At 47.1% G+C, this 276,323-nt stretch overlaps 7 protein-coding genes across 19 annotated transcripts; 5 read left to right on the top strand and 2 right to left on the bottom strand.

Moving 5' to 3' along the window:
- Positions 1-9,556: 9,556 nt before the first annotated feature.
- On the top strand, positions 9,557-11,858 carry LOC147000685 (carbonyl reductase [NADPH] 1-like). 4 transcript variants are annotated; one of them, XM_085832152.1, is made up of 3 exons: positions 9,557-9,898; positions 10,338-10,473; positions 11,422-11,858. In XM_085832152.1, exons 1-3 carry the CDS (start codon positions 9,557-9,559, stop codon positions 11,856-11,858), a joined length of 915 nt encoding a protein of 304 aa, XP_085688278.1. The 4 variants fall into 4 exon arrangements, with proteins under 4 accessions (XP_085688278.1, XP_085688279.1, XP_085688280.1 ...); XM_085832153.1 differs by having other exon boundaries at positions 9,557-9,845; positions 10,366-10,473; XM_085832154.1 differs by having other exon boundaries at positions 9,557-9,845; positions 10,399-10,473.
- A 9,992-nt stretch (positions 11,859-21,850) lies between these two features.
- LOC110311943 (carbonyl reductase [NADPH] 1-like) lies at positions 21,851-28,051 on the top strand. 2 transcript variants are annotated; one of them, XM_085832177.1, is made up of 3 exons: positions 21,851-22,190; positions 25,790-25,897; positions 27,615-28,051. In XM_085832177.1, exons 1-3 carry the CDS (start codon positions 21,851-21,853, stop codon positions 28,049-28,051), a joined length of 885 nt encoding a protein of 294 aa, XP_085688303.1. The 2 variants fall into 2 exon arrangements, with proteins under 2 accessions (XP_085688303.1, XP_021041185.1); XM_021185526.1 differs by having other exon boundaries at positions 21,851-22,130; positions 25,781-25,897.
- A 29,679-nt stretch (positions 28,052-57,730) lies between these two features.
- On the top strand, positions 57,731-65,394 carry Cbr3 (carbonyl reductase 3). The gene is made up of 3 exons (XM_021185423.3): positions 57,731-58,158; positions 59,565-59,672; positions 64,722-65,394. Exons 1-3 carry the CDS (start codon positions 57,870-57,872, stop codon positions 65,156-65,158), a joined length of 834 nt encoding a protein of 277 aa, XP_021041082.1. The 5' UTR covers positions 57,731-57,869; the 3' UTR covers positions 65,159-65,394.
- Positions 65,395-78,249: 12,855 nt separating this feature from the next.
- Dop1b (DOP1 leucine zipper like protein B) lies at positions 78,250-195,461 on the top strand. 6 transcript variants are annotated; one of them, XM_085832051.1, is made up of 37 exons: positions 78,250-78,368; positions 81,891-82,055; positions 104,719-104,900; positions 105,541-105,711; positions 113,005-113,194; positions 114,783-114,881; positions 115,570-115,693; positions 125,022-125,131; positions 125,682-125,796; positions 128,297-128,417; positions 129,942-130,061; positions 132,700-132,796; positions 133,359-133,550; positions 135,179-135,860; positions 136,307-136,578; positions 137,041-137,193; positions 138,605-138,705; positions 139,294-139,484; positions 143,183-144,815; positions 145,722-145,833; positions 147,377-147,565; positions 150,571-150,693; positions 151,688-151,822; positions 163,823-163,878; positions 164,831-164,935; positions 165,042-165,108; positions 174,791-174,935; positions 181,519-181,601; positions 182,624-182,733; positions 182,818-182,964; positions 185,609-185,670; positions 188,724-188,852; positions 191,030-191,166; positions 192,075-192,127; positions 192,670-192,831; positions 194,208-194,337; positions 194,981-195,461. In XM_085832051.1, the coding sequence occupies exons 2-37, from the start codon at positions 81,918-81,920 to the stop codon at positions 195,230-195,232; spliced, it is 6,888 nt and encodes a 2,295-aa protein (XP_085688177.1). In that variant the 5' UTR covers positions 78,250-78,368; positions 81,891-81,917; the 3' UTR covers positions 195,233-195,461. The 6 variants fall into 6 exon arrangements, 5 of the variants coding, with proteins under 5 accessions (XP_085688177.1, XP_085688179.1, XP_085688180.1 ...); XM_085832053.1 differs by having other exon boundaries at positions 181,522-181,601; XM_085832052.1 differs by lacking the exon at positions 78,250-78,368 and adding an exon at positions 78,408-78,442.
- A 17,511-nt stretch (positions 195,462-212,972) lies between these two features.
- On the bottom strand, positions 212,973-217,127 carry LOC147000686 (uncharacterized). Its single transcript, XM_085832232.1, has 3 exons — positions 216,776-217,127; positions 215,964-216,214; positions 212,973-215,618 (listed from the first exon to the last, which is right to left on the bottom strand). Exons 1-3 carry the CDS (start codon positions 217,125-217,127, stop codon positions 215,331-215,333), a joined length of 891 nt encoding a protein of 296 aa, XP_085688358.1. The 3' UTR covers positions 212,973-215,330.
- Positions 217,128-218,378: 1,251 nt separating this feature from the next.
- Positions 218,379-220,431, bottom strand: LOC147000687 (uncharacterized). Its single transcript, XM_085832233.1, is given in 2 exon segments — positions 218,379-218,480; positions 218,554-220,431. Coding segments are annotated over 2 exon segments (1,980 nt in total).
- Positions 220,432-229,813: 9,382 nt separating this feature from the next.
- Positions 229,814-271,637, top strand: Morc3 (MORC family CW-type zinc finger 3). Of its 4 annotated transcripts, none has more exons than XM_085832424.1 (17): positions 229,814-229,967; positions 238,882-238,954; positions 241,801-241,933; positions 242,738-242,951; positions 244,852-245,000; positions 246,783-246,930; positions 251,483-251,611; positions 252,180-252,299; positions 253,685-253,782; positions 258,607-258,711; positions 260,588-260,710; positions 260,815-260,889; positions 263,206-263,263; positions 264,609-264,772; positions 266,189-267,080; positions 269,039-269,196; positions 270,483-271,637. In XM_085832424.1, exons 1-17 carry the CDS (start codon positions 229,929-229,931, stop codon positions 270,634-270,636), a joined length of 2,832 nt encoding a protein of 943 aa, XP_085688550.1. In that variant the 5' UTR covers positions 229,814-229,928; the 3' UTR covers positions 270,637-271,637. The 4 variants fall into 4 exon arrangements, with proteins under 4 accessions (XP_085688550.1, XP_085688554.1, XP_085688551.1 ...); XM_085832428.1 differs by lacking the exon at positions 229,814-229,967 and adding an exon at positions 230,025-230,737; XM_085832425.1 differs by lacking the exon at positions 229,814-229,967 and adding an exon at positions 231,446-231,687.
- The last annotated feature ends 4,686 nt before the right edge of the window (positions 271,638-276,323 follow it).

A 276,323-nucleotide genomic window follows, 5' to 3' on the forward strand; every position in this document is an offset into this window, starting at 1 on the left:
ACACACACCCTCATACACACAGGCGCACAGACACACCTCTTGAAATAAATCTATAATAAGCAAGGCAAAGTGAAGTATTTTTTTAATTACATCATTTCACAGAAAATCAAGGATGCCACTGCAGAAGTCATTGCAAACTTACCCCACCCAATGCCTTTATGAGGAAAGAGAACAGTCTCAAATCCAGGTGAGCTCTCAGAATGTAAGAACAGGAGAGAAGACATGAAGGAGGAAGGGCATCACCATGCCCAGAGAAGAACCCAAAAGACCCACGGGAAAGCACAGAGAGACCGCCTATGACACCAAGACCCAATCCACTGCAAACACATCCGTGACCTGCAGCCATTTTGTCAGGAAATACAGGAAAGGCAGCGATTCTCAATGTCAGCTCTACAACTCATGGAGAACAAGGGAGTCATGGTGTGAGCAACTTCACATCACAGAACAAGCAACTAAGGGAAACATCCAAAAGTCTGAACAACACTCAAGAAAAGTTAGAAGCATAAGGATTCTCCTGTAAAATAAAGCTGCTGCTGCCTGTAGCTCTTTATCTAGACATTGGACCTCGTAAAATTTCCTCATCCATGTTGACTCGACAACTGGTGCTTACCTTAGGTCCTCCTCCTCCTCCTCCTTCTCCTCCTCTCTTCTTCTTCTTCTTCTTCCTCCTCCTCCTCCTCCTCTTCCTCCTCCTCCTCCACTGAATCAAAGTGACCCAGGGAGCCACAGATGGTCACATTGCAAAGAGTAGGTGGGCATGTGGCGCCAGCCCCAACTAATAAACCTACAGCACCATCCCTACTCCTAGGGCTTGGGAGAAAGACGGTTCAAGTGAGAGGTCCACACTGCCTGATGCTACATGGTAACATCTAGACCAGGACACAGATACAGAACCTGTGAAATCTCAGCAGTAGGCTTGCCTACATAACACCTGCCTAAGGTAAGCACCAGTTGTCTAGTCAACATGGATGAGGAAATTCCATGAGGTCCAACGTCTAGATAAAGAGCTACAGCCAGTCAATGAAGAGATACAGGCTAGTCTTCTTTAGAGCCAAGCCCATGAGAGATGATCCAATCCAGAGTGGTCAGCCCTAAACTTGTGTACATACACAACACTGATGACTTGAAACCTCTGTGTGTGTGTGTGTGTCTGTGTGTGTGTGTGTGTGTGTATGTGTGTGTGTGTGTGAGTGTGGTGTGTCTGTGTTTGTAATGTCTGTGTGTATGTATCTCTGCATGTGATGTCTGTGTGTGGTGTGTTTGAGTGTATGTATAACATGATAATTACAGAAGGAGGGATGATAAACTCGAGAGAGAAAGGGTCAGCAGGTGGAATTAGGGAGGGGGAGAAGCAGAAATGATGCAAACACAGTACTCATATATGACATTCTCAACAATAATAAATTTTAAATATAAGCTTCAAATGATCTCTAAGTACAAAACCAAGAATATTGGCCAGGACATAAAGCAGGCTCACACCTATGCCTGCCTTCTTTATCTCACCTTTGACTTGATTTTACAGGATAACAGAAGCAGAGGCAGGTGGCCAAGTTCTGCTTGGAAAAGCCTGAGTCACCGTGAGATTGAACTTATCCTTGGACACACACGTGGCTTATACCTCAGAGTGGGAGGAGGTGTCAAATTGCACATGGACTCCTGGACACATCTTTGGGAGGTCTCATCCAGTACAAATTTGATTGGTAGGCACACAATGCACTGGAGAACTCCATATATAACTTATTAACTAAACTTGGGCAAACACAAATGTCCACCACAGTCCAGTGAATGCCTTAACACAGATAAAACTTGGTAACACACTCTCCAGGGAGAGGCAGGCTGGCAATCAGCCCAAGAACTCTGTCCTGCTCATGCACTGTAGCCTAACTTGTAGAAACACTGTTTGATTCTGCAGATCCCAGAGTGGAGGTCGCTTCCCCACTCTCAGTGCTTCTGGGTGACATGAACCATCAGCTACTCAAGGGGGAGAGGGCTGCAACTCTCCTCAGAAGGGGGAGAGAACCTGGCCAGGCACAGATACAATGCTAAGGGTGGCCAGCAGAGGGTGCTGGGAAGGAAGGAAACAGACTCACCAATAGGAGTCCTAGAGCACTCTACCTGACCCTGTCTGTGCACACATTGCTCCAAGGCCTTTTTTTTTAATTTACTTACTTATTTTTTTGCCATCAAGTCTCTTTTTTTTTCCATTTACTTCTACCTTATTTTGTTCTTGGCAATATTTTTTAACTCTAGTGTTTTTTTTTTTACATTTTTACTTGTTATTCCGATCTAATTTTGTTAATTTTTTTCAGCTGGGAATCTTTCCTATTGTTTCTTATAAACAGTTTCTAAATGACATTTACTTTATTGTGTCTGCATATGCACATGTATGCCCTGCAAAGAGAAATCAGAGGTCTACTTGCAAGAGTTGGTTTTCTCCTTCTACCATGTGGTTCTACGGAAGGAAACTCCGCTCTTCAGCCTTGGTAGCAAACACTTCTACCTGTTGAATGAACAGCACTCAATAACATCCTTTAATGTAAATGGCTTCAGCTATCTTTTCATCTAATGACCTAGACTTCAAACCAAACTAGTCAGAAGAGATACAGACCACTACATATTGATCAAGGAAGCTCTTCATCGAGATAATATAATGATTACAAACATATGTGCATAACGTGTTGGGTCTCCAAATTTAATGAAACAAAACTAGTGCACATACAGGGTAGTCAGGTCCTGATCCCATCACAGAAGATAAGATTAAAGCCCACACTCTATATAGGACATTTAAACTAAAAATCAACCAAAAGACTACAGAGTTAAACTATAGGACTGATCAAAGGGACTTCACAGATATGTAAAAATCTGCCATCCAGAGACAGAAACCCTACCCCTAGCCAAGGAGCTGCTGAGGGGTGAGAACTGCTAAGGGAGGGGAGTCGGGATTCTTTAGAGTTCTGATGACCCTGATAGGTTGATCATGCTCCAGTGTATGGCGCCATATACATGCCTATATGGGGAGTACTAACTCAATGATAAGGGAGGAAGGGAAAGAGAGAAAGGAGGGGGAAGAAGAAAAACAAGACCTTGATACTAGGAGGGAGATTAGAGGGCTGGAAATTGGGATAACGTAGAGAGAGGCACGGGGATGCATGAGTATAAAATTCTCAAAGGAAAAAAAAAGGTGTAAAATATTTTATAAAAGGAATATGCCAACCCAAAGGAGTATACTCCTCTCATCATGAATGGAACCTCTCGAAACCCACCCACCAGGACTGGAGAGATGGTTCAGGAGCTAAGAGCACTGGCTGCTCTTGCATAAGAACTCAGTTCAGGTCCTCATGCTGTGAGAGATGACTCCTTCTTTTGGACTCTGTTGGTTCCAGGCAGGGTCATTGTGCACAGATATTCCATGCAAGCAAACACTCAAACATGTTAAAACAAAGAAAACAAACAAACAGAACCAAACTACACGTGGGACCATAAAGTAATACTAACAAAAGCTAATCTAAATATTTTCCTGTGTCCAGTCAGCTCACTGTGCAGTCTTAGAGGCCATTAGCAATGTCAGCTCTTGCAGAGGACCCAGGTTCAGTACCCAGCACCCCCATGGTGTCTCAGAACCAAATGTAATTCTATAGTTTTTTTGTTTTTTATTTTTACAAAGAAGAGAGCGCTAAAGAGGGAGATCAGATTTGAGGTGGGGAGGAAGAAAGATACACTTCAAGGAAAAAAAGAGGAGAGAGAGAGTGAGAGAGAAGACAAGCTGGATGTGACATAAATCCTTCTTGTCTAACTTTTGAGGCCCCGTCTCTCTGGTAGCTCTGGCTATTCAGAAACTCGATGGAAAGCCTCAAACCCTCAGAGAAATCCCTGTCTCTAAAGGTGTGTGCCACCATTGCCTGCCCAGCCAGCAACTCTAACACTAATTCCAGGGGATCCAACCCCTCTTCTGGTCTCCTAGGTACCAGAAACACACGTGGAAGGAACACTTACATAAATGCAGATAAAATACAAACGTGTGTGTGTGTGTGTATAATATATTATATGTATTATATACATATATTATATATATATAAGCTTTTAAAGAAAAACTAGCGAAACACCAAATTGTATGGTAACTGAACAACAATGAGTCTTAGAATAAATGACAGAGGAAATCTTTAAATTCACAGAATCAAAGAAAAATGAAATCAGAACGTGTGAACGCCTTTACAAACAGCTAAGAGGAGATATATATATACACTAAATTTCGAAAGATGTCAAATGAATAACCTAATGGTGTGCCATGAGACCAGCAAGAACGACGCTGCAACAGGATCCTTCTGCACACGTTTACTGGGAGAGCTTGATTGTAGAGGCGAATAGACCCTGAGCCCAGCCCTGGTGCTGCTTTATATAGGCCTAGGAGAGGCGTGTCTCATACCCGGATTGGTTGTGCTTGGTTGATGCTTACCACCTCATTTGCATTCCTACATCTGATTGGTTACTTTCTCTCTCATCTGATTGGTTAACTTCTCTCTCTTCTGATTGGTCAATTTCTCTCTCATCTGATTGGTCAATTTCTCTCTCATCTGATTGATCAATTTCTCTCTCATCTGATTGGTCAATTTTGGTTAATTCTCAAAACCTCATCTTGGCAAAAAACTTTCCTGCCTATGTATGTGTGGTGTCCAGCAGAAGCCTGTGCCACTCTGCAATGGCACATGTGGCTTCCCACATTCACCCACATGGGAAATCTTAGAGAATTTGTGTGTGTGTGTGTGTGTGTGTGTGTGTGTGTAGAAAAAAATACCCACTTCTCTATGTAGTCTCAGTCAGAAGTTTTATTTGAAGATATGTCTTAAAAAACAACAACAGCAGCAGCAACAATAACAAACATGTCTGTAGAGATGGCTCCGGTTGTTTTTTTGGTTTTTTTTTTTTTTTGGTTTTTTGTTTATGTTTTGTTTTTTTAATGTCAAAGGGGAGAACTTTATTTTTCTTTACATTTCATTTTTTATTAGATATTTTCTTTATCTCAATTTCAAATATTATTCCGAAAGTTACCTATACCCTCCCCCTGCCCTGCTCCCCAACCCATCCACTCCTGCTTCCTGGCCTGGCATTCTCCTGTACTGCGGCATATAATCTTCGCAAGATCAAGGGCCTCTCCTCCAATTGATGGCCAACTAGGCCATCCTCTGCTACATATGCAGCTAGAGACACAGCTCTTGGGGGAGGGGGAGTACTGGTTAGTTCATATTGTTGTTCCTCCTATAGGGTTGCAGACCCCTTTAACTCCTGGGTACTTTGTTTAGCTCCTTCTTTGGGGGCCCTGTGTTCCATCCAATAGATGACTGTGAGCATCCACTTCTGTATTTGCCAGGCACTGGCATAGCCTCACAAGAGACAGCTATATCAGGGTCCTGTCAGCAAAATCTTGCTGGCATATGCAATAGTCTCTGCATTTGGTGGTTGAATATGGGATGGAGCCCCACGTGGGGCAGTCTCTGGATGGTCCTTTCTTCTGTCTCAGCTCTGAACTTTGTTTCTATAACTCCTTCCATAGGTATTTTGATCCCCATTCTAAGAAGGAACGAAGTATCCACACTTTGGTCTTCCTTCTTCTCGATTTCATGTGTTTTGCAAATTGTATCTTGGGTATTCTAAGTTTCTGGGCTAATATCCGCTTATCAGAGAGTATATATCATGTGTGATCTTTTGTGATTGGGTTACCTCATTCAGGATGATATCCTCCAGATCCATTCATTTGCCTAAGAATTTCATAAATTCATTGTTTTATTTGCTGAGTAGTACTCCATTGTGTAAATGTATCACATTTTCTGTATCCATTCCTCTGTTGAAGGACATCTGGGTTCTTTCCACCCTCTGCTATTATAAATAGGGCTACTACGAACATAGTGGAGCATGTGTCCTTATTACAAGTTGGAGCATCTTCTAGGTATATGCCCAGGAGAGGTATTGCTGGATCTTCTGGGAGTACTATGTCCAATTTTCTGAGGAACAGCCAGACTGATATCCAGAGTGGTTGTTCAAGCTTGCAATCCCACCAACAATGGAGGAGTGTTCCTCTTTCTCCACATCCCGGCTAGCAACTGCTGTCACCTGAATTTTTGATCTTAGCCATTCTGGCTGGTGTGAGGTGGAATCTCAGGGTTGTTTTGATTTGCATTTTGCTGATGATTAAGGATGTTGAACATTTTTTCAGGTGCTTCTCAGCCATTCGGTATTCCTCAGGTGAGAATTCTTTGTTCAGCTCTGAGCCCCATTTTTTAATAGGGTTATTTTATTTTCTGAAGTCCATCTTCTTGAGTTCGTTATATATATTGGATACTACTCTCCTATCTGATTTAGGATTGGTAAAGGTCCTGTCCCAATCTGTTGGTGGCCTTTTTGTCTTATTGACAGTGTCTTTTGCCTTACAGAAGCTTTGCAGTTTTATGGGGTCCCATTTGTCGATTCTTGATCTTACAGCACAAGCCATTGCTATTCTGTTCAGGAATTTTTTCCCCTGTGCCCATTTCTTCTAGGCTTTTCTCCAATTTCTCCTCTATACATTTCAGTGTCTCTGGTTTATGTGGAGCTCCTTGATCCATTTAGACTTGAGCTTTGTACAAGGAGATAAGAATGGATCAATTCGCATTCTTCTACATGATAACCACCAGTTGAGCCAGCACCATTTGTTGAAAAGGCTGTCCTTTTTTCCACTGGATGGTTTTAGCTCCCTTGTCAAAGATCAAGTGACCATAGGTGTGTCAGTTTATTTCTGGGTCTTCAATTCTATTCCATTGATCTACCTGTCTGTCAATGTACCAGTACCATGCAGTTTTTTTAATCACAATTGCTCTGTATTACAGCTTGAGGTCAGGCATGGTGATTTCACCAGATGTTCTTTTATTGTTGAGAATACTTTTTGCTATCCTAGGTTTTTTGTTATTCCAGAGGAATTTGCAAATTGCCCTTCATAACTCAGGGAAGAATTGAATTGGAATTTTGATGGGGATTACATTGAATCTGTAGATTGCTTTTGGCAAGATAGCCATTTTGACTATGTTAATCCTGCCAATCCATGAGCATGGGAGATCTTTCCATCTTCTGAGATCTTCTTTGACTTCTGTCTTCAGAGAGGATGGCTCCATTTTTAAGAGCACAGTTTGCTCTTAAAGAAGTCCTGAGTTCAGTTCCCCGCAACAACATGGTGGTGCACAACCATGTGTAATGGGATTTTTGACATGCAGACATATATGCAGATTGAGCACTCCTATATAAAATAAATAATAAATAAAACCTCTAAAAGGAACAATAACAAAAACACGTTCTTAGTTCAAGGCCCTTGTGTCCTATGCCAACTGTGTTTATACTCTTCTTGCAGAAGCCTACATGGCTACTGTTTTTCCTCCTGATGCACAGAAGCACCAATAGACATGAGCCCAGTGAGAGCCAACAGTGTCCTGCTGCCCACTATTGCCCTACACATGCCTGGCATTGTTCACCAGCCTCAACCACAGACCCTCTCAGCTAACGCTGGGCTGGCTCTCCAACCTTATACTGGGGTAAACCCATCTCTTTATAGGAGTATTAGATGACTTCGGTGGTGGGGGTGCATGCCTGTAATCACAGCACTCGAGGCAGAGGCAGAGGCAGAGGCAGAGGCAGAGGCAGAGGCAGAGGCAGAGGCAGAGGCAGAGGCAGAGGCAGAGGCAGAGGCAGAGGCAGAGGCAGAGGCAGAGGCAGAGGCAGAGGCAGAGGCAGAGGCAGAGAGGCAGAGGCAGGCAGAGCTCTGACTTGGAGACAAGCCTGGTCTGAATAAGTTCCAGGATAATAGGTACTATACAAAGAAACACTGGTGACAGACAGACAGACAGACAGACAGACACACACACACACACACACACACACACACGGAGAGGAGCAAGGGATGACCTCAACCACAGATGAAACAGCAAGGCTGCCCGAGGCTCACCTCTCAGCATCCTGTGAGCTAACATGGAAGCCTCCATATTCCCAAGATGCCATTCCATGCAGAGGCAGGTGTGGCAGCAGAGGCCCAGATTCTAACTGTGTCCCCTTCATTGCATACCCTCAATGGGCTTCAATACCAGGTGACCAATGAATGTTTTTCTGCTCTCCAAAGGAGTCCTACCCAGTAACCTACCCTGCAAATACACTCTCCTGTACAAACCACTCCAGGAAAGGCTGTCTGTCTGTCTGTCTCCCAATGTAGGATTGTTTAACCATTGTCCAAGCTCTTTTTTCCATAAATGCTCTATGATATGTCCATCAGTAAATATGTATCAAATACAAATTGTGTGTCAGACCCTATTCTGCACACTTGCATTGCCAAGAGGAATGAGACTTAGATCTCCTCAGGGATTACAGAACTTAGGGGAGGAAAGAGAGAGATCCCAGATCAGAGCAAAGCCTAGCTCTGCCACCTCCTGGACAGCACTGGGGTAGGAAAGCCAGGAGAGCCCTCACCCCAACCCAAGAACACAGCAGTACTCTGTGTTCCCAAAAGATGCCAGGGGTTAGAGCTCAGGGCTTTTGAGTCCTGAACCAGAGAAAAGAGAAACAGAAGAACAAAGGAAAAGAAAGCATGCCAAGAGAATTGGGGAAGGAGGGATGGAGAGAGAATTGACAGATCTTACACGAAAATATCTTCCCTGTTTTAGAAATAACATCTGGCTCCATTACCCATGCGACTTCAAATTCAGAGTGTCAAGAGTTCTCAGTAGGAAGTCGGTGAGATGGAAGGGAGCTGGCTTGATGACCTGGGACTGAGCAAAGCTGTTAGAAGTATCCAAAGGGATGCTCTATCCTAGCAAAGAACTTCCCTGCCCAAGGATTATCCGATGAAGTTGTGTTAGTGTCCTAAGTGGGAAATTCAACCCAAGTTTCAATTCCTCCTCACTTTCTGCCAGGTCCTCCTACAATTCAAGTTCCTACGAGTTAAGGGGCAACGTTATTTTATATGAACACCAAAAACAACATGTACGACTGGGTAAACAACGAAAAATGTATAGAAAGGCAGAAGAAGACCGAGATGCATGGGCAAGCTGAATGCATGACTGCCAGATAGACAGCTGAGCACCTTCCTGCCAGCCTTCTTCTAAACACAAAACTCCTTAAGGAAAAAGTCCAAGATGCCAGTCATTGACCTCGTCCTTTTCCTGTCTGGTTTTTAACCCCCAACATCACCCTGAATACCCTGAGTTAACAGATAACCTGATACCTTTCTTTTCATGGCAAACTTTTATCCAAACAGCCTGAGTTCTGTGGGGCCTCCCTGTTGGTGGAGTGAGGTACCCCCCGGTAAATTCACACCAATTTTCAGAATAGCTTGCAAGGACAGTCGCCAGTGAGTGGCAACTGGCCCACATGTTGGCTTGGCTTAGATTGCACATGATTGCTGGGCCCACAGTTTCCCCCACCCATACCCCTGCCCACCTCCAGACGCCCAGAAAAGCACTTCTAGAGAGACTATACAGCTGTTTCCAGCTTGAGAGTTTGCCCCAAGTTCATTGCTCTTTGTCTGCCTACCTAGGCACAGGCAGCCATGTCGCCCTGCAGCCAAGTGGCCCTAGTAACTGGAGGTGACAAGGGCATCGGCTTTGAGATCACTCCTGACCTGTGTCAGAAATTCTCCGGGGACGTAGTGCTCACTGCATGGGTCGGGGCACGGGGCCACTCAGCAGTGCAGAAGCTGCAGGCTGAGGGCCTGAACCCACGCTTCTACCAGCTGGACATTAATGATCCTCAGAGCATCCCCGAGCTGTGCGACTTTCTGCTCAAGGAGTACAGGGGACTTAATGTGCTGGTCAACAATGCGGGTATAGCCTTCAAGGGTAAGACATGGGATGTAGAGAAGGAAGGTGGCTTCTCCAAGCCTGGTACAATGGTGGGCTGTGCTTCTCTGGCAGCATTTCTAGGACCAGCGCAACTATGTGGTGGGACTCTGAAACAGATCCTCTGGGAGAAACAGGACAGGTTCAGGCTGCAGGGATACAGGAAAGAAGAGCCTCAATGTGTTTACCTAAATAGTTCTAGTTGCCATCTCTTCCAGGTTTGCCTCAAGCAGTGCTTGACTACTCTGGCTTACAGATACTTATCTGATAATGACATAAAGAAGAGGTTTAGAGGAGAAAAGAGACCAGGGGAAAGGTGTTGCATTAAGATCCTGATATATACAAATTTCCCCAGCCTCACCCAGGGTTGGAGTCTTCCAAAAACAACAGAACATTGTCAGATGGACAGTGACGCAGAGCTGAATGTAAACACGACTGTACTTGGAAGTGCGTCTCGAAAGCTCTGGCTTAGGTCTTGACATTTTCACTCAGCTAACTCGGTTCTCTTTCACCCTGAAAGTTGATGACCCCACCCCCTTCCACATTAAAGGAGAGGTGACAATGAAAACGAACTTTTTTGGTACCCAAGATGTCTGCAAGGAGCTGCTCCCTCTAATAAAACCCCAAGGTGAGTCTGCCAGGTGACTTCCAGGCTCAGTTTCTCTCCCTCTCAGCATAGCCTCTCTGCCACTTGGAGGCCTGGCTCTGCTCTTTGATGTCAATCTTTTGTGGCCATTGACTCTCTCTTTGCCTATCCAACTCTTCTTTAATCTCCAAATAAGATTCCAGGATCCATTTCTTCCACCTCCTCACCCATTAAGGGATTTTAGGATTCCAATAATGTCTGAAACATTTTGCACACACACTGACATTCCACTGGTCACAATGTCCTGTCCCCACAAGTCCTCAGATTGTACCCAAGTACCACCCTCAGCCCAGCTCCACAGCAGGTCTCAGCTGTCAAGATGCACCTGGCAAACCCTCTGAGGAGGCCTCCTTTCTGGAACAGGATCTTTCCAGGGCTTCTATGCCTCTCTACAGAAACCTCCCCTCCCAAAAATCCTTCAGGAAGGAGAAGAAACCTTTAGCTTGGCTCACAGAACACTGTGATCTGACCCTTCCTTCCTCCTGGCTGATGTTAGCTCCTTATCAACATGCGTCACCTTTCTGCAAAACAAACCATCACATTACATTTCTCATGAACTGCTCTCATACCCCAAGTCGTTGGATAGCAGGTGAATGACCAGTCATTAAATACACACCAGTAATGATGAGGGAGCCGCTTTGGAAATGTGAGTCTCTGGTATAGAGTTGACTAAGTATGGCTCTCTCAGAACTCTTGTCCTCTCTTGTGTCTTCCTCTCTAGACCAGACCTCATGGTTATCTGGCTTCTTTGCTCTTTGCTCAAACAAACCTGAAAGGCAAAAAAAAAAAAAAAAAAAAAAGCATTTTCTATGCTACTTAAATGCTGTTCTGTGTGTCCCTGTCTCACATGAAATCTTTCTGATCCAATGTCTCACCAGATGTAAATTCCTGCTCTTGTATGTGCGTCTCTACATGGTGTTGTGTTTTTAGGCAGAGTGGTGAATGTGTCCAGCATGGTGAGTCTCAGGGCCCTGAAAGACTGCAGCCCGGAGCTGCAGCAGAAGTTTCAAAGCGAGACCATCACAGAGGAGGAGCTGATGGGGCTCATGAACAAGTTTGTGGAGGATACGAAGAAAGGAGTCCATGCGAAAGAAGGCTGGCCTAATAGTACATATGGGGTCACCAAGATTGGAGTGACAGACCTGTCCAGAATCCTTGCCAGGAAACTCAATGAGCAGAGGAGAGGGGACAAGATCCTTTTGAATGCCTGCTGCCCTGGGTGGGTCAGAACTGACATGACAGGACCACAAGCCACCAAAAGCCCAGAAGAAGGAGCAGAGACTCCTGTATACTTGGCCCTTTTGCCTCCAGATGCAGAGGGGCCTCACAGGCAGTTTGTTCAAGATAAAACAGTTGAACCATGGTGAACCCAATTCTCCCCTCCCACCTTCTTGTATTCTGACTTGCTGAAGGCCAAGGGCATTTATAATCTAATAACGCTTCTGAAAAATAAACATGATTAACTCCTTAAGCACTCAGATTTTTGCACATTTTTCTAAAACTTTCCTTAATTTTGTGCATCTGAGTGTCTTTCATACATGTCTGGAAGGGCGATACACCCATAGAGTCTCTTGGAGATAAAGTTGGTTGCAACCCTCTCGTGTGTGCTGGAAAGGGAACCCTGGCCTCTACAAGAGCAGCAAGGGACCTCCCTGCCTAGCCATGTCTTCAGTCCTCATTTCTACAGATGCCTTTTATGCAACATTGACTTCACCTAGTAGTTTAATTATAGCAAAATTCGGGCCAAGGGAAGGCACAGGATGACATCAGTCAGTGAATATCTAAAACACCACGTCAGATTGCAGATGATTACGGTCCCTATGATCTGTGCTCTCAGCTTGGGGTGTCCTTGATAGACACTGTGTGTGGAAATCCTGAGTCATGACAATTCAGACACAAAACAAAGCACTCAGGGGCTGGAGAGATGGTTCAGAGGATAAGAGCACTGGCTGCTCTTCCAGAGGTCTTGAGTTCAATCCCCAGCAACCACATGGTAGCTAATAATATTCATGTCCTAACATATGTAACAGAATAAGACTTGTCTAATATTCATGTCTTAATTTGCCAACTAGGATGTCAGTTACACACATATATGTCTCTTTCTGCCAAGTAGGATGTCAGTTCCCAGGAAGGTCTTGGGAACCTAAATTTTACTAGACTACTACTCAAAATGGAAGTCTTATTCCAAATGGTTTGTGTCTCTCTTATGTTGGTGTCTGTCCCAGGGGCAGTTTGTATCATAAAATCTTGTACACAGGTACAGGAAGTGCTGGTGGTGGTTGCTTCTGGTCCAGTCTTGTTGTGGGTAACTATGCAGAGCAGTTCCACTGATTTCTGTTATGATTGGTTTCCATGGGCACAGACAGAACAGAATATGTAATCAATCCTGGCATTAGGAAGGATCCAGTAACAGCAGAAACATATGAGAAATCTTCCTTATAATGGCAGGCTAGTCAAGTAAGAGTTACCAAGGCCTTAACACCCACGACATGCCAACATTAAAGCAAAATGTTTTAAAGAGCTTAAACCATCAACAAGATAAGGAAGTAATTTTTCACAAAATCCTCCAACAAGGCAAAACTCCAAGACCACATGGATTCAAAGCTGAATTCTCCAAACCTTTAGAGAAACCACAGATTTTAGTGTAAATATGAATGAGGGTGTCTCAGTCATCCTGAGCACCTCAAAAAACCAAAACAAAAACAAAAATGAAAAAACATCTACTACAGCTGATGTGGCCTCACACTCTTGCTGCACAATATAAAATCTGATTTTATCCAAAGAAGAAAAATATGCAAAGTTTTTTTCATTCTTGAAAAATGGAAAGAGTTTTCAGTCTTGTCTAGCCCACCATCCCTAACCTGAACCCTGATTTGTGCTGACAGGTTCTGCTAGAGGCCGGTCTAGCCTGCAATAGCCCAGTGCCATCCCACCTGACTGCATGGTAGAGATGGACCAGCTCCAGAACACACATCCACAGGCACAGGGCTGGTGTCAGCACAAGGCTGGTGTGAGCACAGGGCTGGTGTGAGCAGAGGCACCTTTCAAGCTTGACTCTCAAATTCCCCAACAAGTGTTTCCCCCTCTAGAGTCTCTACAACACTGAGACACATTAAGTACTTACTAAATGCCTCTCTGTCTACTAAAATAACTAAAGGAATTGTCACATCTATGTAAACTCTGCATTTCTGTGTACTCGGGTGTGTCATGTGTCCATGTGCATATATGTACATGTGTGCATGTATGTGGGCCTATGTGTGTATGCATGTTATATGTGCATGTGTGTGCATATGCTTGTATTGTGCATGTGTTTATGGGTGTGTGTGCATGTGTATGTCATGTGTGCATGTGTATGTCATGTTTGCATTGTATGTCATGTTTGCATGTGTATGTCATGCTTGCATGTGTAAATTTGTATATTACACGTATGTCTGTACATATGTGTGTCTTCGGGCGCACTTGCCCCTGTGGGTGCTTGCGAAGACCAAAGATTTATCCTGTGGTGTCTTCCTCAATCTCTTCTCCTCTTTACTTTTTTAAAGGTTTATTTTATTTTTAATTTGCGTGTGTGTGTGTGTGTGTGTGTGTGTGTGTGTTTGTATAGGCATGTGCAAACACATGACTGCGGATGCTCTCAGAGACTAGAAGTGCTGGAAACTGATGGAGCTAGCGTTTCAGCTAGTTGTGAGCTCCGTGTTATGGGTCCCGGGATTCAAACCCTCGTCCTGGGGAAGGGCAGCCAATGCTCCTCACTGCTGAGCTGTCTCTCTGCTCCCTCCCTTCAGCTTTTTGTCAGCCAGAATTTCTGAGTGACCCTGGAGTTTACCATTTCTGCTGCACTGTCCTGATCTCCTGGCACTGGCACAAGGCACCATGGCTGGCTGACAAGTGCCTAGTTGCTGGGAATCTGAACTAAGGTCCTCGTACTTACATAGCAAGCACTTTATCTACTAAGTCATCTCCCCAGCTCGTAGAAATTTCCTGAAGGAATAGCTTCGACATAGAAAAACTCCTGTAAAGCCAAGGAAGCTTTAAAGTGGAATTTGTGTGTTTGCTCATCTGATAAAAAATAATATTTGACAAGAATCTGTTCACTAAGAAGAAGAGGGGACAGTGAGGTGGCTCAGAGGGCAGGGGTGCTTGTCTCCATCCTGACAACCTGCGTCTAATCTCAGAACCCATGTGGGAAAAAGAAAAAATAGCTTCCATAAGCTCTTCTCTGAGCTACACACACATGTGCGCGCGCGCACACACACACACACATGAATGAGCAAATAAGTAAATAACTGAAGGAGAGGAAGCAGAGGGTGTGCTAGGGATGTGGCTCAGTGCTGGAGCAATGGCCTAGAATATACAAAGTCCTGGCTTTGATTCCCCATGCAGGAAAAAATGGGGAGGGGAGACAGGGAGTTAAAAGCAGACAGAATTTAGGATATAATTCAGATAATCCAAGTCTTGCCTCTAATTCAGCTCATTTTCCATCCACCAGCCACCCTGTCTAACCAAGAGTGTCTCCTGGTTCGTGCTCAATGTCCCCTTCAGCACAGCTCACAGAGACCTCTTGAGATTGCCATTTCCAGTTGTCACCTTGACTATATCTGGAATGAACTACAATCCAGAATTAGAGGGCACACCTGTGATCAAGATCTTGAGGCATGGTGTCCATGAAAAGCTTAGGCCCAGACAAGGTGGTGCATGCCTTTAATCTGGTCCACACCTTCGGCTGGAGGCCTACATAAGGACACTGGAAGGAGGAAGACTCACTCCTCCCTGTCGGCTTGCACTTGCTTGTCTGCACATCTTGTTGGAACCTACTTCTTCAGGATCCCAGCTTCTACAGAAGCCTCGCAGGACTGAACAGCTTCTTGGCCTTCCCATCCACAGCTGCCCATTGTTGGGTGAGTTGGACTGCAGACTGTAAGTCACTCCAGTAATTTCCTTGAATCTACAGAGACATCCCATAAGTCCTGTGACTCTAGAGAAGCCTGACTAATACATCTCAGGTTCCTGGAAAGCTGTGAGGTTTTTAAGGCTGAGGACGCAAGAAGCAAGGTTCAGGTTCGCACTAAGCACACCAACAGCCTACAAGGAACATGGGGAACAGCCAGAAACATGCCTAAGTATATGGTGGGGGATGTTTAACAAGCACATTCAAAGCCGTCCAAGCCCCAGTCACTGTAGCCAGAGGGTGAGCACGTGAAGACTGGCAACACTATTTGGAAGGAAAAGAGAACTAAATTATCCTCCTGGGGGCTGAGGTGATGACTCCACAGGTATAGCACTTGTGCTGTGTGAGCCCCCCCACCCCACTCCCGAGTACATGCTGGAAGATGTAGCACATTAGCACATTGACGGGAAGCCAGACAGAAGAAACCCAGGAATCTCTGCCGCCAGCCAAACTGGCAGACACAGCAGGGGAAAACAAAAAAACCAAAAAAAGTCTTTTCCTCAAAACCAAGGTGTGGGATGGAGATGAAGGCTCAGCCGTTAAGAGCACAGGCTACTACTTTCCAGACGACCTGGGTTCAAGTCCCTGCACCCACAGTAGTGCACACCCCCTTAGTGGACCCTGCACATGTGTTGTACACAGACACGTATTCAAACAAGATGACCATACGCGTAAAATAAGTCTTAAAAGAACACTAAAAACAAGGTATGCTGGCACATGTGTGTATGCGCACATACCATACATATGCACAAGTCATATACACACAGGGTTTTTTAAAGGAACTTTTCTGTCTCATCTGAAATTGTAAAACAACTAAAATGAAATTTGTTTTCAAATTTACTTGACAACTTACATTTACATTCCCATTAATATTAATGAGATTCTAAAGCTGAGGCCATGCCCTGGGTGGAGCAGTGCCATTCCAGGCCGCTATGCCTGGCTCAAACCTAGTTTTCCAGAAGTTTCCAGTTTCTATTTTGCTTTTCAGTTTTGCTTGAGGCAATTCTGTGGACTGAAGTTGTATAACTAAGTCCATTTAAGCTCACCCACAGCAGCTACACACAGGAAATCTTAGACCATTTTCTTCACGGAGCAAAAACCACTTCTCCATGTAGTCTCAGCCAGAAGTTATATTTGAAGATGTGTCTTCGAAAAACAAACCACGTTCTTAGTTCAAGGTCCTTGTGTCCTATGCCCACTGTGTTTATACTCTTCCTGCAGAAGTCTACACAGCCACTGTTTTTCTTCCTGGATGCACAGAAGCACCAATAGACATGAGCCCAGTGGGAACCAACTGTGTCCTGCTACCCACTATTGCCCTACACATGCCTGGCATTGTTCACCAGCCTCAACCACAGACCCTCTCAGCTAACGCTGGGCTGGCTCTCCAACCTTATACTGGGGTAAACCCATCTCTTTATAGGAGTATTAGATGACTTCGGTGGTGGGGGTGCATGCCTGTAATCACAGCACTCGCAGAGGCAGAGGCAGAGGCAGAGGCAGAGGCAGAGGCAGAGGCAGAGGCAGAGGCAGAGGCAGAGGCAGAGGCAGAGGCAGAGGCAGAGGCAGAGGCAGAGGCAGAGGCAGAGGCAGAGGCAGAGGCAGAGGCAGAGGCAGAGGCAGAGGCAGAGGCAGAGGCAGGCAGAGCTCTGAGTTTGAGACCAGTCTGATTTACAGAATGAGTTCCAGGACAGCCAGGGCTACACAGAAAAACCCTGTCAAGAAACAGAGAGAGAGAGACACACAGAGAGGGCAGGGGTTGACCTCAGCCACAGAAGACACAGCAAGACTGCCCTAAGCAGTAAGTATGAGTGTGTGTAAATGTGTGTGTATACATGTATGTGTATATGCGTGTGAGTGCATTTGACTGTGGATAAACACATATGTATGTGTATGTGTGTATGAGTTGTATGAGTATGTGTGTAAGTACAACTGTGAATGTGTGTGTGTGTGTGTGTGTGTGTGTGTGTGTGTGTGTGTGTGTGTGTGAAGAGACCAACAGGCAGAGAACTTCCAACCATTCCAGGAGCCTCATGTTGGATTGGTTTCCGTTGCTAACACGGCCTACCTGAACTTCCATCTGTCTCTCTGCCTGTTCCGCATCTGGACCTGCCATCCATTTGTCTATGTGAAGCCTGACTGGCTCTTTGCATGCGCAGCTTCTATGACCCTGAGCCTCACTTCTGTGCGGCTCAGGTTCTCAGAGGCTCAGTTCAGCTCTGACCCTGAGGCTTGACTCTGCTCAGATGCAGAGTGCAGCCATTCTCTGAAGAGACACTTATGGCCCCTCTTTCCTCCTTTAATGAGGCACTTGTGTCCCTCTCTTTGGTCATCATCTGACCATTAAAATAACGATCACCAAAATGCTGAGACTTCCCCTAAGAACTCCATGCTGACAAGAGGGCCTGACTGCAGCCTGGTGCCAGCCAGGGCAATAGGAAGAGACTTCACACATCCAGGGAGTTGAACTCAGATTGTCATGGTTAGCATCTCTCCACTGCCTGCCTCCAGGAACCCAGTGACAGCACGATATGCCATCCCTAGCCAAGATGTGACACATCCCTACTGTCGCCACAGGTCGCATAACACCCCACTACGCATAAGCTACATCCTTTATAAAAGGCCAGTCCCTCCTCTCCGAACTCTCTGTATCCAATAAACCTCCCGTGTGAGATCTGTTCCATTCTGACTTTTTGGTGTTCGTCGCTTACATCACAGTGGCCATCTTGGCAACAAGTGCTTTTGCCAGCTGAGCTATCCCTCCTGCTTGGGTTCTCCTTTTAAATGAAAGATTTTCAAGTGAGTCTTCAGATTTTCACCCCGAAGCTTTCTCCATGGGTTAGGTCTTGTCATCAAGACCTTTTCTCTGTGCTTAGCCTCTCTTTAGATGATCACTTAGACACGGTCAATAGCCAATTGAAAGTCTTTATTCCAGCTGTCTGGGACTACACTCAGGAATCTAGGACCCAAGCATAGGCCTGAGCATTTAAAGCAAGGGGCTTTTAAGGGCCCCAACCACATCTTGTTACCTGGCTCAGCCGCTGGAGGGGAGTTTCTGCACAAGCAGGCAGTTGAGCAAAAGCTAAGGCTTGAACAAAAGCTAGGTTGTTAGTTGGGGTTGGGGTTTGTGCAAGAAGATTAACAGAGGCTTAGATAAGTTGTTAGCTGCAGGGAGAGGTTTTGAGCCAACAGTTGAGTAGTAGCTAAGTTAGCTGGGGGGTATCTCTGTTCCTAAAATAGAGTTGGGTAATTTTCCACAGAACTCTCCATCAAGGACATCAAATCCTAATTAAACCTGAGGTGACCTGAGCAAGAGTTCAAAATGAAGAGACAGCACTGCTTTGCTCTGTCACGTGGCCAGTGTCTTTAACAGTTATGAGCCCTCCCTTCACACCCACCCTGAGACCTTACATGCCATACTCCTGCATCCAGCTGCACCATTTTTATATCTTTCTGTCATGCTTTTGTTCTGAATTCTTATTAGGCACTGTGGTGGTGTGAATATGCTTAGCTGGTGGGAAGTGGCACTGTTAGGAGGCGTGGCCTTGGAGAAAGTGTGACACTGTGGAGGCCGGGCTTTGAGGTCTCACATATATGCTCAGGTCTGGACAGTGTGATCCAGACCCTCCTCCTGGCTGCCTGAGGAAGACTGTCTTCTCCTGGTTGCCTTCAGATCAAGATCTAGATCTCTCTCAGCTCCTCCAGCACCATATCTGCCTGGATGCTGCCATACTTCCCACCATGATGATAATGGACTGAACCTCTGAAACTGTAAGCCAGCCCCAGTTAAATGTTTGCCTTTATAAGAGTTGCCTTGGTCATGCTGTCTCTCCACAGCAATGAAACCCTAGGTAACACACTGACCATGGGTCCGTTAATTCCTTGTTTAGTGAATATTAAAGTTGCATCCATATGGTCTACTAAAACAAAGTAAATCATTTAAACAGCTCTATAATAAGAAATAAGGTTGAAGCAATAAGTTTGAAAAATCTCTAAACTAAAAAATGTCCGGGTCTTCCTCCTTAGAATAGGGAACAAAACACCCATGGAAGGAGTTAAAGAGACAAAGTTTGGAGCTAAGACAAAAGGGTGGACCATCCAGAGACTACACCACCCAGGGATCCATCCCATAATCAGCCACCAAACCCAGACACTATTGCATTTGCCAGCAAGATTTTGCTGAAAGGACCCTGATATAGCTATCTTGAGTGAGGCTATGCCAGTGCCTGGCAAATACAGAAGTAGATGCTCACAGTCATCTATAGGATGGAACACAGGGCCCCCAATGGAGGAGCTAGAGAAAGTACCCAAGGAGCTGAAGGGATCTGCAACCCTATAGGTGGAACAACAATATGAACTAACCAGTACCCCCAGAGCTCGTGTCTCTAGCTGCATATGTAGCAGAAGATGGCCTAGTCGACCGTCATTGGGACGAGAAGCCCCTTGGTCTTGCAAACTTTATATGCTCCAGTACAGGGGAATGGCAGGACCAAGAAGTGAGAGTGGGTGGGTAGGGGAGCAGGGGGGCGGTATAGAGAACTTTCAGGATAGCATTTAAAATGTAAATAAGGAAAATATCTTTAAAAAAAAGACAGCTACAAAAAAAATGTCCAGGTCTAAATGGATTCACTGATGAATTCTACCAGGCCTTTGAGTTGACACCCCTGCTTCTCAAACTATTTCATGCACTAGAAATAAAAAGAATGCTGCCTAACTCTTTTTACAATGTCAACATTACCCTTAAACAAAAGTCGGCTAAAGACAATTAGCAGTAGCTAAAGAAAATTCTGAAGAGACTAGGAAGGAAGGGAATACATCTCAACAAAGCTATACAAGACAAAATCGGTAGATTGCTTCTTGCTACGGAGGAATCTCGTGTATTTACACTGAGACTGTATAGTTCCAAGAGCTGATTATAAGCCCTGAGGCATCATAATGTAGACTGTTAATCTCAGAACTCAGAAGGCAGAGGCAGGCAGATCTCTGTGCGTTTGAGGCCAGCCTGTTCTACAGAGTGAGTTTCAGTACAGCCAGGGCTACACAGAGAAACCCTGTCTCAAAAAGCAAACAAACAAGAAAAAAAAAATCTGAGACCCTGAAACTAAGAGGGAAATGTAACACAAATACTTCAAGACATAGCCACACCATGGACTTTTTCGAATACAAAGTAAATTTTGTCATTTACAGGAAAATGCGTGCAAATGGAGGTAACCCTATTAGACAACAAATTAAACAGCCCCAGAAAGACAAACATCGCATGCCTTTTCACATTTATGGTTCGAAGATTTAGTGGAGATACATGCAAGCAATGAAGATGAACCAGGGGGAAGAGAGAGAGCTAGTGGAAAAGCGACAAGAAAAGGGGGATACGGGGGAAATGCGATGTGCATGCAGTCGGGATTAATATAAAAATTTTAATGAAAATTTAAACAAAGAAAAATGCATGTGAGTGCCCCCTAAAGTACTGTACAGGGGTGGCCCTGTGCCCTAAAAGCAGCCATTCTGACCTGCAGGGGCAATGTTGGCTTTTCAGTGCCAGGGTGTATAAGCCTATAGTGACTTTAAAATGTTGCCTACCATTTATGTAAAATCTAGCCAAGAATTAGCCAGCAGGCTTTCCTTCATTTGAGCAGTGAGTGGCCACCAGGTCCCCACTCATTCCTTACATCTCATTCTATACTAGCTATAAAGACTTACTTCATTTGCAGAGATATGTTATAAACTCTAAGGGGGAGGCGGGGAAGGGTTAGGCCAGTTCCATTTCTTGAAGCAACATAGAAAGCTGAGAGCCTCGGGAAGTGAAGAACAGAACAGTCAGACTTTAACTACAAGACCAACTGAGTGATGCTTGGCTGCCAGGTGGGCAGATGCCACCTGGAGCTCTGAGGTCTGTTTGGCACAGTCCAGGCTTCCCATCTTGTGTGTTTCCTTTCCAGGTCAACAGACCATGATCATCTTTTTGTTCTTTAAGATCTGGACTCACCTTTCTTCCTTGTTTTAACTGTCTATTAATATGTCCCACACCCTGACTATTACAAACTATCCAGTTTCTCTTGAGGTAAGCTGTTATAAAATTGAGTCCATGGGCAGTGCCAGCAAGTATACCATCACTGGTTAAACACTCTGCAATTCAAACGATTAGCCACTGAGAGACTAAGATGTCTTGCTGTGAGGTGGACACTTCCCCCAACACTAACTTAGACTTGTTTGTCTTGTTTGCTCTAAAGCCACTGAGTCGTGCCAAGAGCAGTACCCAAAACCGCTCCGGTGTCTGGGCTCTGGGCCTAAAGTCCCCAGACACATGATGCTCCGGACACTCACACAGACAACCTCAAGTCCAGCAACATCTTAGTAGCCCAAAATCGACTGCTTTAGTTCTTCTGGTGGGTGCCTCTCACTGTCCACTCAGCTATGCCGTCCTGCAGTCGCGTTGCACTGGTGACTGGAGCTAATAAAGGCATCGGCTTTGCGATCACGCGTGACCTGTGTCAGCAATTCTCAGGGGATGTGGTGCTCACTGCACGGGACGAGGCACGGGGCCTTGCAGCAGTGCAGAAGCTGCAGGCTGAGGGCCTGAGCCCACACTTCCACCAGCTGGACATCGATGACCCTCAGAGCATCCGTGCGCTTCACGACTTTCTGCTCAAGGAGTATGGAGGCCTGGATGTGCTGGTCAACAACGCGGGCATTGGCACCTGGCCCAAAAATAAGCCACCAGGAAAAAGGGACTTCTTCAAGGAACCCCAGCCAGGTGGGTCTGCTCTTGGCCTGGCAGTGCAGGGGTATGAGATAGGCTTTGGCTTGTGGGAATTACAGCTGGCTCCTGGAGAAGAACAAGATAGGTTGTCAGCTTCAGAAAGGACAGGATGAATATTCCAGTGTTATGGTATGTCTGAAGAACTCCCTCGAGCCTTAGTAAGTTGGAGGGAGTCTTTACTAACTGCTAGTGTGTCAGGAGCCATCTAGTATAGGCTAAGGCTAGCAGGTGGCCTTCCTGGAGGTGGCCCACCATTTTTGCATGGTCTGTGATGGGTGAGCTCAATGGCAAGGTCCAAAGAAACTTCACCTCAGGATTGCTTCTTGCAGCTGCTATGCCTTCCCTGTCATCATTAAATTAACAGAGTAGTTCCTCAGCATTGGCTCACCCTATTGATCAGATTTCCTGCAGATCAACATAAAGATGAACTTTCATGAGTTAATGATTGTATAGAATTCTTGATTTGATTCAAGTGATCTTAGAAAGAACGTTTTTAGATATGGTTTTAGTTGCTTTGCTAGAAAGATGTATCAAAGTTAGAATCAAGAATAGAATGTGCCCACTCCTCATATAGTAACCAAAGGCTGCATAAAAAGAAACAGAATGAGCTTTCATAATTATACTAAAAAGAGAAATAGATTGAGACAGATGTACATGTAAGGAAAAACATCTAGGTCCAAGGATAAAGCCACGGGTGTGCACTACGATAAGGCGAGGCCATATGAAATTGTTGCTGTGAACTTATAATGAGCATATTAGAATGAAACGCTGCTTTGAGCTTAATATCAGCATCCTCTGTAACTCCCCTTTAGTGTAACATTTTATCTATGAGGTAATTTTCTAAAGAACATTTTTTTTTCTAAGAAGGTATAAAAAGGCCTGCTAAAAGAAAGAAAGTTGGGCCGCCGGGCGTGGTGGCGCACACCTTTAATCCCAGCACTCGGGAGGCAGAGGCAGGCGGATTTCTGAGTTCGAGGCCAGCCTGGTCTACAGAGTGAGTTCCAGGACAGCCAGGGCTATACAGAGAAACCCTGTCTCGAAAAACCAAAAAAAAAAAAAAAAAACAGAAAGAAAGAAAGTTGGGTGTGAGAGTAATCTGACTGCAGCATCTGTCACCCCACTGATTGCCAGGGTTGATCCGGCTGCTCTGGCTGGCTAGGCAGGTGTCCTCTTCCTCCCTCACCACTCCATGTGTGTCCCTCCTGAATGCTCAGCCAAAGAGGATGGCCTTCCCCCGAATAGAGGAGGACTGGTCTTCGGCCAAGGGGAGCTGCGCTCCCCTGCTAGAACCTCCAAACAAGCTCTCAAGAAATAAAGTTGTTGTTTGGATAGTTTGGCTTGGGAGGCTCTGTGCCAACCACCCATCCACCCATCCACCCACCTGTCCACCCACCCATCCATCCATCCACCCATCCATCCACCCATCCACCCATCCACCCACCCACCCATCCACCCACCCATCCATCCACCCATCCACCCATCCACCCACCCACCCATCCATCCACCCATCTACCCATCCACCCATCCACCCATCCACCCATCCACCATCCATCCATCCATGTCTGTTTGTATATATATATATATATATATATATATATATACATATATATATATATATATATATGTGTGTGTGTGTGTGTGTGTGTGTGTGTGTGTGTGTGTGTGTATGTATGTATGTATGTATATATGTGTGTAAACATGCACAAATACTCGTGGAATTGACTGAAACAAATGGTCAGGCCTGGCCAGAGTGTAGGTATATGACTATATATGTGTGTCTGTGTGTATTTGCCTGTATAGAACATTTTAATTCTTTTCCTTTCCTTTCTCCCTGGTTCACAAAGAGTTAACCAGCCTAGCCAGAGAGGCTTCTGGCTGCCTGGACAGAGGAGGGTAAACAATAAACTTTTTACTAACTCCCCCACTGCTAGGAAACAGTGTTAGTTGCCCAACGCAGCGTTTTTTAACCACAGAATAAGGAAGAAAGTTTTTGAGATTTTTTTAAAAGAAGTTATTAGCAACCATTTAGTATAGTTAAGAGCTAGAAGGCAAGAGACAGTATCAGTCTTTAACCTACATCTGTGTCCAACGCTATGTCCCACGTCAAACCATTCCAAGCCAGGCCGGCTCTGGGCACTAATGGAAGTATTCCAAGCAGATTATCAGGAAGTTGACTTGAGTTTTTAAGGTCAGAAAATGCAACTGTGACATACGCAGAAAAGCAGCCCTGGACACCTCCAGCAAGCATTGTTTACAGAAGCAGAGAATAAGAGTTAAGTGGTCTGGCAGTTTACCCTTAGCTCAGGAGACATTGTATAGGAATTTAGGTCTGGTCCAGAGATTCTGATCAAATAACCTTCTAACCACTTTGGGGTTGACTGAGTCCTTTGCACATTCATGTCAAGTGGATGTTATGATTGGACCATACAACCAGTTGGGTTTAGTTCCAACTGATTTGGAATAAGCTAGAAATGGGGAGGTGGTCTTTTACCTAAGACTCCTTGTGAGAGACCTTCACCTGAGCTCCAAGCTGTCATGCGACCAAATGCAGCACTATCAAACCAGGAACCCCTCAAAGGCACAGCAATTACACATCAGTAGGTGTCCTGGTTAGGGTTCTGTTATGAAGAGACACGATGACCAAGACAATGTATAAAAGGAAACATTCCACTGGGAACTTACTTGCATTTTTTGAGGGATGGTTCATAATCACCATGTAAGGAGGCAGACAGGCATGGTGCTGGGGCAGTGACTGCGAGCTCTACATCCTCATCTGCAGGCAGAGGGGAGAGGGGAGAGAGGGGTGGGAAGGAGGAGAGAGAGGCATGGTGCTGGGGCAGTGACTGAGAACTCTACATTCTCATCTGCAGGCAGTAGGCAGAGGGGAGAGGGGGTGAGAGAGAGGAGAGAGAGGCATGGTGCTGGAACAGTGACTGAGAACTCTACATCCTCATCTGCAGGCAGTAGGCAGAGGGGAGAGAGGGGTGGAGAGAGGGGAGGGAGAGAGAGAGAGAGAAGAAGGGAGGGGAGGGGAGGGGTGGAGAGAGGGGAGGGAGAGAGAGAGAGAGAAGAAGGGAGGGGAGGGGAGTGGAGGGGAGGGGAGGGGAGGGGAGGGGAGGGGAGGGGAGGAGAGGAGAGGAGAGGAGAGGAGAGGAGAGGAGAGGAGAGGAGAGGAGAGGAGAGGAGAGGAGAGGAGAGGAGAGGAGAGGAGAGGAGAGGAGAGGAGAGGAGAGGAGAGACAGACAGACAGACAGAGAAAGAGAGAGAGAGAGAGAGAGAGAGAGAGAGAGAGAGAGAGAGAGAGAGAGAGAGAGAGAGAGAGAGAGAGTTTGGACCTTGACCTGGTGTGGGCTTTTAAAACCTCAAAGTCCACTTGCAATGCCACACCTACTCTAACAAGGCCACACATCATAATCCTTCACAAACAGTTCCATTCCCTCCATGGCAATGCAATCAAACATGTGACCCTGCTGGGGACCATTTTCATTCAAATCTACTGTGGTAGGTCTTACCTAACTATACTTCAAGTACACAGTTGGATCAAGCTCTGATTAATGACTGCTCTGTCACTGTTCTCTTTCTCCCCTACAAAGGCACTGATCTCACCCACTTTCACATTCTAAGAGAAGCTGCAATGAAAACTAACTTTTTTGGTACCCAGGCCGTCTGCACAGAGCTACTCCCTCTAATAAAAACCCAAGGTGAATCTGATGGGTGACCTTCCTTACCTGGGGTCTGGCTGCCTGAGGTCTGCCCTCCTGGGGTCTGGCTGCTTGGGGTTTGCCTTTCTGGGGTTTGCCCATCTGGGGTTTTTCCTACTGGGTTCTGGCCTCCTGCAATCTGCCTGCCTGGGGTCTGCTTGCCTAAGTCTGACTGGCTGGGGTCTGACTGACTGACTGGGGTCTGACTGACTGACTAGAATCTGACTGACTGACTGACTGGGGTCTGTCTGCCTGACTGACTGGGGTCTGTCTGCCTGACTGACTGGGGTCTGCCTGCCTGCCTGCCTGACTGACTGACTGACTGGGGTCTGACTGACTGACTGGGGTCTGTCTGACTAACTGACTGACTGTGGTCTGACTGACTGACTGACTGGGGTCTGACTGACTGACTGACTGAGGTCTGACTGACTGACTGGGGTCTGCCTGATACCTCCTTTCCAGGTCCAGCTTCTTTTTCCACTCAAGAAGGACTCCTTGCTGGATATCCAATCTACCACTGTTTCTCCAGCACCCACTGACCCTCACCATGATCTTTATATCTGCCTCATTTTCCTTCCTAGTCTTAATTCAGGCGCCCATTACTCCAAGCCCATCTGTATGTCCAAGATCCCACTTTCTGAGTGGCTTCTCTTAGCCTGGTGGAGTCTTCACCAACACCTACCCACTGAACCCACCACCCAGAAAATTCTTCCACTTGCTGTGAGCACTCCCAGAATCTCCTTCTCCTGAGATCCATCCATACCTTATCTTTCTATAACTTTACTCCCCCACTCCAACCATACTTCTTTATAAATCATGTTGATAACCAACCAGTTTGGCGAAATCACCATGCTTATCCCTGAGTCAGAACCTAGTATCATGCCTGAGTCTTCTGCATCTCTGTCTGTCAGCTCACCCCTACATAAGGCTCTTGGCTGCCAATCCACACACCTGCAAAGTCTCCTGGGCCTTTTCCTTTTCGTCTCTATTGTCTTCATCCCTATTCCCCACCCAAAACCCCTGGATGGAAAACCCAAGTCCTTGGCACGCTTTGTAAAGATTACCATAATCTGATTCCTCTTTCCTCCAGGTTCTTGTTAGCTTCCCAATAACCTGCACATGACAAACTATCATATGTCTTTTATAAATTCTTCTAATAACACAAATATTTGGCCGGTGAGCCAGGCTCTCTCGGGTGGCTTTCTTTGTAGGCATCCTGTCCCACTGCAACTAGCTCCTCCTCCCATAGGTGCAGCTGAGTGATAGTGACGGGAGCAGAATGGGCAGAAATAACTAGTATAAATTCTTTTCTACATTAGTCGTTCACAGTAGTCCTGGAAAGTCCCGTCTTATCACTTCTGTGCACTGTGGATGACACACTTGTCCCTGTACCAAAGGACACCAATAAAGACAACCACTTTTAAAACATACATGTGCAATTTAAACCACTTCCCTTTGTCCCAGCCTACCCCTCCCACCCCGAGAAGATTCCAGTACTTCTTAAGGCCGAGTTCCACAGATCTCAGAGGGCAGCTTTTGTCAATGCCCCTTGTCTGCTCAATCTGCCTCAAGCTTGCCTTGTGCTACCACAAGGTAATGTTTGTGTGTGCTTCTCTACAAATGAACACTGCTGGTATTCCCTCAAGTGTGAATTTCCCCAGCTAAACCCCCTGCTACTTAGAACTCATCACTTCTGTGTTTATGTTGTGTATCTTAGGCAGAGTGGTGAATATATCAAGCCTAATAAGTCTAGAGGCCCTGAAAAACTGCAGCCCGGAGCTACAGAAGAAGTTTCGAAGTGAGACCATCACAGAGGAGGAGCTGGTGGGGCTCATGAACAAGTTTGTGGAGGATACAAAGAAAGGAGTCCATGTAAAAGAAGGCTGGCCTAATAGTGCATATGGGGTCACCAAGATTGGAGTGACAGTCCTGTCCAGAATCCTTGCCAGGAAACTCAATGAGCAGAGGAGAGGGGACAAGATCCTTCTGAATGCCTGCTGTCCTGGGTGGGTCAGAACCGACATGGCAGGACCACAAGCCACCAAAAGCCCAGAAGAAGGAGCAAAGACCCCTGTGTACTTAGCCCTTTTGCCTCCAGATGCAGAGGGGCCTCACGGACAGTTTGTTCAAGATAAAAAAGTGGAACAATGGTGAACTCAGCTCTTTGCACAACTCCCATCTGTAGCCTGTCCTAAAGGGGACAGTTCTGATCTTAATTCTATGATGTCTTGTGATTTCCTCAAGGGATGGAAATTATTAATGAAAGTCAAGATGGAGTAAATGACTCTTTATGTGTGTTCATTTATTGTGTGTGTGTTTGTATGTGTATGTGAGACATGTAGATGCATGCATGCACGATATGTTATTTTAGATACATGGGTGCATGGTATGAGCATAGAAGTTAGAAGAAAACCTTAGGCCTGGATGCTCAGGTCACTTCCTCTTTGTTTTTAATTTTTGAGATAAGGTTGTGATAGCTAAACTATTCTTATTAATTCTTTGAGACCATCATACAGGTATACAACATCTTTTGATCATATCCATCTTCTGCTTTTCCTCCTCACTCCCCAGTTTTCCCACCATGTCCAACTTTGGGTTATGTTTATTTTTTCCTAATGCTGCTGCTCTTGTTTTTAAACAAGCTTGGTTGAACTACCAGAGGACACATCCTTAAAACTGATTCTTCTCCCCACTCCCAGAAGCTGCCAGCTGTCAACAGTTTCTCAATGAAGGGCAGGGGCTTATGGGCACCTTCCCACTCTGTGCCAGAATGCTGTCTTTGCGCAGGCAACCACAGCTGCTGTGGGTCCGTGAGTCAGCCATCCTGTCAGGGTCAGGAGACCCTGAATTGCTCTACTCTTCCCCAATCTCTGGCTCTTATAATCTTTCTTCCTTAACATCCTACATCTTGGGGAAGGGTAACAGAGCTGTCCTTCTTTGTTGGTGAGCAGCCCACAGATGCTTTCTCTCCACACTGACTAATTATGAGTTTCTTCATTTACCATTATCTACTGCACAAAGAAACCTCTCTAGTTTCTGTGAGCTAAACTAATTTACAGGTATAGAGATATAAATTTAGAGGGCCATTATATACTATGTCCAATTAGCAAAATAATAGTAGTAGGTTTAACCTTGTGGGCTATGAGTTAGGGTTCCAGATTTACAGTCCTAGGCATGGGTTTCATCAGGAGCAGGCCTTAAATCAGGAGTTCTCAACCTGTAGGTCACAACCCCCCACAGAGTCACATATCAGATATCCTGCATATCAGATTACATTATGATTTATAACAGTAGCAAAATTAGAGTTATGGAGTAGCAACAAAATGCTTTTATGGTTGGGGTTACCACAGTGTGAGGAACTGTATTACTGGGCCACAGCGTTAGGGAGATTGAGAACTAATACCTTAAATCTGGTGAGAAAGCAGTCAGGTACACACACACACACACACACACACCCGTCACATTCACACTACCTTTGCACCTGGGGCATATCTTGCTGGGTTTGTCTCACACCCACAGGGCTCACACTGAGGTGAGACTGTTCGTGACTTTTCCTACCATCACGTTCTGGTAGGTAACCAAGAGCTGTTCAAAATCCTGAATTGTTTGGGAGTATCCAGGATACCCCTGATTAATAACTCAAGGGAAGCTATCCCTTGCTTGGCAAGGGAAATTTTTATTTGGCAACTTACAGCTTCTTGGAGGAGCATTATCCCCTGCATAGGTCAACTCCAATGTAATTGTGTGTATGTGTGTGTGAGTGATAAGTGTAGCGGTCAGAGACTAATCTGCTCTACTCCCCTCCAGTGGTGTGAGTTCCTCGATGGCCGCCCAAATGCTCTGGATTCTCAAATGAAAGACACACACACATACACACATACACACATACACACAAACACAGAGGCTTCTATTTTAATGTGCCTTAAGCAGCACAATGGCTGGGTCACTCCCAAATTTCCATGTTGCTAACACCTCCCCTCTGATACTCCTGAATCATTACTTACTAAAATCTATATTCCATCTTTGCCACGCCAACCCAGACATGGGGGGAGGAGGCTGTGGCCACTCTTCCCTGGCTCTTACGTGTTTGTACGCTCTCTCTTCTACAGCTCTCAATCCTGCATCTTATTCCTTTCCTGGCAATGGTGATTCTCTCTCCTTCTTCAGTCCCCTTGCCTGCAAGTCCTAAAGTCCTGCCCAGCCATTGATGGCTGGCAACTTTATTTACCAATTAGAACCTGCTGGGGACAGGGACCTTCACTGTCTCACCTGTGTGCAGGATTCTCATGCATTTCGGGAACCCACAATGCAACCATTAAACCAAACCCACAACAAATATGTTTCCATGAGGTTTTTTTTTTTTTTGGTTTTTTTTTTTTTTTTAAATATCGGCATTGTTAGCCATCTGTCTCTCCACCTTCTCCTTTGACCTCCCCTCTCATCCCTCTCCTCTCTCAAAACTCTTCCTTGGCCAGTGTTCTACAGCTATAAAGAGACACCATAACATTGGCAACTCTTATAAACGACAGTTAATTGGGGCTTGCTTACATTTCAGAGGTTTAATCCAGAAGTTTAGCAGCACACAGGCCGACATCATGGTGCTGGAGAGTTCTATCTGGATCCACTAGCAACAAAAAGAAAAACAGCCACTGGGCCTGACTTGGGCATCTGAAAATCTCAAAGCCAGTGACAATGGGGCCTTCAATGACACCACACCTACCCCAACAATGAATGTATACTTGCTTGTACTCAGCCTAATTTTTCCAGTCATACAGTTTAGGCCCTCTGCCAGGGAATGTTGTCGGCTGCCATATCCTGTATGGTGGTTTAAATAGGCATGCCCCCCATAGATTCGTGTATATTTCAATGCTTGGCCATAGGGAGTGACACTATTAGGAGGTATGGTCTTATTGGAGAAAGTCTGATACTGTGTAGACAGGATTTGAGGTCTTTGATGCTTAAGCTCCGCCCAGTGTGTTATCAGGGCCTCCTCCTGGCTGCCTGCAGAAGACAGTCCCCTTCTTCTGCCTTCTGATCAAGATGTAGAACTCTCAGCTCCTCCTGCACCTTGTCTGCCTGCACGCTGCCATGCTTCCCACTATGATGATAATGGACTAAACCCCTGAAACTGTAAGCCAGCCCCAATTAAATGTTTATAAGAGTTGCCTTAATCATGGTGTCTCTTCACAGCAATGAAACCCGAAGTAAGACATCCTGGGTCTCTTCATTCTAACAGTGCCACTCCGTGAGACTAAGATCCCAATCTATGATTAAATCCATTATTTAATCCATCACAATATCCCATCCCATTATGTCCCCTTTCCCCTTCATATCACCTGAATTCTACTATGTCCCCTTTCTTTCCCATCCCCAACAACAGTCCTTTTTTTTAGCTTCCTGTAATCTACAGGTGCTCCAAGTTAAACACACAAGTCTAAAGCTTTGATGCCAAGATCCACATATTAATGAGAACACATAACATTTGTCTTCCGGGTCTGGGCTCACTCACTGAGTATAATGTTTTCAGTTGTATCAATTTGCCTGCAAATTTTATAACTTCATTTAATGGTCAGCTTTAGCTGTCAACTTGACAGAACTTAAGGGACACCTGGGAAGGAAGGCTCAAGGTGGGATTACTGACATTGTCTTGGCCTGGGGCTGGGGGGCTAGTCGTTAGCTCTCTGATGAGAGAAGACCCAGGACATGCTACCTGTGAATACTCCCTAGGCAAGGAGAGTGGAGAGATCAGGACGAGTGCACATATGCATTCATTTCTCCTCCTTCTTCATTGTGGACTTGTTATAAGTAGCTGTTGGAATTTTCTGCCTTGATTTTTTTTTTCATGGTGATGGATTGTTACCTGAAATCGTAAGATGAAAAAGCCTCATTCTCCTTTATAGTTTTGGTTTGGTTTGGTTTGGTTTGGTTTGGTTTGGTTTGGTTTGGTTGTCAGAGTATTTATAAAAGCGACACAAATAAAATCAGAGTGAGGGTTTCAGTGGCCCAGAATCTCACCACGGGTTGCAGGCTTCACAGGAATCTACTTGTCTTAATTAATCACTGGGATGACCCACCTCATGCCCAGCTTTTTACGTGCTGCCGTGGAATCTCAGATCTCCATACTCGGGGGCAAATGCTTTATGCACCAAACCATCTTTCTACTCTATATGTATCTGCTCTGCAGATATTGTCTTCAACCTACCCTATATCTATCCAATCCTACAGATTATCTTCAAAGGTTTAATAATGCAAAGGTTAGATCAGAGGAAAAGACAATATACTTCAAGGCTGAGTAGACACAGAAGGAGCCAAATAGTAACAGCTTGTTTTGTCTTAGTTTTTTTTTTTTAAACTGGCACCCAAAATAATGAACATAGTTAGGGCATTACCATCTACATACATCATGTATTAGAGTCAACCCTCACTATCCACATACATCATGGACTGTATTAGAGTCAACCCTCACTTTCAGACATTTGTATCTCTTACTTCAATCTTGAATCCACAAATAGGAGAAAAATGTGTGATATGTCTTTCTGAACTTGGCATATTTTGCTTAACAAAATAAGTTCCAACCATTTCCTTGCGAATGATATCATTTCATATTTCTTTATGGCTAAATAAAACTCCATTGTGAATGCACACCACATTGTAATTATCAATTCATCTGCTCATTGATTTCTAGACTAATTACACATATCTCAGATGCTGTGAATAGCCGTGATTAGTGTGAATGTACAGATAACTTGTAGTTTGTCTTCTTTGATTCCCTCAGGTATTTACCCAGGGTTGATACAGCTAACTCATACGGTAGTTTTATTTTTAGTTTTTAAAAGTGATTTTCATACTTACTTCCATGGTAAAGGCACACCGTAGAAGGTTCATTTTCCCACAACAAAACTGTTTTCTTGATATAGCCATGTTGACCTGGGGGTGTGGGGAGAATATCAATTTAACTTTGGTGTTGCTGTTTTTAAGACCAACTCTGCCCAAGGTGAGAATGAATCTCACTGTGGTTTTATTTTACATTTCCATGCTGGCTAAGGACAGAGAACATTTTTTGGAGTATTTATTGGTTATTTGTGCTTTATTGAGAACTATCTGCTCAGTTCATTTGCCTGTGTGTTGATTGCATTATTTCTGTATTTGTGTTTTGATTGATTGTATTTTAAATTTTGAGTTGATTATGTATTGATTTCCTTTGCTGCTGTTTCTTTCGTTCTCTTGTGGGTACTGGGTATTGTTTTCTGGTCTACTGGAGCCCTTTTCAGAAAATCTTTACCTATCCCCGTGTCTTAAACTGTGTGCTTTTTGTTTTCCCCAATAGCTTTGAAGTTTCCAGTGTTATTGTTGATGTCTTTGATACATTTTAACTGATTTTAATTAATATTTTTATTTTGTTTTCAACTCAAAATATCGAATCAGTGATCATATAAGCGACACATGCGACAAAGATCTAACACACACACACACACACACACAAAATATTTTAGAAAATACGTTCATTTTGTGCTATGCTCAAAGGAAATGTAAGTTTGGAACGTACTGGAAAGACTTGATGCTTGCTTAGTGATTTGGAGAATTTGTTCTGTTTCATTTATATGTGTATACACGTTCATTTCTATTTCTAAAATTTTAACTGTAACAGAATATCTTGATCATATCCAGCACAATTCCCTATTCTTAGCACTCAGTGTTAGCATTCTGTCTAAACTCCACCACACATTTACCTGGCAACAGCAGGGTAGGCCTGGCCCACTATAAAAGGGGCTGCTTGCCCCCTCCTCCCTCTCTTGCTCTTGTTTCCCTCTTGCTTCTCTCTTGCTTCTCTCTTGCTTCTCTCTTGCCCTCTTGGGCTCTTCCCTTCCCCCCCTCCCTTCCCCCTCTCTCCACGTGCTCATGATCATGCCTCTACTTCTCTTCTCTTCTCTTCTCTTCTCTTCTCTTCTCTTCTCTTCTCTTCTCTTCTCTTCTCTTCTCTTCTTCTTCTTCTTCTTCTTCTTCTTCTTCTTCTTCTTCTTCTTCTTTCTCTCTCTCTCTCTCTCTCTCTCTCTCTCTCTCTCTCTCTCTCTCTCTCTCTCTGCCTTTGTCTCTATTACCCTCTTAACTCCCCTCTCCATGCCCTGACTAAACTTTATTCTATACTATACCATCCTGTGGCTGGTCCCTCAGGGGGAAGGGATGCCTCAGCATGGGCCCGCCGAGGCACCCCCTTCCCCCACACCTCACCACACCCCCATAGACAGATCTTATATCTCTTTATCGTCATATAAACACATCACTCAGGCTTCCCTAACAAATTTCCCTTCCCACATCATGTCTTTTTTTTTTTTTTTAACTAACTGGGTTCATCTAGTACTGCCAATGGAAATATTAACTGTTCTTTATGGCTTGGCCTTGTGCAAGTCTTGAGCCTGTGGCCATAGCTACAGAGAGCTCACTAATGCAACAGCCATGTCATGTCCAAAAGACAGGATTTCACAGCATTGTTCTTCCCCCTCCAGCTTGCAGTGTTTCCTGAGACTGTGGTAGGCCAGGGTAGGAGAGGGAGTGGAGCCAGGGTGGGGGAGGAGAGGGGCAGGGATTGTTACACTGGTTTTGTTTAGGGCTGATTGCCCCTTATCCTGAGACTGGGGGGCTGGGAGGGATGGAATAAGGGGTGGGGTGGATAGGGGTGGTGTATGGTGGGTTGGGGTGGGTATGGGGTAGGCAGAGTTGGGGTGGGGATGGGGTGGACGGAGTTGGGATGGGAATTGTCTAAAGCAGATGGTAGAAGATATATTTTACTGGAGGGCTCACAGTTTCAGAGGATGAATCCATGACCATCATGTTAGGAAGCATGGCCGCAGGCAGGCAGGCTTGGTGCTCGAGCAGCAGCTGAGAACTCACATCCTGTTCTGCTGAGTATGAGGAAGAGAGTGAACTAACACGGAATGGGGTAGAATTTTGAAATCTCAAAGCGCACCCCAGTAACACACCTCCTCCAACAAAGCCATATCTCTTAGTCCCTCCCAAATAGTTCCACCAAGGTAGGGACCAAGCCCTCAAGCATATGAAGCCTATGAGACCATTCTCAATCAAACCACTACACTAGGGCTGGAGAGATGGCTCAGCAGTTAAGAGCACTGACTGCTCTTGAGGTCCTGAGTTCAATTCCCAGCACCCACACGGTGGCTCACAACCATCTGTAATGAGATCTGATGCTCTCTTCTTGTGTGTCTGAAGTCACCTTCACACCATTGTTGTACCAATTGGCATGCTGTACCTGTAACATACAGAGTTCACCACTTGGTAATACCTCTATTATCTTTTCATCCCTAGGTATCTGCATTCCATCTTATACCTGGACGGGCTTATCACCCATGTAACTTCTTGCCTTTTTCCTATTCTTCAGTTCACAATATTTCTCCCAGCATCCTTTAGAAGGCTAACTTAATGGTCATACATTCTTTTAATGTGTTTCTGTCATGGAAAGTTTTTATTTACCTTTCAATTTAGATAGATAGGTTTCCTGGGCACACTGGTCTGGGTTGGCAGCTGTGATTTTTTTTTTTTTCAGAACTTAAAGTACATCTTTCCAAATCCTTCTGGCTTTCAGAGTTTCCATGGAAACATCAGCTTTAATTCTCATGCTCCTACCTTTGCATGTGACTTGAGCATTCTCCTCTATGACTACCATCAATACAGTGTCTTGGGATTAAATCAAAGCTATATAATAACCCAGGTGGCACATGCCTTTAACCTCAGCACTCCAGAGACTTAGGCAGATCTCTGTGAGTCTGAGGTCAGCCTTGTCTACATAATGAGTTCCAGGCCAGTCAGGGTTATGTAGAAAGGCTTACAAGAAAGGAAGAAAGAAAGAAAGAAGAAAAAGTTGGAGGAAAGCTACATAAATCAGACCTCATACTCATTTTTTTTAAATGCAGTGATTCGGAATGGGGATCATATCTATAGATTATAGTCTTAACTATCACAATTGCCATTTTACACGCATGGTGCCTGGATAGGTATTTGCTCAGACCATGCTAGACCTCACCCCCAAGGGAATCCTTTATCTGCTGATTGCATGTGACCTTGGTTTCTCTTTGGAGCACTAAGTGAATTGTTTTTATAAGGCAATTGGCCGAGTCACAGTTTGCCCCAGGGTGAACACCGTATTTTAAACATCATCAAAGGCTTCATCAAGACTTCCAGGAATTGAAACTATAACAAAGAAAAGCAGTGTCAGCCTCAGCTCTAGGGGAGCAAGGGGCTCCATCCCTCAAGTTGGCTGACATTTTCTTACAAATCTTCCCTTGTACCAAACATGGAACCATGTGCTTTAAAACAAGCAATGGTTTTAAACCAGTAAATAATAAAGATGCAGGTCTACTCTACAAATTAGTGATGGAATCACTTCGCAGCCCAGGTGGTCTCAGAGCACGGACTCTGTGAATAGTAAGGAAAATTTATTCAACACTGGGGGAAAGGAGGTTCCATTGACCCCAAATTTGTCACCAGGCCTCCATTTTAAAAGAAAAAGGGCCTGAGAACTTGACCTGCAGCTAAACCCAAGCTGCACCCAAGTTCAGAAAGAACCACGTAGCTTGTTTCTGGCCCATACCCCAGAGTTACTCCCTAGCTACTTCCTAGCTACTCCTGAGCAACAGCCAATCAGGATCAGTCTGGTAGTTCCAGTTGTACTTTTAGACCATTTGTGGTTGTGCATGGTTTTGCTTCAGAGCACCCACCTGTCAGCTTACAACAGTCATTCAATTAGATGCTTGCCAGGTTAGAAACCCCCTTGCTTGCTTGCTTGCCATTTCTTATTAAACCTTGTTCCACTGAGGGCTCGGGACTTCACCCTCCCATCCCGTTGCATCAGTGATGGTGTGAGCCCAAGCTCAAGCTTGAATAAGGCCTTAGTGCAATTGCATCAAATTGGCTCCTTGGTGATCTTTTGGGGTTCATGAATGCTTCCTGAACAGGTACAACCCTAGAAAGAGGTAATAAAGTCAGAGTTAAGAATAGAATGTGCCCACTCCTCATTATAGTAAGTAAAGGCTGCATAATAAGGAATACAATGAGAGCTTTCATAATTATGCTAAAAAGAGAAATAGACCTGGGACATATTGGTGTTCAAGGGGAAACATTTAGGTCCAAGGATGAAGCCGCAGGTGTGCACTATGATAAGGCAAGGCCAGGTAAAAAACTGTTGCTTTGAACTTATAATGAGCATATAGAATGAAACACTGCTTTGAACTTAATATCAGCATCCTAGTGTAGCTCCCCTTTGATCTAACATCTTATCTCTGAGGTCATTTTCAAAAGAACTTTTTGTCTGAGAAGTTATAAAAAGACCAGAGAAAAGAAATAAAATTGTTGTTTGAGTGGTTTGGCTTGGGAAGCTCTGCCCCATCCATCCATCCATCCATCCATCCATCCATCCATCCATCCTCCATCTACCCATCCAAATGTATATGTCTGTTTGTCTATCTGTATGTGTGTAGGTATACTTGCATACTTACAGGTATGTAAACACACATGAATACTTGTGGAGTTAATTGCAACAGTCAGGCCAGGTCAATGTGTGTGTGAGTGTGTGTGTGTGTGTGTGTATGTGTGTGTATGAATGTATATGTGTCTGTGCATATTTGCCTGTATAGAACATTTTCATTCTTTTCCCTTCTTCCTCTCTGGTTCACAGGATTCTGGCTGCCTGAAACGGAAGGGAGGCTAGCAATAAACCCTTTACTTAGCAACAAGTGTCAATAGATCCAGAGGCCTGCAGCTTCTGGCCTCAGAGTAACTTAAAGTCAAAATAGGCATAAGTTATAGAAAGCAACCCTACTCTCTTGCAAGCCCAAGTCTTGCCCCCACCTACACTCTCCCCCCCCCCCCAGCTGCTTCAGAGAGGACCCAGCCCAAGGCTAAGCTCCTGGCATGAACCCATGAACATTTTAAATTATATTAAGAAAACCAGGTCTGTGACTTTACCAAATACACCCTGCTGAACAAAGGGTGCAACACCCTTGCCTGAACCCCACAAAAAAAAGATATCTAATAGTGCAACAGTGACAGTCCCACTGGTCTGTCATCTGAGTATGTATGTGTGTGTCTGTGAGTGTGTGTGTGTGTGTGTGTGTGTGTGTGCACACGCATGCACATGTATGTGTATGAGAAAGCACATGTGAATGTGTATATGTGTCACATGTATGTACTTGTGTGTATGAGTGCATCTGTATGTGAGAGCACAGGTGTGTGTGTGTGTGTGTGTGTGTTTGTGTTTGTGAATTGTGTGAGTGTGATTGTGAATAGGTGTGCCAGGGCCACACTGGGGTCGGCATCTTCCCCTTTCCATTTTAGGTCAAGGGTGTGAACATTGATCGTGAGTGTAGTTACTGAGTACTCTACTTGTTTTGGTGCAGATTGGAAGGAGAAACAAAACCAGTAAGAATAAACCAACTGTGATTCCTCCATTTATCAGGTAAGTCATCATCCAGGAAGATGAAGAAGTGAAGTCATGCACGGCAGAGGCAAAGGCTGAAGACACTTCCTCAGTAGAAGTGGATCCTGTGGATTGCTGTCGTGTCCAGGTGAGGGCCGGCACAAGATAAGGTGAGAGCCTGTGATTGGGCAGTGGCAAAGGAAGGTAGTATCAGAATTTTAGAGAGGAGGACAGAGAACCGGAGAGAGGGAGAAGAAGGGAAGGAGAAGAAGAGATATGATGGAACCTATAGAAGAAGAAGAGGAGCCAGAACTACACAGTCCTAGGAGCCATAAGTATTGAGGATTTCTTAGACGGGTGATTAAATAATAAGTGGGGTGCATTTGCCCCATCTAGGGGTATAGCTTGTGTTTATATCAATTTGAGTTTTGAGTTCATTGTGTGGGCATTTTGTGGGATTTGTGACTGCTAACCACAGGGGGTAGATGGCTGGGGATGTGAGCAGAATCCAAAGCACAAGAATTGCAAGATGGGCAGTCTCTGCATGGGGTTAGCCATGGAGGCAGTGAGGTTGCTGGGGCCAGAGAGTATCCAGCATTAGTGCAGGATGGTTTATTCATGGCAGGCAAGAATCCAGTAGAAATTTAAGATTCTTAGCCTATGAGTTAGAAATTTGGAGGCTTGGTGAGCAGAGCTGAGTCAAGTCACATGACTCTAGCTTGGAAACCTTGAAACAAAGAAAGAGGGCTCTGAGGTCCCCTGCTGTGAAAAGAGACAAGGTGGTGGCTCTGAGTCAGAGAGCCAGAGAATAGAAGCTGCCTACTTCTTGGGGCAGATATTGATTGAACTGAAAATTTATAAAATTGGGATTATTTGCTTTTAGGATAGATTTACATTCAGATTTTGTCCAAATAACATGGGGAATTTCGTCTTCGGTTCAGAACTAGAATAGGGAAACTGTACTGACTCCTAAGTAGAGAGCAATAATAATTGCCTGCTATGAACAGGTATTAAATAATAGATGTCTGTGACTCCAGGTAGAGAGCATAACAGATAGATGATATAACCGATACTAATAAATAGAAGTATGTGGCTCTAGGTGTAAGACTCTGCTGAGCCTTGACTACCGGGTAACTACCCTGAGTGAACCACAGCAGAGCCAGGGATCGATGCAAAAGCAAGAGGAATTTATTGTTACAGTGCACTGGGGTTGTCCTGCACTCGAAGGAGTGGTGGAGACCTCAGGTGACCCCTTCAGCAAGTTTTTATACAGTTTCCAGGGGTGGAATAGAGCATCAGCAACTAGGCACAATATGATTGGTGGAACAGTGTGCCCTTTAAACTGATTGGTCTTTAGGGAATGAGGTAATAGGGGCTTAATCAGCCTCTCCCTTCCACCCTATGTGCTCTCTGACCTGTCTCTTCCACGAGGGGAGGGGTCTGGTGGAATTTTCCAAAGGCTCTGCACTGACCTTTTCACAGGTAGAGAGCACAACAGATAGATAGATGGTCTACAGGAAGCTCTTGTTCTTTGTTTGTGGAATCCATGGGAATTTTGGGTTAAAATCCTGGTTGGACTAATTGCCTGCTTCTTATTAACAGGTATTAATAGAAGTGTGATTAAATTGTTTTTATAGTTAGAAGGAGAGAATATAGATTTTCAAAATGAAAATGGTTGTTTTATTATTCCTCTGGGAGAGAGGGCAGGAACAGGCTTTCCTGGTTGCTGACTGAAGGATGTGCTATTTTGGGAGAAAGGTTTTGTCTCTGTCTTTTTAGAACAGGTGGTTAGTGTAGACACACCTTCCAGAGTCACATGGATCAGATGTGACAGAGGGAGACACCGCCCCCAGAGGTCTAGATTCCAGAGAAGCAAACAAAAAAAGTTATCTTGATGATACTAAAATTTTGTTTTGAGATTTGCATACTACAGAATATGTGATATCCTTGGCGAGTCTCATTGTCAGACATGCTGAACTGACCTGCTTGAACTCCTGATCTCTTAGACTTTCAGCCAGATCCAGTCAGGACACAGACATCAGAGACTATAACAATTGTTTGGTGTGGCCTTCTTAAGGCCAACCAACTCCTTAATTTTCCCCTAACCACCCCCTCCTTCAAAATATCTCAACGCCCATATTCAGCTATGAAGAGTCACCATCCCAGTTCCCTGGGCTTGGGGAACCTTTATTTTAAAGGTTTTCTTTCTGGGGAAATTTTAAATGATCAGAATTTGTAAAGAGGATATAGCTAGAATTGATTGTGTAGCCACAATCTCACTTGGTAGAAATCTTTAAGTTGAAGTTATAATTTCTTCATTGGTGTAGAATTTGTTTTGATGCAAAATCAGGGTTTTCACTGGTATAAATTTCTTTGATTGTTACGAAATTTTTTAAAGTACAAGGAGCCAGGCATGGTGGCGCATGCCTTTAATCCCAGCACTTGGGAGGCAGAGGCAGGCAGATTTCTGAGTTCAAGGCCAGCCTGGTCTACAAAGTGAGTTCCAGGACAGCCAGGGCTATACAGAGAAACCCCGTCTCGGGAAAAAAAAAAAAAAAAAAGTACAGGGCTTGAACCTTGTCCTTATATAACTGCCTTTACAAACTAATCTGCGATGATTAAGAATGAGTCAAGGGCCAGATAGCAAATTCCTGGCTCTGAGTTAATTGCTAGGTATTTTCCTAGCCACAGCTGAGAGTAGTTAATGGACAGCAGTCCAGGTTACTTTCCATAGATAAATGGCTTTTTCAAAAACATCGGAAATCCACAGAATGTGACACTTAATGTTATTTATTCTTTTGTTGTTGAGACGTATCTGCTCCTAGCAGCTCCCCTTTTGTGGATTCAAAGAAGAAACTGAGCATTTCTACCTCCAGGTGGAGTAGTACATTGTGGCTACTTAGCCACTGGGCAGAATTTGCCTATTCATTTACAGACAAAATAGTGTCCAGAGAAAGGACACACTATGTGGAATAGTCAACTGATAATCTCTGCCAAGTCAGGGTAATCAGTCCTTCAAAATTCTGCGTTACAAAGGTCTATCAGATAATCCTGGACTAGAAGGCTGAAGGCTATAGCTCCAACTTCCTGACATACGGGATCTGTATAGGTAAGCAACTCTCTCTACAATTTGTCTCGGTTCTGGAATCTGTGTTAGGCTTCCTATATTTCCAGATAATGTTGGTCATTCTTGGATTTATGAGGGGGTTGAAAGGCTACTTATAGTCTCATACTCAACCCAGGCTATTTAGCATTGAGAGAACATATTTGAGAAGATAGTTTTCAGATAGTATGCAAGCGAAACCAGGACATAACATGGATTTATAAGCATTTTTAAGTTTGGATAGATAACAGAATGTTCTATTTATTTGACAAAGATGATGGACTGGATGTTAGGTGTATTTTATACTTTATAATTTATAAAACAGTAATAGTTATTATGTTCAATTTATATATTTGAGAGGAAAGACCTTTTAACTGGACAGAAAAGGGGAAATGTGGATTGCTGTCTGTATGCAGATGAGGGCAGGCACAAAATAAGGTGAGAACCTGTGATTGAGCAATGGGGAAGGAAGGCAGGCTGATAATTTTAGAGATGAGGACAGAGAGGACAGAGGAACAGAGAAGAAGGGAAGGAGAGGAGGAGATAAGATGGAACCTATAGGAGAGGAAGAGGAGCCAGAACCACACAGTCCTGGGAGCCATAAGTATTGAGGATTTCTTAGATATGTGATTAAATAATAAGTGGGGTGCATTTGCCCCATCTAGGTGTGTAGCTTGTGTTTATATTATGTGAGTTTTGAGTTCGTTGTGCAGGTGTTTTGTGGGTTGAGAATTTACTCATATAAATCTGACTGATAAATCACAAGCCTCTAGAGTTTTGATTTTACTGGGTTACAATCCACAACAAGAGAATCACAAGATGGGCGGTGGCTGCATGGGGCTAGCCGTGAAGATGGCAAGACAGTCGGGTCCAGAGAGTAGCTGGCATTAGCGTGGTATGGTGCATTTTTAATATTTCCTGCTACACTCTAGAACTACTAATATTCATGATCTTATGATGTAGGGAATCTATATCCAAGGCCCAATTAGAATTAGCCCCTTTAAATGAGACTGAATTTTAGACCAATGCTGTTCAGACGTACTAGATTCCAAGGGGGCTACACAGACCCAACAGAACAGTGAATGGCATTGCACTGAGAGCCTGCTATTAACATTTTGAATTTGATTCCTCACAAATAGGACTGCTTCCTCTGGAGCATTAAGCCTATCCTGAAGCCCCCTATCAATATTTTCCTGGATCATGAGTGCTACTGACACATTCTTAGATAACTGGTCTACCTGATGTGTTGTGTGAAATTCTTTAAGAATGTAGTGGATAAAACCGGGCGTGGTGGCACACGCCTTTAATCCCAGCACTCGGGAGGCAGAGGCAGGCGGATTTCTGAGTTCGAGGCCAGCCTGGTCTACAAAGTGAGTTCCAGGACAGCCAGGGCTATACAGAGAAACCCTGTCTTGAAACCTCCCCCCCCAAAAAAGGAATGTTATAGATAAGGCAAAACTAGAAAGCATACCTATTGAATCTGTGATCCCCAATATCAAGGCTGCAATGTACGTGCCTGCATTTCCCTGCCATATGTGTTGTTGGTAGGGAAAATTAACATGACTATGTATGAGTTTAGATTCAATGTAACTTTCTGTGATTGTAACTTGACTGTGTATCTGACATTGCACAAGGGATTTCTGTTGTGGTACTTCAACAACCTTCATTTGTTATGCTTCCCAGTTAATGTTTCAGATCCTTGGTATGCAAATAGAGATGTGTTAATTCAATTGCATCAAGAATTTTTTAATCTAAAGATGCTAAACCCCCACAATTTGATGCTGCAAAGGTTGCTTCTGAATGGTTAGAACAACTAAGAAAGAGCATGCTTTCCTGGTTTTGTTTATTCATTTGGACTTCTCAGTACTTGTCTAGGGTACTCTAACGGTTACAGGATTATGCCAGTCACATAGTTATGTGATTAAGTGTGCTCACCCTTCCTTTTTGATCATCTGTGCAGATCTCCATCATAGACAGCTGGAAACAGTAACCTAATAGGTTTCACCTCCCATTGCAGAGGCTGGTAGTCAAAAACAGGAAAGATTCTCTCAGAGGCGGATCAACCTAAGACAGGGCATAAATTCCAGGATCTGTGTTCTGTTCTGATGACAGGTGAGATTCACAGTCCTTGAGGGATGCCTAAGACAGGCACAGTCTTTCTGCACCAATAGCTGAGGCAGCTTTGGATTGTATAAAACAAAAAAGGGAAAGGTGTTGGGAACAATTTTTGTCGCTTTTGTGAAAGCCCGCCTGTCAGGCAGAGTCAAGGCAGGCCAGAGTCTGCTGGCAGATTTCCTGGCCTGCTGACACATGGAACAATAAGAGGAGCTACACTTGAAGCTCAAGGTAAGGGGCTGAACATTCTGTTAATCTTGGTGGTCTCTGCATGGGAACAGATATCCAATGTATGTCAGCCTTTGTCTCTGTTAGCTTGTGACATTGTTTCTGACAATACTGTAAAGTATATAAAGGCTATAAGAAATAGATTCAGGGCTGTCATGGTATAGATCTGCAGCCCTACCGATTTCTAGCTTTTGACTCTGAGTCTTCTTTCCATCTTTTCTGTACTCATCTTCATTCCCACCTCCACCCCACCCCCAGAGGACTGTTTCACTTTGCACTAGCAGGCCCGGTGCATATGCAAGAGACATCTGCTTCGGTACCTGAAAGACCTTTGATAACTTTTCCATGTATTGTTATCTCCTTAAAATGCCTATTTTTCTTTACCTCATCTACCAAATACACTAAATAACTTGAACCAAAACTTTTTTATTTCCAGAGTTTGTATTGATTAAACCCTAACACATAATGGCAACAGCAACATTTGAGCGACCCTCTGTCCTGCGTGAAACTGTACTGTTTTTGTGGGTGGCTGAAACATGATTTTTATCTCTCCTGTGTAGTCAGAATCAGTAAACACCTGGAATTACATGTATCCCTTGTAGGAAGGTAAAGCTTCTACCTAAAATTAGACTGCTAGCAGAATACTGACTTCCAGGCAGCTAGGATGAGGTTCTTAAAGCCCACACCCACAGTGACACACCTACTCCAACAGGGCCACACAGTCTAACAGTGACACTCCCCGGGCTGAGCATAATCAAACCATCACACCCTCATTATTTAAGGTGTCTATGGCTGGGCTCTCTGAAAGACTCCCTGCTGAGGACAGTCCCCTTTAACAGGGAGTAGTGTTCCATTTTTGTGAAATTTAGATCTACATTCTTTCTGGCAATGGTAATCTTAATGGCAGTGTGGCACAATGTAGTTGGAGAGGCACCCCCTGCTTGGCCCATACCACTCTGCACCAATACTTCTCTGCTTTGGCCATCAGGGAACTGGCAGTTTATGTGCCCAGGCTGTCCGCAGTTGAAACAAAGGCCACAGCTTGGCTCTTTGCTTTTAGGTCTCCCTCTCTGAGATCCCCTGGAGAGCTGCTACCCTCACAAGCCCCTGCACCAAATAAGAACATAAAGTCAGCATAGAGGCTGACAAAATGCATATTTCCAGAACTCCTTGCAGGCCTAAGCAGGTCTCGGCAGGCTTTTTTAGCCTTTCATAAGCTAATTGCCTCAACAAGACACCTGCTGCCCCTTCATTGAGATTTATTTTTGTGACTGTGTCTGTTAGATCGTCACAAAATCAACATAAGGCTCTTCTGCACCCTGGCTGATGTCCACCAAAACCAAGGTTTATTGTAACTTTTTTTAGAGGTTTATTTATTTATTTTATGTATATGAGTACATTGAAGCTGTACAGATGGTTGTGAGCCATTATGTGATTGCTGGGAATTGAACTCAGGACCTTTATTTTAAAAGATTTATTTATTTATCTTACTTTTTTTGGTATGAGTACACAGTAGCAGTCTTCAGACACACCAGAAGAAGGCATCAGATCTCATTACAGATGATTGTGAGCCACCATGTGGTTTCTGGGAATTGAACTCGGGACCTCTGGAAGAGCCGTCAGTGCTCTTAACCACTGAGCCATCTCTCCAGCCCCAAAGCCTAGGTTTATGATGCAGAAGAGGGTAACTTCCTCCAGGCAGTCATAGCAAGATTCAAGATAGCAACCAAATTTTCTTTGATATTCTCACCTGTGCCCTAGGGTCCCAGAATGCCCCCGTCCCAGTCAATAACTGATATGTAGCCTCCCTATTTTTCTCTCTTTTGAAGAGTAATTCTTTTCTGACCTCCTCCTCATACTCTGTTTTTCACAACAAAATTGTCCTCCTGAGACACAAGCCCTTGCTACCTGTTGCCAGTTCAATTCCCAGCAGCCACATGGTGGCTCACAGCCATCAATACTGGCATCTGCTGCCCTCTGCTGGCATGCAGGTGTGGCTCACAACCAACAATACTGGCATCTGCTGCCCTCTGCTGGCATGCAGGTGTACATGCAGATAGAACATACATGTACATAGATAAATAATCTTTACGGTATGTAAACACAAGTTACTCTAGGCTATTATCATACTAAGATTTCGAATTTCAGTTTTCACATTGATCGATGTTCTGACGAGCTGGTAAAGCACTGGCTACTCTTATCAGTCACAAGCTCAAGATTTTAACTTTCCCCTGATTGTCTTCTCAAGATACACTCAACAACGCTTCTCATCATGCTAGAAACATCTCTGTGCAATCTGTGTATTTAACCCTCTGGACAAGGAGGAGGAGGAGGAGGGGACGGGGGGAGGAGGAGGGGAGGGGGGAGGAGGAAGAGAAAGAGGAGGAGGAGGGGAGGGGGGAGGAGGAGGAGGAGAGTCACACTTTTTAACCCAAAGCCATAGCTTTTACATTGACTCAAAGGCATGATTATTCTCCAACTGTTTTACAGACACCTGTTAGCTGGTTTCCCTACATTGTGGCTTTCAGTGCAGATTACAAACAACAGTAATATAAGCTTCAGAGAGTCGAGAAAATCCTAAGACTTAGCTCCCCCTTTCACAAGTCAAATGGATTCAGATAAGTACTCCTGTCCATCAATGGCTAAGCTTTCCTGCCTATTGCCTACTCCTGAGGTGGAAGGTCGAAATATACAAGTTTCCTTTAAGTTCTTTAACCTTAACTTGGGTCCTTAGTCATTATCTGTCTTGGCAGAGTTCCACCTGCCTGGTACACACCATCCAGAGACCAGCTGTGCACTACAAACCGCTCCGAAGATGATCTATACCACACAGACCCCAGGTAGTCCACCAACACCGGAAAGCCCAGGACTTGGGATCCAGTTGATGTGATTGCTGCTTATCTCTTCAGCTGGGTCATCACACCAGGCGTTTCTGATGGATGGCCCATTGCCTGAATCCCCTCCAAGGCTGTGACTATTATTCCAGGCTTCCTGGGGACTAACAAAGGCATCCAAACTTCAGCAGGGAGTGGTTACACAGGATAGGATGCCAGCCCTTCTCCTCAACCAACATCTAAAATATTAGGTCCAAGGAAAACTCCCTGGCAAAGGGGACAAAAGGGTTTCCTATAGTGCCTGTTAGCATACCAAGATGATATGGTCTTAAAAAATATATGTTCTTACAATGCTAACCTGCCATTTGTTTTTGTTTGTTTGTTTGTTTTTCTTTTTCCTTTTTGTTTTCTTTTGTTTTCTTTTTTTGAGTTATATGGGTCAATCAAAGAAAGAGGCACTGCAGGATGTATTACAACCTTTGGTGAACGAAATGCCTAGGAGTTGTCTTAAGGAACCATTACCTAGGGCTGGAGAGATGGCTCAATGGTTAAGAGCACCAACTACTCTTCCAGAGGTCCTGAGTTCAAATCCCAGCAACCGCATAGTGGCTCACAACCATCTGTAATGGAATCCGATGCCCTCTTCTGGGGTATCTAAGGGTAGTGACAGTGTATTCATGTAAGATAAATAAATCTTAATTTTTAAAAAAGGAACCATTACCTAAGCAAATTCAGTCATATAAGAATTCAAAGTTTGCCAGGATTATCTTTCAACTAAGTCATGCTAAGGCTCTGTAACTCCCAAGGAACAGCAACCCAACGAATCTCAGCTAACAATCATTGATTATTTACAAGTGACTACTACAAGACTAAGTGACCATCGCTCCACAGTAAATGCCAGGTACAATGGCTCTTCTTTAATTCTGCTGCACTAACCAAACAGATACAGCTTGTAAATTGGCCATGCATCTTTTGATGCATTACAAATTTTGCCTCACCCCCTCCCATCAAGGATTTGACAGGGACACGTAAGACAAGGGGGCAATAATCAACCAGCCTTCCTCCATCTTGGGCTTAAAAGCCATCTTATATTAAAGACAGATGTACTGGCTAGTTTTGTGTCAACTTGACACAGCTGGAGTTATCACAGAGAAAGGAGCTTCCGTTGAGGAAATGCCTCCATGAGATCCAACTGTAAGGCATTTTCTCAATTAGTGATCAAGGGGGAAAGGCCCCTTGTGGGTGGGACCATCCCTGGGCTGGTAGTCCTGGGTTCTATAAGAGAGTAGGCTGAGCAAGCCAGGGGAAGCAAGCCAGTAAGAACATCCCTCCATGGCCTCTGCATCAGCTCCTGCTCCCTGACCTGCTTGAGTTCCAGTCCTGACATCCTTTGGTAATGAACAGCAGTATGGAAGTGTAAGCTGAATAAACCCTTTCCTCCCCAATTGCTTCTTGGTCATGATGTTTGTGCAGGAATAGAAACCCTAAGACAAATTGGTACCAGCATAGTGGGGTATTCCTGTGACAACCTGACCATGTTTTGGGGAGGACTGTGGAAGGACTTTGGAACTTTGGGCTAGAAGATCCATTTGATGTTAAGAGCTCTGTCAGATGTTGTGTAGGAGCTTGGAAGATAATGTTGAGAACAGTGCAGAAGATGGAGGCCTGGTTTGTGAAATTTCAGAGGGAAAATTAAAGACTCTTTTCAGGGCCATTACTATTTTGGAGTTTGATTATTCTGTGGTTCTGGTTAGCTGGGGCTGAAGCATCAGCTGTGATTAACAAGATACCAGAACTACTAAAGCAAAACCTTTGCATTACTAGGACTATTGATGCTGATTAGCTGGAGCTAAGAAATTAGTGGTGATTAAGAAGAGACCAACATCGTTGAGGTGACATCTTCTGGGAAGTGTTTTCTGAGAGCACAGAGGCTGTGTTCCAGAAATAGCCAAGGTTGTACTCCTGCTGCAGTGGGACTTGGTAATGTGTAAGGGTCACCCAGGTGGTACTGGTTTTGAAGGCATGAAGAGGTCTGCAGAGCAGCTGAGGTTTGGCACTGTGAGAGGCCATGGAAGGCCATTGAAGGTGCAGCCTCAGTTGCAATTGATGGCCCAGGGCTGAAGGGGTCATGCAAAGGAGTTGAGGCTTGGCACCATGAAGAGAGCCTATGAGAGGCTATTGTTGAAGCCAAGTTACATTGGAAGACAGCAGCATTTTGGAGATGCCAGTACCATGAGATGACCACCAAGAATAGCAGCAGCAGTGGAGTACAGGCGGCTGGAGCCTAGAAGACAATGTGTGTGCTACAAAGGGCATGGCTGGAGAAGTGACCCAAACCCTTGGAGGAGCCCAGAAGATCGTGAGTTGGATCCCAGACATTGGATGGTTGGAGATTGATTTTTGCTTTTGATTGTGACTGTGCCCTGATATTTTTCCCCCTTGAAGGAAATTTTTTAGTGAAACCTTCAGTTAAGAGACTTTGAATTTTAAAAGATACTGGATATTTTAAAAGGATTGAACTTTTAATATGTAAAGACTGTGGGACTTTTAAAGTTGTTTAGATCTTGGGGATGAATAAGAACTAAGGGTTGAGGCTTTTTGTGTGATGTATTTTAAGGGTGATGTATTTGTGTGTCAAGCTGACAAGGGGTCAATTGTACTGGCTATTTTTATGTCAACTTGACACAGCTGGAGTTATCACAGAGAAAGGACCTTCAGTTGAGGAAATGCCTCCATGAGATCCAACTGTAAGGCATTTTCTCAATTAGTGACTGTAAGGCATTTTCTCAATTAGTGATCAAGGGGGAAAGGCCCCTTGTGGGTGGGACCATCTCTGGGCTGGTAGTCTTGGGTTCTATAAGAGAGCAGGCTGAGCAAGCCAGGGGAAGCAAGCCAGTAAGAAACATCCCTCCATGGCTTCTGCATCAGCTCCTGCTTTCTGACCTGCTTGAGTTCCAGTCCTGACTTCCTTTGGTGATGAACAGCAGTGTGGAAGTGTAAGCCGAATAAACCCTTTCCTCCCCAAGTGCTTCTTGGTCATGACATTTGTGCAGGAATAGAAACCCTGACTAAGACAACAAACTAGGCTCATCCCTGTTTATGATTAAACCTCTGTTTCTCAAGGATTGAGATTACGCCCCATCTGTAACTTTAACTACAAATGTGTACGAGGAACAGAAAGGCCTTGCTGCCAGGGCAGTGGTCACTTCCACATGCGCATCGATAAACAGCAAGCGGAGCAGCGAAGCCACAGAAGTAACTTCCCACATGAGGGCCAAACTGAAGCCTGCCTGAGAGCCTGGAGATGGGTGACACGGATTATGACAGTTGTTATGACTGGCTTGTTACCACCACCTTGCGATGAGGTCTTCGTTTCAGGAGGTCATTCTAACTAACTTATTATGCTTATATTCTGCTTCTGTGACCCCGTCTAATTTTTTTTTCTTAATGTATGAATGTTGTCTGCATACACACCTGCATGCCAGAAGAGGCATCAGATCCCATTACGGATAGTTGTGAGCCACCATGTGGTTGCTGGGAATTGAACTCGGGACCTCTGGAAGAGCAGCCAGTGCTCTTAACTGTTGAGCCATCTCTCCAGCCTCAAAACCCATCTATTTTACCCACCAAATCCTGCATTTGGAAGCCCCCTGCCCCTGAGCCTTGTTTCCTCATATCCAATGCAGCTTCTACCTTAGGGTGAAATAACTTGTGTACATGAATAACAAAGCTCGTTCTAATTAATTGCTAATTAATTTAATTGTTTGGCCGCGATGATTTGCATCAGCAGTCTTTCTCCTTGAATCTCTGAGTTTAACACAAGAGCAAAAGGTTACAGGACACTGGCATCAGATGAGGTGGAGGGTGCTCTCCTGAGCTACAGAAGGAATTGCCGGGTGGTTAAGATGGACTCAAGTCCAGTGCCGTTGGTCCTGGGGCATCAAGGGGATGAAGAAAGGACAGAAACCTATACAGACAAGCTGGAACCTGATGGAGTATACCTCCTCCTTAACAACCTGAAGCACAATAAATTCATCACTTACAGCGCAGGGGAGGAGTTAGCTAGTCTCCATAGGCAGCCTGTAGGCTGGCAGGCTAGCAGACTCGGGCTGTAAACATTCCAGAGGAGGGAACTTCAGTTGCTGGGCTTGTACCTAACAGCCACCATCAGCACTGGAACCTGAGAGAGTTTTGCCATCCTCTGAGCTGGCCTGGGGAGAGGGGCTTTGCCAGTTTCCCATGAGTCTGAGGCTCTGGTTCATGGCATGGCCACACGAATATTAAACAATACGTATTCACTCCGGGCCTCGTCAGATCCTCACAAAAAGTACTAGCATTGTCCACGATTGGCAACGGTTCTGGCATTCCAGAAACACAAAGTACCCCATGGCTTGCAGGGTGGTGGTGCCATCTTTGATCTTCCCAAACACCACCTGTTTGCCATGTCCTGGCAGCTTGAATGAAAACCTGGGAAGCATTTGCCATGGACAAGATCCCAGGACTGTGTGCTTCAGGGGGAGCTCTCCTCCTCAGATGTCTCCCTGTAGGTGGATGTGCCTCCAACACCAATACCATGACTGTGTTGCATAGTGCTCTGTGAACCTGTCCCAGGCTCAAATCACTGGAGAGGAGGGAGCCTCCATAGACTGGACTGTAGGCAAGCCTGGAGAGCATTTTCTTAATTAGCAATTAATGTAGTAGGGCCCCACCCATGGTGGATGGAGCCACACATGCCCAACAGGCAGCCCTGAGTTCTGAAAGGAAGCAGACTGAGCAGGACAGTGCTGGCACATGACCTTAATCCCAAAACTCTGGAGGCAGAGGCAGGCAGATCTCTATGAGTTTGAGGCTAACCTGGTCTACAGAGCGAGTTCCAGGACAGCCAAGGCTACACAAAGAAACCCTATCTTAAAAAGAGGAGGAGGAGGGAGAGGAGGAGGAGGGAAAGGAGGAAGAGGAGGAGGAGGAGGGAAGGAAGAATGGAGAAGGAGGAGAAAGGAAGGAAAGAAGAAGAAGAAGGAGGAGGAGGAGGAGGAGGAGGAAATAGCAAGCAAGGAAAACAGCAAGCTGAGTAAGCCATGAGGAGCAAGCCAGTAAGCAGCACCCCCTCCATGTCCTCTGCATCAGTTCCTGCCTCCAGATTCCTGCCCTGCATGAGTTCCTGCCCTCACTGCTTTGAGTGATGAACTGTTTCATGGAACTGTGAGTGAAATAAGCCCTTTTCTCCCCAAGTTGCTTTTGGTCACGGTGTCTCATCACAGCAAGAGTGACCCTGATTGGGATGTCAACCCAGCACATGAATTCTGGAATAATTCTGTGACCTGAGAAACCCTCTAACAAGGGCTCAGCATCTACCACCATGTCAAAGAAATGATGGGGTCAACCCAAGTGGCAGCAGGTTCCACACCTCCCCTAAGCATTTTTTAAAATCTAACTCTTTAGACGTATGTGTATATGTATATCTGTGTACCATGTACATGCCTGGTGCCCACATAGGACACTTCTGCAGAGGGCACTGGAGACCGCTGCGAATTGGGTGCAGAATCAAACCCAGGTCCCGTGCGAACATCCAGAGCTGTTCTGGCTGACACACCTTTCCCTCCCCACAACCCCCAAACATTTCTATAGTAGGGACTTACAGCTGTCGCTACACCCAGCACTGTGATCATTACAAGAGAGCAAAATTGTGGTACTGAGAGATTGGGACTCTTGCCCAGAGACACAGCGAAAATAGCAGAGATGGCACCAGGCCCATGGGGCATAGGGCTTCACTCATGAATATGCCTGTACCCATCGGGGCACTCATCTATTTAAGGTGCAGGGGAAGGGCCATCTATGGACATCCAGTTCCACAGATATGCAGCAGTGGTCTCAGAAGAGAACCTCAGTATGCCAGGCTGTTGGTTAAGACTTGATTCTTACCCTATGATTAAGAAATATAGCAGGTCTTGGATTGGAGAGCTAGCTCAGCGGTTCAGAGCACTGGCTGCCCTTCCAGAGGTCCTGAGTTCAATTCCCAGCAACTTCATGGTGAATCACAACCATCTGTAATGGGATCTGATGCCCTCTCCTGGCATGGAGATAGAGCACTCAGATACATACAGCAGGTCTCTAGGTATGGTGGAATGTATCTGTGATTCCTGAATTCATAGTGGTTTCAGTACGCCACCTTGTAGAAGGAAGGGACAGGGAGGCTGGGATGGGGGGAGGGGATTTATAGCTTCAGTGAGAACAGAGACAAGTTAAGATGGTCATCAACTTAATTAAAAACTCTCCAGGGAGTAGGGTGTTTCTCCAAATACACCAGATACAGAATTATCACATAACCCAGCTGTACTGCGCCTGGGAATATTCAGCATACCACAGGGATACTTACACCTTCATGGTCACTGAGGCCTTAGAACAGCCAAGCCAGGAACCAGTCTAGACACCCACTTAAAGGCAAATGGAGAAAGAAAATGAGGTGTGTGTACACAGTGGAGTTTTATTTAGCCACACACACACACACAAAAAAAAAATGAAATGATGCCATTGGCAGGAAAATAAGTAGAACTGGAGAAAGAACCTTGTGCTAAGTGAAATAACTGTGTACAAGGGCAGATGCTGCCCGTTGTCTTTACTTGAACACCAGACTGATGTATGTGTGACATGAAGCAGAAGGAGGACTGTCGACATGGAGAAGAACGGAACTAAAGGGAGTGGTGACAGGAGAGTTTTGAAGGTGACAATGCGCAGAGCAGTGCACAGGTGTGAAAACATGTCGATGGAACATGCTGTTTTGGATGACGACAAAAAGGGAGATTTCATCAAACCACAAGAACCCATCATGACCCGGAAATTATGCATGCATGTGAGAGTGTCCGACCGTCGTGGTAAGTCTGTGTGTCTGTCCCACAGCTTCCCCTCCACTGTTCAGTAGATAGGGACCCAGCCAGCCAAGGTTTCCACAAGACACCTGGCATCAGACAGCTTTGTCTTCCCACACGCTCTGCTCTCCAATTATTCTGTCTCCACTAATCTGTGCCTTTCTCTGAGATAATTATCGTTACGTAAAAGGCTTTAGCATCGCTCAGCTTTTGCAACTGTTTTTCAGAGACAGGTTTTTCTAGGCAAGAGAGCACAGACTTGAGAGCTCAGCACGTGGGAGACTAAGACAGGAGGATGACGATCCAGAGCATACCAGGGGGCAAAGTACGGGATGAAGAAAGAAAGAAAATACTGCTTTACTGACTCGCCCAGGCTGGTCTTGAACTCTTGATCTGAAGTCACTCCCCTGCCTCCTCCTCCTCCCTTGACAATCTACAGGGCATGCACTGCTATGTCCCGTTGTGTTTGAAACTGTTTGTAAAAGATACTATTAGAGTTTATTCTCTGCTTTCAAAAGAGTTATTAAAGCTCATAGCAAGGTTGTCAGAGAACCTTAACCAAATAGTTAGAATTAAAAGAAGTTTTTTTTTTTTTTTTAAAAATAATAACATTGATCCAAAAAAGGTATCAAAAGGTAAGTTGGAAGGAGCCGATGGTGTATTTCAGCAGCTAATCAAGTCTGCACTGCACTCTGGTTCCAGCACCCAACCCCAAAAGTCAATATTTAAATGGGAATCGTGTAAACTGTACTGCCTGCACTAGAAAAGAGGAAACATCTTAAACCAGCAGCCTTGGCTTCCACTTCAAGAGGAAAATGAGCATATTAAGCCTCAAATGGACAAAAACAGGAAATAAAAATCAGAAAATAAATAAAAATAATCAGAAAATGCTACCAGAAATGGAGAAAATGGAGAAAAGAGGATCAAGAGGAGTAAATGTCGGTTGCTTGGGAAGTTTTCTTTTAAAGATGTTAAATCTCTGCCGGACTGGTTAGGGGGAGAGAAGGATGAAAAGCCAGACCGTGGCCTGTGCCTGTGGACCCAGTACCCTGCCTAGAGGCTGAGACTGGAGGATTGTTAGAACCAGGAGTTCAAGACCAACCTGGGCAACACAGCGAGACCCTATCTCCCAAACAAAACACCGGGGTTGTGTGAGAATTTGAAAAGTCAGAAACAGTGTTCGGTAAGAGCCTAAGATCCCAGCAGGACGTGGACGGGAGTTCAAGGTCATCCTTATTGAACTTAAGTCAGGGCTGGCCAGCAAAACAGTGCAGGGAGGGAGGGAGGGAGGGTGGGAGGGAGGGAGGGAAGGAAGGAGGAAGGAAGGGAGGGGAAACAATAGTTCTATGTTCCTTTAAAAATATATATTTTATTTCATGTCTCTGTGTGCTTGTGTGTGTGTGCATGTGTGCGTGTGTGTTGTGTGCATGTGTGTGTGTGTACATGTGTGTGTCTGTGTGTGCTTGTGTGCATGTGTGTGTGCATGTGTGTGCGTGTGCATATGTGTGTGTGTGTGTGTGTGTGTGTGTAGGTTCCAGACCACTTGCAAGAGTCATTTCTTTCCTTCTACCTTGTTTTTTTTTAATTTTTAATATTTTTATTACATATTTTCCTCAATTACATTTCCAATGCTATCCCAAAAGTCCCCCATAGCGCCCCCCACTTCCCTACCCACCCATTCCCATTCTTTTGGCCCTGGCATTCCCCTATATTGGGGCATATAAAGTTTGCAAGTCCAATGGGCCTCTCTTTCCATTGATGGCCAACTAGGCCATCTTTCGATACATATGCAGCTAGAGACAAGAGCTCCGGGGTTCAGCGATCAAACTCAATTCATCAGGCTTGGTGACAAGTGGCTTCCCCCTTTGTTTAATAATCACAGAGAACCACGCCCTCACCAACAACTTCCTACGGGAGCGGTGTCCTGGTGTCCTATGAAATCCTTGCTGCTGGATGTCCACAACACAGCAACCTCACCAGCCTCAGAGTATGGACTTAACACAGGTCTCCATTTTCCCCCAGGCATTGACATAAAAACCACAGCTCTCACCCTTTTTGTCTGGTTGGTTTGGGGTTTTGCTTGTTTGTTTGTTTTTTTCAAGGCAAGGTTTCTCTGTGTAACCCTGGCTGTCCTGGAACTCAGTTTGTAGACTAAGCCAACCTTAAACTCAGAGATCTGCCTGCCCGTGCCTTCCAATTGCTGGAATTAAAGGCATACACCACCACCACCTGCTCTCAGCTCTCATCATAAAGAAATTTATCCTGGGGGCATTGTGAGTGACCACGGCCTGGGAACACAGAATTAGGACCCCCAATTTATGTTCCAGCTCAGAAGCACTTTCCTGAGGGTTTTATCGTTTCCTAGACGACATTATCAATCAAGGCTACTTTGAAGTCCATGGGTGACACAGCAGAGAGGCAGGGACAGTGAGATGGAGCTGTTCTGTAGGCCCAAGATGCTACCGCAGGACATTCTTAGCTCTCAGATTGCTGGAAGCTAGTGTCCCACCGGGTCAGTAGCGTCTAAGAGGTTTTTATTTATTATCACGAGATGTTGGCTCAGATTTGGCAAGGAGAGGTTGTTCCAGAAGCTAAACCTAGTCCAAGATACTTAACCTCTGACCCTGCAGAATCCCAGTCTCTCCACAGCAACCTGTCCTTCAGTCCCTTCAGGGACAGAACTCCTTCCAGGAGTCTTGTAGACAGCCAGACACAACTTCTTCTCAGGAATTCTCATTCACAAGGATCTGCTAGGCAAGTGCTCCATCACTGAACTACACTCTGAACTCCCCACTGGCTGTGGGATCCTAACTTCTGTGGGGTCCTAACCACATGTGCATAAGACAGATGGTCAAAGCCAGGTGTGGTGGCACACGCCTTTAATCCCAGCACTCGGGAGGCAGAGGCAGGTGGATTTCTGAGTTCGAGGCCCGCCTGGTCTACAGAGTGAGTTCCAGGACAGCCAGAGCTATACAGAGAAACCCTGTCTCGAAAAACCAAAAAAAAAAAAAAAAAAAGACAGATGGTCAAACTGTGTGTGGGGGTTGGGAGGAAGGGGGCAGGGTGCCCGTGTGTGCAGAGGTCAGAGGTTGACAAATGTCTTCCGCTATTCATCTCTTCCTGATTCTTTGAGGCAGGGTCTCTAGCTTGAACCGGACCTTGCAGACTTGGCTAATCAGCTCGCCTCCGGAATCCTGCATCTAGGGTTACACAGCAGCCACACTGCCCCACAGTTGTGTGGACCGGGGATTTGAACTCTAGTCCTCATGACCTTCACCCACGGAGCCAGCTCCACAGCCTTGGCCCAGCTCACGTTCTCCTTTTCATTCAGTCCAGCATCCCAGTCCCTGGAACGGTACTGAGCTTAGGGTGGACCTCCTACCCCAGTCAGCCTAACTGAGAAACTCCCTCATAGACATGCTGAGAGAGAGGTCTGTCTCCTAGATCCTCTCAAGTTAACATCACAGGCATGCTAGGCCCCCACAGGGCTCATCTTCCTGACCTCCGGGATCATTTGAAACAGAAGGTGGAGTCCGTAATAAGAGGCTAAGGCAGTTTGACCGGATCAGCTTAGGAAACGCTGAATCACTGTGAGGACTTAATTGGCCTTAAACCTCAGAATCCCTAGCCAAGTAGGATCAACACAGACTCGATTCCACCCAAGAAGGGAGGAGGTCTGATTGCGTGCCCACACTTAGACACGCCTGGAATTTTGTTCGTAGGTTCAGCATCTCCTTGGGAGATGACTCACATAGACTGAGACCAATGCAGATCTATCTGCATATCCAGTACACTTGGAATAAACCAAAGCACTGAGGGCTCCCGTACTACTCAAAACAGTCCGATAAACATGAGCCTTCTCTCCCACGTGGGGGCGCACCGAGACCTCCAGCCGCGAGGGCTCGCCCACACCTGTTCAGTCTACTCCTAGGCACTGTTCCCTGAAGTCCCTGAGCAAACAGCGGGGTGTGTTAAGTAATCTCAGAGCGAGTTCCACAGAAGCAAACATTTGCATTTTGCAGAGAACGACGGCTTCTCGCCCAAGAAAATTACGGAGCATTTGTTTTCCTCCTTTTGAGGTTTCCCCAAAATAGTTGTTTCAATCCGACTGCCACGAGTCCTGCTGCCCACTTCCTTTGGGAGCTGCGCTTGTCGCTGACCACTGCTTAGCTCTGAACCAGGATCTCTACACTGGCGGGCGGACGGGCGGGCGGGAGGAGGCGGACCCTTTGGGAACAGACGGCTCCTCCTCAGAGGGGAGGGACAGGCTTCTCAAGGCCTTGCTCTCTAGCAGTCGCAGCGCCGGGTCCCAGAACCTATTCCTACGCCACGGTTTTGACCACGCGTGACGCGCTGCCCAGCCGGCCCGGCCATCAGGTGGTCCGTGTGTCCCTCTGACATGTCGTCCTGCAGCCGCGTGGCCCTGGTAACCGGGGCTAACAAAGGCATCGGCTTTGCGATCACGCGTGACCTGTGTCGGAAATTCTCCGGGGACGTGGTGCTCACGGCGCGGGACGAGGCGCGGGGCCGCGCGGCGGTGCAGCAGCTGCAGGCGGAGGGCCTGAGCCCACGCTTCCACCAGCTGGACATCGACGACCCGCAGAGCATCCGTGCGCTGCGCGACTTTCTGCGCAAGGAGTACGGGGGACTTAACGTGCTGGTCAACAACGCGGGCATCGCCTTTAGAAGTAGGTGTGGGGCTCCAGGAGGAGGTGTCCCGGGGTTCTCCGAGGGTGCTGGGCAGTGAGCCTCTGGGATCCGGAGGCTGCGCCATCCCGCCTGGGTGCACCCGGCTCGCGCCCTGCGAGGCGAGTTCCCCTGTGCGGTGACTCGGGTGCGGGCCCGCCCAGGCGCCCCACTCCACGCCCGACCCGGCCGGCGGCCTGTGCGGGCCTGTGCTCTGCCGGAGGCCCTCCTTAGAACTTTCAGCTGCGCCTGTTTGCAAGAAAACCGGTCTCTTGGGAGGGAACCACGCCTTGTCAAGCTCATCAGCTTTCTGTCCCACGCACGAAGGCTTTTCCCAGAGAAGGGTCTTCCAAAAAAATACGGTTGGAGCTTTCGCTTCGCGTGAAACAAGGGCGCATTCATAGATGCCAGGAGATATCTGCTGAGGACAGGAAATGGGTCGCCCGGACACAATTAGCGCCCTGGCACGATAGTGGGTTTCCTACCCGCTTTAATGGAGCGTTTTGAGAGGCTCTCGCAAAAAGGAAGCGAGCTCTGCTTCCCTCCTCCTCGGGGAACTAGGTTTGTTATTAAACTTGCAAGTGCGGTTTGGAAATCATCTTCCTTTAGGGGGAAAAAAAAAAACAAGATCGCTTACTCTAACAAATGTCCAATTAGCAAAATTATCCAGTTGCCATGTGCTGGAACTGAAACAAACATTCCAGCTTCACTGAAAATGCTGAGAGAGCCGGAGACTAACGAGGGAGGGAGACTATTGTGCAGCCGAAAACTCTCCAGTTGGCCCTGGACACCCATAGGCGCCTTCGTGAGAGCCAAGTTACCCTTGTACCCGCACTTCCAAACTCTGGCATGTGGGCTTTGGGGAAGGGGAGGGGCGAGCTCACCACCTCAGCCACTCTCAGCATCGGATGGAAGGTTTGGTGAATTAAGGCCCTGGAGGTTCATACTTAAATGTGGGCCATGTGTATGCAAACCTGAGCAGCAGCTGCCCCACCACACAAGCTGAGGTCTTACACCTGCCTCACCAGAGCATCTTTTCCCAACCTCCAGGAACCCTATTCAAGCTTGAGACAGGAAGATCAAAACTGAGTGTTCTTGAGACGCGACATGAGCGTGGCTGATGAGAAACTTGGGGTGTGGACCAGAAACTTCTTTCCTTATGCTCTTAAGACCTTTAGAATGATCAAGTTCTAGTTTAAAGGTGTGTGCGTGTGTGTGTGTGTGTGTGTACTTTACAGATGTGTGTATCACCATGCTCAGCAAGACTGTCTTAAAGTTAGTACACTTTCCCTTTAGCTGTTATGTGATGAGATCCAACTTGGCCACACGAGTTTCAGAGGAAAATGTAATTCTCTTTCTTTCTTTCTTTCTTTCTTTCTTTCTTTCTTTCTTTCTTTGCTTTTCAAAGTGGATGATCCAACACCCTTCGACATTCAAGCTGAGGTGACACTGAAGACGAACTTTTTTGCCACTAGAAATGTCTGCACTGAGTTACTGCCCATAATGAAACCACATGGTAAGTCCAAAGTAGGACTACTGTCCCTCAGGAAGCAGCCCCCGGTCCCTCAAATAGGGCAACCAACAGGGACCACCAGGGCTGCCATTTGCTTGTGAGATGGAGGGTAAAAACTGCCTTATTTTATCAAGGTGTCTGGCTCTGTACTTGAGCCTTTTGGCTGTGGTTGTCAGAACTCTGTGGTGCTGATCAGTTCTTGGGGTCTGTGTCATGAGCTCAACCTCCATCACAGGATGCAGCATGGCCCCAAAGGTCTGTGACAGTCTTAGAGAGTTGCCCTCCTGCCCCGGCATTGCAAGGAGGGGCCCACCCCTGACTTATCTGGCATTATAACAGTCCTTCTGTTCCTTTCTTATGTCAAACAAACAAACGAACAAACAAACAAAAACCTTATGAGAAGGTGTTTTTCTAAATGCTGTAAGCTGAGAGAATCCGAAAGAAGTAGTTTTTTTTTATGGGGAAACACCTTACCTCCAGCCCATGAGGGTTCAATATTTATTATTAATTATCATTAATTTCCTTCTAATGTTTATTGGGTGCCCACCATAATACCCAGCACTGGAAGTAAAAACTGGGCCCATCATATACAGGAGGACCATTTCATCCACAGAGCCTGGAGCTGAGCTGGGAGATAGAGATTTCCTAACAAAGACTCTAAGGTGTGAGACGGCCAACTTGATGGAGAGAGGCACTTCTCTGGGGATTTCCCTTTTCTGAGATTGACTGCGGTTCTGAGGGAAAGTGCTGTTGTTTTGATTTTTTTTTTTTTTAAGGCTTTAATTTATGTATATGAGTGCTCTACCTGTATGTGCATCTGTTCACCAGCAGAGGGCGTCAGATCTCATTACAGATGGTTGTGAGCCACCATGTGGTTGCTGGGAACTGAACTCAGGACCTCTGGAAGAGCAGTCAGTGCTCTTAACCTTTGAGCCAACTCTCCAGCCCCCGGCTATTGTTTTTAAAAAACATAATTTTCAGGGCCAGAGAGAGAGAGAGAGTTCGGAGATTAAGAGCACTTGTTGCTCTTGTAGAAGACATGGGCTCAGTTCCCATGGTTTCCTGCACCTATATAGCTCACAGCCATTGGTAACTCCAGTTCCAGAGGATCCAACACCCTATTCTAACCTCTTTGGGCACAGGGCAATGTACACATACATACATACATACAGGCAAAACACTCATACAGACACATAAAATAAATAGAAATTTAAAAATTTAATTTTCTTAACATTTTGAAAGAGAATTAGCTCAGGATTTAGGAGAATTTTTCCCCCCTCTATTCTTTTTTTTTAACCAGGATCTAACTCTACAGTGTTTTCTGGCCTTGAATTTGCCGTGTAAACCAGGCTGACCTTGAACCTCTGACGCCTCCTCCTGCCTTTGCTTCCTGGATGCTGGGATCCCAGGCATGCATCCCTATCCCAGCTTATTTGTAAGAAAATGTCAGTCTGAAAACTGTAGTGAGAGCTGAACTTGGACCCCTGCCCGCCACCTGCTCACTCCTCCCTCGTTTCTTAGTGGGATGGATTCCCAGGAAGTCTCCGGGCCCCCGCACACACCTGCGATCCCTGAACTCAGAAGCCTTCACCGCCAATCGCCTGATCGAATAAACTTCATTCTGTTGAAATGAGAATTACAACATCAAGTGAGAGCCAAGCCAATTTTGAAAGTTAAAGGAAAGCTCTCAGAGGAAGCGGGAGGGGCAAGAATCAGGTGAACCGCGGCTTTAATCAAGCCTGCAGCTTCCTGCCCTGGGGGAACTCTGATTGATAGGGCACCTGCCTAGGACAGGTGACTTGGCTACACTCTGTTCCCTGAGAGCTGAGAGACACTGTGCTTACTATCACAGACTTGCACTTTCTGTTTAGCTTTTAGCACCTTACTTTCCAGGATCCTAGGTCTTGCTTACACGCTCAAGACAAAAAAATAGCTTCAGCAATAATTAAGTCACTAGAGGGAGCTACTTGCCTGTTGTTCTTTCTTAAAAAAAAAAAAAAAAAAAAAAGTGGAAGTTGTTTCTGTATGCATGGAGACACACATGCACAAGCACGCATGTGCACACACACACACACACATGCACACTCACGTGCGCCAGACAATGCTGCCGCTGGTAGTTGGTGTGGTGTCGTCCCTCTTAGAGCTGGCTGGACCATCTGGTTAATAGGATGATCTTTGATCACCCTCCAGCACCTCCCACACATGTGCCCCTGGATCAAAGAGGACACAAGATAACTTCCCCCTATAATGTGGATTAGAACTTCCTCCAAGGCACCTCGCAGCTCCTACAGTTAGTGTTTATTGTCTTCCCTGCCCCCTCCCTCACTCCCTCTCTTCTTTCTCTATACACTTTGCAGACCTAAAACTTCATAGCCCAAGCTGGCCTTGAACTCACAGCCTCCCAGTTGCCGGAATCATATTATGAACCCTACTGCCTCTTCAGTAGCTGTGAACTTTGGCCAATGTGAATATTAACTCATATTCATGAATTGGTTCATTGTCATGTTGCTGGTATCTTAGATTAATGAAGTTGGAACCAGAGTGGAGAATGGGTCTCCCTCCAGTGTGGATTGGATGAAGTTATCACTAGAGATACACTTCTAGGAGAGGATGGAGGTGGCTGCCCACAGCCCTAGCCAACTGTGCATCTAGGGAATTGAGAGCCTTCATCCTGAAGTCTCCTTCAAGGCACCGTCCCTTGGGATTCAGGTGATAAGTAGGCGGATTATGTGTGTTGAAAGAGGAGGTTTTTGGTTTTGTCTTTGTTTTTTTTTAATAAAACTGCCTGATGATTCTGTCACCTGCCATAGTGACTTGGCTCTAGAAATAGTCACAATAGGTATGCTGGGTCTGGTCTCGGGTATACTCCAGGCTTTTCTGCCATGACAACTGCTTTAAAAAAAATGAACACAGACACAAGGACAACTAAAGGGTATATCTGCTCAAGCTAGGTGGAAGTTACAGTTCTGAACAAAGGAAAACCTGGGTAGCTGATACAGGAAGAACTGAGGATTTCAGTTTGCATAGCACATCCCATCCTGACTGAGTAAGTTCTTAGGAGGCTGACCCTGGCCTGCAAGTGGGATGAGTTTGCCCCTGTGGTATTTTTAACTTTGAGGCTTGGGTGGCCCTTGGGCCCTGGGTATCTGTTTTGTGGCTTTGTTGTGAAAACATGAAACAGATGTGATCCCAAGGATTCCTCCCTGATGCAGTACTTTAGTTTCCTTTTGGGTGGTCCCCAGCTGCCACAGATCTGCAGAGCCATGAGTCCACCATCTTTAAAAGCAAGGCTTCTTAAACTTTCTCCACTAGTGACCTTTTCACTCTGGGGGAAATTTTAATGCAACAGCAAGTATATGAAATTGGTAAACCAACATTTTCTGATTATGAACCATCAAGACATTTCATTTAAAATGATTCTTTTAAAGTTGGGGATGTAGCTCAGTTGTTATGGTGCTTGCCTGGCACACAGGAGGTCCTCGGTTTAATTCCTAGTAATATATAAATTGAATATGATAGCAAATGCCTGTACTCCTAAGGTGGAGGCAGGAGGATCAGAAATCCAAGGTTACCCTCAGCGACCTGTAGAGAGTTTGAAGCACAACCTGAGATGCATGAGTCTCTGTCAAGAAAAAAAAAAAAGCACGTAGAATTTTACCAGTTAAAATTAAGGCAAATTTGCATAATAATGAGATGCAGTTCTTATTTATTTACATAGAAGTTTAGATCCTGGTTGAGTAATTGGTGCTGCAGGATGCAGCAAATCTTCAACACTTTCCAAAAATCAATCAACATTTGTATTTTACAACCATTGGTACCAAGAACACCTCTTCACATAAATGCATATTACAGAATGTTGAAAGTATGTTAGGACCATCTCAAAAGTTCTTGGAAATTCTGTCCTAAGCGCAAGCCAAAATTCATCTCACTAATCTTTTGAAACGTAAGTCAGCACCTCCAGCAATAGTCTTTAGAATGAAACATTCTAACATAATGCAGTCCAAAGTTACACCAACCTGATGCCCACAGACTGTGGAATGATGGGAGGAAAATGTCAAAAAATTGGTTTTAGCAATTGATCTGTTGTTTTTCCGTAAGAGCAGGAAAGTTGGTCTGTGCAGGAACAAGCCACTGCAGGTCACCACATACGAGTTCCAGACTTGAGTAGAAGTGTTTTACACGGTGCTTCTTGGCAGTTAGTAGCAAAATGGCATCTAAAATGCACGTGCATGCTCAGAAACCAAGGATGCAGTAAAGTCCCGAGACACAAAACTGTTGAACACTGCCAGAAAAACCTCAGATTTAGAGTGCATTTGATTTTAAATTCATTTTTAGACACGGCACTTTTTACTATTACATATATGCAAACACATATGTGTATACATGTATACAAAATAGCAAAAAGGTTTTCAAATATATATCATATGTATAGTTATAGAAGGAAAGCCTGGTCAGTGGTAGAGATGTGTTTGTCCCCTTGGAATACACACAAACAGACAGACACATACACACACACGTGGATTGTATGTCTTCTAGACTTGCTGTCTATTTGTTCATGTATTTATTTATTTGAAGGGGTGTGTGTGTTTATATGCATCATGTGTGGATGTCAGAGGACAAACCACAGGAATCAGTTCTCCCACTTTGGAGACTTAGAATGGAACTCTGGGGCTGGAGTGATGGCTCAGTGGTTAAGATAACTGACTGCTCTTCCAGAAGTCCTGAGTTCAGTTCCCAGCAACCGCATGATGGCTCACAACCATCTGTAGCAGGATGCTTTCTTCTGGTATGTCTGAGAACAGCAACAATGTACTGTTGCTACATAAAAGAATAAATAAATCTTTTTTAAAAATTAAAAAAAAAAAAAAAAAGTGGAACTCAGGTCATCCGGCTGGGAGGCAAGAAAGAGCCTTTACTTGCGGAGCTGTCTCCGCGCCTCCACCTTCTGTTTTATCAGCAGTTAAACCTACACTGCACAGAGACTGCGGTGCACACCTCCGTACCTTCTGAAATACCCTTTGTGATGGACTTTCCTGGCGTTGTCTGTTGCAGGTAGAGTGGTGAACATCAGCAGTCTGCAGGGGTTAAAAGCCCTAGAGAACTGCAGGGAAGATCTTCAGGAAAAGTTCCGATGTGACACACTTACCGAGGTGGACCTGGTCGACCTCATGAAAAAGTTTGTGGAGGATACAAAAAATGAAGTCCACGAGAGGGAAGGTTGGCCAGACTCGGCTTACGGGGTGTCGAAGCTGGGGGTGACAGTCCTTACGAGGATCCTGGCCCGGCAGCTGGATGAAAAGAGGAAAGCAGACAGGATTCTGCTCAATGCCTGCTGCCCGGGATGGGTGAAGACCGACATGGCGAGGGACCAGGGCTCCCGGACCGTGGAAGAGGGGGCCGAAACCCCCGTTTACTTGGCTCTCCTGCCTCCAGATGCCACTGAACCTCACGGCCAGCTAGTCCGTGACAAAGTTGTGCAAACTTGGTGAACGTCTGCTCTGGGGCTTAACTGTTTGATAAACGTTAGCCGGAGAGATGAATGCAGCCTGGTGTGGTCTGATTCTTTCCCACATCAAGGGGGAAGGTCCGTTCCTATCTGCGGCTCTGCAAGCTCAGGCTGAACAATTCGCTGTGTCCACACTCTCGCAGCTCATCGTGTTTTCATCCAGTTAATGTGCCTGCTTTGATTTTTCAAATTAAAAAGATTTATTTGTTTTATTTTATGTATTATTTGTTTTTGTTTGTTTGTTTGTTTGTTTTATGTGTGTGTGTCCATGTACCATGTACATTCCGGGTGCCCATAGAGGCCTGAGGTGGTGTTGGATCCCTTGGAACTGAAGTTATAGGTGCTTGGGAAGGCACCTGGCAGAACAGCAAGTGCTCTTAACAGCCAGCCTGTCTCCCCCTTCTCCCCAGTCTGCCTTTATTTCGTTGACTAAATCCAACATCCATTCAGCCAGGCTGTGGGTCCTACAATATTAACGATCTCAGCGAGCTTCTGAGTAGCTTCCACAGGCAAGTGTCCCCTGCAGCCAGCCTCCGGAGCCCTGCTGCTGGGAATTATGGTTGGGGGGAGACGAACACCACACCACACCACACCCAGGCATCACCAAGCATTGCCCTTCTGCTTAAACACAGACAGGAAGTGGAGAAGTCAACTGCCTGGCCTTTTCATTTCAACTTCCTCTTCTATCAGGAGCCAGTCACAGCTTCACATATGGGGCTGCCTTCGGAGACCTTTGCCAACTGTAACAGGCAGGAGAGCTCTCGGATTCGCTGCCCCTCCTCTGAGTCCCCATGGTTGAGTGACAAAGTGTGTGACTTGACCTTGCTCTAATGAAAGCAAACCAGATTGAACTAGCTTAGGGCTAGAGCGGTGAGTGGCCATACCTCGGCAGTGGTGATCAGAGGGACAGATCCAGGCAGGCCATAGCCAGAGTGTGTGTGGGGTGGGGTGGGGTGGGGGTGGGGGGAGGGACAGGTCAGCCCTCAAGAGGAGTGGTTGCAGAGTGGACTAACTCCCTTCCCTTGCCTCCCACAGTCCCTGAGAGTATGATGCTCTCTATGCTGAGATTCCTCGTTCCCTTAACTGGGTTGAATCAAACTATTGCTGGCAGCTCAGAGGAACTCGAGTAATAGCAATGCATTAAAATGTTCCGTGGTGGCGCACGCCTTTAATCCCAGCACTCGGGAGGCAGAGGCAGGCGGATTTCTGAGTTCGAGGCCAGCCTGGTCTACAAAGTGAGTGCCAGGACAGCCAGGGCTACACAGAGAAACCCTGTCTCGAAAAACCAAAAAAAAAAAAAAAAAAAAAAAAATGTTCCATGGCGCATTGTAGACAAACTATAATCGGGCCTGAAATCCAAAGCAAAGCAAAACCATGAACTAAAAGATCTGCTGCTTACCAGACTGTGTGTCATGCTGGTGTTTCCCACCACCATGGCTCTGTGGAACCAGCGTAGTGACTCTGAACGCTGGTGACATTGTCATTTTCCTTCTTGTTCTTTCAGTTTGGGGTATTTGGGTTGGGTTTTTTGTTTGTTTTTTTTTGTTGTTGTTGTTGTTGTTTTGGTAGACATTGCATATAAAAAGTAAATTCCAAAAAGTTTATGTTTTATTATGGATGCATGTGTGTGCATGCATTTGTATATACATTCATGCATATGTGTGTGTGTTAATGATATGTCATAAGTAAACCATGACATCTGCATGTCACAGATGTGGCGGTCACAGGACAACATTCGGGAACTGGTTCTCACCCCTGTGGACATTGGGGATCTAACTCAGGTCTTCAGGTTTGCATAACAACCCAATTTTGGGAGGGTTTTTTTTGTTTTTTTGGTTTTTGTTTTTGTTTTTTGGTTTTTTTTGTTTTTGTTTTTGTTTTGTTTTGTTTTTTGAGATAGGGACTCACTCTGTAGTCCAGGCTGGCCTAGAACTACATAGCTCAGACTTGTATCAGTCCCCTGCTCCAGCCTCTTGTGCTATGATTTCAGGCGTGAGCTACTGTGCCTGTATTCACTCTCATTTTTCAAATGCAGACATAAAATCTCAGGGATGTTAATTAAATTGTCCTGGATCGCACAGCTACAGAGAGCCAAGGCACATCCAGGACTGTCTGAATGAAGAGCCCCTGGTATCTGACCATGGCCACATCTGGTTTCTGCTATAGTTCTAGGAGCCGTGGTTATCTTTGTCAATGTAAAAATTTAAGGGAGATTTCGGGGATTTGTTTCTGCAAACATCACAGGCTGTAGGGAGACAGGCCCTGGGAGTCCAGCTCAACACTCAGTAGCTAGTATTGGTTCAGCTTCTGGCATTTGGCCCTCAAAGGTTTATTTAAATCATCTTTAAACACAGCAGAATTTGGTGAGCATTATTATTCTGGTGACTGTTAGCTCAATCCCATGTGGGCAACAAAGTAAAATAAATGCAGACCAGCTGTGACTACAGCAAAACTGTTGGGTTTTATAAATCTCAGGAATCTAGTGCGGCAGGAGGGAGCATTTCAGCAGGGTCTGCCAAGGTGTCCCCCTAAGGAATCAGTTATGTGACGGACCTAATATAAAGGTTTATTGGCGGGATTGGGAGGGGACCTGGAAAAGGGGAGGAGGCAGAGAAAGGAGGAAGACAGAGAAGAACAGAAAGAGAGAGGAGAGAGAAAGGGAGAAAGAGGGGAAGAAGCCAGCTGGGGACTTTGGCATGGGGGTGGAGGGTGGGGGATGGAGGTCTTCTTATATGCCTAGCTCCTGGCTAGTACCTGGTGGTTGGAGATGCAAGCTGTTGCTAGGTAACTGTTGGGCAGAGCCCAGAGGAATTGCCGACAAAAACCCTCAGAAATTCCATGAAGATAGGTTCTATAGACAGAGGAAGAAATTATGTTAAGAATCAAAGGGAAGATATAGTGCCGGAGAAGTCTCTATCTACCCAGACAGAGCAAAGGTCCCCAAGCTAGAATGCATGTCTGCTCCAGCCTTCTGGGTGGATAACAGGTATTGTAGAGAGAATATTTTGTGTATTGTATGGATGCATCACCTGTCAATTAAAAAGTCTATGGCCTATGGCTTGGGCAGGAAATGGGAGGTGGGACATCTGGGAGGAGAAAGAATTCTGGGATAGAGTCAAGAGGGAAAGCTGCCCTGGAAGATGTGAGGGGAAGGATGCAGGATACCTGAGCACAGGTAACCAGCCACATGACAAGAATGTAGGGAAAAATAACTGGGTTATCTAAGTTGTGACCTAGTCAGAGAAGAGCCTAGATATATGGCCAAGGTATCTGTAAATGTATTTTGAGTGTGAGTCTTATTTTTGGGAGCACAGGACTGGGAAGACAGATCGGATGTTAACTTCAACGAGGCATTGAATCTTTCCCTTGAAGGAACAACCCTGTGTGCTCAACATTTCCTGGTTCCTGAGCTTGTCTGTGAGCACAAAGACCTCCTCACCTCCTACAGGAGATGATGCCCCTCATCTGAGTAACTTGTAAGCTGTTTGACCGTTATGTCCTCAGATTGGATACATTTCCCATCGAGAAGAGGATGATTTAAATGGAGCATATTTCCAATAAATCACATCTTTTAATATTTATTTCTGTGAGGCAGAAGGACCTGCCGGATTTTCTGGGTCAGTGTTGGTATGGTAAACCCACATGAACCATGCCAGCTTTGGACATGGCCTTTCGACTTCTTCTGCAGACTTTCAGCAGGAACTTTGATGGACTGAAAATCGGCAGAGTACCAGTGTGTGGATATAATATACATGATGATGAGCAGAACAGAGGCCTGCTTAAGTGACAAGTAGCTGAAAAGTGGGCCCAGCATGGATACAGAGCTGCATCCCGGCTCCTCTGGGAAGAGGAACATAGGTAGAGGAAGGAATGGATGCTGTTGGTCAGAGGCTGAGCTTAAGGGGGTGGGGGGTACAGAGGTTACTCTCCAGAGATAGACACTAGGCTCCTTTTGTTTTTTTGTCTTGTTTTCTTATAAAGGACAACATATATTTGGAGCTGGCTTACAGATTCAGAGGTTCAGTCCATTATCATGGAGGCAGGAACATGGCAGCATCCAGGCAGGCATGGGGCAGGCAGAGCTCAGAGTTCTATATCTTCATCTGAAGGCTGCTAGTGGAAGACTAATTTCCAGGCAGCCATGATAAGGGTCTTATGTAAATACCCACAGTGACATACCTTCTCCAACAAGGCCATACCTTCTAATAGTGACACTCTCTGAGCCAAGCATATACAAACCATCATAGCACATTGATATGCAAAATGTTCAATGATACATATACGTCACAAACTACCCAGAACTTTTACGCTCCATCTCAGAGATTGCTTCTTTACAGTTTTCTCACGTGTAAAGCATTAAACATTTTCCATATTCCCTGCTATCTGTCTATTTATAGTGCCTTATCTATTGGGGCATTAATTTTGATTTTTGCTACTTTATTATTTATTTATTTATTTTGGTTTTTCAAGACAGGGTTTCTCTGTGTAGCCCTGGCTGTCCTGGAACTCACTCTGTAGACCAGGCTGGCCTCGAACTCAGAAATCCGCCTGCCTCTGCCTCCCAAGTGCTGGGATTAAAGGCATGCGCCACCACTGCCCGGCTTTTTGATACTTTTTTTTTTCAAAACTTTTCCTTTTTTAATATTTATTAATTTATTTTATGTAGATGAGTACACTGTAGCTGTCTCCAGACACACCAGAAGAGGGTATCAGATCTCATTACAGATGGTTGTGAGTCACCATGTGGTTGCTGAGATTTGAACTCAGGATCTTCGGAAGAGCAGTCGGCGCTCTTAACCACTGAGCGATCTCACCAGCTTTTTGATACTTTACTACTATCTGTGTCCACACCATTTGTTAATCCTATGTCCCCAACAATAAGTAATAATGGCTACCTTACTCTGCTCAAAATCATCCCTGGATCTTCTTCTCCCCTTCTTTATCTGTGCTCAGTTCATAAATGAAAACCCCCATCTCAACTTACATTTTTTCCCACCCCCTGGTCTTTATTTATTCTCTGAGACATGGCCTCATGGTGCAGCCCAGGCTGCATTCTGGTTCCTCTGCCTCAGCCTCAGCCTCCTCCCCTACAGCTGAGAGGACCGGTGTGTGCCACCCCCACCAAACTACGTGGCCACTATTTGCATATGTTTAAAAATTCCCTGTGTTTGCTTCAAAAACCACTTAACAACCATAAGCTGTTACTAATTAGAAACAGAAGACGCTTTCTGTCTCCCTCGTGGTTTGTAGGGTGGTTATTTATTTATCTGTTTGTAGGTGCTCCTGCTTTATGAAGCCTTTCAGCAAAACCAACTCCTTGGCTCTGAGGAGCAACTCTGAAAGCATCTCCCTTCCAATGTACTTCGCCTTTTTGGCCATTTTTTACATAGAGGAGCTTGAAATTTGACTTGTATTTTTTTTCTACTGCCTCTAATTTCAGGATCTCTTTTTCTTTTATAATCAGAAATGAAATAGCCCATCTTTTCCTGCCCGTTTTTTTTGTTGTTGTTGTTGTTATGTTATTTATATTTCGGGAGTTTGTGTCAACATATAATGAGTGGGAAGTTTTTAGTTTTCCAAATTCGACAAGTTGCATCTTCGCTGCCTTCAGGACTGTGAAGTGATGATCTATACTGCACAGCAACGTCGCCTTAGAAAGCTGGGGGCCGCCGGGCGTGGTGGCGCACGCCTTTAATCCCAGCACTCGGGAGGCAGAGGCAGGCGGATTTCTGAGTTCGAGGCCAGCCTGGTCTACAAAGTGAGTGCCAGGACAGCCAGGGCTACACAGAGAAACCCTGTCTCGAAAAACCAAAAAAAAAAATAAATAAATAAAAAAAAAATAAAAAAGAAAGCTGGGGGCCGAACGCCTGAAATTTGCTCAGAGAGTAGTTCCTTAAGGTTATTACCGTCACCAGAAAGGAGAATGGCAACCATGTGAGGGGACATTGTTCACTGTGGTGACTAATTACCATCTCTCAAGGAGTATCAGATCACCACATTTTACACCTTACATCCACACATTATTCGTTGTATCTCAATAGAGCTAGAGAAAGAATATTAAAGATATTCTGCTGTGTGGGCCATCAGAGGCGATGGCCCAGTGGGTAAAGGACTGGCTGCACAGGCATAATGACCTCAGTTTGGGACCCTAGCACTCACACTAAAAGCCGGGTATCAGAGCACTGGACTATATTCCTAGTGCCAGAAGGAGGAGGGGACAAAAGGAGCCTTGGAGCTGGCTGGCTAGCTAGTCTTGCCAAATCTTCAAGTACCATCCTCAGTAAGGGAGCTTGTGCGGCAAAAATATGGGCGAGAAAATGATAGAAGCTATCTGATTTTACCCTCTGGCCTCTGCATGTCCCGCGCTATTGTCTCGCCGGCAAGAACGCGCACGGAACACCAGGATTCTTCTGCAGCAAATCTTTATTGCATATTGATGAGGTAGACGCCGAGCCTCAGAAAGGCGCTGCTTATATACACCCTAGCGTGGCGTGTCCACGCCTGACTGGTCGCTTACCCACGATCTCATAGACACGCCCCGGGGTGGTGCGCATTACTCCTAGCGCATGTGCACCATAACTTGTTCTTTGTTTAAGTGGCATAAGGCACTGCGGAAGCCGGCGCCATCTTGTGATGGCAAATGTTATCGCGGCTCTCCACATCTGCACACATATCCACGTCATGCACACATATGGGCATGTACACAGACATATGCACACACGCCCAGGCACGGATAAGGGATATTGTTATGAGAGTTCTAAGGAATGATGTTCTAAGAGTTATCACTAAGAACAAATACCTCTGAAGCGCAAGTATGGTACGACTGGGTTTTAGTATGGGTTTTAGTATGGTACGACTGTCTCTCTGAAGACATGAAGATGGTTTCCTTCAGCATCAGAGGCTGGTCATCACTCCGTCGAGCTGATTCTTCCTCTTCACGCGTGCTCCGCTCTGAGGCCCATCTGGGCTCTGTCTGTGCAGCTGATGTGGCGTGTGAGCAATTGTTTGGGAGGGTAACGGAAGCAGAGTGATCTCTTCGGTGCTTTGCACTCACATTTTGACTATAAGGTCTGATTTGGAGGTCTGAGAGAGCTTGGCTGAAGTAACATGTAGCTTCAGTATCACCTCGGTAACAGAGCAGGAGTTCTGACTATAGAAGGATCCGGAAGCCACTGATAGAGCGGGAGGCATCATGGAAGAAACACAGCCGGCTAGGAAGCGTATGCTCTGTATCCGTGGCAGGGTAGCATCATCATGGTGCCTTGGTATCTACCAAGAAAAGGCTAGGGCATCATGGGCCAGCCTTATGCTGTCCCCATTCCAAAAGGCGGAGACTAATTCTTAAAGAATTATCAATATCTATATACCCAAATTCAGTTCGTCCAACCAGCCAGTGTCAAATGGATGGACTGGGTGGAGCTACAAAATGCAGTCGGTTCTGTGTCTGGTACTCTTTCTTTTCCAAGACAGGGTCTCTCTGGGTAGCTCTGGGTAGCCTAGAACTCAAACTTGCAGAGATCTGCCTGTCCCTGCCTCTGCCTCCTGTGTGCGGGGTTGGAAGGCACCCTTCAAAGTCAACAAGAGGGGCCTGAAGTTCAGTTCTACTCTGTCCCAGAATGAATAATGTGTTGGAGCTCTAAAGTTTCAGATGAATGCTTAATTTGAAATACTCTAATTAGTCTGACTTATCTTGTAAGAAACCTGCATTAGTTGCAGATGGCCAAGTAGATTTTGAAGTATGGAGTGTAATAACACCATCTGACCCAAGAAGACACTTTTTAAATTAATTAGGCATGTTTTAAACTAACTAATTAACTAACTTTTGGCTATAATAGGAACTGAATATAGAGGCTGCGTGTTCTAGGCAAGCGGTCTGCCATGGAGCTCTGTCCTCTGCCTAGGTTTACTTGTTCATTCATTTTTGTTTAAGATAGTGTCCTATGGCTGTTCGAATGAGTATGATCCCCATTATATAGGCTTATATATTTCAATATTTCATCCCCAGCTGGTGGAACTGTCTGGGAAAGATTAGGAAGTGTGCATCATCGATGTTTCAAAAGCTCATACCGTTCTATACCCTAACCCCTGTCTCGTGTTTATAGATCAGGGCGAGCTCAGCTACTGCCTGCTGCCTGCTGCCTGCTGCCATGCTCTCTGATATGACAGACTCTGTCTCAAACAGTAAGCCCAGCTCTGATTAAATACTTTTATTTATTAGTTGCCTTGGCCATGACGTTTTGTCATAGCAACAGAAAAGTAATTAAGGCAGAAGCCGAGGCAAGCAGGGCAGGAACCTGGAGGCAGAGACTGAAGAAAAGACCTTGAAGGAACACTGCTTGCTAGCTTATATCCCATGGCTTGCTCAGCCTGCTTTCTTATTATAGCTGCTCAGGGGTGACTCCGCCCACAGTGGGCTGGGCCCTCCCACATCAGCCATTAGCACCTTAAGGGATGTGCCCATAGGCCAGTCTAATGGAGGCAATGCCTAAGTTGAGGTTCCCTTTTCCCATGTGACTCTAGTTTGTGTCACCTTGACAAAAATTAACTAACCAAGCTGGGTGTAGTGTTGTATGCCTTTAATCCCAGCACTCGGGAGGCAGAGGCAAGCAGATATCTGAGTTCGAGGCTAGCCTGGTCTACAAAGTGAGTCCTAGGACAGCCAGAGCTATACAGAGAAACCCTGTCTCGAAAAAACCACAAAATAAATAAATAAATAAATAAATAAATAACCAGTCTAGACAGGTTCTCCTGTAACTCAAGCTGGTATCAAACTTGAGATACTACTGTTTCAGCCTTAGCTAAATTTTCCCTTCCTTTTTTTTTTCTTTTCCTTTTCCTTTTGCGACAGTCTCACATAGCACAGGCTAGCCTCAGCCTAGCTATGTGGCCAAGGATGGAGGTGAATTCCTGATCCCCTGACTCTGGCAACCAAGTACTGGGATTACAACTGTGCACTGCTCTCAGTCCAATTCATATTTTTCTGAGGGGGGGGGGTGTTCTCATGTAGCCCAGGCTAGCTCTGACGCTTCCACCTCCCAAGTGCTAGGATGGACAACCATACACAGTTCAATTTTTCATGTGCATGTACGTGTATGCATGTTCACATGTGTATGTGTGAATGAACATGTGCATGCATATGTGGAGGCCACATGTTGACATCAACTGTCTTTCTTAATCATTTTCTTCCATTTATTCCTCAAGGCAGGTTCTCCTGCAACTCAAGCTGGTATCAAACTTGAGATACTGCTGTTTCCGCCTTAGCTACATTTTCCCTTACTTTTTTTTTTCTTTTCCCTTTTCCTTTTGTGATGGTCTCACATAGCACAGGCTAGCCTCAGACTAGCTATGTGGCCAAGGCTGGAGGTTCACCACAGGCTAGCTAACTAGCTTACTTGAAGATTCTGTCTCCACCTCCCAACTACTGGGATCACAGTGGGCTGCTATGCCTGCCCAGCATTCCAATGGTGCTGGAGATTTGAACTCAGCTCTTTATTCTTATTCAGCAAGCACTTTTACCTGCTGATCCATCACCCCAGCTATCTCCTTTTATTTGTTTTTTGGCAGGGAGGGGGCTGAGCCAGAAGTGTGTGTGTGTGTGTGTGTGTGTACTCTTAGCTGTCCTAGAACTTATTCTGTAGACCAGGCTGGCTTAGAACTCATAGACATCCTCCTCCCTCTGCCTCTGAGTGCTGTGATTAAAGGCATGTGCCACCACCTGTCAATATTGTATTGACACCTGTTAATATTGTATATTTATTGCCAATCTTGATTATAAATTTAGATGTTCTTTTTCTTTTTTTTTAACAGCTTACAAATTTTGAGTCAGCCAAGCTTTAACCCCTTCATCCCTGGATATAAACACTAGACACGTAGACGGTTTTATATGCCTGCATGTGCTGGTTACACAAACGTCAATGTACCTGGGAAGAGGGGCCTTATCTGAGAAAAGCCTCCATCAGATTGCCTGTAGGCAAGTCTGTGGGCATTTTCTTGATTAATAATTGATGCGCATGGGCCCAGCTCCCTGGGGGTGGCACCACCCCGGGGCAGGTGGTCCTGGAAAATATAAGACAGGTAGCTGAGCAAGCCAGTAAGCAGCATTCCTCCATGACCTCTGCTCCAGTTTCTGTCTCCAAATTCCTCCCTCAAGTTCCTGCCTGGCCTGAATTCACATTACACTGTGCTAGGGACATGTAAGCAAAATAAACCGCTTTCTTCCGAAATTGCTTTTTGTCACCGTGTTTTCTTATAGCAATGGAAACCCAGCTAGGGCACTGTGCGGGGACAGATTTGTATATGTTAGGTTTGGCCCAAGTGGGTGGGCTTTCTCGTTACTGCTATAACACAATTCAATTCCCTCTGTTTAGTGGGCTGTGAGCTGGTTAAACCTTGAAGACTGTCAAGGGAAAAAAAACAAAACAAAACAAAACTAGCTTAGTGCAGTGGCGCACACCTTTGATCCCAGCACTCAGGAGGCAGATGTTTGTGAGTTCAAGGTCAGCCTGCTCTACAGAGCTACTTCCCTGTCAGCCAGAACTACGAGAAACCTTGTCTCAAAAAGCCAAAACAAAACAAACAACAAAACATGCCAATTGTTGTATGGCCATTTTGTCTAAGCTCTGAGATGAGAGTTTATCAAACCTTCACTAGGAAGTTAACTTTTCGGAAATTAATATTTTCCTGTTAAGTTGGCTCAATTCTTTACTTCCCCACCCTTTCCATTTCAAGACCAGACATAAAAACCATTCCTGAGGGCTGGAGAGATGGCTCAGTGGTTAAGAGCACCGAGTGCTCTTCTGAAGGTCCAGAGTTCAAGTCCCAGCAACCACATGATGGCTCACAACCATCTGTAATGAGATCTGATGCCCTCTTCTGGTGCGTCTGAAGACAGTTACAGTGTACTTAGATATAATAATAATAAATAAATCTAAAAAAAAAAAAAAACCATTCCTGAGAAGACTAGAGCACTTGGTATCTAGCAGATGGATGGAATAAAAGTTAGGGAACCAGAGTTCAGCCATTCACATAACCCTTCCTGTTGGGGTTGTCATCTGGGTTTTGTTTTGTTTTTTACATTTAGTGTGTGTGTGTGTGTGTGTGTGTGTGTGTGTGTGTGTGAAGACAACTTTTAGAAGCTGGTTTTCTTATCCAGGAATCAAAGTCTGAGCAGCAAGTGCCTTTACCCGCTTAGCCTACTTGCCTTCCTGGATATATCTATTTTGGAATTTGATATAATCTATTTTTTCCCAGAAAAAAATATCCACTGAGCTTTATAAACAATTACTAAATAGATTTGGATGGTGTCTTAGTTACTATAGCTGTGATGAAACACCACAACCAAAAGCAGCTTGGGGAGGGAGGGTCTGGCTTACTCTTCCATATCACGGTTCACCTTTGAAGGAGTCAGGGCAGGAACTCAAGCAGGACAGGAACCTGGAGCCAGAAGCTGATGCAGAGGCCATGGAGGGTGCTGCTTACTGGCTTGCTCAGCTTGCTTTTTTTTTTTTTTTAAGATTTATTTATTATATGTAAATACACTGTAGCTGTCTTCAGACACCCCAGAAGAAAGCATCAGATCTCATTACGGATGGTTGTAAGCCACCATGTTGTTGCTGGGATTTGAACTCCGGACCATTGGAAGAGCAGTCAGTGCTCTTAACTGCTGAGCCATCTCTCCAGTCCTCAGCTTGCTTTTTTATAGAACACAGAACCACCAGCCCAGGTATGTCCTTACCCACAATGGGCTGGGCCCTCTCCATCAATTGAGAAAATAAGGTTTTGTCTGATTATAGCCAGATCTTTTTTTTTAATTAGGTATTTTCCTCATTTACATTTCCAATGCCATCCCAAAAGTCCCCCATACCCTCACCCCCACTCCCCTACCCACCCATTCCCACTTCTTGGCCCTGGCGTTCCCCTGTACTGAGGCATATAAAGTTTGCACGACCAATGGGCCTCTCTTTCCACTGATGGCCGACTAGACCATCTTCTGATACATATGCAGCTAGAGATACGAGCTCTGGGGGGGGGGGGGTTACTGGTTACTTCATAATGTTGTTCCACCTATAGGGTTACAGATCCCTTTAGCTCCTTGGGTACTTTCTCTAGCTTTATAGCCAGATCTTATGGAAGTATTTTCTCCATCGAGGTTCTCTCCTTTCAGCTGACTCTAGATTGTGTCAAATTGGCATAAAACTAGCCAGCACTAGATAGCTCTTTCTAAAATTTTCATGGAATACGTTAAACAGGAAAAGGCTATCACTGAAATAACTTTAGTCGGTAGAAGGCGCTGTTTCATCTGGCAGCGCTGGTGCTGGCGTCATCAAGACACGGTCAATGTCAGAGTGAATCCTGCCAGCTCCCAGACCCCATCACTCTTAGAGGATGCAGGGACACCTTAACCCGGAACCCCCATGCCTTCTGTTCCTGGCACCTGGAATTCTTCCTGCCTCCACCCCACGATGGAGATTGTGGGTGTGGTCCTGACGCAAAGCCCAAGGGTACACGACACTGGGAAGGCCCTGCTCCCAGAGTCCGGAAAGCCCAGGGTTACCTGCCTGTTTATGTGAGACTTTACCGGACTACATCGCAAGGCCACGCGCACCACGGGCCCCCCATGTTTAGACCAGCCTCCAGCCCTAAAGACCCCGCCCTCAGAGACCCCACCCACCATCGGTCCAGCGGCATTTCCACGCGTCCAGAGCCCCGCCTTGAGCCTTGAGGCCCCACCCACCCTGCCAGACCCCTCCCCCAACCCCTCAGCCTCCAAGTCTCCTCTTTCGCTCTCCGCCCTATGTGACCAGGGCGCCGCACCACGCCCCAGAGGCCAAACCAACTCCGCCACCAAGGCCCCGCCCACACGCCTAGAGTCCCGCCCACGAGGAGAGAGGCGCCGCCATACCGTTAAGGCTCCGCCCCGTTCACGCGGAACGTCATGGCCACGCCTACTATGGCCACGCCCAGTCACCGCTAAGGACCCCGCCCCACGCCGAGGGCCTGCCTCCAGATCCCGCCCCTCCCGAGGCCCCGCCTTCCGGCCCCGCCCCCAGCCGCCCAGTTCCCGGGAGTGGCGGCAGCTGGGCTGAGGCGCAGCGCTACCTCCGCCTTCGCGGTCTCTGCCGAAGCGCTGAGCCGCCTTGTCCCGCAGCCGACCGGCTCCGTCCCACGCCCACCGCCGAGGTCCGCGGCCGCCGGTAAGTGTGGTCCCCGCGGGCCCGGAGCGGCGGAGGCGTAGAGCTCGGGCGGTGGCGCGTCTGCTGCAGTGCGGGTACGGCCGCGCGTGGGTGTGGGCTTCAGACCCGGCCTTCCGCGCCTGGCAGGGTCCGTGCGAGCGGGCCTCGGCCGCAGGTGGAGGTCGAATGGCCACCGCTGTCCGCCTAGCCGGCCCAGGGCCGTTCTGGAAGCTCAGCCTTTGTTGGGCAGGGCTTCCAGGTTCCCTAATGGTGTCCCAACAGCCGGCGTGCACCAGCCAGCCTGCCCCTGCGCCGGTGGATAAGCCGCGGAGGAGGTGCTCATCCGGTGACAGCAGTCCCCGTCTCGGGAAACCTGTGTAGGGTTGTTGAGGACACCCCACCTTTAAAAGCTATTCCTGTGAGGTGTCAGGTGTCTTGCCTTTTTTCCCCCCTAGTGCTATTTGATCTCAGTGTAAAAGACCGAATTCAAAACTGGGCCAGTTGGTAAAGAGGGTTGATGCGCTGTAGAAGCAGGGACATTATCTACAAGTAAATAGGAAGGCTGCTGATTGTCGGCTTTTACTGTGTTCATCATACTCCTTCCTTGTAAGCATGTTTACAACCGACTTCCGGATCCAGCAGATGGCTTTCGGGTCTTCACCTGAGCTTAGAAATTAGGAATGGGTAAGGCGAGAGAGAGCTCCTACGAATGCTTTCTGTTTCAAGGCAAAGGTATCAGGTGCACGTGTGCATAGGGCTTTTTGTAGCCTCCATAGCGCTATCAGCCCACTGAACTGCGGTTGTATCTCACAAAAATAGGTGTTGGAGATGGCTTGTGAGAGGGGCTGTTTAGAGGTTGACCTGGCCATTGTATAACAGAACTGAGCCCGAATCCTATGCCTGCCACTAATCCCTAATATCCCCATCTTTCGGCAGTAATGTCCCTCGTGGGACTCCAGTGTGTTTCATAAGTGAGATCAGTGTAGAGCTGACACAGAAACTGTGTAGTGTTGTAATTCCCCATGCCCGTATTTTGAAGGGGTTCACATGAGTAACGTCTGAGCTTCTTAGCTGTGCAGTTGTGCCAGCATTGGGCCCTCACAGAGAAACAACTGCACCTGCTGCCTGCTCATACCTGGCTGACAGCCTCCTTGCCAAGGGCAGCCAGGCGCTCTCTGTCATCCTGGACACTCACGGTCTCAGTGATGCAGCTCTTCCTGGTGACATGAGAGTCCACACCTGTGGGCTCTGAGGACTCCTTTGCTGATAGCTCGCCTTCCTCTTTCCTCTCTTGTCCAAACCAGACTCGGATAGCTCTGTGTGTGTGTGTGTGTGTGTGTGTGTGTGTGTGTGAGAGAGAGAGAGAGAGAGAGAGAGAGAGAGAGAGAGAGAGAGAAAGAGAGAGAGAGTGTTGCAGCCAATCTTTGGGCTTCCTTTCTCAGGAAAGACATCCTTTTTATTTTGAGGCAAAGTATCTCCTTGAGCCTGGAGCCCAGGTTAGTCCAGGCTGGTGGACAGAGCCCTGTGCTAGGATTACAAATGTGTACCCAGCACATCTGGCCTTTATATCTGGGTTGTGGGGATGGTTCAGGTGCTCAGCACTTACCTGACTGAGCCACCTCCCCAGCCCAGACTCAGTCAGTATTCCAGCCTAAACCTCTGTCACCTCATGTCAGCCTAATTCAGCTGCAGTTATTTAAGTAGTTCCTCAAGTTAGACTAGAGACCCAGTCCTGCTCGAGAATCTTTGTTCTGGGACACTTAATAAACAAACTGTGCTTGGGATATTTCAGGACTGCTGTTGTATTGGAGTTCAGACTGAAAATTCCTTAGAGGAACGGGGGGGGGGGTGCAGGGAGCTTATAGACTTTGTGGCTATAGCAACTTTGTAGACTTGATAGAATAAAAGCACTGCTGCTCCGATCACCACCTTTTCCTTGTGTTTTCACAAAGCAAGAAACCTATTATTTCAGAAAAAAGCTTACAGGTCCTCCTGAGAGTGAATCTTGTGGGTTCATTTGCATACGCAGCAGCAGCACTGTGGAAGGATGAGTCTCTCTGGGAACACACCCAGTACAGTGAAGGGAGCAGAGGGTGGAGCCTTGTAGAATGAGGGAGGCATTGGTAATGAGGAGAGCTTTACATGGGGCAACAAGAGGATTCTGGGAGTGCCACGTGAGAAACTAGGAGAGGGAGAAGAATGAGAGTGAGAGACTGGACACTTGCAGGACAGAGGGACAGGCAGAGGACAGAGGGACAGGCAGAGGCAGAGGACAGGGGCAGGCAGAGGCAGAGGACAGAGGGACAGACAGAAGCAGCAGGACAGAGTGACAGGCAGAGGAAGAGGACAGGGGCAGGCAGAGGACAGAGGGACAGACAGAGGAAGAAGACAGAGGGGCAGGCAGAGACAAAGGACAGAGGGACAGGCAGAGGCAGCAGGACCTAGTGTGAGTGTGGCAGGTGAAGGGAAGGAGAAGTCTAGAGTCATAGAGGAGCCACTTTGTACAGTGTGGGAAAATGAGGGAAGAGGGTGCTGAGTGGGTAGAATTCAGAGTTTAGTTTAGTTTAAAAAAAAAAAAAAAGCATTAATTTGGGTATAATTTTCAGACCATCAAATTCACCAGGTATATAATTCAGCGATTTTCAGTGGAGTTACAGAGTTGAGCAGCGATCGCCATAATCACATTTCCATGACCTCAGAATGATCCTGTCTGTCTGTTTCTGGTCCACCCAGGCAACCACTTACCTGCTTCCCATCTTGAGAGACTTGCCCACCTTGGATATGTCATCCAAATGGAGTCACGGGATACATAATCTTGCTTGGCTGGCCGTTTCCACTAAGCTTATGCTTTCTTTTCCCTACCATCCCCCACCCCACAGCATCTCATGCCCCCTCTCCTCACTGTACATCTGTGTGTCTGTCTGTCTGTCTGTGTCATGATCCTCAGGATCTCATACATCTTAGCTTGGTCTTGAATTTACCATGTCTCTGAGGTTAACCTTGAACTCTCAGTTCAAGTGAATTCTCTTGTCTTACTGCCTAGTGCCATGACTACAGACCTGCTTACCACATCTGGCCAGAACTCCTGTAACAAGTACTTTACCCACTGAGCCATCTTGCCAGTCCTCTTACTTGGTTTTGCCAGTCTCCTAGTCTAGTCATACAGGACTGAATTGCTAAGTGGACCTCTTAGGTTGAAAGCACGCCCTTGGGTTTAATAAAGGCCCATTGATGGGAGGGGCCTTGGGCATGCAGAATTACCAGCCAGCCATAGGATATAATTTTGTTGGTTTCTCTCCTAGAATTAGTTTTGTCCATTAGGCAGAACCAGCATTCTTGCTTCTCTCTGCCCAGTGAGCTTGTGTCCCTCGGAATCTGTGAGGGTGGGAACTGTTTATCTCTATTTACCCAGTGCCTGACCTAGGAACCTGGCTAAATATTTGAATTGGATTGCCCAGTAAGCCCAGTCTGTGGACACAGGTCTCTCGTGCTCTGAGTTGGGGAGGAGCAGTGCCCTCATGTGTTTTCTGATTTCACATCTAGATCCCTCCTTCACTGTGAGGATGTAAGATGGACCCGGAGGAGCAGGAGCTACTGAACGATTACAGATACAGAAGTTACTCCTCAGTAATCGAGAAGGCGTTGAGAAACTTTGAGTCCTCCAGCGAATGGGCGGATCTCATCTCTTCGCTCGGCAAGCTCAACAAGGTGCTGGGGCACTTCCTGTGGGAGGGTGGCATTGGGGACGGTGGCATTGGGGAATGGAGGTGTCTTCTTATGGTGGGGAATTTGGGGTGGGTGGTTAGAACAGCTAGAAAGACAGAAAAGAACAACCAGGGCTTCTGTCGCTCAGACTCACCCTCGCCTGGTTCATGTCACTACATTAACTTCCAGTGTCTTTGGAGCACAGAAGACGGATAGATACTGTGTTGGTATTTTATAGTGTTGATATGGTGCAGTGGTCTTTTCTTTTTGCTTTTTGGTTTTTCCAGCCAAGATTTCTCTGGGTGTCCTGAGTCTCTGTAGACCAGGCTGGCCTCGAGCTCAGGGATACACCTGCCTCTGCCTCCAAGTGCTGGGGTTTAAGACGTGGACAACTACACAGGGCTGGGATGGCTTTTTTCCTTAAGTCTGTGTATTGACGGGATGTAAAGTGGCCAGTATTATTCAGTTATTCAGATTCGATGTGAGTGTGGGAGTGTGTGTGTAAGAGAGAGAGAGAGAGAGAATGTGTATGTATGTGAGAGAGAGTTGTGGAATTGTGTGTGTGAGAGAGAGACTGTGTGTGAGAGTGTGTGTGTAAGAGAGAGAGATTGTGTATGTGTGTGAGAGAGAATGTGTATGTGAAAGTGTTTGTGTAAGAGAGAGTGTGTGTGTGAGAAAGAGTGTGTGTGTGTGTGAGAGAGAGAAAGTGTGTGTGTGTGAGAGAGAGAGAGTAAGAGAGAGAGAGAGAGAGAGAGTGTGTGTGTGTGTGTGTGTGGTTGTGGAGAAGGATTGTGCTCTGGGAAGATCCAAGTGAATCAAAGGGGGCTCCAGCTATCTCTTTATGACCTTCCTGTGCTGCCCAAAGGGAAGGCTCTGCAGGGACTCTCAGAGACCACATGTAGTGGACAGCCACTGTGGTGAAGAAGAGTCTGTGCCCTCTGAGGTTGTCTGGCCATCACTTGGCTTTGGAGCATGAGTATCAGGTGGGAGTTGGAAGATTCCCATCTCTGTTTAGGTCAGGGGACTCCAGCAAACCCCACTGAGCAGAGGCTGCCTCCCTTTATCTTTCCCAGGTATAGGGTAGGGGATTAGTGAAGAATGGACAGATTGAGCCAGGTACACTGCCTGGACAGCTGTTATGTCCACTCCCATGTGCCCCTCTCAACACCTTCTTTCCTCTGAGGCCAGAAAGCAGCTCTCAGAGAGCTTGCTTGGCTCGCCTAAGGCCCTGGGCTCCAGTCCCAGCATAGGCGTGGGGGTGGGGCAAGCATCTCAGCCTGGCAGATGGCTGTCCTGGGCTTGGTGAGATAGGAGGTTAGTACTCATTGGCCAGGAAACTCCTGGTCTCCTGGAAGGGATGTTTACATGGAAATGTCACAGGCAGGCGCTCAATAGGAGAGACTAATGTCTACTCCTGAGGCCTGTCTTTACATAGGCTACAGAAGCCTGAGTCTCTGTGGTTGGACAGCTCCAGCCATGCTCAGGTCAAAGGGTTACTCTGAGAGGCATAGCTGGAGACTGAGGCATATCTTACTCCTCAGAGCCTGACCCACCCAGTGTCTAAGAGCACACACCAGGCTCCCTGCAGAGGGAAGTGAAGGAGGGCTAGGAGCTGAAGGCAGCCTGAAACACAGGATAAGTTCAAAACCAGCCTGAGCCATTGTGCTGTTTCAGAAGCTAACAAAAGGAAAAACAGGAAAGAACACTGTGCCTGTTTATCTCAGAAAAAAAGCAGTTGTGATCCTCATTTCTGCCTTTCAAAAAAAAAAAAGGATTTATTTTTAATTTTAAAGTGTGTGTGCACGCGTGCGCACTGAGGGTTGTGTACAGATGAGGGTGGCAGGTCCTCCCTATGCTGGGGTTACAGGTGGTTGTGACCCACATGATGTGGATGCTGGTAATCAGACTCTGTAAGAGCATCAAGCACCCTGAACCACAAGCCATCTCTCCAGCCCCTCCTCTGTGGGTTTTTAAGACAGAGTCTCACATAGCTCAGGCTGGCTTTGAACTCACCATATAGCTAAGGTTGGCCTTGAACTCCAAATGCTCCTGGCTCCTCTCCCAAGTGCGGGGATTTCAGGTGTTTATCACTGCATCTGGCTGTTTTTCTTGATTGAGATCCAATGCATTTGTCCACTTTAAAGTGTGCAGTGCATGTTTTTTAGTACATTTTACGGTGCCGTGCCGCCATGGAATTTCTCATTCCAGAAAAATGTCATCTTGCAGAAGGAAACTGCCACTGAACCGCCTGGCCACCTACCTGCATGCTTTATTCTGCTGTCTCTCCCTGGGGCCCTTGCACTGGAATCAAATTATGCAATGTTCAGTCTTGAGTGTCTGGCTCATTTCACACAGCATTACATCCACAAGGCTCACCAGTGCGTGGATAGATTGTTGCCACATGTATTGTGGCCACATGCCATCTGGTTTTACAAGACTGAAGGCTAGCCTATCTTTTGAAGGCTAGCTTTTTTTTGGCTATTGTGAGTAGTGATATTATGCTTATTTCTGTATTTTTTTTTGTTGTTTTCTTTTTTACAGTCATGCCTCTGTGTGGGTGAGCCTGTGCCACTGTATGTGAGGGGGTGTAGGTGTGTGTCAGTGTAGGTCAGTGGACACCTGATAAGAATCTGTACCTTCCACAGAAGTGGATGCTCACAGTCAGCTATTGGATGGAACACAGGGCCCCCAATGGAGGAACTAGAGAAAGTACCCAAGGAGCTGAAGGGGTCTGCAACCCTACAGGTGGAACAACAATATGAACTAAGCAGTACCCCCGGAGCTCGTGTCTCTAGCTGCATATGTAGCAGAAGATGGCCTAGTTGGCCATCATTGAGAGGAGAGGCCCTTTGGTCTTGCAAACTTTATATGCCCCAGTACAGGGGAACGCCGGGGCCAAGAAGTGGGAGTGGGTGGGTAGGGGAGAGGGGGTATGGGGGACTTTTGGGATAGCATTGGAAATGTAAATGAGGAAAATACCTAAAACAAAACAAAACAAAAAAAGTATTAAAATAAAGTTTTCTAAGTATTGCATGGTAGAAATTTCAAAGCAAAGTGATTGTACGCATTAGGAAGAAATGTACTGTGAATATTGACAGTGCACATTAATGAAATTACTCAAGAGCCCAAATTATTGTTTGGAGTTTCTTTTTCTAGGGCTCAGTGGAATGGTTTGTTCATTAGGAGCACAGTTTCTGTGGTTTTCTATATTGATTAAGCAAATTAAACTATCTAAACATTTGTTTACTGCAAAAAAAAAAAAATCAGCAGCTTCTTTTACCACGTGGGGCCTGTGTATTGACCTCAGGTCCTCGGGCTTAGGGGAAAGCATGGACTGACTCGCTCAGGGAGGGCCAGGCTGTTTATTATGACAGTTGTGCCACTGTTCATGGCTCCTAGCAATGCCCCAGGACACCATCTTCTCCTCATCCTTATAATACTGACCTTCATGGGGGTTTTTTTGAAAATAGCCCTCCTACTGTATATGAAATTACAACTCATTGTGACTTAAAAACATTTGTGTGTTTGTGTGCCCTCATGTGTATGCATGGGGATGTATGTATGTACACATCTAGAGGTCAGAGGACAAGTTGAAGGAGTCATTTTTCCCTTTTACCATGTGAGTCCTAAGGACATCAGGTTTGGAGTGAGGAACCTTTGTTCGTTATCTCTCTAGTCCCCGGAGAGGGAGAGGGAGAAAGAGAGAGAGAAAGAAAAAGGGAGAAAGAGAGAAAGTGAGCTATCAAATGTATGAGTGTTTTGCTGGCATGTATTCTGGGCACTGTGTGCCTGCACAGAAGTCCTGGCAACAGGAGTGTGTGTGGTGGGTAACGTAGCCTCTATTTTTTGGAAGCAGAGAGATGAGCAGTGGTGCTCAGTTGACCTCTCTTTACTCAGCCTAGGGAATGGAACCGCCCACATTTAGCGTGGCTCTTCTTACCCCAGTTATGATAGTCTAGAAACTTTCACACAGGGGTTTCTCTCTCTCTTGTCAAGTTAACAGTTGATATTAACCATCCTGTCTAGTGTAGCTAATGCTTGCCTAGTGGGTCCTGACTCTACTACAGGGGAGTGATTATTCTGTTGTCCCAATTCAGATGAGAGAGCTGGAGCCTAGAGAGCTAATCTGTGACTATGAGTACAGCTAAGGCACCGGGGCTCTGTCTTCCTGCTATATTCCTGGTGTCCAGGGCTATGTCGGTGCTGGGTCAACAGTGTCTTGGATGTTTTAAAGGGCTTGGTTTCTGAGAACAACAACTTATACCTAACGTTACTCTTGCTGCTTGTCCTAATGATGTGGGAAACAGAGAGAGTGGCTTCAGCAAGAGTGAACAGATCCTGAGCCAGGGACTGAGGCAGTGCAAGGGGCTCTGCCGTCAACACACCTGACTCCTGAGTCGGATGGAGCTGGCAGGTTCCATCATCCTATAGGACTCATCTTATTTCCACCTACACAGCCCTCATTAATATAAACTGAGTCCACTCATCCCTTTCCAGGAGGAAGTGTGGTGCCGAACACCTGACCTCCCTAAGATTTATTCACTGAGGTGACCCTATTTGTGGTATTGCAGTGGGTACAAGTTCTAGTTAACAGCTTACCTTTGCTACAGATTTTACCCAAGAAATCCCACCCTGTCATTCAGGCAGTATTGCTTGTCTCTTATCCCCTCCAAAGCAAGGAACAAGATCGCATGTATCTCAAGTTGGCCTCAAACTCAGCTTTCTTTTTTTTAATATTTATTTATTTATTTATTTATTTTATGCATGTGAGTACACTGTAGCTGTACAGATGGTTGTGAGCCTTCATGTGGTTGCTGGGGATTGAATTTTGTAGTACCTCGTTCGCTCTGGCAGGCCCCGCTCGCTCAGGCCCAAAGATTTATTTACTATTATATCTAAGTACACTGTAGCTATCTTCAGACACACCAGAAGTGGGCATCAGATCTCATTACTGGTGGTTGTGAGCCACCATGTGGTTGCTGGGATTTGAACTCAAAACCTCTGGAAGAGCAGTCAGTGCTCTTAACCACTGAGCCATCTTGCCAGCCCCAAACTTACCTTTCTGCCTACCCTTCCCCACCCCGCCCACCATAGTGCACCAGTGTATGTGGTAATGGGATTGAGCCCAGGGCTTAAAGCAAGGGACCACTCAGCTACAGCCCCAGCCCTGTGCCCACATGCCTTGTTCTCTGCTGCTATAATCAGTCAGCGGGCCAGAATATCCAGCTAAAGGGTTTGCAAGACTTGAGTGAGGCAGAGTGACAGTAACAGTCTGCTCCCAGCTTGGCACATGACAGCTGTCGTTTGTGGGGAACTTACTGTGCGTTAAGGAGTTGCAGTGCCATATTGTATAGTATTTGCCCTAGGCCTGGTGGTGCTGGCCTGGCCTGTTAGCACTTGGGAGGTTGAGGAAAGAGTGTGGCAAATACAAGGCCTGGGCTCCAGAGTGAGCTCAAGGCCAGCCTGTGCGAGTTAGTGTGACCCTGTCTCAGAATACAAAGCAAGGGAAGGGCTTAGGTACAGCTCTGTGGTAGCACCCTTGCCTAACATGTGAGCCTGTATTTTCAATCCCCGCACTGTCATGCAGAATAAAGTAGAATAGATAAAAAGCTACTAGATAGATAAAAGCTACTTGCCATCCTTGCTCGGGCCTCAGCCAGTGGAGGAGGGCTCAGGCGGCCAGCCTGACTCAGGAGCTAGGCTGTTGTCGGACTCTCCTACCTTTTCCTGTCAGTGTTGTACGGTGGAGAACAGGGTGTGCGCCATCTCACGGCCAAGGAGCCTTCCTCCTTTGCCCAAGTGAGGCGGGTGTGATTGTGTCGTCAGAAACTGTTAGCTAACTCCCTTAGGTCAAGCAGCTGTCAGTGGCTGCTGTATGCTGAATTGTACTTATCAAAATCCTCACTTCTGCTCCCTCCGAATGTAACTGTATCTGCAAATAGACTTTTGACAGAGATGATAAAGCTGAAGTGAAGTGATCAGTATGTGGCTGGAACCCACTGTGATGGGTAGCCTTAAGGTCAAGGGCTTTGTTTAGAGTCTCATTATGTATTCCTGGCTGACCTCAAACATGCTATAGAAACCTGGATGCTCTCATAGAGGCCCACCTGCCTCTGCCTCCCACGTGGGAATAAAGCTGAGCACCACCACAGAAGGGGAATATTAGAGCCAGGTCTGGTAGCTCAGGCCGAGGCAAGAGGACAGCAGGTTTAAAGGCTGCCTGGACTATAGATAGTCTTCATAGGGGTCCCTTCACTGGCAATCCAGTGAAGACTTCAACCTAATAACATAGAAGGAGATTGGGAGGGCTGTGGCTTACCCACTGTGCTTAAGACCTTGGGCTCAGCTCCTAGTCCTGCAAACAAAGAAAAAAGGAAGAGGGGACGTGGACACAGATGTAGATATCATGGGTGATGAAGACAGGGCTCAGAACAACACACCTGCCATCCAGGGAACACCATGGGCATGGCAGACTACCAGAGCTGCTGGGAGGAGCCACTGTGCTGACACCTGAAGTGTCAGCTGAGAGTGACTTCAGCTGCTTTCTGTTACAGGACATCATTTAAGCCACTCAGTGCATAGTATACATTGTAGTGGATTCATCAAAGGATGTCAGATGCCATAATAAACTGCACATCTCCAGTGCTGGACTGTTGCAGCAACACAAAGCCCAGGTTCACGTGGAGTAGGAGGCTTTACTGCTGGGACAGTACCCAGTGTGATATCGAGTCCTGACTACTATGAAAGAAAGCTAAATGTGGGCAGTGGGGTGCAAGGAGGCAGTGGCTGTTGTTAGACGGAGGTGACTCCTCTCTTTTAACATGACGTTTGAGCAGAGGCCTGAGGGAGCAGCAGGGAGGCGGTAAGTGATGTTGGCATGAGTCCGAGGCACGGTAAAGGGATAGGTGTGGTCTGGTTTAGAAACAGAGTCTTAGAGGAAAGAGGGGCCCCTGTGGTTCAGTCCCTTGGTTGTGGGGGCCCCTGGGTTTTTATAGGGAGGGAAAGGAGGAACAGAGCAGGAAGGCAGCTACCAGACTTGTCTGACAAAACTAACTATGGAGGCGTCTGCCAAGGCCATCAGACATTCTGGTGTATCTGACGCTAAAGAAATTTCCTTTGGTAGTTAACATTTTAACCGGCGAGGACGGGCATCTCTAGTGTAGTCTTGAGACAGGGTCTTACTATGTAGACCAGGCTGGCCTTGATCTTGCAGTCCTCCCTGCTCAACCTCTGGGTGCTGGGACTGAAGGTGTATACCACCACGCCTGGCTCTGGGTGGAGAACTCTTTAGCAGAGCTAGAGAAAAGCAAGGGGAAGGGGCGGCCCTGTCACAGCCTGGTTGTCCCATGGGGATGTTGGAGACCGCCTCTTTAAATGTGGAAGGCAGTGGAAACAGAGGACCCCTGCAGCAGCCCGAGGACTTTGTGTGGAGGCCTGTACTCAGGTGAATTCAGGATTCTTGGCTTTGGGGCAGAAGAGAATTTCAGGGTGAATCTGTATGCTGCAGGGACGGAGATTCTTAAGAAAAAGTTTTTAACGCCTATTTCAGCTGGGCAATAGGGGGACAAAGAGGGGCCCCGAGGAACAGGACAGTTGGTACCCACGGTGGGTGGGCCTCTCAAGAGAGAGCAGTGTCAGGTGTCTTGGTGATGACTGTGTGTACGGTTTGGTGGCTTTTGAAGTTAGATGGCTCCACAGGCTTCTAAGGAGCTGCTATTTTTATTTTTCCTTTTTAGGAAATGGGACCCAAGGGTGGGTCCTGAGGTGTATAGGACAGGATTTCAGGGTGATAAGACAGAAATCCAAGGTCGCAGGAATGCAAGGAGTCCTTACTGTGGTGAGACAGGGGAGTTGAGGCATGTGTGGGCCATAAACAAGCTCCACAATTCAGTTTATGAGACTCTTGGAAAGTGGTGGGCTTTGCAGATAAGAGGAGTAAGGATAAATTCAAGGGTGCGTTCACTCTAGCATTAAGCATGGGTCAGAGCCATTTTAACATTCCTACAGGAAACTCTCCATGGAAGGAGAAAACTGCCCCGAGTAGGCAACCTCCATCGTGAACTTACTTATATATAAAAATTCTATCCAGCTGGCTCTAGACTGCAGCCAGACTCTGGGGTGGGGGCTCCTTCCTTCCCCTCCCCATGCCCCTCTTTTCATTTTCCCTGAGGTCTGTCCTGTCTCATAAGGACATCAGTGAGACTCCCTGGAATAAGTATACCCCACATGCCTCACTATATCCCTGGAATAAGTATACCTTTGAAAGGGTCCGTCTTCTCGTGCAGTCCATTTGAAGGTATTGGGTGTTCAGACTCTGCTCAGGCAGTGATTAGTAGGTCTGACAGTCCAGATGACTGACCACAAAAGCTCAGTTCAGATGCTTTTTCTCACCCACCAGCAGAGGCTACAGTGTCATTTCTTCAAATCTTTTCACTGCCCAGGAGCCTTGTGGAAACCTTTGCCTGTGTAGTGACGCTGAGGACCTGGCAGTGACTCAGGACAGGCTCCACCACTCCCTACAGGCTGCCTTCCTGATGACTTGAGCCCTGGCTCCAGCATCTCAGAACTCCTTTAAGAAGGGATAACTCTGTGGGGCGTCCTCTAAGTATGCATCCTCGCAGTATGGGGCCTCTCTTCTCTGCCCTGACCAGCTACCCCAGCATTCCTCACTCCCACTGCCCAGCCCTAATAAGGAGAGTGACGAGATGCCCATTCCAGCCGTATGAAACCAGGCTGTCTCTCTCTTCACCCCCAGTTCTCCATTGTTAGCATGTGGCACTGTGGTTTGGAGCTGTGGTGTTAGCTGCTTGCTGGCAGCCTTCTAATGCTCTCCACTGATGGTGATCAGCTCGAACCCCTGCTTCCAACGTGTGGCCTCAGTGCTCAGGTCTGGTGTGTTTGCCCAGGACCGGGTTTGGATGACATCACAGCCTTTACTGTGGATTATAAGGACCTTGGTGACTCAGTTGCCCAATGCGAGCCACTCCAACATGACAAGGTGGAAGTGGGTCTTTTGGGGATGCAGACTCTTCTGTCTGCAGAGGAGTCTACTGCACTTTTAATATTTTGTAACCAGTATAGTCTTTATTTATTTTGTGCTCGAATGAAAGAATTTTTTAGTTCATCCTTTCCAGTCTGCTGGAGGGATAGAAGTTGACCAAGTTCACACAGACGGTTGCCTCTGCAGTGACCAGTAACTAAAGGCCAGCAGCATGTACTCCAGCAGAAGGAGGTCACAGTGCAGGAGGCAGCTAGTGACCTGGTGAGTCCCTCTGCTAAAGACTCAACCCCCAAGTGACGCTCTGGAGAAAGCGTCATTAGTAGTCAATTTGATAAGGTCATAGGGTGAGCCCTTATCTGATAGGACTGTGCCCTTGGAAGGAAAAGAAGGTGCTCTCCCTCTGTCTACCGTCCAAGCATCCACGTGAAGACACAGCCAGAAGGCACTTATCTGCAAGTCTCCAAGAGACCTGGACCAGCTGTCCCTGGACCATGGCCTGCGGTACTGTGAGGTAAAGCTGTGTTGTTTAAAGCACACACTCCACAGTATTTTTTTAAGGCAGCCAAAGAGACTGATACAGAAAGGTCGGAGTTAAACCTGGCAGCTTTTCAGTCCATACAACTGTTTGGACATGAGCACCAACCTTCAGGCTGGCATTTGAGACTAATATAGGCGTTCCTGTTTGTCCTTTAGTGGGCCCCGCCCCCTCCAAGCTTTATTGACACACAGTAACCTGAGCATTGTTATAAAAACCCAACTGAGCCACGACACCAACACTGCACATACTAAGTGTGATTTGGTGGAGTTTTGACATGGGTACAGCCCCTTGAGCCCCTTGCCACTGTTAAGACTGTGAGTCAGTCCCCTCCAGAGGTTCCCTCTTGATATATTTTATATTCATATCTCCAGACAGCTGTCTGTCACCCTCCTTTCTGTCACTGTAAATGAGTTTGCTTTTAAAGACGCTTTCTGTAACCAGCCAGGTGTGGTGGTAAAGGCTTGTATTCCCAGCAGCTGGGCGATAGACGCAGGGGACTTAACAGTTCAGGTCCAGCCTCGGATACATAGTTTTACAGTTAGACTGGGCTACCTAAGACTGTCCTCAAAGTAAACTAAATGAATATTTGTATAAATGGGCTTGTCCTGTTACTCCTGCTCTGGCCTTTCTCACTCACCCAGGCTGTTCTGAAGGTCAGCCAAGAGGTAGATACTGATAATTCATGTACCTTGTACTGCTGAGTAAGATACACAGATACACAGGATCCATTTCCAGGTAATAGTCAGTTGAGTTCCTTCCAGTGGATATGTTTTAATTTTTTTTTTCAACAATTTGTGTGTCTGTGTGAGGATCCCCTGGAACTGGAGTCACAGACAGTTGTGAACTGCCGTATGAGTGCTGGGAATTGAACCCGGGTCCTTTGGAAAAACATCCAGTACTCTTAACCATTGAGCCATCTCTCCAGCCTGTCTTAATTTTGTAAACATTTCTCTGTATGTGTGTGTGTGTATGTGTGTGTGTGTATATGTGTGTGTGTGTGTGTGTGTATGTGTGTGTATGTATGTGTGTTTGTGTGTGTGTGTGTGTGCATGCGTGTGTGCGCAGGTGCATGTACCTGGGCTCATATGGAGGCCGGAGGAGGAGGAGCTGGAATGGCTTGGAGTTACAGGCTCATTCATGAGGGAGCTGAGCTCCAGACCCACCCTGTCCCTCGGGATTGCGCCAGCACGTGCTCTTGGCTGCTGAGCTGTCTCAGGCCCCCACAGATAATGTCTTGGAGGCCACAGTTTGCCAGCACGATGCTCCATTCTACATCCTGCCATCTATAGGAGCTGCAGCCCTTCCCTGCCTTTAGCCCTTGGTGTGGGCAGACCTGAGCCACTATTCAGAGGGAAGGGAAGATAAGTTCATTGTGACTTGTGTATTTCCCACAGATAGACAATTAGAATATTAACATGGGCCACTGTAAATTTATTTCAATTCCATAGACATAAAACACAAAGACAATTGGAAGAGCCTTCCTTGTTGTATACGGTAAGAAATAATTAGAAGTAGCTCCCAGCAGTCAGGGAGCGCCTCCAAGTAAATCACAATGTGACAGTAAAGTGACCCATGTGCCCTTCAGATGACGGAGGCCTGTGGCCTCGCAGGAGGATGTACTCACGGTAAAATGAAGGGACAGAAAAACAAAGTGACACTTTCCACAAAGCTCTCTCAGTCCTGCATGTATGTGCACACATGTGCATGCACGCATGTGTGCATGGAACTGCAGGCATCTGCAAGAACTGGTTAGATCTCTTGGAACTGATGCTCCTAGCAGTGATGAGCGGCCCAACGTGGATTCTGGGAACAGGACTCAGGTCCTCTGTAAGAACAGAAAAGCCCAGTAAGGTTTAATGGCACTCGTGCCCTCCACTTACATCTTCCAGGCACACTGGCTGAACAAGTGGCCCAACAAGCCTCTCCTGTGGGAGAACAGGCAGGTGCTGTCATTAGGCAGGACCCCATCACACAGTGGCTCTAGTGCAGGGCCTCTGGTGTTTCTCGAAGTCTCGCCCTCTGTTGTTTGTCTCATTAGGAATCTGTTCCTTTGTAACTGTGTCTCATTTCATCAGCTGATCAATATGTGAAGTGTTGGGCTGGAGAGATGGCTCAGCAGTTAAGAGTACGCAGAGGACGAAAGTTCAGTTCCCAGCACCTATGCCAGGCAGCTCATAACCACCAGCTCCAACTCCAGGGGATCCAGTGTCTCGGGGCTTTGCAGACACCTATAATCACATCTGTCTACCCACGCGTATGCATTATTGTGTATAGTAAATAAGCCCTTAGAAATGTGTGTGTGTACATGTGGGTGATAGGTAACGTGATGATAGGCTCGTCGTGCAAGTGACAGGTCCTTTCCTACTAGTGCTTCTGCTGACTCCCCACCTAGATGCAGAAGCACCTGCCTGTTCTCCCACAGGAGAGGGAGGCTTGCTGGGCCACTTGCTCAGCCGGTGTGCCTGGAAGATGTAAATGGAGGCCACATCTAGATGCCTCGGTGTCTTGGAGACAGTCTGATTGGATTATTGGGGGAGGCAGGAGCACGGAGCATGGTGAGGGAGCACTGAGCTTGGTGAGAGAGCAGCTGGTTCAATGCAGACTCCCCGCTTCCCGGTGTGGGGTGAAAGCCCTGCTGTGTACAGAGGTCGGTGGGAGTGTGTTCTGAGGTAGCTGAGAAGTGACAGTCTGGTCCTCAGATTTAATGGCCCTCCACTTTTCAGTGGCACAGATTTCTTCAGATGTGGCCTTGTGACTTCTTGGGCCGCCAAGAAGTGGCAGGAAGGCTGCAGGCCAGCTTCAGGAAGGGATTTTTTTTCTCCTACAAGGATAGAAAAGGACCAAGCACTTACTGTGTGGTTAGTTTTGTTCCTCGGAGAATGGGCAGTTTTTGTTGTGGTATTCTTTGTATTTGTGTAAGAACTTAATGCCTGAGCCTGGGGCAGACATCCTAGCCCTTGGCAGGAAAAGAAAGAAGATAGGTAAAGAGAAGAATAAACTCACTCTTGTGCTTGGTCACTCAAAAAGCTGTGGTTTTTGAGGTGTCTTTTCCTTTGCATAAGCCTGAGACCAGTCCTGCTCCTCTGCATGGGAGAGCCTCAGCCTTAGGAGTGGGCATCTGGGGTGGTCCGTTCTGTGCACTGCAAGATGTTTGTTAACCTCTTGGCCTCTGGTCCACTACATGCCAGCATACCCTCTCCCCTCCTCCACCCCCAAATAGAAAAAGTCATAAATGTCTCCAGAGATCCCCGAATGTCCCCTGAGGGGCAGCATTGCCCTAGAATTTTGACTTTATAAGTTACATTGTATTTTCTTTATTTAGGATTTCATGGTTGGATAGTCTGTGCCCATACAGCCAAGTGTATCCAACCAAGCCTATCTGTTCCCCTTACCCAAGCAGGAGCCTGGTTCTGTGCAGACATATTTGACAGTTGACAGTAAAAGTGTCTGTGTGTCCCTCAAAGCTGCAGAGGGAGGCTAAGGGTAGAGCTGAGTTTGCCTGACCAGGTTCTGCTCCCCCACTACCCCCCCCAGCCTCCCACCCTTGTGCTACCAAAAGGAAAAGGAAGGCGTGAGGTTTGTTTAGAATGTAGCTCAGGGGCAGAACCTTTGCCTAGAATGTCAGAGGTCCTGGGTTCAAACCTCCAAATAAAAAATTAAAACAAGTAAGTCTTCCTGTGACTCTAGAAAATAGAAAGGTACAGAATGCTCCTGTCTGCATTAAGTTGCAGCTGGCTGGCAGCCCGGTAGGCTGGCTGGGCCAGGGCTTTTCTTGAGTTACCACAGAGGCCAAGCACAGAGCCCTGTTGTGTTTCTGGGGATCCATGTTATTCCAGCGCCCCGTATGCCAACCACAGTGTCTTGCTCTTTGTCCCGAATGTCTCCTTTGCTCTGCATAGAGCAAGCCAGGCTCCCATAACGTCATCGTCCTCTGCAGCGTGCTCCTCTGCGCACTGGTACTGCCTCTTCCCACCCAGCCACCAAGAGCTCTTCTTTAATAGACTCCAGACCCCGTGCAGACCGCTTGTTTCTGAACCAGGAAAGCAAACATCCGAGAGAAGGAAGACCAGGGTAGGATCAAACCAGACCAAAGCTGATGAAACCAAGTCCCCCGTGTGTCCATGAGAGCTGTAACCTTCAGTCCAGCCTGGGACTCTCAGTTACATCCTTTGACATTCTTGCCCCGCCTGATGTGCGGCTGCAGAGATCTCTGGATGGTAGTGTGGGGGAAGAGCTGACACTCGGTCCCACTGGCAGTGCCAGCTGTGTTCTCCTGTGTGACTTCCAGAGAACACTGTGGTAAGTAGTGCTTCAGGGACTAACGCCTCTTTAGGATCTGTAACCGCTCTGTCCCCAGGCTGTTCTTTCTTCTCTCCTGGCTCAGGCCTTAACAAATTTATCTACATAAGCTTGCTGCCGGTCTGTTACACATGTCATTTGTATGTAGATGGCAGTATGTTTAAAAAGAAAAATAGTGACTCCTTCTGGAAGGAAGCCGCCGTGGAAGCAAGCCTCCTGTTGCTCTCCGATGTGCAGCATGCTGTTCTTCATTCTTAAATTCTTCCCAGTTGTCAGCAGCGCATGGACTGCAAGCTTAGGTAGGCTTTTCGCCAAGCCTTCCCTCCCAGTTTCTTCTTTTCTGATGGAACTCAGAGGCCTTGCCTCTGCCTGGAGTGGCGGTCAGTTCTATGTCTGTGAGCTCTTGGTCTCAGAAGGGGAATTGCCAGCCGGGCGTGGTGGTGCACGCCTTTAATCCCAGCGGGAGGCAGAGACAGGTGGATTTCTGAGTTCGAGGCCTCAAAGTGAGTTCCAGGACAGCCAGGGCTACACAGGGAAACCCTGTCTCCAAAAACAAATAAAACAAAACAAAACAAAACAAAACAAAACAGAAGGGCGATTGCCTCTGTAAGCTCCAGGGGCTTCCTCGAAGTTTCCTTCGGTGTAGTTTCCCTAACAGCAGAGTTTTTTTATTTAGCGAGGTCCATGTCTTCTGCTAGCTGTCAAGTGGCCAGAGTATGAGGTGCTGTTAAAAAGAATAGAACCCTGGTCTAGAACAGTGGGAGAGCCCTGAGAGCACCACAGCTATTCCAAGCTCCTCTGTGGGGAGGCGGCAAGGAAAATGGAGGTTAGTGTTGAGGTGGGGAAGTCAAAGAATCTTAATGCGGAGGAAGGCAGCTCTGGCTGTAAAGGACTCGGTGTAGGAGTCTCAGGACCGAGGGGAAACCCCTAGAGCCCGTGTAAAATGGTGCATGCCTGTAGTCCCAGGACTGAGGAGGCTCACTAGTCAGCTAGTCTAGCTGCATCTCTGTGTTCCAAGTTCAGTAAGAGACTTTGTCCCAGCAGATAAGGTGGGAGGTGATGGAGGAAACGCCTGTCGTCAGCCTCTGGCTCCACACATGTATGTAAGCCACACACGTGAGATAAACTGAGAAGGGGAAAGCAGCATCCACGTCCACATGGGTGTCATGTTGCCGCTTGAGCGCAGTGTGTTTCTCGTGTTGGGTCCATCCTGGGAGGCACACCTATAATCCCAGCACTCAAAAGACTGAGGCAGGAGGATCGCAGTGAGATCTTGTCTCAGAAATTATAAAAGTTTTCTGTCCTGGCACATTGATTCCTGTGTCATCATAACCAAGAGATTGGGGCACCCTGTGTAGTTTAAGATCTTGTTACTCATGATACATGTGTGTGTGCATGCGTGTGTGGGTGGGTGTGTGCAAGGGGGGTATTTTAATTGGGGGAGATACATGTGAAGGGGTGTGCCAGTGTGTTCATGGGCAGGGGTGTGTCTTTGTACATGTAAGATGTCACTGTGTATTGAATGCTGGTGATCCTGTATAGAGTGTGTGCATATGTAGAGGGTAACGTGTGTGTGTGTGTGTGTGTGTGTGTTTGTGTGTGTGTACACGTGCAGAGGTGTATATATGTCTGTGTAGGTTGTATGTCTGTGTGTATATGTGTGCCTGTACTCTATGTATTAAGGTACTGTGAAGCCTTGGCACCCAGGTAGCCTGCGACAGCCTGGCCGCCATTGAGAGGAGGAGCCCGACTCAGACCCAGTCCGTAGTGCAGACCCCTGGCCTTACTGTGGCTTCCTGAACTCTTTATGGGAGCATAGTTTTCCTGACAGAGCCCACTCTGGGTTAATAAAAGCTGCTCCCTCTGTGCCCAGCCTACAGCTGTGCTTGGCTCCTGGGCCTGGCCCGCACTAGCCAGTTCCCTTCATTTCTCTGTCTCTACTTTTGTGACTGTGCTAGTTCAAATCCTGACTCTGCAGATACCCACCACCCAGCAGCAGCTCAGAAAGCCCTAGCTGATTGCTAGGACGAATCCTTCTGGCCTTGAACTCATGGCAGTCCTCCTGCCTCTGCCTTGAAAGTGCTAAGATTATCGGCCTGAGTCACCGCAGCTGACTTAAGAAAAATATCCACTCTCTCGCTCACTCGCTTGCTCATTTATTTATTGGTTTTGGTTTTTGTCTTCTCAAGACAGGGTTTCTCTATGTCACAGCCTAGCTGTCCTGGAACTCACCAGACTAACCTCAAACTCACAGAGGCCTGCCTGCCTCTGCATTCCCAAGTAGTTAGTTAGTTAGTTAGTTAGGTTTTTGGGTTTTTTGTTTTTTTGTTTTTGTTTTTGTTTTTTGAGACAGGGTTTCTCTGTGTAGCCTTGGCTGTACTGAAACTCACTCTGTAGACCAGGCTGGCTTCAAATTCAAGGATCTGCCTGTCTCTGCCTCCCAAGTGCTGGTCCTAAGGACGTGTGCCACCATACCTGGCTTAAAAACTTTTAAAAAGAAAATCCTAGTCTCTAATGTATGTCGCTACTGGGATGACTGGCTGACCTGACCTGTACAGGTCCTCTCCGGAAGCCTTATCAGGCGAGGGTGGCGGCCGTGGGTGTCGAAAGCCTCATTGTGAACTGACTCATGCTGGCATTGCTGGGTTAGAGTTCACTGAGGGAGTTCAGCGTGGTGCTGTTCACCCTGTGACCTTTGGAGAAGGAGGCTTCTTGTTTACACAGAGGTTGAAACCACATCACTCTCCAGTGAAATTTCAAGGTTTCACTCCTTACTGTGGGTCTCAGTGCCCTGCAGTGGCTCTGCTTACTGTGGGTCTCAGTGCCCTGCAGTGACCCAGCGAGGCCAGGGCCCCCTTCTCCAGTTCATCTCATGCAGCCACCCTCTCATGTCACTGCCATCTGTCACAGCACTTGGTGCTGGCAGTCCCTGACTTGCCTTAAGTGGAAGTCACATCTGTTCTCCACCTGTCTGGTCTAAAGGGCACTGTTGGTGTCCCATGGCGAGGCTTGGTAACCTGGCCAGCCTGACTCACTGCATTGTTGCTTTGTAAAACGGACGTCCCTGTAAAGATGGCAGGCTTCCAGGGGAAAACTTGTAGTGTTTTACTGCAGTGGTTGTTGTGCCTTTTGGCTTGATGAGAGGCATATGTTAAGTTGGCTTGTTTACATTTTGTACAGACAGCATGTGGCCCTCTGCAGTAAGCATAGACTTCTGCAGGGGCACTCTGGCCTGTGCCCTCTGGGAACTTGTGTGAGTGAGTGTGTGTGTGTTTGTATGTGTACATGCATGTGTCTACAAGTGTGTGTGCATGCCTGCATGTCTGTGTGTATGCACGCACATGTGTATGTGTGTGTGTATGTGTGTGGTATATGAAGTGTTCGTAGCGTATACACACACATAGAAGTACATCTACACTGAGATCAGAGGAGATGTTGAATCAGGGTCTCACACTGAATCTAGAGCTAAGCTGATGGCCAGTAAGCCCACGTGATCCTCATGTCTCTGTCCCCCACCTACTGCTCCACCCATGGCTGGGCTGGTGTGCATGTGGCCACATCCAGCATTATGTGCCGTGTAGAGGCTTCCGATCTGCTCTCAGGTCCTCCCACCTGAACAACACTGAGGGAGCTCACTGTCCAAGCTTTCAGACACAGCTGAGTCCTGGAGAGGATCCTGCAGTCAGACTGTGCTGCACTGGGAGGAACTGAAGTGAGGTGCAGAGACGCCCTGGGGTGGACACAGTGAGCTCTTTCTCTGCTTCTAGTCATAAACCTAGGCTATTATAATTCAATCCCCACCCCCTTCTTTAAACATGCATTTTATTTTTGTTTTATTATTTATCTATACTGGGGACTGGGAATCCACCCCAGGCTTTCTGCATGCAAAGCAGATAGTCTACGACTTAGGGATAAGACATTATACCTTCTGCTCCTGGTATTTTGTTTTAAGGTCAACCTGCTGTGCCTATGGGTGTAACGAGGTCAAGAATATTGCAATTATATGCTAATGGTAGTTCCAGGATTAGATAGCTCCTGCGTGAAACAAATAAGGAAACTTAAACAAATAAGACAACTTCCTGCTCAGTCCTATTTTTCCTTTCCATGGAGCTGACTGAAAATGACTTTGGAAATTATGTTCTCTTCCCAGCTCATCCACTTCTCTGAGTTTATATTTGTAGACCGTGTCTCATGAATTGTGTATGTTAGGCATAATGGTCAACCCAATCTGGACTTCCAGTTTCCTGAAAATAAACCCCACTGTGGCCTGCTCAGCTGTGACCTGCCTGCCCTGGGAGCATTTGCTAAGCCTTCTTCACTGAGACACCTGTTCCGCAGCAGCAGCAGCAGCAGCAGCAGCGGCGGCATTCTCACGCAGGCTGGAAAGAGCAGCAGAGTGGAGGCCCTCCTCAGCTGGGCCAGGATGCAGTTGATGTGCAGGATGACCCCAAATTAGCACAGGGGAAGTCTCCTGGACTGGATATGCAGGCAGGAGATGGTCCATCCCACTGTGTGGGAGCTGGAAGAGGCCGACCTCCCATGAGTGGGTAGCTGATCCTGCGCTGGGCTCCCTTTTTACACCCAATACTTCAAGCCCTTGAAGTTTTCTCAGCCAAGTTGGATGGGCCCTGATGTCAGATACATAGGCACATGGGAGTTGAGGTGTGTTACTGGCAGAGGTAACAGTGGGGCTAGCTAGGCATGATGGCATATGCTTAGAATCTCAAGTGTCAAAACTAACTGTTCTCAGGGAAGATGGGTGACAGCCCTCACTTCTCTGTTGCCTGAGACAGAGTCTTTCCCCTTTGAAATGGTTGTAGCACATACACAGTATAGAAGTTGCCATTCTCACCTTTCTCTCTCTGAGACAACACAGTGCTTGCTGTGTCACCCAGGCTGTTTTCAAATCCTTGGGAAATTGAGGCCAGAGAACGGCTATGTGTTAAGACCAGCTCTGAACTACATAGCAAGACCCTGTTTCCAAAAACGCAGCTGGCAAGAGGGTGAAGCACGGGATCTTTCCATTTTAAGATTGTTATATAATGTGAAAGGTAACATTTAATCCTTTTTATACAGTGTCTTGCTGTGTTGTCCAGGATGTCTTCAAAGTCTCCAACTTCTCAGTTCCAGTAATCTTGTATCAACCCACAAAGGAGCTGAGACTACAGGCACACACAGCCTGAGTCCACCCTCACCAGGGGGCACACACAGCCTGAGTCCACCCTCACCAGGGGGCACACACAGCCTGAGTCCACCCTCACCAGGGGGCACACACAGCCTGAGTCCACCCTCACCAGGGGGCACACACAGCCTGGGTCCACCCTCACCAGGGGGCACACACAGCCTGGGTCCACCCTCAACATTTCTGGGACTATAGTTCAATGATGTTAAGTCTATTCAGGATGTGAACTGACCTCTGACCGGCATTTTGGTTGTAGTGTCGTCACACTGCCATGTTGCAGTGACTCTCCCACTGCCTCACCATGCCTGCACATGTCCTTTACTTCTTTACCACACAGGCATCACAGGAAGTGTGAGCATCATAGGACATTAACATCTTTTACAGGGTGCTATGACAGTTGTCCCCTTACAGCGTTGTCAGCTTTGGGTTGTTTGTTTGTTTGTTTGTCTGCTTCTCAAGACAGGGTTTCTATGTGTATGTAGCCCTGGCTGTCCTAGAACTCACTCTGTAGACCAGGCTAGCCTTGATCTCACAGATCTCTCCCTGCCCCTGCCTCCCACGTGCTGGGATTGAGCCAGCACTGCCTGGCTTTGTTGTCAGCTTTTTATAGAGCCTAATTTGTAAGTTGGGTATTATCCGGGTATATGTGGAATACATAGGCCATGGAATACCCATGGCTTGTACTAATATCTCAGGCATCCATAGAGATCTTAGATCCTTGGGGATAAGGAGCACCTATAAGAAGAGGTTTGTCAGTCAAGATAGGGAAGGTTGGCAACAGATAGGCCCCCAGGTCTCAGTGACTCCTCAGTGTGGTCTGTTCCTCTGTCAGCCTGTGCTTTTCAGGGGCCTGGGCTGAGAGATGAGTCCTCCCAGCCATGGATTATGAGCCTAAAGGTAGGAGTAGGTGTCTGACGATCTTCAAATTGGCTTTTGAAGCCTATACCAGAAGACTCACACAGTTCCACAGACGGTCTTGGCTTGAGTATATCATGAGCCCCAGTTGCCTGTGTTGTTGAGTGCCATTGCTGAACCCACAAACAGCAAGAGTCCTTAGGACACACAGAACACACAGGAAACTTGGTGTGGACTTGAGAAGACACATTGAGGAGCGAGCTCATTGCTGCTCTCAGTCAGGCACTGGTCTCAGAGAAATCTAAGTGCTGTGCCTTTAGGACTGGACCTAAGTTATCTGCCAAGCAGGGTGATGGCCACCTGGTCTTCTGCCTGTTGTGTATGTTTGAAAATGACCCACAAAATGTGTGCTATTTCCTGTTCACTGCCCACATGTGTTTCCTGTCTGCTTTATCTGTTGGTGTTCCTATCCTCTCACCACAGCTTGTGACTTAAGTGGCTGCTGCAATTGTGTTTGTTTTTAAATAAGTATATGCTTTATTCTGCTGGACTTCTCTTAGTTTTAGGCAATTAGACCCTTCCGAAACAATGTATCAAGATCTAAACAATGTATCAAGATCCAAACAATGTATCAAGATACTTTTGTTCCCCGTGAGATAGGATCTCATCTCCTCAGCTGGCCTTAAACTGGTCTGGAACTCTCTCTGTAATCTAGGATTCTCTTGACCTTTTGATCCTCTTGGGATCACAGGCATGTGTCACCATGCCTCTTGGGATTGCAGGCATGTGTCACCATGCCTGCTGTATCCATTGCAGGGCTCTGAACCCAGGGCCTCACGCACACTAGGTGTTTGCACCCAAGCAGCTGAGCTACAGCCTCATCCTTTGAAGATACTTCTTGATGGTCTCCAGAGCGAGTTCCAGGACAGCCCGGGCTGCACAGTGAAATCCTATTTTGAGAGCACCCTACCAAAGAACAGATGCTGCTATACTTGTTGATAATCTCTAGTTTATCCTTTAACTCTCACCTAATCTGAGTTCATTTTAGAGGTGGATATATAATATCTTTGTGTATAGGCAGAAACCTGTCGTGGCCCCGAGGGCACATGGCCCAGGGCCAGCCATCCTGACCTGGGGCTGGAACATACCTGGTACAGCAAGGGTTCCAGGCCGCCTAGATCCGGTCAAGCTCTGCTGTCTGGAATGCTGACATCTGCAGAGATGTATGAGACGGCCTTCACTCTGTGGGGTCCCTGCTCCCTCCCTAGGAGAGGAGAGGACTGAGCTGAGTCACTGGTGGGCAGAGGAGCACTCTGGTGAGGGAGCTGCTGCCAAGTGTAGGCAGAAAGCAAACACTGCCATGCTGTGACAGTTTGGTGTTAAGAAGTGAGGTAACAGGCCCGGGATGTGGCTCCATTGGTAAAGGGCTTATAGTACCAGCCTGTGGGCCTGGGGTGACCCCAGAACCCATGTGAAAAAGTGGGGTGCAGCAGTGCGCCCATGTAGTATCCATGTCAGTGAGGTGAACACAGGCCACTGCAGGAGCTTAGCAAACTCCAGGTTAGTGAGAGATCCCGTCTCAGGAAATAAGATGGAGGACTGCGAGAGGGCTCAGAGGATAAAGGTACTTGTCATGCATGCCTGACAGCCTGAGTTCGACCCTGAAACCCACCTGTGGAAGGAGAAAACTACCTCTGTAAGTTGTCTTGTGACTACCACATGCTCATTATAGAATGTGCACCGCCACCCAGAGGAAATGGAGGTCTCTATTTGTTTATAAAAGGTAGAGAATGATTGAGGAAAACACCCAATGTTGACCTTTGCCTCCACACACTTGTGCAAATACATGCACACACTTGTGCAAATACACACACTCGCCTACCCAAAAAAGAAAAAGAAAGTGGAGATGGAGTAGGCCAGGCAGACTACAACCATGCTCAGGGTCCTTTGAGTGGTTCTCAGAAAACCTGGAGTGTACCCTGCATGATCTCAGTACAGATACACATGTGCAAATAACCTGGGGGTGTGGGTTGCCACACAGCCCTGTCAGATGGTATTATAAGGCAGAGTCTCTGGGAACCTGGTTTTCTTGTTTGTTTTCAGTGCCCGGGACTTGCACTCACTAAGCGTAGTCCCTAGCACTGAACTATATTCCCAGCTTGAAAAACTATGGTATAAAGAAGGCTGTGTCCCGCATGCTTGAGGGTACGGCTGCTACGTATCTTAGTGGGGTTGCAGTGTGCTTTTCCTGTTCCTGACACATTCCCTAGTTGGTAGAGATGCCAGAAACTGCTGTCTCCCCATGTATAAGACCCACACAAAACTGCATGGCTGGGTAGCTGAGCGGAAGAACATGGGGTGAACGAGACCCCCTTCTTCCTGAGCCAGCAATATCCAGAGCTTCTGTGCACACAGTAGGCTCCTCGTAGGAAGGGAAGGTTGTCTGTGCTGGTTCCTGCTGGTGAGTGTCCCTTCATCCCTATGGGACTGCTGGTCTCTTGGAATAGAGGTGTATACAGCCCTTGTCTGTCTGCGGTGCCATGGTATCATCAAGAAGCTGTCTGCCTCCTTTCCAGCATTGGCAGGGCCTTTCCAGACATTCAAGGCCCCAGAGAACCTGGCTTTGAGTCTCTGGAGCCTTCACGAATGTCTGTCTGTGTGACCCCTCTCTGTCTGTCTGTCTGTCCATCTGTCTGTCTCACTGCCCCACATTGTGTTCTGACCTCCACAGATTTGCTTTTGTCTGTAAGCGGCATAGCTGCCCTCTCACTTGCCTTCCCTTGTGTTGCAGGCTCTCCAGAGCAACCTGAAGTATTCCCTGTTACCACGGCGACTCATCATCAGCAAGAGGCTAGCTCAGTGCTTGCATCCTGCCCTGCCCAGTGGTGTTCACCTAAAAGCCCTAGAAACCTACGAGATCATCTTCAAGATTGTGGGAACCAAATGGCTGGCCAGGGACTTGTTCTTGTACAGGTACAGCTGCTTCCTGCTCTAGCGCTCTCGTCAGCGGGCGAGCCGTGTTTCAATTCAGTTGGAAAATGACAGGCAAGGGGCCAGGGTTGGCACTCAGTTGTCAGAGTGCTTGCCTAGCATGTACGAGGCCCTGGGATCGGTCCCAGCACTGATAGGCCCAGTGCAGCGGTGCCTGCTTGTATGTCGGACAGGAAGAGCAGGAGCTACATGGAATTCCCAAGAAGTTTTAAAGGAAAGTGGCGGCAAAATATGTGTGGGGGTAAAAACCTCACAGCAGCTAGTCATCAAGCCGTCACCAGGAGCTGGCCACCTTCAGAAACACCTGCCCCCAGGCTCCATGTATACTGTGTGTAATGAGGACCCGGATGGTGCCTGCTTTATACTTAATGGTGTCATGTAACAATCTCATCTCAAATGTGCATCTGTCTGTCACCAGTTAAATGGTTCCAGCTGCTCTTTAAAACTCCCATCCGGGACTAGGGTAGAGCTTGGCCTTTGCCTATGCAAGGCCCTGGGTTTCATCTCCAGCAACTAAATGTAAACCAAACCAAACCCCAGAGCTCCCCTCTGCCTGCTGTTCCTGTGGAGTCTGTGACAAGGGTCCTGACTGCTCTTCCCTGCCCTTCTTGTCTTTCCCAAGCTGTGGCTTGTTCCCCCTGCTGGCCTATGCCGCCATGTCGGTCCGGCCCGTGCTGCTTGGCCTGTATGAGAAGTACTTCCTCCCGCTGCAGAAACTGCTCCTGCCCAGTCTTCAGGCCTTCCTCGTGGGCCTGCTGCCGGGCCTGGAAGAAGGCTCTGAGATCTATGAAAGGTTGGTGGAGATCATGGCTGGGCTGCAGGCTCTTATCTGTCGGGAACTTGTTCTGTAGGTTGGCCTTGAACTCAGAGATCTGCATTGCTCTCTCTCCTGAATACTGGGATTAAAGGCATGTACCACCACTCTTAGACTTAAACTTCTTTATCTGGAACTTGCTCTGTGCCAGGCTGGCCTTGAACTCAGAAATCTGACTGTCTCTGTCTCCTGGCATTGAAGGCATGAACACCATGCCTGGGCCTAAGCTTTTCATGGCCACTACTCCTCAAGATCCAGATCAAAAGCCCGTGTCCTCTATTTCTGTACTGTAGTTCATTTCAGATTAAAAATGAAAGCAACTGGGGCTAGAGAGATGGCTCAGTGGTTAGGAGCACTGTCTGCTCTTCCAGAAGTCATGAGTTCAATTCCCAGCAACCACATGGTAGCTCACAACCATGTGTAATGGGATCCGATGCCCTCTTCGGGTGTGTCAGCAATAGGATGCTTATATACGTTAAATAAATAAATCTTAAAAAAAGTGGTTATTTAAAAAAAAAAAAGGAAAAAGAAAGCAATTAACCAGATAATAATAATAAGGCCTAGATAGAACTATTCCTTGGTCAACAGCAAACCCCAACAGTAAGCCTAGCTGGGTGAGATGCTGTCTGGAGGCCACCACTCCCCTTGAACACAGGATTCAGCTCCATTCCCCTTCCTGGTGCTCCTTTATTCTTTGATCCATACATTCTGTAATTTTCCTTTCAATGCTTGCTACACTCGATCAAAATGGTTCTCATGAGACAAACCATTGGGCTCTTTTGAGGCTGGGCTCTTTTGAGGCTTCCTTTGCCAATACAGTTAGTATAAATATCTTTACCTTAGCCTCAGATAAACTCTTCTGACAGACAGGGGCAAAAGCAGCCACATTCTTCACCAAAATATCACAAGAACAGTCTCTAGGCCACACTAAAATTCTTCTCTGAAACCTCTTGGGTCAGGTCGCACAGTTCAAACCACTCTCAGCAACAAAGTCTTCTATATTCCTATTGGGATGGGCTGTCAAGCCCCACTTAAAGCATTCCACTGCTCTCCGAAGTCCCCAAATCCACATTCCTCCAAACAAAAGCATGGTCAGGACTATCACAGTAATGTCCCACTCTTGGTACTCTGGATAGGGTTTCCATTGCTGTAGAAAGATGCCATGACCAAGGCAACTCTTATAAAGGGACATATAACTGGGGCTGGCTTACAGGTTTACAGTCCATTATCATCAAGGCAGGAGCATGGCAGCATCCCAGTAGGCATGGTGCAGGAGGAAGTGAGAGTTCTACATTTTGTTCCAAAGGCAAACAGGAGAAGGATCTCAACGCCCACCCCCACAGTGACACACTTCCTCTGACAAGACCAAACCTCTAATAGTGCTACTCCCTGGGCCAAGCACACTCGATTCCTCACAGACCTGACCTTGAGAAGAGTCCTAAATAGAAATGAGGCTGTTGTACAGGGCACCCACTATCCCCTGCCCCATGAGGCCATGATTTGCAGACACACACAGGTGAATGCCCACACCTCCTCATGTGAATGGAGCATCTCCTAATGAGTGCCTCCATTCACAGGGAGGGAGGGAGGGAAGGTGGGCAGGATTTTCAGTTCTGAATAATGAGGCAAAGCCAGCCCTGGCTGTCCTGGAACTCACTCTGTAGACCAGGCTGGCCTCGAACTCAGAAATCCACCTGCCTCTGCCTCCCGAGTGCTGGAATTAAAGGTGTGTGCCACCACGCCCGGCTCCACTGTCTTATCTTTTTGACACAGGGGTCTTGCTATATTATGTAACCCAACTGGTATCAAACTGCCTGCAATCCTTTTACCTCAACCTCTGCCTGCTAAGTGCTAGGATCACAGGTGTTTGCCACCACATGTGACCAGCACAGACCTTCAGCACAGCTTGGCAGGACCTGAACATGTACTTAAAGCTCTGAAGTTTTTCACTGGGTCTGGGGACAGCTCAGAAGTTAGAGAAACTGAATAGCAATGTAAAACCATGCATGTGCATAAAGCCCTTTTAAATTTCTTTCTTTTTTATCTATTTCTTTTTATTTTGGGGGAATTATAAAGAATCCCTGTCCATACTGACTGTTGTGAGTGATGCTGCTATGATCAGCCACTGGTGACTGGGCCCATGTGACACCCATCTGTGATGACTGTCCACCTGTACGTACATACCCCATGTGCTGGCACCATGCTCTTCTGCAGCTCCTGTTCCTAGGCCTTGGCCATATCACCCTCACATGCATTAGGGCAGTGCCCAGGCCCCATGTGGGAGCAAGGAGTCAACCCCAGCTATACTCGAGTGTCCCCCAAGCTCCAGAGACTGGGGGAATCCCAGTGGCTTGGAGTGCTGTGTCCACTCCAAGAGTGACCCAGGCTGCATTTGCATCTGTACTGGGATTGGACAAACTATGCCAGAGGTTTGCATGTGGAATGCTCAGGATTCACCTAGCTTAGTTCTCGATCTCCCACATTACAGTCACATTTGTGAGGAAGACTCTGATGCTGCACACGTGGTGGCTAGCATGTGTGCATGCTTTGGATATGTGGACTTGGTAGTCATGGTGGAACAGGAGGTAGCAGTGAGGCCATTACCAGACTTCCTGCAAGTTCTGGTACATTCACATTCTGATAACAGGTCCAAGTGTGTACCGTGTGTGTGTGTGTGTGTGTGTGTGTGTGTGTGTCTGTGTGTGTCTGTGTGTACATTCTCTGACAGATTAACATGTTGATTAGTTCTCCAAAGGTCTCTTGCCATCCTTTTAAATCTCTGTTACTCACACTTAGAAGCATGTTAAAAGTTGGAGTGCTCTTGTTTGCTCTTTTAGTTGATAAGTGAGAGTTTGTTTGAACAGTTGTTAATATTGTTTAATATTAATGATTTTTCCCCTAACATTGTGATTTTTTTGACATTGAACCAAGAGCTGGGTAGCTGCATGAATCGCTGAATAGATTCAGCTGCCACTGGAAGCTAAGCCAGTGTCCCCACACACGGGAAGTGGTAATCAAGCTTCCTAAGGTTGCTGGTCAAGGTTCCTGTAATCCTGAGTGTGTGTTACAGGCACAGTGAGGGAGCTGGCTGTACAAGATGGTTTTGTACTGTTTCTGTTGTAGTCTGAGAAAGTCTTGAGAACCAGACCCCTGAGCCCTTAGGATTAGAGCAACATCCCCCAGCCAATAATTCTCACGCACAGATAGGAAGAGGAGGATGCCAGAATCACATCATCCGTGCTGGGAGATGTTGTGAAAGGCTGGACTAGGCCCAGCTGCGAGGTGAGGTAACCCACTGCTTCCATGTAGGTGGGGACTGTTCCATCTGTGCTTCTCAGTGAGCGCAAACAAACGGGCCTCTTGGTCAGTGTCTGATGGTATCATCATCCTGGCCGTCTCTACTTCACTGTGCCAAGAAATCAAGATTAGAAGGGAAAACACTCCTTTCTCAGAGCAGGGGGAGGTGAGTGCCTTGATGGCTGTAAGAAAGCAGAATTTGGGGCCAGGTGTGGTGACACACTCATGTGATCCTAACACCAGCTGGGCAGAGGCAGAACCAGCCAGGATTACAGAGCAATTCCAGGCCAACGTTGGCTGTACACAGTGAATCCTGCCTTAAAAATCCACGGGGAGTGGGAAAAGGGAAAAGGAAGGAGACGTGACATACTAGAGACCACTGTTTAAATCAGTGCTCTGGAGTGTACACAGGTAATCCCAGATGCAGGAGGTAGAGGCAGGAGGATCACCCTGAGTTTGAAAATAGCCCCAACTACATACTGAGACCCTGTCCCAACAACAGGAACAGCACAGTCAATGGCTCTTCACCTGGAGGGAAAGCTCAGCAGGCCCTGGGACTCTGTCTGGTTGGGGAGGGTGGAAAGGGCTACTGCTGCATATGGCAGGGGCCTACAGTGCTGCAGCCATGTAGGTTCATTATCTGCTCCTGGGACAAAGCCAGCCCCGACTCAGCAGTGTTAGGTTGAGAACCCTGATTCATCTGTTCTTGAGACTGCTTCCTAGGTTTCCCCACTGGTCTTCAGTCTCCGGGATCCTGTGGTCCTCTCGCTAGCAGGCACTAGCTGCCATTAGCGAGCAGGGGAGTGCAGGGTTGCTCCTGCACTTAGTTAGAAATGCAAACTTGAATACCTGATGGCAGCCCAGTCAAGACAGACAGGTAGGGCACACATGGCTGCTGACCTCTGGCCGTTAACTCCCTCTTAGTGTTCTGTGGGTGAGAGGCTGACGGCAGTAACTCCTGCTGCTGTTGCAGGAAATGGTTAGCCTCATACAACTTTTATTATTATAATAATCAGCCTTAATCAGCACTAGAGCTGAGCAGACATCTACCCTCTATCTATTTCCTCATCAATAACTCCAAGTTATAATTTACCTTGTTCCATCTGGGCAGCTCTTAACTCCAGTTGGCTGGTTCTCGTGGTTGTTTTCATGATTCACCTACCCCATGGAAGCTTCCTCCTCTTTCCACCTTCCTCTCTTCTTTGTGCTCCATCTCAGACCCCAAGAGCCCAGGAACCCCAAACCTCACCTACATCTCTTCTGCCCAGCTACTGTCCTTGGTTTTTGATGGTGGACCCTGCCCTTTTGCACTTTGGGGATGGTCTGTTGCAAATCCAAGGGCTCAGTGTCAGTAAGGAGCGCGCACGCGCGTGCGTGTGTGTGTGTGTGTGTGTGTGTGTGTGTGTGTGTGTGTGTGTATGTATGTGTGTACATACGTGTGTACGTGTATGTTCTCAGGCTCAGTGGGTTTTATCTAGGTCGGGGCAGGGAATTCCTCAGGTAACCCTGTGGTAAGGAGTCCTTTCACACTGAGGAGCCTCACCTCCCAGTGCAGAGGCTGCCGGACAGGTCTGTGGCCCAGGCACACACCGACTGCTCTGACCAGATAATCATATAATGCAGCTGTCGAGCATTGCTTCTGCCCCACACTGCGGCTCTTGCTGAGCAAAGCCAAGCTCTGTTTGTCTGGTCAGCTTTTAATAGAAGCCCAATCAATACCTTCCGCCACAAAACCATTCTGTGTACTTTCCCTGAGCCCTTGGCTTGACTTACACCTCCTCATGCTTGTTTTTATAAAATCCAATTGTCATTCCCTGCAAATATTTTATGAGACTTTAAGGTTTAGGCTCATTTAAAACTTGTATTAACTTTTCATCCTTCGGCAGTTTCATATATATATACACACACACACACACACACACAATATTTTTTAATCCCTTCGGCCCTCTCAGTCTCCCATCCCAGTAAGACCCCACTACATTCATGTCTTCCTTATGTGTGACCTATGGAGTTTGAACTCCTGAAGAGCATAGATGCTTGGTTATTTGCTGGAGTACGGGCAATCTAGGAATGGCCACGCCCATGTAGATCAGCAATCTTAACTATAGGTAGCCCCTCACAGAGGGGTGGGGCACTGAGCTTTCCCTTCTCTGATGAACTGTCAGTAATCCCACCTTTTGCCTGTCTCATGCAGGTGACTACGGGTGCAGGGTGAGCTTGTGAGGCCATAGGCCCTGTCACACCCAGAAGTCACTGTCCCAGCCCCTGGCTCTCACAGTCTGTCCACCTCTTGAGCCTCAGGGGAGGAGGGTGATATAGGAGCTCTGTCTGGGACAGGCATTCGACAGCCATTTATTCTACATTTTCTTCAGCCATGAGTCTCTGTATTAGTTGCCTAGACTCATTTTTAAGGATAACAGAATCAGTTGTGGGGTTTTTTGTTTTTTGTTTTGTTTTTATTTTTCCAGGTAAGGTTTCTCTGTGTAGCCCTGGCTGTCCTGGAACTCACTCTGTAGACCAGGCTGGCCTCGAACTCAGAGATCCACCTGCCTCTGCCTCCCAAGTGCTGGGATTAAAGACGTGCGCCGCCGCCACCACCGGCTCAGAATCAGTTTTTAATGTATAAATGTAGTATATATTTGGAGGAAGTATTTTTTCCTTTTATTTGTTTTTTTGAAATCGAAAAAGCAAACTCAAGGTGGTTGGTGTGGGGTGGTCTTCACAGTGCAAACTGAGTGTCACCATCACCTGGCACTTGGGACCACACAGGGACTGGGGCACTCTCGGGGACATCTAGCACTGTAGCCTGTGTATGCACTCTGCTGCCCTGTGCTGAGTTTTCACACAAGCATTCCAGTTCCACCTCTTTGAGGGGCAGCGACTCTTGGCTCCATCTCTTAGCCAAGTGTAGATCCGTGATGAGATAAGCCTGCTCCAAGTCCCATAGCCAGGATTTGAACACAGGGGCTGAGCTGGGGAACTCCGTGAGCTGCTCCTCACAGTGAGCTGGCCCTGGCCGCCTTTCCCCCTGCTCCCTTGCAGGTAGGAAGCATATGAGAAATGCTAAGTGATGAGTCAGCTCAGCATGCGGTGACCTCTCTGCCAGTCACTGGTGGCCTCTCACCAGCCCGCATGTGGTTTTCAGCACCAGCACCGCAGAGCAGGGCCCCACTTCAGTGTCCTTGGAAAAACAGGCCTGATCCACTGAAAGAGATGCGTCATGAGCTGCTGACTGCGTCACGTCACGGGAGGACTGAGTGAAGATAAGAGATGTGCCAAGCCAGATGGCTGACACCTGTGACCCCAGCACTCAGGCAGATCCCAAAATAAAGGGGGCTGACAATTGGCCCAGTAGTTAGGATGGCTGCTACCAAGCCTGGTGTCCCGAGTCTAATACCCAGGACCCACGTGGTGGAAGAAGAAGAGGAACTTCTCCAAAGGAGAGAACCAGCTTTTTCAGGTTGGCCTCTGACCTAACCGAGCCTGCTGTGCATGAGTGCACATATATACTGCCACACACACATACACTACACACACGTGCATACACACATGCACGCGGTGTACTAATTAAATATGTGGGGCTAGAGGGATGGCTCAGCAGTTAAGAGCACTTGCTGCTCTAAGAGGCCTGGAGTTTGGCTCTGTAACTCCACCTTTAGGGTATCCAGTGCCCTCTTCTGGCCTGCACAGGCACCTGCAGTCATATGCACATACAGACACACAGACATATATAAACATAATTAAAAATAAATCTATTTATAATGTTATAAAAGGGACAGTGACTCACTGAGTAAGGCACTTGCTGTCAGGCCCAGCAACCTGAATTCCATCCCCAGACCCTGGAGGTGGTCTGCGTGCCTCATGTGTGACTGGTCACATATTCCTGACTTTTCCTCAGGATGGACTTCATGGGTGGTGCTCACACAGTGCAGAAGGTGGAAAGAAACCTGAAACCTTGTCATCTTTCACCAACAGAACTGACGCCCTGCTCCTGAGACTGTCTGTGGTTGTGGGGCGAGAGGTGTTCTATGCTGCCCTGTGGGGGAGCGTTCTGACAAGCCCTTCCATCCGCCTCCCTGCCTCCTTGTTTGTGGTGAACCACATCAGCAGGGACTCACCAGGCAAGGAGCAGAAGTACATGCTGGGTACTGATTACCAGCTCACGGTAGGTGCCTCACTGTCCGAGAGGGGTGGGTGTGGCTTCTCCATCAGGGAGAAGCAGGCAGTGAGGACATTCCAAGACTGTGTGTGATGGTGAGCTGCAAAGCAGGGTGAGGGGCAGCTGCCATACGTAACGATGGTTTGCTTTCCATTTAATATTTTATACTTTGTGTGTGTGTGTGTGTGTGTGTGTGTGTGTGTTTGTGAGAGAGAGAGAGTGTGACAGAGAGAGAGTGACAGAGAAAGAGATACTGAGAGTGAATGTGTACCAAAGAGTCCAGAAGAAGATACTGGCACTCTGGGAGCTAACATGGGTACTGGGAACTAAAATCAGGCCCTGTCCTGTGGAAGTGCAGCACAGACTCTGCCCACTGAGCCAACTCTCCCGCCCTGGCGGCATGGCTCCTCCGTGGCCAATGGCTGTGCGCACAGGTACTCAGCAGCCTCTGCTGGGGGTCCCTGCTGTATGTGCCTCTAGTCTCGTTTCTTCCGTAGCCAATGGCTGTGCGCACAGGTACTCAGCAGCCTCTGCCGTATGTGCCTCTAGTCTTGTTTCCTCCCAAGCCCTGCATCAGTCACTCCCTCCTCACTCATGTTGAAACTGCCTCCTCCCCTGCTCCAATGTCCTGATGACTCCTGGCCCTGTTTTCTGCCTGAGTCAGTCCTCTTTGGCTACCCTCACACCTAAAGCTCGGGGTTCCTCAGCCTCCTTTTCCAGGCCCGTGAAGGTCATCTGCCTTCCCTGGCAGCTCCAAACCTCCCCATAAATTTTGTAATGTGAGCATTCCAGACCTTTATCTTTCCCAACCCAGCCATGCCTCCTATCGCCACCTGGTAGTGGACCCACACTTTAAACAATGTTATCAGGTTAAATCAATGGGCTACAAAGTCTGAAGCTAGCAGGCATTGCTCTTTGCTGAGGGTTGGTAGAACTTTCCCACCAGATCTTTCTCAGGACCACGTGATGGAATTGAAGAGCCCCTCAGGTCGTGACTGGGATATTGGAGATCCATGTGCGCTTGTCTCCCACTTTCCTGCCTGTGGATCTGGCCTGCTTGTCATCTGACCAGCCTACGTCTCTCTTGGGCCAGCAGTCCTCCCACTGGCATCCTCTACCCCACTCTCACCAGCTCTTTAGAGATTGCTTTGATAAAGGGTGGCTTTGCACACACCTGTCCTGTGCTTGTGGCTCTGTGGCTCACACAGTCCCAGTTCAGGACTTCTAGTTGTCTGCTCCCAGCTGATGGATCGCCTATCCTCCCCACAAGCCTGTGTGCGCGTGGCTTTCAGCCTCAGTGCGCCCGTCCCCTCCTGAGGCACTGAGAGATGCCTTTATTGAGAGAGGACACTTACTTGGTCGGTACTGCCTTGACTTGGGGTCCACTGGACCATGCGTCTTCCTTTGGTTTTACTTGAGGTTCCTGTAGGCGTATAGCCCCATATTCCCTAGAGCTCAGAGCTCTGTTCTCATCTCCTGTGTGGCCTAATGCCACGTCAAGACTCCCAGCCTAGGTGACTTACTTTTATGGCTGCAATGCGTAGACACAGAGTATCAGGTGTCTTGGAACAAGCACTGTGATGTGTCATTTCAGGTGAGATCCCTGTGTGCTTCACTACTAGACGCCAACGTTCTTGTGCAAAGAAATAATCTGGAGATCATCCTGTTTTTCTTCCCATTTTATACCTGCCTGGTGAGTCGTGTGTGCCCTTCTGGACACTTCCCTGTCACTTCAAAGGCAAAGGCAGGTGCTGGTGTCCCTAACAGTTTAGTCACAGAGACTGCTCAGTCACTTGGCAGTCTCTGCTCGCCTCACACCATCAATGGCCTTCTCTCGTTTTGTGGGCATCATGTGACTTCTCCTGGGAAGAGGTGAACAGATGCCTCTTCATGCCAGAGAGGGCAACAACGAATGGCTAGAGGATGATGTCATCTAGACCCAGCTTGGTGGGGCAGGGGAGGCGATGGTTTTGTTAGGGTCACTAGCAGGAATGTGGGTGACATAGAGAGAAGGGTCTACCCTGGAATTTCAGAGACACAGAGGCTCCCCTGGATGACCCTCTGAGTCTCACAGCCTTCATGGAAGAGTCTCCCCCCCGGCAGCGATACTGCTTCTATAGCACTGGGAAGGGACCTTGTGTATCTGATAGCTCCCTTAAAGTTCCCTCAGCTCCCTGCACCTTAGTCTATCCCTCCAGATGGAATGCCAGCAGCCAGACATTGACTGACTCCTGGGGGGGGGGGGGGGCTGTGTGGGGACAGCCAGCCTCTTGACAGCTATCTTTTGGGGATGGATGGTTAAGTAAAGCCACACGTCAAAAGTTAGAAGCCTGCTCAGCATTCATTCCCTGGAGGTAATGTTCTCTCCGTCCTCCCGATAGGACCCTGATGAGCGAGCCATCCCTCTTCTCAGACGGGATGTTGTGCACATCCTCTCAGCTGCCACCCAGACACTCCTGAGAAGGGACATGTCTCTCAACAGAAGACTCTACGCCTGGTTACTAGGTACTGAGCCGAGTGTGAGCCTGTGCCCCAGAGCTGGTTTGTGGACTAAATGATGCCCTTAGTGATGTCTCTGAATCATGAATTGTGGAAAAACAGCAATGACTAACACAGCCCTGGTCAGCTGAGGTTGAACTCTGACGGGAGCTATGGTTATCTGCAGCTGTTTGTTTGTTTGTTTGTTTGTTTGTTTGTTTGTTTGTTTAGAAAAGGAAGGAAGGTTTTAAAATTCCAGATGAGTTTCAATTTAAGAGCCAGACAGAAATACCAGAAATCTACAGCTAAATTATATTTAATGAGAAGCCAGTTGTGATAGAACACATGTATTTGTTTGTTTTGTTTTGTTTGAGACAGGGTTTCTCTGTGTAGCCTTGGCTGTCCTGGAACTCACTCTGTAGACCAGGCTGGCCTCGAACTCAGAAATCCGCCTGCATGTATTAACCAAAGGGCAAGAGGGAGGCCAAGGCAGGAGGGTTACAAATTTGGGGCTAGGCTGAGCTGCATAGTAAGACCCTAAATTAACACAACAAGGCTGTAACCGAGCAGTAGGGGTTTCCGTGGCATGTACAAAGCCTGGGTCCAATCCTCAGTACCAAGAGAAGAGACGAGGAGGCGGAAGCCTGTGCTGTGTGCTCCGTAGGGAAGTTTCGTGGGCTGAGGTTCATGGGGAAGGAAAACCATGTGAGGATGGGGGAGGGTTAGGCATGGGGGAGGAGGGACCGGGGGGGGGGGGGTGATTTGTGTAACAAGATCAGGAGAATCCCTGGACTGCATCCCTTGCAGTGTTTATTTTTTTTTTAAACTTTTTTTTATTTATTTATTTTTTTAATATTTTTATTACATATTTTCCTCAATTACGTTTCCAATGCTATCCCAAAAGTCCCCCATAGCGCCCCCCACTTCCCTACCCACCCATTCCCATTCTTTTGGCCCTGGCATTCCCCTATATTGGGGCATATAAAGTTTGCGAGTCCAATGGGCCTCTCTTTCCATTGATGGCTGACTAGGCCATCTTTCGATACATATGCAGCTAGAGACAAGAGCTCCGGGGTTCTGGTTAGTACATCATGTTGTTCCAACAATAGGGTTGCAGATCCCTTTAGCTCCTTGGGTACTTTCTCTAGCTTCTCCATTGGGAGCCCTGTGATACATCCAATAGCTGACTGTGAACATCCACTCCTGTGTTTGCTAGGCCCCAGCATCGTCTCACAAGAGACAGTTATATTTGGGTCCTTTCAGCAAAATCTTGCTAGTGTATGCAATGGTGTCAGCGTTTAGAAGTTGATTATGGGATGGATCCCTGGATACGGCAGTCTCTAAATGGTCCATCCTTTCATCACCGCTACGAACTTTGTCTCTGTAACTCCTTCCCTGGGTGTTTTGTTCCCAATTCTAAGAAGGTGCACAGTGTCCACACTTTGGTCTTCATTCTTCTTGAGTTTCATGCGTTTAGCAAATTGTATCTTAAATCTTGGGTATCCTAAGTTTTGGGCTAATATCCACTTATCAGTGAATACATATTGTGTGAGTTCTTTTGTGATTGTGTTACTTCACTCAAGATGATGCCCTCCAGGTCCATCCATTTGGCTAGGAATTTCATAAATTCATTCTTTTTAATAGCTGAGTAGTACTCCATTGTGTAAATGTACCATAATTTCTGTATCCATTCCTCTGTTGAGGGACATCTGGGTTCTTTCCAGCTTCTGGCTATTATAAATAGGGCTGCTATGAACATAGTGGAACATGTGTCCTTTTTACCGGTTGGGACATCTTCTGGATATATGCCCAGGAGAGGTATTGCTGGATCCTCCGGTAGTACTATGTCCAATTTTCTGAGGAACCGCCAGACTGATTTCCAGAGTGGTTGTACAAGCTTGCAATCCCACCAACAATGGAGGAGTGTTCCTCTTTCTCCACATCCTCGCCAGCAACTGCTGTCACCTGAATTTTTGATCTTAGCCATTCTGACTGGTGTGAGGTGGAATCTCAGGGTTGTTTTGATTTGCATTTCCCTGATGATTAAGGATGTTGAACATTTTTTCAGGTGTTTCTCTGCCATTCGGTATTCCTCAGGTGAGAATTCTTTGTTCAGTTCTGAGCCCCATTTTTTAATGGGGTTATTTGACTTTCTGGAGTCCACCTTCTTGAGTTCTTTATATATATTGGATATTAGTCCCTTATCTGATTTAGGATAGGTGAAGATCCTTTCCCAATCTGTTCGTGGTTTTTTTGTCTTATTGATGGTGTCTTTAGCCTTGCAGAAGCTTTGTAGTTTCATGAGGTCCCACTTGTCAATTCTCGATCTTACAGCACAAGCCATTACTGTTCTATTCAGGAATTTTTCCCCTGTGCCCATATCTTCAAGGCTTTTCCCCACTTTCTCCTCTATAAGTTTCAGTGTCTCTGGTTTTATGTGAAGTTCCTTGATCCACTTAGACTTGACCTTAGTACAAGGAGATAGGAATGGATCGATTCGCATTCTTCTACATGTTAACAACCAGTTGTGCCAGCACCATTTGTTGAAAATGCTGTCTTTCTTCCACTGGATGTTTTTAGCTCCCTTGTCGAAGATCAAGTGACCATAGGTGTGTGGGTTCATTTCTGGGTCTTCAATTCTATTCCATTGGTCTATTTGTCTGTCACTATACCAGTACCATGCAGTTTTTATCACAATTGCTCTGTAGTAGAGCTTTAGGTCCGGCATGGTGATTCCACCAGAGGTTCTTTTATCCTTGAGAAGAGTTTTTGCTATCCTAGGTTTTTTGTTATTCCAGATGAATTTGCAGATTGCACTTTCTAATTCGTTGAAGAATTGATTTGGAATTTTGATGGGGATTGCATTGAATGTGTAGATTGCTTTTGGCAAGATAGCCATTTTTACAATGTTGATCCTGCCAATCCATGAGCATGGGAGATCTTTCCATCTTCTGAGATCTTCTATAATTTCTTTCTTCAGAGACTTGAAGTTTTTATCATACAGATCTTTCACTTCCTTAGTTAGAGTCACGCCAAGATATTTTATATTATTTGTGACTATTGAGAAGGGTGTTGTTTCCCTAATTTCTTTCTCAGCCTGTTTATTCTTTGTGTAGAGAAAGGCCATTGATTTGTTTGAGTTAATTTTATATCCAGCTACTTCACCGAAGCTGTTTATCAGGCTTAGGAGTTCTCTGGTGGAATTTTTAGGGTCACTTATATATACTATCATATCATCTGCAAAGAGTGATATTTTGACTTCATCTTTTCCAATTTGTATCCCTTTGATCTCCTTTTGTTGTCGAATTGCTCTGGCTAGGACTTCAAGTACAATGTTGAATAGGTATGGAGAAAGTGGACAGCCTTGTCTAGTCCCTGATTTTAGAGGGATTGCTTCAAGCTTCTCACCATTTACTTTGATGTTGGCTACTGGTTTGCTGTAGATTGCTTTTATCATGTTTAGGTATGGGCCTTGAATTCCTGATCTTTCCAAGACTTTTATCATGAATGGGTGTTGGATCTTGTCAAATGCTTTTTCCGCATCTAACGAGATGACCATGTGGTTTTTGTCTTTGAGTTTGTTTATATACTGGATTACGTTGATGGATTTCCGTATATTGAACCATCCCTGCATCCCTGGGATGAAACCTACTTGGTCAGGATGGATGATTGTTTTGATGTGTTCTTGGATTCGGTTAGCAAGAATTTTATTGAGGATTTTTGCATCAATATTCATAAGGGATATTGGTCTGAAGTTTTCTATCTTTGTTGGGTCTTTTTGTGGTTTAGGTATCAGAGTAATTGTGGCTTCATAGAATGAGTTGGGTAGAGTACCTTCTGTTTCTATTTTGTGGAATAGTTTGTGAAGAACTGGGATTAGATCTTCTTTGAAGGTCTGATAGAACTCTGCACTAAACCCATCTGGTCCTGGGCTTTTTTTGGTTGGGAGACTATTAATGACTGCTTCTATTTCTTTGGGGGATATAGGGCTGTTTAGATCATTAACCTGATCTTGATTCAACTTTGGTACCTGGTATCTGTCTAGGAACTTCTCCATTTCATCCAGGTTCTCCAGTTTTGTTGAGTATAGCCTTTGGTAGAAGGATCTGATGGTGTTTTGGATGTCTTCAGGATCTGTTGTTATGTCTCCTTTTTCATTTCTGATTTTGTTAATTAGGATGCTTTCCCTGTGCCCTCTAGTGAGTCTGGCTAAGGGTTTATCTATCTTGTTGATTTTCTCAAAGAACCAGCTCCTTGATTGGTTGATTCTTTGAATAGTTTTTCTTGTTTCCACTTGGTTGATTTCACCCCTGAGTTTGATTATTTCCTGCCGTCTACTCCTCTTGGGTGAATTTGCTTCCTTTAGTTCTAGTGCTTTTAGGTGTGTTGTCAAGCTGCTAATGTGTGCTCTCTCTAGTTTCCTTTTGGAGGCACTCAGAGCTATGAGTTTTCCTCTTAGAAATGCTTTCATTGCGTCCCATAAGTTTGGGTATGTTGTGGCTTCATTTTCATTGAACTCTAAAAAGTCCTTAATTTCTTTCTTTATTCCTTCCTTGACCAAGGTATCATTGAGAAGAGTGTTGTTCAGTTTCCACGTGAAGGTTGGCTTTCTATTATTTATTTTGTTATTGAAGATCAGCTTTAGTCCATGGTGATCTGATAGGATGCATGGGACAATTTCAATGTTTTTGTATCTGTTGAGTCCTGTTTTGTGCCCAATTACGTGGTCAATTTTGGAGAAGGTACCATGAGGTGCTGAGAAGAAGGTGTATCCTTTTGTTTTAGGGTAAAATGTTCTGTAGATATCTGCCAGATCCATTTGATCCATAACTTCTGTTAGTTTCACTGTGTCCCTGTTTAGTTTCTGTTTCCATGATCTGTCCATTGGTGAAAGTGGTGTGTTGAAGTCTCCCACTATTATTGTATGAGGTGCAATGTGTGCTTTGAGATTTACTAAAGTTTCTTTAATGAATGAGGCTGCCTTTGTATTTGGAGCATAGATATTCAGGATTGATAGTTCCTCTTGGAGGATTTTACCTTTGATGCGTATGAAGTGCCCCTCCCTGTCTTTTTTGATGACTTTGGGTTGGAAGTCAATCTTATCTGATATTAGAATGGCTACTCCAGCTTGTTTCTTCAGACCATTTGCTTGGAAAATTGTTTTCCAGCCTTTCATTCTGAGGTAGTGTCTATCTTTTTCTCTGAGATGAGTTTCTTGTAAGCAGCAAAATGTTGGGTCTTGTTTGTGTAGCCAGTTTGTTAGTCTATGTCTTTTTATCGGGGAGTTGAGTCCATTGATATTAAGAGATATTAAGGAAAAGTAATTGTTGTTTCCTGTTATTTTTGTTGTTAAAGTTGGCATTCTGTTCTTGTGGCTGTCTTCTTTTAGGTTTGTTGAGGGATTACCTTCTTGTTGTTTCTAGGGCGTGGTTCCTGTCCTTGTATTGGTTTTTTTCTGTTATTATCCTTTGAAGGGCTGGATTCGTGGAGAGATAATGTGTGAAGTTGGTTTTGTCGTGGAATACTTTGGTTTCTCCATCTATGTTAATTGAGAGTTTGGCTGGGTATAGTAGCCTGGGCTGGAATTTGTGTTCTTTTAGTGTCTGTATAACATCTGTCCAGGATCTTCTGGCTTTCATAGTCTCTGGTGAAAAATCTGGTGTAATTCTGATAGGCTTGCCTTTATATGTTACTTGGCCTTTTTCTCTTACTGCTTTTAGTATTCTATCTTTATTTAGTGCATTTGTTGTTCTGATTATTATGTGTCGGGAGGTATTTCTTTTCTGGTCCAGCCTATTTGGAGTTCTGTAGGCTTCTTGTATGTTCATGGGCATCTCTTTCTTTAGATTTGGGAAGTTTTCTTCTATAATTTTGTTGAAGATGTTTGCTGGTCCTTTGAGTTGAAAATCTTCATTCTCATCCACTCCTATTATCCGTAGGTTTGGTCTTCTCATTGTGTCCTGTATTTCCTGGATGTTTTGAGTTAGGATCTTTTTGCATTTTCCATTTTCCTTGATTGTTGTGCCCATGTTCTCTATGGAATCTTCTGCACCTGAGATTCTCTCTTCCATCTCTTGTATTCTGTTGCTGATGCTTGCATCTATGGTTCCAGATTTCTTTCCTAGGGTTTCTATCTCCAGTGTTGCCTCATTTTGGGTTTTCTTTATTGTGTCTACTTCCCTTTTTAGGTCTAGTATGGTTTTGTTCATTTCCATCATCTGATTGGATGTGTTTTCCTGTTTCTCTTTAAGGACTTCTACCAGTTTGGTTGTGTTTTCCTGTTTTTCTTTAAGGACTTGTAACTCTTTAGCCATGTTCTCCTGTAGTTCTTTAAAGTCCTTCTTGATGTCCTCTACCATCATCATGAGATATGCTTTTAAATCCAGGTCTAGTTTTTCAGGTGTGTTGGGGTGCCCTGGACTGGGCGAAGTGGGAGTGCTGGGTCCTGATGATGGTGAGTGGTCTTGGTTTCTGTTAGTAAGATTCTTACCTTTACCTCTCGCCATCTGGTAATCTCTGGAGTTGTTATAGTTGTCTCTGTTCAGAGGTTGTTCTTCTGGGGATTCTGAGTATCCTCTGTCAGCAGACCTGGGAGACAGGCTCTCTCCTCTGAGTTTCAGTGGTTAGAGCACTCCCTGCTGACAAGCTTTCCTCTTAAAGGGAAGGTGTACAGATATCTGGGGTTTGGACCTCCTCCTGGCCGAAGAAGAAGGTGGAAAACAGGACCTTTCCCAGATGCTGTGTTGCTTTGGCAGGTCACAGAAGCTGTAGGCTTCTGTGGTACACACTCTCAGCTGTGCAGACTAAGTTCCTAAGTTCAGTGGAGTCCTGGATCCAAGATGTGCTCCCTGCTCCTGAGGCAGAGGGCTCCTGTGCAGGGCAGACCACTGTCTTCCAGCTAGGAGGGTGCTGGATGTCTGTGGCCCCAAAAGGGTGCTGCCTCAGCGGCTCTGTGGCTCCCGCCTGTCCCAGAAGCTGTCTGCCTCTGTGGTCCTCACTCTAACCTGTACAGACTAAGTTCGGTGGAGTCCCGGAGCCAAGATGGCGCTCCCTGCAGGGCAGGTCACTGTTCTCCGGCTGGGAGGGTGTCGGATGTCTGCGGCCCCAAAAGGGTGCTGCCTCAGCGGCTCTGTGGCTCCCGCCTGTCCCAGAAGCTGTCTGCCTCTGTGGTCCTCACTCTGACCTGTACAGACTAAGTTCGGCGGAGTCCCGGAGCCAAGATGGCGCTCCCTGCAGGGCAGGTCACTGTCCTCCGACTGGGAGGGTGCCGGATGTCTGTGGCCCCAAAAGGGTGCTGCCTCAGCGGCTCTGTGGCTCCCGCCTGTCCCAGAAGCTGTCTGCCTCTGTGGTCCTCACTCTAACCTGTACAGACTAAGTTCGGCGAGTCCCGGAGCCAAGATGGCGCTCCCTGCAGGGCAGGTCACTGTCCTCCGACTGGGAGGGTGCCGGATGTCTGCGGCCCCAAAAGGGTGCTGCCTCAGCGGCTCTGTGGCTCCCGCCTGTCCCAGAAGCTGTCTGCCTCTGTGGTCCTCACTCTAACCTGTAGACTGAGTTCGGCGGAGTCCCGGAGCCAAGATGGTGCTCTCTGCAGGGCAGGTCTCTCCCTTGCAGTGTTTATGTATTCAACTTGCAAACTTGTGGGCAGCCCTTGGCTGTTGGTCAGAAGACTCCCAGGAACAGAGCTCAGGGACTTAGAGGCCAAAGGAAAGCATTTTTATGTATAACTTCCTATGTTTATTTATGTGTGTTAAGAAAGTAAGCAGTGTGGATGGAACATGAGGCTTCAAGCGTGTTCAGCGGGTTTCCGACCCCTGAGCCTCACCCCAGCCCCTCCACAGCTTCCCTTGATCTCCAGGGTGTATATGGATCCTAACACATTGATCTCAGGATCTGCCTCAGTGTTCCTTGTCACTTCCCCTAGTTGTGAGATGTGCAAAGTCACTGTAAGGAAGCGTCTATGAGCACTCATTTCAAGATGAGTAACTGCAGGCTCGTGATGTTCTGTTGTTGGTATTTTGGGGGGCGGGGGCAGGATTTCTTGTGTCTCAGGCTGGCCTTGAATTTACAGGAGAGCCTTAGACCTTGAACTTCTGGTCCTCCAAGCCTCCACCTCCCCAGTGCTGTGATTACAGGCATCAAGACAGTGTATACAGCACTGGGCAGGAGGGTGGGGGTGGGGTCTCTTTGGAAATTTTAGACTTTTAAAAACTTGTATGTGTGGCCGGGCGTGGTGGCGCAAGCCTTTAATCCCAGCACTCGGGAGGCAGAGGCAGGCAGATTTCTGAGTTTGAGGCCAGCCTGGTCTACAAAGTGAGTTCCAGGACAGCCAGGGCTATAGAGAAACCCTGTCTCAAAAAACCAAAAAAATAAAAAATATTGTGTGTGTGTGTGTGTTTGCGTGTGCGCGCACATATGAGTGTTGACTGTATTTGAGCATATAAGTGCAGTGCCTACAGAGGCCGGAGGAAGCTGCCAGATTCCCCGGAGCTGGGAGTTACAGGCTGTTGTGAGCCTCATACCATGGGTGCTGGGAGCTGATCTCAGGTCTCTGCAAAAACAGTATGTGCTCTTAACCTTTGAGGCATGCTCCAGGCCCCCTTTAAGATTTATTTGGTTTTTTTGAAGGATGAATTTGTAAGTGCTCATCTGTTAGAACATGGGATTCTAGCTGGGTGGTAGTACATGCCTTTAATCTCCCGCAATCAGGAGGCAGAGGCAGGTAGATCTCCGAGTTTGAAGCCAGCTTGGTCTATAGGACAGCCAGCACTGCACAAAGGAACTCTGTCTTGAAGAAGAAAAGGAAGAAGGAGGAAGAAGAGGAGGAGGCGAGGAGGAGGAAGAGGAAGAGGAAGAAGGTGGCAGTCTGTGTATAGAGAAAGTGCCAGGCCTTGCTTATCTGTGACTGGGAACCTCGAGTTTCTGCTTATTCCACAAGGATGGTCTTCCTTACCCTGAAGATCCACTAACTGATCCAGAGCCCAGATGAGTGCATGCAGACAGTCGGGCAGGCGGTCTGCCTTGCCTTCAGGTAGTGCTGAAGTAAATCACAATGAGAAAACAACCTCTGTTCCAGTCTTATAAACATGCTGTAGAAAGGCAGTGAGTGGTGGGCAAACTAGGCTGATGCCGGCTGGGCTGCGAGTCTCCCTGCCTGCTCCTTAGCCAGGACCCCACTGTCAGATGCGGGCTCCATGGAGGGCACTTTCTAGTGCATGCCCCTCCCTGAGAAGGGAGGCGTGACTGTGTCTGACTTTGCTTGTCTGTTGAAGGAATTGTACTTACTAAAATACCACAGCAGGAAGATTTTGCACAATACCGTATCTTTTTACAGCCTGTTGTGTTTATTCTTTTATAGGTTCAGACATTAAAGGAAATACCATTGTGCCAAAATCTGAAATTTCAAATTCTTACGAAGACCAATGCTCATACTTTTTTGATAAATACTCCAAGGATCTTTTAGTTGAGGTAAAACCATTTCTAAAAATGGAAATTTGACCATAATCAGAACATTTCCCATTAAAGTATTTTTCTTTTTTTCTTCCTTTCTGTTTTTTGGGTTGGGTTGGGTTGGGTTTTTGTTGTTGTTGGTGGTGGTGGTGGTGGTAGTGGTGTTATTTCTTTAAGTCAAAGTGTCACATTTCCCACATTGGCCTTAAACTCACTGCATAGCCTAGGATGACTGTGAACTTCCAATCCTCCAGCCCACCTCCAAAACGCTGGTGTGTGCCACTGTGTCTAGTTTATACAGTGCTAGGCACTGAACCCAGGACTTCATATGTGCCTGGCAGGCAATCCATCCACTGAGCCTCATAGCTTCAGTGCATTTCTTTGAGTCCTCAAAGCAGACACTGGGTGTGGTCCCTGAAGGACCAACATGCATGCGTTATGGGCTGGGGCTGCTCTTCATTTTCTTCCAGAGTGTTTAACCAATAATGCCGTACCCTACCATATATATTCTAACCCTATCCTTCCCACATACCGCCCCCTAATGTGTGCTTTGTGAATAAACCCACAGGCTCTGGCTGAGATACTGCACCAGAAGTTCTTAGACGCTGACTTAGAGGAGCGCCACCATGCATATCTGAAGCCTTTCCGAATCCTTGTCAGTCTGCTGGACAAGCCGGAAATAGGTAACACGGGAAAGCCACTGCCTTGGGACAGATCTGCATCACTGTTCTTAGAGACTCCTCCTTACACACACTGTGACCCCTGACCCCAAGAACCTGTTGAGGGAAGTGACCCCTCCCTCTGTTGCTCTTCACTATCAGTTCTGATGTGCAGTCATCAGAGCCCGATAGCAGGGCAGAGACACACACCCCCCATCCCCTATCTGTCCAGTGCATTGCAAGCTCAGGAGTATTGTAAGAGGCCAGGGTCTGTGCACCTTCTGGCCAGTACAAAGGGCCAGGAGCATTCTTAGGCCCTGCAACCATTTGGTTGTTAACCAGAGTGAGGCCCTGAACTGTTCTGTGACATGGGCTCTAGGGCAGCGAGAGAGGACAGTGATTCCTTGTGAAAGTGGAAGGGGCACCCAGGTGCTGGGATGTCTGTGCCCTTTTTTGCTTTGGGTTTTTTAGATAGTCCATCATCTCCTGCATCTGCCTCCAAAGTCTTGGGATGGTAGACATAGCACCACATTCAAGCTAGTTCTCTAAAGCGCATTGCGTGTATTGCGTACTGTGCATGTGTGCGCGCTCTCGTGTGTGCTCACGCACACCATGGTATACATGCTGAGGTCAGAGGGCAGCTTTCAGGAGTCCGCTCTCTGCCGTGTGGGCCTGGGAGTTACTTGGGTCGTTAGTCTTGGTGGAAGGTGTCTTCAGCCACTGAGACATTTAGACAGGTCCTGCCTTTTTTTTTTTTCCAGCAGTAATTTTGTTCTAGGTGACTTGCCTGTGACTTGCCTGTGCCATGTTTCTCCGCACCTCCAACGTGGAGGTGCTACCTCTTGTAGTACCCATTTTACAGAGGGAGAGTTATTTGCCCGAGGCCACTCAATGCCCAAGCCTTCCTTTCGGGAAGCACGTCTGGCCTGGCGGTGCTGAGCACAGACGCCCTGAGATGCTCGTCACGTGACAAACACGATCCTGCTGAGCTGTGAGCCCCTATGGCTTTAACCAACCCGCAGTGTGAGCCTTTCCTGCTAGAAGCGTCTGCGCTGGACTTAGATTCTCTTGTCCTCCCCTCCCGCCTCCATCAGCTAACAACGGCTCACGAAAGGTTTCTCTGTACCTGGAAGTAACTCTAGAGTCGCATTTTAGCCTGTGAATCAGGTACCATTAGCACGTTTGGAACTTGCCGTGTGGTTTGCGGAGGTTTTCAAAGAAGCCGTAGGACTTGGCATTAGGAGGTGTATGTTTTGTGTGGGAGCCAAACAGCTCTGCCTTTAGCTAGGCTCCAGGTCATACTGTCTAGACAAGGGAGAGTGGTTAGCTTCATTTCAAACGGTTGCGAGGCTTGCTCTTCTGGCTGGCTTAGTTGTCTAAGGGATGTACCCATAGCTAGACAGACTGATTGTGCAGAAACAGGAACACAAGGCAGTCACTCTGTCCTAGGTCCTGTCCATTCTTGAAACAGGATAGGCTTTAGCCACGTCTTGTGTCCCCCATGGAGGAGGGCTGCAGAGCTGCCTGTGGTAGGAAGAGAGCATTAGGCACCCTTCCAGGACAGCATAGCGCTTATGAAAACCGTTCTCTCAGGGGCACACTGTGATTCTGTGAGAAGCCTTGGAGTGCAGGCCAGTGGGAGAGCAGTTGCTTGGTGAAGCCACAGGTTACGTCACAGCCTGGAAAATCAAACCCATGAAAGATGAGTGTGCTGTCACCATTTGCACAGCAAAAAGCTGAGAGTGGGTGGGCTCTCAACCCTCTGGGTATGCTCATGAGAAGTCATCTTTGGAAACCCCTGCCCCGCCCGTGCTCTACCCCGTGGGCCAGGACACCGCTCTAACATGCGACTGGGACAGTTCCATGGCCCCTCGTGAGCGGTTCAGTGTTGACGTTGTTTTGTGTTCCTGCTCTGAGTGGAAAGAGCTGCGAGCAGGGCAGCTGCTCCTTCTCTGTGGGTCTCTCCCCATTGATGTTGGTCAGCAGCTCACAAGTTTGGAACATGTCAAGTTTAGCGGCCTCCACCCAGCGGACGTGAGCTCAAGCCACTCACCTAAACTCCGGTGACTTGTCACCCTGTGTAGTCAGGGAGAGCACACTGCTCAGTGTGCCCAGACGTGACGGCATCACACACACAGTGACGCGGCTGTTTGCCCCAGTGTCACTCTGCTGCTGTTGCCTTTGCCCTTGTCACATCAGTGCGTCTTAGAAGCCATGTGTATGAGGTGTTCCATGTGCTTTGTGTATCTGCCTCGGTTTGGAACCTAGCTCACGTGGAAGTGTGCCTACCTAGCATGCACACGGCCTCTTACTCATATCCACACAGCCTCTTACTCACAAGTTGGGCATGATGGCAGAACCCTAGTTTTTTGCAGCACTCAGGAGGTAGAGACAGGAGGATCAGAAGTTCGCAATAATCCTTGGCTATGTAGTGAGTTTGAAGCCAGCCTGGGCTAGAGACCACATCTCAAACAACATTTAAGTATATTATTACCCTTCTCTAACTGTTTTCTACTGATTTCAGGACCTCAAGTGGTTGAGAATTTATTTCTGGAAGTCATCAGGGCCTTTTATTCTTACTGCCACGATGTCCTCGGCTCTGACCTTAAGCTTAGCTACACTCAGAGTGGGAATCCGCTAATAAGGTACGAGCTCAGCTTCCTCATCTCAGTCACCCTGCCCCATGGTCCTTCTCTGCCCTTCAGGAAGAGCCAGGCAGTGTTGAGAGGGTGGGCAGGCCACGGGTCAGAGCACCCATGGCAGCTCCTTCCTTCTCTACATGAGGAGAGCTTAGCCTGGCCCCTCCCTCAGCTGCAACAGTGAGTGTCATGCAGCAAAGGCCATGTAATCTATTGTACACACATGGTGAGGCCCAGGGAGAAGGGGAATGGGAAGACGGTGGAGAGGAAGTTCAGAAATAAGGGGGAGAAGAGACCAAGGCAGGACACTGAGGGCTGGTCAAGATGCTAGAAGTGGTGTCTCTGGGTGCCATTAGGCAGATTGAACCATTAGCTCAAGGCCATCCTTGGCTACATAGTGAGTTCAATTCACTATGTAGCCAAAAATTTACTTCTCCTGTTTTCTCGTTGATTCATGGTAAAGTCCCGAGCAGTATGTGTTATACTGGTTTTTTTCCTCTCTCAAAAAAATAAGAGGGTTTTCTTCTCATTCTTTCTTTTTAAACATAAAAGCAATAGATGTTTGTGTAGAATAACCTGATATTTGAAGCTATCCAAAACCAACAAAGACATTGTCTTCCATAATCCTTCCAGCCTTCAAGGAGAAAGAAAAGGTTCTCACTTCTTTCTGGATCGCTCCTACATGTTTAAGCAGCTCAACCCCAGCTTCCAGCCCAAAGGCGGGGCTGCCTGGTGTTTAAGTACAGCCATGACCAGCGCTCCACTGTTTGCTGTGGAATGTGCTAACCCTCGTCGGGAACCTGTCATTAAGTACACAGAAATCTTACCGATAGACACTACCTTGCACGTGGCTTCCACCTTTTTCTGTTAAATAGTTATTGTATCTTTGTGTATCCACGTGAGGATTTCTGTAGCATTCCCTAGAGTGCTTTACTGAGCCGCAGAAACACATTTAAACCATCAGCAATGTGCTGAGGAGGTAGCTCAGTGGTGGGACACTTGGCTCGGGTGTCCCGGGCCCTGAGCTTGACATCCAGCATCATAGAAAGGAAGGATATAAAACTGTAGCCAAATCTCCCTGCTGACCCTGCAGTTGGGCAGAGAGCTGAGTGTTACACTTTTCCCACCGGAACCCTTTCCTCTGTTACCGCTAGGAAGGATACTGTTTCTTCAGAGTCGCAGCTGCCCGCAGGTTGCTGCCCAAGGTTGCCCACATTCATGCAGGCAGTGATAATTGGACTCAGCAGATTATTTACAGAAACAAAAAAGAGGAAATCGTACATGAAGGAGGGAGAGACAGGAGGGGGCAGGGTAGGCTTCATTTGCTACATTTCCTCTATGTATAAAATTGCCAAAGAACAGATAGAAAGGCTCTAGAAGCCATTATTCAGGAGCGAGGGCACTGTGGAAATGCTTTTTGGGTCTGTCAGAGGGGAGAGCAGAGCCAGAGGAGGCTGCTTCAGACAACCGCGCTCTGTAACATGGATCCTCCAGTGGTGTGTTCAGCCAATCTCCCCCTTCTACTTGCAGCACAATCAAAGAAAACAGACATGCCTCAGAGATTGTGAAAACGGTCAACTTGCTGGTCTCATCGCTCAGCTCGGACTTCCTGTGGGATTACATGGCACGGCGTTTCGAGGCATGCTTCAGGTGAGTGACGTGTGAACAGGGAGCAGGTAGATGGCTCCATGGCTGCCTGGAGGCTGGGGTCTCAGCCCAAGTGACTCTCAATGGTCTCTCCTGACCGCCAGAGTCCAGTGGACACCAGGCTGGAAGGAAGGCACACAGGACTCTAATCATAGGACAGAGACTCAGATGTCGCAGGATCCTGGACCACCTTATTATTCACTAGGGTCTAACTTTAGAAAGCCCTCTGCCTGTTCCCTAGTGTTGATCAATGCAGCTTCTGCAAGCCCCGGGCTTTGCTCACCTTAGGCACAGTCTCCACTGCTAAACTGTGCTCTTCAGTCTTAAATCCCTGCTGAAGTTGGTGAGTGATGGGTCTGCGTGCTCATGTGTTAGGCTGTCGTGATGAGCTTTGTGCCACCGTGAATCCTGTGTGAGTCCTGCATGGGCTCCTCCTCCTACCCATGTAAACTTTGGCCACCTGTGTCCTGTGGCTACAGAGCCTGCCATGAACTCCTGGCCAACCTCTTGAGAAGTGGCATTTTGTAGAAGTGGCATTTTGTTTTCTTGATGTGGATCGGAGAGATAGCTGGAGCCCAGAGACGTGCAGAGAGGGTCTTGCCCAGCATTGCACTGCAGATCAGTAACAGCGAAAATCAGAACTCAGCCCTGTCCAGTGTGGACACCCGACTTCTCAACTGCTCCTCAATGCCTCTCTGCCCCCCTGAAACTGGGCGCAGGTGGCCTACCCCGATCTGAGTGGGTTGTCACTGCACCCAGCGCCAACAGCAGGGCAGCAGATGGGTAGAGGATGCGGGGCTCAGCTCCACTTGTTCCTTCTTTCTTTTGTCAGAGTTAGGGTCAGACTCGGGGGCCTGCCTGTGCTCAGCCTCTAAGCCACACCTCTGCCCTTGTTTTGTTTGTCCATTTTGAAACAGATCGCTCACTCTGTAGACCAGGCTGGCCTTGAACTCACAGAGATCCACCTGCCTCAGCTTCCTGAGTGCTGGAGTTAAAGGTTGATGCCACCCCTGCCCTGCTGCTTGTTTGACTTTCTGAGACAGAGTCTCGCTGAGCTGCCCAGGCTGGCCTGGGACTTGCCACTCTCCTGCTTCAGCCTCTTAAGTGTCTGGAACTACAGACTACCACTGGCATGGGCTAGTAATATGTGTGTATGCCAGCATGCGTGTATGTGCGGGTGCGTGCATGCATGTGCTACAGCGCTCTGTGGCTGTCAGAGGAGCAGACCTCCGTCCACTTCTGCAGCAGGTCTGGTTTGTGTTGCTGCTCCTCTTATTCCAGGCTCCTGGCCCATGAGGTTCTGGAGATCCTCCTGTCTCCACCTCCCACTGTGACCAGAAGCAACTTATGAGAGAGTTTGGCTTGTGGTTCTAGAGGGTGAGAGACCACTATGGCCGGGAGGCATGGTGCACGCAGCCATCCATGTTGGCAGGACAGGAAGCTGAGAGCACGAAACAGTGAACTTCAGCTCTCACGGCCTCAGCCTCAGTGATGTTCTTCCCCGAGCTGGGCTGTCTGACACTGCCTACCCAGACCTAACCCTGCGCAAGCAGCCCATCACATGCCCAGGACTATGGGAGATGTGTCTCATTCAAACCACCACTGTGTATTCCTGCATATTTAGAAACAACTCTGGACTCCAGAGACCAGCACCCAACAATAGGTTGGCCAGTGAAGCTAACAGTGCTTCTCCAGGGGTCACACAGCTCAGAGCCTGTGATCTCATGGGTGTCCCAAAGAATAACCCGGGCATGGTGGCACCCCTTTAGCTCCAGGAGGAGGGGGAAGCAGACGGATCTCTGTGAGTTCAAGGCCAGTCTGGTCTGCATACCAAGTTCCACTGTCAGCCAGGCCGATGTAATGAGACCTTTTGTCAAAAACAAACAACCAAACAAAAAGTGGCCTCTGGCCCATGTTGAATGACATAGGCTGTTCCCTCAGATGGGTCTTTGATTTGGTACTGGGGACTTGAGCCACACACAGTGGCATCACTGTGTGTCTGCTGGGTGATGAGTTCACACCTGAATGGACAAAGTTCAGGTCAAACAGTTTGCTTCCAAGACATATTCAACAGGGCACTCGCTGATACTTACCCATTTTAGTCAGTCTGTCACCAACACTGATGTGTCAGACCCACAGACACTGTCCTCCACTGTGTTTAAAACAGAATAATTGATGGAAATCATAAGCTGTTTGAAATGGAACCAGTGATGTTTGCTCCTGCCTCCAATTTCAAAACCTGGGAGGCTGTCAGGGAGGTCCTAACTCAAGAAAGCAACCTTTAATTCCAGCACAGGGAGGCAGAGATAGGCAGAGCTCTGAGTTCCAGGACAGCCTGGGCTACAGAGTGAGTTCCAGGACAGCCTGGGCTACAGAGTGAGTTCCAGGACAGCCTGGGCTACAGAGTGAGTTCCAGGACAACCTGGGCTACAGAGTGAGTTCCAGGACAGCCTGGGCTACAGAGTGAGTTCCAGGACAGCCTGGGCTACAGAGTGAGTTCCAGGACAGCCTGGGCTACAGAGTGAGTTACAGGACAACAGAGCCACACAAAGAAACCCTGTCTTGAATAAAAAGGGGTGGGGGAGGACAAAGTTTTCAGTGACTGTGGAAGGGTTAACTCTGTCTCCTGTGCTTAACACAGACCAGTGAAGCAGACCATTGGAGAAGCCATCAGCCCTCCCCCCACCGTCTCGGAGCTCTGCACCCTCCTGGTGTTCCTCCTGGATGTAATTCCCTTGGTAGGTGCACTGGATGCCTACTCTCGGTTTCCCCCTCAGCTCTCTTCGGTCTTTTCAGCCTGTTCTGTTCATCCTGTGTGTATGGGCAAGTGACTGCACACACACAGGACTGTGTCTGGGTCCGTGTGGTGTGGTGTAGATGGATAGTCACAGTTCTTTTTCACGGTGGTCTTCTACCTCTGAGCTGCAATCCCAGGCTTCTTGCATTCTTGCTGGTTTGGTTTTCTGTTCTGTTCTGTTCTGGTTTGGTTTGGTTTGGTTTGATTTGGTTTGGTTTGGTTTGGGCTGGCTCATTTTTCTATTTTAATTAAAAGGATTCATTTCTGGGCCTGGCTAAGCTAAAGTGTGGACACCAGTCTGTGAACTGGAGTTGCAGTTTTAGAGGTGACAGTGGACACACTTAATGTAGACTGCATGTGGCAGCGTTGGTATTTTATCCAGGAGATAAACTCAGCAGAAGGAGAGGGCACATCCTTGGCTTGGGGTTAGTGTGAAACTGAGTCCCAGACAGTCTGAGGTGCTTACTTCTCCACGGTGGGTAACTGCTACTTCTGTGTTCCAGGAACTCTACTCCGAGGTGCAGACTCAGTACCTCCCACAGGTGCTTGGCTGCCTGCTGCAGCCTCTTGCCGAGGAGGTGGAGGCCCTGAGCTTACCTGAGCTCACACACGCCTTGAAGACATGTTTCAAGGTGCTTAGCAAAGTCCAGATGCCGCCCTCCTACCTAGATCTGGAGCCCAGCAGCGGGAACTCGGTATGTGCTTCAGGATGCAGGCATGGTCGGTGCCTCCGAGGAGTGGGAGGCAATCGGCACAGAGATCATTGTGGACGAGAAGATGTGCAGCCACTGAGTGGAGGATGTTGAAGGTTTAGTGCAGATGATCTTCATCTCACCCTCTCCGGGGTAGCATAGACTCCACGAGTGGCTACACATGCTAATGACTACAGCAGCCCTTCCATCGTGAGTGTGTATGCATGGGGTTTGACTCACTTAACAAGCAAGTCAGAGTGTGCCCTCCATTGGCAGGGCAGCTTCAGGAACAGAAATCTGGCTTCTCAGTTTGAAGCTCAGAGCTCTTTTCCCTCAATGCTGTGTGACCCTTCACAAGCTTCTCCTGGGTCTGCTGGCCATCTGTGGTACTTCAGGCTTGTCACAATTGTATGGCCTCTGCCCCACCTCTGCATTTACATGTGCATGGTGTTCTGTGTGTGCAGTCTGTGCCTAAGTTCCCCTCTTTTTATGAAGACACAGCCTTTTTGGATTTAGGCCACCCAGATGCTCCCAGTTACCAGCCATTAACAGCCTTTCCTCAGATAAGGCCCACTACAGGCTGCGGAGGTTAGGGTTTGAACGCCCACCTGGGCAGCGCATGCATCACAAGCCACACTGTCTGTCACTCTGTCTGCCACTCTGTCTGTCACTCTGTCTGTCACTCTGTCTGTCACTCTGTCTATCACTCTGTCTATCACTCTGTCACTCTGTCTGTCACTCTGTCTGTCACTCTGTCTGCCACTCTGTCTCTCTGTCTGTCACTCCGTCACTCTGTCTGTCACTCTATCTGTTTTTCTCTGACTGTGCACAGGTGCATCCTTGTCTGTTTGCTATCGCAGTATCTAGTTTGTGATTTCTGTGCACCTCCCTGTGTGTGTGGACTTGTACTGTAACCATTTCCCATGACCAAGGTCAAGAAGGTTTGCAGTCAGGGTGCCATTGTCTCCAAAGGATACAGTTTGGTCCGTGGGCTGCAACCGAAGGGCCATGAGTACATCCTTGAAATGGTGAGAGGTGCTGCCACGCCAGATGAACACTTAGTGTTTGAGGCTCAAGGGGAGCATTGAGGCAGACTGCTCCCTAGGGGCGAGTTGTTAGCGCTGTAAACAGACAGATAAACAGTGGCATGTGGAGGTCTGAGGAGAGGTCAGGCCACATGCGCAGTGTCATCTTCTGGTTCTCACTGGAGAGAAGATGGGAAGGAGATGGGAAAGCTCCTGGGTTTAGTGGTTGATTGGTTGGTTTTTCGAGACAGGGTTTCTCTGTGCAGTCCTGGTTGTCCTGGAACTCACTCTGTAGACCAAGCTGGCCTCAAACTCACAGAGATCTGCCTACCTCTGCCTCCCAAGTGCTGAGATTCAAAGGATATGGCTGCATAAATTCCTGGTTTTAGTCTGCAGTTGGCCACCACTAGTTGTGACCAGTGAATCCATGTGTCAAATGATCCCTAAGTGTCTTTCCAGGATGGCTATCGCTGGGGGGGGTCAATAGGGCAGGGAAGGCAAGAATCTAGAGAAACAACCAAATTACGGTGGTTACTGTCATCAGCACGGTTCCTGCACAGCGGAGGAGCCTGCGGGATGAGAGATGGGGCGTTCCTTGTCTTTCAGAGTCCAGTAAAAGGAAGAAACAGTGGCATCACTGTGGAAACAGAGGCCGTGGTTGTGGGTGATGAGGAGCCTTCCTTTCCCCCACTGAAGTCTGAAGACAGTGGGATTGGGCTCAGCGCCTCGTCACCAGAGCTCTCTGAGCACCTCAGGGTGCCTCTGGTGTCTGCGGAAAGAGACGACATCTGGAAGAAAGACGGGACCATGCAGGCGACATTCCTTTGCATCCAGGAGCTCATTGCAAACTTTGCCAGCAAGAACATCTTTGCAGCGTCGTCGCTGACTGTATCTGGGGAAGAAAACAAGCCTGAGGAGCCCCCAGGGAAGAGCAACAAGGGCCAGACACAGAGTGCCGAGCACCCTGGCAGGAAGAGCTCCTGGGACCCTAAGCCCATCACCGTGCCCCAGTTTAAACAGATGCTTTCGGACTTGTTCACGGTTCGAGGGTCTCCCTTTAAGACAAGAAGCTCAGAGTCACTGTCGTCTATGCCCAGCAGCCCACACAGGAAGGCAGCAACCGAATGGGGTGTTGACCAGGTGGTGGTTGAGTTGGTAGGCTCCAAGGAAGACTGCAGGGAGGCCTTGGCTGCCGCCTGCCACCTGCTGCTGGACTGTGCCACCTTCCCTGTGTATCTGTCTGAGGAGGAGACTGAGCAGCTATGTGAGACGCTCTTCCAGGCTCCAGGTAAGAGGGAGGTTCTCCCAGTGCGTGCTCAGTCCACTGGGAATTCTGTGACAGGCTTGATGTTCAATTACACAGTCATGTCCACCCAGAAGGGGGCAGGGAAAACCCTCTTGGTCCAAATGATCAGAAATTCAAACCTTTTGACACAGGTACATGGTTTTGGGTCATTTTAGATTAGGGACGATCACCCAATAACTCTGCAGACACCCCCAAACCTGAAAACCCTGGAATCAGAAGCATGTTGGGCACCAAGCCTTTGGTTAGGGGCTCTGTGCAGGCCAGCCCATTTCCTTCTGTTCTGCATCAGTGACTGTTGTGTCTGCTTCTGACTCCTGTGTCAACTGTGTCTGACTTGGCAACTAGTTTCTGTGTAGATGGGGCTGGTCTCAAGCTCACAGAGCCACGCCCACCTGCTCCCCTCTCTCCTCTGGCTGGCGTCCTTTTAGGAGCCAGCGATTGCAGTTTTCCACCATGGCTGAAATCCCTCATGACAATTTGCTGCTGTGTGAGTGACTGCTCCCTCCAGAACATAGCCATCGCCACACTGCTGGAAGTGATAAACCACTCCCAGTCCCTCGCTCTTGTCATCGAAGACAAGATGAAGCGCTACAAAACCTCTGGGAACAACCCGTTTTTTGGCAAGTTACAGATGGTGACAGTCCCTCCCATTGCTCCTGGGATACTGAAAGTCATTGCCGAGAAAACAGACTTCTATCAGGTATTTCCCCCAGGGAATGTGTGTGTGGTTCATGGCCGTTTCCTCAGACTAGAATTGCTGACTGGCAAAGGGGTTGAGCGTGTCCAGTGTCATTTGGGGGTTGGAGGGACCTGGGACCGGCTGGTCTGTCTCCAATCCCAGCTCCTCACTGTCTGTGCCTCTCAGCAGGCCGGGGAAGTAGCTTCTGGTCTCTCTCAGCATGTAGCTTTTACCCTATAAGCAGGCTCTGGCAGGACAGTTGGGGCCCAGCACTGTGCTGTACCCCGGCAATGGGACAGTTAAGGTCTTGACCGAGCAACTCCTGGTGGGCTTTTCCTTTGTCCCAGCTGTGTCTTGTGACGTGATGATGGGTCCCATGTAGTAAATGTGAATAGAAGCCAGTCACTAGGACAGGCTCACATGAAGGGGAAAAGGCACAGGTGTTTCCGTGCTTGCGTGGTCTCCACTGCCTTTTCCCTGCAGAGGGTGGCTCGTGTGCTCTGGAACCAGCTGAACAAGGAGACCCGAGAACATCACATCACCTGTGTAGAGCTGTTCTACCGCCTGCACTGCCTGGCCCCGACTGCCAACATCTGTGAGGATATCATCTGCCACGCCCTCCTGGACCCCGACAAGGTGAGCCTTGCTTGCATCTGTATCCTCTGCTATGGCCAGCGGGCTGCTGAGTCTGTCCCACTTTACCTGCCCAAGGCAGGTTGTTCCCACTGAAGCTAAGTCTCTGCTGGGCTCAGTAGATGTCCCGATGAGCACAGGTGATCTGAAAGCAGGCTGGCAGATTCCTGGGAGCTCGAGCCATTGCTTTTGGGGTCCTGATAGTGCAGTTCTGTCCAAGTTGAGGCTCACCATAGAATTCTGACCTGATTCCCTGAAAGTCAGGATATGCAAACCTCTGGAGCTGTTCGTAAGGATTCCTACTTGCAGAGAGTTCTTGTCTCCTGAGAGTTTCCTGCAGTTGATTGTCCTTGTTCTTTAAGGCCATGGGCCTGATACTTTGAGGGGACATGAAGAAACTGTGTTCTGTGTTTTCCTTGGACCACAGCACTTCAATGTGATTCTGGACACAGACTAACACCAGGTCCTTTTAAAAAAGATTTATTTTTATTTTATGTGTATGTTTTGCTTGTATGCGTGTATATATGTATACTCTGTGTGTGAGTGTGTGCGCACATGTGCGCGTGCCTTGTGTCCATGGAGGCCAGAGTAGGCCCTGGCTCCTCTGAAAAGGAGTTGCAGATGGTCATGGGCACCACGTAGGTGCTAGGAAGTGAACCTGCGTCCTCCCCATCTCCAGCCCTGGGTGGCAAATCTTAAACACATACTTCACTAAGCGCACATCTAAAGCCAGGAGAGGGAGTACACACCTTTAATCCCAGCACTTGGCAGGCAGAAGCATCTCTGTGAGTTCCAGGGCAGCTGTGGCTGTGCAGAGAGAACAGGGAAGTGAGAGGAGACAGCACTTTCTCTTCTGGCCGAGGCTGCTTTTGTTATTCATATATTTTTACATTTATGAATGTGTGTGAGTGTGTGTGTGTGTGTGTCTGTCCTAGCACTTGTATAGAGGTCAAAGGACAACTTGGAGGAGTCAGTTTTCTCCTACCCTTGTGGATTCCCGAGATTGAACTCATGCCACCGGGCTTGGCCGTGAGCACTTTTTACCCCCAAACCATTTCTCTGGTCCTGCACTCATCATTTAAATGACACTTGGCACTGAGCCTGCTGTGACGGGGGTATGATTTCTTCATGGGAGGCTGGGGCAGGAGAATTCCAGGTTCGAGACCAGCCTGCACAACTTGGTGAGACCTTGTGTCAGAATTATTTATAGATAAATAAATAAAGCAAGCAAACAAGGTTAAAAGAGGGTGGGAGGGTGGGGTGGAGCAGCTGCTAGGCATGTTCAAGGGCTCAACACTAGTACCAAAGAGAGAGAGAGAGAGAGAGAGAGAGAGAGAGAGAGAGAGAGACGCCTTATGGTGACTCCCACAGCATTAGGGTGAAACCAAGTCCCTCCGTTTGTTTCTTCATCCAGGGAACAAGGTTGGAAGCTCTGTTTAGATTTTCTGTGATCTGGCACCTGACACGAGAAATCCAAGGTAGTCGTGTGACGTCCCACAATCGCTCCTTTGACAGGTAAGGCAGTTCTTCATTGTGACCCACTACCCTCGGCCAAGGGGGCACTGCAGAGACCCCTAGACATGCATTAGGCTTCAGAGGGAGAAGCAGCAAAGCTGCCAGCAGGATCATACGTGGGAGTCCATGCTGCAGAGGACAGGGTACCCACAGTCCTCCTACTTCACGTAGCCCGGTGTGAGATTCTTATGGGGGCTTCAGTGTGGTGGGGCTGAGGGAGCCCACCCTTCTCAGAAGCCCTGTGAGGCTTTGCAGTTTGCCCAGATGAGAGGACACCCAGGGGGATGAGCCTGGCCCAGACCTCATCAGGCCACCCATGCTCCGTTTCACTTGCTGCATCAGCACCGGTGTACATAAGATGTGTTCTTTGGTGAATTAGACTCCACTTTGTCCTTGCCCTGTGCCCACTGAGTCTCTAAAGGCACAGCCACGAAGCCAGGCATACAGCCTGTCCCTCACTTGGTATGTAAGGCCAGTATGATGAAGCTCCCTGGGGTATCTGGTTCAACCACAGGAGCTCACTGCAGGCCGTGGTGCCTGCCATGCAGGAGTGGCAGAGTGGGGACTCGGTGGCATCTCTCCCCACAGGTCCTTGTTTGTCGTCCTGGATAGCCTGGCTTGCACAGACGGTGCTATCAGTGCAGCAGCCCAGGGCTGGCTGGTGCGAGCGCTCTCCCTCGGGGATGTGGCCCGCATCCTCGAACCCATGCTCCTGCTGTTGCTCCAGCCCAAAACCCAGAGGACGTCCATCCAGTGTCTCAAGCAGGAGAACTCAGCCGGTGAGCAGCCTCACAGTCCTGGGGGGGGGGGGGAGGCAACAGGTGCTGCACCCCACTGCTGTGGGTGCTCACCGCTCACACGAGTGACTGTGCCTTGGAAACTGATGGGGACTTTCACGTTTTAAGTACCACAGGAATTAGCACTTTGGACCAGTGGGTGTGGGTTGCTGTTTTCACTGAAAAGCCATGGCTTTGTTACTGAGAGGAAATATTTGAATCATGCAATATATATTATTATTAGCTGTGGTAACCTTGCTGTGCAACAGGACACTAAAAACTCACCCTCTTAGGTAAGAGTCTCCATACCCTCTGACCAGCATGTCCCCTTGCCTTCCTCACCCAGCCTCTGCAGCCACCTCTGTTCTTGCTTCACCTCTGTGGGAGTAAATTCTAAATGTTGTCACTATAAAAGAGATGGCAAGGAGAGTTATGTGAGTGGTTTGTTTAACCACCCATGGTATAAATGCACATTTAAAAAACCACACTGCATCCTGTCAAGATGGGAGCTTGTTATCTACACTCTTTCAGGTTAGTAGCCCACATTTTAATAAGCACAGGGATGCTCTATTGTTTCACAGGAGAAAACAATCCATGTGTGTCTCTAGTGCACAGTAGAACCCCCTCGCCAGTGCCCCTTGCCTAGCAGAGGGGTGGTGCCGGGTGTAAGCACCATTGTTAATGGAGGTCCCCGAAGCCCCTCTGCATAGATTTGTACCCCTAGTCTGGGACAGTTTCCGGTTACTAAAAATGTCAGATTCCTATGGCATCTGGTCAGGTGTCCCTTATGTTTGTCCTAGTCTTACAGAGAGCAACAGTGCCACCCTGAGGTGGGTGGAGGGAAAGGAAACAGTCTCCTTTGTGCAAGGCTCATCCCAAACCTGGGCGGGGAGGGGTGGGGAGGGGGAGCGGGCTACCTTCTCCAGGAGACTGAATTTATTCCACAGCCTAGAAAAGGGATGATTGGAGAACTACACACTACACACCTTCATTATGCTCTGCATGGCAGCTCTATACTTTAGTATTTCTTTTGTCTTTTGTTTTATTTGTATGTGTGTGAGAATAGATGTGTGCCCCCACACACACACACACTGTATGGGCACATGTGTGCCATGACACCTGTGCAGATGTGTGCCCCCACACACACACATACTGTATGGGCACATGCGTGCCATGGCACCTGTGCAGATGTGTGCCCCCACACACACACATACTGTATGGGCACATGCGTGCCATGGCACCTGTGCAGATGTGTGCCCCCCACACACACACATACTGTATGGGCACATGCGTGCCATGGCACCTGTGCAGATGTGTGCCCCCCCCCCACACACACACACACTGTATGGGCACATGCGTGCCATGGCACCTGTGCAGATGTGTGCCCCCACACACACATACTGTATGGGCACATGCGTGCCATGGCACCTGGCAGAAGGCTTTCCTCTCTCACTGTACAGGTGCCAAGGATAGAACTCGAGCCATCAGGCTTTGTGGCAAGCAAGCTGTCCTGCCAGCCAGCTCTCGCCCCTCCTCTTTCTCCCTTAAAAAAAAAAAAAAAGAAAAAAAGAAAAGCCCCACTGTGTGGTTCTTCGGTTTCTGTTTCCCCACTGCCTCATTACTTCCTGTTTCCTTCCTGGTGCCAGTGTCGCTGTTCCCTGGCAGTACAAGAGAATGAAGAAAGGAAGGTGCCGCCTGCTCTGCCATGTCTGTGCTGCTATGGACTGTGCGCTCACAGGCTGTCCAATTCTGGCTTTCAGGCTGTCTGTCCCTGGCTTGCAGGCTGTCTCTGGCTTTCAGGCTGTCTGTCCCTGGCTTGCAGGCTGTCTGTCTCTGGCTCAGGCTGTCTGTCTCTGGCTTTCAGGCTGTCTGTCTCTGGCTCAGGCTGTCTGTCTCTGGCTTACAGGCTGTTTCTGGCTTTCAGGCTGTCTGTCTCTGGCTTACAGGCTGTTTCTGGCTTTCAGGCTGTCTGTCCCTGGCTTGCAGGCTGTCTCTGGCTTTCAGGCTGTCTGTCTCTGGCTCAGGCTGTCTGTCTCTGGTTTCCACTGTTCCTTCCTCTCTTCACCCTGCATATTGAAAGCTACTTCACCAAGATTTTTCACAGTATCAAAATCTTTGGATTTTCACCTCTCTTAAAAAGAGAATTTATGGGCTGGAGAGATGGCTCGAGTTGAGAGCACCGGTTGCCCTTCTAAAGGACCCAGGTTTAAGTTCCAACACCCACATGGCAGTTCGAAACTATCTGTAATTCCAGTTCCACGGGATCTGATATCCTCACACAGACATACATGGAGGAAAACACCAATGTAAATCAAATTTAAAAGAGAGTTGGTATTTAAAAGTGCTGTATATTTTCTTATTGCAGAAGTGTTACTGTGTCTGTTTTAAATTTTAGGTAGTGGCTAGGCATAGGAGCTCACACCTGTAATTCCAGCACTCGGTAGGCTTGGACAGGAGGAGCATCAACTTGAGACTGTTTGAACTATTTAGCAAGTTCCTGTTTAAAATTATAACAAAAGTGAATCAAGCTGGCACGGGAATGCCAACTGGGTGACAGCACTGAGAAGACAGTCCCTGGAGCAAGCTTTCTAGGGAGACTAGCCATATCTGAGAGTGCTGAGCTGAGACACCAGCCTCAGGCCTCCTCACATGCACACACATGTACCCATACATCTGAGCATACAGTGCATAAACACATACAGAAACACCATGAATGCACACATACATGTGCAGAAAAAAAGAAAGAAAGAAAAGAAAAGAAAAAATCCTCCCAAAAATTCAGAAGTACAGGTGTTACACGGAGATGCCCTGACAGTGTCAGCGGACGAGCTGGGCACTGCTGCTGGGTGGCAGATGCTGTGTGAGCTGGACACTTTCTCCCGTGGGCTCCTTGTGTACAGTGTTGTGTATCTGGACGCTCCCCCTCACTTCTCCTGTACAGACCTCATAGTCATGGGCATTGGCACGTGCCTTACAGCCCAGCGGCCTGTCAGTTGCAGGCATGCCCCGCACCATCCCTGCAACCTTTCTGTGGCTCTGGGGCACACTCTCCATTTTCTCTACATACTGTCCTAGCGCGTGCCCCATCCTCACAGCTTTGAAAGCTGCTGATGTGTCTGTGGAATACATTTCCAAAGAGGGAATTCCTAGGGAAAAGATCACTTATATTTTTCCAAAATGTAACTAGTGCTCACACTCCCTGGATATTGCTAAGAGCCGGGTGCCCAGGGCACCACCCCAAGCTAGCGCAGTGCTGGGGATCAAACCCAGGGCCCTGGATATTGCTAAGAGCCGGTGCCCAGGGCACCACCCCAAGCTAGCGCGGTGCTGGGGATCAAACCCAGGGCCCTGGATATTGCTAAGAGCCGGGTGCCCAGGGCACCACCCCAAGCTAGCGCGGTGCTGGGGATCAAACCCAGGGCCCTGGATATTGCTAAGAGCCGGTGCCCAGGGCACCACCCCAAGCTAGCGCGGTGCTGGGGATCAAACCCAGGGCCCTCTGCACTCTAACTCGACACTCTCCCAACTGAGATACCTCTTCCAGCTAAAGGACAAATTTACAATGCTCTGTCTCTGTTTTGCCCATGACTTGATACAGTTCCAGTGGGCATTGTCTCCTTTAAGCCAACGATCACCTCAGAGCTAATTTGTCATCTCTAGCAATTCTGGTTTAAAGTCCTTTGTCATTTTGTGATTTCCAGAGGATTTACACCGTTGGTTTAACAGGAAGAAGCCCACGTGCAAAGAGGCGTGTGGTGAATCTGAGCCGCAGGAGGGTGCCCCTGAGGAGCGCCTGCCTCGAGGACAGTTCACCACCGTGGATCGAGAAGCCATCTGGGCTGAAGTAGAGAAGGAACCAGAGAAATGCCCACCAAGAAGTGATCTGAGCGAGGAAGACCTGCCCTACTACGTGGACCTTCCAGACAGGATGACCTCTGGTGGCGGGGATAGCAGTGAGCACACAGAGTCTGCAGACACGAGCTCTGGCCACACTGACAGTGAGAACACATCCACTTTCTCATCTCCCTCCCACGACCTGCAGGACCTGAGCCACGAGGAGAACTGCTGTGCTCCGATCCCCATCGGGGGCAGGGCATACTCCAAGCGAGCAGCCTTGCTGGCAGCCTTCCAGCCAGAAAGCCCCAGGTCCAATGCCAGGTTAAGCCTGGTGCGAGCAGACTCAGACAAGACGCAAGCTTCCGAGTCGTTTTCCAGTGACGAGGAGGCTGACGTGGAACTCCAAGCCATCACCACATCGAGGCTGTTGAAGCAACAGAGGGAGAAGCAGGAGACAGTCGAGGCCTTGTTCAAACACATCTTGCTTTACCTGCAGCCCTACGACTCCCAGAGGGTCCTCTATGCCTTCTCCGTGCTGGAGGCCGTGCTTAAGACCAACCCCAAGGAGTTCATTGAGGCTGTGTCCAGGACAGGCATAGACACCAGCTCCACTGCACATCTCAACCTCATCTCCAACCTCCTGGCACGACACCAGGAGGCCCTCATTGGCCAGAGCTTTTATGGCAAGCTGCAGACCCAGGCCCCCAATGTCTGCCCCCACTCCCTGCTCATTGAACTTCTTACCTACCTCTGCCTGAGCTTCCTCCGGTCCTACTACCCCTGCTACCTGAAGGTCTGCCACAGGGACATCCTTGGCAACCGCGACGTGCAGGTCAAGAGCGTGGAGGTCCTCATTAGGATAACAGCACAGCTGGTCTCCATGGCCAAGTCGGCGGAAGGGAAGAACACGGAGTTCATCCACAGCCTGCTGCAGAGATGCAAGGTCCAGGAGTTCGTCCTGCTCTCGCTGTCCGCATCCATGTACACCAGCCAGAAGCGCTATGGCCTGGCCACTGCCAACCGGGGCGGCAGGCTCCTCGTGGAGGACAGCCTCTTTGAGGAGAGCCTCATCAATCTGGGGCAGGACCAGATCTGGAGCGAGCACCCACTGCAGATTGAGCTGCTCAAGCTGCTGCAGGCCCTCATCGTCCTGGAGCACCACCTGGGCCAGGGCCAGGAGGAGGCAGAGACGCAGCCGGCCCTATCCCGAGAGTGGCAGAGGGCTCTCAACTTCCAGCAGGCCATCGGTGCCATGCAGTACGTGCAGCCCCACCCCCTCACCTCCCAGGGCCTTCTGGTCTCAGCTGTGGTGAGAGGGCTGCAGCCCGCCTATGGCTACGGCATGCACCCCGCCTGGGTGAGCCTGGTTACGCATTCCTTGCCATACTTTGGAAAGTCTCTGGGCTGGACAGTGACACCCTTTGTTATCCAGATTTGCAAAAATTTGGACGATCTGGTCAAGCAGTATGAAAGTGAATCTGTCAAGTTCACCATCAGGTATGCTGGAACTTGATGCTCTTATTGGCAGATTTTGTAATAAATGTCTCTGTTGCCAAGGCAATTGAAAGATAATCAACCCCCCTCAGAAGGCTGGGGACTGTCATCAGCAGGAGTGTACCTGTTTGCATCCTTTGGCTTTTTTTTTTTTTTTTTTTTTTTTTTTTTTTTTTTGGTTTTTCGAGACAGGGTTTCTCTGTGTAGTCCTGGCTGTCCTGGCACTCACTTTGTAGACCAGGCTGGCCTCGAACTCAGAAATCCGCCTGCCTCTGCCTCCCGAGTGCTGGGATTAAAGGCGTGCGCCACCACGCCCGGCGCATCCTTTGGCTTTAACCCCATATGTCTCTCCTGCTAGCATTTATAAACCCGTGGGTCCATCTGGAAGGCCTTACATACATAGTACATACTGGTTGAACTCTGTGCTAATTGATACCCTGTGTAAATAAATCCACACAGCAACCCAGGCCTTCTCAGAGGTGCCAGCCAGTTAGTTAACTCTGTTAGTTTTGCGAAATAGAAATAAACAAAACCAGAATCAGCTTTAGAGTAGCTCTAAAACACCTAAAACTGTTTTTCAATAGTGACGACTTTATAACATAAAGCAGCACCCAAAATGCCTGTGCTTTCGGGAGCCCAGTCAGTCAAACACAGCGAGTCGATCGCTGTGTTCTGTGTTTACATGTCAGACTGCAACCTTCATGGCCTTATATTCTTTCAAATTCTCAAAACCAATTTCTTGTTTTTTAAATATTCTTCTAATACTTACCATTGTGTGTATGCAATGTGTGTTTTCAAGGACAAGCTGGGATGCTGTTCTTTTCTTCTAAGTTGGTTCCGGGACAAACTCAGGTCATCACCCCCACCCCCCATTATTTTATTTAACAATTTCTCATTTCTTCTCCACAGCACAACCTCAAAGAAGGAAAACATTTCTCCCGATTACCCGCTCACTCTTCTGGAAGGTCTTACGACCATTAGCCATTTTTGTCTTTTGGAACAGCCTACCCAACATAAAAAGGTACATTTCCCTCCCCCCTAGAATCTGAGGCAAATTGTTTGTTTTGTCTTTCCTGGACGACTGTGTTAAGTATATAATGATACATGAGTGATGCAAATGTCATGCAAATATATGTGAACTGCAAATGAGAATACAAATATAGGAGGTCTACATGTGTGCAATATGCAAATATATGCAAGATATTCAAATGTATACACAAACATAGGTGTGTATACACAAGAAGCAAAAGTCGGTGAGTCCTTCAGCCTTTGCTCACTGATCCATCAGCTGGCAATAGTAGTAAGATAGAAAGCAGATTGACTTTCGGCTTGCTTAACTCGTGTGTGTGTGTGTGTGTGTGTGTGTGTGTGTGTGTGTGTCTGTGTGTGTGTGTGTGTCTGTGTGTGTGTGTGCGTGTGTGTGTGTGTGTCTGTGTGTCTGTGTGTGCTGTACACACAGGCACATTCGTAAGCCTGTATACATGCATCTGGAGACCAGAGGAAGATTTCCATTCTTCCTCTATTGTTCTCTACTTTTTGCCCTAAAATGAGGTCTAACTGAGCCAGAATCTGTCTGCTTTGGCTAGTCTGGCCAGCTGGCTGGTGAGCTCCCAGGATCTGCCTGTTCCTCTCCAGTACTGAAGGTACAAACACACAAAGCTATGCCCCACTTTTTTTTTTTTTTTTTTTTTTTTGGTTTTTCGAGACAGGGTTTCTCTGTATAGCCCTGGCTGTCCCGGAACTCACCCTGTAGACCGGGCTGGCCTCGAACTCAGAAATCCGCCTGCCTCTGCCTCCCGAGTGCTGGGATTAAAGGCGTGCGCCACCACACCCGGCTTTTGCCCAACTTTTTAAGCCGATGCTAGGGATTTGAACACATGTCCTCCTGCTTGCACAGAAACACCTTTCTTGCTCGTTAAACCATCCCTTACCTTGCACTCATCTTAGTGTAAGTGATTTTGTTTGTTTTAACCTCCTGATGTCGTGATGGGACGCTTGTGAAATCTGAGGTGGCTGCTCTGCTGTGTCTAGCTAAGTCTTAGGACGAAAGCTGGGCCCAGTGGTGCATGCCTGTGGTGGAGGGAAGAGGATCAGAATTCAGGATCCTCTTTAGCTAAGTTAAGTAGCAACTTTGAGACCAGTCTAAACTACATGAGACCCTCTCTTAAAAACAAAACAAAACACAATCTTAAAGTATACCCACTGTTTTGATTGATTTTTAAAACTTTATTTAAACTGGGCATAGTGGCCACACCTTCACTCCTAGTCCTCCAGAGGCAGAGGCAGGTGGATCTCTGTGAGTTCGAGGCCAGCCTGGTCTACATAGCGAATTCTAGGACAGCTAAAACTACATAATAGAGAGTCCCTATCTCAAAAAAGTTTATAACGTGAAGCTTTGTATCAGCTCTGTCTCAAGCAATGGGTTGATACATACAGGGACAGATGTCACTTCCAGGCTGCCTCATGGGTGGTGATCTACCCTACATCCCAGCAGCAGCAGCATCCCCAGGGGAAAGGGGACTTGGCTGGGGCAGTGAGCCTCAGGCGCCCATTTGAACTTTCAGACCGCTGCCGTAAGCGATCCCATCAACCTGAGAAATGCCAAGAACGCCATTTTGGAAGAGCTGCCTCGAATAGTGAACACCATGGCCCTTATCTGGAATGTTCTCAGAAAGGAGGAGACTCAGAAGAGACCAGTGGATCTCCTGGGAGCCACCAAAGGATCATCCTCTGTTTACTTTAAAACCACCAAGGTGAGGCCTTCCTTGGGTCTGTTGGTTTGTGTGTGAGCTGCACCCGCGCAGCCTCCCGAGTGCTGGAATCTTAGCTGAGCCTCACCCTGTTGCTTTTCTCTCTGGCTGCATCGTTCCCCGGGTCTCTGTAAGCCAGGATTGGGGGCACATGCCTGCACTCCAGCGCTCAGAGAATAGCATTGCTGCAAGTTGGAAGCCAGATGGAGCTGCACAGTGAGCTCCAGGCCAGCCAGGGCCACATAGCCAGGCCTCGCCTCGGTAAACAAAGAAAGCGGTGCACATATGGAAACATATATGCAAATATTAATAAAAAGGCTTAATGGGACCCACAGTCCAAACCAGACGGAAAAATCTCCCCTTAAGATAAATATGATGGGGCTGGGCAGTGATGCCGCACACCTTTAATCCCAGCACTCGGGAGGCAGAGGCAGGCGGATCTCTGAGTTCGAGGCCAGCCTGGTCTACAAAGTGAGTTCCAGGACAGCCCGGGCTACACAGAGAAACCCTGTCTCAGAAAACCAAAAAAAAAAAAAAGGATAAATGTGATGGCCCACGCCTATAATTTTCATTTTCAGCATGTTAGAAGTGAAAGCAGGAAGATCAGGTGTAGCCATCCTGAGCTACATCTTGAGAGGTATCTGGAGATACACGAGACCCTTTCTCATAAAAACCAGCAAACCTGTGTGTTTATACAGAGCAGAGGAATGCAGTGGTTTCAGCTTTCTTGAAACACATTGTTGATAAAAGTCTGATGATTAGACTTAGCCCTTACATGAGTGTCTGTGGACTCTCCCCTTAAACATGGCTCATCCCTCAGCGGTGTCTCTGAAGCCTGGGCTATGGTGGGCACGTGAGAGCTTCTTTATCTTTATTAAGCAAATACCCCCGAAACATTGAGTCTGTTGGTTTTTTATCTCTGTCTCCGAAGTCTGCAGGCACAGGAGCTGGTCTGTAATAATCTGATACTGTTTATGGTGGCTCACAGTTATCGAGTGCAAGAGTTGGGTGGCCTTGGGTGCCAGGCGCGGCTTTGAGTTCACACTGACCAGTGATGGACAAGTACACCCAGAACATCCCATCAGGTCCAGACATGCTAGACAGAGTGCTGTCCTCATGGCCATTGCTGTCTTGAAATCAGCAGCTCTGATTGGTCCTACAAGACTCTGACTCCTGCCTTTGGGTGGGGGAGGGAACGTGTACAGAGACCGAGAGCATGTGGAGCTCCACCCTCCCGGAGGAGATTTTCCCCCTGTGGTCTGAGTTGCCCTTGTTCCTGTAGGTAACCCCAGTTAAGCTCCTGGCGGGGAGGGAGGGTGGGGTGCAGGGGTGTGACAGCTCAGTGGGTAAATCATCTGTACACACACACACACACACCTCACATCTCTCTCATAAATTATAAATAAAAATTGGAGTTACTGAATTCTTAAAAAAATGAATAAGCTGGGCGTGGTAGCACACATGGTTAGTCTCAGCACTCGGGAGGTAGAGGCAGATGGATCTCTATGAGATTAAGCTTAGCCTGGTCTACAGAGTGAGTTCCAGGCTACATAGTGAGACTGTCTTAAACCAACTCTGGGCCATCATTTCTTGGCTCTGTCATTAGTGAGTAGATACTCAGGTCTCTGCAGGAAGATTGAACCCAATAGGTGTGTGTAAAGGGACAGCCATGCAAGCTCACACTGCTTATGGAAAGAAAGCTGCTCTAAACAGGTCCCGAAAATCCTTTGCACTACTCATTCTGTCTGGGCCTCAGTTTTATTATTAAGCTCTCCTGCCTCGTGCGCAGATGAAGCGATTTCGATAAAGGACAATGTTTTTCGTCTACTGTGGAGCCTGAGTGTGAGGACACGGTGCTCATGGCCTCTGCCAGGCACCAGGCCCTGCTTGTGCTCTTTCGGGCCAGCCAGGCAAAGCCGCTGTCCTCATGGCAGTAGTGCACAGCTGCAGGATGCTGCCTGGGCGGTGCCATCAGTATTGGGCACAGTGGCAGGTCTGAGACCATGGTGGGAGGGCTGTAGCAGAGCAGAGTGTTTGGGGCAGAGAGAACGGCTGCTTGCAGGAATGTGGGAAACCCAAAGGCAGAGTACAGAGATGGCTAGGGCCAGGTTCCATCTTTATCCTGAATTGCTTAACTAATACAATTTGGTAAGTGCTGCATACTTTTAGAACTTAAAAATCAACGTTTCTAATGATTCTAAGCCCTCTCCCTGCTGCTGTAGGTACAGCGAGACTGTGGGATTTCTGTGGGACTGACGAGTAGGTAGTGAAGTTCAGTGGGAAAGCACTGGCCAGGCATGCTCCAGCATGCTCCAGACCCTGGACTCCAGCTCCTGTGCTGCAGAAGGACACACACAGACAGGCGCATACATCGGTACACATGCACACAGAGGCGTGCACACATACGCACACAGGTACACAGACAGGTTTACACAGTGGTACACATACAAGTATGCACACTCACACAGGTGCACACACAAGTATACATACTCACACACAGTTACACAGACAGGTATACATACATATGCAGGTGCACACACAGAGATATATACACACAGGCATACACAGGCAGGCACACATAGTGATATACACACACGAGTGCATACACAGAGCTATATATACACACACAGGTACACTCACAGAGGTATACTCACATAGGTGTACACACAAACACCGGTGGTCAGGTTTAATCACCTCTCAGTAATATTTACCATCTCAAGGCTCTGTCAAGCAACTCACCTAGCTGTGTCCCCATCCTGGCTGCTCACCGTGCCTTACCTCTGCCCTCTCACATCCAGCTCATGGGAGGAGACTCAGCCCCTCCTCTGCCCCAGTCCCCACAGTAGTGCTGTGAAGCACACTGCTGTAATTCTGAGTTGCTGAGTGTGCCTCAGGTACGGGCCTGATGCTACTCTGTGAAGACTTTTTTGTTTTTGTTTTTTGGGTTTGGTTTTTTTTTTGTTTTGTTTTGTTTTGTTTTAGTTAACTCTTGCTTTTCTTTTCACCAGACCATCAGACAAAAAATTTTAGACTTGCTAAACCCCTTGACAGGCCATCTTGGGGTCCAGCTGATAGCTGCGGTTGCTACCGTGTGGAACAGAAAGCAGGCACGGCGCCACAGCAAGACCAAGGTAGGATGAAGACGGAGAGGGCGGCACCTGCTGATCCCCACAGACTGTCCTCTAACCTCTGCACCCACACTCACAAGATAAAAAAATGGAAGAAGAAAGATAGAGGATAATTGTGAGGACAGGAAGCATCAACCTTGGGCCTCCACACCCATGCACACACTCACACCCATGCACACACTCACACCCATGCACACACTCACACCCATGCACACACTCACACCCATGCACACACTCACACCCATGCACACACTCACACCCATGCACACACTCACACCCATGCACACACTCACACCCATGCACACACTCACACCCATGCACACACTCACACCCATGCACACACTCACACCCATGCACACACTCACACCCATGCACACACTCACACCCATGCACACACTCACACCCATGCACACACTCACACCCATGTACACACTCACACCCATGCACACACTCACACCCATGCACACACTCACACCCATGCACACACTCACACCCATGCACACACTCACACCCATGCACACACTCACACCCATGCACACACTCACACCCATGCACACACTCACACCCATGCACACACTCACACCCATGCACACACTCACACCCATGCACACACTCACACCCATGCACACACTCACACCCATGCACACACTCACACCCATGCACACACTCACACCCATGCACACACTCACACCCATGCACACACTCACACCCATGCACACACTCACACCCATGCACACACTCACACCCATGCACACACTCACACCCATGCACACACTCACACCCATGCACACACTCACACCCATGCACACACTCACACCCATGCACACACTCACACCCATGCACACACTCACACAGACATGGAAGTACCTCCATGATCACACCACGATCACATCAGACTTCCTTCTCGGGGGACAGCCACCATGGAAGGCTGTGTGTGTGCTGTCTTGCTTTTACCTTCTCCTGTAAGCATTCAAGGAACTCTCCTTCTTCTGGGCAGATGGTCCCTGTGGCAAGCACGTCCCAGCACATCCTTGTCGACCTGGTCTGTGCTCTCAGCACCCTGCAGACAGACTCAGTGCTGCAGCTGGTGAAGGAGGTGGTGAAGAGGCCAGCGCAGATCAAAGGGGATGAGGTGAGGCGCCCTGGGGAGGGAAACATACCCTGGGAGATCCGTAGGCAGGCGCGTGGCGGGCCTCCTTCCTGGTGCTTTCCTGGTGGGAAAGAGAGAATTCTTTGGGTTGTAAGGAAGCCCTGTCGCTGTGTGTTCAGACTTCGGACACTGCTGTTTCTTAGTGGGAGCTACCTGAGGTCAGCTTGCCTGTCCCTGATGGCTCACATCCTGCCTGATGCTCAACTCTTAGGCCCTTCTAGAAAAAGGAAATGGCACCTGCCTTCAGGAGCACCACAGCTGGAGAGGTGCAGAACGTAAACAGAGCCAGGCTCTGGCAGGGGCGCAGACCTGTGGAAGTTAGCAGCCTCCAGGGCAGGGGCAGGTGCTGGGTCCAGTTCTGATTTAGTTTTGATGACCAGCGAGGAAAGTGAGAGGTCACAGAGGAGGGGGCTGCGAGGTGAGCTCAGGGGATCAGGCCAGCTGAGCTTGCTCTCTGTGTTAATGGAAGTTAGCCTGACCTCCCCACAAAGAAATAGAGATCAGCTTCCCTGTGGTCTGACTTCAAAGGGGGTGGCCATATGTCCCCAAGGCACACACTAGGGAACACTACCAGTCCTCAGCTCTTGTGAGAAAGTCAGGTACAGAGCTGGGTTGGAGACCACCAGGAATGAGCATCCATTCTGTTGGTGACCTGAGCTTTCTCTGCATGCGCTTGCTGGAGCTTCAGAAGCCATCCTAGTGACACAGCCTGACCATGGGTGACTCAGAAGCCATCCTAGTGACACAGCCTGACCATGGGTGACTCAGAAGCCATCCTAGTGACACAGCCTGACCATGGGTGACTCAGAAGCCATCCTAGTGACACAGCCTGACCATGGGTGACTCAGAAGCCATCCTAGTGACACAGCCTGACCATGGGTGACTCAGAAGCCATCCTAGTGACACAGCCTGACCATGGGTGACTCAGAAACCATCCTAGTGACACAGCCTGACCATGGGTGACTCAGAAGCCATCCTAGTGACACAGCCTGACCATGGGTTGAAAGACCCCCGGAGGGCAGACCCTCACTCAAGCCTCGGGACAGCCGCGTACCCAAGAAGACACTGAGACCGAACTTAAGATGTAGAGAGTAAGATTTAATAAAGCAACAACAAGAAAGCACATAAAAAGCACATAAACCAGAGCTCTGGGGTCGAAACTCATACACCAGGCACGGTGTAGAGGAGAATCGACGCCCGGCCCAAATTTTTCACAGGCTTATATAGGAAAAATACCAAGGGGGGAGCAGGGCAGGGAAAAGTACAAGTTTTGCGTCACTAAGGGGTTTTTGCCAAGGGTCTTTCTAAGAGGCTTTCCATAACCAAGGGGTCGTGTCCTATATTTGGCAATGTACCCAATCTATTGGAACATTCTGAAGTTTGTTCAAACCCTTATCTCAAAAATGTTCCTGGCACAGTCCTCAGTTGGGAGGGGTTGGACTAGGTTTGTTCCAGGAGACCCTTATCTAAAAAATGTTCTTGGAACAGTTTTCATTTGGGAGGGGGTAGGACTCTGGGGTGAAGAGTTCAGGAATGTTCCGGGAACAGTCTCCAGATGGGAGGGGTAGGACTCTGAGTTGACGAGTTCAGGTAATTTTCCTCCTTCAGGTGACTCAGAAGTCATCCTAGTGACACAGCCTGACCATGGGTGACTCAGAAGCCATCCTAGTGACACAGCCTGACCATGGGTGACTCAGAAGCCATCCTAGTGACACAGCCTGACCATGGGTGACTCAGAAGCCATCCTAGTGACACAGCCTGACCATGGGTGACTCAGAAGCCATCCTAGTGACACAGCCTGACCATGGGTGACTCAGAAGCCATCCTAGTGAAACAGCCTGACCATGGGTGACTCAGAAACCATCCTAGTGACACAGCCTGACCATGGGTGACTCAGAAACCATCCTAGTGACACAGCCTGACCATTGGTGACTCAGCTTTCCTGTGTGTGAGAGAGGGGGGCTACAAGAGACTGCTGTGCTGACGGCCTAGCTCTTACAGCACGAAGTCAGAAGTTGGCCACAGCGTGTTAAAAACAGTCAGAAGCCAGGTGTGGTAGCGCACACCTTTAATCCCAACACTCAGGAGGCAGAGGCAGGCAGGTTTCTGAGTTCGAGGCCAGCCTGGTCTACAAAGTGAGTTCCAGGACAGCCAGGACTGCATAGAGAAACCCTGTCTGGAAAACCAAAAAAAAAAAAAAAAAAACCAGTCAGAAGGCACAACTTATCCAGACCATCAGGGAAGGAAGAGATGGATTGCATGGGCTGAAGCCGACAGCTTTAAAGTATGGCTGTCAATCTGCTCTGCTTGGAAGGAAACAAAGTAGTTTGTCTGGGCCAAATTTGAGTGACCATGGTCTGAGAAGACAAAGTGAAGTTATCCTGAGGGACATGTCCCACTGTGAAAAGGTTCCATGGTTGTATAGGACACCACACACAATAGGGTTCTTCTGCAGCAAGCTTTATGCGTCTTGAGAGGGAGAGCATAAGCTTCACAACCGGAGACCCCAGGCAGTCCGAGCCCCTCCCTTTTATAAGAAATTCTCCCCGCCTCGGACGTAGCAAGCCATGATTGGCTCAACACTGATCACCCCATCCCTGAGGCGGAGCTGCCCGGGGCGGGGTTTTCTAGCGCAGGCGCAAACTAGGTGTTTACTAGTTGGTGCTGAGGAAATGACTCAGCACCGGAAGATTAGCGGCGCCCCACATCTCCCCCTTTTTTGTCTAATAAAACCAACTGGACACCCAGTATGAGAGGACGGGAACATTGGCCGAATCCTCTTACTCAGAGATGTAAGAACTATGTCCGCAAGCAACGACTAGGCTTGAGTGGGACCCGAAGTTGCTCCGACCTGTCCCTCTGCCATTTTTTCGAGGAGGGGAAGACTAGGGCAGGAAACCCCCACTAGACGGCATATTCCCCAGGTGGGACGGGGGGACCACCTGTGCGATGCATTGCTCTACAATCCTCTAGGGCTGCTGAAGCTCACCCGCTAAAGCGTGGGCAGCCAGCGACCAGTGGTGCAAATCAATTTTGTTTAAGCGCCGCCAACCATACCTGTGCAGATTGCCCCTGCTCCAGGGCAGCAAGCGCCTGGGATATCATAATTTTGTCTCTATTATTTTTCTTATATAATTTGCAAATTAACCATAAGCTAAGTGCTAGTCCAAAGCAGAGGAGGATTCCGAATAAGCCCACCCCCACCCATTCTTTAAAATAAGAGAAGGCCGATGAAATCCAGGACGCGAAGCCTTCAGTCAGGGAAAAATCAAGTCGCGTGGAGTTGATCTCTACTATAGCCATCCGAAGCTCTTGGAGAGTCTGATCAAATTCCATCGACCAATTATTTCTCAGCTGTAAGGACAAATTCTTAGAAAGGTTTGCAGCACGGGTAAAATTTTTAAATTGTATGGAGGTAATACAGAGGCCTGGCAGTTTCATTTCACATCCCAATTGGGCAATTTGCCAAAGAATGTCTATTTGTTCTTGAACCAAGTCTATACGTTGGTTCACCAATAACAGACCCCCCTGTAATTGGGAGTATGCGAAATGCCCCTTATCCATGGCTACAGTGATTGAGGCCGAGAGTTGGTTGATGGTATCGGCCGTTTGTATTGTCCCGCTCAAAGCTAACGCAGAGGCGGTAACCGAGGCAGTGATCCCCACTGCCGCTAAGGTACCAACTATAACTGCCGATACTCCAAAATCTCTTTTTTCTCTAAACAAGGCCAAAGAGCTGGGCGCCACCACCGGGACCGGAATAAATCGGGGCAAGCGCATTATCAAAGCTAAAGGAAATTTAGTAGCATTCCAGCACATCACATAATAACAGGCATTCTCACTACAATTTAACTGACTAAAATCATGTGAGCTGGTGGAATTACTAACTACCCATAAAAAAGGGGGCCAAACGCATACAGGCACCGGCCCAAAATCCTTAGTCTGTTGGAAGGCCCAGGGGGACTCATCGCCAAATGACTGTGAGCACAATACCCCCTTTCTAATACGTGCTCCTTGCACAAAGCCTATGGGGGTTAAATCTGTGCAACTGCCATTAAGGCCGCACAGCAACCACAAATCAAAAGGGTTGCCGGTGGCCCTGGGGTTATCCAGACCATTGAGTTTTGCAATATGGAATGATCCATTGGCCAGAGGGGGAGAAAAGGTAAAGTGATTCCCAATAGTCCCTGTTCTGCGAGATTGGCAACCGGACCATGGTAAGATTGACAATGTCTCTTCCTTAGTAGAGCAAAAGGGTGCCAATTTGGGTTGTTTAACAAGTTGGATAATGCTTTTAGGCCAAACTGCTATAATTGAAGTTGCATTTGCACACCAGTGGGTTCCATTAGCGGCCCATACATTGGAAATGAGTGTAGAGACCTGTGACAATAACCCAATACAGTAATTTGATGGGTTGCCGCTGATGAAACACAAGCTCCCTTTAAATATAAAGGTTCTATTATCTATTACCCGTTCAGCTTGTGGGTCCCATGGTAAATATGGTAAACCTAAGGTATCTTCGGTCACAAACAAGCGGGGGAATACTTGCGCATCATGTGTCACTGGCATTGGCAGCGGGAACGTCGACATTATTCCCCATCGGATCTCCTCCCGTTTGGATGTCACTTGCAGGGGCAGGGTGATTCCCAATATCAGCAGGGCAATCTTCATCATCTTGGGGTATTGATCGTGTTAGTCTTTCTGGGACCCAGAATGGATTTTGTTCGTTCTGCGGGAAAACACAAACAGCTCCCCTGGATCTTATTAGAATAGGATCCGGGCCTCTCCATTTGTTGGTTAAGACATCTTTCCATTTTATTAATTCTTTGGGCCTAGTTGGTTCAGAACAATGTCGTTCTGCCGCAGTATGGCCGTGTGCGTCAAGATTTAAAAAATTGAGGGTGAATAGTGCCAATGACACAGACACTTTTGGCGTACGGGGTATAGCTTCATCAGCGCCCCCTTTTTGTTTAACAACATAAGATTTAAGGGTCCGATGTGCTCTCTCAACAATGCCTTGACCTTGTGGGTTATATGGGATACCAGTTAGATGCGTTACTCCCATTTGGCGACAAAAGCTTTGAAATTTTTGTGAAGTATAAGCTGGTCCGTTATCAGTTTTAATAAATTTAGGTTGTCCCCAAGCGCTCCAAGCCTCGAGGCAGTGTTGGATCGCATGTGTTGCCTTTTCTCCCACATGGGGAGATGCAAAAATAATGCCAGAGCAGGTATCAACGGACACATGAAGATATTGTAATTTGCCAAAGGAGGGGACATGTGTGACATCCATTTGCCATATTTGTAAAGGCTGAATGCCGCGGGGGTTGATCCCCACATGAGGGAGGGGCAGAAATTCACAGCAATTTTGACAGCTAGTGACGATGTCACGAGCTTCTTTCCTAGTCAAGGAGAAGCGACGGCGCAACGTTTCTGCCGTTACATGAAAGCGATTGTGGAATCCTTTTGCAGCTTCCACAGAGGATGACAGGGCTGTGGCTATTAATTTGGTGGCTTTGTCTGCCAAGTCATTACCCAGGGACATGGGGCCAGGTAGGCCTGAATGAGCCCTGATATGAGTGATGAAAACTGGGAATTTTCTTTGAAGCAACACTGATTGTATTTCTTGAAAAATTTGTGCTAAAGTGCTAGAGGGTTTGATTACTCCAGCCACCTCCAGCAAGTTTACTGCATTTACTACATAACTAGAGTCTGACACAATATTGAGGGGTTCAGAGAAGGTTTTTAATACCTCCAGAACCACTAGACACTCTATTACTTGAGGTGATGCTTCTTTATATTGTTTTGAACATATTTTGCCATTGACCACAAAGGCCCCTACACCATTCTTGGAGCCATCGGTATACACCATGAGCCCTTCCTTAATTGGGTTTCTTACCGTTACATGCGGGAACACAATTGACTGGCTCTGGGCAAAGTGTAGGATCGGGTGTTTGGGATAGTGATTGTCTATGCTTCCAGGGAAAGTTGTAACTAGTATAGCCCAGTCATTAGATGTGGCGGCCAAGGTCTGAACTTGCACAGAGGTATAAGGCACCACCAAGAGGTGGGGGCTACGCCCGAAATGGGTGATGGCCGCTTTATAGCCTCTGAGTGCAAGCTGAGCTATGGCTTCAGGATACCAATGTATTATTTTTGCTGGGGATACATTTGGGTGAACCCATAGCAGGGGCCCATTCTGCCAAAGAACGGCAGTTGGCAAATGGGCAGTTTGTAAGACACACAGACTAAAGGGTTGTGATTCTTCGATACGGAGCAACTGCGCTTGTGTCAGGGCTATTTCCACCTTTTGTAGGGCCAGATCAGCAGCTGGAGTCAATGTTCGGGGGGACGTGATGTGCGAATCTCCTTCTAAGATATTGAACAAAGATCTTAATTCCGAAGTGGGGATTTTTAAAAAGGGTCTAAGCCAGTTAATGTCCCCCAACAATTTCTGAAAATCATTTAGGGTATGGAGGTGGTCCCTTCTTATCTCTAATTTTTGAGGTATGATGTTATTTGGTGTCACCATGGTACCCAGGAACTGTCCAGTATTTGAAATTTGGACCTTTTCTACAGCTATTTGAAGTCCCCATTGACTCAAAGTTTTAAGTAAAAGGGGGTAGGCCCTTTGAAGCAGGCCAAGGTCCTTGTGGCACAGAAGGATGTCGTCCATATAATGGAGCATGACTAACGAGGGAAATTGATCCCTTACTGGAGAAAGGGCCTCCTGCACATAAAGTTGGCACATAGTAGGGCTGTTGGACATTCCTTGTGGTAGAACCTTCCATTGGTACCTTTTATCGGGTTCCATGTGATTAACAGAGGGTATGGTGAAGGCAAATCTGGGCCTATCTATTGGACATAGAGGTATAGAAAAGAAACAGTCTTTAATATCTATTATAATCAAATTCCAACCCCTGGGCAGGGCGGAGAGCACAGGAAGGCCTCTTTGCACAGGGCCGAACAAATGCATTTGTTCATTAATGGCTCTAAGGTCATGGAGCAACCTCCATTTCCCTGATCTTTTCTTAATAACAAATATGGGAGTATTCCAGGGGGAGGTAGAAGGTTCTATATGATCCAATTTTAGTTGTTCATTTACTAATTGTATTGCGGCCTCCATTTTTTCAGAGGATAGGGGCCATTGAGGGACCCACACCGGGTCCTCTGTTTTCCACGGTATAGGCCGAACCGTCCCCATGGCCCCTAGGAAAAACCCAGTCCTTGTCGGGCTATATTTCCTACTGGTGAAATAGGCTCAATTCCTCCTTGCTCTGACCGTCCTAATCCTTTGCCTGTCCTGTAGCCCATCTTTAGCATCATGTTTTTTGCCTTGTTCAAACCTTCCCCCAACACGATTTTTTCATTGGACAGGGTTAGGCCCAAATGTTGCATAATGTCTCTCCCCCAAAGGTTTACTGGGAGCGGGAGCACATAAGGTTCGAATTTACCCTTTTGTCCCTCAGGAGCCTTCCAAGTCAAACTCATTGAGCTTATGGCAGGGCATGAATGATATCCCAGGCCTTGTAGAGAGTGGGACGATTTTGTAGTGGGCCAAGCTTTTGGCCACCAGTGCGTGGATATAATACTTTTGTCTGCCCCAGTATCAAGAATACCTTCAAACCTTTTTCCATTTACTTCGAGGCAGAGTTTGGGCCTTTCATTCAGGGATACAACAAGGTAGGCTGAATCAGTTCCTGATGACCCCATCGTTTTGGGACTGGGGCCTGGGGAGCCCTCCCAGAGGGTGTCGGGGAGGAGCAGCAATTGAGCTATCCTATCTCCTGCACTGATGGAAAACACGCCCCTGGGGCTGGAACATAAGACCTGTATTTCGGGGGAATGTAGGTGGTCAACAACCCCAGGATGGACCACTAGGCCCCGTAAGGTGAGTGATCCTCGTCCGAGGATAAGGCCCATGGTCCCAGGGGGCAAAGGTGACATTGGCTCTATAGGTACTGGTTGGGTACTCATTTGGGGCATTAGTAGGAGGTCGGAGGCGGCGCGCAGGTCCACCCTTGTGGGTCTTCCTGGGTCGCTTCTTCCGCCATCCCGGAGGTTCTGACAAACCGGTTCCCATATCTTTGAGGGCCCTGGGACCGTGGGCCCAATGACCCATTTTTTGACACATTGGGAGCAGGAACATTTAATGGAGGCAAAAGCCTTCCCTGTATATCTCGCACTGAGCGACATTGATCTGCTCTATGGTACCCTTTACCACACCTCGTGCAGAGGGTCAAGACCCCCCCTTTCTTGTCTGGGGCTTTGCAATCTCTTTTGAAATGTCCAGGCTTACCACAATTAAAACAGGTCCGTTCACCGGTCTTCTTTTGTGGAGGATGCTTTTGTGCTAACATGATGGCGGCCGCGAGGCCAGTATTGCTAAGTGGACCTCCAATCTCTCTACACACTCTTAGCCATTCTTGCAACCCTTTTGATTTTCTAGGAGCAATGGCATTCCTGCATTCCTGGGTGGCTTGTTCAAAAATCAGTTGCTCAATAAAGGGTCCTATTCCCTCTGGGTCCCCAAAGATTTTTCCTGCCGCCTCCATCATGCGTGCGACGAAGTCGGCAAAGGGCTCCTGGGGCCCTTGAACAATTTTTGTAAGCTGATTGGTGGTTTCTCCCTTGCGATTAAGTGACTTCCAGGCCCGTATGGCTGTGCTGGAAATCTGGGCGTACGCCCCCCAATGGTAATTAATTTGATCTGCGGCCCACGGGCCTTGGCCTGTTAAAAGGTCAAATGTCCAATCCCGCTGCTCTTGCGTAAGGGCTATTGCGTTGGCCCTGGCCTGGGACTGGGCTGCCTCATGCCACAAGGCTTTCCATTCTATGTATTGTCCCATAGTAGGCAAGGCGGCCTTAACCACCATTTGCCAATCACTAGGTGTCATGGCAGTTTGTGCCATTCTTTCAAGAATCATAACAGTAAAATTAGCATTGGGACCATATTTTCTTACTGATTCTGCAAGATCTTTTATCTGACTATAGTCTACAGGAGCGTAGATTCTCCCCCCTTCTTGTTCATAAACAGGAAACGCTAATTGTAGCTTGCGGAGGATCTTTTGGGGAAAAAAGGAAGTTGTGGATGACCGGGCCTCATAAGGTGGGGGAGCGGAGGGAATGGCGGCAGCCAACAATCTCCTATCCTTAGAGGAGACACCGGACGCGGGCTTACTTGACTTAGGTCGCCCGCCTTCATCTGGGTGATACCTTTCTCCTTTATATCTAACTGCTTCTTCTTCTAACTCGCCCTCTTCCTCCGAGGTCAGTTTACTATCCTCGGTTTCGGAAGAATCCGAGGTATCTCTTAGGTGGAGGGCAGCCAGTTCTCGGGTCGGATATAACCCGGGCCTGCTGCTCCCCTTCTCTCCCTTTCTGTTTCTCCCGGGAGGTCCTTTTTCACTTCCCTTTTTTGCCTTTTTTACAGTTTTTGTGCGCACACCCATCCTCTCACTACGCTCGGATTCTGACATACCTTCCTGCATAGCTTCTAAAACCTTTTGCCCTTTCTTTCGCTCCTCCTCACAGGCCTCATCTTCAAGACAACTCTTAACTAGTTTCCATATGGCCTTAACTCCCAACCTGAGGTCTGAACAGGTTTCTAGATCGTTGCCTAGCTTATTCCATGACAGCAGTGTCAGAGATCCTGACACCGCATACCAGGGAGCTACTCGATCAACTTCCTCGACAAAGCGGCGAAGAACTCTGTCCCCAAGCTTCAGGTCCCTTCTTTTGAGAAGTTCTTTTAATGAAGTTTGTACTGATTGAGAAGCCCCCATGATACTCTAAAGGAGACTGCAATTAAGAACTTCAATTTAACACAACCTTCTATGTTCACAAAAGAAGAGGGCTAGGAACCATACAACCAAGGCCACGAGGACGATAATTAAAGCCTCGGGCAATCCCTCCCACGGCCCAGTTAGTTGAAGGGAGTGTGAAAGGGTCAGGTAAAATTCAGGCATACCTTTCCGAGACGTAGTTCCTGCAGTTCTGGACCCTCCCCGTCACCGAGGGATCTCCGACGGTGCTCGCGATGTTCTTCTGTTCTTCGTTTTCCCGGGATTTCGGCACCAGATGTGAGTGTTCTCTGAATCGCCCGCGAATGAGGACACCACACACAATAGGGTTCTTCTGCAGCAAGCTTTATGCGTCTTGAGAGGGAGAGCATAAGCTTCACAACCGGAGACCCCAGGCAGTCCGAGCCCCTCCCTTTTATAAGAAATTCTCCCCGCCTCGGACGTAGCAAGCCATGATTGGCTCAACACTGATCACCCCATCCCTGAGGCGGAGCTGCCCGGGGCGGGGTTTTCTAGCGCAGGCGCAAACTAGGTGTTTACTAGTTGGTGCTGAGGAAATGACTCAGCACCGGAAGATTAGCGGCGCCCCACACAGGACAGAGGGAAGTCATGAAGCCATGTATATACAGATTCAAAGGTGCCACCAACAGCTAGGAGCTAGGGCTTGTCTGCTCCCGTTCAGATGTCGTCTGTATGGAATTGCCAGCTGTGGGGCTGGAGACTTGAGTTCCAAGGCTGGTGGGTCAGATCCAGCGGCTGACTTACTTACCTGCCTGTTATAGGAGCTAAAGCGAGCTCCAGGTGACGGGCTCCTCCTCAGCCACTGTCCCTCCCTCCGAGGTGAGTCTTTAGTTCTCAGGGGCAGGAGCATGGAGTGGCAGGATTGAACTAGGGAACTCATGACAGGTCTGGCAAGATTCCACCTCACCATCTAATGAGTCCTTTTCAAGACCACCTTTAGTCATGCATACATCTGGACTGCACACACGGATTGCACGCACATGGACTACACATATATGAACTCAGAGTCACAGTAAAGAGACTTGAGAGGTGGATTAGAGAATCAGCCTTGAGGCACAAGGTCCAAGGACACAGACAGCTCGCTTCCACATTTGTTGGAGCTCTCCCGTGGGTCTCCCAGGACATTGATTGTCAACCTTCACCTGTCGCTGTGCCTAGACCTTAAAGTAGGCGGGCCAGGAAGTGGGACTAGGAAATGGCCCTTCCTGGGGGCCCTTGTCAGGCTAGCTCTACTTCCATAGTTGCCAGGGCTGCGCCCTGGAGACAGCACATGCACAGAGCTGCCAGTGAGGCCTCTTTGGGTTGTGTTTTTCAAGTTACTAGAAAGTCTGTAGAAAGCTGTAACTTCTTCTTTAGAGGGTGTAAAGAGGGAACCAGATTCTATCCATCTGATTGAAGTTTGGTATTTCTCTGGTTATTTTAGTAAACTTCTATAAATAGCTTCCTAAGAGGAAAAGTTTATTTGGGTTTTTTTTTCTTCTCCTGTAACTCCAGCTGGTCAAGACATAAGGAACTCTGAGCTAGGCAGGGCACGCTCCTCCACTAAGGACTAGACCCTTGTTTTGCCAAGAAGCCATTCTGTGCGCTTATGAAGATCCATATTCTTCCTGGTCCGCAAGTTGGGACCTCACAGATATGGTTGTCCAGGTATATGCTAGTGTTGCTAGTGCGTGTTTACACAAGAGTCTTTGGCTCAAACTATGTCACTTAACCACAGTTCCTGTCAGAAGAGACAGACAACTCGAGGAAGGGAAGACATACATATCTGCTAATGGCTTCTGAGGCTCTGTCCATTGTGGTAAGGGAGGCATGGCAGGGGCACTCAGCCCATGGTAGCAGCAGGAGCATGTATGGAGACTGTTCGTGTCACAGCAGACCAGGAAGAGACGAGGGAGGCCTATCCAGGGGCCAGGATGTGACCTCCAAAGGTCTTTCCCCCAGTTTCTCACAGACGCCCAAACAGCACTTCACTTTTGGGAACCAGTGTGTGTAACATGGGCTCGTGGGGGGCCTTTCAGATTCAAACCTTAGCAGCTGCAGCCCTGTTGAGTTTTCTGTTGAGTTCTTTGACACTCTCCCTTCCTACCCACTTGCAGTGACTGGTGTTGCCTTCTTTACCTTCCTTCCCACCTGCAGTGACTCATGTTGCCTTCCTTTTCAGAAGTCTCCCCTGGTGGACATTCCTGTGTTGCAGTTCTGCTATGCTTTCATCCAAAGGTAATGACGTCTCCTGCATTGGCAGGGACTATGAGGAACTTAGCTAATGCCACAGCCTCCCCAAACAGCACCACCATCTGGAGGCCTTGTGCTCGACACCCATCAGGGTTGCTGGGTTCAGGTTGGGGCTCACAGTAAATAATTCTGACAACCCTCGAAGTCTCCTTGGTTCACACAGTTAACATCTCAGCTACTCCTCCTCTTCACAGTGTGCAGCCACAGACAGGTAAACTGAGGACTGCAGTCACTGGGCTGATGTTAAATTCAAACTAGTGTCAGCCTTCTCTCGGGAGCATCTTTTGCAGTCCTCTGGGCTAGTCATGCCACTCTTTGGGATAACCAGTGCTACTGTGACACCAGCTGACCTCTGTGGCTTTTAGTGGCTCTGAGCTGCCCAGCAGCTTCAGGGCAGATTTTTATTGTCCTTCTGCTGCAGAGGAGGGACCACCAAGGTGGATCAAGAGACAGGAAGGTAGGCACCAGGGTGTGGACCTGGGCCCCTCTGACTGCATCTGTGCTTTTAGCAAACTGTACTGCAGTGCCTGGCTGCACAGCCGAGATGTCAGCACCCTCCTCGCTGCCGTAGAGGCCTGACCCTCTGCCTGGGCTGCCCTGGGCAATGGTCAAATGCGTGTTTTACCTTCCTTCATGCTGCGTCTTTACCACCCATGATGCATGCTGTCCTCAGCGCTGGGCAAGCATGGCCAAGAATGAAAGCGGAGCAGCTGGCCGAGGCTTTCATTTTCCAGACAGTGAAACGCAGAGTGGCCATATGTCAGAAGCTGCTCCAGGTTCCCCACCTTCAGGTGCTTGCCCCAGTACTGACACTGAGCTTGCAGAGACTGTAATAAACTAAACCAGGCAGCCATGAGGCCAGGCAGCTGTGCTGTTCTCCCAGCTGCTTCCCTGCATCTGAAATGTGCTCAGCCTCCCTTCTTTTGTTTTCAAACAGACTCTCCATACCAGACCTGCAGGAGGCCTTCCCTTCACTCCTGGGTGTCCTGAAGGAAGCTGTGCAGCTGAACCTGGCTCCCCCTGGGTACTTTCTGCTTCTCAGGTATAGATTCTTCACATCCACACAGATACAGTGTTTTCTATAGGAGGAATACATTTTATCTTTATTTCTGTAACATTTTGACCAGAAGCTGATTGTCTCTCAACAGCATGTTGAATGACTTTGTGACAAGAACACCCAACCTGGAAAGCAAGAAGGACCAAAAAGACCTGCAGGTGTGTATATGAGACTGTTGCGAAAGTTCCAGTAGTCTGTCATCCTGTAGTCTGTAAGAATGCCACTGTTGCTAATAACCCTTACCCAGAACTGCATCTTAGCTTTGCCTGTGTTCTGAGCCTCTTCCACCCAGGAAGGAAGATCAAGCAGTCTTGGGCAGGGTCTATTGTGAGCTGGGCATTGATATCTCTAAAGCACGAATCTTTCTCCTCCCAGGAAGCTTTCCTTAAAACTTTCTCTTTGCCCCAGTATAAAAGCAAAGCATGTTCATAAGAAAATTCAAAAATTCAAACAGTAAAACTTACCCAGATGTAGTGGCCCATGCATATAATCCCAGCATTGAGGACCAGAATACTAAAACCAGGGTGCTGAGGCAGGGGGATTGCTATGAGTTCCAGGCCACATAGTGAATTCTATGGCTACTTAGTAAGGATCCATCTCAAAAACAAACAAACAAACAAAACAAAGTCATGATATACTCAGAGCATCACTGGTCTGCAGTTACTAATATTAAGTCTGTGGCTGTTCTTTTTAACCAAAGACTTCAATTAAAAATAGATGTACAGTATTCCTTGACTACAGAGATGACCACTCAGCCATTTATAGTCATCTGAACATCTACTCCAGTGGCTGGTGCTATACTTGGATATCCAGGGCTTAAGTGTAGCCCAGAGCATTTAGATCAAGGCTTTTTGGGTTTTCTGTTTTGTTTTTTGGGTTTTTTTAAAGATTTTATTTATTTTATATATATGATGAGTACACTGTAGCTGCCTTCAGACACACCAGAAGAGGGCATCAGACCCCATTACAGACGGTTGTGAGCCACCATGTGGTTGCTGGGAATTGACTCAGGACCTCTGGAAGAGCAGTCAGTGCTCTTAACTGCTGAGCCATCTCTCCAGCCTGACCAAGGAGCTTTTAAAGGCAAAAGTTACATCCTGTTGTCTCCCTCTGCAGCTGCAGGGGAGGTTTGCAGAAGCAAGCAGTTAAAGAGCAGCTAAGGTAAGTTAGCTGGGGACATCTTGGCCTCTGGTCCTGGAGTAGAGTTGGGCAGTTTTCCACAGGATTCTCCATCAAGGAGATCAAATTCTAGTTAAACCTGATATGGCCTGAGCAACAATACAAGATAGAGGAACCCCTGCTTTGTCCTGCCCTGTCACACTCACATGTAAGATGGAGGAACCCCTGCCCTGTCCTACCCTCATCCTCTCCATCTCCCACCTCCCTTAGGATTGTGTCTAACTCTCTTACAACCTAATTCTGGCTTCATGACACATATACACACACATGCACATTCATGCCTACATATACACACATAGTTGCATACATACAGATAGAAAGTTCACATTATTTGTCTTATTTTGCTAACATGATGATTTCCAGTTGCCTCAATCTTCCTGCAAAAGAAGATTCATTTATTTTTCCTTATAGCTACAATTTTTACCGCATTTTCCCACCTGTCTGTTGATGGACATCTGATCTGGTTCTCTTTCCCCCTGGCCCCTGTTTTCTGAGAAATGGTCTTGCTGTGTAGCTCAGGTTAGCTTTAGACTCAGAGTCTTCCTGCCTCAGTCTCCTCGGGGCTTGGGTCATAGGCCTAGGCCGCCAGCCCAGGCTGGTCTCACTGTTTCTGTGCAGCTGGGGACCAGCCAGGACTCCTGAGCTGTATACCAAGTCACTTCAAAATTCTTACTCTTGCTGAGTTTCCCAGAATAGCTTTCTGATCTTCCTGCTTTCGCCTCTTAGTTGAGGCTTGAGAGATGTCTCAGTGATTACGAGCACCAGCTGCTCTTGCAGAGGACAAGGGGTCGGTTCCCAGCACCCACATGGTGACCCACAACCATCTGTAACTCCAACTCCAGAGGATCTGGCGCCCTCCAGTGGACTCCAGTGGTACTGCATACATTTGGTGCACAGGCATACTTGCAGACAAAGCACCCTAAAATAAAAATAAATAAATCTTAAAGCTCCTATTGGGCTTAAGCAGGCAACATTTTGTTATAGTGTTCCAGCAGGCCCGCCGTGGGAGCAGCTTTTCCAGATGAAGGAAGACTAAGGAACCAAACAATGACCTAACGGGTTCTGAGTTGTTCTGTGTGAGGGGACAGAGGGCAAAGCACATTAACACAAACTCCCAGAACCTGTTGTTGAGCGTCAGGCTACTCCTCAACGGAGTTTAAGCAGAGACCGGTTAGCACAGCCATTCAAACACTCCTTGCCTGGAGGTTGCAGGCTTGTTTGGGTTTTTTATTTATTTATTGGTTGCAGGCTTGTTTGGGTTATTTATTTATTTATTTATTTATTTATTATATGTAAGTACACTATAGCTGTCTTCAGACACTCCAGAAGAGGGAGTCAGATCTCGTTACAGATGGTTGTGAGCCACCATGTGGTTGCTGGGATTTGAACTCTGGACCTCTGGAAGAGCAGTTGGGTGCTCTCACCCACTGAGCCATCTCACCAGCCCCCCTGTTGCAGGTTTTCTTCTTGCTTTCCAGGAAGGCAGGGTAGCAGCCTGCAAGTTGGGATGGAGCTGCCGTGGAGCCCTCCACCAGTAGTGCTTGGCTGTGACACCTACCACTGTCTGGGATTCAAAGAAGACAGTTTGGGGAGCTGGAGAGATGGCTCAGAGGTGGCCCTGGAGTTTCCCTGGAGTCCGCCTAAAGTGGCAGCATCATAGAACAAAGTTACACTCCTGTGGAATATAGACAGGGCATAGTTAAAATTTAAATTACTCTAAAACAAGCAGCCAGTGCAAAACACAGCTCCTGCTTCAAAGGGAATTAGAGTTTATTCTGAGCCAAATATGAGTGGCCATGGCCCGAGGCACAGGTTTGGGTTGCTGTGACCGATGTCCATAGAGCAAGGCACACTCAGAAGTCAGTGGGAGCCCGGGAAGCAGGTGAGGCAAGCCAAGCTCTCCTAAGGTGAGAGCCTGTCACATGGTGTCTTTAGCGGCTCTGGGTTTGGCCTGATTGTTGAAAGGATGTTAAGTCAGCTGGAGGTGTGGAGATGGATTCTGATACTGAACTAAAGGCAGTTCATAGAGCCCTCAGCTCTGCGTCTGCAGCATTCCTAGTCTCTACAGCCCTCAGTGGCTAACAAAGGGTGCTACCTTTTTTCGGGGATCATCAGTTCACAAAGCTCCATTCCCTCAGAATACATTTAAGAGTATTGGGTCAGCGGCCAAGAACACTTGCTCTTCTTGTGGGGAACCCAAATTGTTATAAAATACAATGGGATGAGAGAGACAGAGAGAGAGAGGGAGAGAGAAAGTGTGTTTTATTAAGAGAAGGCCAGTTTTTATGTTTTTAAATATTTTTCTTTGATATTTCATAGGCTCTTTTGATAGAACTCAGTTCCCAATACCCTCTCTTCCCCCTCCTGTTCCTACTGACCTGGCTCCTCCCCACAGGTACTAACAAGTCACTGAGCTCAAAGGGGGCTGTGTGCCTGACCATGAGTGGGGCATGGGTGTGGATAGCCTGGCTGTGGTTACCCCACTGGGGAGACTGTCTGCCTCTGCCGTGACCATCAGAGAAAGCTTTGTTCTAAGCATAAAGTTCTAGATTCTGGTTTCTTATATGTGCATAAATTTTGTTCTTAGAATACAGATAGTCCCCTCCTTTTTTTTATAGCTAGCTATAAATTAGATATAAATCCTTTCTCTTAACACATGAGTTTACAGACCTCCCAGTACGGCTTACAGCTTTTATAACTGCTCAGGTTGTCAGTGATGGCACACCTGTGTGTTCTTCATGCCTTTTAAGTGAATGTATATGTCCTACTTTAGGCTGGGCACAAGGAAGAAGACCAAACAAAATTATATTTCTTGAGTTTAAATATATTGGAAAGTATAAACAGCACTTAATTACAAGCCTCTAGAATCCAGTTTATGTCTATATTTAACATATAGTCTTTCGAGTGACACTTTTTCTGAGGAGGTGTGAACACACATCGATTCCCCCCAGATAGGAACTGATGACAGCTAGCAAACACTCCCGAGACTGAGCCACGGGCCTCAGTTACTGAGATGAGTCTCCTAGCACAGGGCAGGGCTTGGGCTTTGGAGGTGGTCCTCCTTTGCTCCTAGCATGATAAACCACAGAAAGCCAAAACTAGAAAAGACGGCTCTATAATAGCAGATGGAAATGTTAGGAGATTGCTCATAGCACTATGGAGTAACTGGTTTTTTACTTGGTTGGTTTTTTGCGCTGCAGTGTGGTGGAAGGGGTTGAATCCAGGGCCTCCTGCATGGGAGGGGAAAGCAGTTCTGGCTTCAGTGACTGTTAGCAAATAACCTGGGTGTTCTCCAGCTTCCTTCAGGATGACTGCTTACTTAGAGTGGTGTTCCTAGAGTTTCAGGCAGAAGCCATGTGCTCCTGCATGTGTGCTTGCCTGTGTGTGTGTGTGTGTGTGTGTGTGTGTGTGTGTGTGTGTGTGTGCGCGCGCAGGTGTGCTTGAACATAGGGTCCTGGCTGGTGGCTCTGCTGGGGAAAGATATGGAACCATTAAGAGTGGGAGTCTCTGGAGGGAGTAGGTCACTGATGGAGCCTTAAGGCTTTATAGCCAGCCCCCACTTCCTGTTTGCTCTCTGCTTCCTGGGGTAAATGCAGTATATCCAACTGGCCCCCACTGAGAAAGAATTATCACTTCAGAATTACCAACACCCCCCACTCCCACCCCCAGCCCCACCCCCTTGCACCCCCTGCCTTACATTGTTTTCAGATATTTGGTCATAGCAACAGAAAGGAAAACTACTAGAAGGTCCAGCAAGCTAGGCTCAACTACTGGTCCACTGCTCCAGTGTCCCCAGGCCCCTCCCCAGAGCCCTAACAAACACTCTAGGTTTACACAGAGCAATCATTGAGGGGTAGGCAGGAGATGCTCATAGCAGGCCTAGCGAAGGTGTGGTCTGGGCTTCTTGTCATAAAGATGTTTATCCACTGGCACCTTGAGGAAAAATAGAGTCTCATGGTCAGCCAGAGAGAGCAAGATGGAGACATGCGGTGGCCAGTGTTCTCCTCACTGTCAGAGTGGGGTGACTAGTGCTCTCTATTCACATTGTCACCGTGCACAGCTTGTTACTTATAATTGTACCTTAGATACCGGGCACAAGCCCCAGGTTGTTTGTGTGGTTTTTGTCTTGGGGATGGGGCACTGTTGGGAGGTGCTGCTGCTATTGTTTTGGTTGTCTGTCTCCCGAGTAGTCCGGAGGAGTCTCATTCTCTGGGCAGTCTTCTCAGTTCAGCCTCCTGAATGCTGAAATCACAGGCGGAGGGAGCCACCGTGCCCAACCCAGGCGATTCTGTCTGTGCCTCTTTCTCTTCTTTTCTGTCTGTGGAGCCTTGGCTGCCCAGGCTTTGGACTGAGAGGTTTCAGTGTAAATGCCGCAGTGATCACCGGCTTTGTTGTTATTGTTTTGTTTTTCAAAGCAGGGTTTCTCTGTGTAGTCCTGGTATCCTGGAACTTGCTCTGTAGACCAGGCTGGCCTCAAACTCCGAGATCCCCCTGCCTCTGCCTCCTGGTGGTGCTGGGATTAAAGGTATGTACCACCACCTCCTGGTTCACGGCTCTCATCTTAAAGGGAATAAGAACGAGCTCATTCTGGAGCCATTTCAAGAGACCCCTGGCCTGGCCACACAGACTTAGGTAACCCCAAATTCTGTGTTCTAATGTGGAAGTAGTTTCACAGAGTTTTTAGTTTTACAGAACAGAGTCATAAATCAAGGCATTAGTAAGGCGGGCATGAAGACATGGAGGGAGCTATGTTCATAGGCCTAAGATGCTGTCTGGTGACATTCCTACCTCTTGGTTTAGTGGACGCTAGTGTTCTAAGTATTAGTTCAGATACAGAGTTGGACAAGGGGTGGCTGTTCCAGAAGCTAAAATTAGCCCTGTATATTGTGGGGGCTTTAGTGGGTCCCATTTTATTATTTAATAATAAAGATACTGAGACATCTGTGTAGTAGAAGCCTGTTAGCCTTTTTGCTGGACAGCTAGCCAACCAGATGCAAACGACTCTCCTGCCACAGAGGGCTCCCTCCCCTTCCCTCTCCTCCCCTCTCTCCCCCTCCCCCTTCCCCCCTCCTCCTCCCCCTCCTCCTCCTCCTCTTCCTCCTCCTCTTCCTCCTCCTCCTCCTCTTCCTCCTCCTCCTCCTCTTCTTCTCTCTCTCTCTCTCTCTCTCTCTCTCTCTCTCTCTCTCTCTCTCTCTCTCCCTCTCTGTCTCTCTCTGTCTCTGTCTCTCTGTCTCTCTCTTACCTCTCAGCTCTGCTCTGTTCTCCCTCCAGCTCTTTATTCATCCAAAGCCTCTCCCCTTCCTGATTAAAACAAAAACAAGGCTTGTCCCCATATTTACATACAGAAAGCAGGTCTAGTGGGCTATAGAAAGGACGCCAGCACCTGCTGGGACAGCAGTGAACAACTGAGACTACAGCAAAGCCCCTTCACAGCAGGGAAGTAATGACCCTCTAAACCTACAAAATCATCCCAAGCTCTCTACAGCACTGAAATGTCAACCAGCCAGTCAGTCTCTGCAAATACAGCAAGTCCTTCCAGCAGTTTTGTTCACCATCAGACGCGGCTTCTTTTCAGGAATTTTCACTCACGGGTTCTAGGAACTCTCGTTCTTAGGTCACTTTGGCTGGCACTAAGTAAGTACACACAGTTAGTATATGCTAATTTATACTACTGACATCCTTATCTGTGATACCTGATCTGTAGCATAACCTGCATTGCCTCTTGGGGCAATCTTGGTTTCATCTGTGGTGCTGAGAGTTCCTGTCGGCAGGAAAGGCAAGCGGTTGTCTCCAGCTGAGCCCGGTGCCTCCCCCTCTCCCTGCCTGTTTCTTTCTTGGTGGCAGTGGGGTCTCCTGTGCCTCTGAAGATGTCTGAGCTTTAGTAGAGCTGCTGTTCTGCTCATTCATATACTCCCTGACAGCCAGAGAGATGTTGGGTAAGACACAACGCTGGCAATAAATGACTGTTGAGGGAAGGAAGGACAACCCTGTCCACTGTCCCCTGTGGACAGCCACTCTTCCCTGGCAACAGTGGCCAAAGTGCTGGAAGCCCACTCAGGCTGCTTATGTGAACTAAAATCTTTATTTATTTATTTATTTATTTATTTATTTATTATTATACATAAGTTCACTGTAGCTGACTTCAGACACCCCAGAAGAGGGCGTCAGATCTCATTATGGATGGTTGTGAGCCACCATGTGGTTGCTGGGATTTGAACTCAGGACCTTCGGAAGAGCAGTCAGTGCCCTTACCTGTTGTGTCCGGCCAGCAGATCACAGCCTGGGTTCTAGCCTGGAAAGGCATTTTGGAAACCTGGAAGAGAAGAGGGGCTAGGCGGCGAGAGAAAAGAATGAAGCTAAGACAAGATTCTGATCAAAGCTCAATTTTACTATTTCCAGACACTCAGTTATAAAGAAAGGGGGAGGGAACCCGATTTCCCGCCAAGTAACTCAGGGTCCAGTAGCAGGACGAACATGTGTGTGCCTCCAGGCAGCAAAGGCAGGGTCCAGCAGTAGGCATGGCAGGAGGAATGAGCAGGAAGCTCCACCCTTGAGCAAGCAGGTTCAAGCAGGTGGGGGGAGACCACACTTACCCACTGAGCCATCTCACCAGCCCTGAAATCTTCTTCTTTGAGACAAGGTGTGGTGTATTCCAGCCTGGCCGTGAACTCTGTGTAGCTGAGGATGACTTTGAACTTCTATCCTCCTGCCTCCACCTTACTAGAGCTAGGATTGCAGGTGTGCCACCACCCCTAGCTTTATGCAGTCCTGGGAATCAAACCAGGGGGCTTGGTGAACTACTCTGTCAACTGAGTTAGTTATGCCTACAGTTCCTGCCCAGACCTGTGTGTGTGTGTGTGTGTGTGTGTGTGTGTGTGTGTGTGTGTGGTATGTTCACATGTATCGACCATGTACACACATGCAAAGGCCAGAGGAGGACACGGGGGTGTCTTCCTCTGTCAATCTGTTGCCTTATCTCATTAAGATGGCCTCTCACTGAACACTGAACCTGGAGCTAGACTGGCCTCCAGCAAAGCCCAACGATCCTTCCATCCTCCCGTCCACCCCCAACAGTGCTGAGGTCACAGACATGCTTTGACCATGCCTAGCCCTCTCCATGGGTTCTGGAGATTTGAACCCAGCTCCTCCTGTTTGCATGTTTGTTCTTGCCCAGAACTTGGCCAGACTCTTCTGATGGTGCTCCTAATTGTAAATGGCTGGTCACTCACCCAGTCCAAGCCTACTTTATTTAATTTTGTTTCTTCTTATTTAAAGGCGTATTTGTTATGCAATTAGCAAAACTACAGCAATTTATTTTAACGATATCTTTGTTTTAAGATACAGTCTCTCTGTATAGCCCTGGCTGAACTCTCCCCCTCCCTGCCTACCAAGTGTTGGCGTTTCAGTCATGCACAGCAGCACGCAGCACTGTTTATAAAGATCTTGACTGGCTCTATTGTGATTCTAGAATAAGGCCATACTTCATCCCATAAAAGAGAGTAAGTAGTAAGTGTTCTGGTGAGCTCAGCAGAGGCCACGGGTTCTGCAGACAGAGACAGGCTGAGGAGAACAAGACTAAAGGATAAATCTGCCCCACTGGCTCTGCTTCTCGGGAGTGGAGGCAGGCAGGCAGCAGCAGGATAGTCCATGTTGTCTTGCTTCTACGTGAGGATCGAGGCAGAGGGAGTGTCACCACCCTGCCAGTGTACACGGAGTCAGCATGAGTGACTCGGCTGACTGTTGGTGTGGCCTGGCAGTCCACAAAACTTTGTAAAGTCTCAAGTCCAGCAGCTTAGTAACAGTGGTTTCCTGTAGTGTTTAGTTCATACCAGCACGAACCACGATCCAGGAGTGACCCATCCAGCAGGTCCAGTTATTCGAGGGTCTCGAGGGGACCTTCTCCTAAGAACCAAATGGGGGGAGAGAAAGAACCAAGTGCAGGAACTACAAGGGAAGCAGTCTGAGTAGCATCAAGGTGTCACTGTATTCAGCAAGGCTCAAGGCTTAAATGTACAAGCAAAAGGGGAAGTACTTCTCAGCAGGAGGGATGGGGCAGCAGAAATTTTTCTTTTGGCGACTACACAGGGGAAGCAGGAACTTGGTGGTATCAGGGTACATCTTGAAGTCAGGACATCTGGCGCTGACTTAGGGCTGGAACAATCTGTGGTTGTTCTTGGAACAGTGCGTCGGTGGCCCGCTTTTGACCCCCTTTTCTTCTCGGGGGGGGGGGCCCAATTCAGAGATCAGGACAATTGTGTTGTCTTAATAGCTCCCAACACAGGAGAACCAGAAAGCTGGCCTTTCCCATCAGTCCTGCAGACTTTACCCGTTGGCTCGTAGAGAGCAGAGCCACAATAACATGTGCTGAGAGAAGGCCCTGGTCGTTGTAAGCATACAGTACCCACAGGAGTCCAAAGCCAGCTAGGGCAGGAGACAGCTGCAGAGTGTAATGCTGATGTTTATATTGGATATTTGTAGGTCGAGAACCTGTTACTAAAATCTGTCATCCCAGCTGCTTTTCGCCTCTCAGCGTGGCTCATTGAAAGTCTACTGGTGCCGCGGTGACTCACGCGGTGGCCTGTGCCCTGTACCTGTCAGACAGTGGTATGCACCGGCTCTTTTCTTCTCCTTAACTAAGTCTTGCTTCTGCTGGCTCTCCAGGAAATCACTCAGAGAATCCTGGAAGCTGTAGGTACCATCGCTGGCTCCTCCTTGGAACAAACAAGCTGGCTCAGCAGAAATCTGGAGGTGAAAGCCCAACCTCAGGTCTCTCTGGAAGAGTCGGATGCCGAGGACGACGTGCACAGTAAGTGGAGGAGGGGTGGGAAGAAACGCCTGTTTCAGCCAAGGCTCTGAGGACTTGAAAGAGTGGGCAGACTGTAATCTAATGCTGTGGACAACCATGCTTCCATTCCAGTGCGCTGTTACACACAAGTGTAACAGAGAAAGCAGTGACCCAAGGGAGGTTGTTGGAGTTCAGAAAATCCTGTTAAAAACAACAACAACAACAACAACAAACCCACCAGTAAGCACATACTAAATATTAACAGAGCAGCCCTTCCCCAGAACTTTCTCAAAACATGCCAGTTGACACACAGTTGCCTGGCACGTGCTATAGATTATACCTGGGTAAGCAGGAGAGCAGAACAGAAGGTGATAACCTGATTTAGGGCACACTGCCCAGGCTGGGTTCAATAGCTGCGATAGGATAGCCAACATCAATAAACACGTCCTATAAATCGATGTGTTTGTCACGGGAGGCACAGAATCCCCTCCAAGAACAATCCAGGGAACAAAGTGCCCCTTGAGGGAAAGGGCCCTCTGCCTTTTCTTCTGGAGCCTCCCCATCCCCAAAGCCTTGTTCACGCCATTCTTTTGACCATGTCCAGTATTTGTTCAATTGTCCTAGCTCACACAAAGGGAAGAAGGCTGCTGGGCATGGTGGCGCACGCCTTTAAGCCCAGCACTCGGGAGGCAGAGGCAGGCGGATTTCTGAGTTCAAAGCCAGCCTGGTCTACAGGGTGAGTTCCAGGACAGCCAGGGCTACACAGAGAAACCCTGTCTCGAAAAACCAAAAAAAAAAAAAAAAAAAAAAAAAAAAAGGCTGAGTCCCTGTGGGGAAGGGAGTGGTGTTAGGGTGTTAGTGCGCCTGGCTGTGATTACCCATCAGCGCATCGCCGTTTTCAGTCTCAGTTATCCTCAGAAGAGCATCAGGAGGCACTGGAAAGTGGATACACACATCTCAGCTCGTGGACAAGCACACTGCCTTTTAGCCTGTTCCTGGGCCCAGGCGACTACCCACCCCATCTCCCGAACCCATGTGCCTGTAACTAACTGACTGCGCCTGCTCCTGATGTTTATATTTTTTTGATTGAAAATATTTTCAGACTATATTCTTCATGTCCCCTCCCCCAACTCCTCCCACCTTCCACCTCACCCAACTCCAAGATCTATTTCTTCCCCCCCTCCCCTTTTCTTTAAAACCATCAGGCAAACAAACAAGAAAACAGAATGAAAAAAAGAAAAAGCACAAGAAACACACACAAGCACACATAAATACACAAAAACAAAGGCCAGAAAACCACAAAATTGCCAGAAAACATACAAGAAAAGGATAGTAAGACGAACAAAAAATGCCCAAAGAAAGCCTCCACCAAGACAGAGACCTACAAAAATACTAGCGAGTACATTTTGTATTGACCACATGCTGCGGGGTCTGGGGAGACTCCACTGGAGAAAACAAGCCTTCCCACGGGAGCGTCGATCAGCTGGAGAGCTTGTGTTTGGGTGGGCAGGGAGGTTGTGTTCAGTTCCTCCTCGGTGCTGAGACCCCATCTTGCTTGGGCCTGTGCTGCCCGTCTCTGGTGTGCGTAGTTCCTGTTGTCTCTGAAGATGTTGTCGATGAAGACGCCACCATTTAGGATGGAGTGTTCCAGAGTCACACTGCTCAGCCGTGGGTCCCCTGAGTAGTTCCCTTTTACCGCAAGAAGCAGCTTCCCTGAGGATGGCTAAGCAAGGCACTGATCTGAGTCCCAACCCGTGTGGTCCTAGGGATCCAGGTAGACAGTCTGATTCATTCTGGCAATCTCCAGAATGAACCTAGATGGCAGGACAGAGTGGTGTAGGGGTGTGTTGGGGTGTGGGAAGAATTCCCAGCAGTCAGCCAGGCATGCACACACTTTTGTTTCAAAAGAGTGGAGCCATATAGCATGCCCTGCCACACAAGCAGGAATTCTCTTCCCAGAATGAGGAGGGATAGGGAGCTGGGCAGTGTCGAGAGGTCAGCCTCACATGGTGCTCTTCAGAAGTTGCCGCCTGCTTTGTTTTTAAGACTGGTATTTTCCCTGGGACCTGAACTTGCTGATTGGGCTAGTTGGCTGGCCACTGAGCTTCTGAGATGCCCCTACCTCTCTCTCCCCAGAACTGAGGGTCACATGACCCACACCTACCTCTCTCTCCCCCCCCAGCACTGAGGGTCACATGACCCACACCTACCTCTCCCCCCCCAGCACTGAGGGTCACATGACCCACATCTACCTCTCTCTCCCCAGCACTGAGGGTCACATGACCTGGCCTCCCAGCCCATCTTTTTTATGATGCTTGGGTCAAGCTTGGCCCTCATGATTGCATGACAAGCACTTTCTCTCCCAGACCCTTCATTTGCTACTTTAAGCCAATAATTATGCTCTCCCTGATGGTTGCGGGGGGGTGGGGTGGGGAGGAGAACACCCCACCACCACGACACCCGTGCACTCCAGCTGCGTTGCTGTGGCTCGCTCTTTGGGTGCTGATTAAGCTGTGGGCCCACCGCAGCTGTGGTGACTGTTGTGCTAAGTGTTGTTGCCTGTCTGTTGCTCAGTAATTAAATCCAACCTGAGGACAGTCCTGTGGTAAGGCAGCACCTGGCTCCTTTCAGTTCCTGGAAGGCGTAGACTGGGGAAGCTGGCCATGGTGTTCGAGCTTCTCAGGAAGCCTGGATTAGCAAACGTCGTAGCAGCACTCAGCAGTAATAAACAAATGGCCGTGATGGCTGGAGAAAGAGTGGGTATTTCCCTCCATCGATGTGCGTGTGCAGGTTCTTAAGGGCAACCTTGTGTTTGGACTCCGGTGCCATTCAACCGAGGAGGCTTAGGCTGAGACGCCTGTATTAGAAATCCAGAGTCTTTTGTGGTTTGTTGACCTGTCCAGCAGGTCTAGTTATTCGAGGGTCTCGAGGGGACCTTCTTCTGAGAACCAAATGGGGGGAGAGAAAGATGGACACCAAGTGCAGGAACTACAAGGGAAGCAGTCTGAGTAGCATCAAGGTCCCACTGTATTAGCCAGGCCCAAGGTTTAAATGCACAAGCAAAAGGGGAAGTACTTCTCAGCAGGAGGAATGGGGCAGCAGAAATGCACCTCAGCAGGAGGGATGGGGCAGCAGAAATTTTTCTTTTGGCGACTACACGGGGAAGCAGGAACTTGGCTCATGGTACATCTTGAGGTCAGGACATCTGGCGCTGACTTAGGGCTGGAACAATCTGTGGTTGTTCTTGGAGTAGTGCGTCGGTGGCCCGCTTTTGACCCCCTTTTCTTCTCGGGGGGGAGAGGCCTAATTCAGAGATCAGGACAATTGTGTTGTCTTAATAGCTCCCAACAGTTTGTTTGTTTTGTGTTGTGGGTGTTTTGTCTGCATGTATGTCAAGTGCCCATAGAAGGCAGAGGTGGTATTGGATCTCCTAGAACTGTAGTCACGGCTGGTTGTGAGCTGCCATGTGGGTACAAGGAATTGAACCTGGGTACTCTGGAGAGCCACCAGTGCTAACCACGGAGCCAGCTCTCCAGCCCCAATTCATAGTCTAGGAGTACTGATCGTGTTTTCTCTGCCAGTTCAAGAGTTAAAAGGCGGGAAAATGTGAAGCACAGCAGGTTACAGCAGACAGCTCTTAATAAGCATTGGAGCTAGGGCCAGCAGCTGCAAGACCAGCAGCTGTAGGACCAGTAGTCCAAGGAAGGTGTTTGCTGGGGCTGAGTGGGGGTGGGGAGCCACGCCGACAGCAAACACACAGGAAGAGGGGGGACTCAAAAGCCAGTCTCATCTCTGGGGTTGGGGCTTCTAAAGCTCTGAAGAGTTGCCCTCCCCTACTGAGGGTTGGTCAGTGTGAAGACAGACAGGGTGGCTGATTGATCCACAACTGCTGTGTGATCTAGCCTTGATCCTGCTGGTGGGAAACAAACGCTACCAGACTTGTGTTTTAATCAGGAGGGTGAGGAAGAAGCTGGCCCTCTTGAGGGCCTCGTTATGATTTACCCATGGGCCCTCTGGATAGCGCCTAGTCTCTCCTTGATGAAACTGCTCAGAAACAAGATGGAGGACGGAGACTGAAGATGAGCTGGCTGGGTATATAGCATGGCATGTAGGATCTCATGCTGCCCCAGTAGTCAGGGCAGCCATGAAGTAAGTCTCCATCTTCAGAAAGCATCTCTCTAACTGTCATGAGTAAAGCCACTTTGCACAAGAGCAGAAGCCAGAAGTCCTGTCGAAGGGTTCCAGAGTGGTTCACACAAGAAACAATACTCTTGGCTGTGTTCTGAAAATGCAGCCAAGGAAGGTTGGGATTTTTGGCTCAACAGTTTACTTACTTGGAGCAGAATGGGGGAGCAGAGCCAGCATGCACTTGGGGAATCTGGGGTGTCAGGAGGAGAAGAATAGCCGTCAAGGTCGGGAACCAAGTCACCAGCTGAGAGGACAACCAGGACAGCACAGGAAGAGTCTGGGATGAAATTTCCAAAGGCTTGGTTGGTGAGAGTCTGGAAGCCCGTCTGCCAGGCTCAGGATGAGAGGGAGCGTTAGATGGTTGGACAGTGGAGAGAGGTTGACCCGTCCAGCAGGTCCAGTTATTCGAGGGTCTCGAGGGGGCCTTCTCCTAAGAACCAAATGGGGGGAGAGAGGGACAGAAACCAAGTGCAAGAACGACACAGAAGCAGTCTGAGTAGCATCAAGGTCTCTCTGTATTCAGCAAGGCTCAAGGCTTAAATGCACAAGCAAAAGGGGAAGTACTTCTCAGCAGGAGAGGTGGGGCAGTGGAAATTTTTCTTTTGGCGACTACATGGAGAAGCAGGAACTTGGTGGTATCAGGGTACATCTTGTGGTCAGGACATCTGGCGCTGACTTAGGGCTGGAACATTCTGTGGTTGTTCTCAGAGCGGTGCGTTGGTGGCCCCCTTTTCTTCTCGGGGGGGGGGGGCTCAATTCAGAGATCAGGACAATAGTGTTGTCTTAACAGCTCCCAACAAGAGGTGAGGGCTGGTACTCAGAACTCCTCAACGCTCTGGTCCCCTGATCTGGAGCAGTCAGCTGGAAGGCCACTGGGATGCTGGCTTCTCTTTTGCTTCCAGCTTCTTTCCTGTTCTCTCATTTTGTGTTAGGTCTGGGGGAGGATTGTTGCTTTAAGGCAGAGTCTCACGATCCAGCACTGATCATGATCCAGCACACTTCTCCTTGGAGTCATGTACACAGGTGCGAGTCCAGATGTGAACTCTCTGCTTCACACTCCTGTGTTTTCTGTCTTGTGTGAGTCTAAACATGTGTCTGCCAGAAGCCTGACTTGTGACTCCGTCCCTGTGTCTGTCTGACTGCTGTGTGTCTGTTTAGCAAAGGACTTTGATCTATATTTATTGAACGGCACATAAAGAATCACATGGGAGGGCTGGCGAGATGGCTCAGTGGGTAAGAGCACCGGACTGCTCTTCCGAAGGTCCAGAGTTCAAATCCCAGCAACCACATGGTGGCTCACAACCATCTGTAATGAAATCTGATGCCCTCTTCTGAAATATCTGAGGATAGCTACAGTGTACTTACATATAAATAAATAAGTCTTTTTTTAAAAAAAAAGAATCACATGGGAAAAGAATGGGAGAAATCTTGAACCAGTTTTACAGGGATTAAGTCACCAGCCCCAACCAATCTTAAGTGACCGGATAACCAGCACTGTTGCTCGTCAGCCGACGCCCACAAGTGGGTATGCATTCTAAAAGATAGCTTTCAACTTCTTCATCTGCTGCTTTCAGTGATTTCACTGGCCACGTGGTCATTGCAGAAAGGACAAACCATAAGCAGACCTAAGCTTGCTGGACTTAGCCAGATTTCCCCTTCCTGGGTGGAATCTTCTGAGGGAGAGAGAAGCAGGCAAGAGGACATTTGCCGGATGGATGAGAGGCAGGATGCTGTGTGGAGATGGAGAAGGGCGTCCTGCAGGAGCTCAGCATGAAGGCTCGTCAGTGCTGCAGCAAGGATGTAGACCGGGAGCAGAGCAGAAGAGTGTGGGAAGACGGACTCAGCTCAGACCCAAATGCCAGCTGCTCACCCGAAAGGACCTGGAGGCAGTGAGCTGGCGCTGGTGTGTTTGATCCAAATACCCACATTCTTTGTCCTAGTTAGGTTTTATGACTTAGCAAAGCGAGAGTCATCTGGGAAATGTCTCCATCAGATTGACTGTAGGTAGGCAAGATTACAGGCCATTTTCTTGATAAGTGACTTATACAGGAGGGCCCTGACCAATGGGGCATAGTGGTCTTCCATTCTATAAGAAAGCAGACTGAGCAAGCCATGAGGAGCAAGCCAGTCAGCGGGAGCACTCCTCCACGGCCTCTGCATTGGCCCTGACTTCCCCGGGAGGTTGGTGATTCAGACAGTGTTTCTCTGTGCAGCCCTGGATGATGTAAGATGTAGTGAGTGTTTCCCTCCCCAGGTTGTGTGTGATCACAGCAGTAAATAGAAACCTAACTAACTCCGTGGTTGGGATTGGATACCAGAGCAGATACTGAAACTACTGACTGCAGTCAGAGTGAAAGTGCTTAGGGAAGGAGGCATTCACTCCCCTCAGGGCTAAACAGACTCTTCTTTCTGTCAGCAGATGCTGCTGAAGCCTCCACCATGGTATCTGCTTCTGCCCCCTCCGTTTACAGTGTGCAAGCGCTCTCTCTCTTGGCAGAGGTAAAGATTCACCTGACTTGTGGTTCCTTGTGGAAATGCTTACTGTCTTGAATCATTTTGAAGTCCTGTATTCATTCTGGGTGCCACGGGTTGCCCCCTTCTGCCTGAGTTCTGAAGTCTAGACCTTGTGTCAGCCAGCTTTCTGTTGCTGCAACAAAATACCTGAGAAACTCGTTTTACAGGAAGACTCAGGGTATTAGAGGCTTCAGCCCAGTTGGCTGGCTATGTTGCTTAGCCTCAAGGTGGGGAGCATGTGGAGGCACACAGTGTGGTATTCAGGAAGCAAGGGCACACTGCCAGTGAGCTTCCTCCACCAGGCTCCCTTAGTACTGCCATGGGCTCCACCATGTAGGACGCATTGTTCCAGATCAGAGTAGAACAGCGTTGGCTTGCAGCATGGCACTTTTGATTGACACTTCAGGAGTTTCTTTTCTTTCCTTTTCTTTCCTTTCCTTTCCTTTCCTTTCCTTTCCTTTCCTTTCCTTTCCTTCCCTTCCCTTCCCTTCCCTTCCCTTCCCTTCCCTTCCCTTCCCTTTTCTTTTCTTTTCTTTTCTATTCTTTTCTTTTCTTTTCTTTTCTTTTCTTTTTGGGGGTGGGGTGGAGGGAGGTGGTTCAAGACAGGGTCTCTCTGTATAGCCCTGGCTTTTGTAACTCACTCTCTAGACCAGGCTGGCTTCAAACTCAGATAGATTCACAGCCTCTGTTTCCCAAATGCTGGGATTAAAGGCATGTGCCACCATTGCCCGGTATCTCTTGTTTTCTCCTTTTTTCTTTTTAAAAATATATCATTGATTTATTTGTTTGTTTGTTTTTATGTTCATTGGTATCTTGCCTGCCTGCATGTATGTCTGTATTAGGGTATTGGATCCCCTGGAACTAGAATTACAGTTATAACCTTCCATGTGGTTGCTGGGAATTGAAACTGGGGCCTCTGGAAGAGCAGCCAGTGCTCCTAACCACTGAGTCACCTTTCCAGCCCCGTGTCTTGTTTCCATAAAGGAATTCTGCCTCATTTGTTTTAGGTTCTGGCTTCTCTCCTGGACATGGTTTACCGCAGCGACGAGAAAGAGAAAGCTGTGCCGCTGATCTCCCGCTTGCTGTACTACGTGTTTCCTTACCTGCGCAATCACAGGTGACAGGCGCCATCATCACGCCCACATGCAGAAATGTGTCCTCTGAGAAGTTCCCCTTGACCCCATCCCTTCTCTTCCCTCAGTGCGTACAATGCGCCCAGCTTCAGGGCCGGTGCCCAGCTGCTGAGCTCCTTGAGTGGCTATGCCTACACCAAGCGCGCGTGGAAGAAGGAAGTGCTAGAGCTGTTCCTGGACCCCGCTTTCTTTCAGATGGATACGTCTTGCATTCAGTAAGAAATTCTGTTCTCTCTTTAATCCCAGGTCTCAGGGAGCAGAGGCAGGCAGGTCTCTGAGTTCCAGGACAGCCTGGTCTACAGAGTGAGTTCTAGGACAGCCTGGTCTACAGAGTTCGTTCTAGGACCACCAGAGCTATACAGAAAAACCATGTTTTGAAAAACAAAACAAACAAAACAGGAAACAAAGCCCTATGTGCTCAGTCTTGCACTGTTGTTGCCTGACCCTTGGACCACGGTGTCACCTCAGCCCCTTGCATGTCCCTGTCATGGTGCTCATGTTAGTCTGTGTTTGCTGAAAAGACATTATGTCCTTCAAAATCCGGAGATAACCTTTTATCAAAAGAGGCACTGCACTGGATTGAGAGAGCCTGCTGCTGGCAAAGAGTGAGATGGAGGGTTCAGGAGCCTTTCATCTTCCTCATGAAAGACTTGGCCCCTGTTGAGATCAGAGCCCAGATTGGCTCTGGCAATGTCTGCCTGGCTGCCTGGCTCATGCACTCCATGACAGTAGTGGGCGTGGAACGTGGAGACCCCAGGAGGACAGGACACTAAGCAAGCCATTCCTGTGCCTTTTCGTCAGAGAGCAGGAAGCCAGCTCAGGACCACCTGCAGCCCATGCTTCCTGGGGTTTGTGTATATGCATGCTTTGGGTGAGTGTGAGTGTGTGTGTGTGCGTGTGCACGCATACAGGTGGAGGCTAGGAGTTCACTTAGGTTTCTTTCTCCATCATTCTCCACCTTATTGTTTTAGACAGGGACTGTCACTGAAACCTGGCTGTCCAGCAAGCTCCAGGGATGTCCCTGGCTCTGCCTGTCTCAGCAGTGGGTCATGGGCAGGCAGGCACCACCACACCCTGAGAGTCAGACTCAGGTCCTCAGGCTGTGCAGCCATTTTACCAACTCAGCCGCCTGCCTAGTCCTTAAATGGGCCTCTTTAAAACACTGTTTTAAAATGTTATTTCATTTATTCATGTGCGTGCGTGTGTGTGTGTGTGTGTGTGTGTGTGTGTGTGTGTGTGTTTGTACGTGCATGCGTGCGTGCGTGCATGCGTGCAGATACACATGCCACAGTGGACATGTGGAGATTGGAGGACAACCTCAGAGAGTCTGTCTGCAGACTCAGGGATGGAGCTCAGATCCAGGAGTACTGAGCACACAGTATTAGCATCCAGGAGTACTGAGCACACAGTATTAGCACTCCTTAGCACTCTTGCCCTGTTCTGCATTGTTTCCTTTATGGAGAGCTGGAGAAGTTCGTTTCATTAGGTTAGGGTTATGAGAAAACCCTTGGCTTGGCCAGCTTCTTGAATTAAAATCATGAGTGTGGGGGTTGGAGAGATGGCTCAGCGGGTAAAAACACTGACTGCTCTTCTAGAGGTCCTGAGTTCAAATCCCAGCAACCACATGATGGCTCACAACCATCTGTCATGAGATCTCATGCCCTCTTCTGATGTGTCTGAAGACAGCTACAGTGTAGTTACATATAATAAATAAATCTTTTTTTAAAAAAAAAATCATGAGTGTGTCACCGCTGGAGAGACAGTGGGACCGGAGAGAGTGTAGCTGAGAGCCATACATAGCCAGCTTCACTCTGAGCATCACGGCTTATACTCTGACGGTTAAGGAAAGCCACCTAAGTGAGTGTTCTCGTGAGTTCAAGCTGTGTACAACTACAAGGACAGCCTCACATGGAGAAGACACGCTCTTCCCCAGAGGCATGCATATAAAGGGAAGTTGAAACATTCAACTGAATAACAACAGCAAGCAATAATGAATGACCTGCAGAGGGAAACTCGGCCACACCTGGGAGGACGGGAGAACACATTGTAAGAACAATTCTGTGTTTCGAGAAAACTGAGGTCATGAGACTCTTGTGTTGTTTTCTTGGAGGAGTCTCACAAGCACTCAGTGAATGCTGACAAATGTTCTGACAAATGTGGCTGACAAATTCCAGAGAGCAGATTTCTTTTTTTTTAAAAAAAAAGATTTATTTATTTATTTATTATATGTAAGTACACTGTAGCTGTCTTCAGACACTCCAGAAGAGGGCGCCAGATCTCGTTACGGATGGTTGTGAGCCACCATGTGGTTGCTGGGATTTGAACTCTGGACCTTCGGAAGAGCAGTCGGGTGCTCTTACCCACTGAGCCATCTCACCAGCCCCGAGAGCAGATTTCTTTTTTCCAATTTTTTCCAGATTCATTTTGTGTGTGGGGGTATATATGCATGGATGGGGGTTGAGGTATATGGTGGGGGTGTTCATGCTCCAGTGTACGCATGTGCGGAGCCAGAGGTGGATGTCTGATGTCCTGCTCTGTCTGTCACCCTCCATTGAGAGACAGGGTCTCACTGATGGCGCAAGGCTAGCAGCCAGCACGCCCAGGGTCTCCATCTCCTTCTCCACAGGGCTGGGGTTGCAGGCGAGAGCCAGCATCCAGGCCTGGCTTCCAGCCAGCACTGTGGCCCGAGCTCAGGGCCTCCCTCCCCAGGCTCACACAGTGAGCTCTCCCCACCCAGCCCTCTCTCAGCCCGCAGAGCAGCTTTAATAGCTCTGGAGTTATCATGTTATTTTCTTGATGCTCTGAATCAAGCTGCCATCAGTTGCATATTTAACTAACTGTGCCTTTTCGTGCATCCAGCTGGAAGTCCGTCATTGACCATCTCCTGACTCACGAGAAAACCATGTTTAAGGATTTAATGAGTAAGTTTCAAGTTATTGTCACGCCTGTAGTACCCTCATGCTCAGCTTCTACCATGTCCAACCCTTTCTGAGACCAGGTCTCTCCATGTAGCCCTGGCTGTTCAGGAACTTGGCCTTGAGCTCACAGAGCTCTGTGTGCCTGCCTCTCCCGTGCTGGGGCTAAAGGTGTGCACACCACAGCCCGCCATGTCAGACTTCTGAGGTGCTAAGTGAAGAGCTGAGGGTGTAGCCTTCCTAAACAGTCTGTCAGTCCAGTCTATTGGCAGGCCATGCCTGCCCTGTGTGTCACCGCTTCTGGTAGCTGCTGCTCAAAGCCTTTAGGCCACAGCCGGCTGCCTGATGCTGAAGGTCTTCAGTCTGCTATAGTTTATTATGCGTGCTTCTAGTTTTCAGGCAGTGTCTCACTCTGGCCTCCAAATGCCAACGTTATGAGTCAGCAACTGGTAACTCGATGCCCAGCTTAGATGGCCATTTCCACACCTTCCGCTCTTTCCTGACTCCCTGACGCTGTTTGTCATTAATGAAATGAGTGGGTGGTGGTGGTTGTTGTTTGTATGCGCAGATTGGATTTGGTGGAATTGTCATTTGTTTTGGCATTTTACTGTTGAGGAAAGGTCTCCCTCTTTGGCCCAGAGCGCCTAGAACTCATTCTATAGCCCCAGCTGGCTCAAACTGTTGGCAGTCCTGCTAGCATAGCCTCTCAAATGATAAGATTATAGACCTGAGCCACCATTCCTGGCTGAGAGGGATGTTTCTTAAAGAGTGTGCAGGGTTGACTTACACTCATTCTTAAAGGGGGGCCTGACTTTTGGGGGCATGTCACAAATTGGATCCCACCATTCTTCCCTGCTGTGCTCCCACCACTCTCCCTGCTGTGCTCCCAACACTCTCCCTGCTGTGTTCCTACCACTGTCCTGCTGTGTTCCCACCACTCTCCCTGCTGTGCTCCCAACACTCTCCCTGCTGTGCTCCCAACACTCTCCCTGCTGTGCTCCCAACACTCTCCCTGCTGTGCTCCCACCACTATCCTGCTGTGTTCCTACCACTGTCCTGCTGTGTTCCCACCACTCTCCCTGCTGTGCTCCCACCACTCTCCCTGCTGTGCTCCCACCACTCTCCCTGCTGTGCTCCCAACACTCTCCCTGCTGTGCTCCCAACACTCTCCCTGCTGTGCTCCCACCACTATCCTGCTGTGTTCCTACCACTGTCCTGCTGTGTTCCCACCACTCTCCCTGCTGTGCTCCCACCACTCTCCCTGCTGTGCTCCCACCATTCTACCTGCTGTGCTCCCACCATTCTCCCTGCTGTGCTTCCCACCACTCTCCCTGCTATGCTCCCACCACTCTCCCTGCTGTGCTCCCACCACTCTCCCTGCTGTGCTCCCAACACTCTCCCTGCTGTCCTCCCACCACTCTCCCTGCTGTGCCCCCACCACTCTCCCTGCTGTGCCCCCACCACTCTCCTTGCTGTGCTCCCAACACTCTCCCTGCTGTGCTCCCAACACTCTCCCTGCTGTGCTCCCACCACTCTCCCTGCTGTGCTCCCACCACTCTCCCTGCTGTGCTCCCACCACTCTCCCTGCTGTGCCCCCACCACTCTCCTGCTGTGCTCCCACCACTCTCCCTTCTGTGCTCCCACCACTCTCCCTGCTGTGCTCCCAACACTCTTTCTGCTGTGCCTCCCACCACTCTCCCTGCTGTGCCCCCACCACTCTCCCTGCTGTGCCCCCACCACTCTCCCTGCTGTGCCCCCACCACTCTCCCTGCTGTGCTCCCACCACTCTCCTGCTGTGCTCCCACCACTCTCCCTGCTGTGCTCCCACCACTCTCCCTGCTGTGCCCCCACCACTCTCCCTGCTGTGCCTCCCACCACTCTCCCTGCTGTGCTCCCACCACTCTCCCTGCTGTGCCCCCACCACTCTCCCTGCTGTGCCTCCCACCACTCTCCCTGCTGTGCTCCCAACACTCTCCCTGCTGTGCTCCCAACACTCTCCCTGCTGTGCCCCCACCACTCTCCCTGCTGTGCTCCCACCACTCTCCCTGCTGTGCTCCCACCACTCTCCCTGCTGTGCTCCCACCACTCTCCCTGCTGTGCTCCCACCACTCTCCCTGCTGTGCTCCCACCACTCTCCCTGCTGTGCCCCCACCACTCTCCCTGCTGTGCTCCCAACACTCTCCCTGCTGTGCTCCCAACACTCTCCCTGCTGTGCCCCCACCACTCTCCCTGCTGTGCCCCCACCACTCTCCCTGCTGTGCTCCCACCACTCTCCTGCTGTGCTCCCACCACTCTCCCTGCTGTGCTCCCACCACTCTCCCTGCTGTGCCCCCACCACTCTCCCTGCTGTGCCCCCACCACTCTCCCTGCTGTGCCCCCACCACTCTTCCTGCTGTGCTCCCAACACTCTCCCTGCTGTGCCTCCCAACACTCTCCCTGCTGTGCTCCCAACACTCTCCCTGCTGTGCCCCCACCACTCTCCCTGCTGTGCTCCCACCACTCTCCTGCTGTGCTCCCACCATTCTACCTGCTGTGCTCCCACCATTCTCCCTGCTGTGCTCCCACCACTCTCCCTGCTGTGCTCCCACCATTCTCCCTGCTGTGCTCCCACCACTCTCCCTGCTGTGCTCCCACCACTCTCCCTGCTGTGCTCCCAACACTCTCCCTGCTGTGCCCCCACCACTCTCCCTGCTGTGCCCCCACCACTCTCCTGCTGTGCTCCCACCATTCTTTCCTGCTGTGCTCCCAACACTCTCCCTGCTGTGCCCCCACCACTCTCCCTGCTGTGCTCCCACCATTCTTTCCTGCTGTGCTCCCACCATTCTTTCCTGCTGTGCCTCCACAACTCTCCCTGCTGTGCTCCCACCATTCTTCCCTGCTGTGCTCTTACCACTCTCCCTGCTGTGCTCCCCCCACTCTCCCTGCTGTGCTCCCACCACTATCCTGCTGTGCTCCCACCACTCTCCCTGCTGTGCTCCCCCCACTCTCCCTGCTGTGCTCCCCCGACTCCGCCCCGCTGCTGTGCTTCCCTCCCAAGCTGACTGCTGTGTTTATTGCAGACATGCAGAGCAGCTCCTTAAAACTCTTCCCCAGCTTTGAGCAGAAGGCCATGCTGCTGAAGCGCCAGGCTTTTGCCATCTTCAGTGGCGAGCTTGACCAGTACCACCTCTACCTTCCCCTGATACAAGGTAAGCGCCCATCTCGGGCTGTCCTGCGCCTGCCCCGGGAGACCTGATGCCGGGGATTTTATGAACAAACATGTCTTGGCTCACAGCTCTGGGGCCCACAGGCTTGCATGTGACCAGGGGCATCTAACACAAAAGGGACCAAACTTGTCCCGCTATACTGGAACCAAACCCACTCATGAGGGAAGGCCTGAACACCTTTAAGTGTGTGTGTGTGGGGGGGGGGGGTTCAGTGTGGCAATTCCTTCTCCTTCCTCCCTGTCTCCCATGACACGTAGGTGAGGCCCAGAGGGCTAAGGAGTTGTAAGTGATACAGAAGCTGGGCTTTCCGTAGGCCAGAAACCTTCTAACTGCAGGTTCCTGTTTATGAAACACAACAGCTCCTGTGTTGTATCATTAAGGCAGGGGTAGAAATAGTGAGTGTGTAAGGCAGGGTTAGATATAGTGAGTGTGTGTACACAGGCCTGCACTATTAAGTAAACAATAACCCAATTATACTGCCCCCCCAAAACTTTTATTTTATTTTATTTATTGTCAGGTTTTTTTCTGTGTAGCCCTAGCTGTCTTGGAACTCTGAGGGAGGAGCCTCTTTAAGATGATCTCTAGACCGCAGGAAGAACCTGGCTTCTAGTTTTGTTTGTTTAAACAGCCTGGGGGCGCCAATGGGGAGTTTCACTTTGCATGGTTTAATTTAACACAGGCTACCTGACCAGGAGGAGCCATGCTCTAGTTAGGGTCTAAGTCAGAGTTTGCTGTCTGCAGCACACGGCACTCCTTAACCCTGAGCCGCCACCATCATAATGTCCTAACGGGGCAGGCCTGTGCTGGCATCATCGAGCAGTACTGAGCACATGTGGCTCAGAGCTCTGCTGGTGGCAGCAATGGGGATATGGGAATGTGAGTGGTGAGGGAGCAGCGCTACCATCACTGCTGCATGAGGATGAGATGAAGTCCGTGGCCTGCAGACTGCGGTCAGTGTGGACAGTTACTGCCGTCAGGAGGATAGGTGGAAGCCAGCTGCAGTGGAAGGCTGAGGCAAGCTCACTTGTTGGAGGCTAACCTGGGCTACATAGCAAGATCCTGTTGGGTGTTTGTCTTAGTCAGGGTTTCTTTCTTTTTTTTTTTTAAGATTTATTTATTATTTATTATATGTAAGTACACTGTAGCTGTCTTCAGACACTCCAGAAGAGGGCGTCAGATCTCATTACCAGTGGTTGTGAGCCACCATGTGGTTGCTGGGATTTGAACTTCATACCTTTGGAAGAGCAGTCGGGTGCTCTTACCCACTGAGCCATCTCACCAGCCCTTAGTCAGGGTTTCTATTCCTGCACAAACATCATGACCCAGAAACAGGTTGGGGAGGAAAGGGTTTATTCAGCTTACACTTCCACACTGCTGTTCATCACCAAAGGAAGTCAGAACTGGAACTCAAGCAGGTCAGGAAGCAGGAGCTGATGCAGAGGCCATGGAGGGATGTTCTTTACTGGCTTGCCTCCCCTGGCTTGCTCAGCCTGCTCTCTTATAGAACCCAAGACTACCAACCCAGAGATGGTCCCACCCACAAGGGGCCTTTCCCTCTTGATCACAAATTGAGAAAATGACCCACAGCTGGATCTCATGGAGGCATTTCTTCAACTGGAGCTCCTTTCTCTGTGATAACTCCAGCCTGTGACAAGTTGATACACAAAACCAGTACAGTGTTTATGGCACAAACACACACCCTTCACTTCTCCCTGTTTCCCAAGAGTTTCAGGCTGGCCTCAAACTCTCTGGATAACAGGCATGTGCTACTATGTCCATTTTATGTGGTGCTCAAAGAAGAAGCCATCCATGATTCCGTGCATACTAGGCCAGCACTGGGCCTGCTAAGCTGCACCCTACACCCTCCCCTCCTTTTGTTCTCTCTTTTTTTGTTTTAAGACAAGGAGTGGAGGTCACTGGATAGCCCTGGCTAGCATAGAACTCACTGTGTGGAGCAGACTGACCCTGCACGTGTAGCAATCCTGTCTCTCTACCTGGGATTACAGGTGTGGTCCCACGTGTGTAGGTAGCTAGGAACCATCTCTGCACTAGGTTGTCATCAGCATGTCACACTAATTACGGCTTTATTTCTCTTTCTTGGCTAACCAGAACCCCAAACTACATATTTGTGTGACTTCTCTAAAATCTTCTTTCCCTAGAGCGCCTGACAGACAACCTCAGAGTCGGACAGACGTCCATAGTTGCTGGTCAGATGTTTCTTTTTTTCAGAGTTCTGCTGCTAAGAATCTCTCCCCAGCACCTGACCTCGCTGTGGCCCATCATGGTGTCTGAATTGGTGAGTGCGCATGGTTCAGTTTTAGGTAAAATTTGCACTTTTAAAAATGCCTTTTCTTGGGCTGGAGAGATGGCTCAGAGGTTAAGAGCACTGACTGCTCTTTCAGAGGTCCTGAGTTCAATTCCCAGCAACCACATGGTGGCTCACAACCATCTGTAATGGGATCTGATGCCCTCTTCTGGTGTGCCTTAAGACAGCTATAGTGTACTACTCATATACATAAAATAAATTAATAAATATTTTTTAAAAATGCCTTTTCGCCGGGCGTGGTGGCGCACGCCTTTAATCCCAGCACTCGGGAGGCAGAGGCAGGCAGATTTCTGAGTTCGAGGCCAGCCTGGTCTACAAAGTGAGTTCCAGGACAGCCAGGGCTACACAGAGAAACCCTGTCTCGAAAAACCAAAAAAAAAAAAAAAAAAATGCCTTTTCTTTTTTTTTTTTTTTTTTTTTGAGGGGGTGGTTTTGAAGTTTTCGAGGCAAGGTTTCTCTGTGTAGTCCTACCTGTTCTGGAACTTGTCTGTAGACCAGGCTGACCACAGGCGCAGAGATTCACCTGCCTCTGCCTCCAGAACAGAGATGCCCTACCTATCCCTAAGCACCCTTTGATATTATTTGCTCACTTTCCTTGTGTTTGTTTGTGGTGCTGGTGATCAATCCCGGAGCTGCTTGCTAGGCTCCGCATGGGCTCCAGTCTCCCATCCACTAGGGGTTTGGTTTGGTTTCATTTTTGGAGATAGGGTTCTCCAAAGCTAGCCTCAAACTCAGAGATCCACCTGCCTCTGCCTCCTGAGCACTGGGGTTAAAGGAGTGTACAGTTACTGCCTAGCCTGCTGTTTTTATAGATAGACAAATTTAGGTAAACTCAATCTCTCTCAAAGAGTAACTTGAATACACATTTTCTTCCTAAGATCCAGACATTCATACAACTTGAGGAAGATCTGAAAGAGGAAGATGAATCAAGGTAAGCTATGTTACTAAGCTCTCAGTGCATGCTGGTAGGTGATGAGTTAGATGCAGCAGTGGGGTGTGAGCTACTACACCACCTGCTGTCCCCTGGGAGTCCTTGTGGTGGGACCAAAGATGTAGGCGTTGGTCTCATGTGTGTGTATGTATGTATATGCACCGTGCAGTGTCAGAGGAAGCCTGTGGAAGACGTCACATCTCCCGGATCTGGAGGAACGGGCAGTTGTGAGCTCCCCAGTGGTGCTGGGAATTGAAGTGGGGTCCTCGAGAAGCAGCAACGACTCTGAACTGCAGAGCCAACGCGAGCCTGTTGCTGACTTTTAGACAGGGTCTCATATACCATCAGCTGTCTTCAAACTGGCTCTGTTCCTGAGGAGAGCCTTGAATGAGTCCTCCTGTCCCCCCAACAGGCATGGGTCATGGAGCCTTGTATTCTCAAGATGTGTTAACAGGGAGATGTGTCTTAAGGACTCTCCTAAGCAGGTGAAGTCACCAAATGTGAGCGAGCGAATAACGGAAAATCTCCTCTTGAATTTATAGAAACAGCCACAAAAGCAACAGAATAAAAGCCCCAGTTGCTGATGGCAATGGGCCTGCAGGCAGGGCGTTGTCCCCCAGCGATCTCACCATGTACCTCTCTGCCTGCAAGTTCCTGGACACAGCACTTGCCTTCCCTCCAGACAAGATGCCCTTGTTTCAGATGTAAGTGGGATGAGCCTTTGAGGTCCTTTGAAGTCCCCGTTTTCCCTGCTGTTGGGCACTTCACTTTTCTTTCATGTGTAGGGAGTGTGTGAGAAGCTGCAGTGCTCCAAGCATCCCTGAGCCACTGAGCCTGGGTTTCAGATTTCCCCAGACAGCTGTGGCTTCCTGACTTGGCTCACAGTCCTGTTTGTGAATGTCTCTGTGGAGAATCAACATTTTTATTGTCTTCTGAGATGGCCTTTGCTACTGTACGCCTGTGACTGGGTCACTGTGTGTGTGTGTGTGTGTGTGTGTGTGTGTGTGTGTATAGCTCGAGAGTTCTGCTGCAGTGAGATGAGAAAGCTTTATTTGGAGCATGGCCTCTTTGGCACATGTTTCCCTTGGGCTTAAAACAGCTGTTCCTGCCTCGAGTTTCATGCCTGGCTCCAGAGGCTACTTGTCTCTGGCTTGCCCCAGGGAACAAAGAGACACTTTTGCAGTCCCTTAAACGGCAGACTGAGAAGGCCACACGTGACATCATTTCATTTGTGTGATAGCCTAGAAAATACAATATCATAGGAACAGGAGCGAAGAGCAGTGGCTGCTGGGGACGGTTTAGGGGCAGTGAGGCCACACTGGTCCCTACTGGGAACGGTTTGGGGCAGTGAGGCTGCCATACCAGTCCTTTATGGGGACAGATCATGCAGCATCAAAGCATTATTAAGCCACTGGGTTGTGGAAACCGTGGACTTGGTGAGTTGCCTGTTGGTGTAGGTCAAGCAGTCGGCTCAGACTCTGCTCTGTGCATGATGTCTGCAGAGGGACTGTGTGTGACCATATTGGATCTGAGGACACTTCACTTCCATTCAGTTTAGCTGCAAACCTAAAAATAAAAACAAAACAGAACAAAAGGAAGAAAAGAGGCCATGGAAGGAAGGGCTTTCCCACAGCATTGTGTACGGTCACCAAAGCTGGAGTCAGCCTGTATGTCTGTCAGCCACAGATGGACAGGCAACATGTGGTTTATCCATGTAATGACATGTCAGTCAGCAGTAAAGAGAAACAGGATACCGCTGCCTTCTGCTGAGAAGACACTGGGTGACAGAGGTGGTCCTTGGCAAGGCATGCCCCATCCTACTCCTGAAAGCCCAGAATGAGAGAGAGGTGCACAGATAGGAAGCCAGTTAGGCTAGAGACTGAACAGCAATGGCTGAAGGAAGTAGGACTTCTTGGAGCAATAAAACTCTGAGAAGGATTGTGCTGTAGACATATAGTACATCTATGAAAGTATTAAGCCACTGGGTTGTGGAATGTAAATTCCATCAACTGAACTACTGCAGACAGTTTACACGAGCTCTGCATCAATGTGCCTGACTGACCCTGTTTGTTTCCTGCAGTTACAGATGGGCATTTGTTCCGGAAGTGGACACTGAGCACCCAACCTTCCTGTCAGAGCTGGAAGAGAATCACCAAGAATGCAGGCCTCACACTGTCAGGATTCTAGAACTTCTGAGGTCAAGATACGGGGTAAGTGCTTTCAGGTTCAACACCCAGCGATGAACCTCAGCTGGCAAAGGGCTTGCCTGGTGCACAGGCGCCCTGGGCGGGATCTATAGCACTGTATAACTGATGGAGCGCTGCATACCTGTAATCCCAGCACTGGGGATGTAGAGGCAGAGGGATCAGAAGTTGAGGGTCACCCTAGGGCACATAGTGAGTTCAAGGACAACCTGGGCTGTGTAAGACACTGTCTCAATATGTGTGTGTGTGTGTGTGTGTGTGTGTGTGTGTGTGTGTGTGCAGTCACAGCAAAGGAGACAAGACTATGCAGTATGAAGTCCTTAATGTCGCTTGGGTTTTAAGGACTTCAAAACGTCTTCTCATAGCTTTAAGGCTTGGGATGGTTAGAAGTTCCATCCTTGGCTTTTTCCATCTCTCAAACAACTCCAGTTCCTGGGAACTCAAGCTAGCTTTCCCGTGAAAGAAGAGAAGCCTACTAGGAGCATGGCAGAGCTGGAGCAGGGCAGGACTTAGGATGTAGCCCTGACAGAAAGGCTTAAGGACCTGGAATGTGAGGTCTGCCTCTGTCATCAGCTGGCCAGGGGCTGATAGCCCCTGCTGCAGGGGTGCTGGCTGGGTCACTCTGCTGGTGGCTTTGGTCTTTCTACAGGAAATGGGCAGCTCCGACGAGATCACCAGGAAGAAAGAGTTTCCTCTTTTGCGCCAACATTCGGTTTCCTGCATCAGGCAGTTGATACCATTCTTCACCACATTAAACTGTGCTTTCAAAACCCAAAGCCAGCTGCCTGCTGATGTGCCAGGAACCGCAGCGCCGGAGTGCCCTGTCACAGAGAACCCGAGGGTCCTGCGGCAGCTGGAGGAGTGTGTGGAGCAGGACTTTCTGGAGCATCCGGAGTGTTAGCGCCTAGGAGGGCTTCTTCATTCTCCTCCTCATCCCTGGCCAGGACAGCTGTGTTCTGTAAAGAAGAAGGGGGCTGGGGGATTTGAGCCAACCCTGCCACAGTCCTGAAGCTCTGTTCAGGTATTTTCTGTTCAGCAGCCAAACACGCCTCCCTTAAATGCCTTGTAATATATTCCAGTCCCAGTTTGTATTCTTCCTCGGTTTATGTAATGGAAATAAAATTAATATATCATCTAACCACATGTAATTGTCATGTGTATAGAATAAGTTCTTTTGTTTGCTGAGCAAATACATAGGTCTGCTCTCTGCTATTTCTCTAAAACTTCATGCAGAGTGTTTATTGGGCTGGCAAGATGTAAGCAGGCAAAGGCCTCGGGGCCCACGAGTGGACAAGAGGGCAGATTCCCTCCAGATTGTCCTCTGACCTCTACACAGGCACACACAAGATACATAAAGTATAGTTTAAAAATTACTAAACAGGAGTGAGGGTGCTGACCAGATTTTGGGAAGGCAGGGTACAGGAGCCTGCCTCCAAACCTAATGGCCAAGTTCAACACTCCAGATTCCATGTGGTTGAAGGGAAGATCAACTCCTGAAAGTAGTGTGGTCTCTCTCTCTCTCTCTCTCTCTCTCTCTCTCTCTCTCTCTCTCTCTCTCTCTCTCACACACACACACACACACACACACACACACACGCACACACACAATTTAAAGGAGTTAAAAAGTTGGCTTTTTTTAAAGGTTGTGAAAATTGCTATTTTTACCATGTTACACCAACAGCTCTGTGCTGTTTTATACTGTACTTTGAAACTTTAAAAAGCAATAACAGTAATAGACTAGTGTGGGATACATCTGTGGCAGTAGAACATGTTGGCATCAGGACCTACCAAACTTATGACATCACATAGGCGACAGCACGACCTGCAACCCTCAGACTGGTTGCCAAGGCAACAGGCACCATATTCCCAGCATCCACTTGGTTCACCTCCCACCTTTACCTGCATTATATCATTTTCCATACAAATAAGGAGAACGCCCCTCTGTCTCTCTCCCTCTTTTCTCTTTCTGCCACCACCTTGTCTCTCCCTCCCAGTAAAACCTCTTCTATGTGGAACTGTCTTGGCCTAGCATGCTGTTGAGACGCGACCCGCCATTCGAACACATCAGAGTGCTTGCTGGGTACCCACAGAGTGTGTAATTCCCACCTGTAACTGCAGTACTCAGGAAGGGGAGGCATGTGAATCAGAGCATCAGCCTGGTTACGTAGCAAGTTCAAGGCCAGCCTGGACTCTGTAGGTGTGTTGAAGTCTTGCCCAGTGTAATCAAATTTGCACTGTTCAGTGGCATAAGAACTGGGCGGTTTTCAGACTCTGACAGTTATACGTAAATGTGACCTGCATTCTCCAGATGTAGTTCTCTTCGTGGAGGCTCACTGCTGAGTAAGCTCACCCTTCCTAGCTCTTCCTGAACTCTGGCTGGCTGGTTCAACTCAGCTGTTCTGGCTCAAACTCCTCTCCAAGCTGACTGATTCAAACTGGCTTCTCTTGGCTTCTGACTGAATTGCTCTGCTTGGCCTCAAACTAACCTTGCAATCTGTTCTAATCTTCTGGCTTCTTGTTCTCTGGCCTGTTCTGTCTTCCCCTGTGTCTAGCTTGCTCTCTCTGCAACCCATCTGTGTAAAACTCTCCTGATAAAACTGTCTCCACCCCTCCCCCACTGCTCTCCCACCCCATGGCCTCGCTTCTCCCGCCTGTATTGTTCTTGGGAGAATTGGGCATATCTTGTCTCTGACTCATTCTGTCAAATCTTTCTCTGATTTGTCACTTTGTCTACCTCTCAATTAGACATCACTTTCGAACATGGCTGCTACCTTCTACAAAGTAACTTTATGTTCATTGTTAAGGATTAAAAGTATGCACTAAGGGCGTGTCTGTATCCCTGTACTAAGGGCGTGTCTGTGTCCCAGCATTAAAGTTATGTGACCGTGTGACTAATCTTCATTCCAGCCAGGTCACACGGACCTAGGTGTTTGGATGTCCTTTGCCAGAGCAGCTGAGTTGCTGGATAAAATTCCTGTATGCTTGGCTACAGCCGCAGGTGCTCTACTCCCTTCAAGTCTTACAGAGACAGTGCGCTGACCGCTGACTGGCGGTTTCCCTTGGCTCCCTTCTCCCTCAGATCTCTTTACCATTCTGCTGACACTGCTGTGCATTAAAACGATCCTTCTGGCCAGCGTCATCGGAGCTCACATTCCCAAGACTCATTGCCCTCTGCCAGCTAGCTTACTTAGGTCCTGGCTGGAAGCCACGTCTAACTCTGCCAGTGAGTACTGTGTGCCTTCCAGACCTGCCTGCTTGGTGACACACTTTAGGCAAGAGCCTAGAGTGTTGTCCAGTCTCCAGGCTTCACGAGGCAGGCAGTACTGTTCTCTGGGTTTGTTCTGGCTTTGAAGTGAGCTGTTTTTAAATTTGTGTGTGTGTGTGTGTGTGTGTGTGTGTGTGTGTGTAGGAATTCAGTTCCCTTTCATCATGTAGGTTCTTGGGATTGAAAACCCAGTCATCAGGCTTGATCACAAGTGCTTTTACCCACCTGCCATTTTGACAGCCTTTTTTTTTTTAAAGAATTATTTACTTATATGCATATAAGCACATTGTAGCTGTCTTCAGACATACGAGAAGAAGGCATCTGATCACTTTACAGATGGTTGTGAGCCACCATGTGGTTGCTAGGAATTGAACGCAGGACCTCTGGAAGAGCAGTGTTCCTAACCACTGAGCCATCTCTCCCGCCCTTGCCAGTCCTCTTTTATATATATATATATATTTTTTTTTGGTTTTTCGAGACAGGGTTTCTCTGTGTAGCCCTGGCTGTCCTGGAACTCACGCTGTAGACCAGGCTGGCCTCGAACTCAGAAATCCGCCTGCCTCTGCCTCCCAAGTGCTGGGATTAAAGGCGTGAGCCACCACCGCCCGGCTCAGTCCTCTTTTAAATCTTACTTCTTCTATACAGTAAAAATGTAATTTCTGCCCTTGGTCTCAACATAGCACTAAGGCTCTTAGGACCTCTGATCTCTCTAAATAAGGGCTGAAAATTATATTTTAAAAAATCCATACAGGCTCTCTGTCAACCTGCTGCCTGTGGATTAGCGTGCAACACTCTCTACTGCTTATGTGCCGTGTCTGCTGCTTCCCACCATGATGGTCATGAGCTAACTCTGACACTGTACGCCAGCCCCAATTAAATGCTTTCTTCTGCAAGAAAAAAAAATGCATACAGATATGTGGGTAGTCACACAAAAATCTGTTAGAAGTTACACAGGAACTATGTGCAAAGAAAGATCCTCAAAGTAGAAACATTTGTAAATTTAGGCCATTAAAGACTATAACATCGTAAGTTCTGCGACTCCCACTTGCTTATACTCAGAGGTATATAACCTTTAAAGCATGAGGAAATAAAATAGACTTACTTTGCTTAATAATCAGTGTCTCATCACAGTCAAAACTTAAAACAAAAAATAGGTGTCGGGTTCATGCCTGTAGAGTCTACGGCAGGAGGATCACTGCCAGCTTGAGCTACATCCTCAGACCACCTTGGACTAAGGTGAGGCCTGTCTCAAAGGAAAGGGGAGAGGGGAAGGGGGAGCCTGAGGCCTTACTTGTAACCCCCCCCCCCAGCTTTTGTGAGGCTGAGGCAGAGAGTAAGTGTGAAGACCTCAGCCATTAAGAGAGCTTGCTGCCCTTGCAGAGGACCTAAGTTCAATTCCCAGCACGCTTGTGGTTGCTTACAAATGGTTGTAATTACAGTTCCAGTGGATCTGAGTCCATTCTCTGAGCACTGTACACATCTGATGTACATGCAGGCAAAACATGTGTACACGCTAAGAAACGGGAACCCCAGGGCCACCGAAAGCGCTCCACCGGGAAAGTAGCTTGCTGTCAAGCACAGTAGCTTGAGATCACTCCCTAGCACTCAGGTGGGGGAAGGAAAGAGCTGACTCCCCAAAGCTGTCATCTGACCTCATATGTGGGCAATAGTGGGACTCCCCACACACATATGTGCATGTACATACACATATGTACAGATGCAATAAATATAAGAAGAAAAACAAAAACCAATATGTTCTTTATATCATCAGTTTCTATTAGACCATGAATATCAACTCTGATGTCTGCTTACAAATTTAGCACTGTGCTGGCTGGTTTTATGTCAACTTGTTAAAGTCAAAATCATCTGAGAGGAGGAAATACCTTAAGATCTAGCTGTAGGTGCTGGAGGCATGGCTCAGCAGTTAAGAGCTCTGAGTTCATCTGTGATGGGATCTAAAGCCATCTTCTGGTGTGTCTGAAGATAGCTACAGTGTACTCACATATATAAAATAAATAATTAAAAAAAAATCTAGCTGTAGGGTATTTTCTCTATTAGCAATTGACGGAGGAGGGCCCAGCAAAAAAGCAGAGCTGAGCAATCCATGAGGAGCAAGCCTGTGAGCAGCACCATCTGTGGCCTCTGCCTCCGTCAGCCCCGCCCCTCCATCAGCCCCCGCCCCCGTCAGCCTCCCTCCTCCCACCCCCCAGTCAGCTCCTGCCCAGTTTGAGTCCTGGTCCTTGACTTGCTTTGATGATGAGCAGTGATATGGAATCGTGAGCCAGATAAACACTTTCTTTTTCAACTTGCTTTTTGGTCATGACGTTTCATCATAACAGTAGAAATCCTAAGACAAGCACCTTTTCCCTTCTTGATACCATATGCTATGCAATGGGGTGCAGTAGAGAAACTGCCCACGTGACTGCTCCATTAGGGGAAAGGTGTGTTTTGTTTTGTGGGAGGGTTTTTTTGGGGGGGGAGGGGAGGGACTATCCAGAGGCATTTGGAAGTGTCTAGAGGAGAGAGAGGTGTGAGGGGCGGGGAGCGGGGAGGGGGCTGTAAGACCTCAGGGAAGACCAAGCATGGGGCTTTACAAAGGGAGTGCACAGCTTGGGGAGGGCCTCTTTGGGGGGATGAAAAGCCCATTTCACAAGTTCCTGAGGAACGCTGGCTTTTTTCTAGCCACCATAAACCCTATAGTCTAGTTTGAGCTGATTTCTAAACAAATGGAGGACCTGCGACCTAACAGGTATCTAAAAGAACTTTATGATTTGTGCAAACACCTACTACAACTTAATCTATATTTATTACCGTGTTCCTCCTGGATAGACTTATCCAAGGGGGATTTTTTTAAAAAAGCATCACAAAGAAGATGTGCATGCAGATGTTCCCTGCAGCAAAGGCTTGAAGGGTGGCGTGAGGGCTCGGGCTAACTGAGCTTGACTGGCTTTCACAGCATGCTCTGTCCTGGCAGACGACCATTCCTCAGCTTCTTGGTTTTGTTTTGTCTGTTTTGTTTTGTTTTTGATACAGAGTCATCTGTCTTCCTGCCTCCACCTTTTACATGTGGGGATCACAGCTGTGTGCAATGATTCTCTCATGACCACTCTGTATAGGAAGGAGCTCAAGCCCAGGGCTAAGCCAGCCCTCTGCCAACCCAGCCACATCTCCAGGCTCTCGGTGCCTCGGGTTGATATTTTCTTGAACGAGTTTCAATACCCACATTGAAGCTAGTTCCATTCCTCCCAAAGAACCACTACACTGAGACAAGCAGTGTTTTGGCAGGGGCTGGCCGAGGGTAACAGGCACAAATAGCAACACTCTTGGTGTTCTTCTAACGACCCAGCGTTTAGGAGACAAAGACCTTCAAGGGCATTGGTGTGAGTGAAGGCTGTGTGTGCAGGCAAGAAGAGATTCCCTCCTACCGGGCCCGCCTCACAGGCAAGGTTTCTTACTGTCCTGTTAACATTTCTAAGGCAGCAGAGCCAAGGCTCAGAGCAGAGCCAGGAACTGAAACCTAACTCTCTCAGACTTTAGAGCTCTGCACTCCCAACCTCAGCTCCGAGAAAGCGGAACAGGAAGGAGGCATCAGCTACAGCGAAAGCTGGTAAGTTCTGGTTTCTTGGGCCACCCCACCCATCTCTGACTTCCTGGAAACCCGCCAAAGCTGGGGCCACAGCACAGAGGAGGCCTTCCAGAGGCACAGAAGGAAATGAAGTAGAATGGGGCAAATCCACTGAACCTGGGAGCCAGTTGCCTTCCTTGATGAGTGTCAAGGAATACCACTCAATACCACTGGTAAAAAGCCACATATCTGCAGAGATAATATATGTTTCTAAAGACAGCTCACACATAGCAAAGGAAGCGTGTTATGTCTCACATCCTGGGTCAAACGGTTGAGATGCCTTCTTAACATATCAAAGTGAACTTGGCTCCCAGGTTCTCCCAGAATTCTTTGGTCTGCATACCCTCCCTCGTCCCCTAAACTTCTCTAGTCCAGGTGACTGGCTGCTCATCCCTAGAGAATCCAACCATCTTGGTTACTGCTCCTCTTTCGGACATCCTGGGTATTACACCCTGCTCCCTTCTCTCTCCTCTCCTTCCTGAGTCCTCCCTCCTCTCACATGGCTCAGAATCATGTCCACTCTAGGCTCTTCCGGAAGCCCCTGCCTCTGATTAAGATGTCCCTTTTATCTGTAATAAACCTCCTGCCGGGCGTTGTGGAGCAGACATTTAATCCCAGCCCTCAGAAGGCAGAGACAAGCAGATCTCTGAGAGTCTGAGAACAGCCTGGTCTACAGAGTGAGTTCTAAGACAGCCAGGGCTACACAGAGAAACCCTATCTCAATAATAATAATAATGATGATGATGATGATGATAAACCTCCTCGTCTACCATACATAGGAGCAATCACATCCTTTCCATTTTCCTTTCTTCTTACTTCCATACTGTGCTCACTTGGGGTCAGAAGATTTGTAACCTTGAGTTTCAACCTGTTGATACTGTGTCTAAAACCTAGCTACACACTTCCGGGAGCCATGGGAACAGTTCTGTTCACAAAAGGAAAGTCAGAAGAAAATCAAGTCAACAAGCACAAAGCTTCTTCTTAAGTTTTAAGCTTTAGCCGGGTGTGGTGGCGCACGCCTTTAGTCCCAGCACTTGGGAGGCAGAGGCAGGCGGATTTCTGAGTTCAAGGCCAGCCTGGTCTACAAAGTGAGTTCCAGGACAGCCAAGGCTACACAGAGAAACCCTGTCTCGGAAAAACCAAAAACAAAACAAAAAAACAATGTAACTGAGAGAGCCACAGGGTCCACAGATGCAACTCTCCCTTGAGAAGCCCATTCCCCACAGTTGTATTAGACTTTCCCGTAGTGCCTCTCTTTGTATTAACCCCCGTGCTTAATCTGTGTCATAAACTGTAACTCTGCTTCATACTGCTTGTCCTAACGTTCTTCTCGGCAGTGAGGGCAAAAAAAAACCTCATCTGTCATAGGACCCAATGCCCTCTTCTAGTGTTTCTGAAGACAGCTACAGTGTACTCATATAAATAAAATAAATACATCTTAAAAAAGTAAAAAGGAGTGCGTATGTTCTCTGGTGGACTTACCTCCAACATTCTAGAGGTAGCAGCAAGATTCCAAACATTGACACACCAGGACACCAGGGGGCCTTAGATGCCCTGGAAAATATAGTTCCTATGGGGTATATACCATAGGGACTTCTCTGTTCCTATAGATCCATAAGCTCCCAACATTTCTGCCCTAAACAGGACGCTACAGAAAGTGAGCCTGTTTAATGACACCTTCTGCACAGGACACCTCAGGAAGGCGGGACAAAGCCCAAATTCCTCTGGGATCTGCATGAGCTGTCATTGGAGTCCCTGGTCTCAGTGTATGATGGTCACTTCTGCTTGTCTCTGTTAGGAGATAGTTTCCTGAGTCCAGCCATCTCAGGAACAAAGTCTACCTGGCAGCAGGAACAAAAAAAGGTGAGATCATATTCGCAGGCTCCCAACCTTCTTCTTCAGATGTTTCACGTTTGCCTGCTAACCAGTGAAGGACGTGCAGAGGGAAGTTTCCCTCATCCTGCTATCTGACTCAGGCACACAAGTCGTAAATGTGCTGCCTGTCTTGATTAATCGACTGTGGGCCGTTTGCCCGCTCCTTTGTTCCTTTATTGCTATAGACTTTAGGTCAGAGTCCAGGAGGGGACCTGGATACAAATGCTGCCTGAGGACCCTGAAACCACATGATCTGGATATGACCTAGTCACCAAAATTAACTTCCTTGTTTAACGCCTTGTGTCAAAACATGATTTGTCGATGCAACAGCCACTCTGCTCTCCCTCACTTTGTGTTCCTATCCTTTAAAAACGGTGTATAGTCTGGGGACAGGGTCCAGCTCCTGAGCTGGCTGCCTCCCTGCACATGCAGAGAACAAAGCTTCTTTCATTCCAAGCCTCTCTCTCTGAAGTGAGTTCTCTCAGCTTCCACCCCAAACCCAACCGTCTTTATTGTCGTGTGTCCTTCTGTCTCTGTATGTTTCTCTCAGTTCTGTTTGTTGAGGAAACATAGCTAAAAATGAAGGGGAGAGAGAAATACCCAGATACTGTTGAGGTGCTGAAAGGCTTCTGGGAGGGCTTGGTGAGCCACCGTGGATATACTGAGCACTGGCTTTCTCTGGGCAAGACCCACCTTCCTGGCTCAAGACCCATAGCCTCTTGTTAGGGACCAAATCCTTTTGGCTTGACCAGAGAAACCTAAAACCTCCACCTGTTCTCTCAGCCCTGTGGGAAGAAATTGACAGCCCTCTCTGTATGCCCCGTCTTAGCCCATGGCCACACCCAGGGATGAGGACACAGTGCCACTTGCCTTACTAGGGGGCATGTAGTCTTCTACCTTGGACTCCCTCTCCCCTCCATCACCACCTAGAAACTCCTTCTTTATCTCCTTCCAGCATGCTCGTTCCTGGCTCTGACTAACTTTGTCCCCTCTGTCCTACTCCTTGCTCGGGCTCCCTGGGACAGTGCCACTCCTCCTTGCCTGGATTCTGGGGGGTCGGGGGGGCCTCCCCTTGCCCTAAGTGCAGGAGCAGCAATCTCACTCTCCTGTGTGCACAGGAAGGTGGATATAGTTCCCAGTGTTGGTATTCTGTCTTAACTCCACTGCCACAGTTCCTGGCAGCAGCCAAGTATGTTCCTTCCCACAGTTACCTGGCATCAACCTGGTAGTCCTGGCCCATTATAAAAGGGGCTGTTTGCCCCTCCTCTCTCCTCTCTTGTTCTTTACTCTCTTACCTCTCGCCCCTTCTCTCCCCATTCCCTTCCCCACCCCCACCCCCTCCACATGGTCATGGCCAGCCTCTACTTCTCTACTCTCTCCCCCTCTCTGCCTTTCTCTGCCTCTACTATCCCCTCCCCATGCCCTAAATGAACTCTATTCTATGCTATACCGTCATGTGGCTGATCCCTCGGGGTGAAGGGATGTTTTGGCGTGAGCCCACCGAGGTACCCCTTCCCCCATACCTCACCACACCCCTATAGAACATATCTTAGTATCTGTTTATCTTTTTTTTTTTTTTTTTTTGGTTTTTTCGAGACAGGGTTTCTCTGTGTAGCCCTGGCTGTCCTGGCACTCACTTTGTAGACCAGGCTGGCCTCGAACTCAGAAATCCGCCTGCCTCTGCCTCCCAAGCGCTGGGATTAAAGGCGTGCGCCACCACGCCGGGCTTATCTGTTTATCTTTATATAACCATAACACCCAGGATGGGGGTAGGAGTTAGTCTCTTCTTCTTCAGACCCCCCCTCTTCCCTCCACACACCCAGAGTGGCTCTGGCTCTGGCAGCTCCAGGAGGAATTTCCCTGAAACAGAGGCAGCCTCCATCTTCCTCTCAAGGAGGCACCTCTGGTGGGTCCAAGGCCTGAAGGTTCCCACTCTCCACCTTTCATGGGTTATGTCTTTCTTCCAACCAATGATTTGTTATTTACAGTAACTGTGACTCAGTAGAACATTTCTCAATGCTGCCACCCTTTAATAGAGTTCCTCACGTCGTAGTGACCCCCCAACCCTAAAATTATTTTGTTGCTACTTTATAACTGTAATTTTTTGTTTGGTTGGTTGGTTTTTTGTTTGGTTTTTCGAGACAGGGTTTCTCTGTATAGCCCTGGCTGTCCTGGAAAGCGCTCTGTAGACTAGGCTGGCCTCAAACTCAGAAATCCACCTGCCTCCCAAATGCTGGGATTAAAGGCGTGCACCACCACCACCCCGCATAACTGTAATTTTGTTACTGTTATAATCGCAGTGTAAATATCTGTGTTTTCTGATGATTTTAGGGGACTCTATAAAACAACTGTTCCACTCCTAAAGGTTTGTGACCCACAGGTTGAGAACCACTGCTTGTAGAAGAAAAAACAGACCAAAAGATTGACCTAAACAGTAATGGCAACACTCAGGGAGAGCAAGAAAAGAGCTCCCAGAGAGGGGAAGCCTGAGTCATCAGGAGAGGAATAGACTAGAGGAGGACCAGTGTGCTTACTGTAAACAAAAAGAACACTGGAGCCCAGCTGGTGGCATGCACGCCTTTAATCCCAGCACTTGGGAGGCAGAGGCAGGTGGATTTCTGAGTTCGAGGCCAGCCTGGTCTACAGAGTGAGTTCCGGGACAGCCAGGGCTATACAGAGAAACCCTGTCTCGAAAACAAAACAAAACAACAACAACAAAAAAAGAACACTGGAAAAATAATTGCCCAGATCAAAAGAGTGAAGGGCAGGAACTGATAGGGTTCGGATTCCATCCCAATGAGCACCCAGGAGCCCAGTCTAACAGTATTAAAGGTAGGAAGTAATCTGTTAAATTCCTGGCCAATTGTCCCTCTCCCTAACTGGAAAAGCCCAGGCACTGGAACCTGTAAGAGGCCAGTGCATTACCTATCCAAAAGACTTGCTTCTGTCTCTGCCAGTTGGCCTGCTTGTTTTGGGGGCAGCTGCTGCTATAGCCATGCCAACAAAAGATGCTGATAGATTGACTTTGGACCAGGAACTGTTCCCAACCACCCCACACTCTGTAGTATTTGTTAGTTTTCACCAATACCTTCTCTGGATAGGTGAATGCCTATTGTAGTTTGAATAGGTCGCCCTCCCCCATCTTCACCCCCATAGACTCATGTGTTTTAAATGCTTGGCCCACAGGGAATGACAGACACTTGGGAGATGTGGCCTTGTTAGAATAGGAATGGCCTTGTTGGAGGAAGTGTATCACTGGGGGGGGGGGGGGGGGGAGAGGGTTTGAGGTGGGCATTGAGGGCTCCTAGTGCTTAAGCTCTGCTGCCCAGTGCAGAAGAGACCATCTCTTCATCCTGACTGCCTTCAGGTCAAGATGAACTCTTGGCCCCTCCAGCACTCAGTCTGCCTGCAGGATGCCGTTGTGCTTCCTGCCGTGATGATAATGGACTGAACCTCCAAAACTGTAAGCCAGCCCCAGTTAAATGTTTGCCTTTATAAGTGTTGCCTTGGTCATGTGTCTGTCCATAGCAATGCGACCCTGACTGTGATGCCCTGATCGTGAGGTTCCCCACAGACTACCAGGAGTCCAACTCATATACAAAAGCAGTCTTTATTCAAGCTTGAGCTCAGACCCTCCATCTTCTCCGGCACAGTAGAAGGTGTGGAAAGTGCTGAGCTGGCACAAGCTTTGCCTATTTATCATGGTAGCAGGGGAGGGACTTGGCAGTTTGGGAGTTACATGACTGACTGACATTTGCTTGGCTATTGATTTGACATTTGCTTCTATTGGCTAGTAATGATTCCAGCTTGGCACAAACCATGGTTGCTAGCTTAATCAATCTACTTTAGACATTAGGTACTTTCTCCTAAAGAACTGATTGGTTGTTGCTACGTGAGGAGTGGCTGTTTGCCCAGGAATTGTAATTGTTACCAGGGTGACATGGCTCCTAGAACAAGATGGGTTTTTTTCCAGTAGCTGAGTTCATTCGGAGGGCAACTTAATCCTAAAATGGAGTCTGAAAGTAAAATGGAGTTTGTAATGTTAAGCTGGGCCCTTCACGGACTAAGACAACTCTCCAAATACAAACAGCCTCAAAGGTCACCAAGACAGTCCTCCAAGGGCTAATTCCTAGATTTGGATTGTCACCTGAGCCTGCCCACAAGATCTAGCCTGGAGACCTTGTATGGGTAAAGTGGATCTTGACCCACAGTCTGGGAAAGGTCCACACCCGGTGCTCGTAGCTGCTCCTGCCATAGTCAAGGTTACCATCGTCATCCCAGGGATTCACCACACCTTGCTGACAAAGGCTACGGAATACAATGAATGGTGGATCACTGCAAAAGTCACTTTCATTCTCTTGTAGAAATTGCCACCTCCAAGGCTTTTACTGCCTCTGTCTGCTAACCTAGGCCTAGTCCTGGAAGGGTCTATCCAGCCTCCGTACAATCTAATCTAGGCCTAGAACGTTTTCAGCCTCTGAGACTTACTGCTGAATAAGCTCACCCTTTCTTGATTTCTGAACTCTAGCTAGCTGGTTCAAATCAGCTATTCTGGCTCAAACTCCTCTCCAGGCTGACTGATTCACCTGGCTTTTCTCTTGGCTTCTGAATTTGCTCTGCTTGGTCTCAAACTGAGTCTAGAAATCGTTCCTAATCTTCTGGCTCCTTCCCATTCTCTTGCTCGTTCTGTCTTTACCTGTGTCTAGCTTGTTTTCTCTTCAGCCCGTCTCTGTTAAAACTCCCCAGGTAAAAACCTCCTCCTTCTCCCTCTCTGCGCTGCGTCTGTCACTCTCCCTCTCTACTCTACTGTATCCTGGACTGTACTCTTGTCTTCTGTACTGTCTGTCTTGCCCTTAAGTAGCTTCTCTTTCCTCTCTCATCTCCTGAGAGTTGGGTGTATCCTATTCTGTCAAATCTTTCTCTGATTCGTCACTTTGTCTGCCACTCAATTAGATATCACTTCCAAACATAGATGTTTCCTTCTACAAACCAACTTTATCTTCATTGTTTGAGATTAAAGGTGTGTACTAAGGACATGCCTGCATTCCAGCAGAGGGATTAAAGGGGTGTGCTAAGGCTGAGCCATAGCACAACTAGAAACAACTTTTTGCCGTAAATAACACAATCACACAGATCTAATCTAGGTTCATTATCAGGTTCCCTGATTCTCTGAAGAGAAGACTGATATGAGCCCTATAATTATGGATGTCGTATTTTGCCTTTTTGTCTTCTCATGGAAAAGCCCCAAAGTCCCATGAGCCAGGACTCTGGGTATTGGAATTAAGAAAGACCAGGCCCCAGGAGCTCATGGCCAGTCTATCCTCTTAGACCCAACACACCTTCCAGGTAGAGTTCTATAAAATATTACATTTAGAAGTTATGGGGGTGGGTGACTCACTACTCCTGTTGGGAACATGGCTCTGGGGTTGCAGGCTTATTGATGAAGAGATGGAGCTTCATCTATGCATTACTCTGCCAGGCTGCAGTACTCCCAGCTGATGGCTCCCTGACCTACAAGGAACCAGGCAAACACCATTGTGATCAGTGGGGGTTGCAAAACCAAGTCTTCCTGGGAGCACACTGATCCTTTTATAGCCCTAGAAAACAATCACCTAAGGTCATATGACCAATCGGCCCAAACTGACTCATCTTAGTACCCCCCAGAATATGGACCCCCTATTGTGGCAAGCCCCCAAACTCTAATTTCCCCAGGAATTCCTTTAAAAACCTCAGGGATAAAGGTCCAGGAGTCAGCAGAAGCCAGCCCCTCAGTGTCTGAAAGGAAATAAAACTTGAGATCTGTGATTCATGTAATGTATGTCAAATAGCCCAAAGAGTTGTTTGTGAGCTTTAAAACCTGGGGCTGAGAAAATAGCAGAACAGGCCAGGACATGCCCGGGCAGGCCCATCTTTACACATCCTGACTGGCCTGGGGCCTCCCTATCTCCCACCCTTCTGACAGTCTATTGATGTTTAAATGGACCAATCATGTGAAACTGGGCCAATTCCTCCCCCAGCCCCACCCCTTTTCTATAAAAACCCCTAGCTTCCAAGCCTCGGGGTCGAAACCACTGTCTCCTGTGTGAGATACATTTCAACCCGGAGCTCCACCATTATGGCTCCACCATGTGGTCGACTCCTCTGTCTTGTGCGGGAGATACATGTCGGCCCAGAGCTCCGTCATTAAACTACCTCATGCTTTTACATCAAGATGGTCGTCTGTTTGTGATTCTTGGGTGCGCATCGAACTGAGTGGGGGTTTCCCCACTAAGTTCTTTTGAAAGACTCTAAGACTCCCAAAGGGAGACACTCACTCAAGCCCCGGGACAGCCGCGCACCCAAGAAGACACTGAGACCGAACTCAGGATGTAGAGAGTAAGATTTTATAAAGCAGCAACAAGCAAGCACATGGACCAGAGGCTCTGGGGTCGAAACTCATACACCAAACAAGGTGCAGAGGAGATTCGACAACCGGCCCAAATTTTTCACAGGCTTTTATAGGAGAAGGGCAAGGGGGGAGCAGGGCAGGGAAAGTACAAATGTGCGTCACTAAGGGGTTCTGCCAAGGGTTATTTCAAGGGACTTTCCAAGGGGCTTTTCGTAACCAAGGGTCGTGTCCTATATTTTGGCAATGTACTTGATTAATTGGAACATTCCGAGGTTGGTCTTATCTCAACAATGTTCTTGAGGCTGCTCCAGGAAACCCTTATCTCAGATATGTTCCTGGAACAGTCCTCAGTTGGGAGGGGATCGAACTCTGAGTTGAAAAGTTCAGGAACGTACTCTGGGGTGAGAAGTTCAGGCGTGTTCCGGGAACAGTCTCTGGATGGGAGGGGTAAGAGGACTAGAGGACTTGAGTTCAGGAAGAGTTCAGTTTTTCCTCTTTCACTTTCATGTCCAGGATGCTAGAAAGAGGATATCAGTTCCTTAGCCATTCTGAAGCAGACATAAGTCAGCACTGCTGGCTCTACCTAGACCCCAAGGTCCCATATTATGAAAGGGTTGAAACCAAGCAAACAGTAAGGCCCAGTTCCATCCTCTCAGCTGTAAACGAGATTGACCATGTGCACTCTCTGGGGATGAACCTTGCAACACAATCAAGTACAATGCGGTCTTGGGATTCAGATGATAACGTACCCTCATTCTTTTCCACAAGGGCAAGTGCAGATGGGTTCTTACAAACTATCCAGTGGCTCTGTCAGGGTGGCTAAGAGAGGGCACAGGCCAGCCAGTGTCCACTCATTTCCTCTACAAGGTGCAATGAACCTCACTCACTCCATTCATGAAGGCACACTTGTTACAAGTGTATAATCACGCTCAAACATCAGTAAATAACACAGACCTCATGCTATCTGTAACGGCTAACGTCGTCAACTTGACCCATTGGGAATCAACTTAAACCCAAGCAGCTGGGTGCACCTGTAAGGATTTCCATGATTGGATCATTTGAGGTGGGAAGATCCACCCTAAATCTGGGCCACAACTTCTGGGGGCGGCCTACATTAAAGGACACAGACACAAGCGCTTGCTTTTTGTCTGTCTGCCCTCACCCTCACTGGCACATGTATCCATGCTGAGGCGCTTCTTCAGTGTAACTAGCACTCACTTCATTGTGATTCCAGTGTAGATCCTAGAAGACATCCAGTTTCATGGAGAGAACAACTCCCTGGAGCACAGACTGTAAGCCACTAAGAAATCCCCTTTTGGGGGGCTGGAGAGATGGCTCAGCGGTTAAGAGCACTGACTGCTCTTCTGGAGGTCCTGAGTTCAAATCCCAGCAGCCACATGGTGGCTCACAACCATCTGTAATAGGATCCGACGCCCTCTTCTAATGTGTCTGAAGACAGCTACAGTGTACTCACATATAATAAATAAGTAAATCTTAAAAAAACACAAAAAAGGAAAACCCCTTTTGACAAACAGAGACTGGTCCTGTCGGTTCTGTTCCCCCTAGAGGACCCTAACTTTTTATATTATTATTATTATTAATTTGATTTGGTTTGATATTTGATTACGGTGTATAGAAAACCCAATTGTTAGCAAAATATACAAGCTTAGAAAGAGATGATTGCAGTCGTCAGATGCAGTTAGGTGTGTGCAGTAGAGATGCAGTTTGGGTGTGCTCCTAAAAGCCTCCGCGGACAAGAATGCTAAAGAATGGAAAATCCCGGCATATTTTAAGACAAATTCCTCAGTGGAGTCTTGTGGTCTTTGCTCTATGACCCCAAACAAAGTCAGCTGGATGGCCTTGAGCTACCCCACTGTAAAGGTGAAATGGTTCAGCACCTGCTGACTTGGCTTGGAGCCCCCACCATGATGGTGACATGGTTCAGCCTGCCAAGGGGTGGGGGGAGGAGCTAGAGATGACTTTATAGCTATTGGACCTTTGAGAGCTCTCTCCTTTGGCTTGGAAGGAGCTCTGGGTTCATGAGTTAGGCATTTTCTTTCTGGGCTTGCAGGAACAACAGAGAAGCAGCTGGCAGGACACAGAATAGGATTCTAGGAGAGAGCTAAGGAGCCCTCTTGGGTTTGGAGGAGTTCAAGAGAAAGGCAGACTAGCTCAGTAGAATAACACAGATAGAAAGAGATTTTCTAAAGAGCTAGCAGGTTAGTTGTAGGAGCAGACTTGTAAATAGATATTTTGTATGTAATTAAGAAAATAAAATTACCTTCAAAAGCTAGCAGGTTTTTACCTCAGCTCCCACCTCCTATGTCTTTAGGTATACAAATATTAGTTAAATGTAAATGATAAATATTACATCTGACTAATATCCCATGAGTTCAAACAGCCTGTGAGTCATCTCCGGAGCCTAGTGACAACAACCACCTTGAGAATTGCTCAATCAGCCGGGCGGTGGTGGTGCACGCCTTTAATCCCAGCACTCGGGAGGCGGAGGCAGGTGGATTTCTAAGTTCGAGGCCAGCCTGGTCTACAGAGTGAGTTCCAGGACAGCCAGGGCTACACAGAGGAAACCCTGTCTCAAAAAACCAAAAAAAGAGAGAGAGAGAGAGAGAGAGAGAGAGAGAGAGAGAGAGAGAGAGAGAGAGAGAGAAAGAAAGAAAGAAAGAAAGAAAGAAAGAAAGAAAGAAAGAAAGAAAGAAAGAAAGAAAGAAAGAAAGAAAGAGAAAGATTTGCTCAATCAAGGATGGCTTAGAATTTAAAGTGCTTGCCACAAAGGCCTGTGGGTCTTCTGAAGTAGATGGAGGGAGCCAAAGCCTGAAGGTTGTCCTCAGGTCTCCACTCATGGATTGTGGCATACACATGTCTGCATTCACACACACACGCACTAATACATTTAATTAATTTTAAACATTAATTTCAGGACAGGTGAAAAGCCCAGTTTCTAATCTGGGTTTTTCTTTTAAGATTTATTTTATTATGAGTACACTGTAGCTGTCTTCAGACACATCAGAAGAGGGCATCGGATCCCATTACAGATGGTTGTGAGCCACCATGTGGTTGCTGAGAATTGGACTCAGGACCTCCGGAAGAGCAGCCAGTGCTCTCCAGTCCCGGTTTCTAACCTGATGACTGAAAGACCCCCGAAGGGAGACCTTCACTCAAGCCTCGGGACTGCCACGCTCACCCACAAGGACTCAGAGACCGATTTTAAAATTAAAGAGGCAGATTTATTAAAGCCACATGAGCAAGAATACAGACCAGCGCGCTGGGGCCGAAACTCATACACCAGGCACGGTGTAGAGGAGAATCGACCCCGACTCAAATTTTTCACAAGCTTTTAAAGGCAAAAACCACAGACTGGGAGGGGGCATGGGGAGGAGATAGGGGAAGTTTAACAACCACAAGTTTGCTTAACCAAGGGGTCATGCCCTACATTGGGCAATGTCCCTGGCCCGTTGGAACATTCTGTGGTTGTTCCAGGAAACCAAGGGGTCTTGCCCTACATTTGGCAATGTCCCTGGCCCGTTGGAACATTCTGTGGTTGTTCTAGGAAATGTTTTTCTCAAGAACATTCCAGGAACTGTTCCCAGATGGGAGGGGTTGGGCTCCATGGTGAAAAGTTCATGTTCCTACAAGAGGCCAGTAATTTTTATTCTTCATTCCCCACTTCTTCTTGTAAGTAGCTCTAATCTTGGAGCGATTCTTCAGCTTCTTGTAGGACCCGGTACTGCTGCCGCAGAACCATTACCTGTACAGCACTTACCCTTTCTTTTACAAAAGCCACTAATCTATTAATAACACACGGCCCAAAAATAAGCAAGAGCATAAGAATTATTAAGGGTCCAGCTATAGTCGAGAGAAGGGTGGTGAGCCATGGAGACTTATTAAACCAACTTTCAAACCATCCTTGTCTGCCCTCTCTTTCTCGCTTGCCCCGCTCAAGTCTTTCTCTCAGCTTCTGCATAGAATCTCTAACTATTCCAGTGTGATCTGCATAGAAACAGCATTCTTCTTTTAGGGCTGCACAGAGTCCTCCTTCTTTGAGGAACAGTAAATCTAGTCCTCTTCTATTTTGTAACACCACTTCGGACAGGGAAGTCAAGGATTTTTCTAAGGCATTAATTGACTTTTCTACCATCTCTAGCTCTTCGTTAACCGCATCTCTTAAAGATTGGATTCCCTGTCTTCCTTCAACTAAGGCTGATACTCCTGTTCCCACTCTCGCCGCCATACCTATACCTAAAAAGGTGGCTAGGGTTAGAGTAATAGGTTCTCTCTTAAATCTCGTACTAGCATACATTTCCTCTAGGCTAGAAGCAGGATGATAATACACTCGAGGCAGCAGTTGAATCATAACACAGTAATCATGGGAAGGATCAAAGACCTTGGTAGATACACAGGGGGTGAGCCCTGAATTACAGGCCCACCAGCCAACTGGAGTCGGCACAAGATAAGTATTAGGTTCTGTTTTGGGCACAGATCGAGTTTGGTTACATAAATGTCTGTGGGTCGGGGGGAGAGTACCTATACAGAGACCTGGGGTTATTGCCGATACTTCAGACAGTGTCAATTTTTTTTCTGTCCCCCATGAACAGGAGGCATGGTGGCTGGTTATATTGAAATCTCCATTAAAGGTAATCCCTTCATAATAAGGGGGGGCCGCGGACAAGCACAGCCAGCAATCTTCAGTGGCATCGGGATTTGTTTCATTAATGGCATAAAAAGCACTTTTTACTAAATTAAACATTCTCTGTCCTGTTGTGGGGTAGGTTGGGGCTACAGTTAGGGTGTTTTGTAAGGTGGCGGTGGGAATTTGAGTGACAATATTAGAGGGACCCATGATAAGGGCTGTCATTGGGGTCGGAGGTTTGGGTCTGACTGTTGGAGGGTTGGGTCTGACTGGTGGGGGTGTGGGTCTGACTGGGAGACCCTGTATAGGGACCTGTGGAGGTTTGGGTCTGACTGGGAAACCCTGTATAAGGACCTGTGGAGGTATGGGTCTGACTGGGAGACCCTGTTCTATAAGGACCTTGTTAGGCCCCATAGGTACCACTATTACTTCTTTTATTGTCAATTTGATTTTAAAAATGAACCCAGGATCTTGTGATGTAGTGTGCACTCTCCAGCCCCATCTATTTCCCTTAAGCCAACTCTGATGATCTTGTTTCCCTTTTTCAGTGAACCTTATGCGTAGGGGGTTACAATATTGACCTTTGCATGGTCCTGAGGGGCTGTTTTTAAGAGCACACCCATTTTCTGGATACTTAGAGGGGTCCCTTTCTCCTTGGTTTGACCCATCATGGTTACTGCCCCGTTTTACCGTGATCAAGTCCCAGGAAGAGGTAGGATTCCAGTAGGCATCTCCTGTTGTTTCACATCCCCATTTTCGACAGTACAGACTTTCTGGTCCTCCACACGTCACCCGCAGCCTTTTGGGTTGACCCTGACCAGGGCAAACATAGAAATCTGCCGCCCTAAGGTTAGCACGGTAGAACTGCCCCGAACAGCCATATGAGCTCCCGATTCCACTCGGGACACAATTTTTTTCAGGGGGTGGGCTATTGCGGTTGGTGTGATCTGGGAGGTCCCAAGTGGGAGATCCAGCTGCTAACTTACAGATGTCAGGTGTGAGATCAGGCCACCAAGTCCAGAGGGGATGTGTGTCAGTAATTGACCATACAATGTCATCTTCTTCATTATGCACCTCCCAAGTTTGGTGAAATGGAGTGTGAGGATTAAGATTTGGGAGGGCCATCTCTGCGCAGCAGGCATAGCTTAAGAGGATTATCAGTAGTAGCCACCATCCAATCATTTTGTTGGGTTTTTTTATCTTAACTGGCGGCTCTCTTGACGTGGGAGGCATGGATCCAAGCGGCGATTCCATCCACTTTTACTGCTGTAGGGGTCGTCAGTAGCACTAGAAAGGGTCCTTTCCACCGGGGCTCAAGTGTACCAGCACGGTGTCGTCTGACAAGGACTGAGTCTCCGATCTGGAACTTGTGGGGTACTGTGGTGTCCCCTGGAGCGTAGGTCTCTTTGATCTGGTCCCAAATCTGGGTTCTGACAACCTCTAGGGCCTTTAGGTGAGCAAACAAAGTAGAAGGTAAGGAAGGGTCGATGTTGGGATCTAATATCCCATTAGACCTGGTCAAGGGGGGTGGTCCCCCATATAAGATCTCATAAGGGGTGAGTCCGAAACATTCAGGCGTGTTCCGGGCTCGGAGGAGCGCAAAAGGAAGGAGGGTCACCCAGTCCTTACCACCGGTCTCAATGGACAATTTAGTCAAGGTCTCTTTTAGGGTCCTATTCATTCTTTCTACCTGTGTTGAACTCTGGGGTCTATATGCACAATGTAGTTTCCAATCAGTCCCCAGGTATGAGGCCAGTCCCTGACTTACCTGGGCAACGAATGCAGGCCCATTGTCCGAACCAATTACCTTAGGGATTCCGAACCGCGGCAGGATTTCTTCGAGAATCTTCTTGGCCACCACCTGAGCGGTCTCAACTTTAGTGGGGAAGGCTTCTACCCACCCAGAGAAGGTATCTATGAATACTAGTATATATTTGTTACCATACAGTCCTGGTTTAATTTCAGTAAAGTCCACTTCCCAGTAGACTCCTGGTCGGTCCCCCCGCTGGCGTTTTCCTTGTTCGATGCAAGGCCGGGTTGCATTAGTGAGAGCACAGGCTGTGCAGGCTTCAGTTACTTTTTTGACTACAGATTTTAGCTTTAAGATATAATAATTAGAAGTTTTGATCAATTGTGACAGTTTGTCAGGCCCTAAATGGGTCAGTTGATGTAACTTTTGTACGTACTTTGTTCCCTCTTCTGTGGGCAGGATGATACGCCCATCTGTTGTTTGTGCTAGTCCCTGGAAGTGAAACTCCCGAGCCTGCTTGCAGCAAACCATAGTCTCTAAGATCCTGAAATCCTCATCAGAATAAGTATAATTAGGACTAATAGGAGGGGAGGGGTCTGGTAGCAATCCTTTTTGTTCTACCATGACCTTTACTCCCTGGGCTGCTTGTTTAGCTGCCATATCAGCCCTCTGGTTTCCTTTGGTTATGGGGTCTTGTCCATTCTGATGGCCCAGGCAGTGGATAATAGCCACTTTCTTGGGCAGATGTATAGCCTCTAGGAGGGCAAGAATTTCTTCTTTGTTTTTTATATCTTTGCCCGCGGAAGTGAGCAGCCCCCTTTGCCTGTAGATGGCTCCATGAATGTGGGCTGTGGCGAAAGCATAGCGGCTATCAGTATAGATGTTGACAGCCTTACCTTCTGCCAGCCGCAGGGCCTGGATTAACGCCAGGAGTTCTGCCCTCTGAGCTGACGTTCCTTCTGGAAGACCACTTGCCCAGATTACCTGTTTGTGGTCCACCACCACCGCCCCCACTCTTCTTTTTCCTTCGACCACAAAACTACTACCGTCTGTGTACCAATTAGGCACCCCTGGCCAAGGTTGGTCAGTCAGGTCCTTTATCGTTCCAGTTTCTTCGGCCAGGATGTCAGCACAGTGGTGTGCAGGGGTAGAGTTATCCGTCAAAGGGAGTAGGGTGGCGGGGTTGAGAATGGCCGGTGGGGCAAAGGTCACTCGGTCATTTAGCAACAGGCTCTGGTAATGGGTCATCCGGGCATTAGTCATCCATCTGTCAGGGGGCTGCCTTATAATGCTCTCTAGGGCGTGGGGGGCAGTTACAGTCACTTGTTGGCCCATGGTGAGTTTATCAGCATCTTTGACAAGCAGGGCCACTGCTGCGATGGCTTTTAGGCAGGAAGGCCAACCGCTGGCGACTGGGTCTAGTTTTTTAGACAGATAAGCTACAGGTCATTTCCATGGTCCCAGAGTCTGAGTTAAGACCCCATGGGCCACGCCAGCCCGCTCATCAACATATAGAGTAAAAGGCTTGGTTAAGTCCGGCAAAGCCAGAGCAGGGGCTGTAAGCAGGGCTGTTTTTATACTGTCAAAAGCCTCTTGATGTTCTTCAGTCCATGTGAAAGGAGCTTTTTCCTTAGTAAGCAGATACAGAGGGGCCGCCAGTATTGCGAACCCCCGGTATCCAGAGTCTACAAAAACCCACCGTTCCCAGAAACTCACGTACTTGGCGCGGGGTGGTGGGGGTCGGGATCAGCATCACAGTCTTTTTTTGGGCCTCAGTAAGCCACCGCTTTCTTTCTCGCAGAGTGTACCCTAGGTAGGTTACTTCGGTGGGACATAGCTGGGCCTTCTTAGCCGATACCCGATACCCCAACTCACCCAGTTCATTCAGGAGCTTCTTGGTTCCATCAAGGCATAGTTCCTGAGTAGAGGCTGCAACCAGTAAGTCATCTACATACTGTAAAAGAGAAATCTGAGGGTTCTGTGCCCTGAAAGGTGCAAGGTCGGAGTGGAGTGCTTCATCAAAGAGGGTAGGGGAGTTCTTGAACCCCTGAGGCAGTCTAGTCCAGGTTAGTTGGCCTGTATATCCTCCTTCTGGGTCTCTCCATTCGAAGGCAAACAGGGCTTGGCTATTAGGGTGTAACTGGGGGCAGAAGAAAGCATCTTTCAAATCTAAGACAGTGTACCAGGCTCGATCCGGCGGGAGAGAGCTTAGTAAGTTGTAAGGGTTTGGAACAGTTGGGTGTATGTCCTGTACTCTTTTATTGACCTCTCTCAGATCCTGTACTGGTCGATAGTCATTAGTCCCAGGCTTTCGTACTGGCAGGAGAGGGGTGTTCCATGGAGATTGACAAGGTACCAAGATTCCTTGGTTTAGGAGTCTCTGAATGTGTGGTCGGATGCCCTCTTTTGCCCCCTTGCTCATAGGATATTGTTTTATGGATATGGGGGAGGCACCTGCCTTTAATTCTACCACAACCGGGGGAACTTGCCTGGCTAGTCCTATCCCTGCTTGCTCAGCCCATACTTCAGGAAACTCAGACAACCATTCGGGGGCTGGCAATAATTGCTTATGATCTTGTTCATGGAGGCGATATTCTTCTTCTAGATTTAGAACCAGACAAGCTACCGGTGTCTCTCCCCAAGTAACTTCTGACCCCTTGGGGGTAAACTGTACTTGAGCCTTAAGTTTAGTCAATAAGTCCCGTCCCAAGAGGGGAGCAGGGCACTCAGGGATCACCAGGAAAGAATGAGTCACTTGGCTCTTTCCAATTTCTAGAACGCGCTTGGTGGTCCAGGGGTAAAATTTGTTACCAGTGGCTCCTAGTACCATGGTCTTTTTATCTTTTAATTTTCCCAGTGGTTTGGTTAAGACTGAATGTTCCGCTCCGGTGTCTATTAAAAAGTTGACAGGAGTCCCCTCCACTGAAAGGGTTACCCTAGGCTCGGGGAGGGGGACCGGGCCTCGACTCCCCTAGTCTTCTTCTAGGCTCAGTACCTTTAGTTCTTTCGTTTTTTTCTTGGGGCAATCTCTAACCCAATGTCCCTTCTCTTTGCAATAGGCACATTGGTCCTTTTCAAGTGAGAATTTTTTTTCTCCCGGCGGTCTTTTGGCCCCGTTGCCCAGGTACCCTGACTGTCCAGTTCCTGACTTTTTATTACCTACCACTGCGGCCAAAATTCTGGTTAAGTTTCTTTCTTGTAGGCAGTCACGCCGGTTTTCCCTTTCCTCTACTTCTCTCTTTTCTCTATCCTGTTTCTCTTCCTCTGTCTCCCTTTTGTGATACACTTTTTCTGCCTCCTTTACTAAGTCCTGTAGAGTATAGTCCTGGAGTCCCTCTAGCCTCTGCAGTTTCTTTTTAATGTCAGGGGCCGATTGACCAATAAAAGTTATTGCTACAGCCGCCTGCTGTCCTTCCGAGGAAGGGTCAAACGGAGTATATCTCCGGTATGCCTCCATGAGGCGTTCTAAAAAGACAGAGGGTGGCTCCATTGGTCCCTGCAGGACTTCTCTTACCTTAGCCAAATTGGTGGGCCGTCGAGCGGCTCCTTTGAGACCCGCCACTAGAGTCCGGCGATAGACCAGGAGACGCTCCCTACCTTCCACTGTGTTGTAATCCCAATTGGGGCGAGTCAGTGGGAAAGCTGCATCTATGAGGTTGGGGAGACCGGTGGGAGTCCCATCCTGCCCAAGGACATTCTTGCGGGCCTCTAACAGGATTCTCTCCCTCTCCTCTGTAGTGAAGAGGACCTGCAGAAGCTACTGGCAATCATCCCACGTGGGTTGGTGGGAGAACATAAGGGACTCAAGGAGTCCTGTTAAACCTGTAGGATTTTCTGAAAAGGATGGATGGTTAGTTTTCCAGTTGTAAAGATCTGCTGAGGAAAATGGCCAATATTGGAGGGGAATGAGGTCATTTGGGCCCAGAGGTGGACCGCCTACATAACTTCGGAGTGGGAGGGCTACGGTGGAGTTGGGCCCCGTTGCCCCCTCTGGGCTGCGGCCTCGCCTGCTTCGGGTCCCCACCGCTGGTCCAGTTGCCTCGCTTCCTTCGGGAGAAGGTTGAGGAGGGACCGCGGGCTCAGGTGCCTCGGGGACTGGTGGTAAGGGCTGGGGTAAGGGGTAAGGGGGAGGTAGAGCATCACCCCACATGAGGTCTTCTACCTCTGGATAGATCTTGGGAGGGGCTGACGGTTCCTGTCGAGGAGTTTTGGACTCCTGAGTGACCGCAACCATAGTCTTAGGGAGCCCAGAGACCCAGGGTTTTACCCAAGGAGGAGGGAACTGGGCTAGATCCTGCCAGACAACGATGTACGGCACCTGGTCGGGATGGCCAGTTTGTTCCTGGAAAACACGCTGCCTGACTGCAAAAATGAGAGAAAGATTAAAGGTTCCCTCGGATGGCCAGCCGACACCGAAAGTCGGCCACTCAGAGGTGCAGAAGGTCTGCCAAGGCCCCTTTCGGACCTCTACTGACAGATTATGAGCCCTAGTTTTAATTTCTTTCCAATGATCAAGAGTTAAAGACAGCGGGGTGGTCACTGTCTGGCCCATTTTTAGTTCGACAATGCACACAATAGACACAGACACGAACAACAAAGAAAAGAGAAACCAAAATCGTCTCCAACCCGGAGTCGACCAGAAAAACTGAAAAGAGTCAGACGGCCTCGGAGGAGGTCGCTGACACCGATCGTCAAGGAGAAGAACTGCCTCCTGACTGTTCCCGTGGGGGTCCACCAGGCGTCCCTGGTCCTCCCCCTGTCCTCCTGGGACGTCTCCCAGGGCGAACGGACGGTGGACACCTAGATACGTCTATCTTTATCCACCCCGCGGTCCCCCTCAGAGCGCGGTCTCAAAGAGCGTCCACAAAACCGAAACTGCGATCGCACCAGACTTTCAGACAGAACACCAATACCAGACTAAGACAAGACAAAGAATCTTACCTCGAAGTGGGTCTCGGACCTCTGGGTGGTTGCGCAAATCCCGGACAAGCCCCCAAATGAAAGACCCCCCGAAGGGAGACCTTCACTCAAGCCTCGGGACTGTCACGCTCACCCACAAGGACTCAGAGACCGATTTTAAAATTAAAGAGGCAGATTTATTAAAGCCACATGAGCAAGAATACAGACCAGCGCGCTGGGGCCGAAACTCATACACCAGGCACGGTGTAGAGGAGAATCGACCCCGACTCAAAATTTTCACAAGCTTTTAAAGGCAAAAACCACAAACTGGGAGGGGGCATGGGGAGGAAATAGGGGAAGTTTAACAACCACAAGTTTGCTTAACCAAGGGGTCATGCCCTACATTGGGCAATGTCCCTGGCCCGTTGGAACATTCTGTGGTTGTTCCAGGAAACCAAGGGGTCTTGCCCTACATTTGGCAATGTCTCTGGCCCGTTGGAACATTCTGTGGTTGTTCTAGGAAATGTTTTTCTCAAGAACATTCCGGGAACTGCTCCCAGATGGGAGGGGTTGGGCTCCGTGGTGAAAAGTTCATGTTCCTACAAGAGGCCAGTAATTTTTATTCTTCAATGACTAAGAACCCAGAAAGGTAGCTCTGCCTGGCAATGGTTGTTGCATTTGTGTGTGCCCAAGGGACACCTGGGATTGAAGGTTTAAAACACACAGCACCCTGTCTTCAGGAAACTTGAATCGGGCAAAATGACTGTCAGCTTACAGACCCTCTGGCTGTCACTTTAAGAGAACCTTAAGCTGTTGGCCTCAAGAAATCAGGCCACACCTCCCCTTGGAACAGAAACTTGTTAAAGGGCTGTGATCTTCCAGAGCCTCACTCCCTCTTGTCTCTGCGAATTAAATCTAGTCTCTTCTGGGCATAGCACTTAGGCTGGGTCCCTCTTCACTCCCTCACCCCCCTACACACCTATAAGAGAAATTTCCTTTATATTTTGGAACTGAAGGGAAGGGCCCTCTCTTTATGACCCCATCATGGCTGCCTGTGTGTTTAAACTATCAGCTTTCCTAGTGTTAGCTATGGCTGTAGGCATATATTTTTTTCTCAACCTACTTTAATAAGGGTTCAACCTCCCCTCTGGCCCAACATCCACCAGAGGTAGTGGCAAAGAAAGGAAGGTTATTAGGATACAGGAGAGGGAAGCGGATCTGTCTAGAAATAGTTCTTTGGTGACGAGTTCAATCTACATTGTTCACAGTCCAGTCCACTAACAAACACCAAACACGAATCAGCAGCTGCAGATCAGTCCACTCAGCAGACACCACACACAAATCAGCAAGGGCTGAGGAAGCAGCAAGAAGCCACAGGAACCTCCTGAGAAGTTCTTTGGTGACTTTCTATGAAGTTCCAAGTGAAGTGATGGAATGTAAAGTGAACCAATACATGCGTGTTGTCAGCGAAGACTATCAAGGCAAACCAATGCTCGAGCTCTCACTGTCTGTGAGGTCAGATTTATAGTCCTTCTAAATGTCACATGTCCTTTCATGTGTTGGCTTTAGCAGAGCATCCTTTCACCTGTGTCTGCTTCAGCAAAACACCCTCTCACCTTGTCTGCTTCAGCAAAACATCCTTTCACCTGTGTCTGCTTCAGCAAAACATCAATTGACATAACCTCCGTTCCAAAGAAACCAGAAGTTTCCACTTCAATGGCCACACCATTTTTGTTATGGGGAGCCCTCTAGAGATGATCACTCAGACATGGTTTATAGCCAATTAGAAGTCTTTATTCCAGCTGGCTGGAACTACACTCAGTTATTCGGGTATCCTAAGTGTAGCACCGAGTGTCCAGAGCATGGGGCTTTTGATGGCAAAACCTGCTTCCTGGCATCTCACTGGGCAGCTGTAGGGGGCGCTGCACATAAGCAAGCAATTTTACAGAAGCTAAGTTAGCTAGGTCACCCCAACCTTGGGTCCCTAGAATAGAGTTGAGCAATTTTTCACACGATTCTCCTTCAGGGAGATGGAACCCCGAGGTGGCCTCAGCAAGAATACAACATGAAGGGACCTCTGCGCTGTCTTGCCCTGTCACATTTTGTAAAGCTCCTCCATTTAGTTAGTTCCTAGAGCTAAACTAACTTGGTTCCTTGAAGTAATGTTTTCTAGATTCTCTCTCTCCTCCCCCTTCAGACCACCAGTAACTGCCAACCTAGCTCCCCCTACCCATGCTAACCAAGGGACAAAGGGAGATTTCCAGTCCCCTCCCTCATCTGCTTTATAACACCAATGTGTTTGGAGGAAGGCAGGCTCTGTCTCTTGGACTAGATATCTGCAACCTTTTCCTAAGTAAGGCTTGTGCTGCCATTGGGCCACCCATCCCTTTGTCTTACTTGCTGACTTCTTTTTGTTCGAAGTGAGCTCTTTTGAAGGGTAACTTCCCTCCTGCCTGGAACCTACGCCATCCCCGTGGGGCAGGGACATCCTGAGGACACATACCTGTAGGGCGTCCTGGGCCACTCTAGAGGTGATCATTGCACTGTGAAGGGACATCTCTGTGGATAGGAGGCAGAAGCCAGCGATCAGCAAAGGCAGCAGCTTGGCTGCTGATCTTTTTTAGGGGGACTTACTTCCCAGAGTCTCACAGTCTAAACAACAATATGCACCTATGAACTGTGGGGGGAAGGAAATAGGCTATACATCTAGTATATCACTTTATACACTCTGAAGAGCTGGAGGCCAAGCAAATGGGCACACACCTCTAACTGAAGCACTCACAAAGCCTAGGCAAGAGGATTGATGGTTGAAAGCTAGCCTTGGCTACATAGTGGGCAATATGATCTTAAACAAAACAAAACAGGGCCTCAAAGACATTTGTATACCTACATTTATTTATGACAAGGTTATTCACTGGCCAACCTAAATGTCCATCAGGTTATATAACACCTGGCTATATGATATCAGGTTATATAACATGAGGAATATTTGCTGAGTGTGCGGGACCCATGCTTACAAAAGAATGTCGGAATATGGCTCTACTGCTCCTTCCCACTCTCTGCGGATGGCAGCAGACATAAAGGCAGAAGGGTAACTGTGAGGCTCGGGTGCAAATCACCACATAAGGGTTGGACTTTGCTCACGCCCCAGCAGTTGGCAGTGTTGCGGTAAATCTCCAACCCTAGTAAGCCTGCGCAAAGAAAGCGCAACTCAACTAATATGAATACCAGGCTGCGCGCCTAGATTGGGAAGATCTACCACTACACTACTATATCCCCATCTATGAAATCCCTTGCTACTTGCGGTTTTTCTAGGTCTTGTGCTTCTCCAACTTCTTTGCACGTCCTCCCCTTATGTCTTCCTCTCTCTCCTTCCTCTCCTTCTCTTCTTCCTCCCCACCCCCTCCAACTTTCAGCTCCACCTTTCTCTTTCACTGTCCAATCACTGGCTCTAGCTTTTATTTTACAAGTTAACATGGGGAGAAGGTTCACACAAAGTCAGTCCTCATCAGTCCTCATCTAAGGCAGCCCTCTCAGGGAAGCGTAATTAGCATCAAAATACAAACAGCACCAGAGCCGTGCCACTGCTTAGGCATGTTTCGGTTTAAAATAAGCTGAATAAACTCATTTAGAGGAATCCTTACTTTTGTTTCCCAGGAAATATAGGGTTTCCTTTCATGGATTCATAGACGGTTATGAAAAAAATTTAAGATGGTCCTAGAAGGAAGTTTGAAGAACGTTTTATGAGAGTTGAGAAACAGGGCATGCAAACTGTTCATCTTGGCAGCAGCCTCGAGAAGGGGGATGGAGAAAGACACAGCCACAGATTTTGGGGAAAAAAAATACATATATATTTCTTTTTGCTTGAATGTGTTAGCTCCCACGCTCCACGATGATGTGAACACATGGGTTGCCTTTTTCTTGCTGTGTTAAGACACTGTAACTACAACAACTTCTAAGAGAAAGCATGTAATTTGTGGCTTACAGCTCAGAGGGCAGGCTCATGTAGAGGGCACAAGGTCCTTGTGCTCACACACAAGTGCCCGGGGGAAGCAGGGATTTAGATGTGCAGGGCTGTCTCTTCAAAGGAAGAGATGAGTAACCTGTTTTCTGACAGAAGGCTGGAGATGGATGTGGTAGTTCTGAGGCCTCTGTGCTCTCTGGAGGGCCAGGCCACCACTGGCTCCTTTGGCCTCTTCAGCTTCTCAGTCATCTTCCCTAGACAATTATGTGGAGCACTGCTTTTCAATTAATGGGATCCATCTTTATGGAAGAGGTCACATGTACTTTACAAAGAGTTTTGAGAGGCTGGAGAGATGGTTCACCGGTTAAGAGCACTGAGTGCACTTCTAGAGGTCCTGAGTTCAATTCCCAGTAATCACATGGTGGCTCACAACCATCTGTAATGGGATCTGATGCCCTTCTGTGTCTGAAGACAGGAACAGTGTTCTCACATACATAAAATAAATAAATAGGCCTGGCAGTGGTGGCGCACGCCTTTAATCCCAGCACTCGGGAGGCAGAGGCAGGCGGATTTCTGAGTTCGAGGCCAGCCTGGTCTACAGAGTGAGTTCCAGGACAGCCAGGGCTACACAGAGAAACCCTGTCTTGAAAAGACCAATAAATAAATAAATAAAAGATATTTATCTTTTAAAAAACAAAAAAAGAGTTTTGGTGTAGTCACGCTTTAAGCTCTGCTGTACGCATAGGAATGAGTTAATTATCTCCAGGAGACATTCCCCACCCCACCCCCAAACTGTGCTGTGCTTAAATAAACTTCCTGGTGTCAGACTCTGGAGTGTGAACACCAGCCACTGAGTAGACTTCCATTTCACCTCTGACTGACTGACTGACTGACTCTCTGCTGGCTGTGGTGCTTACAGAGACCTCACGAGCACGCCATCATATGGCATGGAGCATGACAGCAGACAGGCACGGCATGGCACAAGCATGAAGCAGAGAAAAAGAACTAACTGGGAAATGGTGTGGACTTTGAAAACCCCAAAGTCTGCCCCAACCCCGCTTCCCAGTGACACACCTCCTCCAACAAGGCCACACCTCCTCATCCTTCCCAAACACTTCCACCAACTGGAAACCTGGTATTCGGATATATGAGCCTACTACTCCTATTTCAACCACGACTCAGTTCTTTCCTTCCACCACACGGGTCCTGGCATACAACGTACGCCATCAAAGTTGTTGGCAAGTATCATTACCTGCTGAGCTGTCTTACTACGGAGCCGTCTTACTGGCCCAGTTGCTTTTGACTTAGGTCCAAAGAAGCAGGCACACCTAGCAATGGAGCTGCATGGCAGGAATGAGTGAGGCTTCTTTCTGCTGCCTGTGGATCCAGACGTACAACTCTCAGCAACTTCTCCAGCACCATGTCTGCCCGCATGCTGCCATGCTTCCCACCATGACAATGGACTACACCTGCAAGCTAGTCTTAATTAAATGTTTTCACTGATAAGAGCTGTTGTGGCCATGGCTTGTATTCTCAGCAATAAAACCCTAAGCCAACTATAGAGAGAAAGCAAAAACCTCTGAGACAGGAGACCTATGACCCTTACAGCCCGTTTGCAGAGCACCTATCCCTGGATGTTACGATGCCCAGGTGAGGAAGGTGTTCTGTCTCCTCTCCTACATGCACTTTTATTTGTATGCAAGAATGTTTGTCTGCATGTATATATTTGTAATTTGTGAATGTCTGGTACCTCGGGAGGTCAGAAAAGTGTGTTGGGTCTCCTGGACTGAAGTTATATCTGTGAGCTGCCATATGGATGCTGATAACAGAACCCTAGACTGTCTTCTGCAAGGCAGCACATACTCCTAACTGCTGAGCCGTCTCTCCAGCCCTCCTCTGTTCACCCTGACAACTCCTTTCAGTGTCTTCTACTTGGCTCTGTCACAGAAGGCCTTTCTGCAGCGAGGAGATTCTCCTTCATATCTCCTCAAGAAAGAAGATAGGATTGGGACAGCTCACCGAGTCTTCACTAGTACATGGATACATTCTTAAAGCGAACAGAAGTCATGAATGGAGAGGTGCCAGAAGGCTAAGAGCGCTGGCGGCTTACTCCGGTTCCCAGCCCCCATAGGGCAGCTTGCAAATCATCTGTAACTCTACTTCCAGAGCTTCTAACAGCTTCTTCTGGTCTCTTCAGACACTGCACACGTCTGATGCACAGACACGCATTCAGGCAAAACAATCACATGCACAAAAGAAATAAAATCTCACAAAGAATAATAATTAAAAAAAAAAAAAAAAAAAGCTGGGCAGTGGTGGAGCACGCCTTTAATCCCAGCACTCGGGAGGCAGAGGCAGGTGGATTTCTGAGTTCGAGGCCAGCCTGGTCTACAAAGTGAGTTCCAGGATAGCCAGGGCTACACAGAGAAATCCTGTCTCGAAAAACCAAAAAAAAAAAAAAAAAAAAAAAAACAAAAAAACAAACAAACCAAACAAACAAAAAACCTCCCAACAACAACAACAACAACAACAAGCCAAGCCAAGGTCTGGAGAAATGGCTCAGAGGTTATGAGCACTGAGTGCTCTTCCAGAGGTCCTGAGTTCAACTCCCAGCAACCACATGGTGGCTCCAACCATCTGTAATGGGATCTGACGCCCTCTTCTGGTGTGTCTGAAGACAGCGACTGTATACTCAAATAAATAAAATAAATATATCTTTAAAAAAAGTCGATTTCTGAGACATATCCTGATATGAAATCATACGCTAAATTTGATAAATTAGTTGTTAGGCTGGAACCCCTGGTCAGCCCCTGCACAACCTGGGAAACCCTGTCTGCCCTCCTTCCCCCTAACCGCACCCACACAGAGAAATCCCCCCCCACCCGACTTAAAACTCCAGACTAACATGTCATCACTGACTGGGAGCTGCCCACACAGGGGGTCTTTTTCACTATGTATGGGCACAATCCCAGCGTCCAGCTGGAACGTCATCACCCCACGTCCAAGACCCATAAACCCCCTTGCTTTACCCTGGATGCGCTGCTTAGATCACTGAACCCACCCAAGGGTGAACTGCCTCCGACTCAACTTGTCTTTATTTACTTTTAATCTGGTACAAATTGGCCTGTATCTGCCTCACCAAGGGAGAGGAAAAGCCTACCACGTGTCACTACGTATTCCATGATTTCCCTTAAATCCATGCAGAGTTGCATGGTAGCCATTGGGGGCCGAGGGGGAGAGTGGAAGATGGATGGCTGCATTGACCTCCTCTGTCGGGACACGCTGAATGCCCCTAATCTGACCTTTAAAAGGTGAAGTGTATGTGTGTTTAACCACAATAAACAAACAAAATACTCCAGGGAGGTGTGGTGGTGATTCACATCTATCATCCCAAGATTTTAGGAGATAGAGGCAGGAGGATCAGGAGTTCAACTACAAAGCAGACCAGCCTGGGTTACAGGAGACTCTCTCTCAAAAAGAAAAAACAAAGCGATTATGTGGATCTCAAGAAAATGTAGGCGAGACAGGCTTTCCTCAGCTGCATCCCGTGGGGAATCCTCTTTCCTGATGAACAGGCATTTGTCCCACCCTAGGCACTGTTTTCTCCCAAAAGACAACCAGACTCTGAAGAAACAGGAAAACAAGGCTCACCTGCTTGTTAATCCTGTCAATTTGACAAGATTTAGAATCACCATGGGAACAAACCTCTGGACAAATCCACAGGGGAGTTTCTAGACTAAGCTATTTGCAGTTCACTGGAGAATTTGCGCAGCCTGGGCTGCTGACACTCTCTAGGTTGACTGCACAGCTCACTGATCCGCCATCACCATTCAACTGTCTTGACAGCCACCTGTACTGCAAGACTAGACACCCGTTTTGCTTATCTTTTTTTTTTTTTTTTTTGAGACAGGATTTCTCTGTATAGCCTGGCTGTCCTGGAACTCACTCTGTAGACCAGGCTGGCCTCGAACTCAGAAATCTGCCTGCCTCTGCCTCGTTTCTTCTCTGTATAGCCCTGGTTGTCCTGGAACTCACTTTGTAGACGAGCATGGCCTCGAACTCAGAAATTCACTTGCCTCTGCCTCCCGAGTGCTGGGATTAAAGGCGTGTGCCACCACGCCTGGTTTATCTTGTGCCTCTTATTCACTCTTAAAAACAGTGAATACCACAGGTTTTAAATTTTACATCTCCTTATTAATTTAAAAGTATTTAAGTATTTACAAGCCTACCGTTAAAATATGAAGAGAAAACACAGTTGAAGTGTAGGAAAAGGAGGGGATCGATCCCATACTGCAGTGTTTAGTAGACAGTGGTCTATAATAAAGGATACTAAATTGTTTATCAGCAGAAGATGAACTGAACTTTGTTTCGTTTTGTTTAGTTTTTTTGTTTTTGTTGTTTTTTTTTCGAGACAGGGTTTCTCTGTGTAGCCCTGGCTGTCCAGGAACTCACTTTGTAGACCAGGTTGGCCTTGAACTCAGAAATCCGCCTGCCTCTGCCTTCCAAGTGCTAGGATTAAAGGCGTGCGCCACCACTGCCCATCTGAACTTTTATAAATAGAAATATGACTTTCGTATGACTGCAGTAAATACTCTTGCAAATCTTTTAACCTTCTCTTTACTTGTAGTATTTAGCATCCCTTTCTTGACTAATTTCTACATGCTACTCACTGCAGTACTGGACTCCACACACACTGAATTAACATGTCCGTGCGCTACCACTACCAGGATAAAAAAAAGCTGATGATTTTCAGGCAAACCCAAAAAGTAATCATTTCCTTCATTTTGTCCTGTAAGGTTCCAGTAACATCATTACCAGCGGCTATGGATTACACTTTTGCAGTGCGATTCTCATCCGCGTTTGCCTAGCTTCTACACAAACATCATCCTTCGCGCCAATCTTCAATCTCAAGGTCCAGCTACGCGAGGCGAGGAGCTCGCGCCCGCCCGCTCGCCTACGCATGCGCCCAACGCCTGGGTCCTGCGCGCGCAGCAGGTCAGGCCCGCTCCGGCAAGCCTCTGCCTAGAATCCTAATTCGTCTTTGCCCGAGGCGGAAATGAGTGGGTGTGGCCTGGTATCGGCGGCTCCGCCCCGGAAGTGGGCGGAGCACTGAAGCCCGCGGCGGACTCGTAGCCTCCCAGTCGGGCTGCGGCCGAGGCCGGTCCTGGCTTTGTAGCTCACTCAAGATGGCGGCGCAGCCACCCACCGGGATCCGCCTCAGCGCGGTGAGCAGCCGCGAGGGGAGGAGCGGGCCGGGTCCCAGGAGGGCGGGCAGGCGGGCCAGCCAGGAGGTGGCAGTGGGCGACGGCGACTCGAGGGCCTGGCGCGGCGGCCCGGAGGTCGCGGCGGGGCCGAGGGTCCGCCGCCATGTCTCCTCGCTCGGAGGAGCGGCTGTAACGCGCGGCCAGTGCGCTCGCGGCGTCTCGGGGCAAGCCGAGGCGGCCTCTCTCCCTCCCTCCCTCCGGCTCTGCGGCGCCCGACAGCTGTTGTGGGAGCCGCGCCCTCCGCGACCCGCCCGTCCCGGGAGCAGCCGCCGGGCCTCGCCGGGGCGGCGTGGGCTGCGGTGCAGCGCGGTTCCTGCACGCGTCGGTCCCTGTCGGCCCCGGCTCGGAGGAGCGGAGGCCAGGACTCATCTCCTCCGCTTGCTTGGCATGCCCCTGCCTCTTCGGGCCGAGCCCGTTTGTGGCAAACCCTTTGGAGGAGGCTGGGAGTGGTCGCAGAAAAGGACTTACACTTTCGGGTCCAAAACATTGTGGGCGTGGCTTCACCTGATGATTCCTGCAAAGTTTTATTCTCCGCCGGCCCTGAGGTCTTAAGCCGGGAAAGTTACTTCCTCGATGTTTGAAGGATGGCTGCAGTGGCCCATGCCTGGCATCCCCAGCGCTCGGGTGACCGAAGCAGTCAAATTCTAGGGCAATTTAGGGAGACAGGGGAAGTCCTGTCTCAAAGGCAAAAAAAGCGGTACTACTGTGTTATGTAATTTCATTGGCGAGTGGTAAGGATTTCCGGAGGTTAAAGCACCTCCCATAGGTGCTCTTCAAGAATGGAAGTCTCCGTCCATTCATTAAGCGACATCCATCATATGGGATGTGATAGCCCCAAGTGTGCATGAAGTGTTACCTAGTTTTATCGCGTCTGCCCTTTTTTTTTTTTTTTTTTTGTGAGGTTGAGAATTCTTCACATTTTTTTGTATGTTTTGTTTTAAATTGCCTGTTAGTACGGTTTCCCCCACACACACTTAAGTTTATGTGTATGAGTGGTTTGCCTGTGTGTGTGTGTGTGTGTGTGTGTGTGTGCGAGCGCGCGCGCGCGCGCGCACCTGAAAATGAGGACTTCTGATCCCTCATTGCTAGGTATGAGTTGGCCCATGGGGTGCTGGTAACTGAATCCTGGTCCTCTGTAAGAGCAATTTGTGCTCGTTTGTTTGTTTGTTTTTCGAGACACGGTTTCTCTGTATAGCAATGGTTGTCCTGGAACTCACACTCTGTAGACCAGACTGGCCTCGAACTCAGAAATCCGCCTGCCTCTGCCTCCCAAGTGCTGGGATTAAAGGCGTGCACCACCACTGCCCAGCGCCAAAAGAGTTCTTATTTCCAGGGAAGTGATAGAAATTATCCTGTGTCAATTATGAGTGACAAAGGTCCTGGAACAGGATTTAGATTCCTGTGAGTAATGGGGGTGGGGGTGGGGGTGAGTGTGTGTCTTGGGTTACCCAACAAGTGGCTGACTTCCTGATTGCCAGGCAAATGTTCTTTATGTTGCTGTATCCCCAGCCTTATGGAAGTCCTAAATCATACAACAAAATAAATGCATAGATGAGTACATTTGCAGAAGTACTGGCTGGAGGGGTCAGGCAGCAGAGCAGGCAGATCTCTGCTGGGCCCAACGAATACATTTAAGAGTTTTACCTAGCAAAGGGATGCTAGGTCAAATACAGAGTTGATGGTAAGTAGCTCTTGAGAGGGACTAAGAAGTCAGGCCTTGTGGTACATATGTAATTTCATCTACTGTGGAGGCTGAGGTAGTAGGACTACAAATTCAAGACCTGCCTGAGCTACAGAGTGAGTTCAAGGCCAGCTTAGACAACCTGTCTCAAAATAAAAAGGAAAGAGGACTGGGCTGTGTTTCAGTGGGAGAGTACCTGCTGCCATGTCTGGGGCCCAAGTTCAACCCCAGCACTTGAGGGCACTAAAGATAGCTCAAGAGAATTTTGGCTGTCTTACAACATTCCATTTCTCAATCATGATGTTCTGGTTAGCCAAACATATACAGGATCCTCAGTACAGATGGACCTTTAGAGAACTTCCATTCATGACAGTTAGCCTTAGGTGTTGCCACAAGTATTTGAAGTCTCTATTTTGGGTCAGGGATATATCCCAGTGTAATATAGCACACACTTAGCGTGTGCTAGGGCCCTTGGTGCTACTGCAGTACCAAAAATAAAATACAAATGCTATTTCTTTAAAAAGCTACATCCAAGTGGCAAGGCGTAATATAAGCTCAGCACTAAGAAAGGTGAAGTGGGAGGATCAAGAGTTCCAGGCCAGCTTATACCATTTTCTTGACCCTTTCCTCAATAAGAAAGATAAGCCACAGCCTAAAGAGAGCTCCCAGGTTGAGTCCTGATCAGTAGAAATGGGTGAATTGCATGTCTAATTGGTTCTGCATCTGAACCTTTCCCCCTCCTTACATATTGCATTCTCTGATTCTTCAAAGTTGAAGGGCCAGGAAAACGGCTCAGTTTGGTAAAGTGCACTCGGTGAAATCATAAAGCCCTTAGGTCAGGTCCACAGCCCCCAGGAACATGTCTATAATCTAACTCAGCACTAGGGAGGTAACTGACTGGATCTCATTAGTCAGCCAATCGAGACAGACTAGTGAGCTCTAGGTTTAGTGGGAGACCCTGCCTCAAAAATAAGACTAGTGAGATCGAGGTTGAAGATACTTTCAAGCTAGCCTCTGGCCTCTACTTTCGTGTTAAGCCCCACAAACCCACCACAAAAAGATTGAATTGATACTGGGCATTCTGGAGACTGAGACTGGAGGGCAACAAATTCAAGGCCAGCCTGGACAACTTAGTAAGACCCTGTATCAAAATATGAGAAAGAGGACTGGGTATATAGCTTAGTGGTAGAACACTTGGTCTGGTGTGGGAAAGACTCTAGAACCATCCTAAAGGAACAGAAAAGCTTGGCCTGTCCCTGTAAGCCAGCACTCGGGAGGCAGAGGCAAGCTAGGGTAACATAGTGAAACCCTGTTGAAACGAGGAAGCAAGCAGACCAAATTCCTTTAAGTTGGCAGACAGTGTTCTTGAGACCCTGGGTTCTTCCCCATTGCTGTAACGATGTTCAGTTAAGAACAGAGGCTGTTTGGAAAGCTCAGCATTGTCTTTCACTGTCTGCTTTGGGTTCCTGATGGTTTGAAACTTTTACCTTATGAACCAGATCTAGCCTGGCACCTGTGTTTGTGTATGACCTGTGATCTAAAAGTGAGCATTCAGAATGTTCGAAAAAAAGTTGTAGGGCGTGACATAAATTTTAGTGTTCATAGTTTTATTGGACACACCGTGTGCAGTTTACATGTAACTGTGACCTGCTTGGAGTAGGGGAGAAGCTAAGACATGAACGAGCTTTTCATTTATCAAAGGCCATAGAACTAAGCTGGGCAGTGGTGGCACACACTTCTGATCTTAACTCTTGGGATGGTAGGGGCAGGTGAGTCTCTTGAGCTCAAGGCCAGTCTGGTCTACAGAGTGAGTTCCAGGGCGATGGACATGGAAGGGCAACATTCTTCAGTGTGTCATTTCTAGGCTATTATACACACATTTTAGAATCATTTAGGAGGTCTGAGATCCTAGCATGGAGTGCAGAGTGCTAAATAAACATTTTTCATTTTCTTCTGTTGTTTGGTGGCTTTTCTCCACCCGCAGATAGATCCTTGTGCCTCCAGCTGATACAGGTGCACTGCACTGTTCACCCGCTCCTGAGGCGTGGTATTACTTCATTTACTTATTTTTGTTGGAGTTGGTTTGTTCTCTTTTATTCTCAGATATGCCTGGCATGGTACTGTGACTGCATTTTCTATACAGCTTTTTACTTTCCCTGGAGTTAGCCATTGATTTATATATATATATATTTTTCCTCCATACTGATCAGTAGATCATTCACACTTTCACAAGATCATAGAGGTCTTTTTCCAGCTGTGTTCAGAACACACCCAGCATTTATCAGGTGGGATTCCCTGGATGGATAAAGGTATGGGGACTCCTTTAATCTTCTGTTAGGACTGTGTGGATTTACTCCTTAGTAAGCACTGAGCGACTTACAGCATAGGCTTAGCCTGCCCTCCTGGCAGCAGTGCTGACATAAATGATTCAGTGTGTAACTTTGGACAGATCACTCAGTCTCCTTGTAACCAAGGTTCTGCTGTGAATGAGGAGTGTGATTCTCTTACCCATAACAGAATTGTGCTTTAAGTTTTTGGTTTGTTTGTTTTGGTGATAACTTTCTTCTTTAAGATTATTTATTATTATACGTTAAGTACACTGTTGCTGTCTTCAGACGTACTGGCAGAGGGCATCAGATCTCACTATGGATGGTTGTGAGCCACCATGTGGTCACTGGGATTTGAACTCAAGACCTTCGGAAGAGCAGTCAGTGCACTTACTCGCTGAGCCATATCGCCAGCCCGTGCTTAAAGTTTTTGAGGAATCTTCATGCTGTGTTCCATAGCGGCTGTGCATGTTATATTCCCAGCAAGTGTTAGCCTAAATAATACAGGGTGGCTCTTCAGCACAGCAGATTGCAATGGCAGGGAAACCCAAGCAGAATACAATAGCCATCATGGATATAGAGGGCACAGGAAGACAAGCACACCAAAAGTAAGTGGGTAAGGGTGGTGTTTTGAAACAGTTGTCTGTGGATGCAAGGAACACAGGGTACCGTCAGCTCAAGGATGATCAGTGAGTTTCTGGACCAGTGATGGATGCTCTAAAACTGCTTTGAATCTGTATATGAGGCTGTGGTTTTTGCTGTCTTCTGTGGTGGTTTCTGTTACCTGGGAAATATTTTCAAGGATCCTCCCTCCCTATGTGGCTTTACCTCTTTTTATTTTGGTCCTGACAGCATTTTTCTTTTTCTTTTTCCTTCCTCCCTCCCTCCCTCCCTCCCTCCCGTCCGTCTTTCTGTCTTATCTATCTATCTATTTATTTATTTGTGGCGTGGAGGGCATGCACACGTGTGCCATGAGAGAACAGAGATTAGGAGTCAGTTCTCTCCCCTATCATGTGGGTCCCAGGGATTGAACTCGGGCCTTTAGGCTACCAACTACTTTGATACAACAGAGCACAAAAGTTCTAATTTTTTTGAATGCTTTCTCTTTTGAGACAGTCTCAATATTTTGTCCCTTAGCCTCACTTGCTACAATACACCAAGATGGCCTCAGACTGACAGAGATTCTCTACCTTCCAGGAGCTGGAATAAAAGCCATGTACACCTAGCTAGCCTCCTGCAACTGTTTAGAGTTGGTGGGGTTATTTATTTATTTATTTATTTATTTATTTATTTATTTTAGAGAGAGAGAGAGCGTGTGAGAGAGAGAGAGCTAGAGTTTGCGCGTGGTCTTGCCTAGAGCTGGAGCTACAGTCACTTAGGGGCTTCTCAAGGAATTTCAATTCAGAACATGGCTGCTGTGGCAAGAAATCACATCCAAAAAAAATCTTCTAGGTCTGTGTTATCTGGCTGGAATACAGAGGAACCATTAATCCCAGGAGACAGGCAAGCAGGTCTCTGAGTTCAAGGTCAGCCTTGTATAGAGCGACATTCAGGTAAAGAAAAGCTCAGGTCCAGGCATGGAGGTGCACGCCTTTAATCCCAGTACTCAGGTGACAGAGGCAGGTGGATGTCTGAGTTCTGTTCAGCCAGTTCATGGAATTCAGAGGCAGCTATCAAGAGTTTTACAGAGAGAGGTTGAAGAGAGAGCAAGCTAGATACAAATAAAGACCGAACAAGCCAGAGAATTAGAAGGAGCCAAAAGATTAGAACAAATTGCTAGAGTTATTTTGAGACCAAGCAGGGCAATTCAGTGAGAAGCAGAAAGAAGCCAGTTTTGAGTCATCTTGAAGAGGAGTTTTGAGCCAGAACAACTGAATTAATCCAGTCAGCCAGAGCTCAGGAAGAGCTAGGAAGGGTGAGCTTACTCAGTGGTAAGTCTCTCAGCCTAGGTTAGCAGACAGAGGCAGTAAGCCTCAGACAGCAATTGTATGAGGAGAATAAAAATTATAGAAACTGACCAATGTGACCCTGAGAACCAAACTCTGGTTTAAGCTTTGTTGAATTCTGCAAGTTGATTTTTTTTTTTAAGTTTTTGCTTTTCTCTGGTGCTAAGATGAAACCCAAGATGCTGTACCTGCTAGACAAGCACCCTGCCACCAGTGTCTGTCTCCAGGGTTTTCACTGTCATTTGTGTTGTGATTGAGGTTTCCTGGGAAAAGCTGGGACTTCGAAGGCCAATTGACATCAGTGATGTGGATTCAGAGTTCAGAGCCAAGTTACCTTAAGACAACTTTGGCCCTTTAATAGCCATTATTGCCCTCCCCTGTGGCTTAAGGTCTTTGAGCATTGGGAAAATCATTTGAAGTATATGGATGACCCCTATGTTTCTTTCAACCAAAAGGTCAAGGAGTGCTGTCCAAAGCGTCTGAGGCTGAAAACAGCCTTTTCCTAGCTTTACCGTAAGCTACCAGCTAGTGTACCCAAAAGCCATGATACTTGGATTTCTTTGCTCTGCTACTCTAAAAACTTCATCAGATTATAACCACTCTTGAACACTTGGCTCCAGAATGAGCTGTCTCCACCCGTTTGGGGTGAGAGCTGTTCTTACGTCACTGGCGACCTTAGGTGGCTGTACAGTTAGGTCACTTTCCTTTCCTCAGCTGAAGTGACGAGATAAGAGCTGTGCCCAAGCTGTGCAAATACATGGCTGGCATTGCCTTCTCTGTTCTAACTATCCCTAAGTCTGGTCCTAGAAGCTTCCCACCTCTGTACAATATAATCTTCCAAGGTGACTGATTCATTCTGGCTGCTCTTGGCTTCTGACTGAATTGTTCTGCCTGGCCTCATACTAACTTTGACAATCTGTCCTAATCTCCTTCTTGTTCTCTGGCTTGTCCTCTCTGTAACCTATGTCTGTAGAACTGTCTCTGTGAAACTGCCACACACCACACACCTTTTTCACATTCTCTGCTCTTTATGTAGTCTCTCTCCCTCTGCTGTTCTCATGTGAGTTGAGAGTATCCTATCTCTGACAACTCTTTCTCTGATTGGTCACTTTGCCACTCAATTAGACGCCACTTTCAAACATGGCTGCTTCCTTCTACAAACTAACCTTACCTTCACTGTTAGGGATTAAAGATGTGTACTAAGGGTGTGTCTGTATTCTGGCTGGATCATATCTTTGGATGTGATCTCTTGTTTAGAGAAGCCATGTTGCTGGATTAAAATTCCTCTACATACATAGTTCTAAAATTTGATATAGTTTGATTTATATGCCTTTTTTTGTTATATTCAAGAAATAATTCCCAAATCAAATGTCTTGAAGCTTTTTTCTTCTAAAGTCTAACAATTTATCTGTTATTCTAGGTGGGTTTTGTTGTTACTGATGGTGATGGCAGTGTTTTTTGTTTTTTTCCGAGACCGGATTTCTTTGTGTGCCTCTGGCTGTCCTAGAACTCACTTTGTAGACCAGGCTGGCCTTGAACTCAGAAATCCGCCTGCTTCCCAAGTGCTGGGATTAAAGGTGTGCACCACCATGCTGGGCTATTTTAGGTTTTGGTCTATTTTGACTTAGTTTCTATGTATTGTAATGCAGGAATTTGGTTTGCCCAGTGCCATTTGTTGAAAGGGCTTTTTCCAGTGAAGATTTTGGTGCCATATGTTCAGGGTCTGTTTGTAGGCTGCTGACTTGTTGTGAGCCTGCCTGTCTTAGCTGTCCTTGGAGTCAGCTTGCCATGTCCATTCCCGTAGGGAGCTGATCTCTGCAGTTGTCTGGGTTTTCTGTAGCCACATCTCCATGCTGGGTGCCAACTTAAAACTTGCTTATGCTTTGATACTCTGCTTTCCAAGTGATGGAATTATAGGCTCTTGGTCACAGTGCTCAGTTGTACAGAGTGCTGGGACTTGAACCCAGGGCTTTGTGAATGTTAGGCAGGCATTCCACCAACTGAGCTAGCTACATCCCCAACCTCTTGTGTTGAGGAAGTGGAGGCAAGATGATCTGAAGTTTAAAGGGAGTTCAAGGCTATCCTAGGATATGTGACCCTGTCTTTAAAAAAAAAGTGTTTGGGGGGGTTGGTATGGGGGACTTTTGGGATAGCATTGAAAATGTAAACGAGGAAAATACCTAATAAAAATAAATTTTAAAAAAAGTGTTTAAACTAACTTATTACATGTGTATGCCACCAAATATTCAAGAAATTAAGTTTCCTATTGGCTTCTCCTTCCATACCCTATTATTGAGAGTAAAGATGTACTTTAAAACCTTGGAAAACTTAAAAACCTTCATTTGTTGTTGGAAGTAATATTTGAGATTCTTTGAAGAGGTCATGGATGTGCACAGGCCACTGTTTGACTGTAAGAAACTTGGAATCGAGAATAAATCCAACTTGAGGTGTCAGATATTTAGTCTCTGAGAGGCAACCAGCAAAGCTAGTAGATGAAGCAAAGCTAGTCAGGTTAGTAAGCTAGTCAGGTTAGTAAGCTAGTTAGTCAGGTTAGTAAGCTAGTCAGGTTAGTAAGGTTATTACACTGATGACCAAGTACCTTCTTGGCAAGAGTTTGTCTCAAAGGAAGGATTTAGGAAATGATGTTTGTGGGTCATTTAAAACAAGTCTTACAAGGGAATTGGGAATTAGGCAAGCTCTGCAGTGTGGACATAAGGAGACAGGGTTTTAAGCAGGGCTCCATGTGAACATTATTGAGTTATTCTCCAGCCTTATCTTCCAGGAAGCCTCTAGGTTTTATCTTCTTGGAGCAAGCAATCAGACATTTTTTATTTGGCATCAGTGTTGTTTAACACAGTTTTTATTGGGCCTTGTGCTTATAATTAAGGGCTGAATTAAACTTTATGAATTGTTTGTTTCAGCTTTGCCCGAAGTTTTTACATACAAATTCTACTAGTCATACCTGGCCGTTCAGTGCAGTTGCTGAGTTAATAGGTATGTATATTGTTGTTTCATTCTATCTCTTAATTGTAATTTTAGTTGACTTCTGAAAAATAATGTGCAATTATGCCTTTTCAAAGTGTATCCTGAGTACCAGTGGACACGCTTACTTAGATGTCGCCTAAGTCGGTTTCAGGGGAATTACGCCTCAGCCTTTCCTGTATTACTCAAGTGCTTCATTGCTTTTAGCACTTAATTTGCTAAGTTGACATAGCACTTACGTTGAAAATATTTATATTCTTATGAAAGTAAAAAAAATAAGAATTACACTTCACAGTACTGTGTGTACCACACAGAGAGGTTTCATCTTTCGGGTGGCATTACATTTATGGTAGTTACTTCTTGACTCCTCTTAAGGGAGTGAGATCCAGGAGTATACCTTAATTATCTACTGAGCATGATAATGTGTAAGGGACGTTCAGATTTGTATTATCAGGTCATGATTTTCTTCAATTTAGGTCTATGTTTTAAAAGGGGATTTGTTTAAAAAGATTTATTTATTATGTATATACTGTTCTGCCTAGAGAGAGACAGACAGACAGACAGACAGACAGAGGCACTGACTGACTGATTAAGTGAGAATGGGAGAATGGTGTGGACTTTTTCAACCTCAAAGCTCACCCCAGAAGAGGGCCAGAAGAGAGCACAAGATCTCATTATAGATGGATATGAGCCACCATGTGGTTGCTGGGAATTGAAATACTCAGGACCTCTGGAAGAATAGCCAATGTTCTTAACCTCTGAGCTATCTCCAGCCCAAAGGGGGAAATTTTATTCTCAACGAACTTCCATATATATTTTAGAATGAGTCTTAGTTTTTTGAGTTTTTTGAGTCAGGGTTTCTGTGTAGCCCTGGATGTCTTGGAACTCATGGTGTAGATAAGAGCAGGCTAAACTCAGAGGTCTCCTGCCTCTGCCTCCTGAGAGCTGGAACAAAGCATGGCTTTAAGATGGGCTCTTTATCAAAGGAAGGTCCTTAGATCTGAGAGCAGGAGAAGGAGGAGGGACTTTGAGTTTTTGTTTATTAAGAAAGGGTCTCCCTCTAGTCTAGGCTGGCTTGGAGCCCACAGTAAGCCTTCATCCTCAGCTTCTCTAGTACTGGGGTTGCAAAGTGAGCTGCCATGCCTGGCTTTAACTCCTTTAAAGTTCTTGTAAAGTCAGAGCTAGCAAACATTTGGGTGATTTCAATTTTTCTTCTCCCAAATCTACAATGGAAGTGCTATGACCCTACAGGTATTCTCATATTTCTTTGTGTTTGTTGGCAGCCGAGCAGAGATTCCCATGCCTAACAATGATTTTCCTTATGGTATTACCAAGTTTAAGTTTCTTTTTTCTTTTTAAAATTGGTTTATTTATTTTTTTTACTTTATGTGCACTGTTTTGCCTGCATGGATGTCTCTGAGAGAATGTTGGATCCTCTGGAACTGGAGTTAGAGACAGTTGTGAGCTGCCATGTGGATGCTGGGAATTGAACCCCGGGTCCTCTCAAAGAGCACCTAATGCTCTTGACTGCCAGCCTTCTCTCCTGCCCCCAACTTAAGTTCTTTTTTCTTTCTTTTTTCTTTTCTTTTTTTTTTTCGAGACAGGGTTTCTCTGTGTAGCTTAGCTCTGGCTGTCCTGGAACTCACTTTGTAGTCCAGGCTGGCCTCTAACTCAGAAATCCACCTGCCTCTGCCTCCCGAGTGCTGGGATTAATGCGTGCGCCACCATGCCTGGCCCCAACTTAAGTTCTTAATGAAATACTTTTTATCTTTTCTGAAGTGGTTAGAAAAGATTAATCGTATGTTAATTTACAATTTAACTTATTTCTAATAAATATTTCAAAGTATGTTTCAATTCAGGGCTATTCAGATGGATCTTGAATAAATCACAAGTTGATTTTATTATTACTGATAACAGTTAATTTTTTCATTTTTTAAAAAGATTTATTTATTTTATGTATGAGTACGCTGTTGCTGTCCTCTGACACACCAGAAGAGGGCATCAGATCCCATTATAGATGTGGTTGCTGGGAATTGAACTCAGGACCTCTGGAAGAGCACTCAGTGATCTTAACCACTGAGCCATCTCTCCAGCCCTTTTTCTTTCTTTCTATTTTTTTTTTTAAGATTTATTTATAATTATACATAAATACACTATAGCTGTCTTCGGATGCACCAGGAGAGGGCGTCAGATCTCATTAGGGATGGTTGTGAGCCACCATGTGGTAGCTGGGATTTGAACTCAGGACCTTTGGAAGAGCAGTCACCGAGTGCTCTTGCCTGCTGAGCCATCTCACCAGCCCTTTCCAGCCCTTTTTCATTTTAAAATCTATTCTTTTATGCCTGTTTGGAGAGAAATGAGTGTCTAAACAAGGATGTTAAAGGTGTTTGTTAGATGAGAAGAGTGTAGTGATAGAGTCGTAAAGCTGGAAGGACCTGACAAGGATCACAGAGATACTTGTAGGAGGTGAATCTGTGTGTGTAGCTCAGAGGAAAGTGATACTGCCTTCTCTTTTCTTTATTAGCTGTTATTTAGCTTCTGGGTCAAGTGGTAGAGATCTGACACTCAGCCCTTACAGACGGGCTCGTCTGTAGTCACCTTTGTGAATGTGAGGGAGTAGTGGGTTTCACACTTGTGTGTGGTGGGTGCCAGTCTTTTCTCCTAGGAAATGAAGGGCCTGGGGAAAGCTAAGGGGAAGTAGTCAATGAAGGCAGTTTATTCTCTTGTTTTCAAACCTTAGGAATTCCTAACCATTGGAGCTTTTAATGTGGTAATCTGTTCTGTTGCTTGTTACACACTGTTCTAATTACAGTGGCTTTAAATGCAGACTCAGAATTTCTCAAAACCCTGTCTTCCAGATAATGCTTATGATCCTGATGTGAATGCTAAACAGATCTGGATTGATAAAACAGTGATCAGTGACCATATATGCTTGACATTCACTGATAATGGCAATGGGATGACAGCAGATAAGTTACATAAAATGCTAAGGTAAAAACGTGTTACCGTTTGGGGAATGATGGCTTCTGTCTTGAAAATTATCCTGTGTCATGCAAAAAACCATTTTATAGCCTTAAGCTTTGTCTTTAAAACATGAAATGCTATGCCTACAGTGTGGTTAGGTCATCTTTTATTTTCTACAGCTAGACTATGTATACCACTTCATATCCCCACCGTGCTCAGCATCCCTGCCCATATCTGCCTTACCTAAAATTCCAGCATCCCTTTGGGATTGTATAATAGCTATTTTTACTTGGTATAAATTAGACTTGTGTTTCTAATGGGATTTACTATTGGAGATGGGGAGCTGTCTTTAAAGAGACTGAAGAGGCATAAAATAGGTGTGTCTGCAGTGGGTGCTGAAGTGTACAGTAAAGCAGAGGGAGAGTCTAGATGCAGGAGCCCTCAGTTGTCTCCTCAATGTCTCTTATGCTGCCAAACAGTCAGATTGACCCCATCATTACATGCCACAGTCTTGTGTAGGACATGAGAATTGTTCAGATCTAGAGGAAATGGTACTTACGCCTGCCGCAAGTAATAACCCAGACGTTTAGCCAGACATTCCAGGTGCTGAGCTGGTGGAAGTGCCTGAAATGCATTCCTTTCAGAGATGGGAAAAGACATCAAGGGAGGTCACAGTAATGTGCCCAAGACCACACTCCCAGGATGGGTGGAGTCACCATTTTAACCAGGCTTTTTACTTGGTACTACACTTATTAAATTTATTAAATTTTAATACTTAATTTTTAAATATGAAAGAATATGAATGTTTATTGTTTAACTTTTTCTTTTTAGCTTTGGCTTCAGTGACAAAGTCACCATGAATGGTCATGTCCCAGTTGGATTGTATGGGAATGGCTTCAAGTCAGGTTCTATGCGACTGGGCAAAGATGCAATGGTTTTTACCAAAAACGGAGAAACCATGAGTGTGGGCTTCTTGTCTCAGACCTACCTGGAAGTCATAAAGGCGGAGCACGTTGTTGTCCCGATTGTGACGTTCAACAAACACCATATCCTTTTGATTTTGGAATGAATGCTGCGGAGAAACAAACAAACAAAAAAAAAGGAACATTGCTTTTTATTTCCTTTAGTTCTTGTCTTGCCTTGTCCTCTCTTGTTTTAGGAAGGGTTCCTTCATGTTACTCAGGCTTGTCTGCAAACTACTGACTTCCATCCCATCCAAGCAAGAGCTGGGATTAAGAATACAGCACCAGCCGGGCGTGGTGGCGCACGCCTTTAATCCCAGCACTTGGGAGGCAGAGGCAGGCGGATTTCTGAGTTCGAGGCCAGCCTGGTCTACAGAGTGAGTTCCAGGACAGCCAGGACTACACAGAGAAACCCTGTCTCGAAAAACCAAAAAAAAAAAAAAAAAAAAAAAAAGAATACAGCACCACACTCATCCAAAGTTCTGTTGTTTTAAAAATGATTATTTTATCTGTATAGGCTTTGTCTGCACTGTAGATGTGTGCATTTGTGGTGTCTGCAGAGATCAGAAGGCGTGGCTTCCCCTGGTTCTGCACACACACGTGCCATGCATGACGTTAGGAGTCAGTTCTCTCCCTACCGTGTGGATCCCAGGGATTGAACTCAGGCCTTCAGGCTGGATATTTGGTAGATTTTTACTTACTGAGCCATATTGCAGCTGCCAGCTACTTTGATACAACAGAGCACAAAAGTTCCAGTTTCTTTGACTCCTTGACACCTTTGCTTTTCTTTCTTTCTCTTTTTGAGACAGAGTCTTAGTGTCTAGCCTTGCAGCCTAACCTCACCTGGCCTAGAACTTGCTGCATAGACCAAGATGGCCGCTGCCTTCCAAGTGCTGGAATGAAGGGTGTATACCACCACTCCTAGCTTCCCTTGTCTGTGAGCTGCCATGTGGGTGCTAGGAATAGAATCTTCCTATAAGAGCAGTAAGTGCTCTTAACCACTGAACTGAACTCCAGCTCCCAAATTCTTGGGGGGGGGGGGTTGTTTGTGTTTGTTTTTGTTTTTTAATTCATATATATTCCAAATCCTGCTTGTATATACTTTCTTTACTCTGTGCCTAAAGTTGAGGGTTTGTTTTTCTTTCTTTCCTGGAAATGTACAATGGAAATCTTTAACATAATATGGTTATGGTTGTGGTGGTTTTTTTTTATTATTATTATTGGTTGGTTGGTCTCACTAGGTAGCCCTGACTGGTCTTAAAGTCAGAGATTGCCTGCCTCTCCATCTCCCTGCTGTGTGCTGGGTGCCACCGTGCCTAGCTGTGTTACTTTTTATCTAGGGCTGGAGATGAGGTCTGTAGTAGAGTTCTGTTCTGATACATATGAGGACCTGAGTTTGAGTTGCAGTCCCACTGAGCAGAGACTTAACTCCACAGGCCTCCTTTTTCTTAGACATGATTTCAGAATGGGGTGGAATGCAGCAGGCCTTAGCCTCTTATGCAGCAAGGATTATAAGCGTGGGCCACTTTGCTTACTATACTGTTCATTATTTCAAGCTTATTGTAGATTAATAAAAAAGACTATGTTGGCCTATCTCAAAAGTTTTCCTAGTAACAGTGAAAAGCAAGATGGCTTTAGAAACTCATTGACTTATAGCACTGAGTTATCTAGAAGGAATGCATTTGCTCCCTTCCCATTTTACAGGTTGAGGTAAGGTTGCCTTAAACTCATAGCCCTCTCCCCTCAACTGGGGTGCAGGTGTCTCCCCTCAACTGGGGTGCAGGTGTCTTCCCTCAACTGGGGTGCAGGTGTCTCTCCTCTAACATGCTTATTCCTCATCTTTCTTTTTGTTCATTAGAACTTATGTTACTGTTTTAAGACTTAAAAATATTTAGGAATTGGTTTCTATTGAAGTTATTAAAGTTGGTTCCTGTATTACAATTATGTAAAACTTGTTGATTTCAATCTTTAACTAAGGACATACGTCAGATGATTAATTTAACAGAATCAAAAGCAAGCCTAGCAGCAATTCTGGAACATTCTCTGTTTTCTACGGAACAGAAATTACTGGCAGAACTCAACGCTATCATGGGTAAGAAGGGGACAAGAATCATCATTTGGAATCTCAGAAGGTAAGGAGACCTGTTGGTAGTTGACCATTGGGAGGTAAAGTGCATGCACAGTATGGTTGATTGCATTATGTTTAACCCTTGTTACACAGAGTAGAAATGAATGCAAAAAACATTCGTTGGCATTGAGCCCACTTTGTCTTCAAAGAGTCACTTTCCAATTGCTCTTAGTCCTGTCATTCAGTTCCCTTCAGCACTGTATAGTAGTACTCCATTCTCGGTCTCAAACCAAAAAACCTACCTGAGAAATACTAGATACTCTGGCTGCTGGAAATTAGGTCACATGAGCTACCAATCCAGTAAATAGTGAGAGTTTTGCCTTGCTAAAATTTTATTCTTGAGTTTGAGATGGCTCAGTGGATAAAGCTAAGCTTGCAGCCAAGCCTGATAACATGAGTTCAAGACTTCCCTCAGATCTCTCTCTCTCTCTCTCTCTCTCTCTCTCTCTCTCTCTCTCTCATTCACTCACACACATACGCACACACTAAATAAATGAATAAGTTAAAATAGTTAAAAACTAAAATTAGTAATTCTCTGTCTTTGGGCGCAATCTTTTGCAATTAAGAATTTAAAAATAAATATTAATAGTAAAATGCATATAATTCATTGACCCATAGAAATAAAGCAGTAATGGCATTAAAACTAAGCATTTTAGACTTAGGGTTTTTTTGTTTGTTTGTTTGTTTTTGTTTTTCTTTCTAATACTCTCTTTCCTTTTGCTTGCATTTACCTTCTTGTCCTTCCTCCTGGCTATTTTCTTTCTCTTCAGTCAAACTCTCCGGTTTCTTTTGCAGTAACTGGTTAACCTATGTGCACTCCAGCTCCGTTACCCTCTATTAGTTTTCTCTAGGTGTTAATAGTGCCAGGGTACTATCCTTGGTGCAGTGCAGTACAGTCAGGTACTTGGCTCAGTACAGAAGCATCACAGCACACTGTGGCCACACTTGCTTCTCTGCTGTGCTTCTCTAGTCCTGGCAACCTCTGACCTTGACCTTGATCTTGTGGTTTCAAAAAGTTACCTAAAAGATAATTCCAGATGTGAAACTCCTAGGATCCATGCTGGTGTTTCTAGGTCTTGGTGTTTATCAGTATAGTAGTGTCCTGTTTTTCATGCTGACATTCCATTGTGAGTTCTGCTCCATCATTTTCCATCTCACCTGTTAAAGAACATGTGTGGTTTGTACCCTGGAGCTGCTAGAGATACTGCTGTGTGCTGGGAGTCGGTGGAGGTGCATACCTTTACCCTAATCCCAGCTCTCGGGAGGTAGAGGCAAGCAGATCTCTTGGGCGTGAGGCAACTTTAAAGAGTGAGTTTCAGAATAGCCAGGGCTACAGAGAAACCCTGTTTTGAAAAACAGAACAAAAAAACAACACCAAACCAAAACAGAAAAATAAAAAACATTGCTGCAAACATTGCTGCAGGCATGCGTCTCTTGGGAATGCCCAGGAGTGTAGTTTGTAGGTTCTATGGTGGCTGTATTGTTAGGCAGTCTCTGCAGAGGAGCTGCACCATTTTATGATGTAGGCAGGCATGGGTGCTGACAAACATGTTGCCGTTTTTCCTTTATCTTCCTGAGTGCTTTTTATGTGTCTTTGATGGGTTGGTTTTTGCCTTTTGACCCCTTGCCTATGGTTTGCTTGCACATCCATCCATCCGTCCGTCCACCCATCCGTCCATCCATCCGTCCACCCATCCATCTATCCATCTGTTTCCCTACCACTTTGTATTTGCTTATTTTTCTTGATGTGAAGTTAAAGTTTCCTTTTCTAATTTTCTTCTTACAGTTACAAAAATGCAACAGAATTTGATTTTGAGAAGGATAAATACGACATCCGGATTCCTGAGGATTTAGATGAGACTGCAGGGAGGAAAGGGTACAAGAAACAAGAAAGAATGGACCAGATTGCCCCTGAGAGTGACTATTCCTTAAGGGTATGTACTAACTCTTGCTGGAAATGAGCAATCGAGAAGTGCTACAGCCGGGCGTGGTGGTGCACGCCTTTAATCCCAGCACTCGGGAGGCAGAGGCAGGCGGATTTCTGAGTTCAAGGCCATCCTGGTCTACAAAGTGAGTTCCAGGATAGCCAGGGCTACACAGAGAAACCCTGTCTCGAAAAGCCAAAAAAAAAAAAAAAAGTACTATAACTGTTAGCAGGCTTGTGTTAGCCACTTGGGTTGTAAACCTTCCGTCTCTAACTAGAGGTGTGTTATTAAACATCAATCAGCATTCTAAACAACTCATTGCTGTTTTATTTGCTAAGAAAATCTTACTTTAGTGGGTGGGTTGGTATATAGCTTAGTTGGTACAGTGCTTGCTAGCATGCACAAGGCCCTGGGTTTGATCCTTAGTACCACATAAACTGGACATCCTAGAATGGGGTGGTGGGGGTTGAGGCCAAAGGGTCTAGAGTTCAAGGTCACCCTTGCCTACGTAGAGAGTTTGAGGGTAGCTCGGGTTGCAGAGCAGGAAGGGAGAGAGCCTTGTTGTAATTCTGAAGACTTCAGTTCTTACAGTGCTTTTGCATTTCCAGTCTGAACTTAGTTTATTTGAATTGAGGAATCGGTGCATCTTATGGTGACCATACTGATTAGTGAAGTCACAGAACATCATACTCAGTGCTTTAAAATACCAGTGTTGTAGGAGACACATGGTTATCCTTGATTTGTCTAAAGCTAGACAATATATGGTAATGACATTTTGTGGTAAGTATCTCTTGATTTAGAAGTAAGCTATGCTTATAAGATACAGTGTATTAGTTAGTACTAATTATTAGTATCCAGCGGACAAGGATGAGCAGGTGGGTTTATTTTTGGCTTCAGTTCTAAGGTGTGTGTATAGTAGGAGGAACGGCAGCTGATAGTCACATCGTGTCCTCAGAGGGCTCAGCTGATTGTCTCCGTTTATGTAGCTTGGGACTCCCAACCCAGGGAATGACCTAATCTAGAAGATCCCTCAGAGACTCTCCCAGTGATGGTCTCCAAGGTGATTGTCAATCATGCTTAGGTGACAGTTTGAACATAATGTTTACAAGTGTGATAATGCACCTTTTCCTAAGGTCTGAGTAATTACAACAGCAAATGTACACTATTTCTTATCACATCCTGTTACTGGGATGTGCCACTGTTGTTAGTCATGCCTGTGTGTGAGCAGGTCCCAGGCCTGAGAAGAGACAGTGGCAGTGCAACACGTAGCACGCAGTGTGATGCGCTGTATTCCAAGACCGTGAGTGAGTTTTAGAAAGGACATCAGACCCTGAAATCAGGAGCCGGGGGAAAAGTAAGAAGTGTTCAGGTTTTGCTTCTCTGCTGAGCCTTTTCTCCATCTGAGTTACTCAGCACATTTCCTTCAGAGATCTCTCATAGCAGTGGGGAGTGGGAGGGAGGAACGTGTTAGTGCAATATTGGTTAGCTTTCTGAAGTTAGCTTTTCAAAATATTTATTTATTTATTTATTTATTTATTTATTTATTATATGTAAGAACACTGTATCTGTCTTCAGACACTCCAGAAGAGGGAGTCAGATCTCATTACAGATGGTTGTGAGCCACAATGTGGTTGCTGGGACTTGAACTCAGGACCTTAGGAAGAGCAGTCGGCGCTCTTAACCGCTGAGCCACCTCACCAGCCTGTGAAGTTAGCTTTTCTTAACTTTTTGAGATAAGGTCTTCCTGCATAGCCTAGACTTGTCTCACATCTCTGTCTTCCTGTCTCTGCTTTCTAGTTACTGGGATCACAGACATGTTACCCCATAACTATGCCTAGCTACAGTTGCCCATGTTAAATGAAGATAAGCAGGGCGTGGTGACACACATCTTTTTTTCAGCACTCTAGACAGCTCAGGCAAGAAAGAGGCTTGAGGCTAGCCTGGGCTACAAAGTGAGACCCTGTTTCAAAAATTCCTTCCCAAAAGAAAAGAAATGAAAACATACTTTGAGTCAGGTATGTTAGCACGGTCCTATGATCCAGCACTTGAGATCATGGATGGAAGAGATGAGGGTGCAAGGTTGTTATAACTGCATAGGAAAAACCTTGCCCGGCTTATAATAGACTCTTGTTTGAATTTGAAATTGCTTGTTAGTTCTTGCCTAATAAATTATTTGTTTGTCTTTAGATTATAAACTTTGACTACTCCCCCTCCCCCCCAGTCCCAAGGGCTATGGCTGTCAGTGTCAGAGCCACTGAAAGCTAGTCTGTGACACACTTGATCTCTGTTCCCTTCACACAGCATTATTGATGAACTTCCCACTGACTCTGACCCATTTCCTCTGAAAGGGTATATAGGATCCTGTGCTGGTAATAAACTTGCTAACGTGAGCTGTCAGCTTGTGTAGTTTTCCTGACCCCAGCTTTATTTTCTCAGCTCCCTCCCACCCCCAACACCCCACTTCCTCCACTTTATTGCCAGGTTCCTGTGTACATTTTGTAAAAACTTAAGTAATATACATGGTACTCCACAGTGGTCCTAGTGTCATTGTCTGTCAAGTAGTGGGACCTGGGACAATAGAGCTGACAAAAAGCAAACTAAAGTCTTGTGCAATGACCCGCTGTATTCAGAGCCTCAGACAGTTTATATTCCAAAGTTGTGAGTAAAGGCCTCAGGAGTCCAGCTGCACACAACCAAAAGAAGAAGCTGTGTATGCTTTCCATGAAGGCATGCATACACAGGGTGGTAACATTAAATTGAATAACAATAGCCAGCAGTAACACTGAGTAACCTGAAGTAACTCAACTCCACTACACCCGGGAGAAGTTCCCAGGTGTAGGAGCACAAAAATGTGGTCCAAGAACAAGTCCATGTTTTAAAGAAAGTGGGGTCACAAGGCTCTTGTTTCTTGAGTTTTCATAAGCACTCGGAATTCTCCTCACATGGCTCCGTTCCTGAACTGTGTTCCATCAGTTGAGTTTATTTTTTAATACTTTTTTGAGATAAGGAGATCCTCCCACTTCACCTCTGAGAGTTCAAGTAGGTGTGGTGGCACATACCTGTGATGCTCCCTCAGGGAGGCAGAAGCAGGGCAGGTCAGAGCCTCCCTTATCTGTATGTTGACTTTTAGGTAGATTATGCTATTTTGATGCCAAGGAACTCCCGGTGGAGCCAGCTTGTGAGGCAGTAATGCCAAAAAGCTGCTCATGAGAAATGAATTCCTAGGACGAAAGTCAGCTCTCCAGTTTAGGTCAGTTTGACAGGCAAAAAGCCTGGAAGCTGTTCTTGAGGATCAGAGTTCCATGGAAATTCCCCTCCCGGAGGTTTGGCGGTTTCTCCTAAACCCATAATAATCAAATTTCCACCGCATTAGTCTAATGCATAGATTCACGTGCACTCTATTAAGCATTACCTTATAGTAAATGCCTTTTAAGATTGTATTCTAACATAGCTAAAGCCTTTTCCCAGTGTTCTTAGATTCCAGATAGCAGCAAGGAGTTTAACCTATTCAGTAACTAATTTAGCTCTACCATAAAACAATTAAGCACTAGGCATAAATTCAGTTGTCTGCAGAAAGAGTCTGGAATTCTCACTGAGATAAAAATCCTTATTACGGACTACATCCCATGCCAAGAGCAAATTAATATACTATACTGATAAATGGGAATTCTCCATAATACATAGATAAGAATTAACAAGGCCTAAGAATTCCAAGGTTCATGACACTACTTTATTCCTGAAGCCAGGCAAGAGTTTATACCCCCCTAGCCCAATTAACGCTAAAGTGTGAATCCAAGGCAGGTGCTAATCTCTAAAGTAAACTTAGTCCTTTTGAAGTCACTCCTCTTGCATCTGGAGGGATACTTATCCCTAACATAAACATTTATCTGGTTCCTGCAAATTCTTTTTGTAGTCACTCCTCTTGCACCTGGAAAACTTCAATGTACCGTATCCATTATGTTTTACAATTTATGATATTCGCTGTAATATAATTAGTCTAAGCTCGACCAGAAAATTACATTCAGATTCAACACCTCTCTTGTGTGTGTGTCTGTCTGTCACCCCGTCCTAAGCTTTGCCCACCTACTCTAGAGAACCGTATTACGCAGGCACGGGACCCAGAGGGTCTGCGGCATTTTGAGAAACTGTCTCAGTTTTTTCTAAAAATCAGAATAATATAATTTTGTGCTGTTATTACCTGAGTCCTAAATCTAGGGCTTAATACCATGTTTACCTCTGAACTATGCCCCCATCTCTGTAGACTGTACTATTTTATTAAGGAATTATGGTGTTTGTTACAAAGGATGTATTTTCTTTTCTTTTCTTTTTTTTTTTGCTTTTTGAGACAGGGTTTCTCTGAATAGCCCTGGCTGTCCTGGAACTCACTTTGTAGACTAGGCTGGCCTCGAACTCAGAAATTCGCCTGCCTCTGCCTCCCGAGTGCTGGGATTAAAGGTGTGCGCCAACACGTCCGGCTCTTTTTAAATTAATATCTGAGTAATGTTGAACAAACTTGTGAATAGTTCTTTAGAGAGGAAGCATTTGTTCTGTTTCTTTGCAGGCTTACTGCAGTATTTTATACCTTAAACCAAGAATGCAGATCATCATTCGTGGACAGAAAGTGAAGACACAACTAGTTTCCAAGAGTCTTGCCTACATTGAACGTGATGTTTACCGACCTAAATTTTTAGTATCCTTTATTTATAATATGTAAACATAGCAAAGCATATTCAAAATCATTTGCTATTTTCCTTTCTATCCTTATAACAGTTTTTTAAATTTCATTTGTGTGTGTGTAGATCAGAGGACAACTTGCAGGAGTCCTTTCACCATGTGTCCCAGGGATTAAACTCAGTTTGTCAACATAGTGGCCAGCATCTTTATCCTCTGATCTATCTCACCAGCCCTCTCTCATAGAGTTCCACGCTCCAGATTGCTTTTCTACATGTACTTTAGGTGTGATTTGGACACTGGCTGATTCCAAGTCCTTTTAAAAATAGTTATTTTTATTTTATGTGTTGAGTGTTTTGCCTTTATATGTATTTGTACCATTTGGGTACCTGGTGCCCAAGGAGACCAGTAGAGTCTGTCAGTCAGATCCTGTGGTACTGAGATGGTTGTGAGCTGAGAATCAAATTGTATCCAAGACGAGACCGTCTGTCCAGCCCCTGTCTGTCTGTTGGGGTTTATTAGTAAGATAGACTGGGTCAGGAAGGGAATGAATGTTGTATTCAGAATTTTCCTTAATATTTCTTAAGACTAGAACAGTGAGAATTACTTTTGGATTCAACTGCAGAAATAAAGATCACTATGGGATAATGATGTATCACAAAAACAGACTCATCAAGGCTTATGAAAAAGTAGGATGTCAGTTAAAGGTAAGATTTATATTTGAAATGTTTTTAGCAACGGGTAGTGTATTAGGTTGGAGGTCATTTTAATGTGGTTCTGGTTTTTTTTCTTTTTGCTCATGACTTTTTTGGTGTCTTTTTTTGGAGGTGGGAAGGGGTGTTTGTTTTTTTGAGACTGGGTCTCTTTATACAGCCCTGGCTCTGCTGGGATTCACTATGTAGCTTAGAGTGGTCTTGAATTAATTCCAGGAGATAGATCTGCTGACCTTTGCCTTCCAAATGCTGGTATTAAGGTGTGTGCCATCCCACCTGGGTAGGCATCAGTCATTTAGAAGCATTCATTTCTCATTTGATTCCCAGTAGTCTGTCTTACAGGAGGAGCGAGAGAGCTTATTTTACCTTACAGGTTTGGAAATTGGCACTGGTAAGTATATAGCTTGCTCAAGACTTCCTGGGAAGTGTAGTTCTGAGGCACAGAAGTACATCAGCGTTTTAATTAGTGCTTATAAAACCAGCCTGAAAACCAGTACCCGATAGATTAGCACTGCGCCCGACACACACACACACACACACACACACACACACACACCCCAGGCCTCAGGTTGGCAGGCTTGGTAGCAGGAGCCTGTTCACTGACCTGTCTTTCTGGCCCTAGAATTACTACTGCCCTTTAAAGTAACTTTTATTGTTGTAATGTTTTTTAGGTTGTTAGTCATAACCCACCATGTAGTTTGTGCTGTATATGTTAGAGTATTGTGTTTTCGAGATCTTGGGTGGCAGTTATAAGAATGAGTCGTCCTGGTACAAGGTTTGTTGTTTGATTTAAATATGAAGCACTTGAGTGAATTCTCGCCTCCTCCTTGCACAGGGCCCATGTTGGTCTGTGTGCCCTTCTACTTTAGTGCGCACTGCCGAGGTGAGCGCATGCTGAAGAGTTTAGGGCTAGGTGTGTTCTCTTTCTTTTTCCCTCCCGAGTGTGTTGGGTTTTGTTTTCCTTTAGAGTCTCAGTTTTTATAGCATGTCTTATGAGTTGTGTATAGCACGGCAGTGTGGATGTTTAGACTGCAGCTGCAAGCGTCCATTGTGTGCTGGTCAGAGGTGGCAGGGTGAGCACTGCTGCTTCTCAGCGCAGCAGGACTGTTCATGTGGGGAGGCTGACTGTGACTCACACATGGCAGGGGACACTCCCTCCCCTTGCTTGTCAGTTTGCACACTTCTCAGCTAAACACATGTAGAATGGATTTGGAAGAAAACTAATATATTTAGGAATTATTTTTAAAAAAAATTCTAAACACTTACTTGGAAATTTCATGGGAGTCATATAAGATAAAGTATGGCACAGTAAGTTTATGATGTAAATCTTAGACATCATGCTTGATGTCTAAAATGCTGTTTTATTATATATATTTCAGGCAAACAACATGGGTGTTGGAGTGGTTGGAATTATAGAATGTAATTTCCTTAAGCCAACTCATAATAAGCAAGATTTTGACTACACTAATGAGTACAGGTATGTTGCCCATTTAAGTCACTAATGCTCTGAGGAAATGTGTTAATAAGATGGCTACACTAGTCATCCCTCCATTCCTTTAGCCAGAGGATGTATTTGAGATGGGCTCTTGTGTAGCATAGACTGGTTTTGACCCATCTATAGTCTATGCTGCCTTGAACGTCTGAGCATCTTGCCTATATACACCTTCTGAGTGCTGTGACTACATGTACCCCAGCACCATGCAGGCAGGAATTTGCTCTGTTGTGACTCAAGAATAATATATCACATTGGGAAAACCAGAATTGTATTACTCTGCTCGTGGTGGGATGCATGACAACTTGTGAGATGAAAGAAGTCTTTCAGTTCCCTTTTCTGGATGAGCCACTTACTGTTTTAAAGTGTGTATTATATGTATGCGTCTAAGTGTGGGCCTAGCATATGTCTAGTGAATGCAGGTGTCCAGAAAAGATGTTGGGTCCCCTGGAGCCAAAGTTTCAGGAGGTTGTCAGACATGTGCCGGGAACTGAACAGATGTCATATGCAAGAGCAATAAGTTCTCTTAACTTCTGAACCATCTCCTCACATCCATAGAGTTTCTGGATTTTTTTTTTTATTGCTATGATACAACACTATGACCAAGGCCACTTAGAAGAGAAAGCATTTAACTTGAAGCTTATTTTACAGAGGGTGAGTATGTGAGCATCACCAATAGGAGCATGGTGGCAGGGAGGCATGGCGCTGGAACCGTGGTGGGGAGCTTATATCTTTGTCTACAAGTACAAGCCAGAGAGAGAAAGCTGAGAAATGGTGTGAGCTTCTGACACCTCAAAGCCCACCCCATAGTGACACACCTCCTCCAAGGCCACACTTTTTAATTCTTTCTAAATAGTTTTACCAACGTGGGGACCAAGTAGTCAAAATATGAGCCTATGACCCCCATTCCATGGCCCACATAGGGGCATGGCTGTAATGCTGACTACGCTCAGTCCAACTTTAGGAATCCTCAGTCTTTGATACTCTCAACACAATTCAAAAGTGCAGAGTCTCTTGTGGCACTCAAGGCAGTCTCTTAACTGTAACCCCTCTAACATAAAACAGTGCGTCACATACTTCCAAGAATGGCTTGGAATAGACATTATTATTCCAAAAGCAGGGAGTGAGGACAGTAAGGAAATGCTGGACCAGAACAAGACCAGAACCCATCCAGACAGACCCGCCCTGAAGCTCCATATCTGATGTAAAAGGCTGAGATGACTCTTCTGTCCGCTGTTTTGTGTTTGGTTTTGAGACAGTCTTTGTAGTCCCTGCTGTCCTGGCGCTTGTAGGTCAGGCTGGCCTTGAACTCACAGATAGACAGGTTCCGTTTGTTTGGTTCTATGTTTATTTTGATTGTCTGTGAAGTCAGAGAGTAGGTCTGGGCGTCAGTTACCACACCCGGGTCATCTGGTTGGAGACAAACACCTGTACTTTCTGAGTCATACTGGATGCCTCTTGGATAGTTTCAGTATTGAAACCAGCATCATTGATCACATTGATTGAAAGAAAAGCAGAAATACCAGACATCTTCATATACACAGAAAGATGCACTTAAAAGTTCAGTACCCATCTGTGAAGTTTGTTGTTCTGGGTTTTTGGTTTTTTATTTGTTAATTTTATTTTATGTACATGGGTGTTTTGCCTACATCTATGTCTGTGTGCCCTTTGTGTGTATTATAATACCTGTGGAAGTCTGCAGAGGGCTATGGATCTCCTGGAACTAAAGTCACAGATGGTTATGAGTCACCATGTAGGTACCAAGAATCAAACTTGGGTCCTGTGGATGAATACTCAGTGTTCTTAATCACTGAGATTCCTCTGGCCTTTGCTGGATTATAGAGTCTCACTGTTTAGATCTGGTTGGCCTGGAACTTGCTATGCAGACTGGCCTGGCCTCAAACTCACAAAGATCTGCCTGCCTCTGCCTCCTGAATACGGGAATCTAAGGTGTCTGTTACCACACCCAGTCCCCACTTGTGAGGTTTTTAAAGGAACCTTTATACTTAGCAATTGAAGGGCATGTTAAACAGTTTATAAAAGGCAAGTGAGCATAATTTCTAATGGTAATTATTGGTAGGCTTCCTCTAAAAGTGAGAGTGAATGAGAGTGGCAGCTATTACATTGTTCCTGAGGCAGTGGCTGGCCAAGTGGCTCAGTGGGTAACGTGCTTGTTGTACAAGCCTGGCAGCCTGAGTTTGATCCCCAGAGCCCATGATAAAGTTGAGAGCAGAAGAGAGAACTCCTGAAAGTTGTCCTCTGACTTCAGCATTTATAACAACACACACATAATATGCACATGAGAACACACAGTGTTCAGATTGAAAGACTGGAAAGAAAAGTAACTTTTTCCAGTCAGAGCTGGGCTGCTGACTTAAGACCTATAATCCTAGTGGTGGAAAGCAAAGTAGGGCAGGAGAATTGAGTGTCAAACCCTCTGGTCTATAGACTGAGGTGTGGGACCCTAGCTTAAGAAATACTATTAATAAAGGGGGGAAATCACCTTTATGGAGTACCTGTGATCAGAAAATATGAAGACCTATAAACTAAGCCATAGAACATTGTAGGGTGGGATTCAAACCTCAGATGTAAGTTAGTGTCAGTACTTAATAGGTCATCTGTTTTACATTCCTGCAAGGACTTCTGTCAGGGCTGTCTAAGACAGTCAGTCCCTGCAAAAGAAAGCAGGTGGACTAATTTTGAATGTTTATTGTTTTTTCTCTACTTTATATTATTTAATCATTGTTAGATTACACTAAATGTATACTGAGTCTATTTTATGTAAGGATGGACAGATGGTCTTTCATAGCCATTTATGCATCTGATGGTATGGGTTATCTCAGAGATTACAGTGTCATGGGAGAATGACGATTTCTACAGAAATGCTGTCTGTGGCAGTCCTACAACTAGAGCTCAAGGGTTCCCTCTCACGGGGCAGGTGTCCCACTACTGACACCCCAACCAGCTAGGCAGGGGTTTATACAGGACCAGAAACAGACAAAAACCAAACCCTCCAAAATAAAAAGGGCCTGCTCGATGTGGGTAAAGTGTATCCCTGATGCCTGTGCAGATTATTGGCTAGTTTTCAAAAACCAATAGTTTGATAACTAAAGCTGTATATTAATGTACATCCTCTGACCTTGTTCCCACTCTGGGTGTATTCTTAGGAGAAAGTACGGTAGTTGCATAGCTTGAGGTCTGCATATTGATAGTCATCTCTCTCACACTGACACAGATGTAGGCCAGATTAGACCAGATTAAAAGTAGATAAAGGCAGGTTTATTAGGAGGCAGCTCTCAGGTGGGTTCACTGGTCTTACAGGTGGAGGTCACACATTCAGGATAAAGCAAAGGGGATTTATAGCACCCAGGCAAGGTGCGATGGTGACATGCCAGCAAGGAGCTGGGGTTGTGTCCATACATGATCAAAACTGAAACCCTGGGCAGGAACTCTCGGGTGGGTTGCTGGGAACTGATGGCATGAACCTAGAGTTTTCTCCAAGCGGACAATGTGTGTGCATGTATGTGCATGTATGGTGTATGTATGTGTATGTGTATGTATGGTGCATGTATGTGTATGTATGGTGTATGTATGTGCATGTATGGTGTGTATGGTCATGTATCTGTGAGTACAGAGGCTGGGAATGAGGGCACACAGGGCTTCCTAGCTTGTGCAAGGGATGGGTAGGGATTCCAGCCTAATGTGTGATGATAAAAAGATTAGGAAGAATCAAGAAATGTTGCATTAGGAAGGCAGATGAGTTGTCGCCTGGGCCTCGGCATGTGCTTCTATAAAAGGATGTCCTGGGGCTCAAAGTAGAACTCCAGGAATTGAGTGCGAGCGAGCGAGTCACATTGTGATTGCTGTCTGCAACTCTAGCCTGCCAGACTTAAATAGGAAAACCCAGTTTGGGGACTTTTGGTCTTCCTTCTCCTCTTCCTCCTCCTTCTTTTCCTCCTCCTTTCTTCTTTTCCTCCTCTTCCTTCTTCCTTCTTTCTCCTCCTCCCTCCTCCTTTCTTTTTCTTCTTCTTCTTTTTTTTTTTTTTTTTTTTTTTCCCCCTTTCTCTATATAACCCCTGCCCTCTGGAACTTGCTCTGTAGACCACACTGGCCTTGGAAAACATGGAAATCTGCCTCTGCCTCCCAAGTGCTAGGATTAAAGGCAGGCCCCACCATTGCACAACAGAAGATCCTTTTTTTAAAAAAAAAGCTTTATTTTAAATTCTGAGTGTCACATTAACTTTAAAATCTGATGTTGGCAGGGCATGCTGGCACATGCCCTTAATCCCAGCACTCAGGAGGCTGAGGTGGGCAGATCTCTGTGAGTTTGAGGCTAATCGTTCTACATAGTAACTTCTTGAGTAACTAGGACTATGTAAAAAGACCTGTCTCAAAAACACTTTACATGGCAGCAGCAGCAGCAGCCATGAATCTGTGAGTGATTAGCAAGGAGCCTCTGGCCTCTCAGAAGTTGATAGCCAGCAGAGGACCTGGTGTCCTGCCCTTTCTTCTGGTTGCATCATACATGTTAGACAAGTGCAGTGTGCTGACTCTAGGCCACTCCATCCCTTTCCTTTTGTTTCTGCTCACTCCTTACCTTCTAGACAAGTCTAGGAACTTACAGTGGCCTTTATAGAAAAGTAGCAAGCTTGAATGTTTGTTTATTAGCCATACAGTTGGAGATTTTTCCATCCTCACAATACTCTTTTAATCATTACTAGAGTTCTTTGTTTTATCTTTACCTTTTAAAAATTGACATTGAATTGATATTTTATTTTTTCTTGAATTAATGTTATAATTTTTTTTAAGGCTTACAATACTAGCACTAGGAGAAAAGCTGAATGATTATTGGAATGAAATGAAAGTGAAAAAAAATGCAGAATATCCTGTAAACTTGCCAGTCGAAGACATACAGTAAGTACTGAGCACTGAATTCTGACATACCATTAGAGATGATGGTACTGCTGTGGCCTTCCACAAGCTCAGGGTGATGCTAAAAAGTGAATCCACACACTCCAAATTAGTGAGTTGATGTTTGTTAATATCATTTATTTCATCTTGTTTTGTTTTTTATTTAATGTGTATGGGTGTTTGCTACATGTATACTCTATGCACTACCTGTGTGCCTGTTGCTTGCAGAAACTAGACAAGGGCATTGGGTGTCCTTGCACTATTGGAGAAGCAGCAGTAACCAAGGTGCTGGCCCTGTGCCTTTATAAACATGAAAAACTGCCAGCAAAAGTTAATTCAGAGATCTCAGGAAACCAGGGTTGTTAGCTTTACTTCTTGCATTGTAAACTTTGAGTTCATTTGAGGTTTTGTGTTAATAAGGCCTTGTTTATACAGAGTACCTCTTAAGTTTTATTCTGGGTCCACTGTTAAGCAAGGTGTAGTCCAGCTCTTGTTTTGTGTGGTTTGCAGGAAAGTCTCAGTAAGTTTACTCTGGGTCTGAGCTTGAATTCCTGCCTTTGCCTCCCGAGTGCCTCGCCCATAACTGTTTTAAAACTGCACTGAGAACGTTACTCAGGAGGGAAGAGAGGCATAGCTCAGCCAAAAGGTGCTCTCTAGCAAGTGTGAGGACTCTAGAATCCAGGTGAGATGCTGGGCATGGGGTCATGCACTTGTAATCCCTGCTTGGGCTGGCTGCTCAGTCAGCCTTGCCTATGTGGTGACTTCTAGGCCAGTGAGAGAACCTGCCTCAAGAAACATAGTGTATAGTGTTGTTAAAGAAAGACGCTGGAGGCTAACCTCCGGCCTTTATAAGCACAAGTATACATGCATGCAAACATACGAAGACAAAGAATTATTTTGTCAGTTACTGTTGAGTCAGGTAGCAGGCAGAGACTGTAGGATGAAGAATTGGAAACTATCTGGGCATGGTGACATATACCTTTGATTCCAGTATTCAGGAGTCTGAGATAGGTGGATCTATAATTTGGAGGCCAGCCTGGTCCCCATAGCAAATTCCAGGCCATCCAAGCCTACTCATAATGATACCAGACACAGAAATCCAAAAAGAGGGTGAAAAATAAGTTTGATTCAGTCTACAGTTGAAACCCTGTCTCAAAGAGAAAATCTTATGTAAAATGAGTCTTCATAATTTCTTTTCTTTTTTAAATTTCTTACTTAAGTATATGGATGTATTGTCTGCTGTGAATCTCATGGGTGTCTGACATCCCCCTGGCTGTCAGATCCCTGGAAGTGGAGTTAGAGGTAGTTGTGAGTGTGGTGGGACTTGAACCTGGGTCCTCTAGAAAGCAGCACGTGCTCTTACCCAGGGAGTTGCCTCTAGCTAACTTCTAACATAACTTCTTTCTAAGACTTTTCTCTCCTTCCCTCTCCCATCTCCCACCTCTGATTTTCAACACAGTGTTTCTCGTGTAACCATGGCTATCCTGGAACTTTGTCTATAGACCAGGCTGTCCTTGAACTCAGATCCACCTGCCTCGCCTCTTAAGTGCTAGGGTTAAAAGAGAACATTCTCTCCTACTCCTAACCCCTTTAAAGGCAAGGTCTCAGTGCAGGCCTGGGTAGCCTGGGACATACAGACATCCTTCTGCTAGAATTAAAGATTTTTAAATTGTTGTATTCAAGTTGGTGTGTGACGTAACCTCCTGAAAGTTACCAATATTTGGAAACTTAGTTTTACATTACAGTAAATGCAGTTTAATCACACAATTTTCAGGATTGGAAATAAGCAGATACTTAGTGTGGAAACAACTTAGTAAATAAAGGAAATACTTCAGAGTTGATAATTCCATTTGACTATTTTGTTTTTGTTTTGTTAAAGGAAGCGTCCTGATCAGACATGGGTTCAATGTGACGCTTGTCTAAAGTGGCGAAAGTTACCAGATGGGATAGATCAGCTTCCAGAAAAATGGTATTGCTCCAATAACCCTGACCCACAGTTCAGGTACCATATAGTTGGTGGCACCCTTTCTGGAAAGGCAGAAAGTACTATTGGGGGTGTTTGAACAGTGCTTGTGATGTGTTATTCCATGTGATTTTCCTGCCTAGAAACTGTGAAGTTCCGGAAGAACCTGAAGACGAGGATTTAGTGCATCCTACTTACGAGAAAACCTATAAAAAGACGTGAGTGTTGTGCGAGGGTGGTGAAAAGTGATGTCCAGACCATGAGCAAGGCTTGTCCAGTGTCCTGTGTGTCCAGCACAGGTACCACCTGCACTGATGGCTGTCCTAGCTTCACATATTTCACCGTCTGAGTCCTATTAAGTGACCTGTGCATAGACACTTGTAATGAGCTTAGTCTTGACAGAAAAGGTAACGTGTACAGTGACAGAAATTGAGGAGCCTGGACCCAGAGGTTAAAAGGCACTGGCTGTTTTCCCAGAGGATCCAGATTTGACCATGCAGTGGCTCTCAGCTGCCTGAAACTACGTTTTCAGAGAGCTCTAAGCATATTGTAAAGCCCTTGAGTCTGTAACCTATTTTCCTGGCCAGTCAAAGTTTGTCAGTTGTCTCTGTTTACCGTGCAACAATTACACTGGTTGAGTTTGCTTAGGGGTGGATACCCCGGATACCCCATGAAGATTCTGGAGTAATGGCCTCCTAAAGAGATTTCTACCTATGTGCTTATCTGTGCTTAACAATCTCCAGGGCGTAGGAAGACTTCCAAATAGTGACCACATAAAGTTATAGTTAGAACTTTCCCAACTAGACTCAGACATGATTTTTTTTGGGAAAAGACATAAATGTAAAAAGTTCCTAAGAATGCAGCATGCAGAGACCTAAAACCCAAAAGTGAGAGACAGTGACAGCAATGACAACGTCCAGCTCAGCACTGCTGGGACTGTGTCAACAGCTGTGCTGGCTTGGGGACTCTGCCATTGCCAGTGATATGGCTGTGCCAGAGGCCATTGCTGTAATAAATCTTTGTTACAGTCGTTTGGATAGCTTAAGTAGTGTGCCTAGTGATAAACAGGAAACGGAGGTGGGATAGGTGAAGTAGGGTTACTCAAATATACTGAACATAGAAGGCTAAAGGCTTCTCGTGTAGTTCTGCTATGTTTTGTATTTGTGTGTTACATGTATATTTGTATGTCTATGGAGACCATGGGTCACTCTCTCTCATGGTCGCGCTCCCCCCCCCCCCCTCGTTCCTCTCCCCCTTCCTCCCTCCCCTCTCTTGAGAGAGAAGGTGTTACTATGTAGCTCTGGCTGTCCTAGAACTTGCTTTTTGTAGACCAGGCTGTTCTCTCTCTCTCTCTCTCTCTCTCTCTCTCTCTCTCAAGCTTTATTTATTTTGTGTATGAATATGGGGACACTGTAGCTATCCAGATGATTGTAAGCTTTCATGTGGTTTTTGGGAATTTTAGGACCTTTATTCACTCCAGTTGGCCCTGCTCCAGTCAGCCCTGCTCCCTTAGTCCCTGCTCATTCTGGCCCAAAGATTTATTATTATAATTAAGTGCACTGTAGCTGTCTTCAGACACACAAGAGGGCATCAGATCTCATTACAAGTGGTTGTGAGCTACCAGGTGGTTGCTGGGATTTGAACTCAGGACCTTCAGAAGAGCAGTCATTGCTCTTACCTACTGAGCCATCACACACACACACACACACACACACACACATACACACACACACACACACACCAGGCTATCCTCAGATTCACAGAAATACTCCTGCCTCTGCCTCCCAAATAGTGGGATTAAAGGTGGAGACCCCACCACACCTGGCTCTCCCTGGTCTTTTTTTTTTTTTTTTTTTTTGGAGACAGGGTTTCTCTGTATAGCCCTGGCTGTCCTGGAACTCACTTTGTAGACCAGGCTGGCCTCGAACTCAGAAATCTACCTACCTCTGCCTCCCAAGTGTTGGGATTAAAGGCATGCGCCACCACTGCCCGGCTCTTTTTTTTTTTGTTTTCTGAGGCAAGGTTTCTAACTAAGTGGAGGTAGAGCTTTGCTGGCCTGCCAGTGAATGCTAGAGATGCTCCAGGATTCACCATACCAGTGCTGGGGTTACTCATGTTGTCAAGACCAGCTTTAGCTTAGATTCTAGGGCATTGGAACTTGGGTCCTCATGTCTGCTCAGCGAGCCCCTCACTGACTTAGCCATAACCCAGCTGTCTGTGTTGCATTTACTTAAGTTTCGCTGTGGCTTTGGAAGTAATGAAAGCCTTTGCTGTCCTTGTTCATGACCTGTGGCTCAGGCAGACATTGGGTGTACACTAAGACTTTTTTTCCTTTTTAAATGAAAGGAGAGAATGTGTACGGTGGGGGCTACTCCATAGTCTAAATACTCACAGTGATGACGATGGAACTGAAGCTAGCTAATTGTAGATGTTTGAGTCATGTGCAGTGTGCAACAGATGCAGCCCTTGAAAACAGGATGCGGAATGATGAGCAGGTAAATATCAAGGTGCTCATTTTTATCTTTCTTTTAAAGGAGCAAAGAGAGATTCAGGATCAGACAACCGGAAATACTCCCTCGAATACTCCCTCAGGTAATGAGACCTTTCATTTCATATCTGTCTTAATTTTTAGAAGTACTTGGTTTAACTGATGCTGAATTGAAAGGAACTTGTTGAATTTACATTCTGTCTCTCTCTTTTTTTTGTACCCATTCTTGATCTTTTCCCCAAGTCTTCGTAGCCCAACAACTTCTTAGACTGTTGACTTAATGTTTGTTGGGCCATTGCTGAGGTAAGACAGCAATTAAGAATCTTACCAGAAACTCAGACATGCTGAAATAAAGGCAGTACATGTCTGTGGAGTGCACTGCCATGAGCGGGACATGGCTGTCACACCTCTTCCCAAGTGTAGGGCTGTCAGGATCAGAGGTCTAGGGCAGTGGAGAGAACAAATGTGCTCTTAACTTAGCCCCGAGGGTTAGTTTTCTTAAGGGTGTGGTTCCTAGGAGGTTGACTTTGCTCCAGTGGTTGGCTCTCCCGGTCTGTATATGGGCAGCTGGGATGAAAAAGGCTCTTGTCATTACAGAGCTATATGTGGGCTTTCATACATGTACTTGCTTAGCCCTAGGAAGGCTGACACGGAAATCCTGAGGTAGAGGCCAGGCTGCTTGATATGCTGTGGTAGAATGGGTAGGATTCTTTGGCTATGTGTGACTATTTCTTGGGCAGGAAGTTTTGTTCTCCCTGGGGATATATAGGCTTATTTATAATTGCATTACAGTGCTTTTTAGTGTAGTGTTATGGGTGTAAACAGATCTTCCAAGTCATGAGTATATTAGGGTCACAGTGTGGTGAATCTGTTTTGCACTTTTGGGCTGTCGTTCGTGTTTGTTTTATGTTGGGGGCTGGACAAGGCTTAGTTGGCAAAAGTGCATAGCTGAGACTCTGGTACCCTATGCTTATAGTGAATGTCTGTAATCCCAGTGTTTGGAAGGCTGAAATAGAAAAATATATTCCACAAGTTGTAGTAGCCAGTCATTCTAGCCCAATGGGCAAGCTTCAGGTTCAGCAAGACCCTATATCAAAACAGGTGGAAAGTGAGTGAGCAAGAGAGGTAGGGTAGCATTGGCCTTTGCCTTCCACAGCGTGAGTCCACACATGCATACACACCAGCATTCACACATGCACACACAAAACTGAACACATCCATATATGCAATTAATAACAAGTTGCAAAACTATGCTACCCTTGAGTGCAGGCTCGTTCAGTTCACTGGTCCATTTGCCCATCCCAAATTAGCAAAAGAAATCCACATGCTTTGGGTAATTTCCAGTATTTTCTGGAGTAAAAGGAAAAGAGATTGCATGTATCTTGTGTTTGGCAAGTGTTACATTAAGAATATTAGTTCCTTTAAAATCCATTTTTTTTCCTCCAACAGATTAATCATGAGCTATTGTATCAGACAAGTGTTTCAAGTCAGAGCTTCTCCCCTGGGAAGGAGAGTGTTCCAAGACCACATCTTTCTGAAGTCACGAATCCCTTTGCAGCAAGGATTATAAATATCAACCTTGCTTCACCAACGTCTGAACCTGAGAACAATAGGTTAGTGGTGAAAATAACCTTTATTTGTAGAATACGCATGGACATGTATATGATTCTTCTACAGCAATTACAAAATTACAGTTCATGTGAATGTAAAAGGTGTCCAGGATTTTCCCCCCTACCTTTTTTGACCGTGTATTTAAATTAGCTAAAACCATGGACTGAGTGGGGGATACTAGCATATAAGGCAAACTCGTCTCCAGGACGTGGAGGAATCCAGAGTTTCAAGTTCACGCTTGCCAGCCTACAGGACTCTGTTGTTTGTCAGAAAACAACAAGGTTTTATGTGCACATGGGGCGTGTGTGTGTGTGTGTGTGTGTGTGTGTGTGTGCGTGTGCGTGCGTGCGTGTGTGATGTATTCTGTGGTTTGATCAAATCTCTACCTCTTGCTGGGTTGATCACATCATCTTACAAGAATCATGAACTCGTTCACATAGCCCACATCACACTCTGAGCATGTAATATATTAGGTGAGTAGATGGAGCAGGAATAGAGAAAGACAGACATGGACCGTGGATTTTGTTAGTTATCCCTAACTTAGTCAGGGGATGTTTTGTGATGAAGTGCTAAGTGGTGGCCCACTCAGAGGTGATAGAAGTGAGTCTAGGACCTAGGAGAGGCCGTCTTCAGACTGCTGGACACTAGGAGGTGAAAGGCCAGGCTCTCTGAGAAATCGTACAGCCTTCACATTCTCAGAGTAGAACTGAGGTGAGTTAGGTTGGTAGGGCAGTGACCTGGATGGGACTCAGTTCCCAACAGTATATAAAACCAACCAGGTGTGAGGGTGAACTCAGCTCTTAGGAAATGGAGGCAGGAAGACCAGAAGTTCAAGTTGATTGTTGCCTACATAGCAAATTCAGGACTAGCTTGAACAGAGAGTGCATGAGTCCTTTGTTCAAGGGGAACTAAACTAATTGACTGCATTAAATAAAGACAAGTGATTGTGCTAGAGGCCACTTAGGAAAGATGCTTGCCATGCCTGAGGCATCACTTGCCTTCCAGTCCCTGTGTGTTGAGAAGGTTCATAACTTAGCTGACATCTTGACTATGGCAGTCTGAAAGGCTGGCTGGGCTGGCTAGCTGTTCTGGAGAAGTCCTGGAAGCAAGTCTCTGGAAGCAGCAGCTTCCATGTCGCTAAGCTGGGATGGAAGGTCCCAGAATCTCAGCATCCCGGAGTGTGAATCTCTTCAGGGCTGCCTTTCTCTTCTTTCATCCTGCAGTACATTTCCGCAGCTGTCAAGCCTTGCTGTGGTGTTCTCCTCCCCGCGCCCTCAGACTGTGAGCCAGATGGACCCTTCCGTCATTAGACTACCTTTTTTTTTTTTTTTTTTTTCAGATGTTTTGTCACAGAAACAAAAGTTTTGTGTCTTGCCTGTGCTTTACAAACTTATTTTATATGTCCTTTTTTTCCCCAGCATGAAGCGGAAACTTGGTGTTTATTCATCAATTCTGAATGCAAAGACTCGGAGATTAAGTAATCCTCCAATTGAAAATTCATCTTACAAAAATGATGATGATGAAGATGTCATCATTTTAGAAGAAAATAGTACCCCCAAGCCTGCAGTAGATCTTGAAGTTAAATCAGATCTTGAAGTCAAGTCAGAACAGAGCCACACTGAGCAGAGCGGCATTCAGGTTGACAAGGTTGTAAGCAGTCCTAAGCCTTGTGTCCAGGCCAGTTCCACAAGCACCTCCACCTCCAGGAGTGACCCAGGCATTACCGTCTCCACTCAGACTGATGCACCAGGCCTGACCGTGAAAAAGGAAGAAAGTATGGAAGAGGACATGGGTGTGAGGAACGGCACAGCCACCCTGTCCTGTGTCGGTACTGAGGCAAAAGTGCAGGAGACCTCAGCTGAGTCGGTAGATGCCACTAGCCATCAGTTACAAGAACTGAGAAGTGAGCTGCTTGTAGTCACACAAGAAAGAGATGATTACAAGAGACAGTGCCAGATGTTTACTGATCAGATACAGGTGTTACAGCAAAGACTATTGGAGATGAACGACAAGTGCGTGAAGAAGGAGAAGTGCCACCAGTCTACGGAAACTGACACAGTGTTTGTACTTGAAAGTGTTAATGGTCAGGCTGAGAGCCCAGAGCACTTGGAATCTCAGTACCAGCAAGCCCTGCAGGAGATCGAAAGGCTGAAGAAACAGTGCAGCAGGCTGCAGCAGGTGAAGAGTGAGTGCAGCCAGTCCTCCTGCACTGAGAGCAAAAGCGAGGTGGACGAGATGGCCATGCAGCTTGATGATGTGTTCAGGCAGCTGGACAAGTGCACCATTGAGAGGGACCAGTACAAGAACGAGGTGAGTTGCCTGGGGCAGGTTTGTGCGCACTTTCACAGGGTAGTAATTGTGTTTATTGAATGCCCCGTACACCTTTGGTTCTTAACTGGGGAGTAGGACTCCTGCAGCGTTTTTGATTCTAGTAAAAGTGTCTAAAATTTGTCCTGATGAGATGGCTTTTGCGTAATGAATAAAGCCTTTGTTTTGCATGTCTGGAGTTCAGACCCTAGCACCTACCTAAAACATTGGACATGGACCTCTCTGATAGCAGCAGTGCTTGGGCGGCATATGGATTTGCAAGCTCTAGGGTCATCAAGAGAAGGTTACCCCCAAATGAAAGTGCAGAATCAGGAATTAAGGAAGATACCAAGGGGCTGGTGAGATGGCTCAGCAGGTAAGAGCACCGACTGCTCTTCTGAAGGTCCTGATTTCAAATCCTAGCAACCACATGGTGGCTCACAACCATCCGTAATGAGATCTGATGCCCTCTTCTGTCGTGTCAGAAGACAGCTATAGTGTACTTACATATAGTAAATAAATAAGTCTATAAAAAAAGGAAAATACTGAATATCATCCTCTGGCTTACACACACACTGATAATATATAAATAAAGAAATGGATACCTTAAACAAATGATTCGTATTAAACCAAGTGTGGTGGTAAATCCTGTAGTGCCAGCACTTGAGATATAGAGTCAAACATAAATTCTAGGTCATCCTTATTCATGGTAAGTTTGAGGCTGGCCTGGGCTCTATCTCCCCTCCTTGCCACTCCCCCCTCAATCCTGTCCAAAAAAATGGTTTGAGAGTACTAGAAAACAATGGGAAATGACTGGGTATGGGAATGAGTGTGCTGTAGTGATCAAGATGTTGCTAGGAAGCGAATAACTTATACTCGATATTGTAAGAGCTTATCCTGTGAGGCTAGTATGCGTTCATCTTAGCAAGCATGAGGCAGCCAGGCGTATCCTCATGGGGGATATGGTGCAAATGAAGTGGACCCTGCACCATCCAGACAGACTCCTGTGCTCTTGGTTGGCTCTTTAGTGCAGCTGTGGTCTGAGATAGATGGAGCCTCCAGGTTACAGGACAGAAGGGCTCTTTCTATTCTGTTGGCCTAATCAGAGCCTGGGAAACATACTTAAAACTGTTGAAGGGGTTTCCTTCTGACAGAGAAAAACAGTAGACATGAGGGTGTGAACCGTAGCCTGTGTATGTGTCCTACTTCAGAGGAACGCGCTTTGTTTTGAAGATAGAATCTTACTTACTCTGTAGCCCTGGCTAGACTGGAACTTGATGTGTAGGGCAGGCTGGCCTCAAATGCAGACCCACCTGCCTCTGCCTTTTAAGTGCTGGGATTAAATGTGCATCACCACGCCCAGTGTAAAGGGACAGTTTTTAAGTTTAATTATTTTATGCCTTTAGGTGTTTTCCCGGCATACATGCCTGTATCTTATGGGTGCCTGGTGCCCAGGAAGGCCAGAAAGAGGGTGTGGTGAGTTCCCCTGGAACTAGAACTGCAATAGTTGCAGGATCCTCAGTGAGCTGTCTCTCCAGCCCTATATACACACTCTTAATGTTAGATTATCTTGTGTTAAATGACAAAACATAAGCAAGTTGGTACAAGCTTTGGTTGTAACTTTAATAATATTACATGGTGTTCACATTCTAGGGTTCACTTAGTTTGTCAAATGATAACTAACACTTTTTCCTCACTACAAATTGATAAAGAAATGACTCTAAGTAAATGCAGCATGTCTAATGGAAAGTTCCTAAGGGCTGGGCTGGAGCTCAGTGGTAGATAGGCCTCCCCGGCAAGGCCTGGGTGTCCAGCGCTAAGAGAAAGGAAACAAACACGACTGGTAGGTGTGTGCATTCAATGTGTCACTTTATCAGGGTAGATCTTTACATGTCTTTCCTCAAACTTGCACTTGGACTGTATTTTTAAATTTTGTGCTTACCAAGTTTCTTTTTTGACAGGTTCAGTTGTTGGAAATAGAGAAGTCACACATGCATTCTCAGTGTGAAGAGCTGCAGACTGAAGTGGAGCAGCTGAAGTCCACAGGCCAACAGGCAGGGGCAGATGGTTCCACTTCAAGCAATGCTGAGGAGCCCGTCAGTTATGTGGATGGGGAAAGGTACTGAAGGCTTTTGCAGGGGGTTCACACATGCTCAGTAGAAAAAAACTATTCTCAAAAAGTCTCTAAGCAGAGCTTCTGATAAGGAAGGCTGAGAGATGGAGCACATCATTGCTTCAAGTTGCTAAGTTAAGGGATAGAAAATGGTTTGGATTATATAGGTAAAAAGTGAAAAAACTGGGCTTAATCTTTGAAAGTGGGCTAAATTTCACCATGACTGACATAGGACTCACCCCACCCCACCCCCGCCGTGTGTGTGTGTGTGTGTGTGTGTGTGTGTGTGTGTGTGTGTGTAATATTTAATATACTATTAATAACAGATGAGGACCAGGGCATCCTATTAACTGAGTAAGAGCTTGGGCTTTTGTTTAGATTTTAGTGGGGTTGGTGAAGGCTTTCCTTTGGTGTGCGATCCTAACTATTCACCATGTGGATGCCGGGTCCTGTGTAAGAACTACACAAACAAATCATTACCTGTCTCTCTGACCAAAGCAGCTTGGGGAGGAGAAGACTTCTTTGGCTCCAGGCCCCCGTGAGAGAAGGGAGAGCAGGAGCTGGAGGCAGGACGCGTGGAAGAGGGCTGACTGCTGCTCACTGCCTCACTCACTCCTGCGTAACCTCGAGTTATTCTAGTCCTGTCAACCTGACAAAGTCTACTAGGACAGACGGGTTTAGAGAAATCTCAGTTTAACTCAGCCTCCTTAACATTGCTCAGACCAAAGTTTTGGAAACTTACTCGATGACAGAAATTTTTATCCTTTTATTCGTAATTAAGGAACTGGGAGGTGGTGGTGCACACTTTTAATCCTAGCATTTGGGAGGCAGAGGCAGATGGATCTCTGTGAGTTCAAGGGCAGCCTGGTCTATAGAGCAAGTTCCAGGACAGCCAGAGCTACACAGAGAAACTGTGTCTCTAAAAACCATAATTAAGGAACAGTTCAGTTTTTTTTTCATCAGCAGGAAGTTGAAGTCCAAAGCCGCTCTTGATGAATATTGTCACTGTCGCACTGCTGTTTGTCCGGGGGTAGCAAGTGGGAAGTAACATCTAATTTGTATGTTGAACCACATGTTTTATAAAACTTGTTCTTGGACTTAGCCTAGCATCTAGTGAATCAATTGGCTGTTAATTAAATCCAGTTCTTTATGTGGTAGTGGTGGGGGTGGGGTTCTTTTCAATTTATTTTCTTTTATTCAACAGACATTTTCATCTTTTCACTTTTAAGTTCCATAAGAGAAGTCATTTATATTGTAGTTCTCACCTGATTAGCCAATGTCTGTGTTTGCAGCCTCAAACTTCGTTCTCTCCGAGTCAACGTAGGACAGCTGCTGGCTATGATCGTGCCTGATCTGGATCTTCAGCAGGTCAATTATGACGTGGACGTAGTCGATGAGATTCTAGGACAAGTGGTGGAGCAGATGAGCGAGATCAGCAGTACTTAAGTGCAGACGTCTGGTGATGGTTTGAGCTCTCACGTAACGTGTGCCAGGTCACAGACTGAAGAGTGGCATCTTTCTGTATTCTATGCATTCGAGTGTCCCAGGCACTGTGGACACACAACTCTTGACATAACCTGTGAACTGCTGGGATTGAGCAGCGTAATAGTGAACTTATTAGCCTCTGTTCTAAATGTCAATATTTGTATTAAGTCCACAAATATTTTTTTATTGCCCTAGAGACTGGTGTTTTTCACCAAGAGCTTTTCAGGTTGTTACAATACAGTTTGTGCAATTTTTATGGCTCCCTAAATGTATTTTTCTCAAAATCGAGGGCTGTGCCATAGTGTATGTAAATGGGTAAGTTGCTACTGTTGTTTCCTTAAATGAGCATAAGACAGGACTTGAAATAATGTCATGGCACTCCTAGCGGGGTCTGCTTGTAAGGGAATTGAGCATTACTGCTGTTTTCTATGAAATCCTGTCTCTGACATGATTCTGTTCATAGAGAGGAAAGCCAAAGCTAGCTGAGTTTGCCTGGCTTTTTCTTGTGGTAAGATTGCTAATTGTCAAGTAAAAAGTGTTTTCCAGGACAAAGAAAAGATCTTTAAAGTGTTAAAAAATATCCAGTGACAACCATGTTTACTTTGAAGCCCATTTTTGGCTGTTGATTCAGCATGAAGTGGGCACAATAATTATTTGAGATTTCTTTTTGTGAAATTTCCTGTATAGCCTTTGTAGGGTTACTGCAGGTTAATGTAAGCTGAGAAGGTAGTCTTTCTCAAACAGTACTGCATATCTTTTACTGTATTATGAATGTACGTGTTTTTTAGCCTGGAGTTAATCATAAATGGGCCTGGGATCATAGCACCACATGCTGTAAAATATGCTTTTACTGGTCCCAAGTTTTGTGCAATCTGACAAGAGGTGGCTTTTTATTATATATGTAACTGTATATAATTAAGAATCATATTTTCCACAACTAAAAATGTGTTATTTTTTCCAAAGTTTTATTGTTGCTATTTATTTTAACTTTTGTTTCTGAAAATTCAGTACATACTCATTTTGTGTGTGTGGTTAGCTACACATCTGTCGTATACGAGATTGAATCTTTATGTATATTACCTTCTGGGAATTGCAAATAAATTCAGTTCTTGTTTTTATTTACTTGATAAAGGTAACTGAAAGTTACTTTCTCATGAAGCTGATTTTCTCTTCAGTTGTTCTAATGTAACAGCAGATCCTCACCGTTCACAGCAGATCCTCACAGTTCACATCAGATCCTCACAGTTCACAGCAGATCCTCACCGTTCACATCAGATCCTCACAGTTCACATCAGATCCTCACCGTTCACAGCAGATCCTCACAGTTCACAGCAGATCCTCACAGTTCACATCAGATCCTCACAGTTCACATCAGATCCTCACCGTTCACAGCAGATCCTCACCGTTCACAGCAGATCCTCACAGTTCACATCAGATCCTCACCGTTCACATCAGATCCTCACAGTTCACATCAGATCCTCACAGTTCACATCAGATCCTCACAGTTCACAGCAGATCCTCACAGTTCACAGCAGATCCTCACAGTCCACAGCAGATCCTCACAGTTCACAGCAGATCCTCACAGTCCATATCAGATCCTCACAGTTCACATCAGGGGTTGACTTTAGTTCACTGTAGAATGTGCTACTCTCTTAAAACTCCATCAGGCCAGCCAGGAGTTTAATCCCAGCACTCGGGAGGCAGAGGCAGGCAGATTTCTGAGTTCGAGGCCAGCCTGGTCTACAAAGTGAGTTCCAGGACAGCCAGGGCTATACAGAGAAACCCTGTCTTGAAAAACCAAAAAGAAAAAAGGAAAAAAAGACTCCATCAGGAAGACCAGGGTCACTGCTCTCAAGAGTAGAAGTCTCCTTGTTTTCGAGGGTCCTGGGGACAAATCTGGAGCTCTGTACTCTACCACTGAGCCTCGTGCCAGCCCAGTATGGAAGTGTGTACACTGTGCATCTTGTTTGGATGACAGCATCTATGTAAGTCATGGAGGTTTCGAGGATGTTTGAGGTTTACACAAAGGGTCTTGGGAGATGCCATGTTTCTTTTGGTCGTCTAGGCCCTTTAAGATATGTTTTATATGGCCATGATGTGACTTAATGAGAAATCAGTCAAAGAATTCCTAAAGTAATTTGTTCACAAAACTGGTTCTTTGAAATGTTTTCATATTTTTACCCTGTTAACAAGAGGCTGAACGGTGATGGGAGACAACGGCATGCACCTTGCCAGATGTATGGTGCTAGAGGAATGGTCTTCCTGTTCCAGTACACAAGTTACCAGAGAACCTGAGGAAGGTTGCCAGACAAACGTCTCTTACAAATGAGACCCACTTTGGCCAGCTGCAGAGTGACAGCTGAGACCACACAGAATAGAAATGGTGTTGCATATCCATGTGTCCTTTTGGATCTCAGCTCCCTTCTGTCCTTGAACATTTCTTACACAGCCAGCCTTCTGACACTGTGGCATGACATCATCCATGGAGTTCACACACAAGAACCACACAGTCGGGTTATACAGAGCAGCATCAAGGTATCTTGTGCTGGCCACAGTAATAGCTGTCGTTGGCCTTGTTGGATATGCCTAAACGTGACCTGCACTGGGACCCGTAGTGCTGGCTGCATGGTGGAATCCTGGGGGAGGTTTTAGAACTTACAAAGGTAAGTTTGCAATCAGTCTTTGGGGGCTATACCCAGTAACAGGGTTTTTGTTTTTGGTTTGTGTCCCTGATTGATCTAGAACTCATTATATAAGCCAGTCTGTCTTAGAACCGTGTGGTGATCCACCTAACTGCTTCATGAGTGGGATTATAGGTGTGTGCAATGCAATATAGTGTCTAGCAATGAAAGCATATTTTAAACGGTTGCCTAGTTAATCACAGCTGCCACCAGTGATGAGCCATTGTTCCATAGCTCTTTGATGAGTGTTCCCAAACACTATACTCAAGGAGCAAGCAAGGAAGGGGAGACAAGAGTATTCTCCGGTGGGAATTGTGGTGGAGTGATGGTATGGAGCAAAGACTACCTCATGCTCTGAGGGCAGCTGCCATTGAATTTCCAAGGTGGCTGCAGAAATAGACACATTCATGTGCTTGCTGCATATGAGTCTCGGTTTACACAAGATTCTCAGCAAGGTGTTGGTAACAGTTGAGCATCACTTGAGAAAGTTCAAGACACGCATCACTCCACTCACAGACAACAAGAGGCCTTGGAACACAGTCTTGATTGTTTTCTGTTGCTGTGTAGGGGTTGGAAACAGAGCCATGCATATGCTTTGTCTTGTTTGTGATTTATTTAATGTATGTGAGTACACTGTCACTGTCTTCAGACACACCAGAAGAGGGCACCAGATGCCATTACAGATGGTTGTGAGCCACCATGTGGTTTCTGGGAATTGAACTCGGGACCTCTGGAAGAGCAGTCAGTGCTCTTAACCGCTGAGCCATCTCTCCAGCCCCCCACTTTGTCTTTTAATATGTCAGACCCTGCAAATGAACAAATACCACATTTCCTTTTCAAATACATGTGCAGTGTGGATTCTTTGCAGGGAATACTGATAAGGTTAGAGTGTGTGTACATTTTGCTGGATGATGTTCAAAGGATGTTGCAGCGAGTTATATCTCTTGTAGCAAGTACATGAGTGGTTCTCTAATTTGATGTATAGGCAAAAACGGCAGATGTTCTTCTCCTTGGATGGAAGTGTTGCCTTCTGTCTTGTTTCATGTTTTGTTTTGTTTCCTGAGACAGTTTCTCTGTGTAACAGCCCTGGCTGTCATGGAACTCACCTTGTCAACCAGGCTGGCCTCCAACCTGCCTGGGATTAAAGGTGTGCACCTCTACTGTCTGGCAGTATTTCTGGGTTTTTTTCTTTGCCTGCTCCTTATCTTGGGTTGCTTTGCTGCTGTAATGAAACCAAAACCTTGTGCATCCAGGCAGCTATGTGGAAAAACAGTTACTTTAGCTCCTAGATGAATTCATTGACATGAGAGTCTCTGGATTCCTGATATGAAATCCCATATCCTTCCTTGAATTTGTTTTTCTTCTTTGGGGGGGGGGGGGGGGCAGGGAGGTGTGAACCACATTTCCCAAAACTCTGAATGTCAGCTTGGTGGAAAGGAAAGTGTAACTACGTCCATTGCTTCTCAGAATTAAGTTTCTTGGTTACATTGTTAATTTTATGGCTCTGGTCTTGAAGTTGAGTGGGGAATTGTAAAGTCAAATTGGCTGTCACTGCAACCACCACTAAACCATAAACAAGGATCTTTTGTAACCTGCTGATAATTAAGCAGGACTCCAAATAAATAAATAAATAACCACCACTAAACCATAAACAAGGATCTTTTGTAACCTGCTGATAATTAAGCAGGACTCCAAATAAATAAATAAATAAATAAATAAATAAATAAATAAATAAATAAATAAATAAATGTAAGGATGGACACAAAGCATGGTAAAGTGGCCATCAAAACATCAAAAGCCAGAGAGATTGTAGTAGTGAAACTCTGGGATTTCTGGGATAGAAAATGTTATCATCCAAATGAAATCTATCTTCAAGATGTGCTTTCATGGGCTGGTGAGATGGCTCAGTGGGTAAGAGCACCCGACTGCTCTTCCAAAGGTCCGGAGTTCAAATCCCAGCAACCACATGGTGGCTCACAACCATCCGTAACGAGATCTGACTCCCTCTTCTGGAGTGTCTGAAGACAGCTACAGTGTACTTACATGTAATAAATAAATAAATCTTAAAAAAAAAAAAAAAAAAAAAAAAAGATGTGCTTTCATGCTGGACAGTGGTTGTGAGCCCAGCCAGGTCGACAGAGCCAGTTCCAGTACAGCCAGGGCTATACAGAAAACCCCAAAATAATAATAAAAATAATAACAATAATGTAAAAAATACAAAAGGACGTGCTTATACAAGACAACAGGTTGTATCTACTGCATTCCTTTCCATGGGCTTCCAGAAATAATCAATCTCCTGTCCTGTCCTGTCCATTCATGGGCTCTTCATTTGACATGAGTAATTTGCACTCCAGGCGTGGTGTGACACCTAGTCCTTGGAAGCCCAGGCAACAGTCAGCACAGCCTATTTGAGTTCCAGGGTGATGAGAGGTCCTGTCTGAGATGGGGAGGGGAGGGAGGTGGTCAGCCCTTCAGGAACAACACTGAAGTTGTCCTCCAACCTCCACATAAATGCACATACACGTCTACACACAGAGACAAAGGCAAGAAGTATGCCCCTCTGTCAGGGTGTGTGTTTTGTCACCCTAGACGAGTTTTTCACAGAGACTTTAAAACTTCACACTCGTGATTGATAACAAATGAGACTGAGCCTGCGTAACTAATTTTGTTGGCAGTGTCATACCTGTGTGTAATGATTCTGAATGTTGTCATCTTGATGTCCTCATCAAGTCCTCTTCAGCCCTACCACCTCCTTTCCTGGGATCACATTTTGGTTTTGCTTTGTGATGAATTTAAGCTATCCAGGGCCATCTGTGTATGACCGTTGGGTTGGGACTATCCAAGCAAAGGTAACGGTTTCCTCTTTCCCTGACAGTAATTAGTCTAGCAGTCAGGCGTGGTACCTACAGAGCCTCCACCCCAACCCTGACCCTGCTTGACTACTGACTGTCCTGTTCTTGTGCACAC

Source organism: Mus caroli, unplaced genomic scaffold, assembly GCF_978045245.1.
Source record: "Mus caroli unplaced genomic scaffold, Mus_caroli_1 scaffold_17, whole genome shotgun sequence".
NCBI classification, from domain to species: Eukaryota; Metazoa; Chordata; class Mammalia; order Rodentia; family Muridae; genus Mus; species Mus caroli.

Bases quoted from the DNA above. Each gene is read 5' to 3' on its own strand.
- LOC110311943 (XM_085832177.1), top strand. From the start codon at position 21,851: ATGCCGTCCTGCAGTCGCGTTGCACTGGTGACTGGAGCTAATAAAGGC. The intron at 22,191-25,789 runs GTGGGTCTGCTC...TCCCCTACAAAG, and splicing joins CTTCAAGGAACCCCAGCCAG to GCACTGATCTCACCCACTTT. The intron at 25,898-27,614 runs GTGAATCTGATG...TGTGTATCTTAG, and splicing joins CCCTCTAATAAAAACCCAAG to GCAGAGTGGTGAATATATCA.
- Cbr3 (XM_021185423.3), top strand. From the start codon at position 57,870: ATGTCGTCCTGCAGCCGCGTGGCCCTGGTAACCGGGGCTAACAAAGGC. The intron at 58,159-59,564 runs GTAGGTGTGGGG...TGCTTTTCAAAG, and splicing joins CGCGGGCATCGCCTTTAGAA to TGGATGATCCAACACCCTTC. The intron at 59,673-64,721 runs GTAAGTCCAAAG...TGTCTGTTGCAG, and splicing joins GCCCATAATGAAACCACATG to GTAGAGTGGTGAACATCAGC.
- LOC147000685 (XM_085832152.1), top strand. From the start codon at position 9,557: ATGTCGCCCTGCAGCCAAGTGGCCCTAGTAACTGGAGGTGACAAGGGC. The intron at 9,899-10,337 runs GTGGGCTGTGCT...ATTTTCACTCAG, and splicing joins TCTCCAAGCCTGGTACAATG to CTAACTCGGTTCTCTTTCAC. The intron at 10,474-11,421 runs GTGAGTCTGCCA...TTGTGTTTTTAG, and splicing joins CCCTCTAATAAAACCCCAAG to GCAGAGTGGTGAATGTGTCC.
- LOC147000686 (XM_085832232.1), bottom strand. From the start codon at position 217,127: ATGACCCATTACCAGAGCCTGTTGCTAAATGACCGAGTGACCTTTGCC. The intron at 216,215-216,775 runs GTAAGGCTGTCA...TAAAATCTGTAG, and splicing joins GGCCCTGCGGCTGGCAGAAG to TCAAAAAAGTAACTGAAGCC. The intron at 215,619-215,963 runs ATCCTGCCGCGG...TTAGATCCCAAC, and splicing joins CCAAGAAGATTCTCGAAGAA to ATCGACCCTTCCTTACCTTC.
- Morc3 (XM_085832424.1), top strand. From the start codon at position 229,929: ATGGCGGCGCAGCCACCCACCGGGATCCGCCTCAGCGCG. The intron at 241,934-242,737 runs GTAAAAACGTGT...TTTTCTTTTTAG, and splicing joins AAGTTACATAAAATGCTAAG to CTTTGGCTTCAGTGACAAAG. The intron at 264,773-266,188 runs GTTAGTGGTGAA...TTTTTTCCCCAG, and splicing joins TCTGAACCTGAGAACAATAG to CATGAAGCGGAAACTTGGTG.
- Dop1b (XM_085832051.1), top strand. From the start codon at position 81,918: ATGGACCCGGAGGAGCAGGAGCTACTGAACGATTACAGATACAGAAGT. The intron at 139,485-143,182 runs GTGAGCAGCCTC...TGTGATTTCCAG, and splicing joins CAAGCAGGAGAACTCAGCCG to AGGATTTACACCGTTGGTTT. The intron at 151,823-163,822 runs GTGAGGCGCCCT...CTTCCTTTTCAG, and splicing joins CGCAGATCAAAGGGGATGAG to AAGTCTCCCCTGGTGGACAT.